This window comes from Tachyglossus aculeatus, chromosome 1 (assembly GCF_015852505.1).
Source record: "Tachyglossus aculeatus isolate mTacAcu1 chromosome 1, mTacAcu1.pri, whole genome shotgun sequence".
Taxonomy (NCBI): Eukaryota; Metazoa; Chordata; class Mammalia; order Monotremata; family Tachyglossidae; genus Tachyglossus; species Tachyglossus aculeatus.
The window spans coordinates 152,753,309-152,964,037 of record NC_052066.1 but is presented as its reverse complement, the minus strand read 5'-3'; the positions used below and the strand labels follow the sequence as shown (position 1 = coordinate 152,964,037).

At 44.3% G+C, this 210,729-nt stretch overlaps 1 protein-coding gene across 4 annotated transcripts; it reads left to right on the top strand.

Annotated features, from left to right (window-relative positions):
* The first annotated feature begins 11,936 nt into the window (after window positions 1-11,936).
* PAPOLA (poly(A) polymerase alpha) lies at window positions 11,937-126,569 on the top strand. 4 transcript variants are annotated; one of them, XM_038766112.1, is made up of 22 exons: window positions 11,937-12,013; window positions 43,135-43,308; window positions 43,856-43,922; window positions 47,150-47,231; window positions 48,336-48,445; window positions 48,775-48,828; window positions 50,687-50,798; window positions 51,471-51,560; window positions 51,652-51,790; window positions 53,014-53,086; window positions 54,615-54,735; window positions 55,813-55,897; window positions 61,671-61,724; window positions 62,382-62,501; window positions 63,613-63,722; window positions 68,430-68,551; window positions 70,561-70,703; window positions 72,574-72,674; window positions 72,902-73,122; window positions 74,119-74,181; window positions 78,222-78,296; window positions 126,485-126,569. In XM_038766112.1, the coding sequence occupies exons 1-22, from the start codon at window positions 12,006-12,008 to the stop codon at window positions 126,509-126,511; spliced, it is 2,151 nt and encodes a 716-aa protein (XP_038622040.1). In that variant the 5' UTR covers window positions 11,937-12,005; the 3' UTR covers window positions 126,512-126,569. The 4 variants fall into 4 exon arrangements, with proteins under 4 accessions (XP_038622040.1, XP_038621928.1, XP_038621921.1 ...); XM_038766000.1 differs by lacking the exon at window positions 126,485-126,569 and adding an exon at window positions 81,417-83,654 and having other exon boundaries at window positions 72,577-72,674; XM_038765993.1 differs by lacking the exon at window positions 126,485-126,569 and adding an exon at window positions 81,417-83,654.
* Window positions 126,570-210,729: the final 84,160 nt, after the last annotated feature.

The following is a 210,729-nucleotide window of genomic DNA, read 5'->3' as shown; positions in this document are numbered from 1 at the left end:
ACTCGGGCTTCATTCCTTATACAAATTTGGAAACATCGCTTTGGTTATCACTAATTATTTGGATTGTTAAAGACGAGCTTTAGTTAAAATAAATGGTAAGAGAAAAATGAGACTCGATGCTTTATCAAATCGCAGCTGAGTGGATTCTGTAAGTTTTCCAGAAACAGGATTGGGCTAAAAGGGAAAACAAATGGTTTGTGCTTCATTGTGAGTGATGTTAAATAAAAAAAAAATAATCATCATCATCTCAACAGAGTTAGGCATTGGATTCTAAAGGAAGCACAGGCACAGAGTCCCAAACTGTGGATCTGAAAAATAGACAACTGTGGTTGCTGAAAAGTCATCTTCTGGAAAGCGTGACGCTTTGTAATCAGATATAGTGATCAAACTTTTAAAACATTTACTGGAGATTTACTGAATGTCTGCAACATTACCATTTTTTACCTTGCATAAATTTCCAGAATTGCTCCTGCTAATAATCTTATCTGGTTGCTTCTTCTAAATGTCACGCTTTCCTCCAAATTTGCAGTGTCTTTCATGAACTAAAAGTAGCAAAGTAAATGAATAAAGAGAATGCATTCCCAAGTTTATGGAAAATTCAATGTTTAGGAAGACTTTCGCTTTCCCATTACAGCGGACAACATTACTATCTATCCTGGCTCTGAAACCCACGACCTTGGTAATACCCTTACTGCTTCGCTCTCGATTCTCACCTTCAATCTGTTACTAAATTCTGATTTTTTTCTCCACATTTCCCCAGTTTGCCTCTTCCTCCATCCAAATGGCCAGTACCCTACTTCATCAGCTCTGCCATATCCTAGCTAATATATAGTTTATATATATTAGCTATATGTGATATACACACAAAAATACATATCAATCAATCAATCAATCGTATTTATTGAGCGCTTACTGTGTGCAGAGCACTGTACTAAGCGCTTGGGAAGTACAAGTCGGCGACATATAGAGACGGTCCCTACCCAACAGTGGGCTCACAGTCTAAAAGTCTAAAATACATATGTGTATATATATGCATTTATAATAATAATAATAATAATAATAACGGTGGCATTTGTTAAGCGCTATGAATCAGGCACTGTACTAAGCGCTAGGGTGAATGCAAACAAATTGGGTTGCACACAGTCCCTGTCCCACATGAGGCTCACAATCTCAATCCCCATTTTACAGATGAGGTAACTGAGGCCCAGAGAAGTGAAGTGACTTGCCCAAAATCACACAGCTGACAAGTGGTGGAGCTGGGATTAATAATAATAATAATAATAATAATAATAATAATAATAATAATAATGGCATTTATTAAGCACTTACTATGTGCAAAGCACAGTTCTAAGCACTGGGGAGTCTACAAAGTGATCAGGTTGTCCCACGGGGGGCTCACAGTCTTAATCCCCATTTTACAGATGAGGTAACTGAGGCCCAGAGAAGTCAAGTGACTTGCCCAAAGTCCCACAGCTGACAACTGGCGGAACCGGGATTTGAACCCATGACCTCGGACTCCAAAGCCCGGGCTCTTTCCACTGAGCCACGCTGCTTCTTTCCACCAAGCCATGCGTCTCCCAACGCTATGGTCTTGCTATATTTGTACTCTCCTAAGCACTTCAGGGAGAGCTCAATCATCATCATCAATCGCATTTATTGAGCGCTTACTATGTGCAGAGCACTGTACTAAGCGCTTGGGAAGTACAAATTGGCAACATATACAGTCCCTACCCAACAGTGGGCAAATAAGCGCTCAGTAAATACCACCGATTGATTGTTGGTATGTGAAATAAACACTGCTGACAGTGAAGTTCGCCTTTGAGTGCACATGGGGCTGGAAAGGACAAGGTGGGAATCAATCTACGGTCCCAGCTACACTGGGAACATAAAACGGTCATCCCTTGTTGTGTTGTTGTGGTTGTTTTTTTTTTAAATGGCGTTTTTTAAGCGCTTACTACAGGTCAAGCACTGTCCTAAATGCCAGGGTAAGGACAAGCTAATCAGGTTGGATGCAGTCCCTGTCCCACATAGGGCTCCTAGCATAAACTGGAGGGAGGAGGATTTAATCCCCATTTCATAGATAATAATAATAATAATGTTGGCATTTGTTAAGCGCTTACTATGTGCAAAGCACTGTCCTAAATGCCGGGGTAAGGACAAGCTAATCAGGTTGGATGCAGTCCCTGTCCCACATTGGGCTCCTAGCATAAACTGGAGGGAGGAGGATTTAATCCCCATTTCATAGATAATAATAACAATAATGTTGGTATTTGTTAAGCGCTTACTATGTGCAAACCACTGTCCTAAATGCTGGGGTAAGGACAAGCTAATCAGGTTGGATGCAGTCCCTGTCCCACATAGGGCTCCTAGCATAAACTGGAGGGAGGAGGATTTAATCCCCATTTTATAGATAATAATAATAATAATGTTGGTATTTGTTAAGCGCTTCCTATGTGCAAAGCACTGTTCTAAGCGCTGGATAGATGAGATAACGGAGGCATAAACAAGGTAAGTGACTTGCCCACAGTGCTCTTCCCCTAGTTAGCGCTCAATAAATATGATTGACTGATTGATTAATGGCCACACAGCAGTCAAGTGCTTAGACTGAGCCCCCTCCTTCCTCTCCCCCTCCCCATCCCCTCCGCCCTACCTCCTTCCCCTCCCCACAGCACCTGTATATATGTTTGTACAGATTAATTACTCTATTTATTTTACTTGTACATATTTACAGCAGCGTGGCTCAGTGGGAAAGAGCCCGGGCTTTGGAGTCGGAGGTCGTGGGTTCAAATCCCGGCTCCGCCAATTGTCAGCTGCGTGACTTGGGGCAAGTCACTTCACTTCTCTGGGCCCCAGTTACCTCATCTGTAGAAATGGGGATGAATAATAATAGTAATAATAATAATGATGGCATTTATTAAGCGCTTACTATGTGCAAAGCACTGTTCTAAGCGCTGGGGAGGTTACAAGGTGACCAGGTTGTCCCACATGGGGCTCACAGTCTTAATCCCCATTTTACAGATGAGGGAACTGAGGCCCAGAGAAGTGAAATGACTTGGCCAAAGTCACACAGCTGACAAGTGGCGGAGCCGGGATTTGAACCCATGACCCTTGACTCCAAAGCCCGGGCTCTTTTCCACTGAGCCACGCTGAGCCCCCAGTGGGACAACCTGATGGCCTTGTAACCTCCCCAGCGCTTAGAACAGTGCTTTGCACATAGTAAGCGCTTAATAAATGCCATCATTATTATTATTATTACCATTCTATTTATTTCATTTTGTTAATATGTTTTTTGTTGCCTGTCTCCCCCTTCTAGACTGTGAGCCCGCTGTTGGGTAGGGACCGTCTCTAGATGTTGCCAACTTGGACTTCCCAAGGGCTCAGTACAGTGCTCTGCACACAGTATAAGTGCTCAATAAATACGATTGAAAGTGGAGGAGGCGGGATTATAACAATAATAATAATAATAATAATAATAATAATGACGATGGCATTTATTAAGCGCATACTATGTGCAAAGCACTGCTCTAAGCGCTGGGGTAGATACCCGCTGAGAAGCAGCGTGGCTCAGTGGAAAGAGCGCGGGCTTTGGAGTCAGAGGTAATGGGTTCGAATCCCTGTTCCGCCACATGTCTGCTGTGTAAACTTGGGCAAGTCACTTCACTTCTCTGAGCCTCAGTTCCCTCATCTGTAAAATGGGGATGAAGACTGTGAGCCCCACGTGGGACAACCTGATCCCTTTGTATCCCCCCCAGCGCTTAGAACAGTGCTTTGCACATAGTAAGCACTTAACAAATGCCAACATTATCATCATCGTCAATCGTATTTATTGAGCGCTTACTATGTGCAGAGCACTGTACTAAGCGCTTGGGAAGTACAAATTGGCAACATATAGAGACGGTCCCTACCCAACAGTGGGCTTACGGTCTAAAAGGGGGAGACAGAGAACAAAACCAAACATACTAACAAAATAAAATTATTACAAGGTAATCAAATTGTCCCACGTGGGGCTTACAGACTTAATCCCCATTTTCCAGATGAGGGAACTGAGGCCCAGAGAAGTGAAGTGGAAAGGAGGCAATGCTAAAGCGCTTCTGTATTTGGACCAAGAGAACTCAATGGATCCACTACCGGAGCGATTGCAGATGGAGGTGGGGCGTTCTGGGGGAGATGCGTCCATGGCGTCGCTATGGGTGGGACGTGACTCGATGGCATAAGACGACGACTGCGTAGCAACAACCGTGAGGGCAACGTGGCTCAGTGGAAAGAGCCCGGGCTTTGGAGTCCGAGGTCATGGGTTCGAATCCCAGCTCCGCCACATGTCTGCTGTGTGACCTTGGGCAAGTCACTTCACTTCTCTGAGCCTCAGTTCCCTCATCTGTAAAATGGGGGACCGTGAGCCCCACATGGGACAACCTGATCCCTTTGTATCCCCCCCAGCGCGTAGAACAGTGCTTGGCACATAGTAAGCGCTTAACAAATGCCAACATTATTATAGGGACCGTCTCTCTATGTTGCCAACTTGTACTTCCCAGCCGCTCAGTACAGCGCTCTGCACACAGTAAGCGCTCAATAAATATGACTGATGAATGGAGAAGAGCAGTGTGGCTTAGTGGAAAGAGCCCGGGCTTGGGAGTCGGAGGTCGCGGGTTCTAATCCCGGCCCTGCCGCTTATCAGCCGCGTGATTTTGGGAGAGTCACTTCACTTCTCTGGGCCTCAGTCACCTCATCTGGAAAAGGGGGATTAAGACTGTGAGCCCCACGTCGGACAACCTGATCACCTTGTATCCATTCATTCATTCAATCGCATTTATTGAGCGCTTACTGAGTGCTCAATAAATAAATACTAAATAATAATAATAATAATGATGGCGTTTGTTAAGCGCTTACTATGTGCAGAGCACTGTTCTAAGCGCTGGGGGGGATACAAGGTGATCAAGTTGCCCCACGTGGGGCTCACAATCAATCCCCATTTTACAGATAAGGGAACTGAGGCTCAGAGAAGTTAGTGACTTGCCCAAGGTCACACAGCCGTCATTGGTGGAGTCGGTATTCGAACCCATGACCTCTGACTCCAAAGCCCGTGCTCTTTTCACTGAGCCACGCTGCTTCTCCTTGTAAATAAATACTGAGTGCTCAATAAATACGATTGATTGACTCTCTGTGCCTCAGTTACGTCATCTGCAAAATGGGGACCAAGACTGTGAGCCCCAGGTGGGATAACCTGATTACTTTGGATCTCCTCTAGCGCTTAGAACAGTGCTTGGCACTTACTAAACGCTTAACAAATACCATTATTATTATAACTGTATCAGCCTCCTCTCTGGCCTCTCTTCCTCCAGCCTTTTCCCTCTCCAGGCCGTGTTTCACCACTGCCCGGATCATTATTCCCAAAAAATTACAATCAATCAATCAATCGTATTTATTGAGCGCTTACTGTGTGCAGAGCACTGTACTAAGCGCTTGGGAGGTACAAGATGGCAACATATAGAGACAGTCCTTACCCAACAGTGGGCTCACAGTCTACACACCCCACCAACCCTCAGTGATTACGTTCTCCTCAGCAGCGAGCCGAAACTCCTGAACGCTGCATTTGAGGCATGCTGATCGAGTCATTCATTCATTAATTGCATTTATTGAGCGCTTACTGTGTGCAGAACACTGTACTAAGCGCTTGGAAAGTACAATTCAGCAACAAATAGAGATATTCCCTACCCAACAACAGGCTCACAGTCCAGAAGGGGGGAGGCAGACGACAAAACCCAACCAAACAGGGACGAGTAAACCGGCATCGATAGCATCAATATAAATAAAATTATAGAATTACAGATCAAGCGTTAGACTTGGAGTGGCAATGCGCAGAGCACGGAACTAAGTGCTTGAGGGAATTCAGCGTGGCTCAGTGGAAAGAGCCCGGCCTGGGGAGTCAGAGGTCATGGGTTCTAATCCTGACTCTGCCGCCTGTCAGCTGTGTGACCTTGGAAAAGTCACTTCCCTTCGCTGGGCCTCAGTTCCCTCATCTGTAAAATGGGGATGAAGACTGTGAGCCCCACGTGGGACAACCTGATCACCTTGAACCCCCCCAGTGCTTAGAACAGTGTGTCGCACATTGTAAACGCTTAACAAATGCCATTATTATTGTTGGTATTATTAATAGACACGGTCCCTCCATTCAGGAAGTTTACAATCTGAGAAACAGCGTGGCTTAGTGGAAAAAGCACAGCACAGGGAGTCAGAAGTAGTGGGTTCTAATCCCGGCTCCGCCACTTATCAGCTGTGTGGCCTTGGGCGAGTCACTTCACTTCTCTGTGCCTCAATCACCTCATCTGCAAAAGGGGGATTAAGACTGTGAGCCCCATGTGGGACAACCTGATCACCTTGCATTCATTCATTCATTCATTCAATCGTATTTATTGAGTGCTTACTGTGTGCAGAGCACTGTACTAAGCGCTTGGGGAGTACAAGTCGGCAACATCTAGAGTCGGTCCCTACCCAACAGCGGGCTCACAGTCTAGAAGGGGGAGACGGACAACAAAACAAAACATGTGGACAAGTGTCAAGTTGTCAGAACAAATAGAATGAAAGCTAAATGCATATCATTAACAAAATAAATAGAATAGTAAATATGTACAAGTAAAATAGAGTAATAAATCTGTACAAATATATTCATTCAATCGTAGTTATTGAGCACTCATTGTGTGCAGTGCACTGTAGTAAGCGCTTGGGAAGTACAAGTTGGCAACATATAGAGACGGTCCCTACCCAACAACAGGCTCACAGTCTAGATGGGGGAGATGGACAACAAAACAAAACACGTGGACAGGTGTCAAGTCATCAGAATAAATAGAAGTACAGCTAGATACATTTCATTAACAAAATAGACAGAATAGTAAATATGTACAAGTAAAATCAATAGAGTAAAAAATCTGTACAAACACATATACAGGTGCTGAGGGGAGGGGAAGGAGGTAGGGCGGAGGGGATGGGGAGGGGGAGAGGAAGGAGGGGGCTCAGTCTGGGAAGGTCTCCTGGAGGAGGTGAGCTCTCAGTAGGGCTTTAAAGGGAGGAAGAGAGCTAGCTCGGCGGATGGGCAGAGGGAGGGCATTCCAGGACAGGGGGAAGAGGTGGGCCGGGGGTCATTGGCGGGACAGGTGAGAACGAGGCCCAGTGAGGAGGTGAGCGGCAGAGGAGCGGAGGGTGCGGGCTGGGCTGGAGAAGGAGAGAAGGGAGGTGAGGTAGGAGGGGGCGAGGTGATGGACAGCCTTGAAGCCCAGGGTGAGGAGTTTCTGCCTGATGCGCAGATTGATTGGTAGCCACTGGAGATTTTTGAGGAGGGGAGTGATATGCCCAGAGCGTTTCTGGACAAAGATAATCCGGGCAGCAGCATGAAGTATGGATTGAAGTGGAGAGAGACACGAGGATGGGAGATCAGAGAGAGTCAGAGAGTAATCCAGTCGGGATAGAATGAGAGCTTGAACGAGCAGGGTAGCGGTATGGATGGAGAGGAAAGGGCGGATCTTGGCAATGTTGCGGAGCTGAGACCGGCAGGTTTTGGTGACGGCTTGGATGTGAGGGGTGAATGAGAGAGCGGAGTCGAGGATGACACCAAGGTTGCGGGCTTGGGAGACGGGAAGGATGGTAGTGCCGTCAACAGAGATGGGAAAGTCAGGGAGAGGACAAGGTTTGGGAGGGAAGACAAGGAGTTCAGTCTTCAACATGTTGAGCTTTAGGTGGCGGGCAATCAATCAATCGTATTTGATTGATTGATCTGGGCAGACATCCAGATGGAGATGTCCTGAAGGCAGGAGGAGATGCGAGCCTGGAGAGAGGGGGAGAGAGCAGGGGCAGAGATGTAGATCTGGGTGTCATCAGCGTAGAGATGATAGTTGAAGCCGTGGGAGCGAATGAGGTCACCAAGGGAGTGCGTGTAGATCGAGAACAGAAGGGGACCAAGCACTGAACCTTGGGGAACCCCCACAGTGAGAGGATGGGAGGGGGAGGAGGAGCCTGCAAAAGAGACTCAGAATGAACGACCGGAGAGGTAAGAGGAGAACCAGGAGAGGACGGAGTCTGTGAAGCCAAGGTCAGATAGCGTGTCGAGGAGAAGGGGGTGGTCCACAGTGTCGGAGGCAGCGGAGAGGTCGAGGAGGATTAGGATAGTGTAGGAGCCTACCCAACAACAGGCTCACAGTCTAGAAGGGGGAGACAGGTAACAAAACAAAACATGTGGACAGGTGTCAAGTTGTCAGAACAAATAGAAGTAACCTAGATGCACATCATTAACAAAATAAGTAGAATAGTAAATATGTACAAGTAAAATTGAGTAATACATCTGTACAAATATATTCATTCATTCAATCGTATTTATTGAGTGCTTACTGTGTGCAGATCACTGTACTAAGCGTTCGGTAAGTACAAGTCGGCAACCTATAGAGACAGTCCCTACCCAACAACGGGCTCACAGTCTAGAAGGGGGAGACAGACAACAAAACAAAATATGTGGACGGGTGTCAAGTCGTCAGAATAAATAGAAGTAAAGCTAGATGCACATCATTAACAAAATAAATAGAATAGTAAATATGTACAAGTAAAATAAATAGAGTAATAAATCTGTACGAATACATTCATTCATTCATTCATTCAATCGCATTTATTGAGCGCCTACTGTGTGCAGAGCACTGGACTAAGCGCGTGGGAACTACCTCATCTGTAAAATTGGGATTAAGACTACGAGCCCCATGTCGGGCAGGGACTGTATTCATTCATTCATTCATTCAGTCATATTTATTGAGCGCTTACTGTGTGCGGAGCACTGTACTAAGCGTTTGGTAAGTACAAGTTGGCAACATATAGAGATGGTCCCTACCCAACAATGGGCTCTCAGTCTAGAAGGGGGAGACAGACAACAAAACAAAACATGTAGATTTGCACATAGTAAGCACTTAACAAATTCCATTATTATTACTTATTGTTGGGTAGGGACCGTCTCTATATGTTGCCAACTTGTATTTCCCAAGCGCTTAGTCCAGTGCTCTGCACACAGTAAGCGCTCAATAAATGCGATTGAATGAATGAATGAACGGGTGTCAAAATCGGCAGAACAAATGGAAGTAAAGCTAGATGCCCATCATTCCCAAGTATTTAGTACAGTGCTCTGCACACAGTAAGTGCTCAATAAATACGATCGAATGAATGAACAAAATAAATAGAATAGTAAATACGTACAAGTAAAATAAATAGAGCAATAAATCTGTACCAACATCTATATACGTGCTGTGGGGAGGGGAAGGAGGTGGGGGGAGGAATGGGGAGAAGGGGGAGAGGAAAAATGGGGCTCAGTCTGGGGGCTCAGTTCTGTATACTCCTCAGCGCTTAGAACAGTGCTTGGCACATAGTAAGTGCTTAATAAATGCCATTATTATTATTATTATTATTATTATTATTATTAACAAATGCCATCGTGGCTCAGTGGAAAGAGCCCGGGCTTTGGAGTCAGAGGTCGTGGGTTCAAGTCCCTACTCCGCCACTTGTCAGCTGTGTGACTTTGGGCGAGTCACTTCACTTCTCTGGGCCTCAGTTCCCTCATCTGTCAAATGGGGATGAAGACTGTGAGCCCCATGTGGGACAACCTGGTCACCTTGTAACCTCCCCAGCGCTTAGAACAGTGCTTTGCACATAGTAAGTGCTTAATAAATACCAATATTATTATTATTATTATTATTATTATTTCCTGAGCTGGAGGCCCCTCCCCCTCCTGACTGAGGCCCCGCCCCCTACGCACACGCCCCGCCCCTCCTGACCGAGACCCCGCCCCCTCTGCACACGCCCCTCCCCTCCTGACTGAGGCCCCGCCCCCTCTGCACACGCCCCGCCCCTCCTGTCTGAGGCTCCGCCCCCTCTGCGCGCGCCACGCCCCCTCTGCACACGCCACGCCCCCCAGCCCCCCCTTTCCCGCGCCGGAGGCCCCGCCCCCTCTCCCCCCCCCCCCCAATAATAATAGCCATAATAATAATGATAATAATTATAGTATTTGTTAAGCGCTTGCTATGTACCAAACACCGTTCTAAACTGGGGGAGTGGGACAACCTTGTCCCAGTCTTAATCCCCATTTTCCAGATGAGGTCACTGAGGCCCAGAGAAGTGAAGTGACTCGCCCAAAGTCACCCACCAGACAAGTGGCGGAGGCGGGATTCGAACCCACGACCTCCCACTCCCAAGCCCAGGCTCTGTCCACTGAGCCACGCTGCTGTAGGCCCCACCCCCTCTCCCCACCCCCTCCTCTAATAATAATAATCGTAATAACGTTGGTATTTCTTAAGCGCTTACTGTGTGCCAAGTACTGTTTTAAGCGCTGTGGGTGGGGGGGATACAAGGTGATCAGGTTGTCCCACGTGGGGCCCACAATCTTAATCCCCATTTTCCAGATGAGGGAATTGAGGCCCGGAGAAGCGAAGTGACTCGCCCAAAGTCACACGGCAGGCAAGTGACGGCGGAGCTGGGATTTGAACCCATGACCTCCTGAAACACCATGAAACACCCTCTCAAAGGTCACCAATGATCTCCTTCTTGCTAAGTCCAACGGCCTCTACTCCACCCTAATCCTCCTCAACCTCTCGGCTGCCTTCGACACTATCGACGACCATCTTCTCCTGGAAACCTGTATACATGTATATATGTTTGTACGTATTTATTACTCTATTTATTTTACTTGTACATATTTATTCTATTTATTTTATTGTGTTAATATGTTTTGTTTCGTTGCCTGTCTCCCCCTTCTAGACGGTGAGCCCGCTGTTGGGTAGGGACCGTCTCTAGATGTTGCCGACCTGGACTTTCCAAGCGCTTAGCGCACTGCTCCGCACACAGTAAGCGCTCAATAAAAACGATTGAATGAATGAATGAATGTTGGATAGGGACCGTCTCTCTATGTTGCCAGCTCGTACTTCCCAAGCGCTTAGTACAGTGCTCTGCACACAGTAAGCACGATTGAATGAATGAATGAATGTTGGCTAGGGACCGTCTATGTTGCCAGCTAGTACTTCCCAAGCGCTTAGTACAGTGATCTGCACACAGTAAGCGCTCAATACGATTGAATGAATGAATGTTGCCAGCTTGGACTTCCCAAGCGCTTAGTACAGTGCTCTGCACCCAGTGAGCGCTCAGTACAATTGAATGAATGAATGAAGTGGCGGAGGCGGGATTCGAACCCATGCCCTCTGACTCCCTCCCCACCCCACCACTACTAATAATAACAATAATAATAATAATAATAATAATGGCATTTGTTAAGCTCTTACTACTTGCAAACCACTGTTGTATGCGCTGGTGGGGATACAAGGTGATCAGGTTGGCCCACGGGGGGCTCACAGTCAATCTAATAATAATGATGATGATGATGATGATATTTGTTAAGCTCTCGCTATGTGCCAAGCACCGTTCTAAGCGCTAGTGGGGTACAAAGTGATCAGGTTGTCCCACGTGGGGCTCACAATCTTCATCCCCATTTTGCAGATGAGGTGACTGAGGCCCAGAGAAGTGAAGCGACGCGCCCACAGCCCCGCCGCCGCCGCCGCCGACCAGGGTCGGGGGCGGGATTCGAACCCGCGGCCTCCGCCGGGGCCCCGGTGACGTCACCCCGCCCCGCCCGTCGGCGCCCTCTTCCCGCCCTTTGGCCGGCGGCGGCGGCGGCGGCGGCCGGAAGTGGCGTTCCCCGCGAGGCCCCGCGCAGGCGCGCTGGGGCGGCGCGCGGGGGCGGGCGCGGTTCTAGAAGGTTGCCGTGGCGGCGGGCGGGCGCCATGTTGGGCGGCGCGGCCGGGCGGAGCAGCGGCTGAAGCGGCGGCGGCGGCGGCGGAGGAGGCGGCGGGGTCCGGGGGCCCGGCGGCCCGGCCCCGGGGGCGCCAGCGGACCCCCGTCGGAGGGACGGATCATGCCCACGGAGGCGGAGGCGTTGCGGCGGCCATCCGGGCGGCGGCGAGGGGAGCAGTGACGGCCAGCGGACGCCGGCGACGATGCCGTTGTAAGTCTGTGCCCCCCTCAGCCCGACCCAACGCTCAGCGCAGCGCTGCGCCCGATTGCCTCGCACCCCCCCCCCCCCCCCGCCTCAGCCCTTGGTCTCTTCCGGCCGCCACAGCGGTTAGCGCGGCGCTGCGCGCGCAGGCCGGGCTCCCCCCCCTCGGCCTTTGGTCTCTTCCGGACGCCCCAACGCGTAGCGCTGCGCGCGCGCGCGCGGGCCTCGCTCCCCTTCCCCCCTTCAGGCCTCTTCCAGTCGCCCCAACGCTCAGCGCGGCGCTCCGCGCGCGCGGGCCTCGCTCCCCTTCCCCCCCTTCAGGCCTCTTCCAGTCGCCCCAACGTTTAGCGCGGCGCTCCGCGCTTGGGACCCGCTCACTCCCCTCAGCCCCTGCTCCCAGCCAATCAACGAATCGTATTTATTGAGCGCTTACTGTGCGCGGAGCACTGTACTGAGCGCTTGGCAGCGCTCCGCGCGCGGGACGCATTTCTCCTCCCCCCTGCTCTCCTCCGGCCGCCCCAACGTTTAGCGCAGCGCTCCGCGCGCGCGGGCCTCGCTCCCCTCCCCCCCTTCAGGCCTCTTCCATTCTTCCCAACGTTTAGCGCAGCGCTCCGCGCGCGGGCCTCGCTCCCCTTCCCCCCTCAGCCTCTGCTCCCCTCCGCCCGACACAGCGCTTAGCGCAGCGCTCCGCGCGCGCGGGCCTCTTTCCCCTTCCCCCCTTCAATCAATCAATCAATCAATCAATCGCATTTATTGAGCGCTTACTATGTGCAGAGCACTGTACTAAGCGCTTGGGAAGTACAAATTGGCATCACATAGAGACAGTCCCTACCCAACAGTGGGCTCACAGTCTAAAAGGGGGAGACAGAGAACAGAACCAAACATACCAACAAAATAAAATAAGTAGGATAGAAATGTACAAGTAAAATAAATAGAGTAATAAATATGTACAACCATATATACATATATACAGGTGCTGTGGGGAAGGGAAGGAGCTAAGGTGGGGGGATGGAGAGGGGGACGAGGGGGAGAGGAAAGAAGGGGCTCAGTCTGGGAAGGCCTCCTGGAGGAGGTGAGCTCTCAGCAGGGCCTTGAAGCTCTCAGCAGGCCTCTTCCATTGGCCCCAACGTTTAGCGCAGCGCTGCGCGCGCGGGCCTCGCTCCCCTTCCCCCCCTTCAGGCCTCTTCCATTGGCCCCAACGTTTAGCGCAGCGCTCCGCGCCCCGGCCGGACTCTCCCCTCATCATCATCATCATCATCATCATCATCATCAATCGTACTTATTGAGCGCTTACTGTGCGCGGAGCACTGTACTGAGCGCTTGGCAGCGCTCCGCGCGCGGGACGTATTTCTCCTCCCCCCTGCTCTCCTCCGCCCGACACAACGTTTAGCGCAGCGCTGCGCGCTCGGGCCTCGCTCCCCTCCCCCCCTTCAGGCCTCTTCCATTCTTCCCAACGTTTAGCGCAGCGCTCCGCGCGCTCGGGCCTCGCTCCCCTTCCCCCCTTCAGGCCTCTTCCATTGGCCCCAACGTTTAGCGCAGCGCTGCGCGCGCGGGCCCCACTCCCCTTCCCCCCCCCTTCAGGCCTCTTCCATTGGCCCCAACGTTTAGCGCAGCGCTCCGCGCCCCGGCCGGACTCTCCCCTCATCATCATCATCATCATCAATCGTATTTATTGAGCGCTAACTGTGTGCAGAGCACTGTGCTAAGCGCTTGGGAAGTACCCGTTGGCAACATATAGAGACGGTCCCTACCCAACCGTGGGCTCACAGTCTAGAAGGGGGAGACAGACAACAAAACCAAACATACTGACAAGATAAAATAAATAGAATAGATAGGTACAGGTAAAATAAATAGAGTAATAAATATGTACAAAGTGACTCTGGGCCAGTCACTTCACTTCTCTGGGCCTCAGTTCCCTCATCTGAGAAATGGGGATTAAGACCGTGAGCCCCTTGGGACAACCTGATCACCTTGTAACCTCCTCAGTGCTCGGAACAGTGCTTTGCACAGAGTAAGCGCTTAATAAATGCCATTATTTATCTTTTATTATGATTTATTAGTCACTGTCCGGTTTGATAGCTAAACGGCGGCCGTGTGGCCCTGAAAGAGACGGCGGCCAGGCCCAGAATCAAGGGCTGAACTCTTCCCCTTCCCCCCTTCTAGGCCTCTTCCAGTCGCCCCAACGCTTAGCGCGGCGCTGTCCGCCCCAACGCTCACCCCCCTTTCCTCAGCTCCTGCTCCCAATCAATCAACCGTATTTATCGAGCGCTTACTGTGTGCAGAGCACTGTGCTAAGCGCTTGGGAAGTGCAAGTTGGCAACAGATAGAGACGGTCCCTACCCAACAGTGGGCTCACAGTCTAAAAGGGGGAGACGGAGAACAAAACCAAACATACTAACAAAATAAAATAAATAGATCTGTACAAGTAAAATAAGTAAATAAATAGAGTCATAAATACGTATAATCACATATGCATATATACAGGTGCTGTGGGGAAGGGAAGGAGGTAAGATGGGGGGGATGGAGAGGGGGACGAGGGGGAGGGGAAGGAAGGGACTCACACCTACTCGGCCTTCCTGTCCCGCCGTCGACCCCCGGGCCTGGAATGCCCCCAATCCCTCTGCCCCTCCGCCAAGCTAGCTCTCTTCCTCCCTTCAAGGCCCTACTGAGAGCTCACCTCCTCCAGGAGGCCTTCCCACACTGAGCCCCTTCCTTCCTCTCCCCCTCGTCCCCCTCTCCATCTCCCCCGTCTTACCTCCTTCCCTTCCCCACAGCACCTGTGTATATGTATATATGTTTGTACGTATTTATTACTCTACTTATTTATTTTAGTTCTACCTATCTATTCTATTTATTTTATTTTGTTAGTATGTTTGGTTTTGTTCCCTGTCTTCCCCTTCTAGACTGTGAGCCCGCTGATGGGTAGGGACCGTCTCTATATGTTGACAACTTGGACTTCCCAAATGCTTAGTACAGTGCTCTGCACACAGTAAGAGCTCAATAAATACGATTGGTGATGATGATGAGAGCTCACCTCCTCCAGGAGGCCTTCCCAGACTGAGCCCCTTCCTTCCTCTCCCCCTCGTCCCCCTCTCCATCCCCCCCATCTTACCTCCTTCCCTTCCCCACAGCACCTGTATATACGTATATATGTTGTTTGTGCGTATTTATTACTCTTTACTTATTTATTTATTCATTTTGTGTATATCCAGTCTATTTATTTTATTTTGTTAGTATCTTTGGTTTTGTCGCCTGTCTCCCCCTTCTAGACGGTGAGCCCACTGTTGGGTAGGGACCGTCTCTAGATGTTGACAACTTGGACTTCCCAAGCGCTTAGTCCAGTGCTCTGCACACAGTAAGCGCTCAATAAATACAATTGATTGATTGATTGATTCAGGCCTCTTCCAGTCGCTCCAACGCTTAGCGCGGCGCTCCGCGTGCCGGCCGGACTCCCCCCTCAGCCCCGGGCCTCTTCCGGCCACCACAACGCTTAGCGCGGCGCTCCGCGCGCGCGGGACCGGCTCACCCCCCTCCCCTCAGCCCCTGCTCCCAATCAATCAATCAATCAATCGTATTTATTGAGCGCTTACTGTGCGCAGAGCACTGTACTAAGCGCTTGGCAGCGCTCCGCGCGCGGGATCCGTTCGCCCTCCCCTCAGCCCCGCGGAGCCCCTGCTCCCCTCCGCCCGCCCCAACGCGGAGGACTTTGCAGCGTCGGGAAGCAGCGTGGCGCAGTGGAAAGAGCCCGGGCTTTGGAGTCGGAGGTGGTGGGTTCGAATCCCGGCTCCGCCACTTGTCAGCTGGGTGACTTTGGGCAAGTCACTTCACTTCTCTGGGCCTTCAGTGACCTCATCTGGAAAATGGGGATGAAGACTGTGAGCCCCCCCCGTGGGACAACCTGATCACCTTGTAAGCTCCCCGCCGCTTAGAACAGTGTTTGGCACATAGTAAGCGCTCAATAAATGCCATCATCACCAACGCTTAGCGCGGCACTCCGCACACATGATCCGCTCACCCCCCCGCAGCCCCGGGCCTCCTCTGTCCGCCCCAACGCTCAGTACAGCGCTCCGCGCCGGAACCGCTCACCCAAGCCCGTGGACTGACTAAATAATAATAGTGGCATTTATTAAGCACTTACTATGTGCCAAGCGCTGTTCTAAGCGCTGGGGGGATAACTATAATAACAACAATAATGGCATTTATTAAGCGCTTACTATGTGCCAAGCGCCGTTCTAAGCACTGGGGGGATAACTATAATAACAACAATAATGGCATTTATTAAGCGCTTACTATGTGCCAAGCACTGTTCTAAGCACTGGGGGAGATGACTATAATAATAATAATAATAATGGCATTTATTAAGCGCTGGGGGATAACTATAGTGATAATAATAGTGATGGCATTTATTAAGCGCTTACTATGTGCCAAGCACTGTTCTAAGCGCTGGGGGGGATGACTATAATAATCATCATAATGGCATTTATTAAGCACTTACTATGTGCAAAGTGCCGTTCTAAGCGCCGGGGGAGGGGATAACTATGATAATAATGGTATTTATTAAGCGCTTACTATAGGCCAAGCACGGTTCTAAGCACTGTGGGGGATACAAGGTGATCAGGTTGTCCCACAGGGAGCTCCCGGGCTTCATCCCCATTTTACAGCTGAGGTCACTGAGGCCCAACAAATAGTAATCATAATGGTATTTGTTAAGCGCTTACTAGCGGTCAAGCACTGTTCTAAGCGCTGGGGGGATAACTATAATAATAATAATAATGGCATTTATTAAGTGCTTACTCTGTGCAAAGCACTGTTCTAAGCACTGGTTGGGGGGGATACAGGATGATCAGCTTGTCTGACGGGGAGCTTCCGGGCTTCATCCCCATTTTACAGATGAGGTCACTGAGGCCTAGCCAATAGTTATAATAATGGTATTTGTTAAGCGCTTACTATGTGCAAAGCACTGTTCTAAGCGCTGGGGGGGATAACTAATAATGGCATTTATTAAGCGCTTACTATGTGCAAAGCACTGTTATAAGCGCTGGGGGATAACTATAATAATAATGATGGCATTTATTAAGCGCTTACTATGTGCCAAGCACTGTTCTAAGCGCTGAGGGGGGCACAAGGTGATCAGTTGCCCCACGTGGGGCTCCCGGGCTTCATCTCCATTTTACAGATGAGGTCACTGAGGCCCAGCGAATAGTAATCATAATGGTATTTGTTAAGCGCTTGCTATGGGCCAAGCACTGTTCTAAGCGCTGGGGGGGGGGATACAAGGTGGGCTTCATCCCCATTTTACAGAAGAGGTCACTGAGGCCCAACGAATAGTAATCATAATAGTATTTGTTAAGCGGTTACTATGTGCAAAGCGCTGTTCTAATTGCTGGGTGGATAACTATAATAATAATGGCATTTATTAAGCGCTTACTATGTGCCAAGGACTGTTCTAAGCGCTGGGGGGATACAAGGTGATCAGGTTGTCCCACGTGGGGCTCCTGGGCTCTATCTATCTATCTATCTATCTATCTATCCTATCTGTATTTTATTTGTACATATTTAGTTTATTTTGTTAACATGTTCTGTTTTGTTCTCTGTCTCCCCCTTCTAGACTGTGAGCCAGCTGTTGGGTAGGAACCATCTCTATATGTTGCCAACTTGTCCTTCCCAAGCGCTTAGTACAGTGCTCTGCACACAGTAAGCGCTCAATAAATACGATTGATTGAATGAATGAGTGAATCCCCATTTTACAGATGAGGTCACTGAGGCCCAGCAAATAGTAATAATAATGGTATTTGTTAAGTGCTTACTAGGGGCCAAGCACTGTTGTAAGCGCTGGGGGGGATACAAGGTGATCAGGTTGTCCCATGGGGGGGCTCACAGTCTTCATCTCCATTTTACAGATGAGGTGACTGAGGCCCACAGAATAATAATAATGGTATTTGTTAAGCGCTTACTAGGGGCCAATCACTGTGCTAAGCGCAGGGGGGGTGGATTCAGGGTGATCAGGTTGTCCCACGGGGGGCTCACAGTCTTAATCCCCATTTTACAGATGAGGTAACTGAGGCCCAGAGAAGTCACGCGGCTGACAGTTGGTGGAGCCGGGATTGGAACCCATGACCTCTGACTCCAAAGCCCGGGCTCTTTCCACTGCGTCACGCTGCTTCTCTACTAATGACGGCATTTATTAAGCGCTTACTATGTGCAAAGCGCTGTTCTAAGCGCCGGGGACGTTACAAGGTGAGCAGGTTGGCCCACGGGGGGGGGCTCCCCGTCTTCATCCCCATTTTACAGATGAGGGGACTGAGGCCCAGAGAAGCGAAGTGGCTTGCCCAAAGTCACCCAGCTGGCAATTGTGAGTGAGTAGAGGCCAGTTGGGCAACGGAGAGAGCCAGTCCCATCGCCCCCATCTCACCCCCGGGACGGGTTCCCAGGGGTGTCCTCGCCCAGGCCCGTCATTATTATTATTATTATTCGATGGGCCTCAGTCGCCTCATCTGTAAAATGGGAATGAAGCCCGGGAGCCCCCCCGCCCCCGTGGGACAACCTGATCACCTTGTATCCTCCCCCAGCGCTTAGAACAGTGCTTGGCCCATAGTAAGCTCTTAACAAATCCTATTATTATTCGCTGGGCCTCAGTCACCTCATCTGTAAAATGGGGATTAAGACTGTGAGCCCCACGTGGGACAACCTGATCACTTTGTACCCCCCCCCCCCAGCGCTTAGAACAGTGCTTGGCCCATAGTAAGCGCTTAACAAATACCATTGTTATTACTATTATTCGCTAGGCCTCATTGACCTCATCTGTAAAACGGGGATGAAGCCCGGGAAACCCCCCCCATGGGACAACCTGATCATCTTGTATCCCCCCCCCCCAGCTCTTAGAACAGTGCTTGGCCCCTAGTAAGCACTTAACAAATACCATTATTATTATTATTATTCTGTGGGCCTCAGTCACCTCATCTGTAAAATGGAGATTGAGTGAACCCCCCGTGGGGCAACCTGATCACCTTGTATCCACCCTCCCACCCCCAGCTCTTAGAACGGTGCTTAGCACCTAGTAAGCGCTTAAACAAATCCCATTATCATTACTATTCGCTGGGCCTCATTGACGTCATCTGTAAAATGGGGATGAAGCCCGGGAGCCCCCCTGTGTGACAGCCCGATCACTTTGTATCCTCCCCCAGTGCTTAGAACGGTGCTTAGCACCTAGTAAGCGCTTAACAAATCCCATTATTATTACTATTCGCTGGGCCTCATTGACCTCATCTGTAAAATGGGGATGAAGCCCGGGAGCCCCGCCTTGGGACAACCTGATCACCTTGTATCCCCCCCCCACCACCCCAGCACTTAGAATGGTGCTTAGCACCTAGTAAGTGCTTAACAAATCCCATTATTATTACTATTCTGTGGGCCTCAGTGACCTCATCTATAAAATGGGGATGAAGACTGAGCCCCCCGTGGGACAACCTGATCACCATGTATCCCCATCCCCCCCCCCAGCGCTTAGAACAGTGCTTGGCCCCTAGTAAACGCTAAACAAATACCATTATTATCATTATTATTCTGTGGGCCTCAGTCACTTCATCAGTAAAATGGGGATTCAGACTGTGAGCCCCACGTGGGGCAACCTGATCACCTTGTATCCCCCCCCCCCCACCAGCGCTTAGAACAGTACTTAGCACTCAACAAATCCCGTGATTATTATTTATTCTCTGGGCCTCAGTGACCTCATCTGTAAAATGGGGACGAAGCCTGGGAGCCCCACGTGGGACAACCTGATCACCTTGTATGCACCCCAGCGTTTAGCACAGTACTTGGCGCATAGTAAGCACTTAACCAATCCCATCATTATTATTATTTTCCGGTCCTCAATTCCCTCACCTGTAAAATGGGGATGAAGGCTGTGAGCCCCACGTGGGATCACCTTGTATCCTCCCCAGCGCTTATAACGGGGCTTGGCATATAGGAAGCGCTTAGGTACCAAAATTATTATTATTATTATTATCTGGGCCTCAGTCACCTCATCTGTAAAATGGGGATTAAAAGCGTTAGCACCATGTGGAACAACCTGATCACCTTGTATCTCCCCCAGTGCTTAGAACAGTGCTTGGCACATAGTAAGCGCTTAACAAATGCCTTCATTAGTAGTCTTATTTATGGAGCGCTTACTGTATCCCCCGGCCGGGCCCGGGGCCTGCCCCTTCGGGACCTCACTTCTCCCCCCGCCCACACCCCAGAAAACACAATTTTTTTGTTCCTGTTCCCACCCCCTTCTCCTCCCTCCCGGGATGGAGAGCTCACCTCCTCCAGGAGGCCTTCCCAGACCGAGCCCGGGCCTGCGACTCACGAGTTCAGGGGTTATGTTGGCAACTTGTACTTCCCAAGCGCTTAGTGCAGTGCTCTGCATGCAGTAAGCGCTCAATAAATACGATTGATTGATTGATTGAATCCCGCCTCCACCACTTTTCTGCTGTGTGACCTTGGGCAAGTCACCTCACCGCTCTGGGCCTCAGTTCCCTCATCTGTAAAATGGGGATTGAGACTAGGAACCCCATGGGGGACAGGGACTGTGTCCAACCCGGTTTGCCTGTATCCACTCCAGTGCTTAGAACAGTGCTTGGAACGTAGTAAGCGCATGAAAAATACCATTATTATTATGATTATTGTTTTTATTATTATTATTATCATCATCATTTCTCCTCCTCTCACCCTCCTCATCGCCCCCCCTCCCTGCCCCACAGCACTGGTGTAGGATTTGTACATATTTATCACTCTATTTATTTCATTAATGATGTGTATATAGCTATAATTCTATTTATTCCGATGGTATTTACGTCTGTCTACTTGTTCTGTTTTGCCGTCTGTCCCCCCCCCTTTAATAATAATGATGATGGCATTTATTAAGCGCTTACTATGTGCAAAGCACTGCTCTAAGCGTTGGGGAGGTTACAAGATGATCAGGTTGTCCCACGTGGGGCTCGCAGTCTTAATCCCCATTTTACAGATGAGGTGACTGAGGCCCAGAGAAGAGAAGCGACTTGCCCAAAGTCACGCAGCTGACAATCGGCGGAGCCAGGATTTGAACCCATGACCTCTGACTCCAAAGCCCGGGCTCTTTCCCACCGATCCACGCTGCTTCTCTAGACTGTGAGCCCGTTGTGGGGCAGGAATGGTCTCTCTCTGTTGGCCAAATTGTACTTTCCAAGCGCCTAGTACAGTGCTCTGCACACAGGAAGCGCTCAATAAATACGATTGAGTGAGTGAATGAATGGAGGGCGTTGTGGAAGCCGGGTAGTAGGCGGGCGGGCTTTCCCCGCCGGGCCTCGCGATGAATTAGTCATTTATTCAGGCCTATTTATCAAGCGCTCATTGCAGGCAGGGCACTGTACTGAGCGCCTCGGGGAGGGCAGTACAGTCATAAAAGGCCATCCCTGCCCATCGCCAGTTCACCGGCAGGGAAGGAGGCCCAGGCGGGGTTGTTCAACCCGCAGGGGTTTTCGTAATGGCTTGCTTCCTCAAAAGTCCTACCCCCTCCCAGAAAAAAGTAAAATAAAGTAAAAAGAGGAATAAAATACAATTGCAGTTGGACAGGACAAAGCGACAGGCGCGAATTTCCATTTCAGGCCCAGGGAAATGAGCTTTGAATTCTGCCCCTCATTATTATAATGGTGGTATTTGTTAATAGCAATAATGATGGCATGATGGTATTTGTTAATAACAATAATGATGGTATTCGTCAAGCAGCTTGCTACGTGCCAAGCGCTGTTCTAAGCGCTAGAGGAAATACAAGCTAATCAGGCTGTTCCACATGGGGCTTACAGTCTGAATGCCCATTTTACAGGTGAGGTAAGCGAGGCGCAGAGAAGTGAAGTAATTTGCCCAAGGTCACACAGCAGACCAGTATTTTCTCCCCCTCCCCATTGCCCCACAAAATAAGTTAGATAAACCCTTGTGTATCTTGTCACTTTTGTTCCCCACCGAGGGATGCCCATCTAAAGTAAGTTCCCCCCTCCGCCCCCGTCTGCCCCCCGTTTTCCCTCTGGCAGCCCAAGGCAGGTGGCTCAGTGGGTAGGGCCTTCCCTCGGCCCCCACCAGCCTTTATAATAATAATAATAATGGCATTTATTAAGCGCTTACTATGTGCAAAGCACTGTTCTGAGCGCTTTCCGGGGGGACGGTAAAACTCTGGGGATCCACAAGCCCCCCAAAAAAGTCAGTTTGGCCTTTGTCCTCCATCAGTTTTTACTTCCTAAATTGCAGGAGGGTTGATGCCCTGAAGAGTGAGACCGCGGCTCTTCATCCTTTGGTAGCCCAGTTTGCAAGATAATGACAAGAGTTCGGGGCAGAGCACCGCAGTCCAAAAGTGTGGTGATTGATGCCTGGAAGGAACCTCTCTTTCTTAGCTCAGCAAGACTGTTTTATTTGCCCCGTCCCCCTTTTCTGTAAACAGGCCTAACGCTCAGCGAGGGTGGCGTGCGGCGTTCGTTTCCTTCAGACTGCATTTTACAAGGCCGTGGCACTCGTAACTTTGATACGGATTTGGGGTTAGTAATCTGTGAGGATGACGGTATCTGTTCAGCGCTTACTGTGTGCCTTGCACTGTGGCAATCTACTCTCCTACTGGTCTTGTCTCCCCTCTTCCTCCTACTCTGATCCCTCCCTACATCCCTTCCCTCCCTCTCTCTCCCCCCTACTCTACCCTTGACCATTCAGCAGGAAGCCGTTTGAAGTCTGAAACAAGATTTCTTTTTCTTTTAGCTTTCAGTTGGAAAATGACTAGAGAAGCTTCAAAATTTTGAAGCCGCCCAGGGCCTACAGTCTTAATATTACTCGAATTCATTCAGTCGTGTTTATTGAGCGCTTACTGTGTTTGTGACGTTTGCAGAATGATGGTTGTGAACGTTTGTATTTACCCCAGCCCTTGGAACAGTGCCTAGCACATAGTAAGTGCTTAACAAATGCAGTAGTAATAATAAACCTCATCTTTAAATAGAACCTTGTGGCTTTTTCAGGCTATTAGCCGTAGGAATGACCCTAAATATTAGAAATCGTGCCGTGTGATTTATGTTAATGTTAGTAGTAGCCTCTTCCACCCAATATTCTTGTTTTGTCGATCCGATACGTACCTATGCTGATTGAAATACATTTTTAAAAATACTTACAGTAGACAGGGAAGCAGCATGGCTCAGTGGAAAGAGCATGGGCATTGGAGTCAAGAGTTCATGGGTTCAAATCCCGGCTCTGCCAATGTCAGCTGTGTGACTTTGGGCAAGTCACTTAACTTCTCTGGGCTTCAGGTACCTCATCTGGAAAATGGGGATTAAGACTGTGAAGCCCCCTGTGGGACAACCTGATCACCTTGTAACCTCCCCAGCGCTTAGAACAGTGCTTTGCACATCTACATCGCCAAGCTAGCTCTCTTCCTCCCTTCAAGGCCCTACTGAGAGCTCGCCTCCTCCAGGAGGCCTTCCCATACTGAGCCCCTTCCTTCCTCTCCCCCCTCTCCGTCCCCCCATGTTACCTCTTTCCCTTCCCTACAGCACCTGTATATATGTTTGTACATATTTATTACTCTACTTATTTATTTATTTATTTTACTTGTACCTATCTATTCTATTTATTTTATTAGTATGTTTGGTTTTGTTCTCTGTCTCCCCCTTTTAGACTGTGAGCCTACTGTTGGGTAGGGACTGTCTCTATATGTTGCCAACTTGTGCTTCCCAAGCGCTTAGTACAGTGCTCTGCACACAGTAAGCGTTCAATAAATACGATTGATTTGCACATAGTAAGCGCTTAATAAATGCCATTATTATTATTATTAGGTTTGCCTGTTATGTGGGAGTTGGGTTCTTGCCAAATCTCCCATGAAGGAAAACTCAGGGGGTCGTAGTCATTGCTGGGCATTGCGCGCACCTGTGGTTTCTGCCAACACAATGGCCCGTGCTGTTTTTAAACAGGTTGATGTTGTTGGACCAGTGTTCCCATATTTCCTCACAACATTTTACCCAGATTGCTTAGTGGGCACGTGTATGGCAACTGAAATGAGGGTATTGCACATCTCTCAAGATTCTTCACCTTCCTAATCCATCTTTTGGAGAATGGAGATGTTGAGGCACATGGGTAATTGTATTCATACACAAAAGTCTGGCACTTTCAAAATGCTTAACCTAGGCTTGGTTCAGCCTTTGGGGCAGTCTGGACAAATGCGGACCCTAAAAAGCAGGGCCTTCTGCCCAGTACTTAATGTGCCTTCTTTGAGAAGGTATGCGATTATCAGGTCCACTTTAGATCCAGATGTGCATAATCATTTTCCGTTTAACAGAAATGTAAGTGACATAGTCCCAAGAACTGTGGAACCGGGCGTTTTGTCTTAGTACAGTGCTCAGCGCACAGTAAGTGCTCAATAAATACGATTGAATGAATGAATTTCTGTCCTGACTCGAACCCACAACGCCCCGAAGCAGCTTATGGAATCTATGGCCCCAATCCCCAACCCGGAGATTCCTGGGTCTCTATCACTGACATTATATTCACGTCTGTCTCCCCCTCTAGACTCTTAAGTTCACTGTGGGCAGAGAATGTGTCCGTGGTACTCTCCCAAGTGCTTTTGGTACTATCCTTATTTCTTTGCTTTGTTCCACTGATTTCTTTAATTTGAGAATTTTTCAAGTTTAATGTGCTACATTCACATTTCATTGGCAGAATAAAGTTCATTCATTCATTGTCGCATTTATTGAGCGCTTACTGTGTGCAGAGTACTGTACAAAGTGCTTGGAAGAGTACAGTGTAACAATAAGCACTCACGCTCCCTGCCCACAATGAGCGACTGTCTCTATATGTTGCCAACTTGTACTTCCCAAGCGCTTAGTACAGTGCTCTGCACACAGTAAGCGCTCAATAAATACGATTGATTGATTGGGGGGGATTTAGTCTGGAGCTTAGTCTGGGGGGTAGGGGAAGGAGAGACAAACCAATAAAAGTAAATAAATGACTGATTTTTTTTTAAGTGCTGTGGGTCTGGGAGGGGGTGCTGAATAAATGGAGCAAGTCAGGGTGATGCACAAGGGAACTTGTACTTCCCAAGTGCTTAGTAGAGTGCTCTGCACACAGTAAGCGCTCAATAAATACGATTGAATGAATGAAAGGGAGTGAGAGAAGAGGAAAGGAGTGGCTTAGGCAGGGAAGGCCTCTTGGCGGAGATGTCTTCATTAAGGCGTTGAAAGGGGGGAGGAGTAATTGTTGGATTTGAGGAGGGTGATTGGTAGCCACTGGAGATTTTTGACGAGGGGAGTAACATGCCCAGAGTGTTTCTGCACAAAGATGATCCGGGCAGCAGCATGAAGTATAGATTTAAGTGGGGAGAGACAGTAGGAGAATAGCAAGGCAGGGATTGTCTCTCTTTATTTGCTGTATTGTACTTTCCAAGCACTTAGTACAGTGCTCTGCACATAGTAAGTGCTCAATAAATATGAATGAATGAATAGGAGGGGGCCAAGGCGATTGAGTTCTTTAAAGCCAATGGTGAGGAGTTTGATGTGGAGATGGATGGGCAACCACTGGAGTTCCTTGAGGAGCATGGAAACAGGTCCTGAACATTTTTTTAAGAAAGTATGGGCTGGAGTGGGGAGAGACAGGAGACTGGGAGGTCAGCAAGGAGGCTGATTGAGTAATCGAGGTGGGATAGGGGTAAGTGATTAGATTAGATTAGATTAGATTAGTGGTAGTAGTTTGGATGAAAAGGAAAGGGTGGGGTTTAGTGATGTGAAGAAGGAACTGACAGGATTTAGTGATGGCCTGAATATGTGGGTTGAATGAGACTACTAAACTCGTGGGCAGGGAATGTGTCTGTTTTTTGTTGCATTATACTCTCCCAAGCGTTTAGTGCGGTGCTCTGCACACGGTAAGCGCTCAATAAATACGGTTGAATTGAGAGAGGAGTCAAGGATAATTCCAAGGTTAAGTGCTTGAGAGACAGGAGGGATGGTGGTGCCATCTGTTGGTGTTGGGAAAGTCCGGGAGGACAGGGTTTGGGGGGGAAGATAAAGAGTTCTGTTTTTGAATGTGTTAAGCTTGAGGAGATGGGAGGACATCCAAGTAGAAATGTCTTGAAGGCCAGAGGAAATTGGAGACTGCAGAGAGAGAGAGAGAGAGAAAGAGAGATTAGGGCTGGAGATAAGAGACTTGGGTGTCACCTGCATAGAGGTGGTAGTTGAAGCCATGGGAGTGAGTGAGTTCTCCAAGAGAGTAGGTGTAGATGGAGAGTAGAAGGGGACCCAGAACTAAGCCTTGTGGGGACCCCTCCCCCCTTCCTCAATTAGGGGGTGGGAGGCAGAGGAGGAGCCCGTGAAGGAGACAGTGTCAGTGAAGCTGAGGTTGGATAATGTTTCATTCATTCATTCATTCAATCGTATTGAGTGCTTACTGTGTGCAGAGCACTGTACTAAGCGCTTGGGAAGTACAAGTGGGCAACATATAGAGATGGTCCCTACCCAACAGCGGGCTCACAGTGTAGAAGGGGGAGACAGACAACAAAACAAGACATATTAATAAAATAAATAGAATAAATATGTACAAATAAAATAAATAAATAAATAGAGTAATAAATACGTACAAACATATATATATATATATATGTATACAGGTTTCCAGGAGAAGATGGTCGTCGATAGTGTCGAAGGCAGCCGAGAGGTTGAGGAGGATTAGGGTGGAGTAGAGGCCGTTGGATTTAGCAAGAAGGAAATCATTGGTGACCTTTGAGAGGGTGTTTCTGGGGAGCGAAGGGGACGGAAGCCAGATCGAAGCGGGGTGAGGAGGGAATTGGAGGAGAGGAATTTTAGACAGCGTGTGGAGACAACTTGCTCAAGAAGTTTGGAGAGGAATTGTAGGAAGGAGATGGGGTGATAATTGGAGGGAGCCGAGGGGTCAAGTGAGCCGTTTTTTGTTTGCTTGTTTTTTTGTTTTTTTTTGGGTTTTTTTTAGGATGGGGAGACATAGGAATGGAAAAGCGATGGGGAAGAAGCCATCTGAGAGTAAACAGTTGAAGATGGCTGTTAGGGAGGGAAAAAGGGTGGGGGCAAGGGTTTTGAGAAGGTGCAAAGTGCCATAGTTTAGTCTTGTCCCCCGAAATCCAAGCACCTAGTTCAGTGCCTTTTCACAGTAGATGCTAAACCGATTCTGTCGACCCAGACATACTTTTTCCCCTGTGAGGTATTTCACTGTAGATTAGGGGCCATGCGTCTCATTAATACTGAAAATTGGTTAACAAAACTTACTTCAGTCCCTTGGTACTAGCAGAAGACTGGCTAGAGAAATATTCCTCAAGGGGGTGGAGTGATGAATTTTGTTTGCTCCCTGTTGCGCTTGGGCACGAGAAAATTTGTAACTCAGCAGTCATCCTGGCCTTTGGTCAAGGGCTGGGCGCCGTGGATGTCCAAAGACAGCGTGGTGAGGGCTGACACCCCCCAAGTCACCACAGAAGGGCTGCAGGTAGAGCCGGGGTCAGTGCACGTCACCACGCCATGGCTATCCTGAGTGCTTACTGTGTGCAGAGCACTGTACTAAGCGCTTGGGAAGTACAAATCGGCGACATAGAGAGAAGGTCCCTACCCAACTGGGCTCAAACCCACCCGGCAGCCATTAGAGTAAGCGCTTGACAAATACCATCATCATTATTATTATCCTTATTATCTTGTATCTACCTCAGCACTCAGTACAGTAGTATAAAGGAAGCGCTTAAATACCAGAATTATTTTGATTAGATAGCGGATGGGCCTGGAAGCTAGCAGGACCTGGGCTGTAATCCCAGCCCCAGTACTTGTCTGCTGTGGGACTTTGGGTAAGTCACTTAACTTCCCCATGCCACAGTCAGTAGGGGTTCAACAAGTAGGCAAAGCAGCTTACACACTGTCTGCAAATACCAAGGGACTACTGTAGTATGTACCAGGCAGAAAACTTAAAAGAGTTTTCTTGGTAGGGTTTCCCCTGTCCCCCCAGGACTATTTTGGAATACCTTTTGGTGTAATAATAATAATGATGGCATTTGTTAAGCGCTTACTTTGTGCAGAGCACTGTTCTAAGCGCTGGGGGGAGATGCGAGGTGATCAAGTTGTCCCACGTGGGGCTCACAGTCTTAATACCCATTTTCCAGATGAGGGAACTGAGGCCCAGAGAAGTTAAGTGACTTGCCCAAGGTCACACAGCAGACAGGTGGCGGAGCCGGGATTCAAACCCATGACCCCCGACTCCAAGGCCCATGCTCTTTATAATAATAATAGCATTTATTAAGCGTTTACTATGTGCAAAGCACTGTTCTAAGCACTGGGGAGGTTACAAGGCGATCAGGTTGTCCCATGTGGGGCTCACAGTCTTAATCCCCATTTTACAGATGAGGTAACTGAGGCCCAGAGAAGTGAAGTGACTTGCCCAAAGTCACACAGCTGACAATTGGCGGAGCCGGGGTTTGAACCCATGATCTCCGACTCCAAAGCCCGTGCTCTTTCCTCTGAGCCGCGCTGCTTGGGAGTAGTAATAGTTGTGGTGAAATGATTCTGTGGATAATTCAAGTTTTGCAACTGTAAGCGTCACATAAATTATTGTAAGAAAAGCAGTCTTCAGCAAAAAAGGTCCATTTCCGTGCGTGACCACAAAAATAATGTGAATGCTAGCCAGTGTTCATTGCCTGGGTTACTGTCTCTTTGTGCTCGAAGCAAAATATTTCTGGTAACGTAGCTTTCTAAGTATGTTTTAATTAAACCCAGCATTCTCTTCCAGTGCAATTTTAAGCAACTTCAAATTGATAGTGGGAAAATAAAGATTTTCAGATGGCGCCTTAGCTGTAACTTGCGCAACTGAGCTCCTTGAGGGGCTGGGATTGTCTCCTAACTTTATTGTACTCGCCCAAGTGTTTAGTGCATTGTTCTGCGTGCAGTAGGAGTTCACTCAGTACTGTTGTTTAATTATCCATCTGTCCTTGGGCATAAAGAGAGGGGACAGACTAAAGTACGAATTTTCCTGTCTTTTTTTTTTTGACATCACCTGATGTCCTGATTATCCAGAAAATTTTTGTCAGGCTGATCGTGTTTAGTGTGACATTAATGAGCCTGTTCTTTCATAAGTTTTTTTTTTTATGGTACCCAAGTGCTTACTCAGCTCTAGGCACTGTACTCAGGTTGAGCACAGTCCCTCATGGGGCTCAGAGTCTAAGTTGAATGAGAATTCAATCCCCATTTTCCAGATGGGGTAACTGAGGTACAGAGAAGTTGCCCCAGGCCTGGGCTCTTTCTACTTGGCTTCTGCCGTTTCTCATTAGTTCTGTATCTAATGAGGGAGAAAGAGCATGAGCAGGAAGCAGAATCAAGAAATTGAAGGAAGTAGAAGTAGGAGACGGGCCAATTTGTGTGTAGACAGATCAAGCTAAATGTCCGTCTCATCCCTAAGTGGTGCCCAACAGGACTGAATCCACCCCGAGCCCGTCACAGCTTCTTTGGATCTGGGGTGACTGTGGCAGGAGGGAGGAGAGAGAAGGGAGAGAGCTCAAATTTGAGAGCTGAAGAAGTGATTCCAAAATGATAACCAGTTAAACTAAAACCTTGTTCTCATTTTGAAGTGATTTTATTAGGGACATTTGTTTTTTCTTCTTTGAACTGGATCTTTTCATCAGAATTCCAGTCTATAGTGTGGGGTTGCTGAGAATGGGGAACCCTAGAAGTGTGCAACGTAGTCTTTGAGTGCTCAAAATACCTACATCCTCATAATCTAGGAGAGTATCATAAAATTCTATGTCTCCTCCACGTACACGATACTTAGCACACTATGGATCCCTTGGAAATCAATCAGTTATATTTATGGAACACTTACTGTGGGCAGAGTAAGCTGTTGGTAGAATAAGGTCTAACAGTTACTAGATAAGCAGTGTGGCTCAGTGGAAAGAGCCCGGGCTTTGGAGTCAGAGGTCATGGGTTCGAATCCTGACTCCGCCACATGTCTGCTGTGTGACCTTGGGCAAGTCACTTCACTTCTCTGTACCTCAGTTCCCTCATCTGTAAAATGGGGATTAAGACTGTGAGCCTCCCCCCCCCCCCCACCGTGGGACAACCTGATCACCTTGTAACCTCCCCAGCGCTTAGAACAGTGCTTTGCACATAGTAAGTGCTTAATAAATGCCATTATTATTATTATTATTATTAGATACGTTCCCTGCCCACAACAAGCTTACAGTGGAGAGGGGGCTGAGGGAGGGGTGAATAAAGGTTACAAATCTGACTGCAAGGGTGATGCAGAAGGGAGAGGGAGTAGGGGAAATGAGAGCTTTAGTTCGGGAAGGCCTCCTGAAATGAGATGTGATTTTTTTAATAAGGCTTGGAAAGTGGGAAGAGTGGTGGTCTGTCGAAAATAAAAGAGGGAGGGAGTTGCAGACCAGTGGCAGGGTGCGGGCGAGGAGTTGACGTTAAGATAGATGAGAATGAGGTACAGTAAGTAAATTGGCGTTAGAGGGGCAAAGCGAATGGGCTCGGTTATAGTAGGAAATGAGTGAGGCCCGATAGGAGCGGACAAGGTGATTGAGTGCCTTTTAGACTGTGAGCCCACTGTTGGGTAGGGACTGTCTCTATATGTTGCCAACTTGTACTTCCCAAGCGCTTAGTACAGTGCTCTGCACACAGTAAGTGCTCAGTAAATACGATTGATGATGATGATGATGATGGTGAGGACTAAAATATCAACATCAGTGTCTTATATATGTGTAGCTGACTCCTTGTAACTGGTTTTCTAGCTCCTGAGCTGTACAAATAACTAATCCATTTGCAGTTTTTGTGATTTCCTCTTTCCGTGAATCCAACACATTCAACGGAACACCCAGTTCTGCATCGTGGGTACCGCGTTCTTTCAGGACCCCATTCGGAGGAAGCCTTGTGTTGTAGTTCCCATTCTGTAGCCATTCTGTACATGAGCTACAGTTTCTTCTGGTGCTGCGTTGCGTTGTATCTAGGTAGCCCTGCATTGTTGGAAAGTGTTGCCTAATATTGCTATTGTGTTCTATTCAAAATATGTGGAGCGAAAACTAGCTTTCTGCCAGACCCGAGTGTGCTTTCATTCTGGTACTCTGAGCAGTAGGGGGTCAACTGACTTGAGAATTAAATAAAAAACTTCCAAAAACTTGTGGAGTCAAGTTACTGTCCCACAAAAATGGACAGGGGCAGATTCTGAAACTTATCTGTGGGAGGATCTTTACAATCAAACTTGTTAAGCGTTGTCCATATCTTACATATGTCGTAGTGCCCTGGCTGAGAAGCAATGCAGTATAGTGAATAGAGCAGAGGCTTGGGAGCCAGAAGGACCTGGATTTTCATCCCAGCTCCGCTGCTGGTCTGCTGTGCGACCTTGGGCAAGTCACTCCACTTCTCTGTGCCTCAGCTACCTCATCTGTAATATGCGGATTTAGACTCATATTCCAGACTCATATCGTGAGTCCCACGAGGGACAGGGACTGTCCAATTTGAGGACCTTCTGTCTAACCCCAGGGCTTAGAACAGTGCTTGGCACATACCATTATTATTACTATTATAACTTTGGGAGCCATAAATGAGTTGGTCCTTTTAGCAGCTGGGCCTGCCCTCTCTTTTCAGTTACTAAACAAGTGGCTATCTCCTCTTGAAATACTCTAGGACTCCAGACACACCTACAGAGGTGTGCAGATTCCATTTTTTTATGCTTATTGTTGCTTTTTTCAAATCCTGGCTGCCCTTTTTCTCAAGAGGCCACCTGGTATGGGGTAATGGCAGCTACAACCAAGTGGATTCATTATAGCTCTTTCTTATGGCATTTGTTGAGAGCTTACCATGTACAGTTACCTTGTAACCTTTCCAGTGCTTAGAACAGTGCTTGGCACATAGTAAATGCTTAATAAATGCCATTATTACTGTTATTACCAGGTACATGTACTATGCGCTGGGGTAGGTACAAGTTGGACACCGGCCCTGTCCCACGGAGGGCTCCTAGTCTTAAGCCCCATTTTATAGATGTGGTAACTGAGGGACAGTTCAGCGACTCGCTCGAGGTCTCACGGTAGACAAGTGGCGGGGCCGGGACTAGACGCAGGCCCTTCGACTCCTCAGCCTGTCCTCTCTTCACTAGGCCACACTGCTGTACTTTAAAACAGCAGTAGCCATTTTAAAGTGAACAAACAATTAGCTCCTGTCCAAGTTGGAAGACAGGGAAGCTCACCCTCCTGCGTACCCTACTGTTTTCCAAAAAATGAATAGCAGCTCCAATTCTTTACCTTTGTATGATTCCTTCCGGTCCATTTGCTTAGTAAACACTAACCAAATGCCACTATCGTTAGACGTGAACATTTTTCATTTTAGTTTTTATGTGCACTGTATTACTCCTACTTTAGCTCGCCTTGAATCTAAAGCGTTGGCTTGGATAGTGACTTGGATTGTACCGTTCTGGCAGTTGGTATTTGCAGGGCATTTATGGTTCTGTTGTGCACTCATCTACCAGAATATGTGTGTTTGCTACACATTTTTAATAGAATGGGACTGCAAAATTAGAGAATGTCCTTCCAACTCTGCATCTGTCTGAACATTTAGCATGACGAGGTCAGAAGTGGTTGTGTGCGTGTGCCCATTGTCTGATCAGGGGTGTGTGTTTAAGTGCCTTTTTTATTCTCGTGAGGGTCCCCTGTGTATGAACAGTTTCCCAACAAAAGGGCAAACATTCTGGAAGATGTTGGCAGAATATTCCTAATAGATGCGCCCAGGGCAATGTCATGGGGCTCTACCCAGGTCCAACAAAATGAGGTCTTCACTTAGTCCCACACTTGATTTTTCTGTTAACCTGACTGACCTGGCCTGCAGAGATGATTTTTTACTACTTTCCTTGCACATATGTGTTTGTGGGTCTTCTGGCCATGTGGCAATCAATTCTAAGGTGGGTCCATAAATGGTTTGGATAGGGTGTGTGAGTAAGGTCATTTCACAGCACTTGTCTGGTGAATACCCAGGAATCTTCTTGAGGTCTTGAATGGGCTGAAAACCTCGGGCGAGCCAGGAATGGGCGGCCAAACTGGAAGTGCTTGGCACCGAAGTGGAAGTAGCTGGAACTGTGTTTCTAGATGGGGAGGGATGACACTGCAGAATGCAAGGATGTCTAAATAGCTGTTGGGTTTTTTTGGTTTTTTTTTTAAACCTTCCAACTCCTTCTGTATCATTACTCCGGCAACCTCTCCACCTGGATCAGGAATCTCCAAGGGGCTGGCCTGAGTCCACCTGGGTTTGAGTTTTGTGCTGACTCAAAAGCGTAGAGGACTCTTGCTCTGGGGGTTTGAGGATAGGAAATGTAGAAATGGATAAGGGAAGGAAGGGGGGGGGGCGGGAGGGAAGCATGGAATTCCTGATCTATGAGTACTGGGTGTAGCAGTTCAACTGTAAACACTCTGAAAGCATGGTGGCTTAATGAATAATAATAATAAAAATGAAGGCATTTATTAAGTGCTTACTATGTGCAAAGCACTGTTCTAAGCGCTGGGGAGGTTACAAGGTGATCAGGTTGGGGGGCCTCACAGTCTTAATCCCCATTTTCCAGATGAGGGAACTGAGGCCCAGAGAAGTTAAGTGACTTGCCCAAAGTCACACAGCTGACAAGTGGCGGAGCTGGGATTTGAACCCATGACCTCTGACTCCAAAGCCCGTGCTCTTTCCACTGAGCCACAGGTGAAGAGAGCATGGGCTTGGGAGTCAGGGGACGTAGGTTCTAGTCCCGGCTCCCCCGCTTTTTCACTTGTGATCTTGAGTGAGTCGTTTCTGTGCCTCAGTTTCTTCATCTGTAAAATGGAGGTTCAGTACCTGTTTTTCCCTTGCTCTTAGCCCGGGCCCTATGTGGGACAAGGGAAGGTCAACCTAATCTCCTTCTAACTACTCCAGGGCCTAGTATAATGCTTCACACATAACCAGCACTTTTGAATACCACATCATCATCCACATCATCATTATTACTGCTATGAATTAAAACACCAGGACAGGTTAGGCTTTCCAAAAAAAAGCTGTACTACTTTTATAATTTAAAAAACCATAGTTAATGTTTTGGGATGCTTCTTAGAGAAGTTGTTGAGAGAACACCATTCTCCTCTCTCCCCCTCCCCCCACTTTTTCTTATAGCAACTTCCCCTTTCTGTATTGTTTTCTGGTAGCAGGATGGGAGGGGAAGAAAATTCCTCCAGAGAATTAACAGGTCACTCAGTGGGGTGGGGGTGGGGGGGCATCGGGTGACTTCTGATTTGAGAACTAATGTAAGAATTAATTTTGGTAAAATTAGGAGTGCTAAGGATGATAGAGGTAGGGCTCCCATCGTAAATGAAGGATGAGCCTGGGTCCAGTCACAGAGACTTTGGACTTGAGAATTTGATTGTGGTTTAGTGTTTTGTGCAGTGCCACCCACACCCTCATCTTTCCCAGTCAGGTTCTGCTGGGGCAGAAGGTGCAGTAGCAAGTGACCGAATATATAACCTCAGGTTACAACTGGAAGCGGCCCGGCCTCGTGGAGAGACCACAGACTTGGGAGTCAGAGGACCTGGGTTCTAATGCTGGTTCTGCCTCTTGTCTTCTGTGTGACCGTGGGTAAGCCACCCTCGGTTTCCTCATCTGCAAAATGGATTAAGACGCTGAGCCGCCCGTGGGACGTGGACTGCGTCCAGCCGGATTACCTTGTATCTACCAGAACGCCCGGCACATAGTAAATGCTTAACAAATACCACTTAAAAAAGAAAAAAGGGTCACTGAGTCTTCCTGTTTCTTAGGTTCCAAGCTTTGAACACATTTATCAGTGAGTGAAAGGAGATAACAGGAGAAAACAGTAGATCTTGGAGTTGTCCCTTTCTTCCAGTGGATGTGCTTAGAATAAGGGAATGCTGCCACCCACCTCTCCTACTTGTGGAAGTTTATTCTACGTGGGGTTGGAAAGGGAGCCCTGGAAAGTAGGTACTTCAACTGTTATGTGTCAAGCACGGTGCTAAATACCGGGGTAGATAAAAGATGATCAGATTGGATGCAGACCCTGTCCCATATGGGGCCTGCAGTCTGAGGTATTTCATGCCCATTTTACAGATGAGGAAACTGAGGCTCAGATGGTTTAAGTGACTTGCCCAAGGTCATACAGCAGACAGGTGGAGGGTCTGGGAACAAAATCAGGTCTCCTGACTCCTGATGCAGTGCTCTTTCCACTAAGCCATATTGCCTCTAGTGCTGTACTTAGAAGCTCTGCTGGTATTTTAGTTTTCAGTGGTGCTAAAGCAGAACTGTCTGAAATTTAGCTCACCATTTCTCGCCTGAAGAACATCTGCAGTGAGAGTAGGGAAAAACCACTAACCTACACTTCCATTTTACTAGGAAACATGAACCTCGTTTTTCTTCCCTTAAAGGAATGTTAGGTAGAAGAGAAGAGGAAAGAAAACTAGCTATTCGATTATTTTGATCCTCATGGTCTTGTTTTTAGTGTCCCAAGTTGCCAAGAAGAGTTTTAGGATAGATTAGGGTGCCTAGGAAATGTCACTGGTCCCATTAATATCTTCAGTTTGCTGGTAAGTAGTCTAGCCATCTTCATCTCAACACTTGTAGTGGCCGCCCCGTTTTTTAGGGTTTTACGTAATTAAACTAAACCTTTGGATTCCCCAGGCCACATCAGTTCTAATTCAACTTCTAACCCAGTTCCCACCCTACATGGGGCTCACAGTCTCATTTTACAGATGAGGTGACAGGCACAGAGAGTGACCTAAACCACGGTCACATGGCAAGACAAGTAGCAAAGTTGGGAGTAGACCCCAGGCCCATATCTTATCCGCTGGGCCATGATAGGAGAGACTAGTGTCTGGAACTTATTCTCAGTTTCACATCCCCCCCAGTCCCCTCTTCTTCCCCTTCTTCAAACCCTACACTGCCAATAGGTCTCTGAGGCTTCAGGCCACACTTACCCCCCACCCCCCTTCCTGCTGGAGTACTATGTGCCACCAAGCTGGATATGATCCTAACTTATCATAGGAGTGGAATCAATCAATCGTATTGAGCGCTTTCTGTGTGCAGAGCACTGTACTAAGCGCTTGGGGAGTACGAGTTGGCAACATATAGAGACAGTTGCTACCCAACAGTGGGCTCACTGTCTAAAAGGGGGAGACAGAACAAAACCAAACATACTAACAAAATAAAATAGAATAAATGAAAGGCAGAAAAGGCACCGATCTACAGGGATGATAGGAACTGGACTCAATCCGCTGTCCTGAGAGTTATCACCAGGCAACTCCAGTTGGCCACACACATTGTAGTATTTAATATAAATTACTTATGAACAAAACAAAACAAAAACCCCCCTCAATTGCATCATGTAACATCATTCAGTGGTATTGAGCACTTACTGTGTGCAGAGCACTGAACTAAACACTTGGGAGAGTACAATATTCCTGAATTGGTAGACACATTCCCTATCCCCCGGGAGCTTACAGTTTAGAGGGACATTCAAGGTACCGTGGGTTGGAACAGCAGCCGCCTGCCTGTGGCAGGTGAGATATCCAGATATCGAGTCAGTTCTCCACCGGACAGCTCGTGGAAAGAATAGCAGATAAATCTTGTTTGGGGAGCAATCCACCTACCTTGTAAAGTCTAGTCCTGTGAACATTCACCTCAAAAAAACCAAGCCTTTTTTAAGCATAGACATGATGATGGGTTTTATTAAGCGCGTCTTCCAAGCACTGCGCTAAGAGCTGTGGTAGATAAAAGATGAGAGCAGATAGTCCTGGTCTTGCATGGGGGCTGACAGTCAAAGAGGTCAGGACAGTGAATATTCTGCCCCATTTTTTTGAATGGGGAAGCCAAGGCGCAGAGAAATTAAATGACTTGCCAAGTCCTAGGTCATGCAGTAATCAAGTGGTGGAGCAGGGATGAAAAGCCTGGTGTCCTCTGCTCTTTCCATTTAGTCCGTAATGCCTTCCAAGAACAGAGGACAGTGAAACTGGGCTCAAGGGGAATTATTTTTGGCGGGTGGCTGGAGGGGAACAACAGTAAAATAGGCAACAGCCTGTAGGTCTCAGGATCCCACTTAAAAAGTCGTGTTTTTATTTAAGTTTACATTCTGGCATAGAAAACAAGTAAAGGTACATGCCTTATAAAAAGGGGTTGCCAAGATGAAGCCAAACCAAAGGCATCTTTCGTGAGTCTCTGAAAGGTATTGATGAAGACAGTGCCTAAGAGTAGCCCCTTGTCAGTGCAGCAAGGGACGACCTTTGCACTCATTATTATTATCACTATTATTATTATTAGTAGTAGTAGTATGTTGTCAAGCCCTCACTGGGAGGAGGCATTCAATCCCCATTTTACAGATGAGGAAACTGAGGCACAGAGAAGTTAAATGACTTGCCCAAGGTCACAGCAGACAGGTAGCAGAGCCAGGACGAGAACCCAGGTCTGCCGATTGCCAGGCCCCTTTTCTTTCCTTTAATTCACGCTCTCATCCACCACCCTTAACAAGGTAGAATCTCATCAGTAGCATCACCTTTGTATCTTGAAGGACTACTTTTTGTATCTGACACACATACAGGAGAGAGACCATCAAGCAAATATTAACATTTGAAGCAACTTCGGGAGAATTTCAATGCATAAGGATGGTGGTTGCAGATTGTCTAATGCTAGAAGATGAGCTTAGAGCTTGTTATTAGCAAAACTTGACAAGATAGGGAATTTATCCCAACCCCTTCCACAAACTGTCACTCCAGGTATATGTTTAATTTATCCAAAGGCCATGTAAATTCAGCACTTAGGACAACGACTTTAATCATAAGAATACATTTTACACAGTACTGTTTAATCCTTAGCCTTATAAACTTACAGTTGACGTATATGTGTGCAACCACTATACTCCCCTTTTGATGTTCGCTTGCTTTTGATGTTAAGTCAATGATTCAGGCATTAAATCAGTAACAGACAAGCGTTTTTGAGGGATTAATTGTACTCCAACTGGTTCCCTGTGGTTTAGTCCTACCACTGCAAATGAATAGCATATTTGCTGTCATTGAGCTAGTATATTGTATTGTTGCTGGGCATATCCGGCTTTTAACTTGCAGACTTGTTTCCAAGAATCAGTGGTGTTCCCTAAAAACCCAGCCAAAACCTAGGTCTACTGTTGTAGCACTATTGGAAGGGAGGAGATTGTTGCTAGCTAGCTTTAAAAATAAGGGGAAAAGTACATTCAGATTTCTTTTAAGAAGTGGGTGATAGTCTTCCTGAGCCATTTTTCTGATTGTTTCCATATATATATATATATATATATATATATATATATATATATCCTTCCTAGTCTTAATGGATTGTCTGTAATCGAAGGGAAAAAGCTGACCTCTTCCCTCGGTTTCTGGAGCGATAACAGATTAATGGGTTATTCTTAAGTTGAGGTCTGCAACCTGTGGCTCTCACATAGTTCTCCTTGGAAGTAAGGAGTCATCCAGGAGAAGCAGCGTGGCTCAGTGGAAAGAGCCCGGGCTTTGGAGTCAGAGGTCATGGGTTCGAATCCCGGCTCCGCCAGTTGTCAGCTGTGTGACTTTGGGCAAGTCACTTCACTTCTGGGCCTCAGTTACCTCATCTGGAAAATGGGGGATGAAGACTGTGAGCCCCACGTGGGACACCCGGATCACCTCGTAACCTTCCCAGTGCTTAGAACAGTGCTTTGCACATAGTAAGTGCTTAATAAATGCCATTATTATTATCTAGGGCAGAGCCTTGGGCTAAGGTGGGACTTACCCCACTGAACATCCTTAAGAGCACAGCTGCCGTCACGTAGAGCACCTCAATTACAGCCTCCCTAAGATCCCCGGCAGATGGCTGGGGCGGCTGTGCCCCTTCCAGCCCATTGCCCCTGGGCTGGGGGGAAGGAGGGGAGGTCTGGGGAAAGTCAGCGACCGCCAGCCCACCCAGGACTGTGTGCAGAGCGCTGTGCTAGGCGTTTGGGAGGTACAGGTCGGCAACATATAGAGACGGTCCCTACCCAGCAGCGGGCTCGCAGTCTAGAGGAGGGAGGGAGACAACAATAATAATAAGGATGGCATTTGTTAGGCGCTTGCTGTGTGCCAGGCACTGTTCTAAGTGCTGGGGAGGTTATCTCCCCCAGCGCTTGGAACGGTGCTTGGCACATGGTGGGCGCTTGACGAATACCATCATTATTATAATATTGTTACCTTGTATCTCCCCAAGTGCTTAGAACAGTGCTTGGCACATAGCGCTTAACAAGTACCATCATTATTATTAATTATTATTATTATTCTCTGTGCCTCAGTTCCCTCATCTGTAGAATGGGGATGGAGACCGTGGGCCCCACGTGGGACAACCTGATCACCTTGTAACCTCCCCAGCACTTTAAACAGGGCTTTGCACATCGTAAGTGCTTAACAAATACCATCATTATTATAATATTATTATTACCTTGTATCTACCCCAGTGCTTAGAATAGTGCTTGGCACATAGGAAGCGCTTAGCAAATACCATCATTATTATAATATTATTATTACCTTGTATCTACCCCAGTGCTTAGCACATAGTAAGCGCTTAACAAATACCATCATTATTATTATTATTATTATCTGGGTGGGCACCGATCGCCTTCAAGTCATGGATTTAGGCCCCCATCTTGGAGCGGTGGTGGCGGCGGCCCGACATACCACCCTTCTTCTCCCCTTCCCTCACCATTCCCCCCCGCTGATCCATCCCCACCAGCCGCAAGAACTGTTCCTAAGAAGCATCATCACTTTGTGCCTCGTTCACTGTGGTGAGACACAAATTGTGTGGCTCTTTGCACGCTAACTGCACAAAGGTGGGTTTTTTGTTTTGGCTCATTTACAGTCAGTAGATACTCCTTGAGCACGTAACCGTTCAGGGCACCGTACTAAGCGCTTGTGCAGAGCAGTGTACTCAGCGCTTGAGAGTACAATATGGTAGTCGGCAGGCAGAATCTCGTAGATCTTAGAGACCAGAGGGGGAAATCGTCGCCTACCCTTGCTTTAATCATTTTGGAAATGGACTGATTCTTACCTTTCAAGTTGGCAGTATTGGAAATATAAATGCCCAGGTGTGTGGAAGAGCTAGCGCCAGCTTGCTTTGGAAACACTGTTGTCTAAAATGGGGCAGCAAAAGAACCCCGTAAACTTGAGGACAGGGCTTGTGCCTTTCAGCTCTTGTAGTCTTAACAAGGTGGAAAAGGCTGAAAAAAGTGGCTGAATAATAGGAGGGAACAAATGATCCAGTTGGTAAGGTTTGATAGACAGTTCCTGGAATAGTTTTCATAACCACCGTGACATCTGCGCCGTCCATAGGTTGTTTGTGTTCAGCCCGGCACCGACTTAGAAAGGAGTGGACAGAAAGTGTTTTCGTCAGAGGCAGAGAATTGTTGAGGCACGTGTTAATTACCATGTTCCCATTTTATTATGGTGAAATTGCGTATCTGGAGGTCCAAATGTAAGTAAGGTCATACTGCGTTCTTGCTGGAAATGAGGTGTATTGTCTGCGGGAGAAGCAGCATGATGTAGCGGATACAGTACGGGCCTGGGATTCAGGTCGTGGGTTCCATCCCCAGCTCTGCCACTTGTCTGCTGTGTGACCTTAGGCGAGTCACTTCACTTCTCTGAGCCTGTAAAATAGGGATTGAAACTGTGAGCCCCATATAGGACGGGGACTGTGTCCAAACCAATTTGCTTGTATCTATCCCACTGCTTAGTATAGAGCCTGGCACGTAGTAACATAGTAAGTGCTTAACAAGTGTCACAATTACTACTAATATTATTATTATCATCATTATTATCTGCAAGAGAAGTTATCACGAGTGAGAGGTTTTAGAAAATAAGGCTTTTTTTGTCAGTTTCTTAAAGTCCAGAGCTGTGAGCCCACTGTTGGGTAGGGACTGTCTCTATATGTTGCCAACTTGTACTTCCCAAGCGCTTAGTACAGTGCTCTGCACACAGTAAGCTCTCAATAAGTACGATTGATTGATTTGCAGTAACTTTCTTATAGTGAGACTTTAAAGTTGTGAGTACAGTTGGTTATTGCTCCTTGTGGGCAGGGCACATGCCTACCAACTCTAATCTCCAAGTGTTTATAACAGTGCACTTGGATACAATTGATTTTTAGCATGGGTTTTCCCCTGCCCTTTATTCCCCAGGCCAACCCTCAGTTCACTGGATGTTTCCTTGCCATTTTGCATTTATAAACTGAATCGAAACTTGTTCTCTATATCATTATTGGTGAGTGGGAACCTAAAGGTCTCTCTCTCCATTGGTTGAATTCATTCAATCGTAGTTATTGAGCACTTACTGTGTGCAGAGCGCTGTACTAAGCGCCTAAATGCTCTGCCTGTCCCTTCTTTCTCAAAGAAGAATGCTGGGGAAAGTAGAGAATAAGCACTGTGGTCTAGTGGGTAGACCGTGGGCCCCTGAGTCAGAGGGACCTGGGTTCTAATCCCGGCTGTGCCGCTTATCTGCTGTGTGACCATGGGCAAGTCACTTAACTGCACCATGTTACCTCATCTGTAAAATAGGGATTAAGATTGAGGGACATAGACTGCATCCAGCCTGATTAGCTTGTCTCTGCCCCAGTGCTTAATACAGGGCCTGGCACATAGTAAGCGCTTAACAAATACCATTTAATAATATATATATGTATTTTTAAACCCTTTTGCCAATGCTGCTCAAGTTGGGAAACACCTTGTGCTGTTAACTGACACTTTTTTTAAAGACTGATATTAGCAGGATCCTGGTGTCCTTTGTATCGAAGTGTGTAGTGTGTCTCTCCCTCTCCCGCTTTTTCCTCCTCCTACCTCTCTTCCTCAGCAATTGACCCATTGATAAGGAATTCACACAAACCACATAGATAAGCGATCGGAATCTTGACTGATACAGTCATTAATCAAGGATCGTAAAATTTTAATTAGCCAAGCCTATGGTGTCGAAATGAGTTCCTAGTTGGGCTAATTAGTGATACCCATACTAGGTTAGACAAGTGGTCTGGCCAGCTAGTATTTGGCCTCTGGGAGAAGAGTTGTTTGGAGAAACATTGTAATGGTCGCCCTCTGTGGCTCTGAAATGTACATTTACAGTTCAAATGTACAGGTGCATCATCTAACATCCCTAATTTTCCCTCTAATAACCCATTGTGAACTCCTTATCGGCGCTAATCCAAACCCCGTTTGAACCTACTAGCATTTTCAGCCATAGCAAATTACATATGCTTTCCTTGTGCTCCGTGAAAAGACATTTATCCCCTCCCAAGCTGTTTCTTCATCTCTTTGCCGTTTTCTTAGTGGGGTCTTTGCCACCAATTCCCTTTCTGGCCCTGAGCTTCTCAGTTGGTCCCTTTCTGCCTATGTCTTACCCATGTCTGCCTGTATCTGGGTGCCATAGATTGCAGCGGGATGTTGGGGGAATGTAAAGGGAAGAAGAGGGCGGGCTGAGGTCATCCCCCTCCCCCTGACTGTGGTCTGCTTTTCCAGGTGGATGGGACTTCCAGGACATTATGGTTTAGGGGCACAGAGGTGTGTCCTTGGAATTTTCCACCCCCCCCCTTCAAAACAGATAATCATGTTGTAAGCTGTTCAACTGATGTATTAGAGTCTTTTTTGCAAATCCAGATGGCAAATAATTAGTCAGGAAATGATTATATTCTAAGTTGCAATTTATTTTATTCTTTCCTTTAATTTTCCCATTCATGTGTTAAATTGTCACCATTCGAGCAAGTTATTGGCGCTTCATTTTCATGTCAATTTTATTCACTTTAAACTTTGAGGATGGCAGATTATTTCGCTCAAACTCACTATTTGTGACCCAGACTACTTGAGTCAGGAATGGGGCGTCATTTTTATCGAGCTTATACCTACCGTATTTCAGTCAATCAAGGGTATTAATGAGTGTTTACTATGTGCAGAGCACTGTACTAAGCATTTGGAGAGGGCGATACAGCAGAATTAACCAACACGTTCCCTGCCCATAATGAGTTTACAGGTTACATTTTTCTACATTGTTCTCTTTACGTGGTATTTTTTTTTCCCCCTGTACTCATGTTAATGTGATAGGAAAAAATGGGTTTTGGCAGTAATTGTATCTATTTCCATTTCAGTCCAGTTTCGACCCAGGGATCACAACAGATTCAAGCGCCACAGAAACATTATGGCATTACCTCACCTATCAGTTTAGCAGCCCCCAAGGAGACTGACTGCATCCTTACACAGAAGCTTATTGAAACCCTGAAGCCCTTTGGGGTTTTTGAAGAGGAAGAGGAACTACAGCGCAGGTAAGCCTTTCTCCCTAGGTGCTTCTCTTGACGCTTGGTCAAGGGAAATGATCAGGGTTCAGGGTTCTTTTTTGCTCCCAAATGTAAAACGCCATCCATTTTTAAGGCCTTGAGGTAATTTGCAGTAGTACTGTGGTTCTCCCCTCCCACCCCACCCTGTGATTCCCTCTATTGTTAAATCATGCTCAACCTTTCTGCATGGAGTTTGTCTATCAGAGGGTGGCATAATACTTCAGATTTGGTTTGTCATGTCTGAAGTCTTTTTCCAAGCGTTTTCTTTTTAATCACCATCCCTTTAAGGTAAGAACTAGCCAGCTAAGGGGAATGGCAATATTTTGGCATTCATTCACTTGTTCCGCCATCATCCTTTATAATTGCAAGAAGTTGCCTGCATGCTTCTGAGAAGAGAGATTAATTTCAGGAAGTGTTTTTGGTACCTGGCTACAAAATCGTTGGCTACCTGCAGAGTAATATTGACTGTCCTAAGTAATTTGGAGAATCTTAATTTCAAATATGTTTTAAATGTTGACATTTGTTTCATCCGCAGGATTTTAATTTTGGGAAAATTAAATAACCTGGTGAAGGAGTGGATACGGGAAATCAGTGAAAGCAAGGTATGAAGTTTTATGTAGAGTTTAAATGTATTTCAGATCATCTGAACATATGTCCTTTTCCTAAAGCGCGAGGATTGGGTTCTTGTGCAACATCGCAATAAGGAAAAGTCACATGGTAACGCTAACCCATTCTGACACCACACACAATCGGTTTCTTTGATAACATGCACAGAGTCCAAACAGGCTGACATTCTCAGATAAATATTCCTTCATTTCCCAGTCGTGTTCCAATCCAGACTCCCCGAAAGTACTTTTTTTGGCAGAACTAGATGGCAGGACATTTGAAAGTCTTCTCATCCTCTCCCTCTTCTTCTGAGGCAGCCTGAGGCTAGGCCCCGTAAAGGTGGGGAAAGCTTTGTTCTGGGCCCTTTTTTCACACCCATTTCTTGCTCGTTTTCCTCCCCCACCGCAGTAGTAAGGAAGGACTAAAGTTTTTCTAGGAAAAACTAAGGCATTTTGTTTGGTCCAGTGATAAGATTCTCTACAGATGTAGAATGTGAGCGATTTGACAATATCAAAAACACAATTTACCAGAATGACTCCACGATGTACAGAACAAAATAGTAACACACTGTAAGTTAAATGGACATCAACAGCTACCAGTTCTTATGGAAATAAGCACTTTTCACATGAAGGCTTCTAAGCTGATTTGCAAAGATACTGTTTAAAAACGACGTGGCGGCTGTCCAGGAATGGAAGTTTAACTCCTCCTTTGTTGGCATTTTTGATAAATGCCATTAATGATTTTTGGCAGTGACATTCAAATCCTTGTTTCCTTTAGACCTTAGAGTTATTGTCATTTTGTAGTAGGTACCACCAAGAACATTGTTCGGAGAGGAATATTAGAGTTGGTTCACTAGTAAGAGGATCCCCTTGGGTTTTGCCTACTTGGAACCCTGCCATTACTGGTGCAGATTTCTGTCCAAAGAACCACCAAGGGAGTTCCACCGGGGAGACAGGCCAGCAAGAAGTCTGAAGAAAGTTAGCTAGTACAGGTGGCAAAGCTCGCGACAGCCACCTGCCAGGCTGTGACACTGTGGCACAGCACTGGCACTACTATGCGGTCTCTCCCAAAGGGCAGCAGCCCCCAAAGATCACCGCCGCTGAGCTGGATGTTGCTGACAAATCAGCTAGTGGCTCTTTTCTCTCCCTTAAAGGACTGGAGGAGATTAAAAAAAAGCTGTCTCTAAATTTAGAGCATTGAGGAAGCTGCAGTTGAGTGGCAGCTGAATAGCAGTCCGTTCACTATCCTTCCCTCACACATGTTCCCTTCTTCCACATTCCTGTCCTAGTGTCGTGCCACCTGGCACCTGACGACTGCCCCTTGTATCATCAATCAGTGGTATTTATTGAGCACTTACTACGAGCAGGGTGCTGTATTTAGGGCTTGGGGCAGTATAATCCAGCAGAATTAGCAGGCAGGTTCCTTGGTCCATAATGAGCTTGCTTCCTTCCCTTCCTGAATCTATCATCATCATCATCAATCGTATTTATTGAGCGCTTACTGTGTGTAGAGCACTGTACTAAGCGCTTGGGAAGTACAAGTTGGTAACATATACAGTCCCTACCCCGCAGTGGGCTCACAGTCTAAAAGGGGGAGACAGAGAACAAAACCAAACATACTAACAAAATAAATAGAATCACATTGGATCTGTGGAACCATGCTCTGTTATGAGCAAACGTTCCCTTATCCTCAACTTGTTCCTTGTCCACTCACTGAGACGTGCGTCTCACCTGACGACTCTGTGTCCGCTCGCCCTAGGGGGCCTCATCTTCTCCCATCCTCCCCCACCCCGCAAGAATCAGAGTGGGAAGACGGCCGCCTGCTCCTGACCTGTGCAGAATCCGCAATCCCACCCCCTCCTCTCTTTCTCTCCCTCCAGATCTCTTGTTGGCCATCTCTGCCAACCTCTTGAACCCACTAGTTGCCATTATCTACATCCCACCCAGTGCAAGCTCTTGCACTACCATCTCTAGACTGTAAGCTTGTTGTGGGCAGCAGGGAACATGTCTGCCAACTCTGTGGTCTCCCAGGTGTTTAGTACAGTGCTGCACACAAAGCACTCAATAAATACCATTGATAGATTATGTATGGATTTTGATGCGTCCCTCCTTTCCTTCTGTTCCTTCAGAATTTCAGCCTGTGTTGATGATCCCATACCAACCATTTCTTTTCATTTCTCTGTTATTGCATCAGCTTCATTGCTGACCGCCCTGCCTCTCCTGTCTCTTCCTACTCCAGTCCATATCTCGCTCTGGTGCCCAGATCACTTTTCTAAAACAAAAAAATCAGTCTGTTTCTCCAAATGCTTCAAGCATCTCTGGCAGTTAACCATCCACCTTCGCAACAAACAGAAACAGAAACTACCATTTGGATTTGAAGCCCCCAGTCGTTTTGTCCTCTGTTACCGTACTGATTTCCTACCACAATCCAGCATGTTCATTTTGCTTCTATAAAACCAACTGACTCGCTGTACCCTGATCTCGTTTTTTCTTGCTGCCAATCCCCCGACTGTCCTGCCTCTGGCTAGGAGCTCTGTCCCCCTTTATATCCTGCAGATGATCATTAGTTTCTTCCCTCACCTTCAAATCCTAAGGCCTCATTTCCCCTAGTCTCCCTTCTGTATCACCCTGGCACTTGGATTTGGACCTTTTATTCACCCCGCCCTCAGCCCTATAGCACTTATGTGCATATTTGTAATTTATTTTAATGCCTCCTCTAGACTGGAAGCTCCTTATGGGCTGGTGAAGTGTCTACCTATTCGTGTTATATTGTATTCTCCCAAGTGCTTAGTACAGTGCTTGGTACCCAGAGAGCAGTCAAATGCAACTGACTCTGCTGACCTCTTGTTCCTCCCCACCCTAGTATGCGTGCACACTAGATCTAATCATCTAGACACCCCGCTTCTTCCCGGACCTCAAAAACTCACAGCCGCTGTCCCCCGCACAACCATTAAACTTGACTCCTCACTTAGACCCAAGTAGGCTCCCTCACAGAATGAGTCACCTTGCCTAGGTATCTAGAATGCGAAGCCAAAATAGTCCTTCACTGGAATCAAGAAGATGTGGCATCTGGCTGGAAAAACCGCTGACATTTTTTCTGCACCTGAAGACTTTTTAGCAGATTTGCAAATTTTGTACTAAACCGTTCTGTGGTGTTCCTTTTCTGGTGACTTTTTTTTTTTAAAGGTATTTTGGAAAGTAAGGTTATGCTTTTGTTCCCATAGAATCTTCCTCAGTCTGTAATCGAAAATGTTGGAGGAAAAATTTTCACATTTGGGTCCTACAGATTAGGAGTACATACGAAAGGTAAAGTGTTTTTCTTCGTTTTTCTACTTAAATAACTTGCTTTATGGGGAAGCGGCATGGCCTAGTGGAAAGAGCATGGGTCTGGGATCCAGAAGACCTGGGTTCTATCCCATTCCTGCCACTTGCTTTCTGCCGTGTGAACATGGGCAAGTCACTTCTCTGCTTCAGTTACCTCAGCTGTACATTATGCTACTATTGGTCCCAGATCCCCATCTGAGACGGGATTGTTTCCAACCTGATTATCTTTTATCTACCCCAGTGCTTAGTACAGCAGTGCTTGACACATAAGAAGCACTTAACAAATACCGCAACTACTATTATGCATTTTCACGTACTTTGCTCATCAAGCCAAGTTGTCAAATCAGTGCATTTTTAATACTTGTGTTTTTATGGTTTTTAATTTACTTTGATTTTATAGTATTGTTTCATTATTTTCACCACTTGGCCAAAAGCGTGACTTAAAAGTCATAGGAAAGCTCCAATGTTTTAAGTCACAAAGAATAGTGATCTTTATATACCAAGTATCTCTGGCAGCCTCGTGAATTTGCTATACAGGACTCTAGACCTCACAGCTGTTGGTATTTATTTTTTTTTAAATCTACCTGGTTTTGTTCTCTTTGCTGGGGTTAGGTGTTGTGTATGGAAAGTTATCAATTTAATACTTAAAATGAAAGTTTTGAATGGGCAGTTATTTTCCCAGGGTGGTTCTTTTTCCTCACTTAGAGCGGCCTTCTCAGGAATCAAGACCCTGTCATATTTATTGAGGGCAGTAGAACGGCAAACTGACCCCTCCCCAAAATCTTAAAGGTTTTTTCTAGTTTGCCAGTCCGAGAATTGTGGTAAGCTGTACACTAGAGTGTGCTCCTCTCCTTTCTCCCCCACTCTCTGTCCCAATTAATCAGTAGTAGTTATGGACACTATTATATGCAAATCGCCGTACTAAATCCTTGCTCTTAGGCCATGCTGGTTACCGTTTAGAATACCTTAGAAATATAGTGGCAGGAGCCAGGGAGATGTAACCCTCCATACTTTTGGATGCTTTGGTGGAGGACGGATCATTTTCATTTTTAATAGTTTTCTTGAAAGCAACTCTCTTCCTTTCAGGTGCTGATATTGACGCATTGTGTGTTGCTCCAAGACACGTTGACCGAAGTGACTTTTTCACCTCATTCTATGAAAAATTGAAACTTCAGGAAGAAGTAAAGGACCTACGGGTAGGTAAACACGGTGAAGGAAACTATTGGTCTTGAGGAATTTTATTAATGTAATGGTGAATTGCATTATAGTTCACACTAAGCTGTTATCGGTAAGAGGACAGGCTGACTACTCGGTTGACTTTGCTGGGTCAAGTTGTGAGGAAAACACTCACCATTGTAACTGCAGTGAAACAATTAAACCACAGTTGAGCCTGGTCGCATTGCATGGCAATTGGAAAAACAAAACCTTAAAGTCAACACCTTAACATTAAAGCACATGAGCATGCCATTGTAGTATAATCTTAGACTTTTAGAAACATTGGTATTAATGATTACCAATTTTTCAGGCAGTGGAAGAGGCATTCGTACCCGTTATCAAACTGTGTTTTGATGGAATAGAGGTAAGAAGCAACTTGACTTTCTCTACATTTTTTGTGGGGGGGTCTTGGGAATTTTAATGGTTTGGGTGGAATCTAAGAGAACCAGAAATGGATCAGTCTTACACATGCGTATGTCCACTGTGTAGAAAAAGCAAGCTTAGGTGGGCAGTGGGGGTCTGCCAGGCCTTTGGGTGGGAAACAGTCGAAGAGAATTTGGTTTTGCAACCAATGTGGTTTGAGATTTTTTTCCGTTGGTGGACGTCGATAAGAAGAGAGGGTGTCTCCCTGTGGTTGGCACCACCAAGACAGCTGTTTCGGAGTGCATTTACATCATCCTCATCGTCGTATGCCGTTCACGTAAACAGGGTTGCTTTCCCTCCAGATTCTGCAGTGCCGAATGTTGAAGCAGTCGGTTTGCCAAAGAGCTTTGAACTGGAATATTTTCTCAAGCAGTACGAAAATGGTTGTTTGTTTGGCAGTACCCATTCTTATGGAATATAAACATTTTAAAGCAACTTTGGAAATGATCGAGTGCCCTTGTGCTATATTCCTAGATGCCTTCCGATTTCTAGAACAAAAATTGGGGAGGAGCGGGAAGGCAGTACCACCATCTTTGGTAGAGTAGAAGGAAAGCCAGTTTTTGACTTAAAGGGAAAGATAGTTTTATTCATAACTGCATTTTTTTTTTACTCTCATGTTTCAGCCAGAGTAGCCTAATCTGGGCTAATGGGCAGGAAAATGAATTCTTTAATTTGGTATGGAGTGTTGATTAAGTGGCTGCTGCTTTTGTCCTGATGTACCTTGTACTTCCCTTAATGAGATGTGCTCAGAAGCAGAGCAGCTAACAGCTCTGAAGTAAGCGTAGCTCTGCTCCAAAAAGAGAATAAGGGAGGAGTCAGAGGATATTTTCCTCCCCAATCTTCCCCCAACATTCCCTGGAAATGGAATAAGGTAGTGATTTGGAGAAGTTGTTTTGGAAGATTCCTTCTGTTTTTGCTCTCCTTCCCAATTTACTCGAGTGGCCCTGCTGTCAAGGTAGCAAACACCAGAATCTCAGATCATTTCAGTACATTCCTGAATCTACCAATACCTGCCAATAGTTTATGCTCTGTTCACGATCTGACACTTTAAAAAAAAATAAAACAAAAAAGCACTCTTAAAAGGGTGATTCAGAATTCACAGTTTCCAAAATAACCAACACACTTGTTCTATACCCCATTAGCAATTGAAGATATAAGCACCTTTTTCCTATGGCTGAGCGGGAGAAGGGAAGTTCAGGCCTTCCTTTTGAAGGGGAAAAGAAGGGCATTGTTTTAAGAGTTGTGTTCACAAGAAGGTCAAAACAGAATTTTCAGGTTATAAATAAAAGGGGCAGAACCTGCCTTCTTGGCAACCCTGAAAGTATTGGAGTGAATATGTCCTGATACTATAAATCAATGTTAAATAAGATTTGACGTAATTTCATCTTTCATTTAAAGTTTCTGAATATCAGAGGGAGGGGTACCATATTAGTAAAATGTGAAAATACTCCCTCAGAAAAAATATAAAATTTAAAAGTATTTAAAAGACCTCAAACTCTTGGTTATAGGTATGAAAGTGTCATATATACCCAAGTTTAACATGGATGAGGGAAATATTGCTGGATATGAATAAAATGCAGACTCTATGACCATCTAACTTGTCTGTTACATTACTCGTATTTTCTCCAAGATTGTTGAACAATCTCTATCTAACCTAGGTTTTTCTAAAGGTCGGACAGGGTCGCAGTTCAAGCTGGGAACCAGTTTTTCTATGCACATAGTTTTTCCCAGAGATTGCCTTTTAAAGAGAATTGTGTAATTTGACAGATGCGGAATAGTAAGTTTTGTTTCTGTTTTAGATTGATATTTTGTTTGCAAGATTAGCCCTGCAAACTATTCCTGAAGATTTGGACCTCCGAGATGACAGTCTTCTTAAAAATTTAGATATTAGATGCATAAGAAGTCTTAATGGTATGTTCAAACTTTGATTTTTATGTACTGTTCCTCAGATGTGAAATGTCATTAGGATTAACAATAAGTTCATAGCCGGTTTGAACAAGTTAAACAAGAATAGAACCAGTTCGTATATTGATCAGATAAAATGGGTGGGGAGCTGTAGTTAGAGACCAGTGGTTTATTTGACAAAGCTTTCAGTGTTGTGGTCCGATCGGTGATGAGTTTTCCCTGTCCTTGATTTTTGTGAAGCGCTTTAAAGAGATGTCAACATGATGCCGATTTTAATAGGGGATGGCATAGTCATTGTATTGGTTCTGGCTATAGGGAGCCTGTGTTGTGCTTTGAAGAATAGTTTCACTTAGTCTACTTGGCTTCATGTAGATGTACTTCCATCCCTAATCAAGTTTCTTCAGTAGACTTGCACACAGGCCACGCGAAGTATAGTCTTAAAGCTCGAGGTCAGACCACGTACGTTTTCTTAGGTACATTAAGTGCAATTAGTAATTTTCAGTTGAGGTGCATTTTGAACTCCCACATAGCGATAGTTTTTCGGTTTTACCATGTATCCTGACGGTGTTTGGTTTAACGTGATTATAATAAAACCGGTCGAAAGACCGTTCGTTACTCCTTTCTTTGAGGTAGGAAAGGACTTTGGGTAATCTAACGTCAGTTCTTTCTGTTGATCAGGTTGCAGGGTAACTGATGAGATTCTACATCTAGTACCAAACATTGACAACTTCAGGTTAACACTGAGAGCTATCAAACTGTGGGCCAAACGTGAGTTCAGAATTTGTTAGTGTTTATTGAAGTGTGTGTGTTACGATGCCTACTAACGTGTGTTCTCTTTGCTTTTCCTCCCAATCAACAGGCCACAACATCTATTCCAATATACTAGGTTTCCTCGGTGGTGTTTCCTGGGCTATGTTAGTAGCAAGAACTTGCCAGCTTTATCCAAATGCAATAGCATCAACTCTTGTACATAAATTTTTCTTGGTATTTTCTAAATGGTATGTGTTTATAGATTATATTAAAATAAAATCGATTGTAGACACTGAAGTTTAGTCTTATTTCTATGACATTTCTCCAGCTGGGTGCAGATTAAGATGGTAGATTAACTATTTAGTCACTTGAGGCCTTTCTTGGGAAGCCAAAACGTTGCGCGTATGTTAAAAGATAACCTTAAGCCACTTCTCTTATCAAGGGTTGCAAGGCAGATCCAATGTTGCAGTCTTTTCAAGTCTGGACTAAATAAAAGTCAAATTCTTGTTTGGATCCCAGCGTCTGGTGTAGTCCTAAAAATGCTAGCTCGGGACATGAGTTTTCATATTGGAAGAGTGAGCTTTCATAATCCTCATCCTCCATATGTACACAGAACCCCTAAAACCTTAATTCAGTTATCATCTTTTTGAAGCTGTGATGTGTCTAAGAAGCATCCAAAAAGAACACATGCATATGCGAAAAAACTAATTTAAATAAAATGATGACATGGGGCAGTGTGTGGATCTTGGACTTGCTAACCCTAGGTGCTATCGAAAATTTTCTAAATCTCCAAATTGTCCACTTTTAATAGCTTTTTTGTGGGTAGGGGATGAATTTTTAATTTTCGTAGCACTTTGGGTGGGGAGAGAGAAATAGCCATTCCCTTTAGTCCAGTTGGAGGATTTTTTGTTGTTGTTGTTGGAGAGTAGGGGTTTTGAGGGTTTTTCTGTTGTTTGTTTTTGTTTTTTTTCCCCATTTGCTGCATATATACTCCAGTTATTTTTAAAACCTGCATCCAACAGTAGTGCTTAGTCTGGGAGATGTTACTTCTCAGAGCCATAGCCACAATGGGCAAGTTTTTTTTTTTTTAGATTGCCCTTGGATGGAGCTAGCATGAAGATAGCATTCTCTGTTATCTGCCAAGGGGATTTTTTGGGTCATGATTGAGTTGATTTGAAGAACATTTCTGAGATATTTGCAGTAGAGCTCCCTCAACTGTACTACCTGTCTTTGTCAGCCCTTTTAAGAAACACACAAATTCCATGGTAGAATGTCTGAAACTTGTCAATGTTCATAACGATAGGTTAGAGAGATATCATCGACTGTAGATTTAGAAGAGAGAAATGAGTCTTTCAGTTGGCTATAACGAGGGCAGAATGAAAAAGGATCACATTCACAAATACTGTTTGTTTTACAAAAATAGATGGTAATGTCCAACAGTCTTATCAAGTGCTACAATCTTTTTAAACAGGGAATGGCCAAATCCAGTGCTATTGAAACAGCCCGAAGAATGCAATCTTAATTTGCCTGTATGGGACCCAAGGGTTAGTGTATTATTTTTTCCCCTATAAATTCACTCTATACAGTAACAAGTGAAAAAGAACTGCTACCAGAGAGTCTCATCTTTCAGGGTATGACTGGAGATGTGTTGATAATTGCTTCAGCAGTTAAACTTTCCTCTCGATCCAACTATGCCAGTCCTTGATTATACAGGTCGTAATTACACCCTGTTTACTACTTTTAACTATCAAATTCGTGCTAGTTATTTTTAGCTATTCTATAGCGTCTATTATTACAAAGCAAATTATGCAAGCTATCATGTACTTTAAATATTGTATGGTCTTTTCCACTTAAAATGAAATAAAAGGCTACTAAAAATTCCCTGTACATTTTATTTTATGTAAGCACTTTTGTTAAAACAAAAAAATTAGTTATTGTTTTGCAAAAGTTTTTTCTACAATGATCAACACTTGATGAATGAATATCGTTTTCAGGCAGTATTGCTAACCAGCACATTGTTATTGCAAATGTTGATTTAAAAAAAAATATTTCTTAAATTCCATTAACATGTTTTTGTGATTGAGCCAGAGTAGTTTCATTTTTCTCAATAGTCTAACCCACACTTACAGAAGTTAGTTTTAATGTATGTTTTCCCCATGTCTTTTTAACATGAAAGGAGAATAAAGCTCATAATCTCTCAATGCAAATGGTGAAATTTACGGACTCTTGTTTCCCTTCTGGAATTATGAAAATGGATTATTGAATCCAAATTCATTTCTCCTATCTCAGGAAAAGCCTTCTCAGAATTTTGGCTAATTCCTGCAAACATTTAAAGGCTTTATACAGCATAAAGAGAAGTAAATTTAATATTTTAGACCCTATATTGAAATAATATTGGCAGTCTCTCGTGTGCTTTTTCTGGCCTTCCATATGGAATTAAAGCGATAATCTTTGGTCGCCCCACTTCCTTTTAAAAATCTACTTGTGTGTACAGAATGCTGTTTTCCAACACACAGACTCTTCCTACTCTAACCTTATTTTTGTGAAAGTTATATAAACATTATAGTATTTCTCAGTGTAGGAGTCTTGGCTGCCTTTGCTGTAGATGTAAATGGGAAGAGAGAATGGCTCATTCCTAGTAATGTTTCAAAGGTAGATGGGCCAGAGTCCATTTCCTTAAAGGTTTTATGGCATCAGTGTCCATTCAGGTATACTCTGAATAAGTGCTAATTTTAATTTGCCCGAAGACTGTCTCCCATACCAGTTTCCTGGTTATTGAGTCACCGTTCAGTTGTGGCTTCAATTTAAATGAAGTCTTGACACCCTGCCTCATTCTCTTAGGTGACTAGTCAGACACCCTTTCCTTGCACTGCAGATTACCTCGTAACTTAGATTTGCTCTCTGATTCTGAACATTTCTTCACAATTAAGACTTTTTCTGAGGTAGGTTTTTTTTTTCCCAACTCCAGATGTGAATAAAATTGATTTTTGTACAGTTTTAACAAGGGGATTGAAGTCCAACTTTCTGTTGCCTATGTACTTGAAGAAACTGATTGGCTGTTGTTATATGTAGGTAAACCCCAGTGATAGGTACCATCTTATGCCTATAATAACACCAGCATACCCACAGCAGAACTCTACCTACAATGTGTCCGTTTCTACACGGATGGTCATGGTTGAGGAGTTTAAACAAGGTAAGTATTCATTTTTATGCTTTTTTTTTTTTGTTCTTGTATCAAAGGCTTAAAATACGACTTCGCAATGTAATCCAGTAGTGCCCTCCTGCAGAAATGAACAATCTTCTGAACTGTGTTAACTTGAATGCCAGTTATTTGTAGAATCCCTCCTTCTCCAGTTTTCATTGTTCAAGTGCAGCGCTTCCTTTTAGAATAACCTTCTAGGAAATCCACACTTGAACATACTATTTGAAATTAGCGTAAAAGTTGGACTCGAAAAGCTTCTTGGCGATAAGCTCATTAGCTTAAAATACTGTAGTGTGTTGCCATATAAGATTAGGAGTGAATTGCTAATTTTTTTGGAAGATCTAACTGCCAGATAAAGGTGAAAATGAAATATCCAGCCCCCAGGGAACTGTAGCGTTTTTCAACATAACTTAGGACTGCAGATATTTTGTTTTCATGAAAGATAACGTCCTGTCTTTAAAGCCCCCAGTCTAGCAGTTTAATGCTGAAATCTAGGATGGCACACACTAAATAGTTCACTACTATCAAACAAAACGACGCAGTAAGTTTCCAGTTATTTTTCATTTTGGGAATATTTTAATAGACAAGAAGTCTAAATATCCCTTTAAGGACTAAAAGCATAAGGAAATTGGAACCAATCAGAAACAAAATTTTTTCCCATGATTTGTATGGTACTTTCCCGAGCATTTAATGCAGTGCTCTGCAGGTAGTAAGCGCTAATAAATACCATTGATTGTATCGACTGCACCGTCAATTTCATTACGTCCTAGAGCAAGGATGTCCATGTTCAGTAGTATTCCCTCTAGCAGTTCAGAATATTACTCTTAACCACAGTTTGATTCAGTTTTTGGGTTTTTTTAAGCTCAAGACATTTGAATTTGGTAGTCCTCTCATATGCATATTTCAATAGTGAGCCATCTCAATCCTGCCATTTGCATTTTAAAATGAAGAAACATTCTGATTTTTGCCACTTGCACCTTTGTTGCCTTCAGGGTTATTCTTGTTTAGATTGTGTATCCCTAGAATGAAAGTGATGCAAAAACGTTTTACTGTGTCTTTATAATTTAGGTCTTGCTATCACAGATGAAATTTTGCTGAGTAAGGCAGAGTGGTCCAAACTATTTGAAGCTCCAAACTTCTTTCAAAAGTACAAGTATGTATTTTATGGCATGGTAGACATGTTTTGTTTCCGTTAATAATGACAGTTTCGTGGAAGCTTATGACTTTTTGCCAGGAAAATGTTTGAGCTCTCCTAATAGAAACTCGTTTTCAGACCCTGCATTTCCTTAATTTCTGAGAGTGAAAAGCTGAAAAGTAGGATGTCCTTTTCACGAGCAAAATCAAGGTTTTTCTCTGAACTTTTCTCTTTAAAAGATGTAGAGTGTAGTACTTAATGGAAAAGCTTGAATTCTCATCAATCGGTAGTATTGAGAGAGGACGAGAGAGTCAGAAGTCATCCCCGGCCTCAGAGAGCTTTCTGTCTAGTGCCTCAATCCATCCTAAATGAGAGAAGCTACTGTCCTCACCAAAACTGGAGGGTCTTTAAGGATCTATGTAATTATTACAGTATTTGCATATTTTAGGTCAATTAGGGGTTCGCATATTATGTATGAACTTGTCTGGAAAAGTTACCCAATATTCCACTTAGGAAAGAGATTCAGCTTTTAACGGGAAAAATATCAGCCTCTATATTTCCATACCTGAGTACGTGCACGACAGATTTTTTTCATTGGATTACATGTTTTATACTCTAGAACCTTATTTTCCTAACTCTGGAAGAAGACAAATTCCTGCCAATTTTCTAAAAGTAGGCTTCCCCTAGAAAAATAGATGACAAGTATTTTAGAGTTGTTAATAGCCTATCACCTTGTGTTTATAGGTAAGAAAACTATTTAAATGTCTCATTTTGCTGAAAATTGTAATTCATAATAAATTTTATTTTTTTTAAATAACTGGACTGCACTTTCTTTGCCCTGGGCTGAAATTTTCCAGACCCATCATTTTATTTTATTTTTTTTCCCTTTCATCATTTAAAGGTTTATTGACCATCTGATCTTGTGTTGGGTTGTGTTATGTAATAATCTAAACAAGATTGCAATATGCTATTCCCCAATTAAAAAAAAAGAATGATGACCATCATAATGTCTCTGTGTTTTGTTTCTGTACCTCTTGCATGGAAAAAATAACAGTAATTAGAGCAGCTTCAAGTTTTTATTTTAATAAATTGCTTTTGGAAACTTGAGTTGTCTGGGAAAAGTATCAGTAGTTTTCAGTAGTAGCACTGCCCTTTTATTAAATTGTCTGACCACATTTTTGTCTACCTGGCAAAATTTTTCTTACGATTTTTCTTCATTGAGACTGATGTTAAAAAAAACTTTGAGCCAAAGATTAAACAAATGTGCTGATGTTTATAATACCCGAATCAGTCAGCAAGGGTAGCTTTTAACCAGTCTTCAATTTACCAACTAAGGGTTCTATAAATAATATAAAAGATGGCAATGTATGGTAACATAAAAATTTTAAAGATTGAGAGTACATATTTAAAATATGACAGAGAGCCCTGTCTTCATCCTATCTTTCACTTCACCTTTTCCTGAAGTTGATATTTTGTCCTTAAGGAATTTATTTATTTTATATAAAAAATAGATTAAAGGTTTTTGTAGAGGTACAACTAAGGTGTGTTAAAAAAAAAAACAAAGCTCTGGATGAATCACAACCATCTCTTTAGACTGATTTTGATTGGCTTTCCACAAATGAACTGACGACACTTTTTCCATTTGTCAAAAGTATCTTTGAAGAAAGACTAAAAAGAATTTGCATTAAAATTTGCTAACTTCCCTCTAATCAGACTATGTTTTTAATGTGTAGCTAAAAAAAGTCCTCAGACTGAAATGAAAAAATGTGACAAATGCTTAAAATGCCATCATAACTAGATTCTTGTAATCCTGAAATTCAGCAAAATAATTATGCCGCAGTTTTGTTCCTGCAATGTCAATTTGTGCCCTTGTTTTAACATGCAAATGAGACCAGTGAACTCTAGTAGAGAATTAAAATCAGTAAAAAGCAGCAGTTGTTTTACAAATTAGCTTGGTGTAATCAAGATTTCTGTAGACCTTTTCAACTTTGGGGGCAATTTCTTTCATGGGTTTTAGGTTTTATTGGAAATCAGCCTTCCACAAAATTTCACCCTATGTTCAGGGCTAAAATTGTCAAATGAAAAAAATGTTAAACTTGATCATCTTCCAGTTTGTCAAAATTAGGTCGTGAAAATTGCATTTTAATAACAAGTGTTACTCCCTGTAAATTTTTTTGGGATTGGTGAGGAATGCTACTTACCGCGTCAGCTTTTACTATTCGGTAGCTTCAAACACTTTCAAAGTAGTTTGATAGGAACCTTGCGGAAAATAGCAGTGGTGTTGGTAAAGCAGGGCTGCTGTCTTCCATTATTTTAGGAAAAGGATGGGAGATAACACTTGTATTTAGGGCATTTCTAAACTGCAAATTATCAATCAGTCGTACTTACTGAGAGTTTACTATGTGCAGAGCACTGTACTAATCGCTTGAGAGAGTACAACAGAATTAGCCGATACGTTCCCCATAATGAGATTACATGTATCTTGAAGTCCAGGTTGCGTGTGGTATAACAATGTTGCCCTTAGATTTTTTTATAGAAAATGACTTAACTGAAGGGGTTGCAGATTTAATTTTATATCAGTGTAATTGAATACTCAGCTCTTGCAAATTTTTATGATGTTCATAAATATGTAAACACAGCAACTCTCGGGAGAATTAAGCTGCTGAAGAGAAGTACGTATTTTCCCTCCAACTAACCTATAGCTGACACAACTGTCACAACTGTGATGAACTTCATTAAAGTTAAACTCAAAAACAGAAGCTCTTGAATTCATTTGAAAAACATTAAAGTGAATAATTTGGAGCTGAATTCCTATATGCTGGAAAAACATGGGATAACAAGTAATGAAATGAGGGAATATAATTGAGTTACTGAGATTTTTGCGTTGATCCTTGAGAAGAAGGAAAAGGTGGTGAAGATAAGACCTGTTGAGGCAAAGGAGAAAACCCAAATAATATTTTACCTTGTTAAATTTTTCTTGTATAAATACTTTAGATAACAAATATGTAATTTTTTCATTTCCATTTCTGCATCTTAGGCATTATCTAGAGAACACTTTGTAGGACAACTATACCCCAATCTTTGGAGGTTAATGTTTCATAGATTCTGACTTTAATTCAATTGAACATCACTGACTTAATGACATTCGTTACTAACATTGCATATTGAATTTTCAAATGAGACTTTTTTATATTTGTTATTTTGGCCCTGGGTCTAAAAGGTAGTGCTAACTTTGGTGCCTCGATCAGGGTATAAAATGCATGCTTGGTAAACTTCGAATTGCATCAGATGTCCTTAAACTTTTTCCAGCTCTATATTTAATAAGCATCATTAATAAGCTGTTTCCTGGGATCAGTTTCTGTAGAAGTAACCAGCTGAAAGAGGGATTTGACAAGATCCGATTTCTTTGCACTCTGTTAATTGCGGGTCAAGAAATTAGTTTGATAAAAATCTGTAAGCTTATTTTCTTCGAGACGTCTGGTATTTGGGATTAAATCAAGACATAGCTAATAAAGTAAATGCTAATTGTTACTGTTTTGGGAAGATTATGTCTTATCCTTTCTCCTAACAAAGCTGACAGCACTCTTGACTAGAATGAGAATTGTTTACTTTTTGCAAGGGATTCTTTCATGTAGGCCTGGTTATCTTTTTCTTGGCTTATGTCAAGATTTTCTTCAGCCTCCTCAGGAGCTTAGCCCACATGTAAAACGAGTGAGTGATTTTTTTTTTGGACGTCTTTGCATAAGCTGAATCATGTTATCTAGTGACACTTTATAAACAAGCAAGTATTGGCTTTATCAATGGAATGAATAGCTGGTGGTTCTTTTCACTCTTTTAAGACACATTAATGCTATTGGTTTCATGGTGGTATGTCCTTAGTGTTTGCAACATCGTCAGGTTGCTTTTTAAGTAGCTTGGATCCTAAAAAATGATGCTAAACTAAATAAAATTCTCTCAGATATCTTCAAATATTTTGATTGCTCCAAATGTTTTCTGTCCCCCTAACCAACTCAGTATGACCGAGTTAGATGGTAGAATTCATTGAAACTCATTTTCATTCATTGAAACTAAGCTATCCAATGCTCAAGAAAGAACTGTTGTTCCTTTTTGTTTCAGATAATGGTAGAAAATAATTCGACACTATTAAAGAATTGGTGTCCATTGCTGTTGTCCTTAACTGGAGTACTAGTTTTTAGCTAACATCCTATCTCTGTTATTTAAAACTAAGAAACGCTTTTAGTTCTGTGGGACCAAAGTTTGACACATTTGGTCTGTTTCAATGTGGAAAATCAATCAGTAATATTTGAATGCCTAGTGCCCACTGAGCACTGTGCTCAGTGTTTGGGAGAGTACAAGAGAATTAGCAGATGCTCGATCTTTGCCCTTGAGGAGTTCCCAGTTGAGCAGGAGAGGCAGACACTAAAATGACTTTTTTGAAAGATGGCAAATCAGAATCAGGTCATTGGCATAAATGGATCATAATTAACGGTTTCTTTTTTGAAAGAACAGTGTCTTGGAGAAGGGGTCGAACTGCCAAAAGTTTGCAGCCTCTTCCTTTGTTTTGTAAAGTGGAAATTGTTCTTAGGTGGAAACATTTCTGTTAAACTTGACCTAGGAAAGGTAGGTGTTTAAATGTTCGTGGAATTTGCTCGTTGTTAGAGTACAAATAAAACTCAATCTTACAGCCAAGTGAAAATGTTTGGCCAGATCAACTTAGCTATCGCCTGTTAGAGATGTTCCCTTCTGAATTCACTGATGAACCGTGTGTTTTTGCAAGTAGTTAAACCAACTCTGCAGTTGCTCCAGACTATCATTCACAGTGGGATGGACATCTGGAACCTTTCCCACTTTATTGTCATCCGTACTAGTGTGTATAACTCAGTGGTGAGACTAGAAATTTATGGTCTAGTATGTCAACATACCCTTTCTATGTAGATGTACCTGGTTGTGTATGTGTTCTGTGTGTGGTGTTTTTGGTGTGTGTGTGTGTGTGTGTGTGTGTGTGTGTTGTTGTTTTTTTCAACATTATTTGAATTGTATGCCATTTATTTGTGGGCTATTAAGAAATTACACTTCAATGTTAATTGGTGTGTATTGATCTTAAAGTTATTAGCCTAAAAGTTGCTTTTCTAAAGTTATTAGCCTAAAAGTTGCTTTTCAGTGGTTCAAAAATGGAAGTAGACTTTTAGTCAAGGCATGAACTCTGTTTATCTGTTGGCCACCTACCCTATTTTTTAATGCGATGAAAGCAAGAAAATTGACATTCTACTAAATTTAGGTCTTCATTTTTTGCTTTGGGGATTAAGTCTAATGGGTGCCTAAACCTCTTTTCATAGATTCCGAACTTTCAAATGTAGTATCCTTCAAAGCGATATGGTCCCTAGATGAAAATACAAAATTCATTTTGTGCTGCAGTTTAAATCTGTTTAAATTTAGCCGAGGCAGTAGTTCAGGCTTTACTCCGTATTTTTATTTTGCTTGAGCAGCTCTAAGTGTGCAAAAATGAAATTTTCTGTGTGCAGAGTCTTCATGGGAGTTAGTCATTTAAATTAAAATCTGTTAGTGTACAGATATCTTTCAGAAATAGTTAAGCTGTCTCCTGTAGTTTGAAAACTGGAATATTTAGTCATTATAGTCCTAATACAGTCTGCGTAGGGTGAGATTTTTTTTCACTGTGCTATAACTCAGTGGTACCTGTTTTATGAATCTGTTGTTTTTATCACAGTACTTTTGAAAAGCCAATGCCTAACATGTAAATCAAATAAATAGCATGTTATCTTTATCTTCAAAGGCATTATATTGTACTTCTAGCAAGTGCACCAACCGAAAAACAGCGACTAGAATGGTGAGTATAAAACTACTTGGGGGAGTTTGGCGGGGTGGGGGAGAAGAAACACCTATGTTCAAAACAAAATAAAGTGATCACTAGCTTGGAAGGAATTCTCATTAGTTCATTTGCAGTGCCTATTGGGCAAGAAACTAGAATGAGGGCCCCAGTATCGATATTTTATTTAATGAAAATTCAGAGGGCAGGGAATTCTCAAACATACCCCTTGTTCTAGTCAGTTTTTTTTAATAACATGCCCTCCTTGTTTGAATAAACTGGGAACACCGTTCAGTGACATTTCGAACGACTGCTTTTTGACGTGGCTTTTACAAGAGCTTTTAAAAGAATACTCAATGACAATCCCCAAATGCCTTCTTTGGGTTTTACCACTTCTGGTAGTTTCTGTTTTGTGCAACATTGATGCTTGTTGAAAATGTTTTTCACTGCTAACGTTATTGCAAGGGCTGTTTGGTAAAGGCATTAAGAGCAATCCTTTTACATAAATTGTGTAAGGTTATTTGAGATTGTAAATTCAGTCTGGTGATTAACCTTTAAGGTGTGTGGTGCTTTTTCGATTTCTAGTTTAACTTTGATTCTTCTATTCATCATTGTGTGCACTTTTTTTGATGCCTGGTGACGTAAAATATTTAGTAATACTAAGTGACATTTGTTCAGGGTGGGCTTGGTGGAATCAAAAATTCGTATTCTGGTGGGAAGCCTGGAGAAGAACGAATTTATTACACTGGCTCATGTGAACCCCCAGTCGTTCCCAGCACCCAAGGAAAATCCGGACAAGTAAGACTTTGTTTTCTTCCCCCTCCTCAACTTTCCTGTTATGTTAAGAGTGACATTGTTTTAAATTGCCGTTCAAAGACTGGCACCCACCAACCAATTCCTAAGTGAAACTTCCCTTAACTTCAAGTACTTTTTCATTCTTGTGTAAAAAATTTAACTCCTGAAAATGAAAACCGGGGCTTGCTTAAGCAGACACTTCTGTGGAAATAGAATGCAATAGGGTATCATTTGGCTGTTAGCAGTTTGAACACTTAGCCGAGTTTTATCCCAACACACGTCCCCCTCTCAGTTCCTCTTTGTACTAGAACTGTTTAAACGTCTACTGTTACAAGAGTTAAAAGAATAAATTTGGAGAAAATTAGCAGGTCCAAATTAAGCTGCATTAATCAATCTGCAAGATAGAAGCTATTTGATCACAGCCATAGTTGTTCTTTTTTGTCGGGGGGGGGACTGCCTGAAAGTGCAAAAAGCTAATGCAGTGGACTTCCCAGCGCTTAGCACGTAGAAAGTGCTCAACAAATACCATAGTTATTATTCAGAGCCTCATTAGGTTTGCTTGATGAAAGATACGATAAAAGAAAGTTTGGAGTAAAGTTCAACGGTGAAGGTTTTGCAGGTTATATGGCTTAGTAGTTGTAGTAATTGTATTTTTCGAGTGCCTACTGGGTGCAGTGCATTGCAGTAATGATCATAACTAATACTACTCAAGTTCTTACTGTGAGCGGAGGACTGTACTAGATACAAGTTAATGAGGTCAAACACGGTCCCTGATCCATAAGGGGTGGGCCCTGTCCCATAGGGGCTCACAGTCTAAGTGGAGGGAGATCAGGTATCCGCCCCCCATTTTATAGATAAGAAAACTGACGCACAGAAAAGTGAGTTGTCTAAAGGCCACACAGCGGGCAAGTGGCAGGGCCGGGATTGGAACCCAGGGTCCTGTGTCTTCCAGGCCTGTGCTATTTCCACTAGGCCAAGCGGCTTCCCTAATATTTTCACTCCAGTTTCCTGTATCAGTTCAATCGGTTTCCCAACGCTTCTTCTGTCATTACTTTTTCAGCATTGAGAACCCCCCCCTCGCCGCCTAATAAATAACAATTATCTTTCTTTGTAGGGAAGAATTTCGAACAATGTGGGTGATTGGGCTAGTGTTTAAGAAAACAGAAAATTCTGAAAATCTGAGTGTTGACCTCACCTACGATATTCAGTCTTTTACTGATACAGGTAAGATTTGCTTATGCAGAAAAATTAATTTTGAGGTACGTGTATTTGTTTATGGCTTTTATGCCATGATCGGTAGTGTTACCACCTGCTGGTACTAAACTAAAGTGGGATTGAAGTAGATGATAAGGAAAGATTGGTGGGATAACTTGAAATGCTTTGCGAAGTCGTCATTCTTCGATCACTTTTAAATCAGATTAATTGGAAACCACCTAGCTCAGGGTTAGTAAAAGCCCAGGAACTCACTTGCCCGAGTGGCAGCATTTTCTCTTGGATTCCCAGAATCCCGCTCCTTTGTCCAGCTACTTTCAGGACTGTAGCTCAAGTCCTGACTAAATCCTCCCACTCGCCATTTTGCCACCTGTGACCATTTGAAAACCACCCGTCCCAAATTTGAGGATGAGGGACGATGTGGGCCCTTACGTTGAAGTCCTGGAGGCAGGGCTGGACCTGATGAGACACTGCCAGGACGGGTCCCGGGGAAAGGAAGGCTTCTTGGACACTCACTCCAGCAGCTGTCCTTCCTCTCATTCCCTAAGGGCAAAAGAAGTCTGCCCCTGCCACTGAAGCTGAGCCTTTGCTCTTCCCCTGCATCTAATTCGGGATTGCCGACGGCAAACTACACCCACATTACTACTAATGTAGGCTCGTGGTTGGCAAGGAACGTGTCTGCTGACTACTGTATTGTACTCTCCCAAGCGCTTAATACAGTGCTTTGCACATAATAAGCTCTCAGTAAATACCATTGACTGCTTTCTGGGGGTTTAGCACTGGGTTAGGATTGAGATAATCAGATAGAACAGGGTCCCTGTCCCTCATAGGCGCTCACAGTACATGCCTAAAGGTAGAAAAATGGCTTGGCACACCACACTGCTCAGTCAAACCCACATTAGAAGCCCCAGCCTATTATCGTGCTGCAAATGTAGTGTCATGTCGTGCTGCAAGTGTAGTGTAAGGTAGAGGCAAATGTAGCCTCTGAATCCTCAGGAGCTGTGCCATCAGCCTGTGTGCTCAGTTAACTGAATTTCAAGCATTTCCACCCTCCTCCAGCTCACTGGCCATGCTGTAGAAAAGGTATCAAGTGGCAGATCGGGGTAGAATGGTCCGGACCACCGTGGTTTTGGTTTTGTTGTCAGCTGGTGGGGGAGGAAGCTATGAGGGGGGTCAGCAGTGGCTTCAGAGGCAGCAAAGGCGCCTCATTCATTCAGTCGTATTTATTGAGCGCTTTCTGTGTGCACTGCACTGTACTAAGCACCTGGGAAGTCCAAGTTGGCAACGTATAGAGACGGCCTCTACCCAACGACGGGCTCACAGTCTAGAAGGGGGAGACAAACAACAAAACAAAACATGCACTGAAGCCGACAGGCAGGAAGGTGGCACAACAAAGCGTGGGGGGTCAGAGAAGTTGCTCTTCAATGAAATGGGTTACAGTTTGAACCCCCACACTCTTAGAACTTGGCCCTGACCCCATATTTTCAACCTGTTGCCAGTCCGAGTGAGAAACAGCATGGCTCCATGGAAAGAGCACGGGCTTGGGAGTCAGAGGTCATGGGTTCAAATCCCGGCTCTGCCCATTGTCAGCTGTGTGACTTCGGACAAGTCACTTCTCTGGGCCTCAGTTACCTCATCTGGCAAATGGGGATGAAGACTGCGAGCCCCACGCCCACTGTTGGGTAGGGACTGTCTCTATATGTTGCCAACTTGTACTTCCCAAGCGCTTAGTACAGTGCTCTGCACACAGTAAGCGCTCAATAAATACGATTGATTGACAATCTGATCACCTTGTATCCTCCCCAGTGCTTAGAACAGTGCTTGGCACATAGCGCTCAACAAATGTCATCATTATTATTATTATTCCAGCACTTAGAACAGTGCTTTGCACATAGTAAGCGTTTAATAAATGCCATTATTATTAGTATTATTATTATTATTATTCTCCTGGATCAAGATGATTGAAGAAAAGTTCACTTTGATGTAATGAGACAAGCTGTCCACGAGATGAGGAGAGTGCGGGCCACCAGCCACCCTAGCTGGCAGCTGGCATTTGAGATTCCTGGACCAATCAGGAAACAATCCGAGAGAACGCAGCACAGCTAGAAATTTTTGTTTAGTGTCACTCAGCCTCACTCTGGAACCTTTTAGGCAGAATTGGAATAAAAGTGTAAGAATTCACATTGCAATTGTATCGGAAAACTTTCTTGTGGGTAACGTCAGGACTATCCTGTCGGCTTTCAGCTGTTCCACCGACAGGTGATTCTTCAGGGCCTGAAGCAAAATTTATTTTCCACAGTAGTTGGGGATTCTCCATCGTTTCTCTAATAATAAAAATAATAATAATGATGGTATTTGTTAAGCGCTTACTATGTGCAAAGCACTGTTCTAAGCCTTGGGCTTTCATTTGCCCCACACTCACCTTAAGAAGGCATAAAATTTCTTTTTAACAACTAGTGAGTGTATCAGTAGCCTTCCCTAAGCCTGTTGCAAGATCTCTGAGGAAGCCCCTGAGATGCTTTGGGAAATATGTCTTTCTGCTCCCCTTTGGGTGAAAGGATAGGGGAGGTCTGCATTTCCTACCGCTGAAGCATGTTTTATTGCCTCCTTGGAAGACACTCAGACTCAACACTTGAAACATTTGAGTTTCACGTTTACAGGGTCAGATGGTCAAAATGATTTAAATTGCATTTAAGGGATTGGGCCGTTATTGGTAGTAGAGCCAAACGTTTTCCAAGTCAGAGTAGTGTTTCATGGCTTCCATCCGTGAATAAAATTTCATAGGGTTGGGGGCATTTGGGGAGAGATGTGTCCGTGAAGTCTCTATGCATCGGAGACGACGCATCAGCATAAAATAAGACAGGGGTGTGATGCTGGAATAGGGCTTTTCTTTTAAACTGAAGATTATATGTGCTGTCAACTTTTGTCTTAAGTAGTCCAAGGTAAAACCTGGACTATATGAGCCAAAGTTTCGTATCATCGGCATATAACATTGGAACTTTGTTAGCTCACTGTGGGCAGGGAATGTGTATCAATGCCATTATATTATACTCTCACAAGCGCTTAGTAGAGTAGCCTGCACATACCAAGTGCTCAATTAATGCATTGTACAGTGGTCAACCATGTGGACTCCTACCTGAAGGACTGGTTTATCACAAGGAGTAGTTCTGTTCTGATTGAGTGATACCTGCAGAAACTCATGAGAATTAAAATAGCTTCCTCTCAAATATATGAAGGAAGACTGCCTTTGGAGTGTGAATTTAAACCAGTCAAAAAATAATTTTTGTAGAATATATATTCTGTTTAAAAGGCTGTATGACTAAAACCCTCAAAACAATATTTCCAGGGGCAGCAACTACAAAAAGTGCCACTAAAGCATGACCTGGTGGTTATTCATTCAGTCGTATTTATTGAGCACTCACTGTGTGCAGAGCAGTGTATTAAGCACTTTGGAGAGTACGACACAATATAACAGACAAATTACCTGCCCACAATGAGCTTACCGTCTAGGGGGACTACATAGAAGCTTGAAGCAGAGTGTAGGGAAATAGTTTATTATGCTTCTCTGCCTTCAAAATTAAATATCCTCTAAACTAGTGAGATATATGCAACTTTTTATTTCTTCAATCTTCTAGATGTGTCTATGAAGAACATAGACTTTTTTCTCTTGTGCCCATTTAAATTTTTTAATGTTCTTTCATAATGCGGTCATAGACCTAAACTATTTGACCGAAACACCCAATTTGGTTTATGTGGTGCATTTAATATCTCTTTAGATGAGTGATTTTTTTTTAACCTATTGATTTTTATTATCCTGTCCTGAGAGCATGGGTCTGGTCAAAAGGACCTGAGTTCTAATTCCACTCCACCACTTGTCTTCTGTATGACCTCGGGCAAGTCATTTAACTCCTCCATGCCTCAGTTACCTCATATGTAGAATGGGGATTAAGACTGAACCTATGTGGGCAGGAACTTGTACCTACCTCAGAGTCGAGAGCAGAGCCTTGGGCATAGTAAGTGCATATCAAATACCTCTTTAAAAAAAATACTCTGAAAAACAGGCCGTTAAGGAGTAAATTTTGAATCTGTACTCGGGTAGGGAGGTAGAGAAAGAAGGGTAGCATTATCCCCATCAGTAGATGAGAAGAGTGAGGCACAGAGAGGTTAGGTAAAATGCCTCATGTCACACAGCAGGGCAGTGGCACAACCTAAAAACCAGGTTTCTGACTCCCGGACTCATGGTCTCTCCCCACTAGACTATTAAAATAGCTTCCTCGGCAAATAGAAGTTTCTACTGGCATTTGTCTTTATAGAAATGTGCTAATGAACATTATTCTAGCATATATATCACATGGGGAACAGTTCTTTCTACCAGATACTTCATAATGGTTTGAAAGCACTCGTAGATTGCAATAACTAAGTCAGTGGCTGAGGACATACAAAGGAATTATTAGTAGAAATATCTTGTCTCTTCTCCTCCACATTCTCGAAGGAAGAAAACGAGATGATTTACTGTATCTTGTGTTTTCCTCTTACATCTTATGATTCAAAATTATGTATCGAGCACTTTCCTTGTCCTTTTATGAGGAAAGATGATTTCACATTAGGTAAGGTGGTTCCATTTATAACTTGTCAGAGGGAATAATATCTCTCAGTGGAAGGGTAGGTGCTCTTCTACAAACGTTTTCAATTCGCCTTAACGTTCTTCCGATGGTTTAGTTTATAGGCAAGCAATAAACAGCAAGATGTTTGAGATGGATATGAAAATCGCTGCAATGCATGTAAAAAGAAAGCAACTCCATCAGCTGCTACCTAATCACGTGCTTCAGAAAAAGAAAAAGGTAAACCTGGAATCACTAACGTAATCCCAAGACCCTACTCCGTTCAGTGGATCTGTATCCCAAAACCTCCGGCCTCAAAAAAAAAAAAGAACAGTTGGTATTAGATCCACAGGTTGGGTAGAATCACTTTCTTAACCTAATGCAGTGCAATAATTGGACCACCATGCCCCATTGTAAAATATTTTTCTTCTGATTGGTGTTGCTCATACACTTGCTTCCAAATATTACCATTGCTCTATCTATCCCTTGAAATTCTCTGCATGTCTTCTGTCCAGGGAGCCCTCCTGTGTTTGAAATGTCTGCTTCTTTCTTGACCTTAAAGCAGTCACTTCAGAGAAACAATTGACCAAACCGTTTTCTTGGTCACCTGGATCTTGAATACCTTTAAAAAAAAGTGCTCGAACTTTAAGGTATTTATTATTAAAGTGGTGCTTGAATTCATATTCCGGAATGCTGGTGTCAAAACTGTTTCACCCTACGACGTTCCTTTTTACCAATTTTAGTTTTTACCAGGAAATTTGTCTTAGGTAACAGACGTAAAATTTAATTTGCAGAGTGTTTGATTCAGACTCATGAAAAACACCCCATCTTAGTTTGACCTTTTTTTAAGAGTTAACAAAGATGTTTTAATTCGAGCCTCACTTCTCACGTTTGTCCTTTTATCACGGCATGATTGAGAGTAATATGTTTTTGTATCTAATGCACTTGAGTAGATTTACAGAAAATGGAACGTTTCCATTGGAGGTCTGTGTACTCTATTGTGTCGCTATAATAGCATCAATTGTGTTAGTCATTTTTGTTGCGATTCATCTTGGGTTTTACCTGGAAACGTAACTTTAATTTTTAGTCCCGTATGACAACATGGTCCCCTTGGCAGTAGCCAAAGACAAAGACACTCAGCTTTTCTTGCCATCTCTCATATCACTAAGTGCTTAGTACAGTGCTCTGCACATAGTAAGCGCTCAATAAATACGATTGATTGATTGATTGATCATATTGAGGCCCTTAATCAGTGTCATGTAACTTGACATTGAACATGTGTGCCAGTAGCTAGAATGGCTTTGTCATACCCCTCGCTTCATATTTTTAAATAGCGTATGTATTGATTATTTCATTTAGAAAATCACTTACCAGTTATATTTTACGTGCTTTCCCTCAGCCTCTCCAAAACACCCGTCATTAGAATATTTAGAGTTTGGTGTATCTATTCAGAAGTGCCTACTCTTTTTGTCTAGGGAAAAATCTTGTTACAGATTTATGTCTGTAATATGCTAAAGATTGTCAGGAAGTGGAATCACCTAAGAAATTAACCCATTCGATTTTCTTAATCCCAGATCAAGATCGTTTTATCATTTGCTCGTAAAGGACCCCACACTTGGAATAATCGGGCCACAGAGATTGATAATAGAGCCGCTGGTTGAAAACAATTTGTGTCAAAATATCAATCAGTCGTATTTATTGAGCACTTACCGTGTGCAGAGCACTGTACTCGGCGCCTGGGCGAGTACAAAATAACAGTTGATAGACTAGCCATGATTGAAATAGAATTTTTAAATTTACCTTGGAGTCCTTGGAAGAAGTCAATCACAAAAAAGGGGAAATTCAGGATAAATCTCCCTACTACATTTCTTAAAGGATCAGTAGTGCATTAGGACTTGGTAGTTTCAGGTTTTATTTTAGAATACATATTTTTCTATGTAGTTTCATTGCAGTTTTTTTTTTTTTGACCAATTTAATCTATTCCCCCCCTTCTTCCCTTGACTTTATTTTGGAATCTGTTGTGTGGTTTACATAAAGATTTAGAGTACAGTGAATTTGATTGCTCTTCAAATACAGGAAGCCCCTTGTGGAAGTTTAACTTCTTTAAAAGGCACTTCTGTTTTTATCTTCACCAACTTAATGGCCACCACTGACCGGTGTAAATGAATCAAACACTTCATTGACTATTAATTGATTCTGGGAGCCTCTCAGGAAAGAAAGATGATATGTGATTGTCTCATTGGTTGCAGCATTCGATGGAAGGGGTCAGATTAACCGCTCTGAATGACAGCAGCCTAGATTTATCAATGGACAGTGATAACAGCATGTCTGTGCCTTCTCCTACCAGTGCTATGAAGACGAGTCCATTGAACAGTTCGGGCAGCTCTCAGGGGTAAGAAAAAGATAGAGCTCCATCATTCCGATGGTTGTTGATGTTTAACTTGGGATCGCCCTGCATATATTTTCTTTGATGCACAAGTCCAGAGCTTGATTTTTTTTGTACTTCAGCATTTCATTCTCTAACTTTAATTCAGTGTTTCTGACTCCGGAGAAACCACCCTATTTGGCAGAAAAGGAAAGCCACCCACCTATCCTGGTTAAAGAGTCTGTTAGAACACTAGTTTTCCAGGTTTTTGCTTTTATGTGTTACTCTGAACCACATACTATTTGTGAATTATAAAGCGTGCAGTCAGAATTTGTGGTTCGCATTGCCTCATGAAAAGAGTGGTGGGCTGGGGGTCAGGAGACCTGGGTTCTAGTTCTGCCACTGGCTTGCTGTGGCATTGGGCAAGTCGCTTAGCCTCTCGCTCTGTTTCCCATATGTAAAATGGGAGTAACTTTGATCTGATAACTTTGTATCTGCCCCAGCATTCAACAGACCCGTAAGCATTTGAAAAATGTTGTTCTTATAATGGGAATCAAATAATTCTTCCCTTAGGACTCTTCTTAAGATAATCTTTTTATCTCCAGGATATTGAACTCTTGGTAGGCATTGTGAGCTCATCATCCCTATGCTTGGGAGATCAGCATTTCTTTTTCCAGGTATCAAAATGTATTTCAGTATCAAACAATATGGTGACTTCCAAAGTGTCATTTATTTTAGAAGCAGGTTTAATTTGGAGAATACAACTCTATTTTTTCCCTCCTTTATCCGTTCTTGAGAGAAGGAAGTAGATGTGGTGGTGTTTTTAGAGAGGATGCTGGAGCAGTATCTGGTAGAACAAACTGGGTTCCAGGAAGAGTGTCTGATTTGATCTTGTATCTACCCCAGCATTTAGCAGAGTGCTTGGCACATAGTAAGCACATAAATACTCTTCTTCTTATTACCTGCCAGTGACCTTGGGCAAGTCACTTTTCAGTCTTTCCAAATGTCAAATTGAGAAATTTGTCCATGCCCCGGTCCGTCTCCGATTTTGTGAGGATAAAATTAACTCAAAAGACTGTGACATCTTAAGGGCTGTAAAAATCTGTTGTCCAATATATTCACTTCAAAATCTCACCCTCCAATAGATGAGAAATATAAGTTACCTTTAAGGCAGTCGACATGAATTCATGTCTGGTCAATTCTTTGCTTTATATGTTTGGATTAAACGCTAGAAGGAAATCTCACAACACACTTTGTGTCTATATAATAATAATAATGATGATGATGATGGCATTTATTAAGCGCTATGTGCAAAGCACTGTTCTAAGCACTGGGGAGGTTACAAGGTGATCAGGTTGTCCCACAGGGGACTCACAGTCTTCATCCCCATTTTACAGATGAGGGAACTGAGGCACAGAGAAGTGAAGTGACTTGCCCAGGGTCACACAGCTGACAATTGGCGGAGCTGGAATTTGAACCCATGACCTCTGACTCCAAAGCCCATGCTGTTTTCCACTGAGCCACGCGGCTTCTCTATGCAGTGCTTCTCTATGCTTCTATATGCAGTGTTATGCAGGATTGAGGTATTAGTCCTGAAACGGGTTTTTGGTAACATGAGGTTTTTCAGGAACGGAATCCTCATGTTCTAGAACTTTTGGGCTAAAAAAATGCTCGTGGGGTTTCTAGGCCCTTAAACTCGGGAGCATTTTGAAGGGTTATATTGTAGCAATTGGAGTTGGCTTGCCATATTGGCCTTGGTAGAAACAAAAAGGTCTTATGCGCTAAGGCTGTCTAACCTGCTTGCATCAGGTGCAAGGTAAACTGACAGGGAGTCTCACCTGTGTAAAATAATTTTGCTGTGTACTAACTGTTGCCGTCCATATTCCTTCCCATTTAGCAGAAACAGTCCTGCTCCAGCTGTAACAGCAGCATCCGTGACCAACATCCCGGCTTCTGAAGTTTCTGTGCCACAAATAAATTCCATTGAAAGCTCAGGGGGTAAGAAAATGAAGAATGCTGCATTTTATAATATCACACGGTGGTGGCTCAAATAAATATATAAATATATCCTTTTTTTGGTGACAGAGTCACCTCATGAGTCATTTGGCTTTCAAACAGAATTATTACATCATAATGTCTTCCTGTTGCATGAGACTTGTTGACATTTCTCAAGTTGACTTGTGGTCATCAAAATTGAGTCACTGTGCATTTAATTCCTGTTCCAGGTTCTTCAAGTGAAAGCATTCCTCAAACTGCCACACAGCCAGCCATTTCTCCACCACCAAAGCCTACGGTCTCCAGAGTTGTTTCCTCAACACGTCTGGTAAACCAACCACCTAGACCTTCAGGAAACACAGCAACAAAAATACCTAGTCCGATTGTTGGAGTCAAGAGGACATCCTCTCCTAATAAAGAAGAGAGCCCCAAGAAAACCAAAACAGAAGAGGTATTTTGTTTTTAACCGTAAACCTGTGTCATCTCCAGCACGGGGATTCAATGCCTCTTCTCCCTTCTAATGTAGACTGTGAGTCGTATGTGGGAACTCATGATCTTGTGTCTACACCAATGCATAATAGAGTGCTTGGCACATAGTAAGCACTTAGCAAATTCCGTTATTATTAAGGATTGTGAAGGGATTTACCTGTCCTTCAAGTCTCATTAACTTGAACCAGCCCAGTTTGGTTAGCTTGGATTGTTCTTGTCTTAGTTTAAAAGCCAAATCACTGACTGAGTTTTTATGTACTGCCAACTATGGAAGTTTTGGATGCCTTAGAGAACTGCCTAAATGCATCATAAACTGGTAGCTATGATATTTTGAAAAGGAGCCCCAATTACTATTTGGGGGAAATTGGGCGATGTAGTCCTAAGAAATGCACTAAAAAACTTTTAAAGAATTTTAGAACTTGCTGTGGTAAATACCCCAGAGCCATAAAAATGACCCTACAGGGTCAGCATCATCGATAGGGAATAGCATAAAACGGTGAAGGTGGAAATCATTTTCTTCAATATTTTATTTACTGTAATGTCCAGCTGGTGGTCTTGGCCTCTTGATGCTTTTTTTTTTTCCCCAGTTGGGAATTACTTGACTCCGTTTCTTGAACTTCATTAAATATATTGGCCTTCTCTTCATTGTCCTACATTAATTGTTCTGTTGCTTATTGCCATTGATAAAATTACATGTTTTAAAATTTTTATCAATTTTTCTGTTTCATTATTTTTGGAATCCCAACTTTGTTTTGATCATAGGCTCTGGTCCTGTTCTCAGCCAGCATATAACCCAATTTTTAAGAAACCGTCTTTATACATGGATGTATGAGCTTTAATTAAAGCTTTGTAAATGTGGGTAAAAATTGTTATATTCCAACCATTTACAAATGAGTATGATGCATTCAAGTTTTGAAAAGTTGTCATTGAAGGATTAAATTTGACTGTTTATTAACAGGATGAAACAAGTGAAGATGCAAACTGTCTTGAGTTGAGTGAACAAGATAAGACTGAAACTAAGGTATTCATCTTTAATCTAATTTTGAACTCAAAGCTGGGTTTGGAAAGCCTGTTTCCAGGCCTCCCGAAAGCTTGTGTGGAGGGCAATCTAAAGTAGGTAGGAGTTTTGCTAAATATTCCACAAGCTTTTTAGGCCCTTCTAGAGAACTATTGGTATCTTGGTCCTTAGTGCCATTGATCTTGTAGCACTGAACCACAGCTGAAGGAAAATACTCTTTTCCGTGGCCTTTTATAGTTAGAACAGCTTAGTATTCAATTTGAAATACTAAAATCATTACGTTTTTCTGCTTACTGTCTCCCAGGGCCTGTGATGATAGTATATTGGGAGTTGTAGAATTTTATGTTCATTCATTGATTCATTCGTTCAATTGTATTTATTGAGCACTTACTGTGTGCAGAGCATTGTACTAAGCACTTGGGAAGTACAAGTTGGCAACATATAGAGACGGTCCCTACCGAACAACGGGCTCACAGTCTAGAAGGGGGAGCCAGACAACAAAACAAAATATATTAACAAAATAAAATAAATAGAATAGTGAATATGTACAAGTAAAATAGAGTAATAAATGTGTACAAACGTATACAGGTGCTGTGGGGAGGGGAAGGAGGTAGGGTTGGGGGGGATGAGGAGGGAGAAAGGAAGGAGAGGGCTCAGTCCGGAAAGGCCTCCTGGAGGAGGTGACCTCTCAGTAGGGCTTTGAAGGGAGGAAGAGAGCTAGCTTGGCGGATGTGCCAGAGGGTGGGCATTCCAGGCCAGGGGGAGGACGTGGGCCAAGGGTCGATGGCGGGACAGGCAAGACCGAGGCACAGTGAGGAGGCTAGCGGCAGAGGAGCGGAGGGTGTGGGCTGGGCTGGAGAAGGAGAGAAGGGAGGTGAGGTAGGAGGGGGCGAGGGGATGGACAGCCTTGAAGCCCAGGGTGAGGAGTTTCTGCCTGATGCCACTGGAGATTTTTGAGGAGGGGAGTAACATGCCCAGGGCGTTTCTGCGCAAAGACGATCCGGGCAGCAGCGTGAAGTATAGATTGAAGTGGGGAGAGACAGGAGGATGGGAGGTCAGAGAGGAGGCTGATGCAGTAATCCAGTCAGGATAGGATGAGAGATTCAATCAGCAGGGTAGCGGTTTGAATGGAGAGGAAACGGTGGATCTAGGCGATGTTGTGGAGGTGAGACCGGCAGGTTTTGGTGACGGCTTGGATGTAAGGGGTGAACGAGAGAGAGCAGAGTCGAGGATGACACCAAGGTTGCGGGCTTGTGAGACAGGAAGGATGGTGGTGCCGTCAACAGTGATGGGAAAGTCAGGAAGAAGGCAGGGTTTGGGAGGGAAGATAAGGAATTCAGTCTTGGACATGTTGAGTTTTAGATGGCGGGCAGACATCCTGTTGGAGATGTCCTGAAGGCAGGAGGAGACGTGAGCTTGAAGGGAGGGAGAGAGAGCAGGGGCAGAGATGTAGATTTGGATGTCATCAGCGTAGAGATGATAGTTGAAGCTGTGGGAGCGAATGAGTTCACTAAGGGAGTGAGTGTAGATCGAGAACAGAAGGGGACCAAGAACTGACCCTTGAGGAACCCCAACAGAAAGGGGATGGGGGGAGGAGGAGGAGGAGCCCGCAAAAGAGACTGAGAATGAATGGCTGGAGAGATAAGAGGAGAACCAGGAGAGGAAAGAGTCTGTGAAGCCAAGGTTGGATAGCGCGTTGAGAAGGGGGTGGTCCACAGTGTCGAAGGCAGCTCAGAGGTCGAGGAGGATTAGGACCGAGTCTGAGCCGTTGGATTTGGCAAGCAGGAGGTCATTGGTGACCTTTGAGAGGGCAGTTTCCGTGGAATGTAGGGGACGGAAGCCAGACTGGAGGGGGTCGAGGAGAGAGTTGGCGTTTAGGAATTAGAGGCAGTGCGTGTTGATGATTCGTTCTAGGAGTTTGGAAAGGAATGGTAGGAGGGATATGGGGTGATAACTAGAAGGTGAGGTGGGGTCAAGAGAGGGTTTTTATAGGATGGGGGAGACATGGGCATGTTTGAAGGCAGACGGGAGGGAACCAGTGGAGAGTGAGCAGTTGAAGATGGAAGTTAAGGAGGGGAGGAGGGACGGGGCGAGAGATTTCATAAAATGAGAGGGAATGGGGTCGGAAGCACAGGTGGCCGGAGTAGCACTTGAGAGGAGGGAGGAGAGCTCCTCTGAGGATACTGCTGGGAAGGATGGGAGAGTAGCGGAGAGCGTTGAGAGCCGGGGGGTTGGAGAAGGGGAGAAGTGACTTTGGGGAGCTCAGACTTGATGGATTTAATTTTACTAATGAAATAGGAGGCCAGATCGTTGGGGGTGAGGGAAGGAGGAGGGGGAGGAACAGGGGGCCTGAGAAGGGAGTTAAATGTACAGAACAGCTGACGGGGATGATGGGCATGGGTGTCAATAAGGGAGGAGAAATAGTTTTGTCTGGCAGAGGAGAGGGCAGAGTTAAGGCAAGAAAGAATAAACTTGAAGTGAACGAGGTTGGCTTGGTGTTTAGACTTTCGCCAGCAACGTTCAGCAGCTCGAGCATAAGAGCGAAGGAGGTGGACAGTGGCAGTGATCCAGGGCTGTGGGTTAGTGGTACGAGAGCGGCGAAGGGAACAGGGAGCGAGTGAGTCTAGCTGAGTAGAGAGGGTAAAGTTGAGAGCAGTAATCTTATCATCAAGACTGGGTAGAGAGGAAAGGGAGGCGAGGTGGGGTGTGAGGCGCTCAGAAAGATGGATGGGGTCGAGAGAGCAGAGTTTTCTGTGAGGTAGTGATGTAGATTTACAGGGGAGAGGAGTGAGTGAGGAGGCAGGTGAGAAGGTTATGATCAGAGAGAGGGATTTCAGAGTTGGTGAGGGTGGAGATAGTGCAGCGGTAGGAGATGATGAGGTCGAGGGTGTGACCAAGTTGGTGAGTGGGCGAGTTGGGGTGTCTTTTAGAACCCTTGTCCAGTAACCTTAAACCTGCAGTCCCCCTTCCATTCATACCAATCAACTTATCCGCTTTGCCTTCTCTAATAACTGACATGCTTTGCTTTTCCTTCCTTCCTCCCTTCCTCCCTCCCTCCCTCCCCTCCCTTCCCTCCCCCCCTTCACTAACTAGCTGAATACAAAATACCATTTCAGTCCCATTTTGCAGTGTGCTATCACCAATTTTTACTAAAGCCATTTTTGTACTGGCTTGAATTCTAACAAGTTGGACCCTACGGAGTGACTCTATCATAAGTGATTTTGCTGAGTGACAAAATGAAACATGCCATACCTTTGCTTTTCATTGGTTCTTTCTACACAGTCAGACTTGGGGGGTGATTTGGAGATGCGCAGTTTAACGTTGGATATTAGTTGTCTTGGGCTACATTTTCCTCTGCCCACTGAGCTTTTTGTTGATGGTTAATAAGGAGCACAGTCCAAGGATAGTGGGTTTCTCTCTCTCCCTCCCTCTCTCCCCTCCTTCCCTCCCTACCCTCAATCCTCCTCCAATTTGTTGTTTATAGTGATATATTTAGAGAAAAGGAAGCACTATTTTCTTTCCCCCCCTTTTGATTTCCAAGCTCTGCATCCATAGAATTTTATAGGCATACCCACTGATATATTTATAGTTCTGACATGATTGTGCACTGACATAAAATTTTGGGTAAGTTGGCCTGGCCGTTCTGCCCATCTGGGTCCAGCCTTGAATGGGAATAAGAGATTGTGTGCGTGCCGTAAACCCAGTTTTACGTAAGAGGAATTAAACTCTAGACTCAGGGTGCAGGAAAAATATCCTGAGCTTTCGTATGTATGACTAGGTTCATTTTACACTGACTCATTCTACAGAGGGAGTTGCAGTCTATTAAAAGGCAATGAAAAATGAGGTAGAGCTAAATACATTTTAAAAGTCTGTGTCAACAGGAAGCCCTGGACAGCAATTTATTTAGTGATATATTATGTAGCTGTGCATGACTCATAGTATCTGTTACCTTATATACATTGTGTTTTTCATTAAGCCATGACTTTCTTCTCTTAGTCTAACAAGTTTCTCTCTCTTCTCTTCCCCTCCCGTTTGTCTCACAGGAACAACCTGACACAGAAACAAGTACAACACAATCAGAAACTGTTCAGACAGCAGCTCCTCTGCTGGCTTCTCAGGTACTAAGAGCAAAGCACACATAATTTTTTAGAAAAATGTATTCCTCCTATGAAAATTACTTGATGCTAAGCCAGTGAGAAAATGAGTGTAAATGAAAGAATGCCTTGGGTGGAAGTCAACTTGCACTGAAGTTGTTTGATGTACTGTGGGAACATTTTTTAAAAAATTAGGGCACGTGATCTGGCTAAATCTTTTATGAAATCTTAAGAGGCTGTCTGATACTTACTAATATCTTCTTGATAGTACATTAATATATTTAAAATAGCACACATTGGGTTTTGCTTATGTATAAATATGTAGTGATCTGTTAGGATTATCAATGAGAGACTATTTTGGGGTGTTATAAACAAGACATTTTTAAAGGAGGGTTTTTAAAGTTTACCATTTCTGTTGCCACCCTTGTTGCTGACCAGCATCTTTTTTAGTTTTTCTGTAGCCCCAAATCTCCAGGGATGGATTCTGTACAACTTCCTCCAGTTGTTTTGTTCCAGTGATTTATCACTCTGTCAAGAGCTGTGTTCTCATCTCCAACTAAACTCTCTTCTGCTTCAATTTAACACCATTTTCCCCATGTTCATGCCTCTATGGAAATGGAGTATAACTCATCAAAAAATTATTTATTTGAGTCTCCTCACAAAAATCCTTCATATACTTGGTCACCCCACAACCCTCTCTATTGTTCTTTAGGTGAAGCAATCCTAACTTTTTTAACCTTTCCTTATGCAATCTGTTTTCCAGCTCTTAATCATTTTTATAACACTTCTCTGGACCCTCTTCAGGCTCTCTATATCCTTTAATATGGTGACTAACACTAGCTAGATAATTCCCTAATAATGCAGAGGAATTACAGAAAAAACCAACCTTCCCAGTGTTAGAAGTGTTCACTCGTATATTATCTTCCAGTAAATAGCATGTTGATATCTTCTCACTTGTTTAAAATGATATTTAGGTCGCTACTTTTTTAAGTTGTGTTGAAAATGATCCCCAGGTCTCTTTCCACTGTATTTCTACTTAACCTGCTTTCTTTTGTATTCTGCCATTACTGTGTACTCTCTTGCTCTTCCTAATGAATTTCATCCTGTTGTATTTGTAGGTCCAGTTTTCTATTGACACTTGGAATTTTATTGTCATGCAACTCCATCCACTTTATTACCATCAACTTTTAAAAATCCCTTTAATTTAGAAGAGAGAACACGATGTTCTAAGGTCCTGCCTAGACTCTCAAAACCATCAGTGTTTCTTTTTTTGAAAGGCTTTTTTTTTTTGTTTAAGCCTGTACACCTGTGAAATTTAACATTGTAAACTAACTTTTATTCCGCATAGCCAATGGAATCTGGTAAGGAGAGTGGTTTCAATCAATATGGTAGCAAACGTAAATTGTGTGATCTTGTTCAGTCTCTTTCTCAAGTCTCTTTTGAGATTGTTGGGTGGTTCTGTTTTACTTCCCTCAAGTCCCTTATGCTCTCTAGAATGCCTTAAGAATCGAACTATCACTTTTGAGGAGAGGTAAAACGTGAAATAGTATTGCCTAAATGAGAATCTGTCTTCAGGTTTGCTCGAGGAAAGCCTCTCATGTGATTGACGTGTTTTTTTATTGTATCACATCATGCTTTGAGGGTTAAAGTCCTCTACTCTTAAGCACTTAGATGTTTCACTCAAGCCCCGCAGCATTAATAGACATATTCATTCATTAATTCAGTCGTATTTATTGAGCGCTTACTCTGTTCAGAGCACTGGACTAAGCGCTTGGAAAGTACAATTTGACAACAGATAGAGACAGTCCCTACCCAACAATGGGCTCACAGTCTAGAATCATCATATTACTAACATTAATATTAACAATTAACATTAATAATATTAACATTAAAGTTAGCGATGAATGCTCTACTATTTCCCTTTTACTGCCTCCCTCCCCCTGTAGACTGCAAACTCCTTGAGGGCCGGGATCATGTCTGCCAACTCTGCTTGAATTCATTCATTCAGTCGTATTTATTGAGCGCTTACTGTGTGCAGAGCACTGTACTAAGCGCTTAGCACTGTACTAAGCTAAATGCTCTGCATTGAGTGCTGTGGCCTAGTGGAAAGAGCACCACGGGACTGGGAGTCAGAGGATCTGGGATCTAATTCTGTCTCTCACTTGTCTGTTGTGTGACCTTGGACAAGTCACTTCTCGGCATCTCATTTAGTACAGTGCTCTGCGCACAGTAAGCGCTCAATAAATACGATTGATTGATTGAGTATGGGGTTTATGATTGTGACAACCACGTGGGACATGGACTTTGTCGAATCTGATCAGCTTGTAGCCACTTGTCTGTTGTGTGACCTTGGACAAGTCACTTCTCGGCATCTCATTTACTTCATATTTAGTACAGTGCTCCGCACACAGTAAGCGCTCAAAAAATACGATTGATTGATTGATTTAGTATGGGGTTTATGATTGTGACAACCACGTGGGACATGGACTTTGTCGAATCTGATCAGCTTGTACCTTACCCAGCGCTCAGTACAGTACCCGGTACATAGTAAGCAATTGGCAAATACCATCTTTAAAAAAAAAACAAGAAGGAAAAGTAAGCACTCAATAAATACCAGTGATTGTGGAGAACCTTACCTGTATTTGTACTTCCGTTCCATCAATGCCTGTCCTGAGGGAGGTCTTGAAACAAAATATCCTCTGGAATGCTTGTAAATCTGCCTGTATTGATGGAACGTGATTCTCAGTGTAAACGCAGGGGGATTCAAGACTGCAGAAGATGTTTGTTCAGGATTGAAGAGCTGGGTACCCGTAAAATCTTCATTACCGCTCAATAATCTGGAATGCAAATGTGATTTACGTAATTGCAGTGAAGGCCTTGCTCTGTGTTAAAATTGTTCTTTTCCCGTACTCCCACACGGGGGTGCTCATAGCAAGTAGTTTAAAGCAATTAAAGTTGTTGCAATTAAATAGCCAAGAGGAAAAAAAAAAATGATTATAATTGACTCTCTAATTATTTGGTTCATTTTTGTACCGCTTTCAGCCACACATTACCAGATTGTTCCATTCTCAATGTTAAGAAGTCTACGTACTGAATACCCTTTTGTCTTATTTATCTTCTCCAATCTCGCTGTTTTCTTCTCAGAAAACATCCAGTACAGACCTTTCAGATATCCCTGCTCTCCCTGCAAATCCTATTCCTGTTATCAAGAATTCAATAAAACTGAGATTGAACCGGTAAAAACCAACCTCAGGGGTCCATAAACAATATCTGCCAACTCAACCTGTGGTCTTCTAATGCTCAAAAGGAGAATGGAGGGTGCAAGACTAGAATATGACTGAAAACGGATTTGGATTTATTTTGTGAAACCTCCCTTACTGGGCTAATCAGCACTTGATCGGAAGGCCAGGTTAGTATGTGAAGCCAGGAGTACTATTATTAATGTGTTAGCAACAGTTGCATTAACTATTTCAAAGGATTACTGCCTTTTAAAAAAAAAAATAAATAAAATGAAAAAAACCCACCTCAAGCTATATTTGTATCCATATTTGACATCTGGATTGGATTTATGTTTGCTGCATTGTTTGAAAAATTTGCAATACAAACTGGCATAAAAATTCCTTATACTGATGATGCACTTTTATGTATTTTTTTTTTTATTAGGAAGTAGGACTAATTTTAGATCTTCAGCTTGATGGATTTTTATTTTCCTCAAGAGTTTCTTCAATGTTAGTTGCAAATTGGATAGCATTGTACAATGGATGTCCCGTTGTACCGCCCAAGACAGAGGATGGGGAACATCTAGTTCAGTCCCTATAAAGTGGCCATCACCCCTTAAATTGAATTGGCAAGTCTTAGGGAACGTGTCATGTGGACAGAATAAATTGGAAGCATTTGGTTTCGATGGGACGCGATTTCAAGAAACGGTGTGTAACGTTTTATTTATAGGGTTCTTTTATAGTGCATACAAATCAGCGACTAAACAGCAAATATACATTTGTTTGGGGCTCTTGGAGCTCCTCCATCTTCCTCTCTTGCCTTCGGTCTTGTCCCGTGACCAAAACAGTTTACGCGTTAAATTTTTGCGGCACGAAGTATGACCAGTGTCACCAAAACTAAAACGCCAGGATTTTCTCAAGATGTGATGCAACACAAACCATCCTGTGGGCACCTGGCACAAAACACACTCTATTTTCGATCTGGTGACTGCCACTGTAGGGTGAGTAAGTGATGCTGGAAAAGCAAAGTTTATCTTGCAGTGGCCACTGGCTCGCTAAAATGTGAAAAGTTTTCTACACTCCACAGAAATCCCGTCTGTAGTCAAGGAAACGTTTCAAGTTTTAAACAGGCAAGAACTATTTTCTCCAAGGATTTTAAGCTAATTTTTATTTTTAGATGGCTCACCAAAACTTGTCAGCAAATTTTACATACGAAAACATCCTTTTAAAACATTTCTAGCAAGCACTTGACATCAGCTCTCTTTACTCCTTTTTTGTTTTTGGTCTATGGTCCTATCAAAAAGATTAGAAACTTGTTTCATTAAAGGAATGACAAAATCCCTCCTAAACAAGCCAGGGAACATCAGGTGAGGGATACCAGGTGTAGATAACAAACTTCCTTACTTACTATTTACTTAGTCTTGAAAAAACTTCCCAGATTTTCCGATTAGCATGTTTTATGACTCTTCTCCCATTGTGCTCCATCTTATTACATGTGCATTCTTCATGTTAAACTGAAATTACTTACACTCTTCCCCTGTCCTTCTAAATTAATTTTCCAAAGTTGGAGTGTAGTTTTTTGTTTTTTTTTCCCCTTAGGCTATGCAGTAATGAGGCTTTTTTTTTTTTTTTGGCCATTTCTTTCAGATGTCTAGTAGACAATATTTCTATTTCCCTTATCCCATGCCTTGTGCAGCCACCTTGGCACCCTGCTTCCTCTTCTTCCTCCCCTCCCATTCTTTCCCATCCCCCCCAGAAAAGATGATTATACTAACAGTTGAAGTGTACAAGGTGTCTGTGTATTTTGTGTAGCTATGGAGTTTAGATTGAAATTGCCAGGCACAAATTTAGTCTTGTCATTTTGTTTACACATTGGGGAAAAAAAAAATTTCAGTTTATTTAACGTTTCACGTAACTGCACCCAAGTTTTGCCAAGCTGGAAACTTGGATTTTTTTTTTTTTTTCCTGTGTAGTGACTTTTTAATTCAAGTTTTCATAACCTGGAGATCAGACTGTTGCTTTCGCATGATGTATGTAGTGTCTCATGACTGGAGTTTGCTTTGTTTTATAGTATCTGTACTCCTTGTATTTTTCAAGAGCTATTTTGTAAACAGATGATGTATTTCTCCATTGAAAACACAATAAAAAACAGCACAATCCCAAAGTTGTCTGATTTTTGTTGTTTCGACGAGGCTGAATTAGTGTGAACTTGTCAGTTGACTGTCTTAATTGAGGAGAAGCAGCGTGGCTCAGTGGAAAGAGCCCGGGCTTTGGAGTCCGAGGTCATGGGTTCAAATTCCGGCTCCGCCACTTGTCAGCTGGGTGACTTTGGGCAAGTCACTTCCCTTCTCTGGGCCTCAGTTCCCTCATCTGGAAAATGGGGACTAAGACTGTGAGCCCCAAGTGGGACAACCTGATCACCTTGTATCCTCCCCGACGCTTAGAACAGTGCTTTGCACATAGTAAGCGCTTAACAAATGCCATTATTATTATTATTATTATTATTACTGCTAGTTTAGGCTATAGTACTGCATGCAATCATTGTACAGTACAGTTCATTTTACCTCCATCAGATTTACTTTTTTTTTAACAATAACTCACATGGATATTGGTTTCACTGGTGTTACTAGCGACGTTCACTCGATATTGCTCTCTGTGGGTCTCTCTGAAATCTGCCTTGAGGTGTAGGCTATAGAAATGAACTTCACATTTGTAAGTGGGCTGCATTTTTTTGTAATGAACAAACTGATCTTAAAATTCAGGCCTCTACTCCTCCTGAAAGCATCAAAACTTTGTCTTCGATCTCTAAAATCCCTCGTTTTCCCTCGATTTTGCTCTAGCATTCGCGTAATCCGCAGCATCAGCAGATGGCGCTGCTACTTTATTTTTATTTTTTCCAACAATTTCACAAAACGGATAATTCGGGCACAGCGCAGAATTTTGCCTCATTTATTCCATCCTGGACGTTTGGTGGAAGTGGGGTGCTTTGCCACCCAATCCTTTTTCACAGACGTAAATTTAATAATGGTGGCATTTGTTAAAGTGCTTACTCTGTGTAAAACACTGTTATAATAATAATAATAATGATGGCATTTATTAAGCGCTTACTTTGTGCCAAGCACTGTTCTAAGCGCTGGGGAGGTTACAAGGTGATCAGGTTGTTCCACCTGGGGCTCACATTCTTAATCCCCATTTTCCAGATGAGGGAACTGAGGCCCAGATAATAATAATAATAATAATAATGATGATGATGATGATGGCATTTGTTAAGTGCTTACTATGTGCAGAGCACTGTTCTAAGCGCTGGGGGGGAGATACAAGTTGATCAAGTTGTCCCACGTGGGGCTCACAGTCTTAATCCCCATTTTACAGATGAGGTAACTGAGGCCCAGAGAAGTGAAGTGACTTGCCCAAAGTCACCCAGCTGACAATTGGTGGAGCTGGGATTCGAACCCGTGACCTCTGACTCCAAAGCCCGGGCTCTTTCCACTGAGCCACGCTGCTTCTCTGTTCTGTTCTAAGCGCCGGGGAGGATACAAGGTGATCACGGCGTCCCGCGTGGGGATCACGGTCTTAATCCCCATTTAACAGGTGAGGTCACTGAGGCACAGAGAAGTGGCTTGCCCAAGGTCACACAGCGGTGGAGCAGGGTTGATAAACTGCATGGGGTTTGGGTTTTACTGGATGGATGGGAAATGTATAGGAAGCGAGAAGGAAAATAAGATCCTAATTTCTTTGTGCCATTCAGGTGACTCTGAAATTAATTAGTGACTGGGCAAACACTCTCTTAAAATTCAGGATTTAATCTGAGGAATTGAAAGTGAAACTGGTGGTTGTTGCCCCGTATGGCTAAAGGTCATCTCTTGTGGACATTTTAGTGTTATCTCACAATATCAGGCATTTCCAAATGACCGTCAGTTGCTGATTTTTTGGTGATCGATGTGCCTCTAATACTCAGATGACACAAAGAGCGCTGAATGTTGAGCTAGTATAATACGACACGACATTTCAATAATCAGCTGTGGGATTTTGCTTTTTAAAAACCACTGTCATTCATTTAGTCGTATTTGTGGAGTGCTCAGTGGGTACAAAGCATTGTACTTACCACTTGGGAGAGTACAGTGTAACAACACACATTTCCTGCCCACAATGAGCTCCCAGCCTTAAATCATAATAAACAGTTGCGTGTTATCCCGATCAGAGTACGTTCTCTGCCTCCAGTGTTTAGAGTTCTGTGTAGCATTAATTCTGGCTGCACTTAAGATAGCAATAAATGACCATCCTCCTCAAAGTAGTTATTGTTCAATAAGTTTGTGTATTTAGGGATTTATCCTTTCATATGGTAAATCCTGAAAAGCCGAGCTGTTAGAGCTCTTAAAAGCTGCGTTTAAACAAAAAGAGGTTTATTTAAAAAACACTCCTACTTTTCGTAAAATGCATTAAGAAGACTTTGCATATATTTGTACTTATTTTAATCCTAATAAAAATTAACAGTGTCAGGAAAATCAGATGCTTCTTAGCTTGAATTGTAAATGTTGGTTTGCATTTCTTTCAAGCTGATTTTTTCCCCCCCTCCTTTCATCTCTTTTTTCATTACCTTTTTCCTATGTGGTTGATCTCTTAGGATTAACCAGAAAGTGTACTATTTCAAATCGGGTCTGAATTTGGCAAATCCCATTCAACGATCGTGACCTTCGATAATTTGGAAACCCACAATCTTTTGAAAAATAGCAGTTTTGTTGCCGCCCGGTTCAAAATGCGCTGTAGGCCGGAATGCACAATTTATAGCGGGCCACAAAAGCGTACTTGGTTGAAAATTATGCTTTGATAATTCGTGTTAAAGAATAGAGATTTAGCACTACCGAATCCGTGTCTGTATCTTGGAAGCAACTGTGCTTCATTGTAGAAAGAATTTTCTATGCTGCAGAAGTAATTTCGACTGGTGTTTTTCTTCCTCGGAGACCTGCCTTTGTCTTAACGTTCTCGAAACATCCCCGCAGCTGAGGAAACCATACAAGTATGTAAAAGTGATGGAATTTAAAGTACTCTTCTCCTTGTCTCCTCCCGATCCAACTTTCTTTTGAAGGGATGGGATTGAGGGGACATTTGGTTCACATTTCAAAGACCTACATCTCAAGCGGTAGGACACCCTAGTAATTATGAAAATTTTGGCTTTATCCTTTAAGATCTTTTCAGCACAGGAACGCAAAATAGTGTTAGGCATCTGCAATCCATGTCTTTAAAGTCTACAAACTACCACGTGCATTTGAAAGACTGATTTTAAACATCTGCTACTGTCACTGTCCAAGCTTTCTCTCTCTCTCTCTCCCCTCCCACCCCCCCAAAAAAAGAACTCCACTTCCAATTTGCATGTTGGAAGTGAATCAAATTTTCAAAAAATTGAAGCTCTGGTATTCTGCTTTTAGGATATCTGAATTCTAATGAGGCAAGGGGGTATTTCATGTGTTTCAAATGCAGAATGAATCTACAAAGATGATTCTTCAAATATTTTCACAGTTCAATTTCAGCATTTTATACTTGTCATCAAGACAGTGCCTCTACACATTTTATGTTCTTGATCTTGGGATGAGAAAAAAGCTGAAGGTCTTTTTTTGTGTTCTATACTATCCTCTGCAGTACAAAAGGTTGCTTTACTCCACCAGTAAACTTGTTTTTAAGTGAAATCACTTGTCATTGAGTTCTAAGGGAGAGCAGAATAAAAAAAGTCAAACATGGCATTAAATCCTGAGTTTTCTTTGAACAGCATTTTTTGATCTTTGCCACATTCCACTACGCAGTGTATTGTATCGTTAATATCAGATGCTGGTCTCATTCTTGATGCCTAATATGGCATTATTCTCTGTCTTCTGAAAAGGGTACTTTTCCCCCCTTCCTTATAATTTGTGTGTTCAACAAGTAGCCGGCCTCAGTGTGTGTTTTTTTTTTTCCAAAATGTGAAGAGTTTGGAAGTACTTGGTTTTTTTTAAAAAAAACCCAAAACTTTCTGTTCTGATTCGTGGATTTGAGTTCATTGGAGAAAATTACTTCAATATTCTCTGTATGCTCCCTTCGTAATCACATGCAGTCCTAAGGCATTTAAAACATATAAGGTGCTCTTTTGCATAAAAATGGTGAATTATTAACACCGAATGGTATATTGGATCATGTATCCCTCACTAATATGACTTTTCAGATTGAGCTGCAAAATGAAACCAATTGTAGGAGCCTTCTGGAGGGTGAGTCCAAGAGCAGCCTTTAAAATTGATTTTTCCGTAGCCCCCAAATGGGTGGGGATTTCCGAGTGCTCCCAAATGAAGGCCCCAGGCGTGAGGAAAATGGATCGCTGTTTTAATACAATTACTTAAAGTCCTTCAACTTTTTAGTCATTTCTTCTGGCTTCTGAGGCTCCTCCTGGCACAGCACCCTCCTTAACAAACTTTCACACTGTATGCCACGCGATTCGATTTCCAGAAATCTGGCAGCGGAGCTGGGCCTTGTTTGCCTGTTCTGTCTGCAGTGGAGCTGTTAATAAAGAGATGGATGATAAAGTTGTCGAAAAGAGACAGTTGGACAGGGCCGCTCCCCGTGAGTGACAGAGGGCATGATCTGCCTTCGCAGCCAAGAAAGCCGCCCCTAGCAAAGTACCGACGTCGTCTGGTCACTGTGCCAAGGCTGGTAGACAGAGCTTTCCCACCCTATTAGGCTACTCCAATGCAAATGTTTCCTTTTAACTTAGGCTCGCTTCACACTCCCATTTTTATCGAGTTCAGGATGTACTAGGCAAATAAATCCACGATTAGGGCACGTGCCTACAGCCGGCCGGAAAAAAAAACGGTCTCCGGGAGGACGACGAGGAAAAGATGCTCTCTTTTTTATTTTTAAAAGTGTTCGATTTGGTAAGCTATGTTCATAGTATTTGATCTGGTTTTTTTTTTTTTTAATACAAAAACTGAACATTTGTTTCCTTGAAATCTGCCACCCTGAAGTGATTCAAATCTGCACAGGCTGGGAATGGGTGAATGATAGCTGTCAGAGACCCGATGGTCGTGTGAGCGCCTCAGCCGTCACGGACAATATGATGATTTCGGTGTGTCCTTCTGCCCGTTAGGGTTCCTGTTATCTGGCCCGGTTGAAAGTGCAGTCTCTTAAAAAAAAAAAAAAATTACCATTATCGTCTGAATCTTCCAATTTCCGAGGCGTACGTATTTTGCCCTGATTTGAGAGAGAACTTGTGAATGTGCTATTGCCAGAGAGTGTTTTAAAGAAATTCAATTTCCCTCAAAATAACCAGCTGGGGTGTGTGTGTGTGTGTCTGTGTGTGCGCGTGCGTTCTTGTGTATGTGTGTGTGTTCATGTGTATGTATGTGTGTACATACACAATAACTTTTTGCAAAGGAGAATTGTGTTCGGCTCTTGCCAAAACCACTCGACGCCTTCCACTCTGGCAAAGTCCTGGAGTGGAGAAGCACAGTTGGGATTATCGTTCCCAATTTGTGAAGAGGGAGGACTGCGTGAAATTGGCAAAGCTACGGCACTGTTCTCCCTAGACAAATCATTCCGGTATCCTTCACCTTGTGGGGTCCTTGCGAGGTGGCCCCAGCGCAGGGGCTACTATCTGCCATTTACCCCCCGCTGCCCGGGAGAGAAGGGGACCACTCCATGGCCTCGTGGCAATCTCCCGTCTCCCTCTCCTCCTTTTCCCCGGATGGTTACCATCTAGGAATTGCCCCTTATATTTATTTCAAAGCTTCCAGAGCCTAGCCAAAACTTGGGAACATCGGTGCTTGCGGACCCCAAATCCCAAGTGCTGACTTTGCTATCAATCAATCAATCAGTCGTATTTATTGAGCGCTTACTATGTGCAGAGCAGACTCTAAAGGGGGAGTGTGCACTGAGAAGCAGCATGAGGTAGCGTGGCCTAATGGAAAGAGTTTGGGCCTGAGACGGGGCTTTCGTTTTAATTCCAGTTCTGCCACTTTACTGCTTGTGTCACCTTGGGTAAGTCACTCAACTTCTCTGTGCTTCAGTTATTTCATCTGAAAAGTGGGGATTAAGATTGGGAGCGCATTTTGGGACATGGACTGTGTTTAACCTGATTATCATATCTATCCCAACGCTTAGTACAGTGCCTGGCACATAATAAGCCCTTAACAAATGCCATAAGGAAAATAGAGACGCAGCTGGGTGTCTGTGCCAAGTCACTTAACCTCTTTCGACCTCAGCTCCTTCATCTGGAAAATGAAGAAAACTTTCTGGCTCATTTTCTTTTAGATCGGGCCAACTCCTCTAAACCCCAGTGCTTAGCTTAAGATAAACATTTTTTCATGGTATTAAGTGCTTAGTATGTGCCCGGCACTGTATTAAATGCTGGGGTAGATACAAGCTAATTGGGTTGAACACCATTCAATCGTATTTATTGAGCGCTTACTGTGGGCAGAGCACTGTATTAAGCACTTGGGAAGTACAAGTCGGCAACATATAGAGACGATCACTACCCAACATACCTACATCCCACATGGGGCTTACAGGCTTGTTATTAAGTAAATTAACATTTAAGTAACATTAAGTAAATACCAATATGCATTGCTGTTTGGTATTGTCTTAGGTACTGGTATTGCCTTAAACCAAATTGGGCGACAAAGCCAGTTGAGAGCTTTTATGCTGGGTGATTGTAAGCTCATTACGGGCAGGGCAGGGAACGTACCTGCTAATTGTATTCTCCCAAATGCTTAGTACAGTGTTCTGCACATAGTGAGCTCTCAATCAATGCCATTGATTGATGAACGGATTGATCTTGAGTGGGCTTTTCTGTAGCCTCTTCACTAGCCCAATTGACAATCACGGTCCTATGTACCATTCTTTGTAATCTGCATCTGGCTGCCAACCTGTCTGCGTGGCATTCATTCAATTATATTTGAGAGCTTACTGTGTGTAAAGCACAGTACTAAGCTCCTGGGAGAGTGCAATACAACAATAAACTCATAAGCCCTCAGTGAGCTTACAGTCTAAAGGTGGGGAGACAAACATTAATATAAATACATTGCGGGTGTAGACATAAGTTCTGTGGGGCTGGGAGGGGGCTAGAAGAACGGGAACAAAGTGACACAGAAGGGAGTGGGAGGAAAGGGGAGTTTAGTCAGGGAAGGCCTCCTGGAGGTGGTGTGCTTTTAATAAGGTTTTGAAGACAGGGAGAGAAATTGTCAGATTTGAGGAGGAAGGGTGTTCAGTGAATCAAGGGAAAAGACTTGGGCCTGGAAAGCACCATCAGTGTGGTAGATTTCACGGGCTGATGGTGGACACTGAGGCAGGGAGGACTCCTATAATGAAGCTCCAAACTTCAGCCCACTGTCCTCTTTACAAACGTTTGGTCTAAGGCTTAACTTGTCCCTGAGCATAGCCTTTACAGTGCTTTGCACATAGTAAGCACTTTACAAATACCATTATTATTGTTATTATCCAACCTTGGCATCACTGACGGCGTGTCCTCCCCTGGTTCTCCTCGTTTCTCTGGCTGAACGTTTCTCTGTCTATTTTGTGGGCTCCTCCTCTGCCTCCCACCCGCTAACTCGGGGCTGGGGGGGGGGTCCCTCAAGGCTCAGTTCTGGGTCCCCTTCTATTTGCCATCTCCACCCCCTCCCTTGGAGAACTCATTGGTTCCCATGGCTTCAACTACCACCTCTATGTGGATGACTGTGAGCCCACTGTTGGGTAGGGACTGTCTCTATATGTTGCCAACTTGTACTTCCCAAGCGCTTAGTACAGTGCTCTGCACACAGTAAGCGCTCAATAAATACGATTGATTGATTGATGATCCCCAAATCTGCATCTGCAGCCCTGACCCCTCTCCTCTGCAGTCTCGCATTTCCTCTTGCCTTCAAGACATCTCTACTTGGTTGTCCTCCCATCACCTCAAGCTGAACATGTTAACATATTGAATTCCAAGTGCCTGAAGGGTACAAGATTCACTCATTCGATCATGTTTATTGAGCAATTACTGTGTGCAGAGCACTGTACTAAGCATTTGGGAGAGGACACTACAATATTAGACATGTTCTCTGCCCACAATGAGCTTACAGCCTCTATTATCCTGAAACCCTAATGAGTGTGTCCTGGTCCTGGCGCGGCTCAGTGGAAAGAGCCCGGGATTGGGAGTCAGAGGTCGTGGGTTCTAATCCTGGCTCCGTCACTTAGCTGTGGGACCTTGGGCAAGTCACTTATTCTCTGAGCCTCAGTGACCTCATCTGTAAAATGGGGATTAAGACTGTGAGCCCCACATGGGACAACCTGCTTACCTTGTGCCTCCCCCAGCGCTTAGAACAGTGCTTGGCACATAGTAAGCACTTAACAAATGTCATTATTATTACTGGTTCACAATAGTTCCATATTCTGTTTCTATCCTCCAGATTTTCTAGACTGTGAGCCTGCTATTGGGTAGGGATCGTCTCTATATGTTACCAGCTTGTATTTCCCAAGCACTTAGAACAGTGCTCTGCACACAGTAAGGGTTCAATAAATATGATTGAATGAATGAACAAATGAATTTTCTAGATTTGTCATCTTTTTCATCCCATGCTTTTCCAGACTGAAATGTCCTATTTAATCTGTCCTCTTCTGGTTTGCTTGGGACGTTTTTACAAAGTGAACGGGTAAGGGGCTGGGTTTGGGCTTTTGATACAGGTATGCCACCCCAAAAATTAGGTGGCTGTCCCAAACAGTAGTATTCAATGCATAGAGAAGATTTACCTGAGTCCTGAGGTGGTATGGCATGACCTAAACTGCCATTACCTGCTTACCGCTTTCCTAGGATAAACTCTGAATCTTGTAGAGCTTTTCTTAACCAAGCACTTTCTTATTAATGATCTTGTTTCTGCCTGAGAGGTTCCGTGTAAGGCCGGACGAATTGGGCATTATTATCCCCATCTTACAGCTAGGGCAACTGAGATCCAGAAAGGTTGAAGTGGCTTGTCTAACAGCAGTCAGTAGCCAGTGGCAGAGCCAGTTCTCCTGACCACACCATGCTGCCTCTCGTTCATTCATTCATTCAATTGTATTTATTGAGCGCTTACTGTGTGCAGAGCACTGTACTAAGCGCTTGGGAAGTACAGGCGGCTGCAGATAGAGACTGTCCCTCCCCGACAAGCATTACATTCTATCTCCAACTGACTCAGGACACTTGAAAGAACTGTTGCCTATTTTTCTATACATCCTAATGTTTAGGGGTGTGCCACCACTTTTCATTCTGCAGCTGTAACTTTCCTCCTTTGACCTTGCACCCTTGAACTCACGCAAGCCCCTTGGGCCTAGAGATCCTTCCCATCTTTTCTTCGGTACGAGTGAAGAAATATTTCCTTATGTTTAGAACCTACCACCCTCAAGCTTCAATGAATGACCCTCATTACGGCAGTGTAACATTTGGATGGCAACAATTCCATATTCACCGGGTCCCCACCCTCAGTGACCCTCCAAGCGCTTAGTACAGTGCTCTGCACATAGTAAGTGCTCAATAAATACAATTAAATACGATTGAACGAATGAATGACTACAGAAATTACATGGTAGTTGGCTGCGCTCACACCCCATCTTTTCTTCGGTACGAGTGAAGAAATATTTCCTTATGTTTGGAACCTACCACCCTCAAGCTTCAATGAACGACCCTCATTATGGCAGTGTACCATTTGGATGGCAACAATTCCATATTCACCGGGTCCCCACCCTCAATGACCCTCCAAGCAGTTAGTACAGTGCTCTGCACATAGTAAGTGCTCAATAAATACAATTAAATATGATTGAACAAATGAATGACTACAGAAATTACATGGTAGTTGGCTGCGCTCACACCCTGTGCTGAGCGATGTACATTGACCATCTCAAAACTGGACACTTGGTATCCTCTCCCCTCTCGTGTTTCTCCACATGTTCTGCTTCCTTTCAGAAACATTATAGCAGGAGTATTTTACTTCAGCATTCCAACAACAGACTTTTGTGTGTTGTCAGACTCTTTCAAAGCTGGTACAATTCAAAGAATTTTGCCTCAGACCACGGTGGTAGATTACATCCAGGTCTTAGCTAGAAACATTATTGAAAAAGCACATCTCAATAATAATGGCATTTGTTAAGCGCTTACTATGTGCAAAGCACCGTTCTGAGCACTGGGGAGGTTGCAAGTTGATCAGGTTGTCCCACAGGGGGCTCACAGTCTTAATCCCCATTTTACAGATGAGGTAACTGAGGCACAGAGAGGTGAAGTGACTTGCCCAAAATCACACAGCTGACAACTGGCAGAGCTGGGATTTGAACCCATAACCTCTGACTCCAAAGTCCGTGCGCTTTCCAGTGAGCCACGCTGCTTCTCCTTCAAGAGGCTTTCCCCGACTAAGCCCTCATTTCCTCTTCTCCCCCTCCTTTATGTCACCTTGCACTTGGATTTGCTCCCTTTAGTCACTCCTTTAGCCCCAAAGCAATTATGGACATATCTATAATTTATATTAATGTCTGTCCTTCTAAACTATAAGCTTGTTGGGGGCAGGGCGTCTCTACTAACTCCATTATATTGTACTCTCCCAAGTGTTCAGTACAGTGTGAGGAGCAGCGTGGCTTTAGTGGCAAAACCACGGGCTTGGGAGGTCGTGGGTTCTAATCCCAGCTTCTCCACTGTGCCACTTTGGGCAAGTCACTCCACCTCTCTGTGCCTGTTACCTCATCTGTAAAATGGAGATTAAGACTGTGAGCCCCACCTGGAAAACCTGATTACCTTGTGTCTACCCTAGTGCTTAGAACAGTGCTTGGCACATAGTAAGCATTTAACAAATTCCATTATTATTATTATTACAGTGTTCTGCACATAGCGTTCAAATTTGATTGATTATTGAACTTCCCCTGAGCTCACATGGGGCTCGCCGTCTCAATCCCCATTTTACCGAAGAGGGAACTGAGGCCCAGAGACATTAAGTGACTTGCCCAAAGTCACATAGCAGACAAGTGGCAAAGTCAGGATTAGAGCCCATGACCTTCTGACCCCCGGGCCCATGCTCTCTCCATTATATATGTTTGTACGTATTTATTACTCTATTTTATTTGGACATATTTATTCTATTTATTTTATTTTGTTAATATGTTTTGTTCCGTCTCCCCCTTCTAGACTGTGAGCCCGCTGTTGGGTAGGGACCGTCTCTATATGTTGCCAACCTGTACTTCCCCAAGTGCTTAGTACAGTGCTCTGCACACAGTAAGCACTCAATAAATACGATTGAATGAATGAATGAATGAAAGGTCATGCTGCTTCTCATCTGTTTCTCCACAACCTTTCTTCTCTTATCCATTTTGCATCTATTTTGTTCATGGCACCCCCTAAAGCTGCTGTCTAAGAAATGGGGTGTGAAGACAGGGACTTTGGCTGAGGATTCCTGCCCTGCTTGCTGATCTCTTTAGAAATGATCTAAGCATCAAGCATTCCCCCCGTTGGCCTGAGAACAGGAAAACTGCTCACAGCAGGGAACTGGCTCCCTCCCTTTCCTCTCCCCTAGACACTAATAATAATAATAATAATAATGGTATTTGTTAAGTGCTTCCTAAATGCCAGGCACTGTACTAAGCACGGGGATAGATACAAGATAATCAGGTTGGACACAGTCCTTATCCCACGTGGGGCTCACAGTCTTAATTCCCGATTTACAGATGATGCAAGTGAGGCACAGAGAAGTAAAGTGACTTGCCCAAGGTGACACAGCAGACACGCCACAGAGCCAGGATTGGAAAGTATGTTGTCTGTCTCCCCCTTCTAGACTGTGAGCCTGTTGTTCGGTAGGGACCGTCTCTATATGTTGCCGACTTGGACTTCCTAAGCACTTAGTACAGTGCTCTGCACACAGTAAGTGCTCAATAAATATGATTGAATGAATTAATTAATGTTTTTATGGCTCCCAGGCGTGTGCTGTATCCATTAGACGTTGCTTCTTCCTCTTCGTTGCCAGGCTTCGTGGGCGGGAGCAAGACTGGTGTCATGGTGGCGTTGGGATAATATTCCCAAACTTGGATGCAATGTGTGTCCAGCATCCAATCAATGGGATACTGAATGAATGCTATTTCAGGGCAACCTACCAATTACAAGTTTCCTGTGCCAGGAAAATGGGCACCGAAGCAGAGGGCCCATGTAGATAAAGCAGAGACCTAGGAGTTAGAAGGAAGTGGGTTCTAATCCCGCCTCCGTCTCTTGTCAGCTGTGTGATCTTGGGCAAGTCACTTAACTTTTCTTTGTCCCTCAGCTACCTCATCTGTAAAATGGGGATTAAGACTGTGAGCCCCAGGTGGGACATGGACTGTGTCTAACCTGATTGGTTAGCTTGTATCTACTCCAGCGCTCAGTACAGTGCCTGGCACATAGTAAGTGCTTACCAAATGCCATAAAAAAATTATACTAATACAACAAATCAAATTCTAATGGTTATTTTCAGAGCACACTAAAAGTCCATTCTTCTAGCCGAAAGTTTGTAGCAATGTATTAAAAAAATTGATAGCCCTTTGACCCCAAAAACTATTTATTGGCTTCACCCTCTAACAAAATCTGTTTTACCATCTGTTGACCTGTGTGGTCATTGGTACCTTCAGTGATCTAAGAAAGAAATAAAAAAAAAAATCAAAATCTGCTTTGAGAATGAACTTTTTTACTGTACTCTTTGTTTTCTCACAGAAGTCCTTTCACTCCAAATCCCCCTCTGTTCTGGAGCTGGATGTCCCGATGTGTTTGGGGACTGGATCAGAACTAGTTGCCCAAACTGGATTGGGAGTAGAATTCTTACGGGGATTTTCCAGTCAGAACCTTTGGGGATGGACGTGAGAGGGCTAAAGAGCCGGGATTTCTGCCACACTGCTCTCCTCCCCAGTTCCCGTGACTCCTTTCCTCAGAGCCAGCGGGAGCAGCGCGGAATGACAACGGGAGAACGGCTTGGAGATTGATTTAGCCCCACAATGGCCCTACAGCGTGCAGTGCCGGCACATGTGAGAACAGCTTCCCCTGAAATCTCAAAAAAGTGAATTTAGGGGTAGTGGCCGTACCAGGGAACATTCTGTCCGAAGAAGTTTGGACTCTCTGATGGGGCTATCGAGGTCCCCCGCGACTTGGGAGCTGGCTCCAATGGCTTCTATATATTGGATGGTATCCAGCTACCAAGAGAAGCCTTAATTTGGAAAGTTCAGATGTGTTTGTGTGTATTCCTGTGGCTCTAAGTTTCCAAAATATGTTTTAAAGTAAGCGTCTTTTGAGTGTAAATCTCCCCATCATGAGTTCTTGCCTTTACATCTCCTCCAAAACCTGCCTCAGGGCAGTAAGACTGCCTAGTTGGATGGATGGATGGATGGATGGATGGATGAATGGATGGATGGATGGATCAATCGATGGATGGAATGCCGGCACCCAGATCCCAGGCCTGGGTTCTAATCCCGACTTGGCCACTCGTCTGCTGTGTGACAGCCAGCAAGTCACTTCACTTCTCTGTGCCTCAGTTCCCTCACCTGTAAAATGGGGATTAAGACTGTAAGTCCTCTGTGGGACATGGGCTGTATCCAACCTATCTTGTATAATAATAATACTAACGGTGGCATTTGTTAAGCGCTTACTATGTGCAAAGCACTGTTCTAAGCACTGAGTAATTGTTAAGCGCTTACTATGTGCCAAGCACTGTTCTAAGCGCTGGGGGACTACAAGGTAATCATGTTGTCCCACATGGGGCTCACAGTCTCAACCCTCATTTTACAGATGAATGAGGCACAGAGAAGTTAATCAATCAATCAATCAATTGTATTTATTGAGCACTTACTGTGTGCAGAGCACTGTACTAAGCGCTTGGGAAGTACAAGTTGGCAACATATAGAGACAGTCCCTACCCAACAGTGGGCTCACAGTCTAAAAGGGGGAGACAGAACAAAACCAAACATACTAACAAAATAAAATAAATAGAATAGATATGTACAAGTAAAATAAATAGAGCAATAAATATGTACAAACATATACACATATATAACAAACACATATACATATATAAGTTAAGTGACTTGCCCAAAGACACACAGATGATAAGTGGCGGGGTTGGGATTAGAACCCATGACCTCTGACTCCCAAGCTCGTGCTCTTTCCACTAAGCCAGGCTGTTTCTATCTAGCCCAGCGCTTAGGAGAGTGCCGGCACATAGTAAGCGCTTAATAATTAAAAAATGCCATTAGACCAACGCAAGTGTCTTGTAGTCAGTTTGTCGAGTTGTCGTTCAGTTTGGCAATGATGCTGCTATTGGTGAGATTACCTCGCTGAGCGTGAGTGTCTTCGAGAGAGAATCCTTTGCACGTTGTCCAACTAAAGGTAAAGCCACGTGAGGCATGATCAATTTTATTTATTGAGCACTTACCGCGCGCAGAGCACTGTACTAAACACTTAGGAGAATACAACAAAGTTGGTAATTGTGATTCCCTGCTCACAAGCAGGATGCCATGGCTTAATTTTACAGTAATATGTCAGAAGCCCTTTTTTAGACCCCAGGTGGGCAGGGAATGTGTCTGTTTATTGTTACGTTGTATTCTCCCAAGTGCTTAGTACAGTGTTTCGCACACAGTAAGCGCTCAATAAATATGAGTGATTGAATGAGGTCCAATCAAGGGCTATTTTGTCCTGTTGAAGCAGGAAATGCTGCTTTATACGGCAGATGGTAAAGCATACAAAATCCATTCCCGCAGCAAAGTGGTACAGGTGGAAAATACCAGTAAATCCTGGAGGAGTCGGGATAAATTCACGGACAAGAGGAGTTTAGTGGTGAAGAATGTAGAGGGAGAGTTTGGGATGTTGGATTGTAAGGTTTTTGAGGGTAGAAGTTGTGTCCACTAGCTATTATACTCTCATGCGCTTACTACAGTGTGCTCTGCATATAGTGGGCACAAAATATATATGCTGAATCAATCGATGTAAGAAGGAATTCCCCTGATCCAAGAGGGCAATGACGACAAGTCCTATTACCATTGGGTGGATCTATCGCCTGATCAGTATTGGCATCGCTTATGTTCTTGTATTCTTAGATCTGAAGTCATCATCATCATCATCAGTCGTATTTATTGAGCGCTTACTGTGTGCAGAGCACTGGACTCAGAGCTGGGAAGTACAAGTTGGCAACATAGAGAGACAGTCCCTACCCAACAGTGGGCTCACAGTCTAAAAGGGGGAGACAGAGAACAAATCCAAACGTACTAACAAAAGAAAATAAATAGAATAGATATGTACAAGTAAAATAAATAAATAAATAAATAGAGTAACAAAATAGAGTAACAAAAGTCCACTTTGGATTTCAGCACCGCGGTTCTCTGGCCATTTTAGGGGAGTGTTAATCCCAAAGGCATCATGAGAGAGAGTTCTAATTCTCTGGATGTGACACTTGCCCCCTCTGCTATATTTGGTTTAAATGTGGGAAAGAGTGAAAATGATACTGAAGCAAGCGACAGGAAAGCGAAGATGCTGAGTAAGAGCGTGCTATTTCTGTGCAGCCACTTTCTGGACCATTATTTCACCTATTAAAATAGGAGACTGTGTTTTACCTAAGACGCCTTACTTGCAAAAGCTTTTCAGCCCCTCTCGGATCCATCGACTGTGATGACCGAGCTGGCCAAGGGTTGAATATTTATGAGGTCTTATTTAATTAGGAAGAGAAACCCAGCCGTGTATATTTTCACCAATAAATGAGCAACCGAAATATGGACAACACTGATAGGTGAAACCATTTGTCCAAATGTCTCCGCTGGCACTTCTCCATGGTGTTCATTGTCTTCAGCGCTTAGAACAGTGCTTTGCACATAGTAAGCGCTTAACAAATGCCATCATTATTATTATTATTATTCCCAATTGCGGGGGAAAGGCTGCAGCCCGCCTCAAGCCGGGATGCTCAGGGAGGTCAGTGGAGTTGGCGAGGTTCTTCTCAGTGGCCCCAAGGGCCACAGGAAGGAACAGGATGGTCATTCTTCTGGTTTTGTACAACACAGTGGGGTTTCCAGCTGATCTGCCCCTGTCTGGGAGTGATTATTGTTATTATCCTTATTATGATTATCATCATCATTATCATCATGTTACTGTTGTTATTAATGGATTCCTTAAGCACTTACCATGTGTCAAGCAGCATTTTAAGTGCCGGGGTCGATAAAAGCTGATCAGGTTGGGCACAATCCTTGTCCCGCATGGTGCTCGCAGTCGACGTAGGAGGGAAAAAAGGCATTGAATCCCCATTTTGCAGATGAGGAAACTGAGGCACAGAGTGGTTTACCCAAAGGCACACAACAGGCACTGGCAGAGCCACCCAGGTCCTCTGATTCCTAGGCCTGTGCTCTTTCCACTAGGTTAGTCTGCTCCTCAGGGGGGCCTTTCTCTCTGGCACTTTTATTTTAAATTCCCGATCTCCCTCCTCCTGATTCCTGCCACCAAGTCCCACGGCTTGGGAGCAGGAGGAACTTGGGAATTAAGGGACACAGCACCCGCCCACCCAGCCACAAGCTCAGCAACATTTTTATAGATGGCAAAGGTATTGATTGAGTGATTGCTTATTCAAGCAACGGGAAAGTACAAAAATTTGAATGGCCACGATCCCTGCCCTCTGTAATCTAGGAGGGTACTTCTTAGACCTTTACCTATGTAATATATAGGTTCCTCCTCAGGGTAGGCAAAGTGGTGTCTGGAATTGTGTTGCCTAGTGGATAGAGCCCGGGCCTGGAGTCAGAAGGACCTGGGTTCTAATCCTGACTCCACTCAATGTAATAATAATAATAAATAACAATAAGGGTGGTATTTGTTAAGCGCTTACTATGTGCCAAGCACTGTTCTAAGCACTGGGGTAGATACAAGGTAATCAGAGCGGCCACATGGGGCTCACAGTCATAATCCCCATTTTACAGATGAGGCACAGAGAAGCTAAATGACTTGCCCGAAGTCACACGACTGACAAATGGCGGAGGCGGGATTAGAACCCACGACCTCTGACTCCCAAGCCCGGGCTCCTTCCACTAAGCCATGCTGCTTCTCTAATCTAGAGCCCGGGCCTACGAGTCAGAATCCAATACCGATTCCAACATTTGTCTGCCATATGACCTTGGACAAGTCACTTCATTTCTCCGGGCCTCAGTTACCTCATCTTTAAAATGGGGATAAAGACAGTGAGCCCCAAGTGGGACAGGGACTGTGTCCAACCTGATTTCCTTTGTATCTATCCCAGTGCTTACAACAGTGCCTAGACTGTGAGCCCGCTGTGGGGTAGGGACCATCTCTATATGTTGCCAGCTTGTACTTCCCAAGCGCTTAGTACAGTGCTCCGCACGCAGTAAGCGCTCAATAAATACGATTGAATGAATGAATGAATGGCATATTGTAAGTGCTTAAAAGAAAATTATCCTGTCAGAGATCCCAAGGGATGGGGTGTGACCTCCCGGAGAAACCTAATATTGCCCAAGGGGCAAGGCCTGACACATTTTCTCCAACTCCTAAATCAAGAACGAAAACTAACAGGATAGTTTCTCTTGATTCAGTCTTCTCTTGCACATCTCGAGCCTGTTTTCTGATTGCCGTCTTCCCTAGAGGCTGATGAGGAATCTATGGAAGTGAACAAATACCTCCAGTTGGGAATTGAGTAAGAAGAGAATTTGGGAGAGGTGAACGGGCAGTAATTAGGGAAAGGAAAAATGAGGATCGATATGCAAACTGACAATTGTAGCTTAAATACATTTTTGGAATAAAAAAAAAGCAAGAGCTGAGCGTGAAATCCAAAATGGGTGATGGCACGGTCTCCTTACTAGTTGGAAAAGTGAATGCCTGTCTCTCCGACACAATTGGGATGATTCTGAAGGGAGTTATCACTTGGAAATGGTCAGTGGTGTGCCATACCAGTAGAGTGAAAATAAATACCTTCGAAAGGGAGGGTAGGACAGTAAATTTTTTATTTAAATTGGGTCACCGTCATAACTAGTCACTTTTATTAGAGGACACTGTGCTTTAGAGGGAACAGCACAGGCCTGGAAATCAGAGGACCTGGGTTCTAATGCCAGTTCTGCCGCTTGCCTGCCGTGGGATTTAGGGTAAGTCATTTAATTTGTCTATGCCTCAGTTTCCTCGTCTGTAAAATGGGGATTCAAGGGATTCTCTCTCTCTGTGAGTCTTATATGTGGGACCGGGACCGTGTTTGACCTGATTATCCTTCTTAGTATACTGCTTCACACATATTCTTTAACAAATGCCACGATTTTTTTTTTAGGAGGAAAAGCTCAGAGCTTTCATTATCGGCAAGTACTGCAGCATGAGAATTGTCTAATTTCTCGCCTATATTCCTGTCTACCTCTCACCTTACAGGAGAAGTCTTTTGCCCTGACTGTTCTTGTTATCCATAAACTAGCCTCACTGTGACAGTTAGCTAGGTTATTGCTAATCTAATTGTTTGATGGCAAATTCACACTCATTCTACTTAGCATCCATGTCTAAAGTGCCTTTATTGGGTTAGAGCGAATTACCAGTTAACAAAAGTCTTTCATTCCATGATTTCCTGAGCACACTTCTAACTCTTGTCAAAATTAAATGGAAGGAGCAAGACAAATTTGTCAGGGTAGTCATTCATTCATTCAATCGTATTTATTGAGTGCTTACTGTGTGCAGCGCACTGTACTAAGCGCTTGGAAAGTGCAATTCGGCGACGGATTTGGGCTACAATTATAAAATCAAATTAAGTGGATACTTGTGGAATTTCAAGTAACCTGATCTTGTCCCATATTACAGTTTATTAAGTAATGAACATCATAGTAATAAACTGATGCTTGCTTTTTTGTGGAAGTGAATAGAATTCCTGAAAGAGGAAATCAAAATTAGCAGGCTACAAAAAAGTTCCTGAGAAAAAACATACTTTTTCACTTTTTTTATGGCATTTATTAAGCACTTACTATATGCAAAGCACTGTTCTAAGCGCCCCCTCCTTGCAATTCATGTCCAGTTGGAGATGAGCGTTTAGAGTAAGTGTCATAGGAGAAAATAAAGAAGGCTCAGAAGTTGGCAGATATATTTTTGGTCCAGAGGGCCTTAAAAGACAACTTGAGAGCCACTGTTCCAGAGCATGCTAATAATGGTGGGGAGTGATAATGGTAGTGACTGCTTACTTTGTGCCAATCACTGTGTTGAACAGTGTAAGCAATCAATCAATCAATCGTATTTATTGAGAGCTTACTGTGTGCAGAGCACTGTACTAAGCGCTTGGGAAGTACAAGTTGGCAACATATAGAGACACTCTGTCCCTACCCCACAGTCTAAAAGAGTTGTTAGACATACTCCCTGCCCATAACGAGCTTACAGTCTAGAGGAGCTTATGTGATGTGCACTGATCTGCAGTGTGCAGCGCAGAGTGCATGCCAATCTCAGCCCAGCCACGTGCAATGTCAAGGGAAATGCACATTTCAAAACCACAGGCAAGCAAGCACTTAGTACAGGGCTCTGCACACAGTAAGCGCTCAATAAATACGATTGAATGAATGAATGAATGAAAGCTTTCAATTCTATCCAGGGGGCAGACGCATAAGCTCTTCCTCTCAGCCTGTGAATGGTGGAGTGAGAGGTTTTTCTTTGTGTTCACGTTCAACATGGTCACCTCCCCGAGCTTTCCCTCAGCTAGGAGCAGCTCATAATAATAATAATGATAGTATTTGCTAGGCGCTTACTATGTGTGAAGCACTGTTCTAAGCGCTAGGATAGATACAAGGTAATCAGGTTGCCCCACATGAGGCTCACAGTCTTCATTTCCATTTTAAAGATGAGGTAACTGAGGCACAGAGAAGGGAAAGTCACACAGCTGACAAGTGGTGGAGCCTGAATTAGAACCCACAACCTCTGACTCCCAAGCCCGGGCTCTTTCCACTGAGCCACACTGCTTTGCAGGGTGGCCGAGCGGGATGTGGCCTGGCTAGGGCTGGCACCACCCATCGTCCCCCGGATAAGCTCGGGTCCGGACCTACCTGCGCTGATGGTGGTGGGGTCCCAGGGTCGAGATCCACAGATTTGACACGGATTTTAAGGCTTCCCATTCCTGCCTCTTGCACTGGATGTGGATGGCTAGGCCTTGGGAATGAGGCGGGGACCCAGCTGACGCTGGTTCATTTTTAGTGAGGTCAACTGGGGCCGTCAGATCAACAGGAGCTAAACTGCTGGGGGACTGGAGAGCCTTTGCCCCTTATCTGCCTCTCCCGGTTTAAGCGGGGGAAAGGACATTGGCAAATCACCCACAAAATCATTGGAGAAGGACTCTCATTTAGGTGATACCGGTTAACAGATTCTCTCTAATTCTCCCCGAAGAGTACACTGTTCTCCATTCACGTTCTCTGGCCGCCTCTGGGAGTCGAGAGATCTTGCCTGCTGTATGACCTTGGGTAAGTCACAAAAATTCTTTGTGCCTCAGTTTTCTCATCTGTATAACTGGGGATTAAATATCTGTTATCTTTTTTTAAGGTTTTTGTTACACATTTAATACGTGCCAGGCACTGCACTAAGCACTGGAGCAGACACAAGATAATCAATCAATCATATTTATTGAGCGCTTACAGTGTGCAGAGCACTGTACTAAGCGCTTGGGAAGTACAAGTTGGCAACATATAGAGACAGTCCCTACCCAACGGCGGGCTCACAGTCTAGAAGGGGGAGACAGAGAACAAAACCAAACATATTAACAAAATAAAATAAATAGAATAGATATGTACAAGTAAAATAAATAAATAGAGTAATAAATACGGACAATCATATATACATATATACAGGTGCTGTGGGGAAGGGAAGAGGTAAGGCGGCGGGGAGGAGGGGGAGAGGAAGGAGGGGGCTCAGTCTGGGAAGTCCTCCTGGAGGAGGTGAGCTCTCAGTAGGGCCTTGAAGGGAGGAAGAGAGCTTGGACACAGCCCCTGTCCCACATGGAGCTCACAGTCTTTATCCCCATTTTACAGATGAGGTGACTGAGGCACAGGGAAGTTAAGTGACTCGCCCAAGGTCACGCAGCAGGCAAGTGGCGGAACCGGGATTAGATCCCAGGTCTATTGATTCCCCGGCCCATGCTTTATCCATTAGGCCACACTGCTTCTCCCTCCCACTTAGACTGTGAGCCCCATGTAGGACAGGGACTGTCTGAACTGATTATCTTGTAGTTACCCCAGCACTCAGGGCAGTGCTTCGCACCTAGTAAGCTCTTAAGAAATACCACGATCGTTATTATTATCATCATAATTATTACTTTGAGCACAGGTCATAGCTCTACTTGCCGAAGCGGAGGTTAGGAATCATGGCGAGTCACTTTGATAGGGAATCGGGCAGATTCTCCGTGACGCTAATGTTTGCACATAAATATGGCTTATGAGAGAGAAGAAATCTCTTTATGGCCTTACGGGGCTAACCAGTCTCCCTGTTTGCGCGTTGGACAAACACAGAGACGAAACAGGGGCTCTTCGGCTCACGCTGGCCGGGATCTTTCTCTCCTATCCCTTGGTTTTCCCTAACAGGTGCTTGCCTTTACAATATTCTTTCGTTATTCAGTTCTGGTAGATTTAATAGCACAGTGGCTAAATTGAGTTTATATAGCTTATCCTGTATATATTTAGAGATAAGAAGTTCATTTAGGGATTAGGGAATGCTTCTTGTATATGCACCATTAAGCATAGCACATCTGCTACTGAACTAGCAATCAGCAGAATATTGAGAAAAGTTATAAAGAAATCTTTTCGTTCCTTCATTTGCACAGGCGCTTTCCCACTCTGGCTTCCAGACACTTACGTGTATGAGGAAATAGAGCCGAGGCCATAAAGAACATCCATGTAGACAACGGCACCAAATTCATATTTGCAAAAATAATTGAACTTTTGCCACCTGTCTTTATACGAGGGTGCAAGAGGGTGGAGAAGATTGGCTATAAAGATGGAAAGCTGCGCATCGCCCATCCAAGTGTTAATTGCTTTCCAGGGAGGAAATGGGTTTTCCGATACGGTAGGGGAAACGGTCCTGACTGTAGGGCATGGTACGAAGGTGTGTTGTAGAAAACAAAGAGATTGTGCAAATGAAGGAGCAGTATGGCCTAGTGGAGTTGAGAAGACCTGAGTTCTAGCTCTGATCACACTTTCCAGCTGTGTGATCTTGGGCAGGTCACTTAAGTTTAAGCGTTTGGGACTCTGCACATGTGCTCAGTAAATACTATTGATTGAGTGATTCTCAAAATCTGTTCAATGCCTGTTCTCCCTCCCTCGGAGTGTGAGCCCTAAGTGGTTTAATCCATCAGTGATCAATGGATCAATCAGTGGTATTTATTGAGTGCTTATTGTGTGCAGGACAGCAGCATGACTGTGAGCCCACTGTTGGGTAGGGACTGTCTCTATATGTTGCCAACTTGTACTTCCCAAGCGCTTAGTACAATGCTCTGCACACAGTAAGCGCTCAATAAATGCAATTGATTAATTGATTGGAAAGAGCATGAATGGGCTTTGGAGTCAGAGGTCAGGGGTTCATATCCCGACTCAACCAATTGTCAGCTGCGTGATTTCGGGCAAGTCACTTAACTTCTCTGTGCCTCAGTTACCTCATCTGTAAAATGGGGATTAAGAGTGTGAGCCCCCCGTGGGATAACCTGATCACCTTGTAACCTCCTCAGTGCTTAGAAAAGTGCTTTGCACATAGTAAGCACTTAATAAATGCCATTATTATTATTATTATTATTACTAAGCCCTTGGGAGAGTACAATGCAACAGAGTTGGAAGACACATTCCCTGCCCACAAGGAGCTTATAAATCTAGAGGGGGAGAAGGACATTAAAATACATAAAATAAATGACAGCTATGTCCATAAGTGCTAGGGCTGAGGTTGGGGTGAATGTCATGTGCTTAATGCATACAGATACAAGTGCACAGATGAGACAGAAAGGAAAGGGAGTTGGGGAAAAGAGGGTGTAATGGGGAAAGGCCTCTTAAGGAGATGTGACCTTAATAAGGCTTTGAAAGTTGGGGAAAGGAGAGATCTGCCAAATATGGAAGGGAAAGCAGCGTGGCTCAGTGGAAAGAGCCCGGGCTTTGGAGTCAGAGGTCATGGGTTCATATCCTGGCTCTGCCAATTGTCAGCTGTGTGACTTTGGGCAAGTCACTTAACTTCTCTGGGCCTCAGTCCCCTCATCTGTAAAATGGGGATTAAGACAGTTTTGTTCTCTGTCTCCCCCTTTTAGACTGTGAGCCCACTGTTGGGTAGGGACTGTCTCTATATGCTGCCAACTTGTACTTCCCAAGCACTTAGTACAGTGCTTTGCACACAGTAAGCGCTCAATAAATACGATTGATGATGATGATGATGATGACTGTGAGCCCTATGTGGGAGAGGGGCTGTGTCCAATCCAATTACCTTGTATTCATTCAATCGTATTTATTGAGCGCTTACTGTGTGCAGAGTACTGTACCAAGCGCTTGGGAAGTACAAGTTGGCAACATACAGAGACGGTCCCTACCCAACAGTGGGCTCACAGTCTAGTAGGGGGAGACAGACAACAAAACAAAACATATTAACAAAATAAAATAAATGGAATAAATATGTACAAATAAAATAGAGTAATAAATACATACAAACATATATACATATATACAGGTGCTGTGGGGAGGGAAAGGAGGTAAGGCGGGGGAATATAGAGGGGGGTGAGGGGGAGAGGAAGGAGGGGGCTCAGTCTGGGAAGGCCTCCTGGAGGAGGTGAGCTCTCAGTAGGGCTTTGAAGGGAGGAAGAGAGCTAGCTTGGTGGATGTGCGGAGGGAGGGCATTCCAGGCCAGGGGGAGGCCGGGGGTCGACGGCGGGACAGGCGACAACGAGGCACGGTGAGGAGATTAGCGGCAGCGGAGTAGAGGGTGCTGTGCTTCTAGCCTGTGCCCATTGTTGGGTAGGGACCGTCTCCATATGTTGCCAACTTGTACTTCCCAAGCGCTTAGTACAGTGCTCTGCACACAGTAAGTGCACAATAAATACGATTGAATGAATGAATGAATGAATAGAAGGGAGAGACAGACAACAAAACAAAACATGTAGACAGGTGTCAAAGTCGTCAGAACAAATAGAATTAAAGCTATATGTACATCATTAACATAATAAATAGAATAGTAAATATGTACAAGAAAAATAGAGTAATAAATCTGTACAAATATATATACAAGTGCTGTGGGGAGGGGAAGGAGGTAGGGCGGGGGGGATGGGGAGGAGGAGAGGAAAAAGGGGGCTCAGTCTGGGAAGGCCTCTTGGAGGAGGTGAGCTCTCACTAGGGCTTGGAAGGGAGGAAGAGAGCTAGCTTGGCGGATGTGCGGAGGCCTCCCTGGCATTCCAGGCCAGGGGAAGGACGTAGGCCGGGGGTCAACGGCGGGACAGGCGAGAACGAGATACGGTGAGGAGATTAGCGGCAGAGGAGCGGAGGGTGCGGGCCGGGCTGGAGAAGGAGAGAAGGGAGGTGAGGTAGGAGCCTTGAAGCCGAGAGAGAGGAGTTTTTTGATGCGTAGGTTGACAGGCAGCCACTGGAGATTTTTGAGGAGGGGAGTGACATGCCCAGAGCGTTTCTGCACAAAGATGATCCGGGCACAGCATAAAGTATAGACTGAAGTGGGGAGAGACAGGAGGATGGGAGATCAGAGAGGAGGCTGAGGCAGTAATCCAGTCGGGATAGGATGAGAGCTTGAACGAGCAGGGTAGTGGTTTGGATGGAGAGGAAAGGGCAGATCTTGGCGATGTTGTGGAGGTGAGACTGGCAGGTTTTGGTGACGGATTGGATGTGAGGGGTGAACGAGAGAGCAAAGTCGAGGATGACACCAAGGTTGCGGGCTTGTGAGACGGGAAGGATGGTAGTGCCGTCAACAGTGATGGGAAAGTCAGGGAGAGGGAAGGGTTTGGGAGGGAAGATAAGGAGTTCAGTCTTGGTCATATTGAGTTTTAGATGGTGGGCAGACATCCAGATGGCCATGTCCTGAGGGCGAGGGGAGACACAAGCCTGAAGAGAGGGAGAGAGAGCAGGGGCAGAGATGTAGATTTGGGTGTCATCAGCGTAGAGATGATAGTTGATACTTCTCTTGAAACCAAGTATGTGGACAATTCACCATGAATCTCCCTGCACAAACAGAACCTGCTTCCATAAATTTACGTATCTACCAATTCTACCGTAATGTATTTCACCAAGAGTTTAGAACAGTGTTCTGCCCACAGTAAGTGTTCAGTAAATAGCACTGATTGATCGATTGATAGATACTTCCATTTCCAGTACCGAAGTTCTTCTAGGTGGTCTGTAGCGGGTAGACACTTTTGCTTGTGATGAGAAACGCTGGCTCCTCTCAACCTGAGGACCGGAAGAGTTCTTCATTGATGATGATGATGGTTTACTATGTGCGAAGCACTGTTCTAAGCGCTGATAATAATGGCATTTATTAAGCGCTTACTATATGCAAAGCACTGTTCTAAGTGCTGATAAGAATGACATTTATTAAGCACATAGTATGTGCAAAGCACTGTTCTAAGCGCTGGGGAGATTACAAGGGGATCAGGTTGTCCCACGGGGGGCTCACAATCTTAATCCTCATTTTAAGGTTGAGGTAACTGAGGCACATTGGAGGTGGAGAGGAAATCTAAACCATTCATAATAACGATGATGGTATTTGTTAATAATTATGACATTTGTTAGGCACTTACTATGTGCCGAGCACTGTTCTAAGCGTTGGGGTAGATACAAGTAAATCAGGTTGGACACAGTCCCTGCCCCGCGTGGAGCTCACACTCTTAATCCCCATTTTAAGGATGAGGCAGCCGAGGCCCAGAGAAGTGACTTGCCTAAGGTCACGCAGCAGACCAGTGGCGGAGCAGGATTAGAACCCAGGTCCTCCTGACTCCCAGGTAGGCCGTGCTCTGTCCAGTAGGCCATGCTGCTTCCCAAAAATGGTTGGTTTAGCCGCAGAGCCCCTTTCTGCCCTTCCCACCCCCAAAGCGGAGCCCACACCGCTGACCCAAGAAGATCATGTGCTTACTATGTGCTCTGCACATAGTAAGCGCTCAATAAATACGATTGATGATGATGATGATGATCATCCGTGAGCCAGTGTGGCCGCTCAAACTGCAGGTGTCACTGTTAGATCTGAAATAAGGGTTTTGCTCTTTGACAGCGGCTGGCACTTCAGGCCCTTACGATGAAATCTGCCTCCTGCCAAATCTCCACGTGGAGAGATGGCCCAGGCAAAAGCCTAGGAAATAGCCAGAAACGCAATTAAATCCCCCTGCCCCCTCCACTTCCGAAAAAAAAAAATACCACTCACTAAATCAGCATTTTCACGAGTAAAGTAAATGTCTCTCCAGGAAAGAATGCAATTAGTCTACTACTTTTAGACCGAAAAACGTTCGAAATTCCGGGGGCTTTGGGATTAGCGTTTGGCCTCTGCTGACCCTTCGCAAACTGACAGGCTGATCTGCGGCAGGGCCTAGCAGGTGTAAACATTAAAATGCTGATTTGATCCATGAGATGCTGAACAGTTGAAATTATTTACAGTAATTTACAATAGCCTAGCAACTCAGCCTGGATCAACACATTATGTAAAAATTCATTTTCTCTTCCCTCTTTTGTGGAGTCTTTATTTCCTGAACACACGAAATCAGCAGCAACTGAAGAGTCAGGACTATCAAAAATGTGTATTTAAAGTGGGTTTTTTTTTTTTTGCTTTTCAAATGGAAAGAAACAGAGCAAACAGCCACCATAATAAAGAAGGGATGGTCTAATTCTGTTTCTCAAAGCCTCAAATCATAGAATAGACTTTTCTCTTTCTTTTTGAAACTGCCGTGGATTGGGTCGGAGCATTTGAGAAATCGCAGAAGCGAAAGAACGCTTTTATGGGTATGTTTGAAAATGACATACTGAAAGCTTTTTATGTAAGAAATTTATAACAGAAATACAATATTCTCATTAAATTCCCATCTCCACTGCCTGTTCTCCCCCACCTGGATTGCATGGCTTCAAAGCCGGCAGCCTGGTATATGACACTGATTATCACACTATGTTAACATTTATGAGACTGTGGATTTTCTTTTGATGTTTCCGGGCACCGTATATTTACACAGAAAAGGAGCTTCCCCCCTCCCCACCCTGCATCCGAGATTGAATTTATTGGGATGCATGTCTACGATTTCCTTCTCAATTCTGGATATTTTAAAATCCCGTGTTTCATTCTGTGCCAGCAAAGCTTACCAGGCGCACGCACACACTCACAAACACACACAAATCTGCTGGAAAGAGTCCTTTGAGGTGCATCTATTCATGAACGCGGAGGAAGCGATCTCAGATTTCCCAAAATAGGGTTCAGCACCCATTCTGGGGTGTATTAGAATAAGCACATCAAGCAGGGCAACTCCTAAGAGCCTGATCATTTTTGTCCCAAACAAAATACCAAAAAGAGGAATCCTAGCCATCCTCCACATCATGGGTTCTAATCCTGACCCCACCACTCGTCTGCTGTGTGACCTCGGGCAAATCACTTCACTTCTCTGGGCCTCAGTTCCCTCATCTGTAAAATGGGGATTGAGACTGTGAGCCTCACATGGGACAAGGGACTGTATCCAACCCAATTTGCTGGTATCCATCCCAGCACTTAGTACAGTGCCCGGCACATAGAGAAGCAGCATGGCTTAGCAGAAGGAGCACAGACTTGGGAGTCAGAGGTCGTGGGTTCTAATTCTGCCCCACCACTTGTCTGCTGTGTGACCTTGGGCAAGTCACTTCACTTCTCAGAGCCTCAGTTACCTCATCTGTAAAATGGGGATGATGACTGTGAGCCCTGCGTGGGACAACCTGATCACCTTGTATCCCCCAGCGCTTAGAACAGTGCTTTGCACACAGTAAGCGCTTAACAAATGCCATTATTATTATTATTATTATTATTATTATTATTATTATTATTCTCTGAGCCTCAATTCCCTCATCTGTAAAATGGGGATTGAGACTGTGAGCCCCACGTGGGACAACCTGATTACCTTGTATCTTTCATTCATTCATTCATTCATTTGTATTTATTGAGTGCTTAGTGTGCCGAGCACTGTATCTACCCCAGAGCTTAGAACAGTGCTTGCCACATCGTAAGCGCTTAACAAATACCATCATCATTATTATAGTAAGCGCTTCACAAATGCCATTATTATTATTATTCTAGTAAGCGCTTAAATATCATCATTATTATTATAATAAGCGCTTACCAAAGACCATTATTATTATTATCCTCCACCTCGTCCCTCTCCAAAAAAAAAATGGGAGGCAGGACGATAAATAATTTTTGAATAAGAAGAGCCCGTATACTATGACCGCGGGCTAAATGCAAATCTTCTGTTTTCAAACACAGGCTGGTGAATTCTTATTAGGCGTTTATGCTTGAGTCCCCAAGCACATCATCACATATTCATAAGAGCAAGGGGAAGGGGTTACTTCCACATTCAGGTGTGTTCCGCTAAACCCCGTCCCTTTAATCTTAACGAACAGCTCATTTTCACCCATTTTCTTCAGTTCACAAAGTGTTAAGGGAATAGGAGATAAAAGAACCCGCCGCCGCCTTAGCAATACCCCACAAAGATCTTTTTAGTGTCAACTTAAATGCACACAAATAGCAGATGATGATCTCTTTTATTGGACTAACATTTATCCAGTAATATCCACACACTTTTAAAACCATTGAGACCTCCTCTTCAGGTGTTCATTTGAATAGAAATAGCTGAATGAGTGTTTTTATAATTGATCCCCCGAGTACCGAATGTCTGGTGCTGCATATAACCAACATTTTCCCATTGCTGATTTTTTTTTTCAAATTGCTACTCTGCAAAATTAGGATTTTGTTCAGTTTTGATAAGCGACTTAACCTTCCACATGCCAAAAATGAGATTCTCCTCGGCTACTTCGCGCTCTTCTGTATTTCTTGAGCAAAACTTCGAGCCGGGCGGCCAGACTATCTGCAAACGAAGAAGGTTAAAAGGCATTTACTTGCAGCTTTCCACTGCCCCCGGGAATCACAAGTCTTCAAAGAGCTCACCCTTGCTCCTCCAAGCTTAATGAAATGTCCTTACTCTGAACAGCCTCTCGGAAACTCGAAAACTTTGCCGCTTTCTGAGTCTCTGTGGCTTGAAGTTTAGCTGAGGCTGCAGGGTAGATTTTAACCCTTCTGATCCTCCGTCTCCTTCAAAGACCTAGACAGGGATGTGGAGTTAAAAATCAAATCAAATCATTCATTCAGAGAAGCACTGTGGCTCAGTGGAAAAGAGCACGGGCTTTGGAGTCAGAGTTCGTGGGTTCAAATCCCGGCTCTGCCAATTGTCTGCTGTGTGACTTTGGGCAAGTCACATCTCTGGGCCTCAGTTACCTCATCTGTAAAATGGGGATCAAGACTGTGAGCCCCCCGTGGGACAACCTGATCACCTTGTAACCTCCCCAGCACTTAGAACAGTGCTTTGCACATGTAAGCACTTAATAAAGGCCATTATTATTATCATTATTTACTGAGCGCTTACTGCGTGCAGAGCACTGGATTAAGCGCTTGGGAAGTACAATTCAGCAACAGAGAGAGACAATCCCTGCCCAACAACGGGCTCACAGTCTAGAAGAGGGGGGTGGAGAAGACAGACAGCAAAACAAATCAACGGGCAAAAATCCAGAGAAAGAGGCGTCTCCTCTGCCCCGTGGAACCTGCATTCTGGCCTGAGTTTTCTAACTTGGGCTTTCTTAGCCGTTTTGACCTAGTTAAAAGAAAATCATTTGTGTAGGGAGTGGCAGAAATGCCTATGGAAACCTGAACTGGGGGACCTACAGAAAAGCTTTTCCTCTCAAAGGCAGTCCTGATCCCAGGCTAAACCCCGCTGCAGAACTAACTCAATAGTGCAAAGAAGCAGAAAAAGATATGATAATGGCAGTGCGATAGAAACCAGTTAACATTTGTGTGCCATGCTAAGCACTCATGAGGATAAAGAAAATACTGGCTAACCACTAGAGAGAACCACTTATGTTCCATGATACGAGCACTACAAGCCCCGGTTCTATCAAACTATCATCAAGTACAAGATCCATCTTTAGTTAATTTAATCCTGTAGAGCTGAAATTCATTTTATTGGTGGCTGTGCAGGGAGAATTACGCTTCTCCATGCCTGCCTTGAACTTCAACCTGAATTCTCAATATGGGTGCCATTGAATAGCACAAAAGCAGAGGCTCTGTTATCTAAGGTCCCAATTTTTCAAAGATTATTCAGCTCAAACACACAGGATTCTTGTATTCAATTCACTCCAGAGATGCATGGAACATGCTTGTCATTTTTTTTTCTTTTTCCCCCTGAAGAAAATGTGATTTTCTTTTTAGCAGAGAAGCCATTCATTCATTAAACCAATAATCCTTTTCCCTGATGCCTGCGTGGCTCTGAAGGCAGAGCGCAGGGACTTTTCCGAGTTGAGTTTTGGCCTAGCGGAAGACTTGGCTGGCAGTGTCCCAGAAGCTCTTGTAGGGCAGCGAGGAGGGCTTGGGCCAACTGCCAGAGGGACACTGCTGCTCCTTTGAGTACAGTGCCTTGTCGATGGAGTAAATGTGGGCTTTTAAGACCTCCCGCTCCAACCCGAAGAGAGAGAATAAGCAGGAACAGGAAGTCCTCCCCATCCTGGCGCTCCCACCCACAATGGGGGAGAGGGGGAACAACCGCGGAAAGGAGGGAGGAGGAGAAGACCTGTTCTGATGAGATCATTAACCCAGATGCTCCCCTCTCAGGAATGGCATTGCTGCCTAGTCGGGCCGCAAAATACCTCAATCAATCCATCCTTGAGAAGCAGCCCTGACCCAGTGGGAAGAGCATGGAACTTGGAGTGAGATGACCTGGGTTCTAATCCCAGTTATCCCACTTGTTGCCTGTATGACCTTGGGTGAGTCACTTAACTTCCCTGGGCCTCAGTTTCCACAGCTGTAAAATGGAGATTCAGTGCCTCTTCTCCCTCCTACTTAGGTTGTGAGCCCCGTGTGGGACAGGGACTGTGTCTGACCTTCATTCATTCATTCATCCATTCGTATTTATTGAGTGCTTACTGTGTGCAGAGCACTGCACTAAGCGCTTGGGAGGTACAAGTTGGCAACACATAGAGACGGCTCCTACCCGACAGCGGGCTCACAGTCTAGTAGGGGGAGACAGACAACAAATATTTATTGAGCACTTGGTGCAAAGAACTGTACTGGCCTAATTAACTTGTACTTACCCCAGGGCTTAGAACAGCGTTTGACACTCAGTAAGCGCATAACAAATGCCATAAAAATCAATGGTATCTATTGAGTGTTTAATGAGTGCAGAACACTATACTAAGCACTTGGGAGAGTACAGTATGGCAGCGTTGGTAGACAAGTTCCCTTTCCACAATGAGTTTGCAGTCTAGACGGGGAGACAGACATTAAAAAAAAATTACAGATATGTACATTAGTGCTTTGGGTCTGAGGATGAGGTAAATAAAGGCTACAAATCCAAGTGTGATCCACTGTCATAGTGGGGAAATCAGTTTCTGAATCTCCAAACCGCAGGGAGAGAAGCGCAGAATACTGCAGTCAATAATAATATTTGTGGTATTTTTTAAATGCTTGCTATGTACCAAGCGTTGGGGGAGCTTTGAGATCATCAGGTCCCACATGGGGCTGTACAGGAGAACAGGTATTGAATCCTTACTTTGCAGATAAGGGAACTGAGGCCCAGAGAAGTTAAAAGACTTGCCCAAGGTCACCCAGCCAGTAAGTGGTGGAGCTGGAATTAGAACCCAAGTCCTCTGATTTCCCAGCCCCGGGCTCTTTCCACTAGGCCACTCTGCTACTCTGCTCTGCTTCAGTGCTATTTCTTGAATGCCTACTGAGCACGAAGCACTGGACTAAGAGTTTGGGTGAGAGCAGTGGAAGCAACACCCAGCCCTGGCCCTCAAAGAGCTTAAAGGGGGAGATAACCAAAAATGATTTACATAGTGGGAGATGGAGATAGAACAAGATACAAAAAGGAAGTAGCACAAGTGTGTAGCCACAAGGGCAAAAATAGGTGTGTTCCACAGTCTTCTGGCTTCTCTACAACTCCAGGACATGTTCTTGGGAGAGAAGAGCCACAGTGCACAGACAGTGAGAAAATGAGAGAGAGTTTGTGTGTCTAAGTAAGCTCCTCCCACTAGACTGCAAATTTCTTGAGGGCAAGGATCCGTTTGGGTCTACTCATTCATTCATTTAATCATATTTATTGAGCGCTTTCTGTGTGCAGAGCACTGTACTAAGCGCTTGGGAAATACAAGTTGGCAACATATAGAGATGGTCTCTACCCAACAACGGGCTCACAGTCTATAATAATAATAATAATAATAATGATGGCATTTATTAAGCGCTTACTATGTGCAAAGCACTGTTCTAAGCGCTGGGGGGGGGATACAAGGTGATCAAGTTGTCCCACGTGGGGCTTACAGTCTTAATTCCCATTTTACAGATGAGGGAACTGAGGCTCAGAGAAGTTAAGTGACTTGCCCAAGGTCACACAACAGACATGTGGCAGAGCTGGGATTTGAACCATGACCTCTGACTCCAAAGCCCGGGCTCTTTCCACTGAGCCACGCTGCTTCTCTTCTAGAATGGGGAGACAGACAACAAAACAAAACATGTGGACAGGTGTCAAGTCGTCAGAACAAATAGAACAAATAGAAATAAAGCTAGATGCACATCTATTGTACTCCATCCTCCCAAGTGCTTAATGCAGTGCTCCGCATACAGTAGGCGCTCAAAAATATATTGATTGACAAGGTTGGACTACGCTGGATCGGGATCCACTTTAGTAAGGAGAATGGCTTGGTGGGAGAAGAGAAGCACAGATGGTGGATTTGCTTCAGGCACGATTGGGTTTAATTTATGGTTGGGACCTGAAGAAGGCAGACCACAGGGAAGGAGTAGTGCCTAGGGTCAGTAGGAGGGAGGCTGGAGCAGTGTAGCCGCGGGGTGTCAGTTTTACGGCAGGATGAGAAATTGTTTAGACATAGCCCTGCCCTCATAAGCAAACAAATCAGTAGCCTAGTGGTTAGATCACAATCCTGGGAGTCAGAAGGACCTGCGTTCTAGTCCCATCTCTGCCACTTGTCTGCTGTGTGACCTTGGGCAAGACAACTCACTTCTCTGTGCCTCAGTTGCCTCAGCTGTAAAATAATAATAATAATGGTATTTGTTAAGCACGTACTATGTGCTAGGCACGGTTCTAAAAGCTGGGATAGATACAAGGTAATCAGGTTGTCCCGGGTGGGGCTCACAGTCTTAATCCCCATTTTACAGATGAAGGAAATGAGGCACAGAGAAGCGAAGTGACTTGCCCAAGATCACACAGCGGGCAAGTGGTGGAGCGGGGATTAGAACCCAGGTCCTCTGACTCCCAAGCCTGGGCTCTTGCCACTAAGCCATGCTGGAGATGAAGACTGTGAGTCCCATGAGGGACAGGGACTGTGTCCAACCTGAGTTATTTTTATCTGCCCCTGTGCTTAGAACAGTGCCTGGCACATAATAAGTGCTTAACAAATACCATTATTATTATTATTGTTTTCAGCATTGCCACCTTCCAGTCAAAGGACACGGGTCTCAGTGGAAGAGCCAGGGAACTGGGCTTGTTTTCTAGTCTTTCAGCAAGTCCGCCCCTGGACAGTCCTTGCTCTGTGGCCTGATTATCTCTCCAAGATACTGTGGAGTCACACATAAGGGAGAAGCAGCGTGGCTCAGTGGAAGGAGCCCGGGCTTTGGAGTCAGGGGTCATGGGTTCGAATCCCAGCTCTGCCAACTGTCAGCTATGTGACTTTGGGCAAGTCACTTAACTTTTCTGAGCCTCAGTTACCTCATCTGTAAAATGGGGATGAAGACTGTGAGCCCTCTGTGGGACAACCTGATCACCTTGTAACCTCCCCAGCGCTTAGAACAGTGCTTTGCACATAGTAAGTGCTTAATAAGTGCCATTAAAAAAAGTGCTTAACAAATACCATAAAAACCAGGCAATATTCTTTTCCAGTGCTTTGAACAGTGCTTTGCACACAGTAAGTGCTTAACAAATGCCTTATTTTATAACAAATGCCAAACTTATTATTATTATTATTATTATTACTACATATGCTGGACAAGCCTTCCCTAGAGAAGCAACGGGGCCTAGTGGAAAGAGCACACGGCTGGGAGTCAGAGGGCCTGGGTTCTAATGTGTCAATTGCATGGGTCATGGGTTCAAATCCCGGCTCCGCCAATGGTCAGCTGTGTGACTTTGGGCAAGTCACTTCACTTCTCTGGGCCTCAGTTCCCTCATCTGTAAAATGGGGACTAAGACTGTGAGCCCCCCGTGGGACAACCTGATCACCTTGTAACCTCCCCAGCACTTAGAACAGTGCTTTGCACATAGTAAGTGCTTAATAAATGCCATTATTATAATTGCTCTGCCAATTGCTTGCTGTTTGACCTTGGGCAAGTCACCGAACTTCTCTGTGCCTCAGTTTCCACCACTGTAAAATGGGGATTCCATACCTGTTCTCTCTCCTACTTAAGACTGTGGGACAGGGACTGAGTCTGACCTAATTAACGTGTACCTACCTCAGTGTTTAGGACAGTGTTTGACACATAGTAAGTGCTTAAGAAGTATCATAAATGAAACAAACAAGGCCCCAGTAGCCAATAGGTGTGTTTGCTCAAGTGGCCCTATTGTCTCTGAGGACTGTAATTTGCAGAGGGAAAACAATCAATCAATCAATGTTATTTATTGAGCTCCTACTGCGTATAGAGCATTATACTAAGCTCTCGGGAGAGTAGATATAATAGAGGTGGAGGACAAGATCCCTTTCTAAAAGGTGCTTACAGCTTACGTGGGGAGGCAGCCATTAAATGATATTACAGAGAGGGGAATTAGTAGAACATGAGGATATTTGCATAAGTGCCGTGGAGCTGGGTTATTAAAGCACTTAAGGGGTGACAAGTGAACAGTTGACCCTGAGGGGAGGGGAGGTAGGGGAAAAGAGGGCTTAATCAAGGAAGGCTTCTTGGAGGAGATGTATTTGAGGAGGGTTTTGCTCCTAAATGAGATCCAGCTAGGCCCACTGAAATCAGGGACTCCAAGTTTAAACTGTGAGGTGTAAAGTATGGAGACGCGCTGTCCCAACCACAGTAATATTAGTGATTTTTGTTGCACCAAGTACCGGACAAAGCACTAGAGTGGATACGAGATAATCGAGTCAGACGCAGTCCCTGTCTCACATGGGGCTCACAGTCTAATAGGGAGAGAGTCCTCATTTCACAGATGAGGAAACTAAGGCACAGAGAAGGTAAGTGACTTGCCCAAGGTCACCCAGCAGGCAAATAGCAGAGCCAGGATTAGAACCCATGCCTTCTGATTCCCAGGTCTGTGTTCTTTCCCCTGGGAATGCTGCTTCTCATTCTGTTCTCAAGCAGGTAGATGTGCCCTGTAAAATGTATTCCTTCTCTGGGATGGTTACAAGACTTTCCAGGATGCCTAGCGGATTCACTTATTATTTACTCATTACCTAGATGAGGGTAGGTTACCTCCGAGATATTGAAACCTGTCTGGCTTGCCTTAACATTTGCTCTCTCAATCTGTACTTCTACTATTTAAAAATCCATTTCCAAATCAAACAGGGTGTGGTGATTCTCTGGGTCAGCTCCTTTTATAAAATGCAAGGTAAGTCATAGCTCCTAAATTTTTTACTCTAAAAAAAGATCGGCAGGGCTTTTTTCCCCTTCTTTACATTCTCTTCATTTTGTTTCCACCCCTTAAGGAATGTACAGATAATTTTTTTAAATATGAGCTGGTTTACTTTAAGGGGTAGATGTTTGTCTTAGAGAATAGAATTGCTGTTTCTCTCTTTCTTATTGATCACTCCAGCTACCAGAAGCTCTTTCTAAACCCCATTCTTTCGTATCTGACAGGTTCTCTGTGACTTTTCAAAGATAATTGTCATTGGTTTAATAATTTTATTATCTAATTCCCAAAAGATCCCAAGGTGCTGATTTGGATATATTCATTTTTTCTGAATGCTCTCATTCCAGCTTTTTATCAAGAAGTCTATTGACACATTCTTCATTACTTCCTAATTGTCAATATCCTTTCACTTTACTTTTCTTATTAAAGATGGCTTTGCAAAAAAGAAGGTTCACCAACTCAAGACGTTTTAGTCTCATCATGGCTCTTTTCTCCCCGGCTCATTTATTAGCTTTCTGGCTTTTCTTTTCCTCCTGTTCCCTCAAATGTGTCTTTCATTTTCTTCTTTATAATCAGATTCACAATGCCGTGTGGGGATGAAGCACATTTCTTTAAGAAGCTCAACTCTTTCTATAGAGAATTCCCACATGAAATACCCTTCCCTCTCAGCCTTGCCAAATTAAATTTTCCCCACCTCGTCCTCTAATTCTGCCTCCTCTTCTTCTTCTTCCTCTTCTTCTTCCTCCTCCTCCTCCTCCTCTTCATCTTCCTTCCCCTTCTCCTCCTTAGAAAATCCTTCAAAGTCCTTAGAAAGAGTAGGTTTGTTTCTTCCAGGTGGCATTTCCTCATTAGTCACCTCTCCTTCCTGGCCATGTCATCAATCAATCAATCAATCAATCAATCATATTTATTGAGCACTTACTGTGTGCAGAGCACTGTACTAAGCGCTTCCCCAGTCACCTCAGGACTCCTGTGTACTTCTTTATTCGTGTGGCTTAATTTATTTACCCACTTGTGTTTACTACTTATAATTATTCTCACACTCCTCTGCTTGTCAGTTTACGTCTGCTTGTTTTCTTCATTAAAGTGTAAGATCCTCGAGAGCAGGGATTGTGTCATTAATCAATCAAATGATGGTATTTGTTAAGTGCTCACTGTGTGCGAAGCACTGTTCTAAGCACTGGGCGCTGTTCTATACTTCTTGTGCGCTCCCATGGCTCCTAGCTCAGTGCTCTGTATTCAGTAAATGTTGCTGACGACGACGACGATGACTTCAGTCTTAATCCAATCCCTGCCAAGTGCTGTAGGATTGTTAGAGAGATGAGGAAATGGGGAGGATGGGGAGAGGGAACTAAAGGTTTTTAAGAGATTTGCCCATCGAATGATGGGCTTTCCCTTCTCCTCAAGAAACTCCAGTGGTTGCCCATCCACCTCTGCATCGAACAAAAGCTTCTCATCATTTGCTTCAAAGCATTCAATCACCTTGCCCCCTCTTACCTCATCTTGCTACTGTCTTACTACAACCCAGTCCACATACTTTGCTCCTCTAAGCCAACCTTCTCACTGTTCCCCGATATCATCTATCTCACCACCGAGCCCTCACCCACACCCTGCCTCTGGCCCGGAACACTCTCCCTCAAATCCAAAAGACAATTTCTCTCTCCACTTTGAAAGCCTTACTGAAAGCATATCTCCTCCAAAAGGCCTTTCCTGACTTGGCTCCCCTTTCCTCTCCTCCCACTCCCTTCTGCATCACCCTGCCTTGCTCCCTTTATTCATCCCTCCTCCCAGCCCCACAACACTTATGTACAAATCTGTAATTATTTATTTATATTAACGTCCATCTCCCCCGCCCTTCAGACTGTAAACTCATTGTGGGCAGGGAATATGTCTATTTATTGTTACATTGTACTCTCCTAAGCGCTTAGTACAGTTCTCAGCACACACTAAGTGCTCAATAAATACAATTGAATGAATGAATGAATGTTTCCAAGATCACACGGGACAGTTGGTCTTTGGGGTCCTCCAGCAGAGGACAATTCAAGCCCACATGGCCCCTGCCTCACTTTCCCTGGTTTTGCCAAAATGGAAGAAGGAACCAGCAAGAAGAACTGGGAGGATTCAATCAGTGTTATTTATTGAGCACTTAAAATGTGCAGAACACTGTACCAAGCACTTGGGAGATTACAATGCAGCAGAGTTAACAGACACGTTCCTTGCCCCCAGTGAACTTACAGTCTAGAAGGGGAGACAATCATTAATATGAATTAAAAAAAATTATAATACGTAATTTAAAGGTATGGACATAAGTGCTATGGGGTTGAGGGTGAGGCAAATATCAAATGCCCAGAGGTCACAGATCCAAGCGCAATTTTAATCCATACTATTTATCAAGAGCCTCCTGTGGTCAGAGTGGTATACCGAGTGCTTGGGAGAATACAACACAAAACAAACGATATAGTTCCTGCATTTAAGGAGCTTAATGGGAGGAGAAAGAATGACATAAATTATTACAAATAATGGGAGCAGAGGAAGAGGCTACCTCTGACAGTAACAGGAGCATAGAAATATGAAATGGTTGAATGTCAGTGAAAAAAATGTTGCATAAGTAAATTGATACATACCCCAGATTTATGCCACTAAACCGTAAGTGCTGAGGATGGGCGTAATAAGTGCTCAATAAATACCGTACCATTGATTGACTGATTGAAAGGGCAAAGGGTGGCTGTAGGACGGATAGAACTTGAAAAGGGGGGAAATTAGGCGAGGTTTTCTGGAGGGGTGAGATTTCAGGAGGACTTTGAAGATGAAAAAATGTGGCTTTTCGGATATGGAGGGGAAAGAAATTCTGGGAAGTAAAATGGCAGAAAGAGGGACAATTCTATTGTCCCTCATTCTCCAAGGAAAAGCAAAATGCCATAGTAAGGAGGGGCTGGTTTTGGGCATTTCTTGTTGTTTTGCAGGCAAGAGGCTTCATCATGTTCCTCGCAATCTATTTCTCTACCCCTTCTCAGCTTCCCTAGCTGGCTGTTTAATAATAATAATAATAATAGTATTTGTTAAGTGCTTACTATGTGCCAATCGCTGTACTAAGCACTGAGGTAGACACAAGGTAATCAGATACTACATGGAGCTTACAGTCTAAGTAGGTGGGAGCACAGGTTTTGAATCCCCATTTTGCAGATGAGGGAACTGAGGCACAGAGGAGTCAAGTGACTTGCTCAAGGTCACAGGTAAGTGACGGGGCTGGGATTAGAACACGTGTCCTCTTGACTTCTAGGCCTGTGTTTTTATAATGGCATTTATTAAGTGCTTACTATGTGCAAAGCACTGTTCTAAGCACTGGGGAGGTAACAAGGTGATCAGGTTGCCCCACAGGGGGCTCACAGTCTTAATCCCCATTTTACAGATGAGGTAACTGAGGCACAGGGAAGTTAAGTGACTTGCCCAAAGTCACACAGCTGACAATTGGCGGAGCTGGGATCTTTCCACCAAGCCACGCTGGTTCTTTGTTCTTCCTTCTCACATTAACTATGGAAGTCCTGGGTGACTCTTCTGTTTATGATCTGATCACAGCTTAGAAATGCCACATGTACAGATTCATTCCTCGGAAATCGATGCCTCCTTGAAATCCCCCAATCTCGGCCATCAAGTTTTCTTTATTTCTTGTAATAGTCATATTAGAAGCTCCTGACTAGTTTTTAAAGGGGACTTGTTAATTAGTTGTTAGCGCTTTAATTTTATGGTGAAGAGTTCATTCATTCATTCAGTCGTATTTATTGAGCGCTTGCTGTGTGCAGAGCACTGTACTAAGCACTTGGGAAGTACAAGTCGGCAACATATAGAGACGGTCCCAACCCAACAACGGGCTCACAATCTAGAAGGGGGAGACAGACAACAAAACAAAACATGTAGACAGGTGTCAAAACCGTCAGAATAAATAGAATTATAGGTATATGCACGTCATTAACAAAATAAATAGAATAGTAAATATGTACAAGTAAAATACTTGTATTTTGTATATTTGTATCTAGTAAAATACTAGATGGACCATCCAGAACTACACACCATACAGAATTCAGTTTCTAGTAAAAAAAAAAAATCGCAGTTTGTCCTCCAATCTGTACCTCCAATTCTGTTACTCTAGGAACTCTTCTAGACTGTGAGCCCACTGTTGGGTAGGGACCGTCTCTATATGTTGCCAACTTGTACTTCCCAAGCGCTTAGTCCAGTGCTCTGCACACAGTAAGCGCTCAATAAATATGAATGAATGAATGAACTCCAGTCCCCAAAGACTGTAAGCTTACTGTGGATGGGGAATGTGTCTGTCATATTGTATTCTCCCAAGTGTTTAGTACAGAGCTCTGCACACAGTAAGTGCTCCATCAACCCAACTGATTGATTGAAGGTGCAGAACTGCACAGTGGATAGAATGCAGTTAGAGTTGTCAGTCGACTGTATTTATTGAGCACTTACTGCATGAAGAGCACACAGTTCAGTGAATAGAGTTTTTAACACTGAATGCAGATATAGTTATTTAACCCAGAAATGTGAAACATCCCTCCGCATCACTGAGGAACCTCCATCCTGGCCTGCCCTGTTATGGTCCGGCAGGGAAGAGAGAATCAGCCTGCAGCTTGGCATCACCTCCACAAATCCCCAGGAAGACCAAAGCTGCTGCTGCTGTAGTGGCTACTGTTCATTCATTCATTGGATCATATTTATTGAGCGCTTACTGTGGGCAGAGCACTGTACTAAGCGCTTGGGAAGTACAATTCAGCAACACTTAGAGACAATCCCTGCCCACATGGGCTCACAGTCTAGAAGGGGGATGGGAGGGCCTGAAATTCTGCTCCTCTAGCCGCATAACCTTACAGATCTCTGTTTCTTTTGACTTTATCCTGTTTTGCTTCAACCCTCCTTCCGTGTCTGTCTCCTGTCCTCCCTCCTTCTTCATATTTTCAGACTGTGACCCCCAAAAGGGACAGAGACCACATGTAATTCTCACAGGTATCTTCTTTCCCAATGCTTAATAATAATGATAGCATTTATTAAGCGCTTACTATGTGCAAGGCACTGTTCTAGGCGCTGGGGAGGTTACAAGGTGATCAGGTTGTCCCACATGGGGCTCACAGTCTTAATCCCCATTTTCCAGATGAGGTAACTGAGGCACAGAGAAGTTAAGTGACTTGCCCAAAGTCACACAGCTGACAATTGGCAGAGCCAGGATTTGAACCCATGACCTCTGACTCCAAAGCCCGTGCTCTTTCCACTGAGCCATGCTGCTTCTCTAATAATAATATAGATATATGCTGCTTAGTAATAATAATAATGGTAGTTATGATGGTATTTATTAAGTGCTTATTATGTGCCAAGCACTGTTCTAAGCACTGGGGTAGATACAAGGTAATCAGGTTGTCCCACTTGGGGCTCACAGTCTTAACCCCCATTTTACAGGTGAGGTAACTGAGGCACAGAGAAGTAAAGCAATTGGTCCAAGGTCACACAGCAGACAAGTGGTAGAGCCGGGATTAGAACCCGCGTCCTCTGTCTCCCAAACCTGTGCTCTTTCCACTAAGCCACGCTGCTTCTCACGCTGCTCACTACAGGGTTCCGCAACAATAGTGCAGTGCTCTGCACACAGTAAGTGCTCTATAAATGTGATCAAATGAATGAATAAGTGCTTAATAATGATTATTATTATTTTGCTACTTGCTCTAAAATATGGTTTTGCCAACCAACTCATATTTCACCTTACTTGTCTTAGACTGTGAGCCCACTCTTGGGTAGGGACTGTCTCTGTATGTTGCCAACTTGTACTTCCCAAGCGCTTAGTACAGTGCTCTGCACACAGTATGTGCTCAATAAATATGATTGATTGATCGATTGATTATAAAATGTTTGCTGACATACCTTTCGTAATTGCCATTTAATGCAGTATCCAGATCTGTAATCCTCCGACATTTTTTGAGCACTTATTGTGTGTAGAGAACAGGACTAGGCATTGGGGTTCTGGTCCCTGCTCCTAGGAGCTGCCCTCAAGCAGCTTACTGTCAGTCATGACTTGAAGCAAATTCTGAAAGGCTGCTTCATTCAACCGGAAGGATGAAGTCGAAAAGGTCCTAGCTTTGGCATTGCCCAAATCTTGCATAGTTTCAGAAAATCTTCCCCGGAGTCCGTCGGCCCAGGTTTCGAGCACTAGATGGGCAGATATAATTCCTAATATGGATCCGGCAACGTCACACACCGTAACCTTTCTTTCCCTGGCTTGTGGTAATATGCGAACGATCGTCAAGCCAGAGCAAAGGGGGAACGGGTGGTTGTTCAATAAGTCCCTGCCCTCGTGAACTTTGGGAGAACTTCAATGTGGTGGTGAACAAGTAGCATGGCCGAGGGAAGCAGCATTGCCTAGTGGAAAGAGCACGGACCTGGGACTCAGAGGACCTGGGTTCTAACCACAGCTCTGCCACTTCTCTGCTGTATGACCTTGGGCAAGTCACTTAACTCCTCTTTGCCTCAGTTCCCTCATCTGCAAAATGGGGATTCAATACCTGTCCTCCCTCCTACTTAGGCTGTGAGCCCCATGTGGGGCCCGATTATCTCGTATCTACCTCAGGGTTTAGTATGGCGCTTGACACATAGTGAGCGCTTAACAAATACTACAATTAATAAGTAAACTCTGGAATGGGTTCAGAAAACCCTGAGGCCCATGAACAAGTGGTTGCTGGCCTGCATATAATAATAATAATAATAATAATAATAATAATTGCATTTATTAAGCACTTACTATGTGTCAAGCACTGGGAAGCAGCATGGTGTAGTGGATAAAGCATGAGCTTGGGAGTCAGGAGGTCATGGATTCTAATCCCGACTCTACCACTTATCTGCTGTATGACCCTGGGCAAGTCACTTCACCTCTTTGTGCCTCTGTTACTGTGAGCTAGGCACTGTTCTAAGCACTGGGGTAGGTACAAGCTAATCAGGTGGGAAACAGTCCCTGTCCCACATGGGCTCACAGTCTTAATCCTCATTTCACAGAGGAGGAAACTGAGGCTCAGAGAAGTGAAGTGACCTTCCCAAGTTCACACAGAAGACAAGTGGCAGAGCCAAGATTAGAATATAGGTCCTTCTGACTCCCACCTCCTTCCTTTATTCACTAGGCCTTTTCCCATATTGATATTATTTTTCTCTAACTATTTCTCCAACTATTTTTTCCTCTCTGTTGCTCATCTCTTCCATTTAATAGGACCGTTGCCAGCCCCAGATCCCATAAAGGAGTTTAAACTGGAAGCCGAGTTTGGAGCAAGTGCAGGAAGTAGAGCGCAGTCAGCGGGGACGATGGTTCGAAAATAAGGTTGCTTTTTCTTTCCCGGATTAAAATCAATATGGAATAAGGAGCCGGTTCTGAAGAGCCCTGTGTGGACATATTTGGATCTAATAATCAACCCTGCCCCAAACTGTCAGCTAGCGGCTCAGAAATATCAGAAATAGAGAAGCAGCATGGCTCAGTGGAAAGAGCACGGGCTTTGGAGTCAGAGGTCATGGGTTCAAATCCCGGCTCTGCCACACGTCTGCTGTATGACCTTAGGCAAGTCACTTAACTTCTCTAAGCCTCAGTTACCTCATCTGTAAAATGGGGATTAAGACTGTGAGCTCCACGTGGGACAACCTGATCACCTTGTATCCCCCCCAGCGCTTAGAACAGTGCTTTGCACATAGTAAGCGCTTAATAAATGCCATCATTGTTATTATTATTATTATCCTTCGCTGTCAGAGTGAGCTGATTCTCCTCCAACTGCTGAAGCCAAATTGTGAGGCAGCTAGAATCTAGACTTCCCTTCATCATCAATCGTATTTATTGAGCGCTTACTATGTGCAGAGCACCGTACTAAGCGCTTGGGAAGTACAAATTGGCAACATATAGAGACAGTCCCTACCCAACAGTGGGCTCACAGTCTAAAAGGGGCATTTGCTTACTTAAGGGAGTAAATGCTCCCTTACCGCCGGGGCGTGGAGACGACGCATCTCGTTTGGAAGCGCCCTTCCCCATCCGGCCCCAGCCACCAGACACGTCCCCCTCGACGGCGTAGCCGAGCGAAGACGGTAGGCCCAGCCTCCCTTCTGGGTTGCGCCGTAAGGCTAAACCAAGCCCGCGCCACCGACCGAGCTCGAACAACGACCGCATTAGATATTTTCTGCTGATTGAGCTGTCCAGTTGACTGGAAAGGGCTGACAGCAGAGAGGACGCTGGTCTGAGCAGAGCAGATTCCAGGCCAGCTGGTGGGGGGATGTGTCTGAGCCAGGTAATTATTGCCTAGTGCAGAGGTCGGGAGCCTCAGAGAGACTGATGTACTAATGAAACACAAATGGGACATCTGTGTTCAGGAGTTCAGCAAAGCATGGAGAGCCGAACTTTGCCAAGAGTTTATGTACTACTGAAAGCTAAATCGCTCCTTCAAACTAGGGGAAGACTGTCGAACGGCAAAGCCCACAAGAAAACCTTTTTTTTTTGTGCAACAGCCTTTTGATTGGGGTGATAGGACAACTCTTCATATTGATGGCAATTAGTCTAAAGTGATGACACTTTGACACGTAAACTGCCTTGTCGATTCAACCTCTACAGTAAGGGGATGGGAGTGAGAGGAGCCTGCCAAGCTAGCTCTCTTCCTCCCTTCAAAGCCCTACTGAGAGCTCACCTCTTCCAGGAGGCCTTCCTAGACTGAGCCCCCTTTTTCCTCTCCTCCTCCCCATCCCCCCGACCCTACCTCCTTCCCCTCCCCACAGCACTTGTATATATTTGTACAGATTTATTACTCTATTTATTTTACTTGTACATATTTACTATTCTGTTTATTTTGTTAATGATGTGCATATAACTATAATTCTATTTGTTCTGACGATTTTGACACCTGTCTGCATGTTTTGTTTTGTTGTCTGTCTCCCCCTTCTAGACTGTGAGCCCATTGTTGGGTAGGGACCGTCTCTAGATGTTGCCGACTTGTACTTCCCAAGCGCTTAGTACAGTGCTCTGCACACAGTAAGCGCTCAAGAAATACGATTGAATGAATGAACCTCTGAAACAAGTCGCCACTGGGGAGGTCAGGATTTCTGCGTCTAAAACTGCTTGATGGGGTGGGGTTCGTTTTGAAAGTGCTTTGCAGGCATTTTAGGCAGGAATTGGGATTTGGGATTGTGTATCTACCATCGCCGCTTTCTACAGGGTTGCCTTCTGAGACAAAATAAAGGCAAGATAACAAAACTGGGAATGGAGAGAAAGATGTTCTCTCAATCAACCAGTGGTATTTAGGGGAAGCGATGTGGCCTAGTGTAAAGAACCCAGCTCTGTCATTTACCTGCTGTGTGACCTTAGGCATGCCGCTTAACTTCTCTACGCCTCAGCGTTCTTATGAAACCACATTCCCATTCTTCCTCCCCTTTAGACTGTGAACTCCACGTCGGACAGGGATTGTGTTTGACCTGCTTACCTTGTATTTCTTCCAATGCTTAGTACAGTGCTTGGCAAATAGTAATCACTTAATAAATATCACAATTATTATTATTTAGCGAGAGCTTAGTGAGTGCAGAACACTGTATGAAGCTCCTGGGAGAGAACAGTGGAGTTAGGAGATGGGATTCCTGGCAATGTAGCATGGTGACATTTACCACACTATAGTGTGGTACAGGACAAGCACATATTTTAAAGATAACTTGGTTGAAAAATACTCAAACTGATATTAAACAACAGTATAATATTAGTTAAGATGAAGGTTTTTGGAGCCATGTAAAAATGTCCTATCTTGGAGCTTACACTGGACAGGAGTGCATCTGTATGCCTGAATTCCAGACTTTTCCTCTTTTCCATTTTTTAATGGTATTTGTTAAGTGCTTACTAAGTGCCAGGCACTGTACTAAGCAGGGGAAAACAGAAGCTAATCAGGTTGAACAGAGTCCGTGTACCATATGGGGCTCACAATATTAATCCTCTTTTACAGGTGAGGTACCTGTGGCACAGAGAAGTTAAATGACTTGCCCAAGATCACACAGCAGACAAGTGGCATAGTCAGGATTAGGACTTAGGTCCTTCTGACTCCCAGGCTGGTGCTTCCCTGTTTTCTTCCACTTGGACCGATCCTTTCCATTCAAAAGTACAAGGGATTCCGATCAAACTGAGGACCTACTTTGGGGTGAAGAGACCCCCAGGTGGTTTCTCTGATTGGAGTTCAATCCCCAGCAATAATTATAATAATAATAATAATGGCATTTATTAAGCACTTACTATATGCAAAGCACTGTTCTAAGCACTCGGGAGGTTACAAGGTGATCAGGTTGTCCCACAGGGGGCTCACAGTTTTCATCCCCATTTTACAGATGAGAGAACTGAGGCACAGAGAAGTTAAGTAACTTGCCCAAAGTCACACAGCTGACAATTGGCGGAGCCGGAATTTGAACCCATGACCTCTGACTCCAAAGCCCGGGCTCTTTCCATTGAGCCACGCTGCTTCTCTAATCTGAGAAACAGTCTTTGATTAGAGCTCACCTCTGATCCACCCAAGAGAATCTCGTGGATTGGAGCTGGTCTTCAATTTGTCCAAGTAGGTGTCTAATTGGACCTGTGTTTCTCAGACACCTTGGAAAGTTTCTTCGATAGAGACTGATCTCTAATCTGCCCAGCAGGGGCTCTCTGATTGGACTCATTCATTCATTCATTCGATCGTATTTATTGAGCGCCGACTGTGTGCAGAGCACTGTACTAAGCGCTTGGGAAGTACAAGTTGGCAACATATAGAGACGGTCCCTACCCAATGGCGGGCTCACAGTCTAGAAGGGGGAGACAGACAACAAAACAAAACATATTAACAAAATAAAATAAATAGTATAGTAAATATGTACAAGTAAAATAAATAGAGTAATAAATCTGTACAAACATATATACAGGTGCTGTGAGGAGGGGAAGGAGGTAGGGCAGGGGGGTGGAGAGGGGGAGAGGAGGCCTTCCCAGACTGAGCCCCTTTCTTCCTCTCCCCCTCGTCCCCCTCTCCATCCCCCCCATTTTACCTCCTTCCCTTCCCCACAGCACCTGTATATATATATATATATATATATATATATGTTTGTACATATTTATTACTCTATTCATTTGTTTATTTATTTTACTTGTACATATCTATTCTATTTCATTTTGTTAGTATGTTTGGTTTTGTTCTCTGTCTCCCCCTTCTAGACTGTGAGCCCACTGTTGGGTAGGGACTGTCTCTATATGTTGCCCACTTGTACTTCCCAAGCGCTTAGTACAATGCTCTGCACACAGTAAGCGCACAATAAATATGATTGATTGATTGATTGATTGAGGGGGCTCAGTCTGGGATATGGTCTCTGGTGAGGGATGGTCTCTTTCTGAGGGTGTCTCTTTCTGATCACCATGGGAATGGGTTTAGAGGAGAGTCCACATGCCGTGAACATGGAATCTGCAATAAAGCTGGTGGGGGAGAGGGGAATGGGGCCTGATAGGGCTGTCAGAATTCCCAACCAGCATCCAAGAACTGGTAGGACATCCCGGCTCCAGGGGAAGCTTTCCTAAAAAGAAGAAGCATTGTGTGATGGATAGGGCACAGGCCTGGGATTCAGAAAGACCTGGGTTCTACTCCTGGCTCCACCACTTTTGCTGGGTGACCTAGGGCAAGTCACTTCACTTCTATGTGCCTGTTAGCTCATCTGTAAAATGGGGATTGAGACCGTGAGCCCCATGTGGGACATAGACTGTGTCCTACCTGATTACCTTGTATCTACCCCATTGCTTAGCACAGTGCCTGGCACACAGTAAGTGTTTAATAAATACCAGAAAAAAGGTGTGCTTTTATAGCAAAAATTCCAAGATCACACTAACTTTTTGAACACTTCTCTACTGAACAAACAGCACTAGCATCAGATTTCCTTAATGTAAGTCTGTTGTTGTTCAGCCACCAGGGTCTCCATGGTTTCAGTGACATTTTTTTCAACCCGCCACTAAGTTTGCCTTGGGGAGTCAGAGTCCACATGTCTGAAGGCAGAGCAGATCATTTCATCTCTGCTTGGTGAATAATCTCAGACTGGAACAGAATCTCTTCCATCTCACCTGGGTTACCCAGGATCCTAGATGGTATTTTGGTCTTCTCTTGTCGTGGGCGTGTTTCCCTCATGTTGACAGTAGTTGTCAGGGTCTGTACCAACAATATATACTGATTGCCAGAATTTGACCAGGCTCTGGTTCCTTTATACTTGGAGTACACCCAGAAGAATTAGGAGACCCATTTCTTGCCCTCAAGGAACCTATCATCCTTGAGGTCTAATGTTGAGTGCCTACTGTGTACAATTGAGATAACAAACATGACATAAACTTCCAGTCTAATGGGTTGGAGTGGTCAAATAGACGTAAATTGCTACCATCTCGATCCAAGTTCTAGTCATACTGTGACTAGACTATTTCATCAATCTCCTCGCTGATCACCCTGATTCCAGCTTCTCCCCACCCCAATCTAAACTGCACACTACCACACGGATCATCTTCTTGGAATGTTTCCAGACATGTCTCCCCATTTCTCGTTATTTCCTGTCCACACCAAGCAAAAATTCCTCGCACTCACCTTAAAGGCCTTACACCAACTCCTCCCATCCTACATATCCACTCCCTTCACCCACAACATCCCAGATCTCTCTCTCTCTCTCTCTGCTCCTCCTAAGTTAACCTTCTTAATGTACCTTGTTCTTGGCTCTCCTGCCTTTGCCCCCGGGCTATTCTTCCAGCATGGAGCTCCCTCCCCAAATCCAACTGATCAATCTTCCCAAATCCTGCCTCCTTCTCCAATAAGTCCTCCCTGATTAGCTGAGAAGCAGCGTGGCTCAGTAGGAAAGAGCACGGACTTTGGAGTCAGAGGTCATGAGTTGAAATCCCGGCTCCACCAATTGTCAGCTGTGTGACTTTGGGCAAGTCACTTAACTTCTCCGGGCCTCAGTTCCCTCATCTGGAAAATGGGGTTAAATCTGTGAGCCCCACGAGGGACAACGTGATCACCTTGTAACCTCCCCAGCACTTAGAACAGTGCTTTGCACATAGTAAGCGCTTAATAAATGCCATCATTATTATTATTATTATTGTTAGCTCTCAGCACTCCAAGTAGAACAAACACATCAGTCAGTGTTCCCAGTATTTATGTACTTATACCCATTTTCAGCATTTTCGTAAGTACCAATCAATGGTATTTATTGAGCGCTTACTTGGTGCAGGACACTGTACTATGTGTCCTTACTGTAAGTGTACTTATGGTTTCTAGTCTGTAAGCTTGTTGTGGGCAGGGAATGTGTCTGTTTATTCATTAATTAAATTGTATTTATTGAGCACTTACTGTGTGCAGAGCACTGTACTTGTATTCTCCCACCACTTAGTACAGTGCTCTTGCACACAGTAAGCGCTCAGTAAATACCATTGAATTAAATACCATTCCCCAGTAAATATAGTGCTGGGGAAAGTACAATGCAATAGAGTTGGTTAGACACGTTATTCAGTTGTTCAGTTGCTTACTTTAATTAATCTATTTGACTACTCTACTTGATTACTACTTTTATGACCGTCTCCTTCATTAGTGTGTAAACTCTGGAAGCAGACACTTCCTTGCCTTGTCCTTCTGAGAGCTTAGTACAGTGCATTACACCCATTCATTCATTCATTCAATCGTATTTATTGAGCACTCACTGTGTGCAGAGCACTGTACTAAGAGCTTGGGAAGTACAAGTCGGCAACATATAGAGACGGTCCCTACCCAACAATGGGCTCGCAGTAGAGGAGGTTCAATAAATATTTTCACAGTACTATTTCAATGAGTGAAGTACAATCATTATGAACATGCAATAATTACAGCAGTGTGAGAATAGATGTAAATAGCATATCCAAGTTGAGAAATAAATCCACATGCCATAAATAAATGCATAAGGTGGCTGAGGGGATGGCATGATGGGAAGAGTGGTAGGATCTATAAGGGAATGTCTCCTGGTAGAGGTGGCTTTTTAAAAGGATTCTCAAGGAAGCTTACATTTAGCAGGGATTATTATTATTATTATTGTTACCATTAATAATACATACATACTTTAACATTCCTGGTGTTTACTTCTTTTATTTAACTGCAAGCAAAGATAGTTATGGCCTACTTTTTGCTTTACCATCCCCTTCACTAAAAACTTCTCCATTCAAATCTTTAACTTCAGGGAAAGGAGGAGAAAATGGCAGGATCAGAAAACAACAGCAACAATGCAAACTTTTCTTCCTTGGCCAGAAGCTACGCTTTCTCTAGGGCTTCTTTCGGTGAAGCTCTTTACACATCTTAGGTGTGTAAGACCCACGGATGTGGGTTGGAGCTGAGCCTAACTTGCTTTGAACCGCATCATATAGAGAGGGGAGCTTAATCAATGGTTCTGCAGATGATGATGGTGATGATGAATGATAATGGGACTCATTCTACCTCAGAAATCACCTTGTCCTTTCTTTCTTCAGATGATGTTACTGGTTTGAAGGGGTCTGGAGTAACGAGGACTCTGCCTGGCTGCTCCTTTTTCACACCTGGCTTCTGAGGTCCTGCAAGTTCTGTTTAACCCATTCCACATGTTTCCCAAAGGTGACCTAGCTAGATGCAGGGATTTAAGTAACTGAAACCACAAAGAGGACAACCATCAAATGGTTCCTTCAAGCTCCCTTCAGTGACACCGTCACTGGCGGACGAGTGATCGGGGTGGACTACTGATCTCACGGGTAATCGGAGTGGTTTAGTGTACTTGACATGTTCAATCAATCAATCAATCGTATTTATTGGGTGCTTACTGTGTGCAGAGCACTGTACTAAGAGCTAACGTACTAATGTACTAATGTTCTAATGTACTAATGTTCACGATTTTACGGGATCAGAAAGAAATTGTGGGTCTAAGATAGCCCCAAGCTGAAGACCTTCCCCAACAAAGCCCAGAATGAATGATAAATTGATTTCAGTCTCAACCCCATGCCCCAGGACAAACCCCAGAAAAAAGAGCTTCTCAATGATAAATGGGCTTCATCCTCCATCCCGTACCCAGCTATTTTCAGGTGGGACAGCATGAACAGTTCTAGCATTTCTTCAGGGGACTCCATTTTATGTTTGAAGCTTTCTGGCTCTGGATAACGGACAGAGGGGAAGAAGGAAGCAATCAGATATGCTGGTTCAAAGGTGACTCTAGTCTCCAGGGGTCTTCTAAACAGGGTGAGAGAGCAGTGTAAAGGTGAAATCTCCAACCAACACCCAAACCCCTCTTCGGGAGTCCAGGCGAACGACGAGCAAACTGAACAGGGAGGGAAGGATCTTAGGCAGAGGTGATGCTAGACCGGTCTTAGAACAGTCAACGATCTGGGAACCAGCTGGTGTTCGGTATGGGACTGGCCTAGGCCACCAATCTCTGGCCCAGGGTGGGATAGGAAAGCTTCTAACGGGTTTTTGACTTCGAACTGTCATAAATGAACTTTGCTCAAAAGTGCACTCTAGGCAGAAAGAAGAGTAGCGAAATGGCTTTCACACACTATTTCGGGATTGCTGGCCCTGAACATTTATCACTTACTGATGCATATAATTTGCCTGATGACTCAGTTTCATGTATTTTAGTTTCCAAAGATAAACAGTTTTTGCAGCATTCCTGCAGAAAGGGTTATATTTAATAATCTCTGGGTAGCAGGGCAGTCTGAAGAGAAAATTGAGTTGAAAATATGTAGTTTTTTGTAATGCTATTTAAGTGCTTAATATATGCCAGGCACTAGGCTAAACTCTGGGGGTAGATAAAAATTAATTTAATTCATTCATTCAACGGTATTTATGGAGTGCTTACTCTGCCGAGCACTGTACTAATTGCTTGGAAAGTACAATTCGGCAACAAATAGAGATAATCCCTACCCAACAATGGGCTCACAGTCCAGAAGGGGGGTAGTTAATCAGGTTGGACACAGTCCGTGTCTCACATGGGATTCACAGTCTTAATCCCCATTTTACAGATGAGGGAACTGAGGCACAGAGAAGTGAAGTGACTTGCCCATGGTCACACAGCAGGTAACTGATGGAGCTGGGATTAGAACTCAGGTCCTTCTGACTCTCAGGCATCTTTACATCACACCACACTGCTTCTCAAGATAAATATCCAGTGGTTTAGTTCGGTTGCAGTTGGATGAAACCAAATCTTATTGACCCCCTCATTTTCCGAGGCAGCATCCTGGTTACTGCACAGGACGGTTCTTCAGGAGACTTTGACGGAACAGTAAAAGTGCCAGGGATGAATTGATGGGTAGGGAGAAGAAAGGGAAAGACTGTGTGCTCTATGGCTCAGCTGGTCTTTGGCCAGGTCCTAAGAAGCAGTGCGGCTAGCGGGAAGAACACAATGAGAAAACCTGAGTTTTAATCCTGGCTCCACCACTCGCCTGCTGTGTGACATTGGGCGAGTCACCTAACTTCTCTGGGCCTCTGTAAAATGAGGATTCAATCCCTGTACTCCTTCCCACTTAGCCTGGGAGCCCCAGGTGGGACAGAAATGGTGTCTGACCTGCTTATATCTACCCCAGTGCTTAGTGTAGTGTTTGGTACATGGTAAGAGCATAATAAATACCATCAACATCATCACCGTCATCATCCTAGGGACTGTCTCTATATGTTGGCAACTTGTACTTCCCAAGCGCTTAGTACAGTGCTCTGCACACAGTAAGCACTCAATAAATACGGTTGATTGATTGATTGATTGATAGGAGTTATCAGCGGGGCACCCAACACCCCCATCCCCTCACAGCAAGCCCCAATCTTGCCCACCCACACCCCTCAAGACTGGCACTAGAAATACTGCATTTGGCCCAGAATCGTTGTGAATGGGCTAGTGATCAGAACCACATGTACTGTATTAGTTTACAAGCTGGGAAGAATGAACAAATCCAAGACTTCTAATGCCAGAGGATAAACAGATCTTAAAGTCTCTCTGCTCACCTTGGGTACCCGCATATCACTGTCATTTGCACGCCATTGCTCCCAGGGATTACTGGTTAAGTGCTTAGTGCAGTGCTCTGCACATAGTAAGCGCTCAATAAATACGATTGAATGAATGAATGGTTAAGATCAATCTAACCAAGAGATCTTAAATTCAACAATCTCATTGCACATCCTATTGCATATTTTGTCTTGTGCTGTTGAGTCGTCCCCAACCCGTAGCAACTCCATGGACACATCCCTCCCAGAGTGCCTCATCTTCATCTGCAGTCTTTCTAGTAGTGTGTCCACAGAGTTTTCCTGGTAAAAATGCGGAAGTGGTTTACCACTGCCTCCTTCCACACAATAAACTTGAGTCTCCACCCGCCACTCTCTTCTGAGCCACTTCTGCCCAGCACAGTCGTAACTTGTAGCAGATTGCCTTCCACTGTTAGCCACTGGCCAAGCTAGGAATGGAATGGGTATGCCTCTGCCTGATTCTCCCTCCCGTAGTTGAGAGAGAACTGGAAATTCTCCAGGTCTGACCCTGAGAGGGTTTATTGCGTGAGCCGTAAGCAATTCTCCATCGGCCTCACTAGTATTAGAAATTTTATCCCTTCTAAGACCAGTTCTGAGATCTCTCTTCTAATACCAGCCTACTTGTTGTGGGCAGGGAATATGTCTGTTATATTGTATTTTCCCAAGCGTATTGTACTTTCCCAAGCACTTAGTACAATGCTCTGCCCATAGTCAGTGCTCAGTAAATACGATTGTCTGACTCACTGACTCACTCACTGTGCCTCTCCTCTCATCTGTCTCTCTGCTGACCTGTGCTCGCACTTTCCCTCCCCCTTGAGACTCTAAGCTTGTTGTGAGGAGGGAACAGGTCTATGAACTCTGATGTATTGTACTCTCCCAAGGGCTTAGTACAATGCTTTGCACAAGTAAGGACTCAGTAAATGCAATTGATTGCTTAAAATGAACTCCTTTCACATCTAGCAGAACACTTTTCTCCCCAGCTTCAAAGCTCTTCTAAAATCATCTTTAGGAAGCTTTTCCTGACTCATCTCTCATCTTTCAGCCCTATTTCACTCCCTATTAATAATAATAATAATGATGATGATGATGGTATTTGTTAAGCACTTACTATGTGCCAAGCACTGTTCTAAGCATGGAGGTGAATTCAAGGTAATCATGTTGTCCCATGGGGGGCTTGCAGCCTTAACCCCCATTTTACAGATGAGGTAACAGGCACAGAGAAGTAAAATGACTTGTCTAAGGTCACACAGCAGAAAAGTCCTTAACCCCTAACAGTTTATGGTTCTTACTTTATCCAACTACCCCTGCAACACTTATTCATTCATTCATTCAATCATTTATTGAGTGCTTACTGTGTGCAGAGCACTGTTCTAAGTGCTCAGAAAGTATAATTCAATCATACTTGGATACAAATCTTTATACTTGGTTGCTTCCCATACCTCTAATTTATTTTAATGTCTCTCTCCCCAGCTAGATTGTAAACTCCTTGAGGGCAGGGATCATGTCTACCAACTCTATGGAAACCTCTGAAGTGCTTAGGACAGTGCTCTTCACAGACTAAGTGGTCAATAAATACCATTGATTGATTGATGACCTAGAAACTACAGGGAAAAGAGTTTGGTATTCATCTTTAAGTTAGGTGAGGGGTCTTTGTGGGAAGATAGCCTCCAGAAAAGGAACTGGGTCTCTTTTATCATTCAGTTTTCAGAGAGAGGGAATAAACAAGGATGGGGAGAGGAACAATTTCCAACAGAATTAGGGAGTGAAAAGAGTAGGTCCAATTTACAATCTTGAAACAAAAAGAATCTTCATTTTAAAAAATAATGATGCTATTTTTTAAGCGCTTACTATGTGTCAATCACTGTTCTAAGTGCTGAGGTAGTTTCAAGCTAATCAGGTTGGACACAGTTTCTGTTCCACAAAGGGCTCATGGTCTTAATCCCCATTTCACAGATGAGGTACCTGAGGCACAGAGCAGTGAAGTGACTTGATAAGGTCACACAGTAGATAAGTGCTGGAGCCGGGATTAGAACCCAGGTCTTTCTGACTCTCAGGGCCGTGCTCTAGCTGCTTCCCTTACAACATTTTAACTTCTGGTGTCACCGCTTGCTTCTCAGAAAGGGTGGAGTGGAGTGTGTGACTATCAAAGAGGAATAGGTATTGGAGGAAAATAGCTTTTCAAATCAAGAATGCCTCCCTGGGCATTGTGGCTTTCTCGTCCCTAGAAATACTATCCTGCTTGGAAAAGTCAAGGGAAAGAGGTTATTCTGAACAAGGGAATCTTTCCTGATGCCTTCCAGATCCACTGTTTCATACAGTTCTTTCTAATTTTACTTGTACATATCTATTCTATTTATTTTATTTTGCTAGTGTGTTTGGTTTTTTTCTCTGTCTCCCCCTTTTTAGACTGTGAACCCACTGTTGGGTAGGGACTGTCTCTATATGTTGCCAACTTGTACTTCCCAAGCGCTTAGTACAGTGCTCTGCACACAGTAAGCGCTCAATAAATATGATTGATTGATTGATTGATTAATGGCCACATATGAATGAGTTTATTCTTTCTAAGGTTATTTTCCTGTTCAATCTCCCTTTCCTATCCCACCTCTTCTTTTATGGACTGACAGACAAACAATTGTTATTCTAAAACTGGTAATAAGCTAGCCACCTGTTCAACATTAAAAAAAAATCTGATGAATCACATTTAACTACTAAGGTAGCATTTTCAGTTACAGATGCATACCATTTTTCACAGTTCACATATAACAGTTTGTTCAAATATGTCAGGTTTGGGCCTTGGATTGTCCCAAGGAATGCATAAGTTTGGTGTTCATCTTCTAGACTGCGAGCCCACTGTTGGGTAGGGACTGTTTTTATGTGTTGCCAACTTGTACTTCCCAAGCGCTTAGTACAGTGCTCTGCACACAGTAAGCGCTCAATAAATACGATTGATTGATTGATTTAAGTTAGGTGAGGGGTCCTTGTGGGAAGATGTCAGCCTTCAGAAAAGAAACTGGGACTTTTTTATCATTCAGTTTACAGAGAGAGGGGATAAAGGAGGATGGGGAGAGGGGCAATTTCCCAAGAGGGATGGGAAGGGTCTCCAGAGACACCCATGCTTACCACATCCTCCCCGATCTACTGAGAGCAAGAAGATTGTGAGGAGATGGCCAATTCCAAATATGAAGACCGTGATGGACTGTGAATTCCATTTTGAGAATCTGTTTTTGTAGGAATTTGTATTTCTAGGCTTGGATGATGTCTCCTTAGGGAGGGACTCACAGAATCCAGCCCTGTCCATTCCCCAGATTTGCTAGAATAGTTCTTCTCGACAAAAAGTGGGGAGGTTGGGGAGAGCTTCCTCTATTCCTTCCTCACAAGGCCCCTCTCTCGGCCTGTTCCCATAGGCAGCAATGGAAACAAGCCTTCACCCCTCAAGGAGGTTCAGAGTTAAAGCCAACACCCTGTCTTTTTTTCAGCTCAGCATGCTGGTGGATTAGTGTGGTGTCTGAAAGCAAGGAATCTGAGACTCCTTCCTCCCCCGTACACACAGGGACCAGTTGGGGCGAGAAGGTCAGCTGTTAGCTTTGAATTGCCACGATTTTCCTGAGCTTGTGTTGCAACCTGCCGCTATTTTTTTATTGGGTCCCCGGTGGCTAAGGAGAGCCGGATGAGCTTCCCTTAGGAGCTCATCAATGGTGAGCCGTGTGTCGGCCAGAGGGCCTGCTACAGACCGGCACGCTCTGCTGTTCCGTCTCCCCCAGAGGCCGAAAAAGAGGGGAGGAGAGCCACAGGGATGGGTTTGCTCATTCCCAGTTCCTGCCGGACTCTGAGCGCCACGGTCCAGATCTTCCGAATCCCAAGTGACTGTGGGTGGAGCACATCTTAGGGGAAACGGTAGTCTGTTGCCTTTTTTATTTTTAAATGATATTTGCTAAGCACTTGTTCTTCGGCACTGTACTAAGCGTACCAGTTAATAGGTGGGATACAGTCATCATCATCATCAATCGTATTTATTGAGTGCTTACTGTGTGCAGAGCACTGTACAAGTTGGAAACATATACAGACAGTCCCTACCCAACAGTGGGCTCCCAGACTTAATCCCCATTTTACCAATGAGGGAATTGAGACACAGAGAAGTAAAGTGGCTTGCCCAAGGTCACACAGCAGGCAAGTGGCAGAGCTGGGATTTGAACCCAGATCCTTCCGACTCTCAGGCCTGTGCTCTATCCACTAGGCCACGCGGCTTCTCTTCGAATTTCTAATGGCTGTCCTCATTTTCCTGGCCTTTTCTGATTCTGTGTCATTCGTTCATTCAATCGTATTCATTGAGCGCTTACTGTTTGCAGAGCACTGTGCAAGCAGAGGGCTGATTCCCAGACATCGTCCACAGAACCAGCCAGGCTGTGAGGCCTAGAATCGAAGTCTCAGAAAAGTCATGCTTTCCCACACCGAGAATCACATCCAGGCCTGCTCAGGAGGTGAACTTTTCTCGGGGAGTCAGGGAAACAATTGCGGCTGGCCTGGGGGCTAAAAGAAACCAGGAGGCTGGCCCAAAATAAATATCAGAGGCTCTGTCTCCCCATTTAATTTTCCTTTCGAAATGGATTTTCCAGAGAATCCGCCTTAGGGAGCATTCATTCATTCATTCATTCGCATTTATTGAGTGCTTACTGTGTGCAGGGCACTGTACTAAGCACTTGGGAAGTACAAGTTGGCAACATATAGAGATGGTCCCTACCCAACAGCGGGCTCACAGTCTAGAAGGGGGAGACAGAGAACAAAACAAAACGTATTAACAAAATAAAATAAATAGAATAAATATGTACAAATAAAATGAATAAATAGAGTAATAAATATGTACAAACATATATACATATATACAGAGAAGCAGCGTGGCTCAGTGGAAAGAGCCCGGGCTTTGGAGTCAGAGGTCGTGGGTTCAAATCCCGGCTCCGCCAACTGTCAGCTGTGTGACTTTGGGTAAGTCACTTAACTTCTCTGGGCCTCAGTTCCCTCATTTGTAAAATGGGGATGAAGACTGTGAGCCCCCTGTGGGACAAGCTGATCACCTTGTAACCCCCAGCGCTTAGAACAGTGCTTTGCACATACTAAGTGCTTAATAAATGCTATGATTATTATTATTGTTATTATATACAGGTGCTGTGGGGAGGGGAAGGAGGTAAGGCAGGGGAATGGGGAGGGGGATGAGGAGCGTGTTCTCTTTGCTTAGGAAGGTCAGACTGTAGGCTGTTGACTGTCAGGCTTTATATGATTGAGTGAATGAATGAAGAGGTACAGGTGAAAGGTGAACTTGGGTAAAACAAGATAGGTGAGCTGGGACGAGTGGGTGAAGAAATCTGTTAGGGTAAGATTGAAAGGCAGTTGGTGGGAAGCCTTAAAGACAGTGGCAAGGTGTGAAGGAAACTGGGATTACTGAATTACTGCCTCAGCCTCCTCTCTGATCTCCCATCCTCCTGTCTCTCCTCACTTCAGTCTATACTTCACACATCTGCCCGGATCATCTATGTGCAGAAACACTCTGGGCATGTTACTCCCCTCCTCAAAAATCTCCAGTGGCTGCCAGTCAACCTAGGCATCAAGCAAAAACTCCTCACTCTCGGCTTCAAGGCTCTCTATCACCTCGTCCCCTCCTACCTCACCTCCCTTCTCCTCTTTTACAGCCCAGCCCGCACCCTCTGCTCCTCTGCCGCTAACGTCCTCACGGGGCCTCCTTCTCGCCTGTCCCGCCATCGATCCCCAGCCCACGTCATTCCTCTGGCCTGGAATGCCCTCCCTCTGCACATCCGCCAGGCTAGCTCTCTTCCTCCCTTCAAAACCCTACTGAGAGCTCACCTCCTCCAGGAGGCCTTCCCAGACTGAGCCCCCTTTTTCCTCTCCTCCTCTCCATCCCCCCGCCCTACCTCCTTCCCCTCCCCACAACACCTGAATATATATATTTGTAGAGATTTATTACTCTATTTATTTTACTTGTACATATTTACTATTCTATTTATTTTGTTAATGATGGGCATCTAGCTTTACTTCTATTTATTCTGATGACTTGACACCTGTCCACATGTTTTGTTTTGTTGTCCATCTCCCCCTTCTAAACTGTGAGCCCGTTGTTGGGTAGGGACTCTCTCTAGATGTTGCCGACTTGTACTTCCCAAGCACTTAGTACAGTGCTCTGCACACAGTAAGCGCTCAATAAATACAATTGAATGAATGAATGGGAAAATCATTCAAGGTTTTTAGAAGATGGAGAGATATGTGTTGAGTGATACTGCAAGAAAATGATCTTGGCAGCAACTCGTCAATCAGTCAGTCAATCAATGGTATTTATTGAGTATTTGGGAAGCAGCGTGGCTCAGTGGAAAGAGCACAGGCTTGGGAGTTAAGGTCATGGGTTCTAATCCTGGCTCCACCATATGTCTGTTGTGTGACCTTGGGCAAGTCACTTAACTTCTCTGAGCCTCAGTGACCTCATCTGTAAAATGGGGATTAAGACTGTGAGCTCCCCGTGGGACAACCTGATCACCTTGTATCCCCCGCTCCCAGCACTCCCCCGATCCCAACAGGATCCTGATTCCCGTTCTAAAGGGGCTTATACTCTAACAGGGGAGACAGAGCAAAAGCCAACTGAAAAAGAGGCTTAGAAGACAAAGTAACTCGGTTGGCTTCTGGCTCGGTACTAGATCCTGGCTTGGAGATTTGTCTATTCCCTTAAAACTTTGCAAAACGAAGAGCGAGCCTTCTCAGTTTCATGTTCAGATGAACTTTTCCCTTGGCCAGGCATTTAAAGCCCGGGTGAATGTGGCACCTCTGATGTCTCTGGCCCTGAAGAGAAGGGAAATGGTTCTGCCATCCAGATTCAACTCAGAACATAAAAATTATTCTTCAGGTAAAATAAAAACATGTTTTATTTTACAGAAGGAGCATGGCATTGTAGAAATAATAATGATGGTATTTGTTAATTGCCAAATACTGTTCTATGTGCTGGGGTAATCAGGTTGTCCCACAGGGGGCTCACAGTTTTCATCCCCATTTTACAGATGAGGTAACTGAGGCACAGAGAAGTCAAGTGATTTGCCCAAAGTCACACAGCTGATCAGTGGAGGAGCCAGGATTAGAACCCATGTCCTCTGACTCCCAAGCCCGTGCTCTTTCCGTTAAGCCACGCTGCTTCTCACATGGACAGAGCACAGACCAGGGTTCTTATCCCAGCTCTACTACTTAACTGCTGTATGACCTTGGGCAAATCACTTGACTTCTCTGTGCCTCAGTTCTCTCATTTGCAAAGTGGGGATTCAATTCTGGTTTGCCCCATTTCATCATCATCAATCGTATTTATTGAGTGCTTACTGTGTGCAGAGCACTGTACTAAGCGCTTGGGAAGTACAAATTGGCAACATATAGAGACAGTCCCTACCCAACAGTGGGCTCACAGTCTAAAAGGGGGAGACAAAACCAAACATACTAACAAAATAAAATAAATAGAATAGATATGCCCACTTAAGACTCTGAGCCCCATGAGGAACCTGATTATTTTGTAGCTACCCCAGCGCCTACTACAATGCTTGGCACCTAGTAAGCGCTAACAAATACCACAGTTATGTTTCCTTCCAATGTTGAAACTCTTTAAAACAAGTCGCCTTTCCTAAAGGCGGCTGATTGTTAAATCCTACAAAAACAGAAACCAAGAAAATAGATATATACACACACACACACACACACAACCACACACACCTTTTAACTAGTGAGCAATTTTAAGACTAATAGGACTCATCCATAATTACATAGTTAAGTACAATTTATGTATGGAGGAATTAGCTGATTTCCCTGAGGGCAATATAAACCATAGAGACAGAGCGCTCATTTCAAAGTACCATCTCACTGTTAAAACACTTTGTCATTCTTTTGTAGCAATGGTTAAGTGCTACCAGAGGCACATGGAAGCTTATTTACTGATCCACAGATGACTGATGGCATATCTCTGCTTTGTTTGGAATAGAAAACTTGAACAGCTTGTCCGCACATCTCCACTCGGACATTAAATCAACATGGCTCTATTAGTGGCCTTAGGATGCCAGCTGAGCCATCTCTAAGCCTGTCACCGTGATGTCTTCATCTGTAACCAGAGCAGACGTGAGCTCCTGGCAGCTTCAGGAGGTGACAACAAATCCAATTAGCTCCTCTCCATGGCTCCACAATACCACTGCGAAACTGCCCGACAGGGAGGGTGGCTGCAATACCCCGCACAGTGGGGCATATCCTTCGGAAACAAACAACAAAAAATCCCCCAGCAAAACCAACCCCTCAAAAGCCTTTAATTGCCAGAGTGACTTTCCAAGGGAGTGTGTAAACCCTATACCAGGGCCGGCCAGATATACGCCATCCACCCTGTTCTTCGCTTTTCCGTGGGTTGGAGAACCTGCGAAGATGGTTTCTACCTTTCAGGTGTTTGACTTTGATGATTGCCTTAAACAAAAAAAAATCAACTCTCCTCTCCCACCTTCCCTTCCTCTCCTTTACTCTTCTCTCACGCTGCACGCACAGCGCTGACAGAAACTGAACTTTTGGTGCCTGTGGGAGGTAAACACTCTGTATTACTTTTGGCTGGCATAGACGCCAAAAGAAAGCAGAATCCGCTCTTCCAGAGCCTCTCTCTCTCTCTCTCTCTTTCTCGGATGGGAGGTGGGAGGGAGTGGGGAGCCAGGGAGACACACAGTGAGGTTCAGGCATTGGAAAGAAGCAGTCTAGCAAAAGAGTTCACAACTTCCAGCGTCAATGTAAGTGGAGAAGAAAGCTGCTCAGAAGCTGAGATTTGGCTGTTTACTCTTGGACAACTGTGTTTAAGTACTGAGGGAAGAGGCAATAAAAAAAAATACCTACTGTAAAAAAAAAAAACAACCCTCAACCCAAACTAGCTAACTAGCCTGAGAGGATATTTTGCTAATTTTAAATTCTAAGTTCCTCAGGAGGAACAAGACTTTTAACTGCTCTGCGGACCTTTTGATTCCTTGGTCTACCTGCGTGGAAGATGACAATTCATAGCATGGCATGGTGGAAAGAGCCTGGGCTTGGGAGTCGGAGGTCATGGGTACTAATCCCTGCTCTGCCACTGATCAGCTGTGTGACTTTGGGCAAATCACTTCACTTCTCTGTGCCTCAGTTACCTCATCTGTAAAATGGGAATTAAGACCGTGAGCCCCACCTGGGACAACCTGATTACCTTGTATCTACCCAGAGCTTAGAACAGTGGTCGGCACATAGTAAGTGCTTAACAAATGCCACCATCATTATTATTATTACAAGTCATCAACCAGGCTAATGGTTATCTCTGCTCTCCCTTTCAAGGATCAATAAAGGGAGCATTCATTCATGCATTCAATTCATTCAATCCTATTTATTGAGGGCTTACTGCATGCAGAGCACTGTACTAAGCCCTTGGGAGAATACAATGCAGTAATAGACTCATTCTCTGCTCACAACGAGCTTACAGTCTAGAGTGAGGGAGACAGGCATGAATACAAATAAATAAAATTGCAGATCCGTTCATAAGTGCTCTTGGGCTGGGAAAGGGGAAGAGCAATGGGAACATGTCAGGGTGATGCAGAAGGGAGTGGGAGATGAGGAAAGGTGGGGCTTAGTCTGGGAATCAATCAATCGTATTTATTGAGCGCTTACTGTGTGCAGAGCACTGTACTAAGCGCTTGGGAAGTACAAGTTGGCAACATATAGAGACAGTCCCTACCCAACAGTGGGCTTACAGTCTAGAAGGCCTCTGGGAAGGCCTCTTGAAGGAGATGTGCCTTCAATAAGGCTCTGAATGGAGGGAGAGTAATTGTCTGTGGGATTTGAGGAGGGAGGGCATTCCAGGTCAGAGAACCAGTGGGTAGTGGGTAGAGAATGGACCCAGGAATCAGAGGATCTGGGTTCTAATCCCAGCTCCACCACTTGTCTGCTATATGAATTTGAGCACGTCACAACTTCTCTGTACCTCAGTTACCACATCTGTAAAATGGGGATTAAGACTGTGAGCCCCATGTGAGACAGGGACTGTGTCCTTACCCCGATTATCTTATATTTAGTCCAGCACTTAATACCGTGCCTGGTACATAATAGGAGCTTAACAAATAACATAAAAAAAAAGGCCTGGGCTGGGACTTCAGAAGCCATTTTGAAGATGATTCTTCAAGTCTTAAGCAGCGGAGAAGAGGCTGTCTGCCCTAAATTCTGAAGGAGGATTTGGAAGTCGTTGGCTAGTACTTACTCCTGAGCAGGGGTGGGGGCAAAGACAGGTAGAAAGGAAAGAGAGGCCCTTGGCTGTCAAATCAATCAATCAATCAATCGTATTTATTGAGCGCTTACTGTGTGCAGAGCACTGTACTAAGCGCTTGGGAAGTACAAGCTGGCAACATATAGAGACAGTCCCTACCCAACAGTGGGCTCACAGTTGAGAATCGTTTTTGCTCTAGACTGTATTAGCTTGGGAACAGGTGGCAGGAAACAAAGGGACAAAAGGTCAGAGCCCTAAAATCTCTCAGCTGGTGAGATCACGTATGAGAGAGGACGCGGTTCAAATTTATAACAATTTGAGGGCTGTCGCTCAACAAATCCCACACCACTGTATCCAAGAGGGGATCGCTGAAGTTTGATGGTGAAGATGGTGGTCCCAAACAAAAGGAAAATGTAGGAGGTGAGCACATGGTCCCTAGACTAGACTATGGCACCTTGTGGGCACAGAACACTTAGAACAGTGCTTTGCACATAGTAAGCACTTAATAAATGCCATTATTATTATTATTACTATTATTAATAACCAAGTCTAGTGTTCTGTATAGTAGTACAGAGTAGTACATAGTAAGCACTTAATAAATGCCATTATTATTATTATTACTATTATTAATAACCAAGTCTAGTGTTCTGTAGTCTCTCAAGCACAGTACAATATGATGCTCTACACTCAGTAAGCGCTCAGTAAATACCACTGTTTGATGGCATTTGTTGCCACCTGCAGTCATGCAGGATGGAAATAGTAGGTTTGAGGGGAATCTGGATACATTTATGTGTGAGAGGTGCTTGAGAAGTTAACAGCTGGAGGTTAGTGACATGAGGGGAGAAGTTAGAAATAATAGATGGTCCCTCTGTAGTGACAAAACAGGTGTCAAGATGGTAGTCATGATGCCATGTTCCAACTGTTGGGGAATGCTGGTAAGGCTAGCTCATGGGGCTATGGAATTGCTTATGATTATATGTTCTGGGAAGTAACGATTTAACATTCCCAACAGAATCAGGGCCCCATTCCTGTTTCCATTTCCCTTGAGACAGCTAGGAAAAGCAAATGGCTCAGGACACTGACATCTATGATTCTGTAAACGGGCATTTATTATTTCAGTTCGCTACCTGTTATCGATGTTTGCCCATTTCCTTCATGTGTGAAAAAATCCTGCTGCTCCAATCATCATCATCATCAATCATATTTAGTGAGCGCTTACTGTGTGCAGAGCACTGTACTAAGCACTTGGGAAGTACAAGTTGGCAACATATAGAGACAGTCCCTACCCAACAGTGGGTTCACAGTCCAATATATTGTAAACTTTTTTAATGGTATTTGTTAAATGCTTATGATGTGCCAAGCATTGTACTAAGCACCGGGGGTGTATACAAGCTAATCAGGTTGGACACAGTCCACGTCCCATGTGGGCTCAAAGTCTTAATCCCCATTTTACAGGTGAGGTAACTGAGGTACAGAGAAATTTAGTGATTTGTCCAAGGTCACGCAGCAGACAAATGGCAGAGCTGGGACTAGAGTGGAGGTCCTCTAATTCCCAGGCCTGTGCTGGGAGGGCAGGGTGCCAGTCTTGCCTTTTCTACAATGTCTTCTCCAGCATTCTGGACCCATTGAGCATTCTGTTGAGGGAAGGAAGGAATCATTCATTTACTCATTTAGTGGTATTTATTGAGCCCCCACAATAAAGAATGAATAATCCTCAGCCCCAGGGCTTTCAGGGGATTCATAGACTGAAAGTCAGTCAATCATCCAATCATATTTATTGGGCACTTACTGTGTGCAGAGCTCCTTACTAAGCATGGGGGAGAGTACAATATAACAATAGAACAGACATTCCCTGCCCACAACGAGCTTACGGTCTAGAGGGGGACTGGTGTGGGACCAGGGAGAGCCGAGGGTGGGCGGAGGTGGAGGGAGTCAGTCAGTCAATCAATCGTATTTATTGAGCACTTACTGGGTGCTGAGCGCTGTACTAAGCACTTGGGAGAATGCAATCAATCGTATTTATTGAGCACTTACTGTGTGCAGAGCACTGTACTAAGCGCTTGGGAAGTACAAGTTGGCAACATATAGAGACAGTCCCTACCCAACAGTGGGCTCACAGTCTAAAAGGGGGAGACAGAGAACAAAACCAAACATACTAACAAAATAAAATAAATAGAATAGATATGTACAAGTAAAATAAATCAATAAATAGAGTAATAAATATGTGCAAACATATATACATATATACAGGTGCTGTGGGGAAGGGAAGGAGGTAAGATGAGGGAGATGGAGAGGGGGACGACAAGGAGAGGAAGGAAGGGGCTCAGTCTGGGAAGGCCTCCTGGAGGAGGTGAGCTCTCAGTAGGGCCTTGAAGGGAGGAAGAGAGCTAGCTAATGCAATAAATGCAATAAACAGACACATTCCCTGCCCACAATGCTTACAGTCTAGCGGGTTGGGCACAGGGAGATCAGTGACTGACGGCGAGGAAAAATTGAATACATTCGACTCAATAACAGTGATTCGATAAATGGGGTAATAATTCAGAACCCAAGTTTTGGGAATGTCGTTGTGTCGATGCCGCCTTCTGGGAAGCTTAAGGCCCTTGCCGGGAGTGCGAGGGAGCCTTCCCCTACAGAGAAACAGGGCCTTGCGGCAATTTGGCCTTGTAGAGCTTGAAGCACTTTAATCAACGGCTAATGGTTGGCATGACAGAGTCCACCTCCGTCCAAACGCCAACGGGGTCGGCGCGTTCCACGCCAACGCGGTCGGGTACCTGCGGGCGTTGGCACCGCCGGCCCGCCAACAGGAAGTGGCAGAGGGAGGAGAGGAGGGAGAAAGAACCGGCTTCGGAACTCTCTCCCCTCCCCTTTCGGAAGCAGGTTGTTGTGAGTGTACGTTATTGCGGCCCAACTCGTTCCAGATTAATTGGGCACGATATCGAGGCATCTGGCAGACGTACAGAGCAACCAAAGATTCACTGAGCCTTGGAACTCCTGGACGAGGCTTGGAAGCCACCCCAGGCCTGCCAGGCGCAATTATTTTCAGCAATGTCTTTCTGCCATGGAAACTTAGGACCGTGGACTTTGGCACGCGAGGTAAGAGCCGGTTTGTGAGCGCCCGTGTCGACGTGATTCTTGATGCAAAACGTTGCGCCCATCGTCGTCCGCGGCCCAGGATGGGAACTGAAGGAAACGCCATCTATTTGTCATTGTTAAGCTCTCCTGTTAATACTACTAATAATAGTAATGATGGCATTTATTAAGCACTTACTATATGCAAAGCACTGTTCTAAGCGCTGGAGAGGTTACAAGGTGATCGGGTTGTCCCACAGGGGGGCTCACAGGCACAGAGAAGCTAAGTGACTTGCCCAAAGTCACACAGCTGACAAGTGGGGGAGCCGGGATTTGAACCCATGACCTCTGACTCCAAAGCCCGTGCTTTTTTCCAATGAGCCACGCTGTTAACCAGTGCTTAGCGGGGGGAAGTGATTTAACATTGTGTTTGAACCCAGGCAACCCTGACTGCTTCAGGCTGGGACACCCCTGACCCTGCCCACAGAAATACTGCTGGCTGAAGTGACAGAAGAAGTTGTGGCAGGGGTGGGGGTCTTTTGGAAAGAGGGGAGGGGATGGGCACCATCTCTACCATCACTACTGCTCAGTGCTAAGGCAAAGGCCATTGGTATCAAACCCTTCTTTTCCACTCTATCAAAGCCATTCATGCAAAAAAAAATATGAGATAATAATAACTGTGGTATTGGTTAAGTGCTTACTATGTGCCAGGCAAAGGCCATTGGTATTAAACCCTTCTTTTCCACTCTATCAAAGCCATTCATGCAAAAAAAATATGAGATAATAATAACTGTGGTATTGGTTAAGTGCTTACTATGTGCCAGGCACCGTACTAAATGCAGTAATAGATACAAGGTAGTTTGATTGGCTATAGTCCCTGTCCCACACTGGGCTCACAGTTTTAACCCCCATTCCACAGATGAGGTAACTGAGGCACAGAGAAGTGAAGTGACTTGTCCAAGGTTATACAGCAGACCTGTGGAGGAGCCGGAATTAGAACACAGGCGTGTACTTTTACCTAGGAATAATAGCCTCACCTGATAAAATAGCTTCTCTAATAGTAATCGTGGTATCTGTTAAACGCTTACTCTGTGCTAAACACTAAACTAAGCACTGGGGTAGATACAAGACAATGAGGTCAGACACGGGCCCTGTCCCACAAAGGTCTCACGGTCTAAGTAGGAGGGCGAACAGGTATTGAATCCCCATTTTGCAGATAAGAGAAGATAAGTGACTTACCCCAGGTCACACAGCAAGCATGTGGCAGAGGGCCAGGATGAGAATCCAGATCCTGGGAGCCCGTTGTAGGGTAGGGACCGTCTCTATATGTTGCTGACTTGTACTTCCCAAGCACTTAGTACAGTGCTCTGCACACAGTAAGCGCTCAATAAATATAATTGAATGAATGAATGAATCTTTTGACTCTCAGGCCTGTGTTCTTTTAACTAGGGCACATTGCTTCTCTGCAAAAATCACACCCAAGTTTATGGAAGAAGTCAGAAAATGATACTCTGTATCCTTCTTACTGGAGGGCCCTTAAGCTTTAGGTCTGGAAGAGCCAGGTTTTTAGTGAACAGTGCTTTGGTATTTTTAAAGTACATTTCAGCAGAGTTAGCCAAGGTTCTGATAAACAGAAATGAGAAGTCAAAAATATGGCTTCTGTCTAGTCGCTATTTTTTTAGTGTTATCCTTGGCATATCCTGTCTACGTGTTTTGTTTTGTTGTCTGTCTCCCCCTTCTAGACTGTGAGCCCGTTGTTGGGTAGGGACTGTCTCTATGTGTTGCCAACTTGTACTTCCCAAGCGCTTAGTACAGTGCTATGCACACAGTAAGCGCTCAATAAATATGATTGAATGAATGAATGAATGAAGTCCTCCATAAATACATTTGCATGAATGAATGAATGTTTTCTCGGGTGCAGTCATAAACCTACAGAAGCCTCTGTATGGACTTCATGAAGATAATAATAATGTCATTTATTAAGCGCTTACTATGTGCAAAGCACTGTTCTAAGTGCTGGGGAGGTTACAAGGTGATCAGGTTGTCCCATGGGGGGCTCACAGTCTCAATCCCCATTTTACAGATGAGGTAACTGAGGCCAAGAGAAGTGAAGTGACTTGCCCAAAGTCACACAGCCAAAAGCTGGCAGAGCCGGGATTTGAACCCATGACCTCTGACTCCAAAGCCCGGGCTCTTTCCGTTGAGCCACGCTGAAGATGTTAGATTGTGTGGAATGGTTAACCCACAATCTAACACACTGGCTTCCAAATTCCTTGACTCAATCAATCAATCAGTGGTATTCATTGAGTGCTTACTGTGTGCAGAGCACTGTGCTAAACGCTTGGGAAAGTATACTACAACAGAGTGGGAAGATGTGATCCTTGTCCAGGAGAGCTTACAGTCTAGAGGGGAGACAAACACTAAAACAGATTAAGGATAGCGGAGAATATTTAGTATCAAAGTGTTCTCTGAGTGTTTTCGAGTGCTGCCGTACAGCATACATCCAGTAAAATTGGACGTGTTATGCAAACTTGGTGATGGGGAATAGGAAAGACAAGACATAATCAACTCTGATATAAACTGGTCATGGTGTTCGTGGATCGGTCTAGTGGACAGAGCATGGGAATGGGAGTCAGAGGCCCTGGGTTCTAATTCTAGCACTTGCCTGCCGTGTGACCTTGGGCAAGTCACTTAATTTCTCTAGGCCTCAGTTCCTTTATCTGCAAAATAGAGATTTAATGCCTGTTTTCTCTCCTACTTAGTCTGTGAGCCCCCTCTTGGTACAGTGCTTGGTATAAAGTGCTTAACAATTAGTACTACTACTACTACTAATAACAATAATAATATCTTTGGACCCAGAAATCTGTTCAATAGCTTCTGGATTCCAGGCCTCTGGATGGAATCAATCAATCAATCAGTAGTTTTTATTGAGTACCTACCGAGTGTGAAATACTGTATTAGACATGTGGGAGAATGCAACAAAAAGAACCATATGTTCCCTGCCCTCAAGGAACTCACAAACTACTGAGGGAGACAAGCAAAGCCAGGAAGAAGAACAAGGCTATAACTAGAAGTAGAACAGCTAGATCGGGATGAAATAGCTGAATAAATAATTGAATACACATCTGTACAAATATGCTGAGGCTGGGAATAAAATACCAAAGTGTCAAACCCTTCTGTAAGTGAAGAGGAGTGTTCTTCATGGGTTGTTTCCCTTGTTTCTCTTGCTCTGCTACGAAGGTATGGCCCGTTGTTTCAGATTAGGACCTAATTTCACAAGCTGACTCTAATAATTGTGATTATAACAATAATAATATTAGTGATAATAATGTTCATTAAGTGCTTACCATGTGCCAAGCTCTGTACTGAGTGCAGGAATAGATACAAGATAATCAGGGCAGACATAGTCCCTGTCCCACTTGGGGCTAACAGTCAAAATATGAAGAAGAGCATGAATCCCCATGTTACAGATGAGCAAAATGAGGCACAAAGAAGTGAAGTGATTTGCCTAAGGTCACACAGCAGGAAAGCGGCAGAGCCTGGATTAGAACCCAGGTCCCCACACCTGAGCTGTTTCCTGGCCACACTGCTTCTCCATTATGAGCATCTAGAGACCTTAGTCACACAAACATATTTTTATTTATTTGCCTGCATATTTTTTATTCATGATTTAGCTATTCACTGTTATTTGTTCAGCTATTTCTGCCAAGTGCATTGTACTCCCCCGAGTGCTTAGTACAGTGCTTCGTACAAAGAAAGCACTCAATCAATACCACTGTTAAACTGATTGGTGTTTTGTCCGGATGTGTTTTTACTGTTTATTATTTTGTTGTTCTTTCTCCAGCTTTCACTGGCTGTAAGTAATTTTTCCATCTCACCTATTAACTTGACAACTCCCTAAAAGTCAGGGAACTTATGTCTTGCATTCCGAGACTCAGGGCAGACATAGTGGAAAGAGAACGGACTTGGGAGTCAGAAGACGTGGGTTCTAAAGCAGGCTCCGCCACTTGTCTGCAGTATGACCTTGGGCAAGTCACTTAATCAATCAATCAATCATATCTATTGAGCGCTTACTGTGTGCAGAGCACTGTACTAAGCACTTGGGAAGTACAAGTTGGCAACACATAGAGACAGTCCCTACCCAACAGCGGGCTCACAGTCTAAAAGCGGGGAGACAGACAACAAAACCAAACATACTAACAAAATAAAATAAATAGAATAGATATGTACAAGTAAAATAAATAAATAAATAAATAGAGTAATAAATATGTACAAACATATATACATATATACAGGTGCTGTGGGGAAGGGAAGGAGGTAAGATGGGGGGATGGAGAGGGGAACGAGGGGGAGAGGAAGGAAGGGGCTCAGTCTGGGAAGACCTCCTGGAGGAGGTGAGCTCTCAGTAGGGCCTTGAAGGGAACTTTACTTCTCTGTGCCTCAGTTATCTCACCTGGAAAATGGGGATTAAGACTGTGAGCCCCACGTGGGACAACCTGATTACCTTGCATCTACCCCACCGCTTAGAACAGTGCTTGGCACCTAGTCAGCACTTAACAAATAACATAAAAAAATACTGCTGATTGATTGATTAACAAATACCATAATTACTAGTACTCAGTAGGCACTCCAATAATGAGCACAGTGCCCCAGAGCTTAGAAGGGTACCTGACACCTAGTCAATGCTTAACAAACACCATAAAAAGTAATACCACTGATTGATTGATGGGTTTTGCCTTTCTTCCTGGACATAATGGTGATACCTTTCAATTGGTAGTATTTACGGAGCACATAGCGTGTGCAGAGCACAGTACTGAACGCTTGGGAATGGGTGATACAATAGAGTGGTAGACACGATTTCTTCCCTGAATGAAATCCTGTGGTGTTTCCTCAGTGCTCTAGACATTCAGGTAAAGAGCCCAAGTAGCTTTCTACACTGGTCCATCTTCCTCAGCTCGAAATATCCCCGGACTGGCCCATGATTCCGACTTCCCGAGGGTCGCAGAATGTTTGTGCAAAATTTCGATGGTTGCTTCTTAGCTAACTCTCTATGCTTCCTACATCCCAGTCCACCTGAAACATAGCCACCATCATCTTCCCGTCAACGAGGTAGGACTTAGTCCTTCATCACTGCCCAGGTGCTGCATTTGAACCCTTGAATACTACAGGGCTAGATGCTTCTTTGAACATGCAGGGAGGAGGTGGGAATAAATCCGGTAGGATCTCTTAATTTTTGATCCATTTGGGGCCGGCGGATCAAAACTCCATTGGCATCTAAAAGATGCTGAGAGTAGGGGTCTGCTGAAATAAGGGGTGGGATGTTCCAACTGTCCTGGGGGTGGGAGTCACCCAGGGACTCCCTGGGAACAAGAGAACTTTAAATTATATATTATAATTTAATATAAGACATATATTCTATAATTTTATATAAGACTTTAAATTATATATTATAGATGACATTTATCTGTATTAATGTCGGTCACTCCCTCTAGACTGTAAGCTCATTAGGAGCAGGGAATGTATCCTCTAATTCTGTTATATTGTACACTCTCAGTCAGTACGATGCTCTGCGCATAGGAAGCTCTCAATAAATTCTATTGATTGATTACAGCTTCTTCTAAGCCAAGAGCTCCTTAAAGGCAGGGGTCATGACTATCTATTCTGATGTATTGTACGCTCATTCATTCATTCAATCACATTTATTGAACACTTACTGGGTGCAGAACACTATACTAAGCTCTCCCACATAGCCAGTAAGTACTCAATAGATACCATCAACTGACTGACTTAGAGGCAGACTGTGTCAGTCTCAGTTTCCTCAACTTTCATGCCTGACTGTCTTAATTTGATCAGCTGGCTTTTAGTTATCAGGGAGAAAGGTTGAGATAGGACCCCATTTATTCGTTCATTCATTCAATCGCATTTATTGAGCGCTTTCTGTGTGCAGAGCACTGGACTAAGCACTTGGAAAGTGCAATTCAGCAACAGAGACAATTCCTGCCCACAACAGGCTCACAGTCTAGAAGGTGGGAGACAAACATTAAAACCAGTAAACAGGCATCAATAGCATCAATATAAATAAATAGAATTAGAGATATATAGACACATCAGAACAAGTGAAACAAGCATTAATATAGATAGAATTATAGATATGTACATATATACATTAAAACAAGTGAACAGGCATGAATAGCATCGATATAAATTAACAGAATTAGATATATATATATATATATATATATATACACATGAGAACAAGTAAAACAGGCATTAATATAAATAAATAGAATTATAGATATGTACATATATATGCCAATGCCTTGGGGTGTGGAGGGGGTACGGTACAGCAAAGGGAGCTTGCCCACCCCCCTGAAGTCATCAGTCCAAGCTCAAATGGGCTTAGAACAGTGTCAGTGCTTGGAACAGTGCTTTGCACATAGTAAGCGCTTAACAAATGCCATTATTATTATTATTATTATTAAATGGGGAAAATTCCTCAGCCAATGAGCTGCCACAGCATCATCATTATCCCCTGCAAAATGGGTTGAACATCCTCAGCTTCTACTGGCAACTAATAGGGGCATTTTAATTTAATAGTGGGCGGCTTCAAGTGAGTAAAACCCTTAACTTTCTTTAATGGCAATTCTTAAGCGCTTACTATGTGCCAGACACTGTACTAAGCGCTGGGTAAGTACAAGAAAACCAGGTTGGACATAGTCTATTTTCCACATGGGGCTCACATTCTCAATCCCCATTTTACACATGCGGTAACTGAGGCACAGAGAAGTTAAGCCACTTGCCCAAGATCACACAGCAGACAAGTGTGAGAAGCTAGAGAAGCAGCGTGGCTTAGAGGAAAGAGCCCGGGTTTAGAAGCCAGAGGTCTTGGGTTCTAATCCTGGATCCATTGCTTGCCTGCTGTATGACCTTGGGCAAGCCACTTCACTTCTCTGGGCCTCAGTTCCCTCACCTGTAAAATGGGGGTGAAGACTGTGAGCCCCAAGGGGGACAGGGAATTGTTCAACCTGATTTGTTTGTATTCCCCCACCCCCAGTGCTTAGAACAGTGCTTGGCACACAGTAAGTGCTTAACAAATACCAACATTATTATTATTATTATTATTAAGTGGCAGAGATGGGATTAGAACCCAGGTCTTCTGGTTCCCAGGCCTCTCCTGTTTCCACTTGGCCACTTTGCTTCTCAAAAGTTCTGCATAAAACCACATTAAAATGGGTCAGCATTTATAGTGAAGGTCTGAAACTCACAGAGATTTTTCTTTCCCTCCGTCTTCTGTCTGAGGGATAACACCTTCTGCCTGAGGGATAACTCTCATCGGAGAAGGGATCGAAAGCCCCTTTATCTCTGACTCCAAGGAATCACAGAGCTGACCTCTAGTTGAGGTTTGTCCCCATCCGTGTGAGCATCCTGCATTACCTCCAACCTAAGCGCATCAAGGGGTTTTGATGGTTATATTGAAGCTATTGAAGCCTGTCTACATGTTCTGTTTTGTTGTCTGTCTCCCCCCCTTCTAGACTGTGAGCCTGTTGTTGGGTAGGGATTGTCTCTATTTGTTGCCGGATTGTATTTTTCATTCAATCATATTTATTGAGCACTTACTGGGTGCAGGGCACTGTACTAAGCGTTTGGGAAGTACAAATCGGCAACATGTAGAGACGGTCCCTACCCAAAAATGGGGTCACAGTCTAGAAGGGGGAGACAGACAACAAACCCTATATGTTGCCAACTTGTACTTCCCAAGCGCTTAGTATGGTGCTCTGCACACAGTAAGCGCTCAATAAATGCGATTGAATGAATGAATGAACCAAACAAAACATGTAGACAGGTGACGAAACATGTAGACAGGTGGCCCCAAGTGCTTAGTACAGTGCTCTGCACACAGTAAGCACTCAATAAATATGATTGAATGAATGAATGAATGAATGATGCCCAGGTTGTAGAGCAAGAAGCAAAATGGCCTAGTGGAAAGAGCACGGGCTTGGGAGTCAGACGACCTGGATTCTAATTCCGGCTCCTCCACTTCTTTTCTGTGTGACCTTGGGAAAGTCACTTAGCTTTTCTGTGCCTCAGTTACTTCATCTATAAAATTGGAATTAAGATTATGTGGGGCTAAGCCCTATGTGGGACAGGGACTGTGTCCAACCCGATCATCTTCTATCTACCCCAGCACTTAGTACAGTGCCTGACACATAGTAGGAGCTTAACAAGTACCCCAATTATTATTATTATTATTATTAGAGGAGCTTCTCGTCCCCACTCCCAGCTTCTAGTTAGGGTCAAGTCCAGTTGGTTCCATGTCACCAAGTTGTGGAGCAAAGACCACAACCAAGATGCTTTTTTCCCCTGTCAGGCACTCATTCATTCATTCAATGTATTTATTGAGTACTTACTCTGCACAAAGTACTAAGTGCTTGGGAGAGTACAATAAAACAATCACTCCAACCCCGCTATCCGCCAAAGAGCCTTAACCTGGGTTCAAGGCAGCAGTCAGTCAGTCAACCATATTTATTGAGCGCTTACTGTATGCCAAGTACTGTACTAAGTGCTTGGAAGAGTTGAATAGAATAATATAAGGGACACATTCCCTGCCCACAGTGAGCTTACAGTCTGGAGGGAGAGACAGATACTAATATAAATGCACGTGCCTGGGAGTCAGGAGGTCATGGGTTCTTATTCTGGTTCTGCCAAATGTCTGCTGTGTAACCTTAGGCAAGTCACTTTTTAAAATGGCATTTATTAAGTGCTTACTATGTGCAAAGCACTTCTAAGCATTGGGGAGGTTACAAGGTGATCAGGTTGTCCCACGGGGGGCGGGGGGGGGGGGGCTCACAGTCTTAATCCCCATTTTACAGATGAGGTAACTGAGGCACAGAGAAGTTAAGTGACTTGCCCAAAGTCACACAGCTGACAATTGGCGGAGCCGGGATTTGAACCCATGACCTCTGACTCCAAAGCCCGTGCTTTTTTCCACTGAGCCATGCTGTTTCCCTTCTCTGGGCCTCAGTTACCTCATCTGCAAAATGGGGATTGAGACTGTGAGCCTCAGTGGGACAGGGACTGTATCCAACCCAATTTGCTTGTATCCACCCTGGTGCTTAGTGCAGTGCCTGGCACATAGTAAGCGCTCAATAAATACCATAATAATAATAATAAATAAATTTACAGATATCATCATCATTATCATCATCAATCGTATTTATTGAGCACTTACTATGTGCAGAGCACTGTACTAAGCGCTTGGGAAGTACAAATTGGCAACATATAGAGACAGTCCCTACCCAACAGTGGGCTCACAGTCTAAAAGGGGGAGACAGAGAACAAAACCAAACATACTAACAAAATAAAATAAATAGGATAGATATGTACAAGTAAAATAAATAAATAAATAAATAGAGTAATAAATATGTACAACCATATATACATATATACAGGTGCTGTGGGGAAGGGAAGGAGGTAAGATGGGGGGGGATGGAGAGGGGGACGAGGGGGAGAGGAAGGAAGGGGCTCAGTCTGGGAAGGCCTCCTGGAGGAGGTGAGCTCTCAGCAGGGCCTTGAAGGGAGGAAGAGAGCTAGCTTGGCGGATGGGCAGAGGGAGGGCATTCCAGGCCCGGGGGATGACGTGGGCCGGGGGTCGATGGCGGGACAGGCGAGAGCGAGGTACGGTGAGGAGATTAGCGGCGGAGGAGCGGAGGGTGCGGGCTGGGCTGGAGAAAGAGAGAAGGGAGGTGAGGTAGGAGGGGGCGAGGGGATGGACAGCCTTGAAGCCCAGGGTGAGGAGTTTCTGCCTGATGCGCAGATTGATTGGTAGCCACTGGAGATTTTTGAGGAGGGGAGTAACATGCCCAGAGCGTTTCTGGACAAAGATAATCCGGGCAGCAGCATGAAGTATGGATTGAAGTGGAGAGAGACACGAGGATGGGAGATCAGAGAGAAGGCTGGTGCAGTAGTCCAGACGGGATAGGATGAGAGCTTGAATGAGCAGGGTAGCAGTTGGGATGGAGAGGAAAGGGCGGATCTTGGCAATGTTGTGGAGCTGAGACCGGCAGGTTTTGGTGACGGCTTGGATGTGAGGGGTGAAAGAGAGAGCGGAGTCGAGGATGACACCAAGGTTGCGGGCTTGTGAGACGGGAAGGATGGTAGTGCCGTCAACAGAGATGGGAAAGTCAGGGAGAGGACAAGGTTTGGGAGGGAAGACAAGGAGTTCAGTCTTCGACATGTTGAGCTTTAGGTGGCGGGCGGACATCCAGATGGAGATGCCCTGAAGGCAGGAGGAGATGCGAGCCTGGAGAGAGGGGGAGAGAGCAGGGGCAGAGATGTAGATCTGGGTGTCATCAGCGTAGAGATGATAGTTGAAGCTGTGGGAGCGAATGAGGTCACCAAGGGAGTGCGTGTAGATTGAGAACAGAAGGGGACCAAGCACTGAACCTTGGGGAACCCCCACAGTAAGAGGATGGGAGGCGGAGGAGGAGCCACATAAGTGCTGTGGGGCTGGCAGGAGGGATAATAATAATAATAATAATAATGGTATTTGTTAAGTGCTTACTATGTGAAAAGCACTGTTCTAAGCGCTGGGAGGGGATACAAGGTGATGAGGTTGTCTCATGTCAGGCTCACAGTCTCAATCCCCATTTTACAGATGAGGTAACTGAGGCTCAGAGAAGTTACGTGACTTGCTCAAGGTCACACAGCAGACATGTGACAGAGCCAGGATTAGAACCCATGACCTCTGACTCCAAAGCCCGGACTCTTTCCACTGAGCCACGCTGCTTCCCAGAAGGGAGTTGAAGGAAAGAAAAGGAGGGCTTACTCAGGGAAGAAGCCCTCTTATCATCATCAATCGTATTTATTGAGCGCTTACTGTGTGCAGAGCACTGTACTAAGCGCTTAGAGGAGATGTGCCTTTGATAAGGCTTTGAAGCGAGGGGAGAATAAATATCTGGCAGATATGAGGAAGGGGGATGTTCCAGACCAGAGGCAGGACATGGTTGAGAGATTGGCAGTCCGCACCCTCAGTCCCCCAGTCCGCACCCTCCGCTCCTCCACTGCTGATCTCCTCACCGTACCTCGCTCTCGCCTGTCCCGTCATCGACCCCCGGCCCACGTCATCCCCCGGGCCTGGAATGCCCTCCCTCTGCCCATCCGCCAAGCTAGCTCTCTTCCTCCCTTCAAGGCCCTGCTGAGAGCTCACCTCCTCCAGGAGGCCTTCCCAGACTGAGCCCCTTCCTTCCTCTCCCCCTCGTCCCCCTCTCCATCCCCCCATCTTACCTCCTTCCCTTCCCCACAGCACCTGTATATATGTATATCTGGTTGTACATATTTATTACTCTATTTATTCATTTATTTATTTATTTATTTTATTTGTACATATCTATTCTATTTATTTTATTTTGTTAGTATGTTTGGTTTTGTTCTCTGTCTCCCTCTTTTAGACTGTGAGCCCACTGTTGGGTAGGGACTGTCTCTATATGTTGCCAATTTGTACTTCCCAAGCGCTTAGTACAGTGCTCTGCACATAGTAAGTGCTCAATAAATACGATTGATGATGATGATGATGATGATGATTGGCGGCCAGAGAGATGAGATTGAGGTACAGTGAGTAGGTTGACATTCGACGAACAAAGTGTGCAGGCTGGGTTTCAGTAGGACAGTAAAGAGGTGAGGTGGGTGGGAGTGAGCTGACTGCTTTAAAAGTGAGTCGTTTTGGGGGACAAAAGAGAGAAACTGGGCATTTTGAACCAAGACCTTGTGGCTCGGGCAGAGGAGTTCTTTAGGCACCTGAAGCTCCAGGACCTATTCAGTGAGAAGGAATCTGCTCCAGGGGACCAGAGAGGCAGGGCTCGGGCCAGGGGAATGAAAAGCGGAGGCAGGCATTACTGGAACTGATACTTTCTTCCCTTTTTCGATTTTTGGCCATACCCCTAGTATTCACAGAAGCCACCATCTGGGTCTGTTGTGCTTGGCATAACCCCCACAGGCACTGGGGGAGAACGGGGATGGTGGGGAGGGAGAAGGGGCACTCCCAGCCATGAGAAAATCTAACACCTGCAGGGCAGCACGCTTGGGGCACCCAGAGCTCCTTCCCCGAATTCCACGTTTCCTCCGGCTCATCCCGGCCCCTTCTCCAGTTGTTCCTCAGGTCTTTCATCATCATCATCATCAACCGTATTTATTGAGCGCTTACTGTGTGCAGAGCACTGTACTAAGCGCTTGGGAAGTCCAAGTTGGCAACATATAGGGGCGGTCCCTACCCAGCAGTGGGCTCACAGTCTAAAAGGGGGAGACAGAGAACAAAACCAAACGGGTTGAGAAGCAGCCTCTAGGAGCAGCGTGGCTCAGTGGAAAGAGCCCGGGCTTTGGAGTCAGGGGTCATGGGTTCAAATCCCGGCTCCGTCAACTGTCAGCTGTGTGACTTTGGGCAAGTCGCTTGACTTCTCTGTGCCTCAGTTACCGCATCTGTAAAATGGGGATTAAAACTGTGAGCCCCCCCATGGGACAACCTGATCACCTTGTAACCTCCCCAGCACTTAGAACAGTGCTTTGCACATAGTAAGCGCTTAACAAATACCATCATTATTATTATTATTATTATTCAGCTCTCTCTCTCTCTCTCTGTCTCTCTCTTCATTGTATTTGTTAAGCGCTTACTATGTGCCAAGCACAGTTCTAAGCACTGGAGTAGATACACGGTAATCAGGTTGGACACAGTCCATTTCCCACATGGGGATCACAGTCTTAATCCCCATTTTACAGATGAGGGAACTGAGGCACTGAGAAGTGAAGCGACTTTTCCAAGGTCAACACAGCAGACCACTGGCAGAGCCGGGATTAGAGCCCAAATTCTTCTAATCCCAGGCCTGTGATCTACCCTCTAGGCCACGTTGCATCTTCTTTCCTGGGGGAAAGTCATCCCGGGGAATTCTCTGCCTCCCTTGTGGTACCAGGGTTGGTTGATTGCCAGTATTCTCCCGGGAGCCAGACATGCTTAGATAATAATAATTATGGAATTTGTTAGGCGCTTACTATGTGTACCAAGCCCTGGGGTAGATACAAACTAATCGGGTTGGACACATTCCCTGTACCACAGAGGGTTCACAGTCTTCATCCCCATTTTACAGATGAGGTAGCTGAGGCCCAGAGAAGTGAAGCGACTTGCCCAAGGCCACACAGCAGACAAGTGGTGAAGCACGGAGAAGCAGCGTGGCTCAGTGGAAAGAGCCCGGGCTTTGGAGTCGGAGGTCATGGGTTCAAATCCCGGCTCTACCAATTGTCAGCTGTGTGACTTTGGGCAAGTCACTTAACTTCTCTGGGCCTCAGTTACCTCATCTGGAAAATGGGGATTAAGACTGTGAGCCCCCAGTGGGACAACCTGATCACCTTGTAACCTTCCCAGCGCTTAGAACAGTGCTTTGCACATAGTAAGTGCTTAGTAAATGCCATTATTTTTATTAAGTGGTGGAGCCGGGATTAGAACCCATGACCTTCTGATTCCCAGGCCTGTGCTCTAGCCACTAGGCCATGCTAAATGGCGGCTACTGGGGACAGTTTCCCCACCACCTCCAGGTAACAGGTCCGCCGTGTATCAGAGCCAGCGACACTGTGCAAACCACTGGTTTCTCCTCTCTTTCCTCCACGCTTTTGTTTTTAATGAAACAACTGATATTAATCACAAAGAGGACATTTTGTGAGTCCTTCGAATGACTCCCATCACATGGTAATTTGCAAGACTGAGTTGATTTTTCTCACCATTTATTTTCCACCGTTTGATGAGAAGCAGTGTGGCTCAATGGAAAGAGCCCGGGCTTGGGAGTCAGAGGTCATGGGTTCAAATCCCTGTTCTGCCAATTGTCAGCTGTGTGATTATGGGCAAGTCACTTGACTTCACTGTGCCTCAGTTACCTCATCTGTAAAATGGGCATGGAGACTGTGAGCCCCACGTGGGACAACCTGATCACCTTGTATTCAGTCATTCATTCAATTGTATTTATTGAGTACTTAACTGTGTGCAGAGCACTGTACTAAGAGCTTGGGGAGTACAAGTTGGCAACATATAATGACAGTCCCTACCCAACAGTGGGTTCACCGTCTAGAAGGGGGAGACAGACAACAAAACAAAACATATTAACAAAATAAAATAAATAGAATAAATATGTACAAGTAGACTGTGAGCCCACTGTTGGGTAGGGACTGTCTCTATATGTTGCCAATTTGTACTTCCCAAGCGCTTAGTACAGCGCTCTGCACATAGTAAGCGCTCAATAAATGCGATTGATGATGATGATGATGATAGAGTAATAAATATGTACAAATATATATACATATATACAGGTGCTGTGGGAAGGGGAAGGAGGTAAGGCCGGGGGGGGGGGATGGGGAGGGGGAGGAGGAGGAGAGGAAGGAGGGGGCTCAGTCTTGTATCTTCCCCAACGCTTAGAACAGTGTTTTGCACCTAGTAAGCGCTTAACAAATGCCATCATTGTTATTATTATTATTATTATCTCTCTCTCCCTCTAGACCTTAAGAAGCTCCTTGTAGGCAGGGATCATGTCTGTTATATTGTACTCACTCCCAAGCGCTTAGTACAGTGCTCTAAACCCAGTGAGTGTTCAATAAATACCACTGATTGATTGATTGAGTTCGCTCACAGAGACGGATTCAAAGCTAGGAGAAAAATCCCCCTGTCCCTTTGACTGGATTTGAGTTCCCAGCTGCTGCCAATGTCTGAAGGCAGCCCTCCCTTCCTCCAGCTCAGAGATGTGGTCTAAATGAGGAAGGGTAAAAAAAAAAAAAGAAGAAAAAAATTGACAGACAAGCCGACAGATCAAACACGACACTTCAAAGAGTAGGGAAAATACAAGAATGAAGCAATCCAGCACCAAAGTCCCTCAATGCCATGAAACAAAGCAGACATCCCCCTACACATGGCTATTACGACCATCCCGAGACTAAGGCTGTAAACCGGGATCTTACCCAAGGCACTGGGGAACAGTCTCTGATGACTCCATGACCAGCTATTGCACTATCCGTGATCAGTCACTCTGAGGGGCTAATTAGTGCTTTTAATATGCAAATCAGAGCCTGAGCAGATTAAATCTAGGAAAAAAAAACAGCTGGTGAATATGTTATTTTAATTATTACTCCAAAGAAAATATGGACATGACTTAAGATGATGGCAGGGCTGGCCGACTAACGCAGCTCTAAGTAGCGGTTGCCTCAGTTGAAAGAAAATCAGTAGGTTGGAGGTGGATTCATTGAAATTTCTTTGGCTGGGATCAGAGTGGCTTGTCCCTTTGACCTCAATTCTCACTAGATAGTGCCATGTTTCAAAACGGCTGTTAGTATGCCTAGTCATTTCTCTCCTCTCATTCTTCTCCTCTCCCCCCCAATTCTCTTTCCATCATCACTCTTTTCTCTCTGCATCTTCATCTTCTCTCTGTTCTCCCCCAGCTCTATCCTCACTCTATTTCTCTCTGCACCCTTTACCCTTCCCCCTCTTTCCATCTCTATCTTCCCTCCCTACTTTCTCCAACTCCATCTTCTCACTCTCCTCCTCATTCTCTCTCCTTTATCCTCTCTCCAAGCCCATCCTCTCTGTTTTCTCTCCATACCTATCCTCACTCTCTTTCCACACTCTCTTTCTCCCCTCCTTTCTCTCTCCATCTTCCCTATATCTCTCTGTCTCTTCCTTCTCTCTTTATTCTTCTTTTTTCTCTATTTTGCCTCCAACTCTATCCTCCTCCTGCACATTCTCTCTTTCCCCTTCTTCCTCCTTTCCTCCCTTTCTCTTCTCAATTTTCTCTGTTCTTCTCCAGCCTCTCTCTGTTCTCTCTCCATCTCCACCCTTTCTCCCTCTCCTTCTCTTTGCACAGAGGGTGACACCTGATGGAAATGTGTTTCCGACTCCCTCTTCCTGGCTGATTTACAGAAAAGTTTCTACAGATGGTTGTGAGGTTACGTGTAATCAGTGTCAGGCATACAAGTGGCAATGTACTTCCGAAGGAGTTTCAGATTTGGCTACAAACTGGACTGAGAGCAGAGCTTGGTAAAATCCTGGCATTAGCCCTGTATCTGATTATCTGATCCTGTCACCTGACATTGTAAGCATGCTCTCCTTTCATAAGCCACGACATGATGAAAATATAAGATCAAGGCATAACATCTCTCTAGTGATGTAAGTGCTTAGTACAGTGCTTTGCACATAGTAAGAGCTCAATTTCTAGACTATGAGCCCGCTGTTGGGTAGGGAGCATCTGTATATGTTGCCGACTTGTACTTCCCAAGCGCTTAGTACAGTGCTCTGCACACAGTAAATGCTCAATAAATACGATTGAATGAATGAATGATTGAATAAATACTATTGATTGACTGATAGGTACAGAAGGACTAATCCACTTTTTTGGAGCACAGGAACAAAATCATGGAAAACAAATGAAAAGTTCATTTGTCAACCAAATTTGTCTGAAGGCAGGAGAATTTTTTTATAGGGCTGAGGTGAGGGGGAGACGGAAACAGACAGGGAGAAGGCAGAGACAGTAGGGAGAGAGGAGACAGACAGCTAGAGGGAAAGAGAAAGAGAAGGAATAGAGACAGAGAGGGAAGGAGGAAGAAAAGGAAACTTAAGGGAAAGAGCAGGTCAAATTCAATAGTTAGCTAGAAAAATCTTGATGCAAGAGGATGGAACAGATTATTTCATTTCCAGCCCACGTTCACTCCTCCTAAAAGGAAGCACACTTCAGCAGCGAGGCAGACTGCATGTGTTCCCTGCCAATCACAAGTTGGAAATAAAGTTCGCTTTCCAAGAAGAAGTTTTCAAAAAAGAGGGCATATGTATGCCCCAAGGGCTTCTCGCATTGTTCAAGTCAGTGCTGCCTTCCAATCCGCCTGAAGGAATTCAAAACAACTTCCCCCCACGTCAGACGCTGAGCCTCCTCTTTGAGCCCACAGTGAAGTGAGCGTTTCTTCGGAGCCATCTGAGCGTTTATTGGTCCTGAGACTGAACTCTTCTGCTACAAGGGAATCTCGGCTAATTATCTCCTCTTTGTTGGAACATGCACCTTTTAGCTCCCTTCCATCCACGAAGTCACCGGCAATATCTACAACAGTAAATCACTCTGTCCTGCAGAGATAGGGGCAGGAGTGAATAGCAACTTACACCTCTAGCAAACTGCTGCAGGGCATCAAGAATCACAAGGGCAAAGGTCATGGTCTTCATCGCCCTGAAATGCATTCAATCGTATTTATTGAGCGCTTACTGGAAGCAGAACACTGTACTGACCTTCCAACTGTTTGTGGAAACTTGCCTGTAAATCAGCCAGGGAGTCAGAAATACATTTCCATGAGGTGTCGACCTCTGTGCAAAGTGAAGGAGAGGGAGAAAGGAGTTGGGCTCACAGTCTTAATCCCCATTTTACAGATGAAGTGGCTGAGGAACAGAGAAGTTAGGTAACTTGCCCAAATTCACACAGCAGACACTTAGACACTTCTGTAGATATACATTATTTATTTTTATTTATTTCTGTAAAACTGTAAGATCGTTGTGGGAGAGGAATGAGCCTGCCAAATCTATTGTACCCTCCCAAGTGCTTATTTTAGTGATTTGTACACACCCAGTGTTATATCATTTGTTCTGATAACTTGACACCTGTCTACATGTTTTGTTTTGTTGTCTGTCTCCCCCTTCTAGACTGTGAGCCCGTTGTTGGGTAGGGACCGTCTCTATATGTTGCCAACTTGTACTTTCCAAGCGCTTAGTACAGTGCTTTTCACACAGCAAGCGCTCAATAAATCCGATTGAATGAATGAATGGAGGGAGATGGAGAGAGAACAGAGAGAGGCTGGAGAAGAAAAATGAAAAACAGTGACATTTCCTGCCCACCACGATCCCACAGTCTAGAGTAAGGGAGACAGACATCAATACAATTAGACAAAATTTCAGATCTGTACGTAAGTGCTTTGGTCCTGGAAATGTGTGAACCTCTGCTTCCTGTTGAAGTATCCAGAATGTTAGTACAACTTAATTTTGCGGTTTTGGACAGATCAGTGGGGAAAGGGCTTATACCTGTTTCGATGCCTTCCAGGATCAATAATTTATTTTGACGCCAACTTGGTACATTATTGGCTTTTTTATGGTATTGGTTAAGTGCTTACTATGATTTTGATGTCAACTTGGTACACTATTGGCTTTTTTATGGTATTGGTGAAGTGCTTACTATGCACCAGGCACTGTACAAAGCACTTTTATTCACTCATTCAATTGTATCATTTTTATTGAGTGCTTACTGAACACTCAGATGGCTCCATTGAAATGCTCAGTTCACTGTGTGCTCAAAGAGAAGGCTCAGCGTCTGACGTGGAGGGAAGTTTTCTGCAGAGCACCGTACTAAGTGCTTGGGAGAGTACGATAAAACAATAAACTGACATATTCCCTACCCACAGCGAGCTTACAGTCTAGTGCTTAGAGCAGCATTTTGCACATAGTAAGCGCTTAACAAATACCATCATTATTATTATTATTAGAAGGGGAGACAGACTTTAATTTACATAAATTACAGATGTGCACATAAGTGCTGTGGGGCTGGGAGGGGAATGAATAAAGACAGCAAGTCAGGGAGTTGCAGAGGGGAGTGGGAGAAGAGGAAAGGGGGGCTTAATTAGGGAAGGCCTCTGGGAGGAGATGTGTCTTCAATAAGGCTTGGAAGGAAGAGAGAGTAATTATCTGTCGGATTTGATGAGGGAAGGCATCCCAGGTCAGAGGCAGGGTGTTGAGTTTGAGATTGAGTACAGGGAGAAGGTAAGCATTAGGGGAATGAAGTGTGAGGGCTGGGTTGTAGTAGCGAGGTGAGATTGGAGTGGGCAAGGAGATTAAGTGCTTTAAAGCCATAATGACATTTATTAAGTGCTTGCAACATTCATTCATTCATTCAATCGTATTTATTGAGCGCTTACAGTGTGCAGAGCACTGTACTAAGCACTCGGGAAGTACAAGTTGGCAACATAAACATAAACATGCAAAGCACTGTGGTGCATACAAGCCAAACAGATCGGATACAGTCTCTGCCCCACAACGGATCACAATCTGAGAGGAAGAACATTTTAAAGTTGAGCAAACAGAAGAACAGAGAACTTAAGTGACTTGCTTAAAGTCACACAGCAGGCTTGTGACAGAGCAGGGATTAGAATTGGCCGACTGCCTGACCATTGTCCCTTTCCACTAGGCTAGGTTATCTCCTTCAGGGCTTACCTTCTAACAGGGGAGACAGACTCAAAATAATCTACAGACAGGAAGAGGAAGGCTCTGGAAAGATGGCTTTGAGGATAAGCCAGTGCTTAAGGGGCAGTGTGTGTAAATAGATATGTACAAAAGTACTATGTTTGGGTGACTGTGGGTGAGTAAATGCTGGTAGTTGAGAGGACGTGATTTGGAAGCAATAAATGGTATTTATGGAGCACTTCCTGTGTGCGGATCACTGTGCTAAGCACTTGGGAGAGTATGGTGCAACAACAAACAGACACATTCCCGGCCCACAAGGAGCTCACAGTCTATCTAATAAGCACTTAATCAATCAATCAGTCAATCAATTATATTTACTGAGTGCTTACTGGGTGAGAAGCACTGTACTAAGCCCTTGGGAGAGTACAGTGCAACAACAAACAGACACATTCCTGGCCCACAAGGAGCTCACAGTCTACCTAGTAAGCGCTTAATCAATCAATCAATCAATCATATTTACTGAGTGCTTACTGGGTGAAAAGCACTGTACTAAGCCCCTGGGAGAGTACAGTGCAATACCAAACAGACACATTCCCGGCCCACAAGGAGCTCACGGTCTACCTAGTAAGTGCTTAATCAATCTATCAATCAATCATATTTACTGAGTGCTTACTGGGTGAAAAGCACTGTACTAAGCCCCTGGGAGAGTACAATATGAGAGAGTTGGCAGATTTATTTTATTTTATTTTATTTTATTTTTTATTATTTCTCTCCTTCTACAGCCCAGCCTGCACCCTTCGCTCCTCTGCTCACTGTAATAACCTCCTCACTGTGCCTCATTCTCACCTGTCCCACCATCGACTCCTGGCCCACGTCCTTCCCCTGGCCTGGAATGCTCTCCCTCCACATGTCCACCAAACCATTTCTCTTCCTCCCCTTCCAAGCCCTACTGAGAGCTCACCTCCTCCAGGAGGCCTTCCCATACTGAGCACTCTTTTTCCTCTCCTCCTCCCCATTGCCCTCCCCACTCTGCCCTACCTCCTTCCCCTCCCCACAGCACTTGTATATATTAGTACATATTTATTACTCTATTTATTTTACTTGTACATATTTACTACTCTATTTTATTAATGATGTGCATATATCTATAATTCTATTTATTCTGACGACTTTGACACCTGTCTACAGGTTTTGTTTTGTTGTCTGTCTCCCCCTTCTAGACTGTGAGCCTGCTGTTGGGTAGGGACCGTCTCTATATGTTGCCAACTTGTACTTCCCAAGCGCTTAGTACAGTACTCTGCACACAGTAAGCGCTGAATAAATACGATTGAATGAATGAATGAATAAATAAATATGGTTGAATGAATGAATACATTCCCTGCCCACAGAGCACTGTTTAAGTGCTTGAAGAAAGTCCACAGGTGAGAATATAGACATGGTTCCTGTCTTCCAGGGGGATCACAATCTAAAATCTCTTTAAGGCAACCTCAATGGTCATCATGTTCTTCCAAGTCAAGCGCTGGAGATCTCGGCACTATCCTTCCTAACTACCATCAGCTTAGCTTCTACTGCTGCAGGTGAACAACAGTGATAAACTGTAAGCTCATCCTCTAGTCTGTAAGCTCGTTGTGGGCAGGACAAGTGTCTTATTACCAACTCTGTTATACTCTCCCAAGTGCTTAGTACAGTGTGCTGCACATTGTAAATGCTTAATGAATACAATTGATTGATTGATCGATTGATTGATTGGAAAGAGGCTGGGAGGACTCACACAAGGACTGTAATTGTGGCCAAAATTTCCTGTTTGCCAAATACATACAATTGATTGATTGAACGGAAGGTGAAGGAGGAAGTTTTAGAAGGAAGACTCATCCTCCTTCAAGCTTTTCTGTGAGCAGAGGCCCAGAGGAACAGTCATGAGACCTGTTTTGCTTCGTCCACCTTGGCGACTTCCATCCTTGGGTCCATGATGTCAGGAACCCTCCTGGTCACTGGGATAATCCTTACAACCCTCACTCTGAAGGAGTAGCCATTGTTTTCTTCACTAGCCCTAGATCTCTTTCATCCTCTCAAGGTTAAGTTCACTGTGGGCAGGGAACGTGTCCAACAACTCTGTTGTATTGTGCTCTCCCAACGGCTTTGAACAGTGCTCTGCACGCACTAAGTTCTCAATAGATGCGATTGATTGATTATGGCACTGACTGTCTCTGGAACCTTATGGCTGTGGAGATGGGGCTTAGGATTTTCTCTCTTATTTACATTTCAAACTACCTGCTTTTCATTTCCCCAAGTGGGTAGAATAAGGGAGGGAAGGATGGTGGTTGCGAACTGATGGTAAAGATTTCAAGGGTGTGTTTTGCTCGGATTCTGCGAGATACCTGTTTTGCTCATTATACTCATCGCGCCAGTCTCAAGTAGCTGAGGTGAGAGTGAAGAAGACATTCATTGTGACACGCTTTTTATCTGTTCGGTCTAGGAGGGGTCCTTGGTAATTCACAGACCATGGCATCTTGGGGCAAATCCAATGGCAAGTGGAAAAGGTTTGATTGAATCCCCGGTCTTCTTAATGACTCTAGTGATTGTACGTGTCTGCTCCGGTTAGAGGATTTGATGCTGCCCCTGTCTGTCACAGTTCAGGGAGGGAGGAACAGAAAGCTTTAGAATGGAGTTTTGCAGATGGGAAATTTTGACCACAATTTAAGTCTTTGTATGAGTCTTCCCAGTCTCTTTCCAATCGGTCAATTAATCAATCAGTCATATTTATTGAGCATTTACTGTGTGTAAGCACTTTGGAGAGTACAATATAACAGAGTTGTTGGACACCTTCCACACCCACAACAAACTTACAGTCTAGAGGAGTGGCTTACAGAAATGGCTGATAGTGTGGGCTAGTACTTGGTAGTCATAACCTCGATAACGTAAAATGTTCTGCCATTTTTATTTATTTAGTTTGGCATTTTTAAAGTGCCTATTCTGTGTAAACACTGCCCTAGTCTCTGGAGTAATTGCAAGGTAATAAGAGTCAGACAGAGTCTCTGACCCATAGGGGACTCACAGTGTAAGAGATTCCTAAGAGATTGTCTGCCTCCTGACCTCAGAGGATTTTCTGCAGGTAGTGCTGGTGGTATTTTTCCAGCTTTTTAAGGTGTCTTCCGTACAATATCAATGTGTAAAGCCCAAGCTGTTACTACAGTACATTGCACACAGTAGGTGCTCAATAAATACTGCTGAATAGTGCTCACTGAATACCAACCAACAGCTGTATTGGCCCATTTGAAGCAATGTTGAATGTCTTCATCACTGTCAGCTTTCCGGGCACTGTTCTAAGCACTGGGGTAGATACCAATTAATTGGGTTGGACACAGTCCTTATCCCACGTAGGGCTCACAGTCTTAATCTCAGACAGCGTGGCTCAGTGGAAGGAGCCCAGGCTTAGGAGTCAGGGGTCATGGGTTTGAATCCCAGCTCTGCCAATTGTCAGCTGTGTGACTTTGGGCAAGTCACTTGACTTCTCTGTGCCTCAGTTACCTCATCTGTAAAATGGGGATTAAGACTGTGAGCCCCCTGTGGGACAACCCGCTCACCTTGTAACCTCCCCAGTGCTTAGAACAGTGCTTTGCACATAGTAAGCGCTTAATAAATGCCATTATTATTATTATTATTAGACAATCTTAGAGAAGCAGCATGGCTCAGTGGAAAGTGCCCGGGCTTTGGAGTCAGAGGTCAGGGGTTCAAATCCTGGCTCTGCCAGTTGTCAGCTGTTTGACTTTGAGCAGGTTGCTTCACTTCTCTGTGCCCCAGTTACCTCATCTGTAAAATGGGGATGAAGACTGTAAGCCCCCTGTGGGACAACCTGATCACTTTGTAACCTCCCCGGCACTTAGAACAGTGCTTTGCACATAGTAAGTGCTTAATAAATGCCATTATTATTATTATTAATCCCCATTTTAGAGATGAAGTAACTTAGGCAAAGTGAAGTGACTTGCCCAAGGTCACACAACAGACAAATGGCGGAGCCGGTATTAGAACCCATGATCTGCTGACTCCCAGGCCTGTATATTACTTCCCTATTTGTAATTTATTCAGTTGTCTGTCTTCCTTCTCTTCTTCCCTTCTTCTGTCCCTTCCCTTCCTGTCCCTTCCCTCCCTGTCTTCCCTTCTCTCCTTCTACTGCCCAGCCCGCAACCTCCGCTCCTCCACCGCTAATCTCCTCACCGTACCTCGTTCTCGCCTGTCCCGCCGTCGACCCCCGGCCCACGTCATCCTCCGGGCCTGGAATGCCCTCCCTCTGCCCCTCCGCCAAGCTAGCTCTCTTCCTCCCTTCAAGGCCCTGCTGAGAGCTCACCTCCTCCAGGAGGCCTTCCCAGACTGAGCCCCTTCCCTCCTCTCCCCCTCGTCCCCCTCTCCATCCCCCCATCTTACCTCCTTCCCTTCCCCACAGCACCTGTATATATGTATATATGGTTGTACATATTTATTACTCTATTTATTTATCTATTTATTTTACTTGTACATTTCTATCCTATTTATTTTATTTTGTTGGTATGTTTGGTTCTGTTCTCTGTCTCCCCCTTTTAGACTGTGAGCCCACTGTTGGGTAGGGACTGTCTCTATGTGTTGCCAATTTGTACTTCCCAAGCGCTTAGTACAGTGCTCTGCACATAGTAAGCGCTCAATAAATACGATTGATTGATTGATTGATTGATTGATTCCTAGCTGGATAGTAGGTTCCTTGAGAAGAGTAAATTCCCGGGAGCAGAGTAGAGTGCTCTACATAAACAAGGTGCTTAATAAATCCTCCTGAACGAAAACAGAAGGAAATATTGAGAAGTAGGAAGAACTAAATTAAAGTATCAACATCAAAAAAATCTGAACTGATTCCATCACAGAGGACCACTGTTTATGGAGCAGGTGAAGAAGAGTGACACGTTTTGGTTGTTAGCAGTTCTTTAAGATAATACTACACAAATCTTCCCAGCTGACTAAGAGCTCTTCCAGATGTTAATGAAGCAGAGTATGAGATTCCTGTAGTTAGGAAGCAGTGAAGACACTACCATTTCTCTCCGTAAGCTCTGACCTCTGGGCTCATATTGAGAAATTTGGAGAAGATGGTTCAGGAAAGTTCTTGTCATGGTCTCTTCTTGAGAAATAGCTTTGCCTAATAGGAAGAGCAAGAACCTGGGAACCAGAGGGCATGGACTCTAATCCTAGATCCTCCACTTGTCTGCTGTGTGACCTTAAGCTGGTCACTTTGCTTCTCTGTAAAATGGGGGTTAAGACTGGGAGCCCCATGTGGGATAGGGACTGCGTCCAACCTGATTATCTTGTATCTACCCCAGTGCTTACAGCAGTGCTTGACACATAGTAAGCGCTTAACAAATACCATAATTATTATTTCCAGGACAAAGGTTTGGCCTCAAGATACAAACTCCACCCAGTCAGGTTTAAAGCTTTCAGTGCTGATTCCATCTACTCCTGATTCCTTGCCATTTTTCATCTGCTTAGGGGTTTCCCCTAACTCATGAAGCATTGAAAGGATTTTCATGTCATCTCTGACTAGGTTTGCAGAATGAAGTTGAGCACATCATCATCAACAGCCATGACAAGATTGTGAAGGTTCTGGAGATGAAGCTTCCATAGAACATTTAATGACTCCTTTGGCTTTGATCAAGTATCTTCCAACCTTTGATCTTCGATTTTGGATGTTCAGACTTTAGTGACACTGAAAAAAAAAGCCTGGTAGATTATGCATAGTTCCAGCTGTTGCATTTCCTTAACCTAATTTTTTCACCACTTATTTGGAATACCCTGAGTTTTATTGTAGCCCTCAACCAGCATTGGCTTTTGATTTCTCTTCTTTTCTCTAAAATCAATATTACTTTGCCAGATATAAAAGGGTCTGCATTTGTGTTAAATCTTTTCTTTCAACGAATAGTCACTCTTTTTAAACAAACCGTGGCACTTCTTGGGAGAGTATAAAGTTGCTGAAAATAGACTTCAAGAAGCCCTGAAAGTTGAGACACTCTCAGTTATGGTTTGTTAAAAATTCTTCTCTTTCTAGTTAATGGTAGTAACCGTGGTACTGGTTAAGTGTTTTACTATGTGCAAAACACCGTACTAAACATTGGGGTAGATACAAGATCATCAGATCAGGCACAGTCCCTGTCTCACATGGAGGATAACCTCTAAACTATCGTTGGCCACCCTTCGCTAGGTAGGTTGGTCACGAGATTGAGCTGGCTAAATCGTAAACTTTGTGAGTTTGGAATCGTGTCACATCAGATTCTACTGGACTCTCCCAAGTGCTTGGTACCCATTAGGTGCTCAATAAATGCTATTTGGTTGGTGAGAGAAACACAAAGGTTCAATTGATAGTAATATAGTACTTGCATTTTGGGTTTGAGTGACTCAAGCCAGAGACTACAGGTGAAACGAGAGGCGATGTTTACAAACACCCCTCTCCTTTTTCCCCAGGAGTATATGCCCTCGCAAAAATGGAGGGCAAGGTTGTGTTCTGTGTTGGCGCTCGATTTCTCTTCCTGAAATAATGAAAATATGTGTGCGCATTTCATGTACGTTCACATGCACTCCCACACTCACTTCTATAATGTTCAGCCTGAATAATACTTTTGGGTCATTTTATTTTCTGCTTTGTATTACAAAACTATAGCTAGCATTTCCGCATCACCGACTGAGAACTGTTTCATGAGCTGGCGTGGCGAAGCGTCTGCAGATGAAGATGAGCTCTGATTTCCCACTCTCGTTTACGAAATTAGATCCACAAATACAATAAAACTATCACCTCGTGTTCTTTTTCTCCAGATTTTTCACTCAGAATAGTTTGTGAGAGGAAAGAGAAGTGAAGAGGGAAGATGTGTGAAAAAATGCGTCTTCAAAATATATGATGATTAGCTGGAAGCGATAGGAAGTTTGTATTTTTTTAGTGTATTTGTTCAGCACTTACTTCGTGCCAGGCACTGTTCTAAGTGCTGGTATACATACAAGCTAATCGGGTTGGAAACAGTTCATGTTCCAAATGGGGCTCACAGTCACAATCTCCATTTTAAAGATGAAGGAGTTGAGGCACGGAGAAGTGAAGTGATTTGTCCCAAGTTCACATAGCAGACAAGTGGAGGAGCCTGGATCAGGAGAGCTGGTAAAAGAAAACGATTATAAAGGAGTTCCCTCCCCTCATCTTCCCCCTTCCTAGTCAGTGGTCCTGGACTCTGGAACTCTGGAACAGTAAGACCTGTTCTGGAATTATAAGCGCTTTAGGGAACCACTGAATAATTTTCACCTGGGCTTTTTTCAGTCCCGGTTTTCTGCTGGAGATTCTCTTTGCCTCTCCTTCAGTCATACCCAGTGAAGCAATCAAAACTCCTCATCATCTCCAGTCCTCGTTCAAGGATGGAAGCCACTAATGTGACTGCCTTTTTTTCCCGCTACCGAGTTCGATCGAAGACTTAAGGGCACAGTCTGAAGCGGACTCCCAGTGGCTTCAGAGAAGATAAACCAACTTCCTCTTTGGGGAAGTTGTTGCCGACTTAACATGATCGCGACTTGGGAAGCAAACATCAGCTTGACTAGCAAACTGGCGCTCTGACATCCTCTAGCATCTAAGTTTTGCCTCCTATACATGGGATTCTTGAATCAAAGCACCTTTTGTGCTGTATTAATGTAAAAGTTTCATTTAAAAGACACCAGCTGTGGTCCTACCCAGGGTTTATTCATTTGGGACCTTTACTGGGTCAACTTAATACTTGACTACTGCTTATTATCCCATCAGTCTTCAGGGACAACCCATGATCTAATTGCCCGGCATTTATGTTGCTTGGCAACCATAAATAGAGAATAATAATCCTTAAAGGGACAGTGTAGAATTTCATGCCCCTGCAGTGAAGTACACTTCATTTCCCAGAGCACCCTGTGTTTTTTAATTCAGTGAATAAAAATGTGTAATGAATAATTAATTATGTGCTTGGAGGCACAATAGCTGCCTACTTTTGAATATTCATCGTTGGCATTATTAATTCACTAGAAATCCCAAAGAGCAGTGGGGTAGGCTTTTAGCCTAGCTGGAGGACTTACTGCTCTACTACATGAACAAACTTTTAAAGCTGACATTTCTTTGGGAGGATTTTTCTGGGTAATTTTCATCCTCTGAAAACGCTTCAGCATCTGCAGGAATGCCGAGCCCTCCGCAGAAGGGGGAAACGGCGCTGACCCTAGAGGCCCCCAGCTGCTGGATTTCCATCTCAACCGCACCAGTGGGCAGGCCTGTCTTGTGGCCTACGCCCCCGGTTGGAAGGCTAGTGGCTGGAGGAGGGACCTCCCTGGTTCTACATATTTATTACTCTATTTATTTATTTATTTATTTTACTTGTACATATCTATCCTATTCATTTTATTTTGTTAGTATGTCTGGTTTTGTTCTCTGTCTCCCCCTTTTAGACTGTGAGCCCACTGTTGGGGAGGGACTGTCTCTATATGTTGCCAATTTGCACTTCCCAAGCGCTTAGTATAGTGCTCTGCACATAGTAAGCACTCAATAAATACGATTGATGATGATGATGATGGAGGGTGGAATGGTGGGGTTGGTGGTTGGCGGGGCTGGGAGGGGACTCTTTGCCTTGAAGAGGAAAAGAGTCCAAGGGAGGAATGTGATTTTACCCAACCGATAGAGGAACCTGGCTTTGGAGACTTCTGTGAAGGAGGACCCTGATGTATTGACCCATCCTTTCAATTCCTTGAGTGCACTCCCGGGTGGGTGATTTATCAATCAATCAATCAATTGTATTTATTGAGCACTTACTGTGTGCAGAGCACTGTACTAAGCACTTGGGAAGTACAAGTTGGCAACATATAGAGACAGTCCCTACCCAACAGTGGGCTCACAGTCTAAAATTTATGGGACAGGGTAGGCTGGACCCTGTACGGATCTGTCACTTGCCCTCCCCATCCCCCATTTTCCCCTTCCTCTACTCCCCGAACGACGCTGTCACCCACTCTCCTGGTCCAAAGCCCGTCCGGGCTTTAATGCTTCATCTGGAAAGCTCATAACGAGGGGACTGACTCCCGCTGGAGACCGAACCAATCCAGCTTCTTGTCTAAGAAGTACAGGCTCCCAAAGAAAAAGCGTTAAGTGCGCTGAGTGTACTCATTCGCCGAAACTGGTGAGGGAATTAGCATCTTGAAAAGTCTCCCAATGGTTTCCAACAAAGTGCAAAGATCCTCCCGTTACCGTCTTTGGCTCACAGAGTGCTCCTCTGTACGGTCCTGATGTACGCACCGCCGAACGGTGGCAATAATGATACCGGCTTGGCTGTGGGTTAAACAACAGTCATTTGGCTCAGCAATTCAAATTTTCTTTCCAATTTTCCATGAAGTTGAGTACATGGCAAGGTGGTCTCTTATAGTAGTGATTTGCATTAAAGAGCATTTCCTCGTATTACCTCTTAGCTTTGGTTGGGAATGGAAGTAATACCTACATTTATCTTTCACTCCTAGAAGCATAAAATTGTGGCAATAATAGCAATAATAAAGCCAGTTCCTAAAAGCGAGTGAACTCTCCATCGCCGCTTTTCCCTTTTTCTTCTGCTCAAGTGGGAAAGTAGAAGGATCATGAATAATAAATATGGAGATAAGAGAACCGAAACTGGGAAATCAATTTACTGCAAAATATTTGCATATTTTATTAAAAGAAACTGTGCATAAGCCCCACAACAGGGTGGAATGATTTATATTTTGATTTGATTTGTATACATTATACCCCTGGGAGAACTGATGCAACTTCGTCATCCCTGTAGGATGATTTTTTGAGTTGGCTTTTTTTTTTGTGTGTGTGACAAATATCTTAGAACCCGTTGGTCCCTGATGGAATCCACGGAGGCAGTCCAATGACGTGAATTCTGGAATTCTCATCTATCTTCAGAACATTGGAAGCACTTTAGGTGATTACCAGTTTACTCTTCCATTTGCCCGTAACTGATTTCATCCAGAGCTGAGATCCCTGGATTCTCTCCAATCGTGGAACAAGTTGTAAGATTTTCAGCTCCCTCAGCCTATCATGCCATGGGACAAAGGAGCAGATATAAATGCTGCCTCTTGGTATTTCTGGTAGATGCTGTGGGAATGAATCCTTCTGGACTAGAATCCCTTTAAACCGTAAACTCGTTGTGGGCATGAAATGTGTCTACCAACTCTGTCATATTGAACTCTCCTAAGTGCTTAATATAGTGCTCTGCACTCAGTAAGTGCTCAATAATTATGATTGATTGATTGATTGACTGATTGGAGTGCCACTAAGATTATGCACAGAAGAAGGCAAAGAAGTAAACCGTTTCTGTATCTCTACGAAGAAAACTCTATAGATACACATACCAGAACGACTTTATGATAGAAGATGGGATGCTCTGAAGAGGGAGTGTCCATGGAGTCGTTATAGGTCGGAAACGACTCAGCGGCATTTGAAGAAGAAAATTATGAGCCTCATCTGACGGGGACCATATATGCTCTAGTAATCTTGCGTTTACCCTAGTGCTTAGCCCAGTGCTTTGCACAGAGTAAGCACTGAATAAATACCATTGCAACATCTCAAATGTTGAGAGTAAAGGAAACAACATATAGCTGTGTATATAATTTATATTTATGTATAATTATATACTGTATTCAAAATTAATGTGTAACAGAATCGACAAAAATTGCAGCTAGTGCAAGGAGGTAACATCTGGTGTTTCAGGAGTCTACTGTCTGAACAATTCTGTTTTCAGGTGGACATTTCAGGTTAGAGTTTAAGTTTTGGTTGATTTCCTAGAGTTATTTTCTAGCATTGCTTCTATATAATATTTCCCTCTAAAACTCGAACCCATCCGATTATTGCAGATTTAGCCATCCAACCAAATTTTGAATCATAAGGATGTTACCCAGAGAAATACTTGGTAGAAAGTGGGTTATATGCCCCTTAGGCTACTGGATCTAACCGGGGATTTGGAGAGTGAAGACTGGGACACCAAATTTTCAGGAAAACAGGCAAACTTCAAAGGGCAAAGTTCATAGCCTTTCAAAAGTCAATAAAGGGTGGTTTCGATTTCAGGGTGATGATTCGACACCAAGCAAATTGTATTTAATAGTATTTTTTGAGCAGCTACTGCCTGCACTTGGGAGAGTACAATGGTAAAAGACTTAGAAACTTAACCTCACGGAGCTCGCGATGTTGGTCTTTCCAAAGATAATAAATAAGGATAATAATAATAACAATAGTGGTATTTGTCCTCTAGACTGTAAACTCACTGTGAGCAGGGAAGGTGTCTACCAACTCTGTTGAATTGCACTCTCCCAAGCTCTTCATACGGTGCTCTGCATATACGAAGTGCTCAGTAAATACCACTGGTTGATGGATTGTTAAGAGGTTACCATGTTCCAAATACTGTGCTGAGTGCTGGGATAGACATAAGAAAATCAGGTCAGACACAGTCCCTGTCCCACCTGGGATGCTTAGCCTAACAGGGAGAACTGGTATTTAATCCCCACGGAAACAGCACAGTGAGATGAAGTGACTTGCCCAAGGTCACACAGCAGGTCACCAGGATTAAAATTCAGGTCTTCTGATGCCCAGGACCGTGCTATTTCTACTAGGCCATTTTGCCTATCCATTGCATGGTATGTTGTAAGTTTAACAAGCTCTCATCTAGCCTGGTCTTTCCATGTACTCCTTTTGTTCTCCCAACCTGGTACACTTTTCCACAGTCCTGGGTGAATATCCTCAGTCAACTTATGCCTCCCTCCATTCTAGAAGCCCAATTCAATTCATCTGAGCAATGTACTTGGAGAAGGAGAAGGGTCTTTTGGAAAAAAGAAAAGGAAATGGCAAAGAAGCCTGGACCTCTGTATAGTTTTCCATCTCCCAGATTCTTCTCTGCAATGTCTTGGGAGCAAAAGCTGCAGTTTTAATAGCATTTAGACATGGGCGTGGGAGAAGTAGGGGAGGGAGACCATGTGACTGACAGAAAAAACACCCAGGCAAGCATCAGGAGACCTGGGTTCTAGTTTTGACTCTTGGCTTTATCATGAAATTGTCAGTTGACTTTGGGAAAATCATCATCATCATCAATCACATTTATTGAGCGCTTACTATGTGCAGAGCACTGTACTAAGTGCTTGGGAAGTACAAATTGGCAACATATAGAGACAGTCCCTACCCAACAGTGGGCTCACAGTCAAAATCATTTAACCTCTCTGTGCCTGTTTGTTCAACTGAGTAAAATGGAGACTGTAAAATCTCTCCCTTCTTCACAGGGATGTAGTGACAACAAAAAAGATAGCTTATGGGCATCCCCGTCACCTTGTCTTCGTCACCTTGGTTGCCCTCATCACTTTTGTCACCCTCCTCTCCCGTCCTCTCGCTCCTCCTTGTTGTCCACCTCATTGTCTTCCCCCTCCTTGTGATCGTCCCCTTCCTTGTTGTATTCTCCCTCCTTGTCCTTTGCCCCCTCTCTGTTGTTTTCCCCCTTCTTGTCATCCCCCTCTCTTGTGATAGAGAAGCAGCATGGCCTAGTGGAAAGAGCATGGGCTTGGGAGCCAGAGGTCGTGGGTTCTAATCCCGGCTCCTCTATTTGTCTGCTGTGTGACCTTGGGCAAGTCGCTTCACTTCTCTGTACCTCAGTTCCCCCATTTGTAAAATGGGGATTAAGACTGTGAGCCCCACATGGGACAACCTGATCACCTCTATCCTCCCCAGCGTTTAGAACAGTGCTTTGCACAAAGTAAGTGCTTAACAAATACTAAAATTATTATTATTATTTGGAAAGTTATAAATCCATGTCCTACCTCTGGTCTGGATTGCCCTCCCTCCTCAAATCCACCAGACAATCACTCTTCTCCTCTTCGAAGCCCTACTGAAGGTGGACCTCTTTCAAGAGGTCTACCCGGACTAAGTCCCACTTTTCCTCAGCTCCCCCTCCCTTCAGCATCACCCCAACTGGCTCCCTTTGCTCTTCTCACCTCTCCCCACCCCACAGCACTTATGTATATATCTATAATTCTATTTATTTATATTAATGCCTATTAACTTGTATTGATGTCTGTCTCCCCCCATCTAAGACTGTGAGTCCGCTGTGGGCAGCCATTGCCTCTCTTTATTGCTGTATTGTACTTTCCAGCTGCTTAGCACAGTGCTCTGCACACAGTAAGCACTCAATAAATGCGATTGAATGAATGAATGAATGAATATAAATATAGAGGAGCAGTGTTGCCTAGTGGAGAGAGCAAGGGCCTGGGAGTAAGAGGGACCTGGGTTCTAATCCCAACTCCACCACTTGTCTGCTGTGTGACCTTGGGCAAGTCACTTAAACTTCTCTGTGCCTCAGTTCCCTCATCTGTAAAATGGGGAATGAGACTGTAAGCCCCACAAGGGACAGGGACTGTGTCCAATCCGCATCTACCCCAGCACTTAGTACGGTGCCTGTCACATAGTAAGTACCCAACAAATGCCATAAAAAAAAAGATCTTGCTCCTGGCTTTTCAGTAAGTCATTCCAGTCTCCAAACTGAGAGACCTTGGATGCTGGGATGACTGAGTGACTGGGAGAAATGGTTTATTGATTCCCCCATTAATAGAACTAGACTATCGTGTCTGGGGTGGGGCTGATTAGGTCCCCAGCTGAGCCCTCTGCTAACAAAGCTGGATTTCCTGTCTCAGCTAGGGACCTTCAGCTCTCATAGCTCAGGCCTCTGGGGCAGTTGGACAGTTGACGCTGATGCCTGTCCGGTGTCGACCTGGAGCTCAGAGTTTCTGTGTTGCTGATGGAGGAATCAATGGGCCGGGGGATGGAAAGGGAAGACTTTTTGAACAGGAAAATGGGATTTCCTGAAGGCCTTGTTAGGGTGTTCAGCGGCTCAGATAAAAGCCACACAGAGAAAGGAAGAAAGGCAAAACAAACCAGCAGGAAACAGTGAACTTGTGGGTGCCTTCCGGGATTTTCAAAATAATAATAATAATAATTATGGTATTTGTTAAGTGTGGCACTGTACTAAGCACTAGGGAGGGGTTCACAGTCTTCATCCCCATTTTACAGATGACGGAACTGCGGCCCAAAGAAGCGAAGTGACTTGCACAAGGTCCATAGCGGACAAGTGGTGGAGCTGGGATGAGAACTCACGTCTTTCTTTGGCTCCCAGGCCTGGGGTCTAGCCACTAGGCCATGCTGCTTCTCCATTCTGTTGTATAGTACTCTCCCAAGAGCTTAGTTCAGTGCTCTGCACCTAGGAAGTGCTCAATAAATTCCAGTGATTGACTGATTGACTGAATGTGCCATCGAGCTTGGGACATGGGGTTCTCTGTGCCGAAGAGGAGATAGAGGAGGAGGGAAAAACTTGACACGGCTTCTGCGAGTTGGGGCCAACCATGGACACCAACGTCCGATTCTGTCGATGGGGAAGCCGTCTGAGGAGAGGAATGGAGGGGATGATGAATTGGAGCCTGGGCAAAATTGCACGCCAGGTGGGGAGGGTCTTCCAGGCGAGGTGGCAGGGAGTCTTAGTTCTGGGCTGATGGGTGACCTGATTGTGTCTCTCATTCATTCAATCGTATTTATTGAGCGCTTACTGTGTGCAGAGCACTGTACTAAGCGCTTGGGAAGTACACCTCTCCTGATATCCATAATGGACTTACACATCCAAATAGTGGAATGCCAGTCAACTAACATTTATTATGTACTATATACTTAGCACTGACCTAGACTCGATAGGTAAAACGACGCTAACCCTGCCTGCAGAGTTTGCGATCTAAAGGCAGAAGGGAAAGAGTCTGTGCAGGACTTTGACATTTCTGAATACAGCTATTGACAGTTGTATTGCATTTGCTCACAGAATTGCCCCACCTGTTTTTGAGGAAGAAATAAGATTGATTTTTTTCCACCACTTAGTAAGCAGTGATGGTTGTGTACCAGAGGAGAAGCAGAAGGGTGGGAACTCGATAACACAGGTGGAGAGAGGTAACTCTTTAGGACTCTCATGCGATAAGGTCCTCATGTGGGTGGTGATTAAGCCAACACAAGGGGTTGGGTGTGAGGGTTGGGGGCCCCCCCACCGTTGGGCACTCGGTCGATAGAGTCACCTCTTTCTCCTACTCAGGCACCTCCCAGCCATGCCAACCTCCTCCCCCCCTCTGCTATTAATGAGGGAGCAACTGGAAAACTTACTCTAAGTTACAGAGCGGTCTTTGATTTCACAGAAATCTGCCGCCCGCCTCCGGCTAATTGTGTTTTCAATAATAAATGGTCGGAGGAGCCTCGGTGTAGTTGGGCTTGCTTCGATCTGCCTTAATTAGGGTATTTTAAAAGCTCTCTCCTGTGCCACTGGCCTTATTGATTCTCTGTATTATTTACAGGACACCACCGAGCTGGCTGACCCTGGATTTATCTCTTTCCCACACTCCATAGATCATCAGGTGATGCCATAATTTAAAACAATGGCATCTTGTTGCCTTCATACAAAGCAAATTCTGCAGCTGTAAAGTCTCTGAATATGGAGGCATTTTCCTCTTGAGAAAGGAGGGTTGAACTCAGGTAGGGTTACTTAATCACTGGTGGTCAAGCCCGGTTTTCTCTCCATTTAGCCGGACCCGGTCGGGACTGCAATCGATCGGTCAATCAATTGCATTTATTGAGCGCTTACTGTGTGCAGTGCACTGTACTAAGCACTTGGGAGAGCACAATAGACCAATATAATGAACACATTCCCTGCCCAGGGCGAGCTCACGGACTAGTCTGCAGGTGAGATGCAGCATGGCTTAGTGGAAAGAGCATAGGGCTGGGAGTCTGAGGACCTGGATTCTAATCCTGACTCTGCCACTTACCCTACTGAGAGCTCACCTCCTCCAGGAGGCCTTCCCAGACTGAGCCTCCTTTTTCCTCTCCTCCTCCCCATTCCCCTCCTGACATCCTTCCCCTCCCCACAGCACCTATATATATGTTTGTACAGATTTATTACTCTATTTATTTTACTTGTATATATTTACTATTCTATTTATTTTGTTCATGATGTGCATCTAGCTTTATTTCTATTTATTCTGATGACTTGACACCTGTCCACATGTTTTGTTTTGTTGTCCATCTCCCTTTTCTAGACTGTGAGCCCGTTGTTGAGTAGGGACTGTCTCTAGATGTTGCCAACTTGTACTTCCCAAGCGCTTAGTACAGTGCTCTGCACATAGTAAGCACTCAATAAATACGATTGAATGAATGAATGAATGCTGTGTGGACTTGAGCGAGTCACTACTACTACTACTACTACTACTACTACTACTCCTCCTCCTCCTCCTCCTACTACTACTAACTGTGGTATTTGTTAAGCACTTACTATAGCACTTAGGTACATATGTTGTACTCTCCCAAGAACTTGGTTCGGTGCTCAGCACACAGTAAACACACACTAAATATGTTGGACTCATTTATTGATTGATTGCTATCCATAATTCATTTATTAATATTAATGTCTGTGTCCCCCTCTAGACTGTAAGCTCCTTGTGGGTAGAGAATGTGTCTACAGGCCTGGGTGTCAGAAGGTCATTGGTTCTAATCCCAACTCTGCCACGTCTCTGATGTGTGACCTTGGGCAAATCACTTAACTTCTCTGGGGCTCAGTTACCTCATCTGTAAATTGGGGATTAAAAAGTGTGAGCCCCATGTGGGGGAGGGACTATGTCCAACCCGATTTACTTGTATCTACCCCAGTGCTTAGTACAGTGCCTGGCACATAGTACGTGCTTAACAAGTACCATAATAATAATAATGATAATAATAGTGCTTGGCACATAGTAAGTGCTTAAAAAGCACCATAATTATTGTTATTATTATTATAATAAACTCTATTATATTCTGTAATTTATTTATTTATTTATATTAATGGCTGTCTGCCCCTCCTCTAGACTGTAAGCTCATTGTGGGCAGGGAATGCATCTGTTTATTGTTGTATTGTACTCTCCCAAGTGCTTAGTACAGTGCTCTGCACACAGTAGCTCTCAATAAATACAGTCGATTGATGGCTTGATGTATATTATGATAATAAGTGTGGTATTTGTTGAGTATTTACTAGGTGCCGGGCGCTGTACTAAGTTCTGGGGTGGATACAAGCAAATCAGATTGAACCCAGTTCCTCTCCCATGTGGGACATATCTATTATTTAATAAAAATTTCACAGTTATTGGCATTTAGGCTCTTGCAGGGCTGTGTTTATTTTCTGTTAGGAAGGGGGAACAGTGCTTCCCAGAAGACAAGACCTAATCGCATGCCCACTTTAATCACTGGCAGACCATGTGACCGTGGGTGCTATTAATATCAGAGACGACTAATATGTGATATCACTCCTAGTTTCCCTGTCCTTTTTCCTCCTTTAGGAAAGCAATTTTTTTTAACATATAAGAAAAGAGCATGGCATAACAGAAGTCAGGGCCCAGGTAGAAGGGGTTTGGAGAGGCTGGTAGGTTTGTAGCCTTCCCGTAGAGTGTAGTTGAAGGCGTGACCGTCTCAATCCCCATTTTGCAGATGAGGTAACTGAAGCACAGAGAAGTTAAGTGACTTGCCCACATTCACAGAGCAGACAAATGGTGGGGCTGGGATTAGAACCCATGACCTTCTCGCTCCCAGGCCCGTGCTCTATCCACTATGGCATGCTGCTTCCCAGTATGTTGTGCTGCTTCTCACTACTATGTACCAAATCTATTCTATTTATTTTATTTTGTTAGTATGTTTGGTTTGTTCTCTGTCTCCCCCTTTTAGACTGTGAGCCCACTGTTGGGTAGGGACTGTCTCTATATGTTGCCAATTTGTACTTCCCAAGTTCTTAGTACAGTGCTCTGCACATAGTAAGTGCTCAATAAATACGATTGATGATGATACTAAGCGCTGGAATAGATACAGAATATGCAGATTGGACATAATCCCCGGACCCCACAGGCCTCAGTCTATACTTCTCTGTATCTCAGTTTCCTCATCTGTAAAATGGGCATTCAATACCTGTTCTCCCTCCTGCTTAAGCTGTATGCCCCATATGGGATAGGTTCTGTGTCTGAACTGATTGTCTTGAAACTACCCCTGCGCTTAGTTCAGTGAAGGGACTCACCCAAGGTCACATGGCAAGCTTGGCACCCAGTAAGCACTCAACAAAGACTACAGTTATGATGGCAGGTTGGGTACAAACATCTTCCGGTCCTCACGTCAGTCCTTGGCATCACTGAAGCCCCTGTCTGGGGCCAGGGGGTCAATAATCGCTCCCCAAAGTTGGTTTCTGACCATGAACTACATGGCGATGGAGGGTGGACGGAGACCCCATTCAGCACGGGAGCTCTGCGTTAAGACAAAGTAATAATCTATAACACATGATCTATAAGTCAGTTGTCTGGGGTGGAGGGACTTCTGAAGCCCCCACGATCACACCGAACGCAGGAACAATGTGAAATTTCCTGATTTGCTCCATCGGATAATGGATGTGATATGCTGAACAGTGTGTATTCACACGCCGGGGACCAAAATTTGCTTGCTAGGAATAAAAAAAATCCCTGGGCTGTTATTTATAGTGAAAATTTAAACAGGGGAAGCACTGTCAGTTTCCTGAATTACTGACAGTTGCAGAAATGGTAATACAAAATCTCTATAAGACTGTCCAGATGTTCGATATTAAACAAGCATCTGTTTTGAATAAAAAAGACTTTCCTTCACCCCCCCCCCCCCCCACCTCCCTCCCGCCTCCCTTTCCCTCCCTTCCCCTGGTAGGTCGAAGAGGAGCTGGGTGGAATTGCCATGGCTGGAGTCGTATTTAGTTCTAGAGCGCTGCTGTCCATCGTGTCAAAAATGCACCAAAAAATAACCCTGGGAAAGGTTAATAATGGCCTTTCCCGTGTCATATTCTACACTTTATGTGTTGCGGTAATTATTATCATTAGAGCTGTAAGAATGTCTAGTTATCTTTCTTAATCACATGCTATAAAGAAGTGCTTCTGAACACATATCTATTATTTAATCAAAATTTCACAGTTATTGGCATTCAGGCTCTTGCAGGGCTGTGTTTATTTTCTGTTAGGAAGGGGGGACAGCGCTTCCCAGAAGACAAGACCTAAGCACATGCCCACTTTAATCGCTGGCAGACCACGTGCCCACGGGTGCTATTAATATCGGAGACGACTAATACGTGATATCGCCCCTGGTTTCCCTGTCCTTTTTCCTCCTCTAGGAAAGCAATTTTTTTTTTTAACAAATAAGAAAAAAGCACGGCATAACAGAAGTCTGGGCCCAGGTAGACGGGGTTTGGAGAGGCTGGTGGGTTTGGAGCTTTCCCGGAGAGGGTAGCTGAAGGCGAGACAGGGGGTTGAAGACTTTTAGAGTCCTGGGCCGCCTTCCAGCGACACTCTTGTGTGCCGTCTGCTATGTTGCCAATTTGTACTTCCCAAGCGCTTAGTACAGTGCTCTGCACATAGTAAGCGCTCAATAAATACGATTGATTGATTGATTGATTTGGAGAAGACCACTGGTGGAGGAGGGAGTTGGGGTAGCTCGTTGAGAAGCTACGTGGCCGAGAGAAGAGAGCACAGGCCTAGGAGGCGGAAGGACCTGGGTTCTAATCCCGGCTCCTTCACTGGTCTGCTGTGTGACCGTGGGTGAGTCGCTTCACTTCTCTGGGCCTCGATTACCTCATTTGTAAAATGTGAGCCCCGCGTGGGACAGGGAATGCGTCCTCCGTGATACGTTTGGCTCCAACCCAGAGCTCAATATAGTGCCTGGCACATTGAAGCGCCTAACAAATACCATGATGACGATGATGATGATGATGATGATGTAAGCTCATTGTGGGCAGGGAATGTGTCTGTTTATTGTTATAGTGTACTCTCCCAAACACTTTGCGCAGTGCTCTGCACCCAGTAAGCCCTCAATAAATACGATTGATTGAATCATTATCATCATCATCAATCGTATTTATTGAGCGCTTACTGTGTGCAGAGCACTGTACTAAGCGCTTGGGAAGTACAAATTGGCAACATATAGAGACAGTCCCTACCCAACAGTGGGCTCACAGTCTAAAAGGGGGAGACAAAACCAAACATACTAGCAAAATAAAATAAATAGAATAGCTGTGTACAAGTAAAATAAATAAATAAATAAATAAATAGAGTAATAAATCTGTACAAACATATATACATATATACAGGTGCTGTGGGGAAGGGAAGGAGGTAAGATGGGGGGATGGAGAGGGGGACGAGGGGGAGAGGAAGGAAGAGGCTCAGTCTGGGAAGGCCTCCTGGAGGAGGTGAGCTCTCAGTAGGGACTTGAATGAATGAATGGGTGTCTTTTCTCAATCACAGGTGTGGGGCTGGGGGTGAGCAATTAGCACAGTCTTCCTTCTGTTGGCTGGTTGCAGCCGGGCAACTAGAACATGGATTAAATTCCCCTGGCCCTGTCTAGAGACTGGAGATCCTGGGGAAGAAAATACGGCTGCCAGGTAGGAAGGCCTAGGGGGAAGCTGATGTCTCTTTCTCAGCTCCGCACCCATCGCCTGTTGCGTGATGTCAAATTCCTTTTGCGGTATAATGGGAAGGGCCTGGGCCTGGGAGATGGGAGACCACGGTTCTAGTCCTAACGATCCAATCAATCATATTTCATTCATTCAGTCATTCAATCATATTTATTGAGCACTTACTGCGTGCAGAGCACTGTACTAAGTGCTTGGGAAGTACAAGTTGGCAACATATAGAGACGGTCCCTACCCAACAGCAGGCTCATTGAGTGCTCACTGGGCATAGAGCACTCCCCCTCGACCCCCTCTCCACCCCCCCCATCTTACCTCCTTCCCTTCCCCACAGCACCTGTATATATGTATATATGTTTGTACATATTTATTACTCTATTTATTTATTTATTTATTTTATTTGTACATATCTATTCTATTTATTTTATTCTGTTAGTATGTTTGGTTTTGTTCTCTGTCTCCCCCTTTTAGACGGTGAGCTCACTGTTGGGTAGGGACTGTCTCTATATGTTGCCAATTTGTACTTCCCAAGCGCTTAGTACAGTGCTCTGCACATAGTAAGCGCTCAATAAATACGATTGATGATGATGATGATAGAGCACTGTACTAAGTGCCTGAGAGATTGAGCCCGTTGTTGGGTAGGGACCGTCTCTATATGTTGCTGACTTGTACTTCCCAAGCACTTAGTACAGTGCTCTGTACACAGTAAAGGCTCAATAAATATGATTGAATGAATGAATGAGATTAAAATAGAGTTGGTAGACACTGCTCACAAGGAGCGTATGGTCTAATAATAATAATGATGATGGTGTTTGTTAAGTGCTTACTAAGTGCCAGGAGCTGGGGTGGATACAAGCAAATTGGGTTGAACACAGTCCCTGCCCCATGTGGGGCTCACAGTCTTAATCCCCATTTTATAGATGAGAGAACCGAGGCACAGAGAAGTGAAGTGATTTGCCCAAGGTCACACAATCGATAAGTTCTGGAGTCGGGATTAGAACCCATGATCTTCCAGCTCCCAGGCCCGTGCTCTATTCACTACTCCATGCTGCTTCAGAGGGGGAGCAAACAGTCTGCAATTAAAAAATACCACTGATGATCATTGCTATCATTTTGGACTTCCTTAATTGTTTACTACGTGTCAAGGACTGTGTCAAGTTCTGTATATTTGTTCGGATTTATTACTCTATTTATTTTACTTGTACATATTTACAATGCTATTTATTTTGTTAATGACATGAACAAAACTATAATTCTATTTGTTCTGACGATTTTGACACCTGAATACATGTTTTGTTTTGTTGTCTGTGTCCCCCTTCTAGACTGTGATCCCGCTGTTGGGTAGGGACAGTCTCTGTATGTTGACGACTTGTACTTTCCAAGCGCTTAGTACAGTGCTCTGCACATAGTAAGCGCTCAATAAATATGATTGAATGAATGAAATATGATTGATTGGATCGTTAGGACTAGAACCGTGGTCTCCCGTCTTCCAGGCCCAGGCCCTTCCCATTACTTTCCAAGCGCTTAGTACAGTGCTCTGCACATAGTAAGCGCTCAATAAATACAATTGAATGAATGAATGAGTGAATAAAGTTAATCAAGTCGAACACGGTCTCTGTCCCACATGGGCCTCACAGACTAAGTAAAAGGAAGAAAGGACATTTAATCCCCATTTTGCAAATGAGAATACTGAAGCACAGAGGAGTTAAGTGACTTACTTGTACATATCTATTTACTTGTACATATCTATTTACTTGTACATATCTATTCTATTTATTTTATTTTGTTAATATGTTTGGTTTTGTTGTCTGTCTCCCCCTTCTAGACTGTGAGCCCACTGTTGGGTAGGGACTGTCTCTATATGTTGCCAACTTGTACTTCCCAAGCGCTTAGTACAGTGCTCTGCACACAGTAAGCGCTCAATAAATACGATTGATTGATTGATTGATTGCCCAAGGTCATACTGCAGGCAACTAGCAGACCTGGGATTCCAGTCCAGGTCCTCGGATTCCCAGGTCTGTGCTCTTTCTACTAGGCCGTGCTGCTCCTTGATTGACTAATTAATCCACTGATCTCTTTCATTGGCCTGCGGTGTGACCGTGGACAAGTCACTTCACTTTTCTGTGCCTTCTTTTTTTTTAAAATGATATTTATTAAGCGCTTACTATGTGCAAAGCACTGTTCTAAGGGCTGGGGAGGTGACTAGGTGATCAGGTTGTCCCACGTGGGGCTCACAGTTTTAATCCCCATTTTACAGATGAGGGAACTGAGGCACAGAGAAGTGAAGTGACTTGCCCAAAGTCACACAGCTGACAGTTGGTGGAGCTGGGATTTGAACCCATGACCTCTGACTCCAAAGCCCGGGCTCTTTCCACCGAGCCATGCTCCTTCTTCTATTAATGGGATAAAATACGTGTTCTCCCTCCTTGTTAGATTGTGATCCCCCTTAGGGACAGAGGCTAGAAGCAGTGTGGCTGCTCCCACCTCCGCCAATTGTCAGCTGTGTGACTTTGGGCAAGTCACTTCCCTTCTCTGGGCCTCAGTTACTTCATCTGTAAAATGGGGATGAAGACTGTAAGCCCCACGTGGGGCACCCTGATCACCTTGTATCCTCCCCAGAGCTTAGAACAGTGCTCTGCACATAGTAAGTGCTTAATAAATACCATCATTATTATTATTATCAAATTATGCTTTATGTACCCCAACAAGTAGCACATAATACTGAGAAGCAGTGTGGCTCAGTGGAAAGAGCCCGGGCTTTGGAGTCAGAGGTCATGGGTTCAAATCCCAGCTCTGCCAATTGTCAGCTGTGTGACTTTGGGCAAGTCACTTCACTTCTCTGGGCCTCAGTTACCTCATCTATAAAATGGGGATTAAGACTGTGAGCACCCGTGGGACACTCTGATCACCTTGTAACCTCCCCAGTGCTTAGAACAGTGCTTTGCACATAGTAAGCGCTTAATAAATGCCATCACTATCACTAATAAGCACTTAATAAGTGCCTCTATTATTATCTAGCCAATCTCATTCTGCAGGCTACAATGTATAGCTTCATTTATATTAATTATATGCATATATCTATAATTCTATTTTTTTACATTGATGCTATTGATGCCTGTTTACTTGTTTTGATGTCTTATCTCCCCCGCTTCTAGACTGTGAGCCCGTTATGGGCAGGGATTGCCTCTGCTATTTGTTGCTGAATTGTACTTTCCAAGTGCTTAGTACAGTGCTCCGCACACAGTAAGTGCTCATTAAATATTATTGAATGAATGAATAGTTGTTGCCCTCTAACCAGCATGGCCTAGTGGATAGAGCGTGGGCTTGGCAGTCAGGAGGTTCCACTTCTGGATCCCCCACTTGTCTGCTTAGTGACCTTGGGCAAGTCACTTCGCTTCTCTGGGCCTCAGTTCCCTCATCTGTAAAATGGGGATTGAGACCGTGAGCCCTGTGTGGGACATATGTTGTATCTTGTATCTACCCCAGTGCTTAGAACAGTCCCTGGCACATAGTCAGCACTTTATAAATACCATAATAATTATTATTATTAACCACCACACCCTCTGCTGCTGCTACCTCTATGGAAGCATGGAAGCATGGAAGGTAGGGGAAGCAGCGTGGCTCAGTGGAAAGAGCGAGGGCTTGGGAATCAGAGGTCATGGGTTCGAATCCCAGCTCTGCCACTTGTTAGCTGTGTGTGACCTTGGGCAAGCCACATAACTTCTCTGTGCCTCAGTTACCTCATCTGCAAAATGGGGATTGAGGCTGTGAGCCCCAAGTGGGACAACCTGATCACCTTGTAGCCCCCTCCACCCCCCACACTTAGAACAGTGTTTTAGAGAAGCAGTGTGGCTCAATGGAAAGAGCAAGGGCTTTGGAGTCAGAGGTCATGGGTTCAAATCCCGGCTCCACCAACTGTCAGCTGTGTGACTTTGGGCAAGTCACTTCACTTCTCTGGGCCTCAGTTCCCTCATCTGTAAAATGGGGATTAAAATTGTGAGCCCCCCCGGGGGACAACCTGATCACCTTGTCACCTCCCCAGTGCTTAGAACAGTGCTTTGCACATAGTAAGCGCTTAATAAATACCATTATTATTATTATTATTATTATGGATGGTCTCAGGTAACTTTTTTTTAGCTGAGATTCTGGCCTTTGGGAGGTTCAGGTGAGTCACTAAGGTGTCCCTCTGGCCTACGTAATAATGTCTGAGATGGGGTTTCAGCTGAATGCCGCTTCCTGAAAGTTGACTAGAGAGTAATGCATCAGCAAAGTCAGGTAGGGGGAAAAGAAAATTTCATTTGTGTCTCAGGCTTTAGAGCGGCTTAGAACTGATGAGAAGGATCTTGTGTGGCCCAAACCTTGATTCACTGCAGGAGAGGAACTATCTTAAATTATGTAGACTGGTGATTAGCACACTCTCTAGGGGTTCTTTAATGATAATGACAATATATGTTAAGTGCTTACCATGTGCCAAGCATTGGATGAGCTGGAGTAGATATAAATTAGTCAATAGGATTTACTGAGCTCTTACTATATGCAGACCACTGTGCTGAGCATCTGGGGGAGCAAGATACAACAGAGTTAGCCCACACTTTCCCATGGTTTGACATGGAGGGAGAACAGATATTTCATCCTCACTTTACAGAGGGTGAAACTGAGACACAGGGAAATGAAGTGATTTGCCCCAAGACACGAAGCAGGCAAGTGGCAGAACTGGGATTAGAACCCAAGTCTCTTCATGTTTTATGGTCTGGTACCTTTTCTGGGTCGGATGATCAAGATCAGCGCTTAGAGCAGTGCTTTGTGCATAGTAAGCGCTTAATAAATGCCATCATTATTATTATTATTATTGTTATCATCAGAGATTATGCTTCTTGAGGGATGGGCTCTTTTACTTTTGTGGTATGGTCTAAAGTTCTCAGCAAAGTGCTCCGAACACAATAAGGACGTAAATGCATTGTTCTGCATGCAACAGGCTCTCAGTACAATGCTCTGCACACAGCAGGTGCCTAGTAAATGCTTTTTAATTCTTCAAAGTATGTTTACATGCTATACTCATTAGCCACGTAGTCTGTAAACTCCTTTTTTTTTTAAAAAAAAAAAGATATTTGTTAAGCTCTTGATCGTACTAAGCCCTGGGGTAAATACAAAATAAACTGGTAGAGTTCCTATCCCACATAGGCTCACAGTCATAATCTCCATTTTACAGATGAGGTAACAGCTTTGCATGTAGTAAGCGCTTAATACATGCCATCATTATTAACAGAAGCAGCGGGGCTTAGGGGAAAAAACATGGGCTTGGGAGTTAGAGGTTGTGGGCTCTAATGCCGGCTCCCCCACTTGTCAGCTGTGTGACTTTGGGCAAGTCGCTTAACTTCTCTGGGCCTCAGTTACCTCATCTATGAAATGGGGATTAAGAGTGTAAGCCCCACGTGGGACAACGTGATCACCGTGTATTAATTCACCCGCTGCTGGGTAGGGACCGTCTCTATATGTTGCCGATTTGTACTTCCCAAGCACTTAGTACAGTGCTCTGCACACAATAAGGGCTCAATAAATACGATTGAATTCATTCATTCATTCATTCAATCGTATTTATTGGGCGCTTACTGAGTGCAGAGCTTGGGAAGTACAAATCAGCAACATATAGAGATGGTCCCCACCCAACAACGGGCTCACTTGTAATAATGATGGCATTTATTAAACACTTATTATGTGCAAAGCACTGTTCTAAGTGCTGGGGAGGTTACAAGGTGATCAGGTTGTCCCACGTGGGGCTCACAGTCTTAATCCCCATTTTACAGATGAGGTAACTGAGACATAGAGAAGTTAAGTGACTTGTCCAAAGGCACACAGCTGACAATTGGCAGGCAGAGCCGGGATTTGAACCCCTGACCTCTGACTCCAAAGCCCGGGCTCTTTCCACTGAGCCATGCTGCTTCTCTCCGCTGCTTGTACTTACCCTATTGCTTAGAACAGTGTTTGGTATATAGAAAGCACTAAACTAATACCATAATAATAATAATAATAATAATAATAATAATAATAACTGCAGTAAAGAGAAGTGAAATGACTTGTCCACGGTCACATAGCAGACAAACGGTGGAGTTAATTAATTAATTAGTTATGGCATTTGTTAAGTGCTTACTATGTGCCAAGCACTGTTCTAAGCGCTGGGGTAAATACAAGGTAATCAGGTTGGAGTTGGGATTAGAATCTAGGTCCTCTGTCTCCCAGGATCTTGCTCTTTTCACTAGGCCACGTTACTTCTCATTGCGATTAGCTCTTTGAGAGCAAAGACCTCTTCTACCAGCTCTGTTGTAATATGCTTTCCAAGCACCTAGTACAGTGCTCTGCACACAGTGTGCACTCAAGAAATGTTATTTATGGATTAATTGACTTTTATCTTCACCACATCCCTGTGTGTTAGGGAGAGGAAGGCATTGCCCTTCCCATTTTATAGTGGAGGAAACTGAGAAGCAGGAAAGTTAAGAGAAGCAGCATGGCCTAGTGGATAGAGCACTGGACTGGTAGAAGGAGCTTGGTTCTAATCCTGGCTCTGCCACGTGTCTGCAGTGTGACCTTGGGCAAGTCACTTAGCTTCTCTGGACCTCAGTTACCTCATCTGTAAAATGGGGATTTAGAGTGTGAGCCCCACGCGGGCAGGGACTGTGTCCAACCCGATTCACTTTTATCTACCCCAGAGCATACAACAGTGCTTGGCATATAGTAAGCGCTTAACAAGTACCATAACCATAATTATTATTATTGTTAAGTGACTTGCCCGATGTCACCTCGCAGAGATCAATCAATCATATTTATTGAGCGCTTACTGTGTGCAGAGCACTGTACTAAGCGCTTGGGAAGTACAAGTTGGCAACATATAGAGACAGTCCCTACCCACAGGTCTCTTGACAGGGAAGCCCTGGAAATTTTGGAAAATCATAGCTCAAGGTGCCTTCCAGACTGAGAATTCTGACGATGATGAAGTTTCGTGTCGGCAACATTTGAAAGAGCCACGATTCTACCAACAGACATTAAGGGGACTCTTCCAAAGAGAGTCTGTTTTGCCTCAGACACTCAAGGGGTGATTCCCTCGGTTTCTAAGCATGGCAAAGGAGGCCACATCAAGTGATTAGGGGAAGAAAATCCAGCTTCTGTAGCAGAAAACAGAGCATTCTTCATTCACCACCAAATGGAGATTAAACATCCATTCTGCTTCAAACTTTAGTGCTCTGTAGCCTCAATGCCAAAGGCAAAATTACTTACAGAAGATCAAGGCCTTTCGGTGGTGGAAAAGCACCGTAGCCCTTTAGCAACAATGATTAAGTACTCAGAAGTACTGCTAGGTAAATTGTCTTATTAATTTGATAAAGGGAAAACTGAAGCTGGAAGTTTCCACGATCAATAAATTGTATTTATCGAGTGCTTACTGTGTGCAGGCCACTATACTCAGAGCTTGGCAGACACTATCCCTGCCCACATTGAGCTTACAGTCTAGAGGGGGAGACAGTTATTAAACTGATATTTGCATAAGTACTACGGGGCTGAGGGAGGAGTGAATAAAGGGTGTGAATCCAAGTGCAATGGTGATGCAGACGGGGGTGGGCGGAGAGGAAATGAAGGCTTAGTCAGGGAAGGCCTCTTGGAGGAGATGTGCTTTCTGTTGCTGCGTAGGGACCGTCTCTATATGTTGCTAATTTGTACTTCCCAAGAGCTTAGCACTGGCTCTGCACACAGTAAGCACTCAATAAATACGAATGAATGAATGAGTAAGGCTTTGAAGGTGGGGAGAACGATTTCCTATCCGATATGAAGAAGGAGGGCATTCCAGGACAGAGGTAGGACTTGGGCAAGGGGTCAGTGGAGAGATCAACGAGTTCGAGGTACAATGAGTAGGGTTTTTTTTTAACGGTATTTGTTAAGCACTTACTGTGGGCCAGGTACTGTACGTCGCGTCTAGTATTTTGTGCCGCATCTATTAGGGCTCAGCCAGTCCTGGTGGTGATAATAATGGCAGATGAACTATCCAGAAGCAGTTTTTCTCTGATCCAGAAAGTATAAAAATTTCCCTGGATCTTGGAATACCATTCTGGAACATGAGCGATCAAAACGTGGAAATGAAACTAAAGAAAAATTTGCACATCTTTGTGAATCTAGTCTGTAGGTTCAGTCAGTTCTCCATTTTCCCCTTTGTGGAATGATCTCTCTCATCTTTGTGAATCTAGTCCGTAGGTTCAGTCAGTTCTCCATTTTCCCCTTTGTGGAACGATCTCTCTCTAAAAGGTTGGCCAGATTTTTAGGAGACTGCCTTAGTCTCTACTGGACCACTAAAGGTTTTACCTTGTAAATAAGATAGCTTGTTGCTGATCTGAATTTTCTCATACTTCTGTCTCACCCATCCGTAAGTGAACTAAAATAATTTTGACTGTAAGCTCTTTGTGAGCAGAATCACGTCTGCCAACTCTGATTGTACTGTACTTTCCCAAGGACTTAGTATACCCAGTAAGCACACAGTACACACCTATTAAAGCAGGGTTGGAAGCAGTGTGGCCCAAAGGAAAGAGCAAGGGACTGATGTCAGAGGACCTGGGTTCGAATTCAGCTCGGCTCCTTCCCTGCTGTTGACCTTGGACAAGTCACTTAACTTCGCTATACCTCGGTTCCCTCATCTGCAAAATAGAGATCCAATAACTGTGAGCCCCAAGAGGCACTGGATTATCTTATATCTAGCCTAGTGCTTAGCACAACTTGGCACATAGTAAGTGCTTAACAAATATTATTATTATTGATCATATATTGATTCCCTTTCTGAAGAAGAACTCTGATGAGATTTGGAGAATCTGGGTGAGATCGCTGAGATTTCCTACTTTTTTTTTCCCCTTTTGCTTACAGAGATCTCACCCAGGTTCTCCAAATCTCATCAGAGTTCTCCTTCAGAAAGGGAATCAATATATGGTTTCAAAATTTTTCTTCATGTGTAATATTAAAAGCAGGAAAATGCGATGCAGCTTTGTGAGGTTTAATGCTTTGGCACCACATTTGGATTTGCGTTTCTTGCCAGGAACATGACCAGTTCAGCGATTCATGGGTTCGAAACAGGGGTGAGGCTGTTTTCTTTTAACAGCATAATCTTTGTCATTTCTTAGTGGTGTAGAGGAAACTGGTCAAACTGGGAAGAGAAACAGAGGAAATCAAGAGAAGGGAGATAGTTTTGTGTTTGAGTTTCCAGGGGAGAACACAAAACCCCCACTCCTTGTGGTAGTGTCTTCAGGTGTCCTGATCCTCTCTAATCCCTCCTAGTGAGTCGGGTGCTCACTTTTGGATCTCTTCTTGCCCTTGGCCTGCACCATGACTCCCCCTCACTTTCCTCCCAGTATTTTCAGTGCTACCTCCCAACTGTCAACATTAAAAGAATTACTGATGACATAACCCGAGGTTACCGTGGTAACTAATTTCTTTGCTTAGGTGGTAGCATTCCCACGATCCAAGTTGCCGTTGAAATTTTGAACCGTTTCCTTTTCGTTCCAAATGAAGAAGACCACCTAAAGTATTCCAATGGGTCTTCCCCTGCCCTCAAAAACAAACATCTCATACAGGAGAATATCAGTTTATTCCAATTCCCTGATACCTCTAAAGCTTTCTTCCCCAGTGGTGTATGCGCTTCCCTTTGGATAAAGAAAGAAAACTTGCTTTTTGTTACTTCTTTTTTTCCAGGGTGAAATGTTTCATTGGCTATCCACTGCGGTTTTCCTTTTTACTCCTGTATGCTTCCTTGGTTTCATTGGTTTAAAAAACCCAGACTAAGCCCCCCTTTTCCTCTTCTCTGACTCTCTCCTGCATCATCCTGAATTGCTCCCCTTCCTCTTCCCCCCTCCCAGCCCCACAGCTCTTGCACGCATAGCTGTTGTTTATTTATTTCTATTGATGTCTGTCTCCCCTCCTCTAGACTGTAAGCCTGTGTGGGATAGGGACTGTGTCCAACCCGAATTTACCTGAATCCATCCCAGAGCTTAGTTTAGTACCTAATACCACGATTATTATTAATAGTATTATTATACCATTGATTGATCATTTGAGGCAGGAGGAGAGCACTCAGTCAGTTTTTCCCCCTCCTACCTTACCTCGCTGATTTCCTATTACAACCCAATCCACACGCTTTACTCCTGTAATGCCAATTTACTCACTTTACCTGGATCTCATCTATCTTGCCACTGCACCTGGTCCACATCCTGCTTCCTGCCTGGAACTCTCTCCCCTCTATAGCTGACAGACCATCACTCTCCCCACCTTCACAGTCTCATTAAAATCACATCTCCTTCAAGAGACTTTCTCCCATTAAGCCCTCTTTTTCATTCATTCAATCATATTTATTGAGCACTGACTGTGTGCAGAGCACTGCACTAAGCACTTGGAAAGTACAATTCGGCAACAGAGACAGTCCCTACCCAACAACGGGCCCAGAGTCTAGAAGGAGGAGACAGACAACAGAACAAAACAAGTAGACAGGTGTCAATATCATCAAAATAGAATAGAATAGAATAAATAGAATTACAGATCTATACACATCATTAATAAAATGAATAGAGTAATAAATATGTACAAATATACACTAGTGCTGTGGGGAGGGGAAGGAGGTAGGGAAGAGGGAGGGAGTGGAGGTGACGGGGAGGGGAGGAGGAGCAGAGGAAAAAGGGGGGATCAGTCTGGGAAGGCCTCCTGGAGGAGGTGAGCCCTCAGTAGGGCTTTGAAGGGAGGAAGAGAGCTAGTTTGGTGGATGTGTGGAGGGAGGGCATTCCAGGCCAGAGGTAGGACATGGGCCGGGGTCAATGGCAGAACAGACGAAAACTCCATCTCCCTTTTGAGTCACCAATGCACTTAGATCTGTACCCTTTAAGCATTTGGTATTCACCTCACCTTCAGCCCCACAGCACTTATGTACATATCCATAATTTATTTATTTACATTAATTTCTGTCTCCCTCTGTAGACTCTAAGGCCCACGTGGGTCAGTTGTATTGCACTCACCGAAGCACTTGATTCAGTGCTCTGCTTATAGGAAATGCTCAATAAAGTACCAGTGATTAATTGATTAAGGACACCCATGCACATAAGGAAATGGTACGTTGACCCAGACCTCACCCACTAATAATAATAACAATCATGGAATTGTAAAGTTCTTACTGCATGCCGGCCACTGTACTAAGCACTGAGGTGGATACAAGCGAATCGGGTTGGACACAATCCCTGTCCCTCGTGGGGCTCACAGTCTCAATCCCCATTTTACAGTTGAGGTAACTGAGGTCCAGAGAAGTGAAGTGACTTGCCCAAGGTCACACAACAGACAAGTGGTGGAGCCGGGATTCGAACCCATGACCTTCTGATTGCCAGGCCCATGCTCTAGCCACTATTTGATGTATGTCACAGATTCACTGCTTCTTCTGTGTGAGTACTGTATGTACTTCCCAAGCGCTTAGTACAGTGCTCTGAACGCAGTAAGTGCTCAAGAAATACGATTGAATGAATGAATAAGTAACAATCTACAAGTTTCTAAAACTACTCTCTTCCATCATTTGAATTCCACCAAAGAGTGAACATGAACTAAACCTTCTTTCTGATTTTTCCCACACATGGGAACTTTGCAAAGATTCTGACAGAATGCATTTTTTAAGGGATGAGAAAAGGTTTTAATTTTGGTCCAAATTTGAAAATGCCAAATTTGGGAAGTCTTGGGAATTATCCTGCCATGTCAGTGGGGGGGGGGGGGGGGGGGTGGAGAGGGAGAAAGATTGGGGGGGGCAGGAAGAGAGAGAGAGAGAGAGGGGGAGGGAGAGGGAGGGAGAGAGAGAGAGAAACTGAGAGGGAAGGGAGAGACTGACAAGACAAGGACCAGGAAAGACAAAGAATCTTTGACTTTAGCAAAACAATCCTTCAGGATCACTATATAGGCCTAGGATGACTAGGGCTGTCCTTCGCTGTTTTCAAGTTGGCAGAAACCAGATGTTCCAGCCCCCATGCAAGAATGCAAGTGTTCAGGAGTTCAGAGGTTTAAATTACACGCAGGAAAAGCTTCGCATGAATGGCCGACTTCCACATTCAGAACCCATCAGCCTCTTGAACTTCTCTGGGTTTGCCCATCTCTAGTTTCTCTTTCTTTTATCTTCCTCTCCATCTACTGAGATAAACTAAGGTCTCGCAGAATAATTTTTCCCTCTGAGCCTTTCAAACCCCTACAACCAAAGAAGATTTCTCCAACATCATTTGAGGTTAAAGAATGGGCTTGAAACCTTGAATAGAAACAGAAAGTATATCTATTTAGTTGGAGTGTTTCCTCTCCAACTCTTTCACATTAGGCATCAATAATGCTTGCTGAACAATAAATACAATGCGGGAGACTATGTAGCATCAATGTAGAAGGCAAAGTTATTTACCAAAAGTCAAGGTCCTTCTTTCTATGATGGTATAAGAACACATTGATAATGATGATAAAGGACTTACAAGTAATGATGTCCTTAAAGGTACAGATGAAGCGCTTTTAATTTATTTCACAAAGGGAAAACTGAAGAGGGCAGCTTTGGTGAAATCTATACCTCTGTACCTACCTTGTGCTGAGGGGTTTATCTGAGCATGTGTGCTTCACTGGCACAAGGCAATAAATGGAACAAAAGATCCTTTTAAAGGCAGAGAAGCAAAGGTCCCCCTACCCCCACCCACCTGAATGGAAAATAGTCCCAGTTACTGTACCAGGGGCGAGGATGAGGCTATAATTCCAAAAATGAGGATTTTAAAGAGACAGGAGTTGGGGAGAGAGGCTACAGCGCTGACATCAAATCCAGATGGTAATGGGAAAGAGAACATCTTTGCCCATCCCCGATGGGCAACACATTTTCTATTTCATATTCCCATTCCTGTCACCTTGTCCCATATCTTGTACAAAAAATGGTGTGCAGGTGACAAGGAGAAGAATGACTGGAAGGGGTTTTTTTAAATGCTATTTGTTAAGTGGTTGCTATGTTCCAAGCATTCCAAGCCCTGGGGTAGTAGGAAGCAGGATGGCCTAGTGGATAAGAGGATGGTCTTGGGAGTCAGAAGGCACTTAACAAGTACCATTATTATTATACGAGACAATCAGGTAGGACATAGTCCCTGTCCCACATGGAGCTCCCAGTCTAAGTAGGAGGGAGTGGGATTTAATCCCCATTTAACAGATGATGTAAATGAGGCACAGAGAAGTGAAGTGACTTGCCCGAGGTCACAGAGCCGAAAAGTGGCAGAGCCAGGATTAGAACCCAGGCCCTCTGACTCCCAGTCCTGTGTTCTTTCCACTAGACCACAATTCTTCTCTAGTGCCTTCCTGTGAAAGCCTTTTCTGGATCTGAAAGACTCTTCAGGGGCTGTGAGCCAGGGAAAGCTTGTCTTGAGAATTTGCCACTCTCAACCTTTCATGGCTTAAATATTCTTTAAAGTCCCCCTGTGTCCTTTTGGTAAGAATTCTCTGCGGCCCCAGGAGAAAAAATGGGAATTCTTTCTGGTTTGTCTCTTAGGGAAGTTCTAAGAGAAGGATCTTTGGCATGTCTATTGCCGGTTGGATTAATCAGAAATACCTATTATTGAATCAGAAATCTCTTAGGGCAGTTCTAAGAGAAGTATCTCTGGCACTTCTGTTGCCGGTTGGATTAATCAGAAACACCGATTATCAGATCAGAAATAGATTTATAGAATCCTACTGTATAGAATCCAGAGATCGAAGTGGTATTGCGGATGAACCCCTTAATATCTTGAAGTGTGCCGGGCATCTTTGAGGTGCTTATTAAATTACCTGGTGTTGTTGGGGCTCACGGTAGTTTCTTCTCCCTCTTTTCTCTCCTGCTGGAGTGCCTGAGTCTGAGCATTTGGAAAATCTAGACAAATGGTTCCCCCAGGCTGAATGTTCAACGATTAGCGGGGATTGAAAGGATCCATATGCTAAACCCGGCCAGAGATGGGATAATTACGAGGGCCCCCGCAATCTTGGTGGGGATCACTTTCAGCTCCCACACATTTTTAAAAGGATTAAGAGCCCACTGAACAAAACGGACCAGTGGTTCCATTTTCTTCTCCGGTTCATCAATGGAGGGCAAATAAGGGTTTTTTTTTTTCCTCTTTAGATGCCTAAACACCTTTGATTGGGAAAAAAAAAGCTACTGAAGAGTGGTGTTGGAGTTTACATTAATCAGTGGCCTTGTCCATGCCCGATGGTCAAGGCTTCCAGATAACTCTCCGATGTAAAATATCAGCGATGTCTCCCCTCTCCTGACAGCCCACCCGCCCACACCCTTCCCCTACCTTCACTGGAGTTAACACTCAGAATTCTCAGAAAAATAAACTGTGGTGAATGGGAACAGACTAGTCTGTTCCTTTCAACAGAAATGCTCTCAGCGTATTTTTTTTCATCCAATTCCCCCTCTTTAAAGAAAAGACTTTTTTGTCCTCCTTGGCAGTGCTGTTCAACAGTTGCTATTATGTGGATTTTTTCTATAGTGATGGACTATGATGGACCCTCGCCTTAAGTTTTTCTATAGTGATGGACCCCCACCTTAAGTAACTGTTTAAGCATTCAGTAATAGCCCATACGGAAGCTCTCTAAAAATAAACATCTGCTTATAAAGAATTTAACCTGAGGACATAATACTTTAGAGGCAAGGGCACCCTTAATGGTCTCTTATCGGATAGTCTAAAAGGAATCCATTGCAGCTGAAAACTGACAGCTTCTCTGTTGTCATGATCCTAGAAATATTGTCAGCTAGTGGAGGAGATGGAAACTAAAGGTGAGTAAGGTTTATTTCAGCAGGAAGAGAGGAATTGGGGCTTTGGCTGATTTTTTTTTTCCATCCCGAGTAACCCCGTTCTCCTAGAGGGGACAGGGCGTGGGAGACCCCTATTTCCAGCTACAACATTCTGTACTTCATGGTCTGGTTAATTGGATCCTCTCCCCGAGGAACTTGCTTAACCTAAGAATAGTGAATGGTAACAACCGCTGCTTAATTGGGACATCAATTAGCATACATTCCACTTAACGGAGGCGAGGCCTGGAGTTCGAAGTGCCCCAGCAGTGGAGGACCAGATGTTAAATCAGAGAGAAATGAAAGGAAGAGGAAACAAAGATCAAATATAGAAGAAACTTTGGCGGATATCAGATTTCAGGATGCATTCCGCTGGGTCTATGAATCCGGTTCCTTTCGCCACACCCACGGGTCATCATTTCCTTTATTTCATAGAGGACTTAATTAAGAAGGCCAGCCAGGGGTCTCGATTGCAGCTTTGAAATGTGTACGTCCATTTTGCATTATCAGACTGGCTTCTAGTTTTGACCCAGCTAATCCTCTCCTGTCATTCCTAAGGAGAACTGCACATCCCACAAAAACCCTCCTTTCCCTGCCAGTTTGAAACCTGAGTGCTGTTAGGTAGGGACTGTCTCTATATGTTGCCAACTTGTACTTACCAAGCACTTAGTACAGTGCTCTGCACACAGTAAGCGCTCAATAAATACGATTGATGATGATGATGAGTGAATGATTCCCTCATTTGGAAGGGCACATTGAATATGAGCGGATTAGATTCTGAAGAAACATTCCTTCTGGGCTGGATACTGGGGTAATTTCTTTCTAAGAATGGGAAAGGTAACTTCCATGAAAGTTGACCGTCCCACAAAAACCTCAGTGCTTCTGTCCATCCACCGGGCAGGCTCTACCACTTGTCTGCTGTGTGGGGCCTTGGCCAAGTCACTTCACTTCTCTGGGCCTCAGTTACCTCATCTGTAAAATGGGGATTATGACTAGGAGCCCCATGTGGGACAGGGATTGTGTCCAACCTGTTTAACTTGTACCTACCCAACGCTCAGTTACAGTGCCTGGCAAATAGTAAGTGATTAACAAATGCCATTAAAAAAAAAAATCAGTGATATTTATTGAGTGCTTACTATGTGCAGAGCACTGCACTAAACACTTGGGAGAATATTCATTCATTCAGTCATATTTTTTGAGCACTTACTTTGTGCAGAGCACTGTTCTAAGAGCTTGGGAAGTATAATACAATAGAGTTGGTAAACACGATTCCTGCCCACAAGGAGCTTACAGTCTAGAGAACTTCTTAATTGACTTATATGTCACTGAGTTATTTATCCTGTTGTGTTTATTATTTTCATCTACTCTACTATCCATTAAACTAAGACAGCATGGCTTTAGTGGCAAGAGCCCGGTCTTGGGAGTCAGAGGATGTGGGTTCTAATCCCGGCTCTGCCACTTATCAGCTTGTGACTTTGGGCAGGTCACTTCACTTCTCTGTGCCCCAGTTCCCTCATCTGTAAAATGGAGATTAAGTCTGTGAGCCCCCAGTGGGACAACCTGATTACCTTGTATCTACCCCAGTGCTCAAGACAGTGCTTGGCACACAGTAAGTACTTAACAAATACCATTATTATTAATAATAATAATAAACTATTGCATATTTGGCCAATTATTTGTTTTCTCAGTTATACTGTAACCTCCTTTAGGGCAGGCACCATATCTTGCAATTTTTCAGTGGTGTAGTGACTAGAGCACAGGCCTGGGAGTTAGAAGGTCATGGGTTCTAATCCCAGCTCCACCTCTTGTTTGCTGCATGACCTTGGACAAGTCACTTCACTTCTCTGTGTCTCTGTTACCTCATTTGTAAAATGGCAGTTGAGACTGTGAGCCCCATGCGGGACAAGGGACTGTGTCCAACCTGACTTGCTTGTATCCACCACAGCACTTAGTACAGTGCCTGGCTCATAATAAGTGTTTAACAAATGCCCCTATTATTATTATTATTATTATTATCTAATACAGTGCTCTGTTTACAGTAGAAGGTCTATCAATAGGATCAATATTGATTTGAATCAGAAGTGCCTATCTAAAAATAGACGGTAGCATTTAATCTAAAAGAAAAATGTTGAGGTCAGAGAGTAGATGGTAAGTTTCAAATGAGGAGTGTTCATGCCTACCAATTGTATTGTAATCATAATGATGGCATTTGTTAAGCGCTTACTATGTGTGAAGCACTGTTCTAAGCGCTGGGGGGGGGATACAAGGTGATCAGGTTTTCCCACGTGGGGCTCACAGTCTTAATCCCGATTTTACAGATGAGGTAACCGAGGCCCAGAGAAGTGAAGTGGCTTGCTCAAAGTCGTCCAGATGACAAGTGGTGGAGCTGGGATTAGAACCCATGACCTCTGGCTCCCAAGCCCGGGCGCTTTCCACTGAGCCCGCTGCTTCTCTTAATTGTACTTTCCTAAGTGCCTACTATGGTGCTCAGCACATAATAAGCACTCAGTAAATACCACTGATTGATTGACCATTCATTCATTCATTCATTCAGTCGTATTTATTGAGTGCTTACTGTGTGCGGAGCACTGTACTAAGCGCTTGGGAAGGACAAGTTGGAAACATATAGAGATGGTCCCTACCCAACAACGAGCTCACGGTCTGGGGGGAGACAGACATTAATGCAAATAGATAAAACAATCAATCACAGATATATACAGATAGATTCACATGTGCTGTGGGGAGTCATTCATTCAGTCATATTTATTGAGCACTTACTGTGTGCGGAGCACTGTACTAAGCGCTTGGGAAGTACAAGTTGGAAACATATAGAGACGGTCCCTACCCAACAACGAGTTCACGGTCTAGAGGGGGAGACAGACATTAATACAAATAGATAAAACAATCAATCACAGACATATACAGATAGATACATATGTGCTGTGGGGAGTCATTCATTCAGTCGTATTTATTGAGCGCTTACTGTGTGCGGAGCACTGTACTAAGCGCTTGGGAAGTACATTATCATGGTGTTCATTTGTGTTAGGATGAGGCACTCCTCTTAATTCTCTTCTAGCACTTTTCCCCACTGCTGCCTCTGCTGAGGAACTAATTTAAATTAAATTGGGATTGCTTGATAAGGACCTGCGGCACCTGTGGTCCCAATCCTGTGACACATAAAAGGAGGCCTTCTAGAGGTGGGGAGGACCTAGTTGAAAAGAGTCTGCTTCTGTGGATTAGTCCTGCCCACTTTCATTCATTCGATCATATTTATTGAGCGCTTTCTGTGTGCGGAGAGACAGGGTGGTGGAGAGTAGGTGGGGAAGCCAGTCTTGGGGGATGTAGAGGTGATGCCTCGAACACACTAGGGCTGAGTTGAGAAGCCCCCAACCTTGTCTCGGCATCACTGAGCCCCCAGTACTAGTCAGTGAGGAGTAAGTGGGAGCCAGAGGTCACGGGTTCTAATCCCGGCTCCGTCACTTGTCAGCTGTGTGACTCTGGGCAAGTCACTTCACTTCTCTGGGCCTCAGTTCCCTCATCTGTAAAATGGGGATTAAGACTGTGAGCCCCACGTGGGACAATCTGATCACCTTGTACCCCCCCCCAGTGCTTTGAACAGTGCTTTGCACATAGTAAGCGCTTAATAAATGCTATTATTATTATTAGAATTTGGCATACCCCAGGTTCCCCTGGATGTGCCCCATGGGACTTCATCAGGAGGGTGAGTACAAGGTGAGGGGCATCTGATCCTTGATCCTTTTCAGACTCTGCTGACAGTTAGGGACATGCCCCAGAAGAGAGAAAGAGATCAGAGAGCGGGAAGGGGAAATTGGGGGGGTTCCGGGTTTGTCAGAAACTGGGGTGAAGATGGGGAAGCAGAGAAGGGAAAAGCCCATGGGGCTCTTCTCCCGTCCATCGTCAGGGTCTGTGCGGTGTGGCCATCGAGAATCAGCATGGCCTAGTGGAAAGAACCTGGGCTTGAGAGAGAGGGGACCTGAACCTAGCTCCTGGCCTGCTGTGTGATTTTGGGCAAGTCACTTAACTTCTCTGGACTTCAATTTCTTCATCAGTAAAATGGGGATAAGATACCCATTCTCTCTCCTTCCTAGGCTGTGAGCCCTCATTTGGTACAGGGACTGTGTGTCACCTGATTATCTGGCATCTACCTCAGCGTTTAGTGCAGCATTTGGCACACGTTAAAATGCTTAACAAATACCACAGTTAATATTATGAACCGGGACCAGACCGGTAGCTCAGAATGGTGAGGGCGCAAGTTTTCACAGTGCCAACCCATTCCGGAAATTAAAGGTAAACTCATTCATTCATTCAGTCACAGTCATATTTACTGAGCGCTTACTGTGTGCAGAGCGCTGTACTGAGCACTTGGGGACACTCATCCTCTGTGATCTTGTGATCTGGTTCCCATTTCCATGAGCCTTTGTCATTATTCACCATTGTTCACCACTAGTTACTAATGCTCAGTAGGCTTCAGTGTTGTTTCACTTTGGGCAGGGAATGTGTCTGTTGTTGTATTGTACTCTCCCAGGTGCTTAATACAGTGCTCTGTAAACAATAAATGCTCAATAAATACAATCAAATGAATGAACGAATGGATTTGCTTATTGGGCCTCAGTAGATCCATGCCACGTAGGTTTATATCACCTGGGGCCTTCTCATTCATTCATTCATTCATTCATTCAATTATATTTATTGAGCGCTTACTGTGTGCAGAGCACTGTACTAAGCACTTGGGAAGTACAAGTTGGCAACGTATAGAGACGGTCCCTACGCAACAACAGGCTCACAGTCTAGAAGGGGGAGACAGACAACAAAACAAAACATGTGGACAGGTGTCAAGTCATCAGACCAAATAGAATGAAAGCTAAATGCACATCATTAACAAAATAAATAGAATAGTAAATATGTACAAGTAAAATAAATAGAGTAAAAAATCTGTACAAACATAATATAGGTGCTGTGGGGAAGGTAAGGAGGTAGGGTGGGGAGGAGGAGAGGAAAAAGAGGGCTCAGTCTGGGAAGGCCTCCTGGAGGAGGTGAGCTCTCAGTAGGGCTTTGAAGGAAGGAAGAGAGCTAGCTTGGTGGATGTGTGGAGGGAGGGCATTCCAGGCCAGGGAGATGACGTGGGCCGGGGGTCGACAGTGGGACAGGCGAGAACAAGATACAGTGAAGAGGTTAGCGGCAGAGGAGCAGAGGGTGCAGGCTGGGCTGTAGAAGTGAAGTCTCCCAGTGCAGAGACTAGAAACATTTGACTGAGATACGTACACTGGCTACTTCGGTCCTCTTTTACTTCACTTCTCCAAGCCAGATCTCCTCACAATCCTCCTCCCCTCCAATGGCAGGGATTGTACCAAATTTTATCTGGCCCCATCAGAGCCCTTCCTATCTATCTATCAATCAATCAGCGTTCTGATTGATGCAGATCAATCATCTGTAAAATGGGGACTAATAGCTCTTCTCCTTCTCCTGTAGAACATGAGCTTCACGTGGGGTAGGGACTCTCTCTGATCTGATTGTATTGTCTCTATCCAGTGGTTATTACAGGTCCTGGGACCTAGGAAGTGCTTCATAAATATTACGGTGGCCGTTGACTCCTTCAGAGAAACTAGAAGAGGGGTGTGAGGATGGAGGGACCTTCTTGTTTCTCTCCTGCTCTAGGATGTAATGGGGGAAAATACACTAGATTGTAAGCTCCTTGAGAGCGAGGACTCACTAGCTCTACTATATCTCCCAAACAGTACAGTGCCTTGCTCCGAGTGAACACTCAATAAATAATAATTGTAGTATTTGTTAAGTGCTTACAAAGTACCAAACACTGTACTAAACTCTGGCTAGCTATGAGATAATCTGGTCAGACCCAGTCCCTGTCCCACCCGGGGCTCACCATCTAAGCCAGAGGGGAACCAGAAATCTCCACCCTGCTTACAGATGAGGAAACAGAGACAAGGGGCAGTTAAATGACATGCCCAAGCTCCTGCATCAGGCAGTTGGCAAAGCCAGAATTAGAACCCAGGTCCTGTAACTCCCGGGCCCATTCTCTTTCCACTAGGCCACGCGGGTTCCCTAAGTATATAATAAATACTATTGATGCGTTGAAAATTGAGCTGAGAATCCTCACCAAGTCAAAAATAGCCCTGTTCTTCCAGACAAACAGATCAAGAAGTAGGAAAATAATAGTTTAATCTCTTTCAATAAAAATCAAAACTGCAGGTACCAACAGAGGTGCCTATTTTACAATAGCTCTAAAATCTCTGGATCAAATTTTCCATTTATCTGCCCCACATAGATTGAGTCCATCTGCCAGGAAATATTCTTTGTGTAAAGATACTGGGAGGGTTATAAATCATTTCTCTTCTTAGGGGTGCATTAGGTATGTGATGACTGTAATTTTTTTTTCTGTTTGAAAGGAATCTACTTCAAAGAAGAATTCTGGCTTCCAGGAAAGTAGGAACCCAAACTGAAGTGGAATTAGAAGGGATAAAGGAAGCTATAGCTTTTCTTGGATGTTTTCCATCCTTTGGATTGTTTGGGAGATA

Excerpts from the sequence above, each read along its gene's own strand:
- PAPOLA (XM_038765993.1), top strand. Across the intron at positions 68,552-70,560 it reads TGCTTCAGAAAAAGAAAAAG|CATTCGATGGAAGGGGTCAG; the intron begins GTAAACCTGGAA and ends CATTGGTTGCAG. Across the intron at positions 74,182-78,221 it reads AAGATAAGACTGAAACTAAG|GAACAACCTGACACAGAAAC; the intron begins GTATTCATCTTT and ends TTTGTCTCACAG.